Below are 288,358 nucleotides of genomic sequence, written 5' to 3' on the forward strand. Positions count from 1 at the left end.
TATAAACAATGAGACCTTTTTTTTTTTTACAAATAACCACTATATGTTGCCATAAACATGTGAAACTTGCATACCATACGTTTCTTGGCTTTTCAGCTTGAACAGAGAGTGAGACAGGAGCTGTCAAACTTTGTGTATCACATTTGATACATACGGCATTATAGGGTTAAAACATGTCCACATGTCATGTCCTGAAAATGTTGCATTGTACTTACATTTAACGTAGCTGCATTTAATTACATTTGTAGTTACATTGTTCATCTTACCCCTAAACCTAACCCTAACCCAACCCAACCCTTATCCTAAAACCTAACTCTAACCCCTAACGCTAACCCTAAAACCCTAAACCTACCCTTACATTAACCTCAGTAGCAGCAAATGTAAAACTTGTGAGAATTTTGCAGAACAACATGTAGTTAAACAGTAAATTAATTGTTAGTAAATAGTAGTTCAAGACACCTAATGTAGAATGCAACTTTTATTTTTAAAGGGATAGTTGTATTCAACTAAATAAAAAAAAAGTTTGGGATAACATGACGGTGAATAAATGATTACGGAATTTCCATTTTAGGTGAACCGTCACTTTAAGAAAACCTTTGTAATGCAGTATATTTATAGTCTACAAAGAAAGTGTCACCAGTTTATATATATATATATATATATATATATATATATATATATATATGGCATAAGAGTGCACTGCTTCCATGTAATGACAGGCATTCTGAAAGTTCCTATGAGAAAATCAAGTGTCACTTTACTGTAATATCTGGCAAGAGCAATATGACTCACAAATAAAGACAGAAAGCGATTAATATCGTTCGAATTCTTCAAAAACTCTAGCTCACTAACCCCATCCTCCATTCCATACACCCACACCCATTGATTAGCCGGCTCGCTCTCCCGCTGTCTCTAATGGGGCTGAGAGCCGATCATGTGACTGTTGCATCTCAGTGTGGTGGATTGGTTTGTCTGAAAGCGCCTGTTCCTCGCAATCATCCTAATGCACAAGTATTGGCCATTACTGTCAGGCCCGTTACTGTGGCGTCCATACATTAAGCCACCCCCACCCATCCAGTTCCCCCATCCTCAGTCCAAGGGGTGAATTAATGCAGGTCCCGGGGCTTGACTAGTGTGTTCTCCATACTGTGTTAAACAATGAGCAAATGGTTTGCCTCCTTTATTAGACACGTGGTTTAATTAAAAGGGCTGTCAGATATATCAGCCCCCTCAGTGGCAGAGTCTCGTTGAGAATCCATCAGGGCAGGTGGGGTGAAGGAAACTGAGTCTTTTGTGAGGGTTAAGGTTGAGGCCAGAGGGCCTGGAGGTTAAGGCCAAGGATAGCCATAAACATTTCTCAAGATCAGGTCAGAGGAGCCTTTACTAGACATGAATTACAGTGATATATTGTACAGGAGTGCTTCTCAACCAGGGTTGCAGGTCTTTTCTGATTGCAGAAAGGATGGTAAAAACAATGCAGAATGCAAATAATAAAATGCATCTAGCTATATAATTGTAGTTAAGATAGCAAAATAAATCGGCTTATCATCCCATATATTTTGTTATTGGCGACAAAGGCTGTGTGTCTTATCTCTAACTCGACGATATTTTGGTGCAAATTCAATTACATGCCTTCATCCTCAAATTACCAAAACTATTAAAAAATATGACATTAAATACATGTTCATATGAAACAAGAATAAACAAATTTTGTGCCGACCATAATATGTTTTGTGTGACTGCCAAGAGCATGGAACCATCGAAATTCAAGAGACATTTACTGTAGAAACCACTCAAAGAATGAAGGCAAGCCTGTTGAGTTTTTCAAAAAAATTTCATGGTAATATTAATAAATTACCATTCAGGAGCAAATTAATACAGTATATTAAGAATTTTTAAGGGCATTTTTGTTTACTTCTTTATGCTAAAGAATTTCCGTAACTACAGTAGTACAGTGACCACCAAGAAAAGAGATGGGGAAGAGCTGTTCTGTTGCAGAAATTGAAAACGGAAAAGGCGCTAAAACCAGCACTTAGGGTGAATAACGCAAGAGGTATGGTTCAAGCTCAATAGCTTTATTGTTTTAGGCTTGACAGCAAGCCAGCAAGCTGAAAAATATTAAATGTCCAAATTAAACAATGGTTTAAAGTCTCCTCCAGTCTTCATAAAGCACCACTTTACAATTATGCGTAACACCGCAGGGCCTGTATGTTGGGAGCGGGCGGGTGGCCCAATGGCACAGTGAGTGCACACTGATTCTGTACTTTATATTACAGCCACATTTCACCATCTGCAGTACAGCTCAGGGTTGTGTTCATGTGTGTTTGCGTTCCCCAGATTTGGTGTTGTATTGTTGGAGTTTGTGGGTCATAGTCAGAGGATTTTGTCTATGGTTTGGCCAACAGATCAACATTTGAAACAAAATGCCAAATATACCCCCACTGCATTTTATAGTATCCTCCTGATACATATACTGTACAGTACTGTGGGGTCCAAAATCTGTGACCACATTGAAAGTCTATTTATTTAATCTGTAAATAAAGAGAAAGTTTTAAGATTTTCAATCATCTAAAATAAAGAAAAGTTATGATGTAAAATGAAGACAAAATATGTAATACTCTGCTCTATGTCTGGGTCAATTGTTGGAAAATTTGTGAAATTGCTGTTAACTCAGTTCAAAGGGTCAGATGTTCTTGCTACCATTGAAGCACACAAGATGCTCTTTGAAATATTCTCATGCTGGGATTGAATGAAAAGAGTACTTCACTGGATTAAGAACATTGTCATAACATATTTGTTGGCGTTTACATCCCATTTTATGTTTAGTTTATTCCATTCAAAAGCCTTCTTCATGGGATGACTTTAGCTCAAAGTGTTACCATTAGGGTTTTCTGCTATTTGGTCTTAGTTGCTTTGCTGAAATCTGTTAGCTCAAATTTGAATTTGAGCATAATTTGAATAAATTAAATGTATTCAATATAAATGAAGTTTGAGCTCACACAAAATTATTTAAAAGCTCCAGAATATGAGTTTTCTGGCACATTTGTTGTGGAGGGGAATGGGCAGCCAGTGCAACAAATCTTAATTTTTAGGTAAACTGAGCACTTTCGAAGTTTACAGTGTTGCCATGAACATGAAAAACCTGGAAATTCCATGGAATTTTAAAATACAGACTTGAAAAATTCATGGAAATTGATAAAACCTTACATATTTATGGAAAAGTCAGGGGAATTTTAATCATGAATGTCAATATTTCTAGCTAAACTCAGCTTTAAAAATCATTATTGACTAGAAATAACACAAAAAATAAACACACGAATAACTGCAAAGTAATGAAAATTAATTAGTCAAAAGTTGTGGGAACACTCATTCCAGCAGATGTTTAGTCAGCTAATGCATGTTAGCATGCAGGGTAATCATGTTATTGCAAAAGTGAATGTCTTGAATGAATTAGCATCACTGAGGTGCATTCGAAAATCCTTCATCTCATTGCAACTTCAAGCGAGGCGTAATCGAACACTTTTTCATCCCTGGCAGAAGCGATTGCCAGCGTTGACTCAACTGTTTACTCTCTATCACTGCAAATTTACAAATTGAGTTTGAGAAATTGCTTTAGCTTTGAAATATTTGTGCCGTTGATTGTGTAGCTTCAGTTTGATCTTGAGCAGGTATGCCGCAGAGCGTGCCTGTAAATTTTTGTTTGGAATTGGAGAATTTTTGCCTGTTTTCAGTTAAGGAATAATTGGGAGCACATCTCTCTCTCTCTCTCTCTCTCTCTCTCTCTCTCTCTCTCTCTCTCTCTCTCTCTTTCTGTCTCTCTCTCTATCTATCTATCTATCTATCTATCTATCTGTCAAATGTCTGTCAAAGAAAAGTAATCATCACACTCATCTTACTCGCCATCATATTGGTTCAGGGGTTTACTTGTCAAGAGAGATGATGAATGGTGTAATACTATTGCACTGTTAACAAATTTTAATTTAATTGTTTTGAAATGCTAGTTGTATTATATTTAGTCAATTTTAGCTAATTGTGAAGTGTTTTATAAAACCAAGAATAGAATTTAACAGAAATATAATTTAATTTAGCTCTGGCAGGAATGCAGTGGTTTCTAGTGTAATCTAATCCTTTGATCATTGTAACAGATAAAGGACGGGCAAGGAGGAGGCGGGATCCGGCTGAACAGTAAACATAAAGTTTAATAAGAAACTCAACATAAAACAAACATAAACAAACACAGACAAACATGCAACATGGCCGTGTGTGTCTCTCTCTCCCTCAAACTGGCACCTCTGGCTCCCCTTTATCTCGCTCTCACGGCCCGGCCACTCCATCTCTGGAGGAGAGACTCTGCCCTTCCGGCCGTTCTGTCAGCCAGTGGTCCACTCCGCCTCCTGGGGGAGAGACGAGGGGAGGCGTGGGGAGAGGGAAAGGGCGAGTGGAGACACACAGAGAGAGAGAGAGGAGAGAGAGAAGAACTTGCTCGCCGGCTCCTGGCGCGCTGTCACCTGGTCCTCAACCTCCTCCCGGTCGAAACCATCATTTAATTCTGTTTTACTTCACCCCTTTCTTCTTATATATAATTCTTGATGTTGAGATTTTAATAAACATTTTGAGTTGTAATGTAATGAGGTTTTTAGATTGGCTTGTAATTTCTTAGGCTGGCCCTGCCAGTCCCTCGCTATGGGAAGTATAATGAGGAAAAAAGAGAGGAAAGGGAATACCACACATACTGAGCTACGTTTGGGGACAGTTTGTTAATGGCAACCAGCAAATGCTAGCTAGTGTTTGCTCTAAATATGAGCTTGCAGTTTTCTTGCAGGCTCCAAGCACAAGGTGTAATGTATCTGATTTTTCTATGGTTTTACAAGACAAACCGTTTCTACAGATTCTCTCTGGGTTTGTTTTGTTTTGTTTTTTCGCATTCTGTATCTCTCTCTTCCTTCCTTGTTCTCATACAGAACAACACTTTACTTCCCCCCCCCCCCCTTTGTTAAGGATTCATTTACAGATCCATTATAAATCATTGGTATGCAGATATTACAACATAAAAAAGGGCCACTTTCTTTCAATACTTGCCAAATAGTGAGCATTTTTAACTTACATGTTATAAATGCTTAATTAAACTTATTCATACTTATATTAATCAAAAACATGCCACAATGCAGAAAAAAACAATATAATAGTGAGATTAAAAGGAAGTAGTATGTAAATTGCTACAGTCTGCTTTGTGTTTATATTCATTACTCTAATGTCTTGACTCACTTCTTACTTTAAAGTCCAACCAAGGGCATAGATTTGTCTTGTACATTTGGGGGGGGGGGGTGGTACTTGCTTGTTTTGATTATCCCCCCTGGAATCTACGCCCTTGAGTCCAACATAGTTTTTAATCTTCCTACTCAAAACATCTCATCTTTCTATCCTTCTTTTTCATCAATACATCCCATTCATGGACCTCTACATTTACTTTCAAACAAATATAAAAAATAACGGGAACACATTATATTAATGTTCCTTTTGTTAAGGGTTTATAAAGGGGTTCATTAATGACTAAAAAGTAATTTACAAAAGCATAATAAATAATTGATATGCAGCTATAACAACATGAACAAAAAGGGCGACTTTCAAGGAATACTTGCCAAATAGTGAGCATTTCAATTACATGTTATAAATGCTTAATAAACAATTATTCATACTTATATTAATCCAAAACATAAAGTGCCATAATTCATGATTTATGTCACAATGCAGCAAAAACAGACTATTACAGTGAGATTAAAACTAGTTTGATACGATTTACTACAGTCCATGTTGTGTTCCTATTCATTGTACACTGTAAAGAAAACTTTTTGTTTTTTCAACTAAAACAAGTGTGTTCTTGCTGCCTTCAATTTTTAAGTTCAAAATTGTGTTAAGAGGGGGAAAAACATAAAGTTGCCTTAAATCAACATAATTTGATAAACAAGCTTATTGCATTTTTAAGGAAACTTGACTTTCTTAATTCTATCAACTTCATTCTATTAATTAATTCAAACTCTACATTTTAAGTTATGATAACTAAAAGGCAAAATATTTTTTTACAGTGTAATGTCTTGACTCAATTGTGTTGTCAATTTCCTAGTCATGCTGATGTCAAAAGAAGTATTCCGAGTGGTGTCCCAAATTACCTAATCCTGGTTACCTAAAGTCCTCTGCAATTTTTTTTTTTTAAATAAAAATAAAATAAAAAAAAAAGATCAGATCTTCATGCTCATTCACAGCATATTTTATATAATAAAGCCTGGTGACTTTATTATATTTCATAAAGGCTATATCATGTGGAACTTTATGTACATATGTTTTTAATTTTGGAAACTCTTTAATAAATGCTTCACATGTGTCTACTTTGCATTAAGGTAGATGTGCATAGATTACTAATGTTGAATAAGTGTCATTAAGCATTTATAATGTGTGAGATAAAATGGCTCACTATTTGGAAAGTATTGTATCAAAGTCTCCCTTTTTATCACTTGTTGTTATAACAGCATATCAATGATTTAGAATGCATTTGTAAATGAACTATTAGTCCTTAATGAACCCCTTTATATAATAAACCCTTAACAAAAAGAACATCAATGTAAATTGTTGCCAAGTTCTTTCATAACTGTATCATTAACACTGCTCTGTTATATGATCATTATGCCTTTTAATGTCCCTGCTGAATGAGCATGTTCCATCATATTGTTGCAGGACCACCACCTTGAATGTTTTGTTGTTTGTGAGGCATGATAATTGCAATGCTGGCAAAGACAAAACTTTTTTGGCAGCTGAGCCCTGCAGACAATGATTTCAAGAATGATATGAGGCAACTGGAGCAACAGTTCTTCACATAAACCAAATGCATGATGTCAGAGCTACTCCAGACAAAAGCAATTTTCCCCTGCAGAACCGTTTTACAACTGAAGGACCAAGAAACACTGACATGACAACAGTTTACATGCTTTCACAGCAGAGATGCACCTACACTCTTCTTTTCTGGCCTAGAAATTAATTCCATTCCAAATACATTTTTCATACAGGACTATAGTTGAGAGAGAGCTTCTCTCTTTCAAACCACTGACTTTCTCAACAACCAGCAAGAGGGAGCTGTACTAGGCCTGCGAAACATCTGCACATTTTAATGACATTTATGATTAATGGGATATATAGCTTTTGTAGCAGTCTTTCTCTTGTGTGGGGGTAAAAAGGACCATAACCGTAAAGTTCAGGAAGGGTTTTGCACCGAATACAGGCTATTTTGTAAGGGATAATGTACAGTCAGCCGGTTGTTATCGCACAATAAACCCAGACAGGGTGATCAGGACCCCGACGTGAAGCGGAGAATACTTGTATCACCCTGAAGGCTTTAATTTTGCGATAACAACCGGCTTACCGTACATTATCCCACTTATTACATGGCTACTAACCAAATAAATAAATAAATACATGGACGTATAATGTTGATTTGCGTTGAAATTATGTAATTTGAGAAGAAAGAAATCACAATAAATCGTGTAATAAATAAGTTTAGCCCAATGGCACAATTTCTTGTGTTTTTACCAAATGCTCAATTGTACTGATCCTGTGTTTAATTCTAGCTGGGTTTTTGATAAAAAAAAAGTTTTATTTACTAATGTGGGTATTCATATATGAGCTGAGTACATTTTCGAAAAATATTTTCAATTTGGGCATGCTAAATTTTGACATTCTTTGAGAGACAATGAGTGTCAAATTTGTATGTATCACTCTGCAAGGGTTCTTTTTTAACAAGCTATTTAAAATGTGTGGATAGAATACAAAAATGTTGTGCCAATGGAGCCATATCAATCAATTTAATTATTCAGAGTAATAATTCTGTGAATGACCCAAACTCTCTCTTTTCATCTTTCTCTCTTACTCTCTTTACCCACCCATTTGCTTACGTTGAATAAATAGAGGACCGTTTTGTCCAGACACTGGTTGCTCATTAAAGCCGAAGTGTGTGATTTCTATATCACAAACATCGCCAAATAAAATTATGTTTTCAAATGGTTTCCTAAACACTCCTCCTGAATGCACATGGTCGAACAAACAGATAGTCCCGCCCCAAACTCATGCCATTAGTTGAGCCAATGATGTGTATAACTACTAAAAATCAGCTTGTTCAAAAAATCCGACAACGCAAGAAAACCTGTTTACATAAAATTTGAAATCATTAGGTTATTCTCTGCTCTCAACGTCAAAATGTCAACAGACATGCGCACAGCACTTGTGCACATCATATAGGCCAGTAAGAATGCCAATAAAGATGTTACATGCCATGCAAAATCGGGTAATGGGCAAAAATCTACATGTGCCGACTGGTTTTGTTTAAAACGTTTATGAGCATACCCTAAAAAAGGAAAGCCGTTTAAGGTGTTTCCTTGACTTGACACGTTGTAAGGTTGATCTTTCTGAACCAAACTAAATAAAGTGACTGTGACTGGCTAAGGTGTTTGAAACACTCCAACAAAAGTCATTTAAGTAAAATGATACTAAAAGCTCTGATCAATTTGGTCTAAAGAAAGAAATTGGCTCTGTTGTTTCCTGATTGCTGCGCATGTTCAATTGCTCTTGATGTTTGAAGTGAACAGCGTCTGGTCTGGTCATTTGTATAATAATCATATTCTCCTATATTCTCTCTTTGAAGCTCTGGTCGTCATAATTGCCTACTGTAAGTTCCTTTAAGATCCAGTCAGGAAAATGTTGAAGAGGCAACAATGACCATCGGCCGACATCGTTTTCTGGCTCAAGTCAATGGTCGCTGATCTCTGTTGAAGTCCTTGGCCACAATTAGAGAAGCCATGTCATTTTACCCCATGTGTGGCACATTCTCATTTTTCGCCATGTGGGGGGCACGGTCGTGATTAGCCTCATTATTCAAAGTCAGTGTGGGCTCGCATTTAAGAGTCATTTAGTGTAGTGCTTTAGCCATCAGAGTCTATATGTACTCATTTCATAATGGCTTTGGTCTTATGATGAGACATGCAAATGAAAAAAGGGTCAATTAAGTGTGAGAGAGAAATTCACAGTCATAATCTTACTTGTGTGACTGTATATAAACAGATGACTCTTAATGAATTGTTGGGTCAGATTAATTTCTTTATTCCTTGTTAATTTATGTTATAGTTTCTACTCAAGCAAGATGGAACTTTTTATGGACTTTAACATTCTCTGAAGGAAATGTGAATGGCGCTTGCCTGTGCAGAACTTGCAACTGTGATGCTAGGTTGTTGTGGGTGGTTGTTAGGGTGGTACTGTGTGGTTGCTAGGGTGTTCTAGGTGGTTTCTAGGACTTTGCTAGGGGGTCGCTATGGTTTTCAAAGTCAAAAAAGCGACCTTTATGATATTTGTATGATATTCTAGTCCTTAGATATGGCTTGGGTCCTTTAATGTAAGTCTAAAGGATATTTAGCCTGTTTTATGGTCCACCAGGAAAAAATGATTAGTCTGATCACTTATACTATGGTACCATGAGGTTCCATGCATATCCATGGCTCAACCTGTATGGGACAATTTACACACCACAGTTTTATACTTAGGCGTCCATGCAGTTTTAACATCAAATTTACAATCATTGACCTGAATTTCAGCACTAAACCTCCGAATCTGTGTCTGCTAGACTTTACAACCCAACTCAGGACAGATCCAATGCACAGACTGGGCATTAAATGAAACGAGGGCAACGTAGCCCTGGTGTGGCATAGATGAAATCCTGCAGCAGCCCCCTGGACTTCATAAGGCAGAAGGACACGGTCTGTGGCGTCTCTGTGCAGTCCAAGCTGAGCTCCATCACCACGTGGGTCGTTTATATACATGCCACTCTCTCCCTCTGCACCTGCTCTGTCATAATGAGTCAATATATCTCCTCCCTAATTGCCCTAAATACATATCATAAAGCTTGGCTGTAAAATGCGGACTTCCAAAGCTGGCCAGTAAAGAAGGAACGCATAATGCAACAGTGCCATTCCTGAGCTGCCCTTAACGAGGACCCATAAATTACATACAGGGGGTTTCATTATAGAGGTGCAGTCTGAAATGTATATTTTTTTGCAAAACCACCAGGTTTTTCTTCCTTTATGTTGTTTTAACTATGCATAAATCTCTTTAAAGTGCCTACTAACTGGTGGATAGAGATCCAGAGATAGAAAGAAAACAGAGATATCAGCAACTGTAAACATGTATATAAGCAACACATATTTCTATTGCTCATAGTTAGGGTTATGGATTTGAACAAATTTGCTATGTAAATCATTCCGCATGACATGGATATAAATGATACCTCAGATTGTGCGCTTTGTTGAGGAGAGGTGTGCTATTACTTAAAGTCTAAAGTTATCACTTTAGCTTTGGACCACCCAGAACACCCTAACAACCGTATAGCAACACCCTGGCAACCACCAACAACATCTTAGCATTGTGACAGCAAGTTTTACATGGGCCATCGGTCGGTCTGTCTGTAACGTTTTTTCTTTCTGTCTTTTCTGACTGTAGGGCCTGTAAATTGTTCAAAATGAACCTATTTAGTTTATTTCTACAAAGCACACATCTCAGTATAAACCACCAAATATATAGGTCCAAAAGAGCAGGGAACATCCAAGACCTTTTATTAATCTCTGTAGGCATTGATTAAAATTTACGGCCTAAATAGTAAAGTTTCAGTGAGTGTGTTTTAGAATATTCATGTGGTCTTTGTGAATGAGTTTGGGCTCATTGACCACTGGGGTCAGATGAGTAGTCAGGGGCCCATCCTGGTCCTTTCCTCTCCTCCTCCCATCAGTGTTGTGCTTCCGTCTGAGTGTCTTTGATAATGGGCTGCTTTTCTGTGAGCAGGATCTGACTGGCTGTCTAATGGGGCCCTAGTGCTGTCAAACCTTAATACACACCAGCAGTCACACTTTCAGCAGGACAAGAAAATGATTTCTACGGCTGTCTCTCCATTCCTCTCATATTCTTCTCTGTCTTCTTGAGTTCTTCTCTACATCTGCTCTGATACAAAACCTAGTGAGCTGCCTCGCTGTCTACAGCCTATACTAGGGTTGCCAAATTTTCACCACTAGAATGCAGGACACTTGAGCACTTTGATATGCATCATTTCGCCTTCTGTCTGGGGGAGTGGTCCCTCTAGAGCATTTCGGCATATGGGACAATAGGCGTCTCGTATGGGACGTCTTCATTTTGACCAAAATACAGGACTAATATGGGAGAGTTCGTAAAGAATTTGCCCTACACAGGCAAATTCTCCCAGTAATGGATACGCTGGTCTGTTCACTGGTTTTAGAGAGATTTGGGGCACTTGTCAGCTGGTCAGACTGGTGGACCAGCTGGCCCACCAGACAAAACAGCTGAACACCAGCTTGGCCAGACTGGGAGACCAGCAAACCATCTTAGGCTAGTTTAAGCTGTTTATTATTATTATTATTACTATTATTATTATTATTATTATTTTCAGCAGGGAAGGTAATATCAAAACTGAAAGGAAACATCATAAATGACTGTTTTGGAATGCTCTAGGTACCAACTCACAAATAGCTCCTTGTGTAAACTGCATGGGAGACTCAACTCCTACTTTATTTCAATACAGTTTGATGTTAGCATGTTGCTAAGATATCAAAGCAATACTTTACTAAACATAAAATATAGCACACACCAGTATTGGGTAATATATGCCATTTTTAATTACATTGAACTATTTTTTTAATTAAATGTATATACTGTATGTATAAACCACTTTTCTTTTGCTTTGTCTGCCATCTTGGATTCATTTTTGACTGAGTTTGTGGCAATGCATTCTGGGTTTGGTGTCTTTATGAAGGATAAATACAATGCCATCTTAAAATTGTAAATAGTAGGTATCTTATAAGCAGGGTTGGGGAGTAACGAAATACATGTAATGGGATTACGTATTTAAAATACAAAATATAAGTAACTGTATTCCACTACAGTTACAATTTAAATCATTGGTATTTAGAATACAGTTACATTCAAAAAGTATTTTGATTACTGAAGAGATTACTTTGCATTTTATTGTCATTTGTTTCATTTAATATTTAGTGCTTTCAGATGGAAAACATTTATACATATAAATGATGCGATCCAAAGTGCATTTGAACAGCACTGAAACATTTTCTTATGATCTGTTACATTCATACGAGCAGACAGAGAAGTAAGTTTGAAGTAAGTTTGGAGCAGAAGAAATAGAAATAAACCTTGTGTAAATTGTCAGCTTTACGATAAGCTAAAATGCTATTTCTAGCCATTTTACATGCACATGTTACCAGGCACCATCATGTTTTTTTTTTTATCAAGAAAATTCACATTGGATCATAATTTCTTTTTTTCTAGTAAGACCTTTGATATTAGGGCAAAAGTCGTATGCTTGATAATAATTTTTGTATTGTTTTCCTGTAAAAATATCTAAAAATCCTTAAAATAAGATCAATTTGATTTGTCTTGTTTTAGAAACAACACTGCATAAGATATTTAGGTTTTTCAGAGAATGTATTTTTAACATGTGTATTTTGTCTTACTGTACTGGCAGAGTTTTTAATAGTCAAAACAAGTGAAAAAAATCTGCCAGTGCTGAAGAAGTAATCCAAAGTATTTAGAGTATGTTACTGACCTTGAGTAATCTAATGGAATACATTACAAATTACATTTTACAGCATGTATTCTGTAATCTGGAATACATTTCAAAAGTAACCCTCCCAACCCTGCTTATAAGGCAGCATAATGCATTGGTCATTTGCCTGTTGCTTTAAAATGCTATCTACATAGACAGCTCATTGGGTTTAGGATAAGAGCCTAACTGGTAATACTATGCATGAATGTTCCCTTTGTTTAGAGTTTATAAAATGGTTCATCAGTGACTAAAACTAATTTAAAATGCATTTTCAGTTATAACAACATGTATAAAAGGGTGACTTTCATGAAATACTTGCCAAATAGTATACCGTTTTACCACACATGTTATAAATGCTTAATAACACTTTTCAACATTAGTACCCTATGCAAATGTAGGTAAATATAACCTTGTGCAACCCTGCGTACATATGCGTGGACGTTGTCAATGTTGTACCATAGCGCTATTTTTGCTTAAAAATCCTATATTTACTGTGCATCATATTGAGAATCAATACGTTTATTCAAAAGCTGAAACATTTTGCTTTCAGAGGCTTTCTATGGAGTTAAGATGAAAATAAGATGCATTTCAAACTGTTCTGAAACCAGTGCAGAAAGACAGCACACTGGAGGATAAGTCATTCACTAAATAGTAGCAAGAGAGCAAGGGTGCATCCTATAGCTTTCTATGCAGCTAAGTGCATTCACTTCTAACATCTGAACAAAAGTTCAGTTTCAGGCTGCAGATGATGTTTGGACCACTCAACATGTTTGGCAGACATGGGAGCACTGGCTATCACTTGTTTGTTTGACAGTGCAGAGAGAGAACATTGAGTTGCCAAAGTAGAAAAACACTTTGTAACATAAAAGTCAAAGCAAGTCAAATAATTTATTTGTATAATTTTTATTTGTGTTTTTCCCAATACACATTGTCCCAAAGCAGCTTTACATAAAATGTAATGTCTCAAAAACATGAATAACCAACACTCCTGGAAATATAATAAACAATTTTATACAAAAAAAAAAAAAAAAAAAAAAAAAGAATGTGACTGTCTATAGCTTGATATTATTTAGAATTTCACAACTTAGTCCCGCTGTCCACATATGTGGAAACTATTAACTTTAGAATTTGTATTTATTTATTATTTGTTTGTTTGTTTGTTGTTGTTTTTTTTTTGTTGTTGTTTTTTTTTTTTTTTTTTTTTTTTTTGCATGTTTATTAGGTGCTACTACAGTAGTTACAAATCAAACAGGGAAATGGAAAGTGCACACGGCAGTCACGCTCGGTCTCAGGATGATAAAGTGGACGCATATGAAGCATTTATTAAGGAATTGCCAACATTAAAAACCTATGTACATAAAGTTCAGTTTAGTTTAATGGTCACCAGGTTTTATTGTACGAAATATGCCATGAATGAGAATGAAGACCCGAAAATAGTTTATGCTGAGGACTTTAGGATTAGGTATATTGAGACACCACTCAGAGCAGCATTATTCTTTTAACATATACATGACAAACACATTGAAAACACAAGTGAGTCAAGACATTACAGTAATGAATATGAACACAAAGCGGACTGTATAGCAAAATGACATAATGACAATAATTTTGCTGCATTGTGACATATGAATTAGGGCATTTTATGTTTTTGATAAATATAAGTATGAATAAGTGTATTTATTAAGCATTTATAACATGCAAGTTAAAATACTCACTGTTTGGCAAGTATTGCATGAAAGTTGCGTTTTTTATTCATGCTGTTATAACTGCAAATCTGCAGGATTAAGCTACTGTACAAATGAAAAGCTGCAGCCCTACGTAACGGCTTACATTTTTGGTATAAAACCTTTTTTGTTTGGCAGCTGTGTTGTGGTTGTCAGATGTAGGCAGTCGCACATGTGTCTCTCTCTCTCTCTCTCTGTGTCTGTAATCTATTACGATTCTGTCTCGGTCTTAGAGTGACAGTTTAGGGATATCAGAGTGCTCATACTCTTAACAATGGCAGTGAAGTCCCACCCCACCTAGTGCCAATCACGCCGCAGCCCAGATGTGCTTTTTACGAGAGTGTCCGGCCAGCCTGCCAGACTCGCCCGCTTTTTAATTAACCAGAGCCTGCCCTCGCAAGATGAGGAGTCACTGAAATTATGACGGCGAAACACAAACCGCAGCTCGACGTTTCCACATGTGCACACACACAGCATTGCAGCAGTAAAGTGGCTTTTCCTAATAAATGTTATGGCTCCTCACAGATTTACAAAGGATGTGTGTGTGTGTGTGTGTGTTTGTGTGTGTGTGTGTGTGTGTGTGAGGACGACAGATCCTCACTCTGTTCCAGAGGTGGTGCAGTTCGCACCCCCCCTCACCCAATCTTTCCCACATACCACCAAACACCTGATTAAACCACCAGCATTTAATGTGTGTTTTCATGTGTGTGTGTGTGTGTGTGTGTGTGTGTGTGTGTGTGTGTAGAAGGAGGCATTCCAGATGATGTTTCTAAGTGTTACCAACGTGAAACAAAGAGCAGGATTCATACCCCTTTTTTTAAATTACAGCAATTAATCCATCAAAATGATCAAATAAATTAAACTAATGAAGATGTAAGTGAAATATTATGAAATATAAATCTGTTTCATTGTTCTCTGATAAGGCAAATACTGTTCGATGAGGTAAATTTGATCATTTTAGTGCATAACTTTACAAAACAAACACAGCTTAGCACAAAATTATCAAAGCAAATTAGAAAAAGACACAACACGATGAAGTTGCATGATAGAAATAGCTCATAACACAACTGAAGTATTAGTATTACAAATATTTCCATTCAGTTAATTCCAGTAACACAATATTCCTTAGTTATTCTCAAGAGTCAAATACTAATATTGTTTAACGTTAATATTCAAATGAATGCATATTGGCACTAAAAGACTCGCAAAAAAATTCTTGGTACTTTGAAGGAATCTCGTGGATGCGTTTGACGCTGTTTTATCTTTAGATACGTTGCAGTTACAGAGAAAATCTGTTCAGCTGCAGCTGAGTTTATATTTGGATTGCATTGGCAGCAAACATTCTTTTGCAGTAGTGTAAATGTTATGGAGGGTGGAGCCAGTGAAGTGAAGTCATCACTCATTGGCCCCTGTGATGATCGCGGTACATACTGATGAGCAGAGCTGCTTGATTCAGCCTGGACTGTATGGGGTGGTTTGTGGTCACAGAAAGAGGCCAGACTGCAGCAGTGGCCTGACATTTATTGATCCAGGTCTGGGGTTGATTTTGGAGAGAGAGGGAAGACAGGGGTGAGAGCATGGTTTGAGAGATCTGGCAACACAAACACATTAAGAAACACATCCAACTCTCTCTCTCCTCCCGTTAGCCGAGCCCAGAGAAGTTAATAAAATATGATTAATGGCTCTCTCTTTGCCTCTGTCTCTCTCTGGTTTTGGGTCGGACCCTCTCTGCAGGGTCTTGTATAATAGACCAGTGGGGACAGAGGATACTATTTTCTGTGTCTTTAAAGTCAACATGAAATGGCATTCACAATCCTTTTACTTCCATAATGTGATGTACAGTGGGGTCCAAAAGTCAGTGACCACAAGTGAAAATACTTCTATTTTCATTTAATTTTAGGAAAAAAAAAATACATCACAAGTTTTATTTTATTAGCATAACAATTTGATTGAAGTTTTAAAGAAAACATTAACATGAATTTCTTAGTGTTTTGTATGTCCTCTTTTGCTTTAATGACAGCATGCACTCGGGATAGGTCCAATATAAGGATACTGTCCAGTATTAGCCGAGTTTAGCTAATACTTTTACATTTTCCCAGCGTATTGTCATTTTGTCCAGTATTAAAGCGGAAAAATGCACAATGCTTTTTTGATTATTATTATTCTTTTAATATATATATATATATATATATATATATATAACATTCAGAATCAGGATCAGAATCTGAATTATGGGCAAAAACATTAAAAACATTTTTTTAATAAAAATAATAATTAATATTATTATTATTATTACTACTATTATTATTATTAATAATAATAGTGATAATAATTATAATAATAATAATAATTATTATTATTATTATTATTATAAAATACTACTATTACTAATACTACTACTACTGCTACTACTACTAATAATAATAGTAATACTAATAATATTAATAATAATAGATGCACAAAAAAATATTAAAATAAATATGTAGGTTACACTTTACAATAAGGTTGCATTTGTTAACATTAGTCAATGACTTAGTTAACATTATTTAATGCATTAGTTAACATAAACTAACAATGTACAACACTTATTTAAGGCATTTGTTAATCTTGGTTAATCTAACACTACAATAAGCTTGCAATTGTTAATATTTGGTAATGCCTTAGTTAGCATTAATTAATTCATTAGTTAACATAAAATAACAATGGACAACACTTATTTACAGCATTTAATAATCTTGGTTAATGTACATTTCTTGGTAAATACATTTCTTAACATTAAAAAAGCTGCTTAAGTTAATGTCAACTAACACGTAAGAATAACACGTCTTTACAGTGTCTTGTTTAATTTGAATAAAATATGTATATATATACTGTTGATACAGTAGGCCTCTCTTTCTCTCTCTCTCTCTCTCTCTCTCTCTCTCTCTCTCTCTCTCTTATATATATATATATATATATATATATATATATATATATATATATATATATCAGATTTCTGTCGAACACGGATTTTCCAAAGGATTATGAATGAATACCTTTCAATGTTGAGAAATGTGTTAGTAGTATATACACTATATATTATTATAGGCCTTAGTATAAATTAACATTAATAAACTCTGCAAAGAGGCGCTGTTCCTTGTTAGTTCACATTAACTATATATCTATAAATTAATATAAACCAAGATTAATAAATGCTGTAAAAAGGTGTTGTTCACTGTTAGTTAATGTTAGCTAATGTATCAAGTAATGTTAACTCATACACCTTTTTAATGTTAAGAAATGTGTTAGTATATGTGTAACAAGTTCAAAGGAAGTGGGAGATGGCAACTCCTACTCCAACTCCAACTCCAACTCCAACTTTTATTGACAAAATAATACATTCGAGTCAATGCGCAAAGTGTGTGGTCTGGGGACCCCGTCCATAAGATGCTGAAACGTAGCCGGTGCACCAAACAAATGAATGGAAGGGTCACAAATTGGTGTAAACTAAACGGTGTGGAGAAGGCCATTTTTTCACGTGACATCGCCGTTAAGGGGATCTGCCAATAACCCTTTGTTAAATCCAGTGTCGAATAAAAGCGAGCTGTGCCCAACCAATCGAGCAGTTCATCAACAATACATTGGATACGCATCAAATTTCGACACCGCGTTGACTTTCCTGTAATCCACAGAGAACTGGACTGAGCCATCACTCTTAGGCACCAGAACCACCAGGCTGACCCAATCAATGTGGGATTCTTCTATTACCCCCATATTGAGCATGGCCTTTAATTCTTTATTATTTTTGTATTCTGGTATGTACCTCCCTTGACACTCACCGGTATCTGGTACGTCCCTGCTCGATCGGGGGCAGTCTGTGGAGTGTCGGGGACCTGGATAAAGGCCTCCACCTTCATTAACAGGCACAGATCTCAGACATGACCTGACTCCCTGCAACTCCAGCAGACCGGACCAAGCCTCCTGCCCACACCTGTGGCAGCGGGTTCCATCACCTGGGATGAAATGAGGGGAGAGATGGGGTTTGGTGGTACAGGGAACCCCCAAGACTGGGGAGCCAGTTTCGGGGGAATGTTCACCTGTTTCCGGGGGAACGGAACAGGTGGAAAGGAGGAGTGGGGAGAGAGAGCTGGGGATGAGACAATGGGGGAGAAAGGGCGTGAGACTCGCCGGCCCCTGAACACAGAGCTGCTGAGCAAAGGCAAACGGGTGGCTGACCTCACTCAGCGTCAAGGAGCAGAAGCGCTGGCGGTGTTCTTCTGGGCTGGGCCGATCCATTGCAGGATGGACTACTTCACCAACTCATTGTCCAGGAGGTCAGTTTTTGTGCTGCAGTCTGGGCTTCCCCGGTCAACAGCGGCAGAAGGTGTACAGCCCATTGCTCCTGCAGCCATCTCAGGGCTTTGGCTGTGTGCTCACAGAGCTCGAGGTAGGCCTCCGGATCATCTTGAGGGCCCATCTTTGTGAGCAACACATGAGGGCTCACTGGTGCCGGGGAAAGGGCGGCGGTCACTCTCTCCTGGGGTACAAGGCTCCGCAGCACCCGCCGGTCATCCCCCTGGGCCCAAAGGAGCACCTCGAAATGCTGCTGCTGCTGCTCTGTGCGTAGGTCCAGGAGGGCCTGGTGTTGGGCCTGGTGGATGCTGGCCAGGGACCTGAAGACACTCTCCAGTGGCAACGACTCCATGGCAGCATATCCTTTTCCTTGTTTTCCTGACTTTCGTTACCAGTGTAACAAGTTCAAAGGAATGAGGAAGCGGGAGACAAGGGACTCTCTTCAGCCACCACCAATATATCTTAATATGATTATTCAAGTGTTTTATCTACTATTAATGTTTGAATTGTACTACAATTTTCAATTTAAGAGGTTAAACTCTTGAAATGGCTGATAAGAGTTCAATAGAAGCCTCAGTTACTACAATAGAATGTCTATGCAATGCACACAATAACACGTAAACTAAAAACACAAACGAGGATTCAATAATGATGGGGATAAAATATACTTTATTAAATTTAAAAATAATATGCTTAAATATGCAATATAACAATTACAAGAAGTCAATTTCAGAAGTCATACATATTTAATATGTCTCAGTAACTTAACCGGACAACGTAGATACATCACGATTGGTTAACACACGAGTAATGTTCGATTCATAAAGCATGACAAGCAATATAAGCTTCAACATATCCAGGCATTATACTGTAGCAGGTAAACAACTTGGCCAAATGGATAACAGATAAACATCCATCTTCTAGACTGCAGTGATGCTGTCCTGAACTGTGTGATTGTGACTGAACTGAGCTGAAAAGCATAGTTAGTTTCTACAGCCGGAACATGAGACAGCCGGCACTTCTTTCTGTGTGTGCGGACATGACGTAATGACGCAAGGATGAATGTCATAAACCAGCGCCAAATCGAACCTGACAGCTCAAAATACAAATCATATTTATAGGCTTACAGAAGTGAATCAGGGTAAGGTATGGTACTCAATCAATAATGGCAATTTTAACCAAAAAATCTTACATAGTGCAGTTTTAACTAATGTTAACAAATGCAACCTTATTGTAAAGTGTTACCAAAACTGAACAGGAAACAAGAACAAAACAACAAAAAAAACTTAAAAATAGACCACGCAGGGGTTCCATTCCATTCATTTTACATTATGACTGTGTTTAACATTTTTCAAAATTCTAAAATCCCATAGTGTATGTTCAGTGTAGTCTTGGTTGACACCACTGTATTGCTGAGTTAAACAGGATTTTCAATAAGTATATAGTGCAGTTTTTGATTTTATACATCAGGATTTGATTTGATTTTGAAAAGTGGGTGGTTCATACACAAATGTAACCATAAATAAGAGGACTTGGTGACGTCAGCCAAAAAGGAAAGTAGTTTCAAAGACAGAGCAAGTTATTACATTTTGATAAAAGATTACAAAGACAAACATTGTTATCTTTGAAATAACATGCACTAATGAATCGTGCGCAATAAGACTAGGAATGTGTACTGAGAAAATAAACAGGGTCCATTTTAATTTCATGTTGACTTGAATGGATGGTCCTAAGTGGGCACAAACACACACACACACACATCTTCATCTCATAAGCGTATCACTGCACCGTTATCATACTATGACCACAAATTGAGTGAGACTTCCTCCCTAATAACATGTCTTCTGTCTCTCAGTCTTTTTCTGACAATCTGGTTGTTTACAACTCTGAAAACGTCAGTTCTTCTGTCTCACCTCATTGGTAGCACAGACTACACCGTTGACTTTGATGCTTGCTTTGCCATTGGCATGTGTGACATGAGTCTGGACTGAAGGCAGCTTGAAAGAGTTAGGAGGTGTATGGATGTGTATGTATGTGTGTGTGTTAGTGTGTGTGATGTGGAGTAATGACTTCTGGCACTGTAATGAAGGCAGCAGGATATCCTGTGTCATGGTTGCAGGTTAGTTCTCGCTAGATAAGCTATAATGAATGGACATGAGTGTGTGTATATGTGTCTGTCTGTCTGGGCGAGGGGTTGGGTGGTGGGGGGCTAATGTCAAGAAACTGCCATATGTATATATATTACCAATTTGGCCTCTGGAATAATGGTAGGAAAGACTCCAATGAGCACAAACTATCTAGCCTGAGGTTTGAATTTAAAGAGAATGTGAAATCATATTTAGCCAAATCTGGGTGGTTGTTTGTTGGTTGCTTACTGGCCCAAGTCAAAACAGTCCACTTCCAAGCCTCGATGATTCTCTTGTCTCCAGATATGGCTCAGGTAACCTACAATGTAAGTGTATGGCATTTTCATCATCCGCCAAAACTGTAAGCCTGGACGCTTTTGAAAGCAATAGCACACCTCTCCTCAACAAGTATGAGCGATAGAGCATAACAGTCTGATTCCAGAAGAAAATCCCATTCATTTTCTCCATAGACAAATAGATTTTTAATGATAACTTACAGGGCTGTTTCTGAGCACAAGGGGGCCCTAAGCGAAATCCTAATTGGAGGCTCCCCGCAATCTCCCTTTCATCTCGGGCCACAAGGGGGCCCCCTTAACCTGTCTAATTGAGCCATAACAGATGCCTTACTCTGAGTCTTACTCACAGATTTTAGTATATAAAAAAAATAATAATAATAATAATTGCTTTGCGGGGTCCCCTGGTGGCTTGGGGGCGCTAAGCGCCCGCTTATTTGGCTAGAAACGTCCCTGATAACTTAAAACCTTTAAAGATAGACCTACCGTGAGCTCCAAGGATATTAATCGATGGTATGTGCTTCAGGTAAAGCCATCAGTCCATGTTATTTCAACTTCATTTTTTAAAAATTGTTTATAGTGGAATTCCTGGTGAAGAACTACACTTCCCATGATCCTGCTTAGAAAGGTCCACCAATAAGAGAATCGCTTCCAACAAAGTCTGCCAAACAAGCACTGCAGCAACTGTTTACATAAATAGCTGGATTTCCATCCAAATGTTTCACATTTTTTAAGTGCATTTCTGAAAATTCTAAACATTGTGTGTTTCCGTCAACTGTGTTTTGTTCATTATCTTGAGGGAGCCTGCTTCATGTCATGGAGCAGTTGAACGACCTCCTTGCTTAGGGGACAGTTGTATTTGCTGTAATAGAGCAATTATACATTATGTTATGAAATGCAACCAGGAGACGTTGCAAAGTAAGTGCAATAGCTCACATAACGGTGGCTCAAATGGCTATTCCCATATGCCGCCAGCCTCTATGTATCTGGGAGATGTAGTTGAAGCACTTCCGACGCACCAGGGCTATGTTTGAAGAATTAAAACATCATTAAAATTGAAGAAATCTTGAAAAAGAGCAGAAACAATGGTCATAACATGTCTTTCCATTACCTTAATACACATTTGTAATTATGCGAAACTCCAGAAAATCCACCTCATCCTAGCACATAAACTTTAAAGTGAATTTTGAGGGTTTATTCACATATCAAGCATTTCCATTCAGGATTTCTTATGTGGAATTTTAAAATTTGCAAAAATTTGTGGTACCAATTTACAATAAGGTTCCATTTGTTAACGTTAGTTAACAACATTAGTTAACATGAACTAACAATGAACAATACTTTTACAGCATTTATTAAGCTTAAAGGAATAATTCACTGTAAATTCCCTCATCATTTACCCACCCTTATGCCATCCCAGATGTGTATGACTTTCTTTCTTCAGCAGAAAACAAATGAAGATTTTTAGAAGAATTTCTCAGCTCTTTTGGTTCATACAATGCAAGTGAATGGGTGTCAACATTTTGAAGCTCCAAAATAACACAAAGGTCAGCATAAAAGTAATCCATAAGACTCCAGTGGTTGAATTAATGTCCCAGAAGTGATATGGTAGGTGTATGATAGGTCCTTTTTTACTATAAATACTCCTCCCTGCTCAGTCAGGCTCCACTTTCACATTCTTCTTGTGTTTTTGGTGATTCACATTCTTCATGCATATCGCCCCCTACTGGGCAGGGAGAAGAATTTCTAACAAAAATGGACTTAAATATTGATCTGTTTCTCACCCACACCTATCATATCACTTCTGAAGATATGGATTTAACTAATGGAGTCTTATGGATTACTTTTATGCTGCCTTAATGTGATTTTTGGAGTGTCAAAATTTTTGCACCCATTCACTTGTATTGTATGGACCTACAGAGCTGAAACATTCTTCTAAAAATTTTAATTTGTGTTCTGCAGATGAAAGAAAGTCATACATATCTGGGATGACATAATGGTGAGTTAATGAAGGGAGAATTTTCATTTTGGGTTGAATTATTCCTTTAATGTTAATTTCAACATATGCTAATATGTTTTTTATATTAAAAGTTGTATTTGTTTACATTAGTTAATGCATTATGAACTAACCTGAAATAACAATGAACAATTGTCTTTTTATTAACCAATATTAACAAAGATTAATAAATGTTGTAAAAATATATATTGTTAATTGTTTGTTCATGATACTTAATGTATTAACTAATGCTAAAGAATGGAACCATATTATAATGCGTTACCAAAATAGTTGGATGGAAACCCAGCTAGTGACGCATTGCAAATAATGCAATCGAGTACAAATTGAGTAAATGCAAAACAATAAAATATATTGTTTCTGTGATTATAATAAACAACTTATATTTAATAGTATATTAAATATATATATATATATATATATATATTCTTTTTTTTTTTCTTTTTTTTTTCTTGCATCATTCACAATGCTTCGTGGGATTGTAGTTTATTCCCTCATTATATACGTTAAGGATAAAAGTCTTGTGCCTTTGTCTTTTTGTCTGATTTTTAAATAATTTTTTGCTTCAAATCAAAGTTTTTAATGCAGTGATTCACCTCGGAGCTGGTTGTTTTGGTGAATGGCTTAGATCTCTTTGATGAAGGATTTTTTAAAATCCCTGTGGAAGAAAATGAATGAGGAAAATATTTACGAAACTAAGACGGCTGAAAAAGTAGGCGGGCACTGTTGCGCTCTATAGTAATAGTGATGCTTGCCTGAACTACCACCACTTTATTATAACCTAACATCTAATGATCCAATGAAATCCTGATGGATAAAATCCGTCCTATTTACATCATAATATTCTGTTTCACTCTAAAATATGTCATGTTACAGAAGTTAAAAGCATTGTGTTGTTCCATGTCTTTACAACTGAAAAAAAAAAAAAAAATCTAAGAAATAGCTGCAGAGATGTTCTCTCTCAAATTTACAATACATTCGGAACACATTATGTAGCTCTGCATTACCATACACACTCAGTTTGATAAAAGTGGCCGTTGTGCAAGGTTTGCTTCTCCTCTGATCCGTGTCCAGTTTGGGATTCCAGGCGCAATGTGTGCGATAAGAATCTGATTATGGGAAACTGATCCCAGGACTGACTTTAATGAACTCAAACCAGAGCTGGTAATTACAGCAGGGAGACACTTGTTAAGGTGGGAGGTCAACTGATCGAGCAGTGTGTGTGTGTGTGTGTGTGTGTGTGTGTGTGTGTGTGTGTGTGTGTGTGTTTGTGTGTGTGTGTGTGTGTGTGTGTGTGTGTGAAGAGGATGTGTTTGACCTCACCTCTGTGTGTCCCCATGTCTCGACGGGTCCCGTACATGACTGCCCTCTAGCTGCCAGATGACATCAGCCTCCCTCTCTGTCCTCTCTGTATCATTAAAAGATCTATCCACTAGCTTTTGCTTATTGCTTATTCTTAATAAGTTTCTGTGTGATCTTCTAAAATCAAAAGCCAAAGATCATGTAAATTTGCTATTTTATGTTGAAATAGTATCTATAAGGGTTGGTGTGGCAATATGGATTAAAATCTGATCTGATAGCCAAAAGGTTGCAGGTTCAGACTCTGCATAATCTCAGTAAATCCTGATAGCCAGGTTATTATGCCTACATCATGGATTATTAGTTTATTCACAAGTACACTATTGTGATATTTTTTACTTCTAAAACCAAGCTAGCAATGCTATGTAAACCATACAGAGAACATTCATAACACCTTAACAACTGTATAACACCCTGGTAACCACTCACAAATCCCTTGCATTATAGCAGCGACTTTTTCACAGGCAAGCATTGCTTGCATTTTGTTGCAAAATTCTTGCAAAAATGTGAAAATCTACTTAATGTTTTTTCTTGTTGCATGAAATCTTCAACAATAAGTATTGTTATTATGTGAGACGTTTTTGTCTGCCTCTACTTTAACTTCAGAGATACACACACACACACACACACACACACACATTTCCCCAGGATATGAGCACAGAGAGTATGTGTGTGTTCTTGTGTCAGTGCATTAGCCATTGTGTTGGGCCGCTCTCTACAGAGGTGTCAGCTAAGCCTTCCTGTTTTACACAATGAGGGTGACAAGCACCAAAAATTCTCTCAGCGGCCCCCATTTCTAAAGTGCTCGAGCCTGAATTAGGACAATCACTGATGTATAACCTTTAAGGTAATCTTTTGAGTCACAGTTATTTTTGATTATCACTAGATAGGCATATATAACAGAATCATGCCAACATATTGTCATATTTATAAGGTAACATACTGTCTATAAGATATTGTCATAATAGAATAGAATAGAATAGAATAAACCTAGAACCCTATTTATATCTACATCTCATTTGTTATTATTGAATTGTAATATAATATTATATAATGTAATGTATTGTAATATAATTTATATAATATAATAATAAACTACATTGTTATTATTATGGAATGTATGTTAAAATTAACATATTTACAATATAATGTATTATTGTTATATTAATAATAATTATATTTAGATTAATGTTATTGGTTTATTAATATAAGTATTTATTATATACTGTACAGTATATATACACTGATCAGCCACAACATTAAAACCACTGACAGGTGAAGTGAATAACATTTATTATCTCGTTACAATGGCACCTGTCAAGAGTGGGATATATTAGGCAGCAAGTGAACAGTCAGTTCTTGAATTTCATGTGTTGGAAGCAGGAAAAAAGGGGAAAGTGTAAGAATCTGAGCAACTTTGACAAGGGCTAAATTGTGATGACTAGACGACTGGGTCAAAGCATCTCCAAAATGGCAGGTCTTGTGGGGTGTTCCCGGTATGCAGTGGTTAGTACCTACCAAAAGTGGTCCAAGGAAAGACAACTGTGAACTAGCGACAGGGTCATGGACACCCAAGGCTCACTGATGCAGGTGGGGAGCTAAGGCTAGCCCGTCTGGTCTGATCTCACAGAAGAGCTACTGTAGCAACTGAAAAACTTAATGCTGGCCATGATAGAAAGGTGTCAGAACACACAGTGCATCGCAGCTTGCTGCGTATGGGGCTGCGTAGCCACAGACTGGTCAGAGTGCCCATGCTGACCTCTGTCCACCACCGAATGTGCCAACAATGGGCTCGTGAGCATCAGAACTGAACCACTGAGCAATGTAAGAAGGTAAAAGATGTAAAGATGGTCTGACATTTTCTTTTAGATCATGTGGACGGCCGGGTGCGTGTGCGTCGTTTACCTGGGGAAGAGATGGCAGCAGGATGTACCATGGGAAGAAGGCAGGCCGGCAGAGGCAGTGTGATGCTCTAGGCAATGTTCTGCTGGGAAAACTTGTGTCCTGGCATTCATGTGGATGTTACTTTGACACGTACCACCTACCTAAAGATTGTTGCAGACCACGTACACCCCTTCATGGCAAATGTATTCCCTGATGGCAGTGGCTTCTTTCAGCAGGAATTTGTTCAGGAATGGTTTGAGGAACATGACAAAGAGTTCAAGGTGTTGACTTGGCCTCCAAATTCCCCAGATCTCAATCCAATTGAGCATCTATGGGATGTGCTAGACCATCAAGTCTGATCCATGGAGTTCCCATCTCGCAACTTACCGGTCTTAAAGGATCTGCTGCTAACATCTTGGTGCCAGATACCACAGGAAACCTTCAGAGGTCTTGTGGAGTCCATGCCTCGATGGGTCAGAGCTGTTTTGGTGGCATGAGGGGGACCTACATGATATTAGGCAGGTGGTTTTAATGTAGTGGCTGATTGGTGTGTGTATATATATATATATCAGCTTATTAACCCTATTAATATTATATAGTACATCAGCTCATGAGACATTTACATCAACCAAAACTCATATCGGTTAACTACTAATTATTATTATTAATAAATAAATGCTGTTGTCACCATTTCCTAAAAGCAATAAACCACAAAAGACTGTGTGTTACCATAATTTTATTGCGTTTTAAGGTGTTTTAGGCAATTTGCTCTGTGTTGCGCCTAACAACACTTTTTAACCATGGAAAAATCACTGTAATACATTGTATCTCATGGCATATCGCTTTAGTATATCTTAAAACTCTAGTAATTAGGTTTTAGTACTTAATAAGATAACAGCTACCCACCTGATAACACACACACATGCAGCAGTGTGGATTTATTAGGTGTAATGTTATAGATATGGTTGTGTCTTCATGTCGCCCTTTGACCTCACACCTCTCAGTAACCTTCCACCAGAAAGCAGCCGAACTTCTCAATGTGGATTAGATTCAAAAACCACCACAGACTGAAGCCCTGCTGTTCAAAACTATTCACAAATACAAACTCACACACACCCTCCTGCACTCAAAAATACACATGAAAACACACTCCCATATGGGTGAGAGATAAGAACTTTCAACACAATGTAATTTTTATTCTGGCCAGTGCACACATATGTGTACACACCCAATCAATGAAACACTTCACGAGAAATGCTCACACGTACATGAACGCCCTGACCTGCTCTCACTATCATTCACCGTCAACATTGCGCTCTTTTAGCGGCACAACAAGAAGTGTGACAACACTTTACAAGAATAGAGTATAAAATAGGGCCTCTTAAAAAACTCTTAAAAATGAAGTAATCGGTCAGTGAAAGAAGGTGCTGAACCTTTAGAAGATGTATACCATCAACTACAGGAGGTCAAACTAAATATTATTTTAGCTGTGAGGTTTGCAATTTGTGCAGCCCTGTTACTAAAAATTTGGGACAGTCTGAATAAAGCTTAAAATCCAGACTTGTGTGATCTGTACTATCACATAAAAAATCACATAGGGGGAGCTATGCTAATTTTATGTTAGATAGTTTATCAAACATATCTAACAGATCTCACAAAAATGGGATTTGTACCTCAAATGCTTTTAAAAAATAGTTATGGGACACCAAACTTTACTGTATTTGTTTTTTGAGGCTCGTATTGCTATGAATAATGTGTGAAGGCCTCGGTTATATATGGCTGCAGAAATGGCATTTGCTGATGTTGTAAAGTATTGATATGTTACAGGTACATGTAGGCCTGACTGCAGGTGATGTTTTATGAGATGTTCGCTTTGCTCACTACATCAGTCATGCAGCTGTGGGGAGCTGTATGCAGTAAAGCTGGACTGCGTGTGTGTGTGTGTGTGTGTGTGTGTGTGTGTGTGTGTGTGTGTGTGTGTGCAGCTGTCGGTATTAAAGGGTTTGCAGGGGAATTTCCCTCTTTTCATTTAGTGAGAAACAAAAGTGTTCAATTCAGGGTTCGTCTTATCATATGTCCTGCTGGGCTTCTGTACGACGAGAGGAAATCACACACACTGAGACCGAGACACAGGGACGAATTCACTTAACAGTTGCAGCACTTTTCTGTGAGGTATTTCAGCACAAAAATCTGCATCTTATTCACTATGCACCCACAAACAAGTTTCAAAATATGCTAAATGTGCTAAAATAATGCCGCACTGTGTTTAAATTATGTAATTGTCGCTCATTTCAGCGTAATTGCGCTTCCTTTCAATGTAAATTAGATTTATTATAGATTGAGTCTTATTCGTAAAACTCTGCACTATTTGCGTGCCATAATTTATATTGCTCTACTACCCACGGAAAACAGGCGGTAGACAGAATTTCATTTAAAAGAGATCTTAGTGTTCATTTCAAGTGATCGTGGCAACAGTAATTCATCAAGTGTTATAACCAGGCAAATATTCAGACGTGCCAGGCAGTAGAGTGCTCTTTTGGCTTTTTTATGAGCTGATTCAGGGGTCTAAATTACAAGTGGTGGTATGATGCTGTACATTCCCAGTAAAGCATATGCCAGATCACAATAGCCTGCTGCATCCTCCAAAACTGACCCGCAAAACCGAGAACTGTGAAATGCACATTTCATCCAGCACAGATTTGTGGGCATGTTTGCAAGCATTGTCATACTTGGATAATTCCAAAGACTATTTAGCTTGAGACGGAACACTTGTATTAAAATGAATGGGAGAAATTGAACGGCCAATATCGCAAATGTAGAAAAGGAAGCCAAATCTTAGAGGTAAAGAGCCAATCACCTTTTAGATACAGTCATCACCTGTCAGTCAACTCGAGAACGTGCATGCGCATTAGCTGAACCAGCCTGAAAAATAGCATTTTGTAGCATGATCTGAGCTGAAGAAGCACAGTTTATGACACTACTTGTTGTCAGAGTTTACTGCTAATTTGAAATATGTTCTTTGATTGTAATATTAACCGAACAGGTTTGGAGATTTTGTCTTTCCCCATTAAAGTGGATCGGAGCTGTACTTTCATGCCAACTGTATCCATAAAACATAGCTGCCCGGGAGCGTTCCCAAGATGGCCGCAGACTTGCCTTGCAAGGGACTTTGATAATTACCTGTACTTTAGTGAATGCAACACTATTGAACTCCCCCTCACTAAGGTGTTGTTACAGGTGACATCAAAGTGCAGGCATGTTTGTATGTGTTTCTCTGGGTGTGTATGTGCACCTAAAACCAGGTCAGTTAGGTTTCTCTCTGTTTTTTTCTGTCTCTGTCTATCTCTTTGTCTTTGCGTCCACTCTTTCTGGCTCTGATTAGCTCCATATCGAAGTCAAAGGTCACCTCAGTCTCTGAGGCTCACCTTCCTTTCTCTCCTTTCCTATGGACTTCAATGTATTTCTGCCTTCATTTCTGCCTTTTTTTATTAATTTTTTAAATTAGTGTACATTTATATCAAAACATTTGGCATTACAGTATAATACCTTCACTAATAATAATAATTAAACAAAACTAAAACTAGTCAACACTGTTGCAATGGGGTTTCAAATACAGCTGCTCAGGGAGCGATGGTAAATTTGTTATCTTTCTCTGTTCTGACTGTGGTAATTCATGTCTCGCTATTTTTTCTATTCTTTTGGAAAGTCTTGGAAACGTAATAGAGGATTTTATTTTTTTTTTTTTCATTTGCTGTTGGAGCAAATGAGAACACAGAAATTGTATTTTCTGCACTGAAAACCCTAATAAGTTGACTTTACTCAAAATGATTGAGTAAAGTTGTTTCTTCAATTGAATTGGGTAATGGCATCTCCAAAACTTCTGTAGTTAAGTTCACTTAAGATAGTGTTCCAACACAGTCTCACAGCGAAATCGTCAGGATTCGTACGACTTTTCTAAATTTGGCTACTTCGTATGATATCGTGCGACTGCACTCATTTGAATTCCTATGACTTTCACTATAGCCAATGACATTGCTGGACATCGTTTCCATCTAATACGCGACAATTACTTGCTTCTGTCACACACAACAGCTTCCTATCATGTTTATACACCCTACTGACTGGTTACGTTTAGATAAGGGGTTTGGGTAAGGGCATAATATCAATAAGTATGTCCTTAATGCCTTAGGGTTTATAGTGTATGGTCTCCCCTGTACTCCCCAAGTTCCTTACCCAGAAATGAGAAAAGGGTCCATTTTCTGTTCTTCTTCAGGTGCAAGACTGATCAACACATCCGACATGACGTTAAACTACCCTACAATACACTCACTCATTCACGTTTATACTGTAGAGGTGTCGACATTTCAGAAATACGGCTGGCTCAAGATGTTTAGCACACTTCTTCACCAGGTGACACAAACTCCCCCTGTGGCACAAGTGTTTGTGTGTGTGAGGGTGAGGGTGTTTTTGAATCAGCCCGTTGGGCAAGGCAGTTCCTCACACCTGATGGGAGTAATTGGGCTCTTAAAACGGCACTAAGGTGCTCCTTAACCCCAAAGCAGACTTGTGAGCCGTCCCTCTGTTATTTGACCTGTGCGACTTCTGGGAGAGCAGAGAAAGACAGATAAAATGGCTCTGAAACTTAGAAGGGAGAGCGAAATAAGAGGAGAGACCAGAGAGATCTGAGGTCACCCCAGGATTTGGGTGTATAACGGCCTGTCCATACTACAACATGTTGTATGCGTGCAGTGTAGACAGCTTCATCGATTATAATGGAGCACACCTCTCCTCAAAAAGCAGCATGATTTGAGGTATCATTCATGTCCGTAGCACAAACCGGACAAGTTATGCACTGAAGTTTAATAGTTAGGATTAGGGGTTTGTTCGAATCCCAAACCCTAAGTCTAAGCAATAGTAATAGTGATGCTTGCTTTAGCAATTGTCATCACGCTCTGTGCAAATCACTGTTACACCTGCAGAAAGAGTGTTTGCAAACTCTTTTACAGCCTTCTTTTCATTGTGGTCATAGCAGACGCCCAGTTACCAGGGTGTGTGTATGCCATATCAGAAATAAACATTTCCATTAAGAGGCAATATTTGCACCCTAGACTTGATTTTCAGGGGCATTATTTTATCTTTATGTGGGCATATGTTTTCTAATCATGTTAAAAAAAAATTCACATTCTTCAGTTGAATCTAAATTATATATCTGAGTAATCATATCATATTTCATGCACTAATATGTATACCTGGGCTTAGAACAGAATATTAAACATGTATATCATGTTACAAATAAAACACAAACACATTTAGAATTTTGGGGCATTTTTGTCACTTTCGGTGGCATTTTTGCTCCAAGCCCCTGTTAATTTCTGACTCTGGTATACATGCAGACACACACTTGCCCTCCTCAAAGTAACCTGTTTCTGATCATTTAATAAAGCATCGTGAATCTTTTCTTGCATGTGTAATGTAAAGAAATGTACCTTAAAGAGGCCCTATTATGTTTTTTTGAGATTTTACCTTTCCTTTAGTGTGTAATATAGCTGTTTGTGCATGTAAAAGTTGCAAAGTTACAGAGCACAAAGTCCACGCCAAAGGGAGTTACTCTCTTCCACAGAAAACACTGCTCCTGAACTACACAAAACACCTGGTTTGCAGTCCAGCCATTACTGTCGTGATGTAGCTATGTTACTATGTAACACATTTGCACAATGCCCGCCTAAGGGATACTTCGGTTATGTAAGGGGCGCTACATTTCCGACACATGCTCTAAGCGGTTGACCAATCACAACAGACTGGGCCAGCTGACCAATCATAGCATACTGGGCTTTTCGAAAAGGGGTGCTTTAAAGAGACAGGAGGTAAATCAGAGCATTTCAGACAGAGGGTGAAAAGAGGTGCTGCAGCAATGTACAGTATGAGTCTTAAGAAACATGAGGAAATGCTTGAAGGAAAAAAAAATCTAATTGTCAGTATTTCATTTATCCTATTTCCTTTTGATATTTTGTATTTCTAACTGACATGTTTCGTTCATCTTGATTTAAATACTGATACATACATGTTTGTTTGAAATCCTTGAGAGGTGTGTATGCGTGACTTTTTTGTTATTTATTTATTTGTTTTATCCCCTTTTCTCCCCAATTTTGGAATGCCCAATTCCCACTACTTACTAGGTCCTCGTGGTGGCATGATTACTCACCTCAATCTGGGTAGTTGCCTCCACTTCTGAGACAGTCAATCCGCGCATCTTATCATGTGGCTCGCTGTGCATGACACCGTGGAGACTCACAGCATGTGGAGGCTCATGCTATTCTCCACGATCCACGCACAACTTACCACGCGCCCCATTGAGAGCGAGAACCACTAATCGCGACCGCGAGGTGGTTAGCCCATATGACTCTACCCTCCCTAGCAACCTGGCAATTTGGTTGGAGTCACTCAGCACACCCTGGATTTGAACTCGCGACTCCAGATGTGATAGTCAGCGTCAATACTCGCTGAGCTACCCAGGCCCCTTTATGGGTGACTTATTAAAAAAATAAATAATAGAAAGTAATGTTCAGAAGGCCACAGTAGACATGAACATGTGATCCTAACCAGCAACCAGATTTCTGAAGGAATTTATCAAGTACTTATACATGAAGTGTGAGTTTTGCACATCAATTAGCATTTCACCAAGATTATTTCATTATTATTGTTATTATGTAACAGAAAGCCTAAATCGTAACACTTTACTTGAAGCCTGTGGATGTTATACATTGTAAATGTATTATTAATGTGTTATAATGCACTCATAATGCTTTATCATACACCTTAAAATCAGCTATACACAGTTATGTACATAATGATGGGTTTTTTTCTGTTATTTCTGTTTATGCATTAAAACACATGAGCAACACCCAATTTCATGTGCTATATCATGTGTTTTAATGCATTATACTTCTTAAAGGCACAATCACGAACAGCTAAGTAATATAATGCATTACAACTGTGATTACAAATACTTATGAAAATATTTTATCGAAAATATCAAAAAGCATTACAAGAAGCTTTATAATGCATTAAGAATACCTTTAGAATGCATTTTATAGAATAAAACCATCCCTGCACTATCCCGTCCAGCTCATCCATGAAAATAAATAAATAAATAAATAAGAAAAGAAAAATGTTTAGTAAAGAAATGTAATATTTTTATACAAAAATAATTTGAAGCATTCAAGGATAAGCCTTTAGAGCGATACTAAGAAAAGTAATTTGGAAAGAGATATGAGATTGAAACAACAGCATTCAGTGAAGTTCAACAGAAACTGTTTTTATCCTGTACTGATCACAGCACAAAAAAAGGGAACTCCATGTAAATTTTTTCACCCTTATGACCATATTACCTTTCCAATCTGTAATTTGTGAGCTTGTGCAAATTAAAGGAATCGCATGCACTTAATGAACTGCTATTAAAATTATGAGTCTGTTTGTTTGTTTAATGAATGGAAGTACACATATACAAATGTGTAGACATACAGTATAATCAAAGATTGTAAAGTTTGTCTGTTTAAAAAAATAAATAAATTCACTTTAAGGAGCAATAAATTTTTTCTAATACTGACCTCAAAAATAACAAATAATTTGCAATACGTGATTGTTCTGTGGTGGTTCTAGCTTTGATTGTAAATGTTCTGGCTTTTAATCACTCTGGTGTTCAGTTGTAACATGGACCAAAAGACAGATTTATTAGCACGGATTCACGCTACTTGTGTGGATATTCCGTTTCCGTCTTAATAGCTCAAAGAACACTTGATATTCGGTTTCAACTTCATAGAGCTGCAGCAAACATTTACTCAGAGTTTCTGTTTTCAAAGAGAGACGCCACCATTTGCAGTGGCATTTCTCACTTTTGCTGGGTAATATATCAACAAAAGAACGTCTTAAATCTCACGAGAGAACAGCGTCCACTCTCCTTCCGGTCATTTCCTGACACCCTGCCTCAATCACTCCATCTCCCTCTCTCTGTTTCCCTCGACAAGTAACCAGACACCACAAACTCCGCTTTACTAGTAGTGTCAGGTTTACCAAAGTTAATCAACGTGAGGCTTTGAGACTTCTCGCAACATTGAAGACGTGTTCAATGTTTAAATTCCTTCCTTCCTATCTATTCCAGAATTGAAGTGGATAAATCCAGCTACTCTCGTTAAAGGGAACAAACAAAGTGCAACTGCAAACAAAGTTGGCTTTCGATCCAATCAATCACGTATCCCAACAAGCCCAACATAACAACATTGACCCAACCAATAAAAACAAAATGGTCACTTTCCATTCAAGCCAACATTCTTTATGCATCCCACATCTCTTATCATTGACTGTTGCTGTTTTCTGGTCTGCTTGAATGACAGCACCGATAAACATGTTTTGTGACTCTGTTACAGGTAATGGACAACATGGGAAATGTGAAGTTCTGTCTGGATGAAGCACTGGAGGCCAGTGGGAGCTGGCTCAAATATGTGCGCACAGCCCCGTCCCACGAAGAGCACAACCTGACCATATGCCACATCAGTGGAGATCAGGTAAGCTGTCCACATGCTTTGTCACTGTCACTAACTTCCCTTTCCTGTCGCTCACGCTGTCTGATTGGCTATTTACTCGCCAGCTTTTATAGAGCGCACAGTGTTAAATAGCAGAAATCCTGGTGAAGATCTACACTACCTACCCATGAATATTGAAGAAAAAAGATCCATTAATCGAAGAATCACGGCAAAAAAAGTGCGCCAAAAGAGCTCTGCAGCGACCGCCCACTTCCATGATGCACTGTGAATGATGCATTCGAGTCGGTCCCTCAAACTACTTTTAAAAAACGTTAAAATGTATTACCTCACAAGTTATACGCTAAAGTAAATGTTTTTTTGATGTCATAAGATAGCATTATCTGAGGAATAAGGCAAAAAGTTAGTGTTTATGAACTGATAATCTGGCATTTTAATCATGATTTGTGTGAAAGTGAATAAAAATCATTGTTGCTGTAGCACCTCTAGTGTTCATTTCACCAGGAAAATGCTGCTATACGTACAATGGGCCACGTAAAAAATAATTTCGTGATTATGAGACCAGGGTGTAGTGCGTTATATCTGTTACTATAATGTGTATATTCTTATAAGTGGAATGCTATATTGACCAGTCAGCATCCAGAACTAGAACTGTTTCATAATTAAGGTTATGATAAAAATGAATCAATATGTCCTCATAATAACGACCTTCTACTACTCTTTATACAACAGTTATTGAATTGCAGTTTCAGCCGTCATAAATGTAAGCAGGATGTTAATATATTTTGCATGAGCACAGTTTATGATCGTCTATATATCTTGGTAGTTATCACTGAAATACAGTTATTAGAGACATATACCTCAGTGTGAGCCATTCCTAAAGGTATTCTAAGACAATCGACAAATTCATGAGCCTTTATGCTTAACATCCTCTGAGAAGCTTGAACAGACAGTGAGCACATGTTACTGTCAGGAAGACATGAACAGGACCTGCTGCTGTCAAGATGTCACCACCTTGACAATAGATAAAAACAGCCTATTGTTTGATGAAGGCTGTTCCCTGTCTTTTTCAGAGGAAGTTGAGTCAGAGAAGTCATTTACAAGAGTCACGTACAAAGTGAGTTTAGACACTCCTGGATCTTGTAATCCACCGTCTCCAATAATTGACTTCCTTTTGAAAGAACGGGCAGTTGTCAAGTTTAAGATAAGATATCTGAACTCTCATAAAGCTGAAGATCTCATAACAAGCTCGGTGTCTAGTGTTTGTCTAGCAGGAAATATTTTTGTGCCTTTTCTGTATGGAGGGCTTTGTTTAGTCCATTCGTGTGTTGATGAAACTGTGTTGGTTGTGATCTGATTGCAAAGCAATTGTTGTTGAGCGTGGAGTGTTTCCTTTGCTTACATTATATCTAACTTACTGTGAACAGCCCCCTGTTTGTATAAGTGTGCAGAAGAGAAGGATCCTTGGTGGTTGCCTTATCTTGCTTGTGCTCACTTTCTGGTTTAAAAGAATAGAGTGCAACAGTGCCCATCCACTTGTTATCCATCTGGGTTTCCATTAATTTCTTCCATATGAATTTCATAATATCCTTCATAAAAGTGTTCTAAGTGAAGAACCAAGCCAACCTGTTATGAGGTGAATCACTATATTACAAACTTTAATATGAAGCAAAAACGTTTTTGAAAATTGGACAAAAAGTCAAAGGTAAAAGACTGTGTACTTGATGTCTTTAATGAGGGCATGAATTATAATCCCATGAAGCATTGCGAATGACGTAATTAAATAAAAAATAACGAAGAAATGTTTTTTAAAGTTGTTGATTACTGTATATGTATAGAAACAATTTTTTTTAATTTTATTGCAAAATATTCAGATATGTACAAATACATAAGTAGTTTGAGAGTGTAGGGAAACCAACTTGTTGCATCATTCGCAGTGCGTCATGCAAGTGGACGGTCGCTGCAGAGCTCTTTTGACGCATGTTGCCGTGATTCTTTGATTGGTTTCTCTACAGGATCATGGGTAGTGTAGTTCTTTTCCAGGTTTCTAAAATATTAAGATGAAATAATATGGTCTTATGGCTTCAACAGAAGCATATACCATTGTTTAACAACCTCGAAGCTCATCGTAGGTCTTTCTTTAAAGGTTTGTAATGTATTGTTCAAAATAAAGTTGTCTATGGAAAAGTTCACCCAAAAGTTGTAATTCTGTCCAAACTCAAATGACTTTCTTCTGTGGAACACACACACACACAAATAGAAGTAAATGAGGACTTTGCCATCCTTTTATTTAAGAAATATAGCAAATCAAGCAATGTAACGGCACCTTTTCTTAGCCATGAAATATTGAGAGTCATTAAATATCATTAGCTCCAACAACGTTCTTTATGATGTTGTTTTAAAATGGTTTAAAATGTGTGACTTAATTAACCATTATATGAAATTCCAGTGATTGCAATTATTTGCATGACTTTTTTTTTTTTTTCCATTATTTGATAAAACATTAAATTTTAGCAATAGGCTATAATTAGAAAACGCCAGTTGGATAACTCATGAAAAATCTGCATAATAAATTCCTTAAAAGGATAGTTCACCCAAAAATGAAAATTCTCTCATCATTTACTCACCCTCATGTAATCCCAGATGTGTATGACTTTCTTTCATGTGCAGAACACAAATGAAAATTTTTAGAAGAATATCTCAGCTCTGTAGATCCTCACAATGCAAGTGAATGGGTGCCAAAATTTTGAAGCTCCAAAATCCACATAAGGGCAACATTAAAGTAATTCAGATGACTCTGGTGGTAAAATCCATTGATTCTGAAGCGATATGATAGGTGTGGGTGAGAAACAGATAAATATTTAAGTAATTTTTCCATCACTTTCACTTTTTCCTTCTTCTGTTTTTGGTGATTCACATTCTTTGTGCATATCGCCCCCTACTGGGCAGGGGGGAAATTTATGACAAAAAATTACTTAAATATTTATCTGTTTCTCACCCTCACCTATCATACCACTTCTGAATATATGGATTTAACCACTGGAGTCATATGGATTACTTTTAAGCTGCATTTATTTGGATGTTGGAGCTTGACATTTTTGGCACCCATTCACTTTTTTGTATTTTTGTGTTGTATGGACCAACAGAGCTGAAATATTCTTTTAAAAAATCTTCATTTGTGTTCAGCAGAAGAAAGAAAGTCATACACATCTGGGATGCCAGTAGGGTGAGTAAATCAAGAGAGAATTTTCCTTTTTGTAAAATAGGCAGGACAAATTATAATTTTATGTTTAAATTAAATCAGTAAGCCATCAATAATGTGGACTGATGGCTTCAAAAGAAGCATATACCATCGATTAATAACCTTGGAGCTCATCGTATGTCTGTTTTTAAAGGTTTGTAATGTATTGTTCAAAATAAATTTGTCTATGGAAAAAGTTCATGGAAATAGTTTATGGAAATAGTTCACCCAAAACACAAATTACTTAATTCTTTGGAACACACACACACAAAATCACAATATTCCACTACTTTTTTCCAGAAAATGAAAGTGAATGAGGACTGGGGCTGTCAAACTCAAAAAATGACCAAAAAAAAAAAAAAACAACAACAACAACAACAACAAAAAAACATACAAGTATCAGAAAAGCAGTCTATACAACTTGTGCTATATATTTCAAGTCTTCTGAAGTCATTCAAGACTGGAATTTAAGTCATTATTTGCTGAAAGTCTTCCCCTTCGCACTCATGTACATTCAAATATGGCACCTCAAGATGCGTTGCGCCAGGTTTTTGACATTTTAGGTATAGCAAATTCAGCCTAACATCTAATTTTGTGTCTTATGGATGAAAGAAAGTCAAATGGGTTTGGAACGAATATTTGGAAGAATTTTCATTTTTGGGTGAACTATTCCTTTAAGTGTGCAGTTCTGGGGTGTTTTAGAGGGGCATGTGCCAGAGTCCATCTCTAGAGAAATTTTTCCTTGTTATTATTCTGCTAGTTTTAGCCAGTTCATCTCCATTAAACCAAAACTGATTGACTCATGGGCCAAGCCAAAGTCGTTGCTTTTGTCTCTTGGCTAACGGGGGCAACTGGTGTGGCCGGGTTAGTTTGTGAGGCTGACACATAAAACATTAGCCTAACAAACAGGGGAGGACAGGAGGAGAGTAGGAACAAACTCTGAGACTGACAACCACCAATTGACTTCAACTACATAACCCAATCATTAAGTCTTTTCGCTTCAATGAGCAGCTACCGCTGGGCACACAGGAGAATAATATCTCCAGCTAAAATCGCCCCACTAAATACATGGTTTCTATTGACTTTCTCCAGGATGCTTAGTTGTTGTTTTTTCTTCCTTTTCTTACCCATTCCTATCTTTTGTACTACGTTTTAGCCAGTCTTATGGACAACAGCCTATTATTTATTCAGAACAGCGACACAATGCAAAAATGCATAATTCATTGAACTTTGTACTTTGCTGTTCTATTTCATCATGCACAATGCATGAGCCGTATGGAAATATGCACACGCCAAACAAATTCTGATGGGCCCGTAACCTTTTAAAACTCAATCTGGATCATTTATTTACTTGTATACGCTTTTGTTTTTTGAGTTCGGGTCCTTGAAAACATGGTTCATCAGTGTGCATTTCACTGTTTCAGGCCTTACATTTTAATGTGTTTTTATGTTATGGCTGTCAGTCGAGGTGTGAATGGCTCTAAATAGGTAGGCTATGTGCTGTAGCAAGTGTGTAAGTTACAACACTTTGCCTTTAAAAAAGGAGATAACTTGTTGCTTTTGAGTATTATAGTCAAGGGAGTGGTTCGATTTTTTTTTTTTTTTTTCGACCTCATGCTAAATTAACTTTGAAAGTGAGAACCAATGAATCAATCAGAAGTGTCAATCAAAACTTTTTTAGAGCTGAGAAAAGCAACAAAATGTAAAGATACAGCTTGTGTGACCTTATATGGGTAGATTTTTAAAGAATGAATCGCATATAATTCGTCTAGCTGATGTTATCTGCTTGCACTGAGAAAGTGTAATCCAGTTTTTAGACTTAACCAAAAGCAGGCTATATTCCCTGAGACAATAGGCATAGAGCTGGTGGACGTATTCTGGCTTTCGCACAATGGCGTGGTCCATTCAGCAAGCCTGTTGACCTCTGACCCCCCTCCCTCATCTCTCAAGATGCACTTAAACTGTTTGTCAGAACGACTGAAGTGCACAGCCAGATCTGCCATGCTATAGTCGTCTGTTTCTGAAGGGCTAAGGATGTACGCTCACTCACACACACACACACACACACACACACACAACACATAAATCCCTTTGCCAACAATTATAAGCTGAAATAAGTAATCATATTTGAATACTTCATCTTATGACTGTTTTCTTTTTATTTTCATGGTAAAATGTATCTTGTACTGTATTAAAAAAATGTCATAAACTTATTGTATGTAATACATTCATGGCAATTCCTAATAAAACATGAACTGTCTTTATTCAATTACTTAATACCTGCTGACCGAAATATGCTGTGCAAACGTAAATGTTTGCAAGACAGGAACTTGTAAAAATCAATGACGTCTAGTCATGCACTTTAGTTTTTATATGGTTTTGGCATTTGATCAAAGTGTTGCCATATGATGAACTTTGTTCTGATCTTGTCATAGTAAATCGTGTCATTTCAAATAGCTGACACACAAGCACACCCAAACAAAAGCTATTTTAACACCTTCCTTCTGTTCCATGTATACGTGTTAGTATCTATATTTCCTTTTTTACATATACACGTCTGCGCCCTCTTGTACTTGTGAGTGTGTGTTCATGTGTGTGACTGACAGGGGATTATTGTCACCTAAGTGATGGATGATGCATCGACCCCCAGCACTTGAAAGCATTGTGAGGGGGTCAAGATGCTCCTCTCAGTGCTGTCAAATCCTGAAAAGATTTACTGTAGAGACAGCCAAGCCCCATCATAATAGATTGCTTTAGGGGTGAAAGGAAGACATTACCATGCACCCAGAGCAAATGAGCATTAGCCCAAAGACTACAGCACAATTTGAAATCCAACTTTTATCTTTGCCATCAGTTTATTTAAGAAATTTAGCAAAACCAGCAATGTAAGGGGCACCTTTTCTTAGCCATGAGATATTGAGAGCCATTAAATATCATTAGCTCCAACAATGTTCTTTATGATGTTGTTTTAAAACGGTTTAAAATGTGTGACTTGATTAACTATTATATGAAATTCCAATGATTGCAATTATTTGCACGTGACTTTTTATTTATGTTTTTGTTTTTCGTCTTCTTCTTCATTATTCGTTAAAACAATAAGTTTTTGCAATAGGTTATGAATAGAAAACGCGAGTTGGATAATGTCATGGAAATGTTGCATATTAAATTCCTTGAAGTCGGTCATTAATAAAGCATTTTAACACTATGAATAGATAACATAGGCTGGACAAATGAAAATTTCCCGTTTAAATTAAGCCATCAGTAAGCCATCATTCTTGTTGTTAAATTTCCTCGATGTATTATAACACGACAAAAAAAGTTTTTTAATAATAATAATAATAATAATAATAATAATAATTTCGCATTACGAAAATAAGGAATTAATTCTCCATAATTTTTTTTATTTTTTTATAATTATATATTACTGTGATATTATGTGATAGCTATTTCAGTATGTATATACGAATAGTGCTTTAAATGATCATGTGGCGATAATTTTATTTTATTCATTATTTTTATTATATATTAACAATATAACTAGAATAATGGAAAAGAGCAACCCGCAGTAACTCATGCTCTCTGTTATATTCATTTATGTTCTCATATAATATAAATGATAATGCATGTAATAAACATTCCTTCACGATTGTGGTATTTATGAAGGAGTTTGTAGTTTCTGCCAGTTAATTATAGTTCAGTTCTCCGAAACGACGATGTATGCACAGAGACGTAAATGTAATTCGTTTAAAACAGGTAGGAAATGTTTCTGGTAGCGAGTAAAAACAGGTGCAGTGCATATACTATATAAAGCGTAATGGAAAACATCGCAACTTTTCATTGCAGAGCGCACAGAGGGCACGGCTCGCGCTCAACCCAACGGTTGATGTATTTTTTTTACATTTTCATTAGGAAAGATACATTTTCCATCAATAATAGATGCATGTGGTGGGCAGAGGAGGAGAGGACATGGGGAGGGGTTCAATCCTTTTGGTTGGAGATAAGAGAGGAGGAGTGGCCGATAGAGAGAATCACTAATGAGCGCGACTCACCTCATCAAAGACGCGCGTGTACTGACTCTCTGTCTCGCGCTGCTGTCGAGCGCAGTGTCATGATACTATGGGTTGCGTGGTGAACTCTACGGGACCAGAACTGCTATTACAACTGGAGGCTTTGAGATCAACCGCTCAACAACTTGCCCAACTTTATCACCTCTCGGGAAAGAAAAAGGTCAGATTTGCTCTTACCTCCGTTTAATTGCAAATGTGTAATAACAGTAACATCAACAATATTCTAATATTAATGCTAATGATAATAATATAGCTCTGTTATGCTTTGGCCACCCCTCTTGAGCGGCAAGCGCAATGCCTTGGCCTACTTTTGTAACACACATTAGAGTTGTCACAACATTAGAACTCTGAGATGAAGTTTGTGCTGGTTTGGATTTCTTTGCTGTATGTCTTTATTTCGGAGACTGGCCCAACTCAGCTGCTGTTGCCTTGTCCTGAGCGCCCCCATGAGGGCGCAACTGGTACCGTCATGTTCAGTGCACTCAGAGTCTGGGATGTCTTCATTTAGAAGCGCTTCAGCAACGGACTATTTCATTTCTTTTTATTTTAATTTTTTTATTTTTTTTTATTTTTTATTAAGATCGATTAATTAAGATTTAGTTCATATTTAGACAACTCATATTACAGTTTACAAGTAAATTACAATTTAAATGTGTTTTGCATATATTTATGTTTGAACGTGTGGTATGTCATCACAATTCACAAATGTGAAGGACACAGTTCGCTCTTTTTTTCTTTTGCGTTTAATTTACTTAACCTCATATCAAAGCATCCAACTGAAAAAAAAATATACAACTGTTAAAACAACTGTACTTTGGATGGATCTTAAATACATAACACATGTTAAGGACTGAAGAAAAAATACAGGTGTGGGCGAAACTGAAAAGGGTATTGCCGAAATTGTAATTAACACACGGGGGTAATTTTAGCAATTATGGTGCTGTATTTTGAAAACAACTAACAATTTATGTATGTGTGTATCATTTGATTTATTATTATTATTATTATTATTATTATTATTATTGGAAAACACTAAAACTAAAACATAATCACATCGAAAACAATCGTGATTACATTTCGTTTATTGCATTTAAAAAAAATGTTTTTATTTTAAAACTGTATTTATACTTTTTTTATGTATATATATATATATATATATATATATATATATATATATATATATATATATATATATAATATTGCACCTGTTTTTATTTGCGGAAGGCTCATGTATTTTGTGTGTGTAAGTTTTTATTTGAAAGATTTAATTCATTCTTTGTAAAGTTTTGGCAAGTCAATAATCGAATAAATGAAAATGATGCGCGATTTCACTTTTTTTTTTTATTTATTTTTTTTTTAATCTGTCTTCCCCTCTATTGTCATTGTTGGCTGTGTATATTTGTGTTTGTCATCCCCAATACAGAAAAATAACCGAAAGTGTTTTATTTGCTTTATAGTGTTTAAAAAAAAGCTTAATTTTAAAACTAAATAAATGTATTAAATATGCATTATTAGTAGTAGTAGTAGTAGTAGTAATAATAATAATAGTAAATGTCGTGTAATTTTAAGGCCTCTTTGGTTGCGGTTTTAAATAGCTCACGCGTTTCTTCTCTTCTCTTTGCAGATATATTATAAAGCTATTAAAGATATTGAAATAGGGGAGGAGTTACTGGTTTACATGAAGGACGGAGTTTTCCCCGAGGGCTCAATGGCACCGAACCTGGAAGGTGAGATTAATGCACGTCATTAAGCACTCTTTTAAACAAACTCACACAGACCACACTCATTCACCCATACCAACTATTACTAAGATGCTAGATGTGGCCCATCTTGTGTGTCTTCTTGCTATGCAAAGGTCAGGTCAATAAAAGAAATATTACTGTAGAGTTTAACACAATGCTACTGAACGACTCTTGACTAATAATAAAATGAATAAGTTCTGCAGAAGTTGCTACACATGTAATTATATTTGTGGTTCAGGCATGATGAAATTTTGAGAGTGACACAAATGTTTACAGTGCATGCAGCGGTAGTAACACCTTGCGTTATAATTCCTTGTCTTTCATTTTATTAGCCTTTTGTTTGACTGTGCTTCTGGTCACAGAACTTGAAGCTCTTCATAAAAATGCAAAATGTTGGCACTTTCCAAACAAACTCTGCCATCATCTTTTGAATACTGTATTCCACATTGGCTGTTGGTTGGTTTGTTTCTAGGTGATCTGGTGGTTTATCCTTTGCTTTTGGAAGTGCGCCTAAGAGTAGTTAATACAGACTAGGAATTTTCTAAAGCACTGAGGTGTGTCTTGGATGACAGCGCAAAAGTCATTCTCCAACACAAGCAAAATGTTTATCTGATAGAGATGTTTCCTCAGAACTCTCTGCCAAACACACAAGAAGAAAGCACTCTGAGACAAAGACTTTGGCTAAGGTAGACAGGGACGCCGAAAGATGCAAGCCAGGCGATTCAGAGAACAAAGAAAAAGAAATTGTAGAGTACAATGAACATGGTCAGCGAAGACAGGCAGACAGTTAGACAAGAAACTAAGAGAGAGAAACAGATAGACAGGCATAGAAAGACAGAATGAGAGCTCTCTACATCTACCTCTGTTTCATGGCTTATCGGTGGTGGAATTTGGAGTGGAGCTCGAAGAGTCTCGGGGGACCTCACCCATGCTCGCAGATTAGCTACTAAACTGCACATAATTGTGTTCCCCCTACATCTCTCCAAGAGCTATTAGTTTCCCATTCCCTGACTTTTTTCCACAACATTCCTCCCTTTGTCGTTAGTGCTACCGATGGGACGGAGAGATAATGTCTCAAAGGTTTTTTTAATGGCTTCTCTAAAAAAAAAATAAAAGCTCTGACTTTTTCTTCACATTAAATCATTACTGAAATTTTTCATGACCTTTTCATTGTAGTTCTCCCCGACAAGGCCTCTTCGAGGTTGCCAGGGCATTTTATTCAAAATGCTAGTTTGTTTTCCTAGAAGTACAAGTGCAGTCTGTGCGTGTGTGGTCTGGCATTAGAATTAATTGAAATTAAACAAATAAAACAGGATATATGATGTACTTCTAGTAATATAGCATCAATACAGTCCTCGTAACCTTTTCATAGGCTTTTGCATTCAAAATATTAAGTAATAAGAATAGCCAAACACTGACATATTTGAAAAGCAGTGTAGAAATTTACCCATTTTGGTGTGATCCGAGTGAATTGTGCATGTAGTATCAGGGTTATATATCCTCTGAATTAAATTTGAGTTTGGCGAACATAATGGATCATATCTTTGTACCTCCGAATTCCCTTGACTTTCTCTAGTGTTGTTAAGAGCCATTGAATTTGGCTTTTGAGTCAGAATATCAACAAGGATAAAACCTTTAAGTTTATAGTTATTTAGCCTATAATAACCTCCTTTAAAGTTTTATGTTCATGTAATTATCAAGATTTTTGCAGCAGTAGGGATCTTAAACATTTCAAAAATCATGCCACGGTCCAAATCACTGAGATCACATTTTTTCCCCATACTGATGGATGATGTGAACATTAACTGAAGCTCCTGACCCATATCTGCATGATTGTATGCACTGCACTGCTGCCACACGATTGGCTGATTAGATAATTGCATGGACGATTGTTGGTGCCAGACGGGCTGGTTTGAGTATTTCTGTAACTACTGATCTCCTGTGATTTTATATATATATATATATATATATATATCATATGTATATATATATATATATATATATATATATATATATGTACATTTATTATCAATGCATTACATTATAAATAAATGAATATATATATATATATATATATATATATATATATATATATATATATATAATACATTTATTTACATTTGTAATGTAATGCATTTGATATACCAGTACGTTGTTAAAAGTGGCAACCTGCAATTGTTTATGTAAGGTTCGATTTCTACATGATCTAACCCTTAAAGGCTGTGTCTTGTCTATTTGAAAATTACTTTATACTTGTTATTGATGAGCAATTGTGTGATGTCATCACTACAGATGAGCAGATGTATCGCTGTGAACACTGTGACGAGCTCTTCACCTCAAAGCTGGAGTTACGGCGGCATCAGAAATACTCCTGCAGTACCAGCAACTCCATCTTTGACTCTCTAAGCGACTTTAAACAGGAGCGCGAAGACAGCGATGAGATGGTGCACGAGTGCAAAGACTGTGAAAAGATCTTCCCTAGCGAGTACAGGTCAGCATGCTCTACTAAATTGCCAAAGTAATGTAATTAACCTAAGAGCTTTAGGTAACCCCACGCTGTTCAAGAGTTACAACTTTATGTCAAGGAACATGGACCACCTTTGCATTAACTGAAATATTTATTTGCCATATTTGCCTACATGATGGCCGCATAGAAAATATTTTTGATGCTCTTATGTGTTCTTAGTCTCGGGCAGCATATGATCGTACACACAGAGGAGAGAGAATATAAGTGTGACCAGTGCCCCAAAGCATTCAACTGGAAATCCAACCTCATTCGTCATCAGATGTCACATGACAGTGGCAAGCGCTTTGAGTGTGAAAACTGTGACAAGGTAGGTTATGTGTCCCTCTTGTGACACTAATATTTTTAATATGCTGTCCAGAGTTTCATGTTGTGTTTTCACTGAATGATAATAGAGTGAGGACCAAAAGTCTGAGACAACTTGTGAAAATACCTCTATTTTGCATTTTTCTAATTTAATACAGTTGTTTCCATTACAAACTATTTGAAGTTGAACTGGAAAACTGAAATGAATTTCAGAATTTCTTAGTATTTGGTATTTCTCTCGTTTTAATACAGCATGCAGTTGAGCTGGCATGGACGCCACAAGTTTGTGCAAAACCTGATGATCCATGTTATCCAGCATGATTTGAGAATATTCCAAAGCAAAGAAATGTGACCTTTTGTACAATGTCAACTTGGTCAAATTTGATTTGTGACCTAGAAATAGTGCAGATCATTAAATGTTTCTTACTAATTTTCCATGAAAATTTCCCATTTTTCCTTTTATATATATATATATATATATATATATATATATATATATATATATATATATATATATATATATTCAGTATGGTCTCAGAATTTTGGACCACAATTAAAATATTATACATTAGTTTATATACAGTTCAATAAACTGAATAATCTGTTTATATGCAGTTTTACATTAGAATGATAATATTAAACAACTGCAACTCAGGTCTTAGATAATCAACTATATATAAACTTTACACTATGTTATATATATTTACTTTTGGTGCTAAGTTGTCATAGTTATGTGTTTCTCAGGTGTTCACAGACCCCAGCAACCTCCAGCGGCACATCCGCTCCCAGCACGTCGGGGCCCGAGCCCACACCTGCCCTGAGTGTGGCAAGACCTTTGCCACCTCCTCAGGCCTCAAGCAGCACAAGCACATACACAGCAGTGTCAAGCCTTTCATCTGTAAGTCTGAGCAGTCTTGTCTAAGCCTCAGATACAATTACCAGTGTCCAAAGACCTCCTGGCTAGCTCCACCCCAAGATTGTGACAGCTGTTGTTTTATAGGTCAGAGAAACTAAATGAAATTCTAGAGCCATTCTTTGTTTTGTTCTACATTTGATTCGCTTTTCTTTCGTGCTTTCTTTATCGCTCTCTTTATTACTCCATTTTACCCTTCTTCTTTTATTTTGTAACTGTGCATATTCTTTTGAGGGCCTATAAGTCTTGTGTATGGCCAAGGCAGATGTAATGTTTATAAGTAAATGTCTCTGCCGTGTCTCAGCTGCCCACTTACCAACACTGAGAAAACACCATCTTCTTTTTGCTTGGCTTCACAATGTTCTGTGTGTTGCTGTCCGATGTCCAAATGCATGTACGCTGTACCAGTGTACATGGATTTATATGTATACAAAATTCATTGAAATAGCTCTACTATTAATGAAGAATCTCATCTTTTATCAAGATATTAATGTGCCAACTGATTGTAGGTACACCATATACAGTAGCGGTGTCCCAAATTACACACTATACACTGTGAACTTAAACTATGCAGTGGAGTATCGTCTCAAATGGAATACTAATGGGGTTTTTTTACACACAAAAGCATTTGCCATTTTTCTGCTGACAGAAGTGACGTTTCAAACTCATGTGATGTGTTGCCGCTAGGTTTAGCACGCTAGCCAACCTCAGCCCAACACTTATATCTCATATAATGTACATATTTATACAGTGTGGGTTAATGGTAAAGCATTGAACTCACATTTGTAAGCTGCTGTCTTCACAGAAGTTTCACTAGTTGCCACATTCACCATTAATGACAATTGTTTTGTCAGGCAGGCATCGCGGCCCAATAACCCCACCCCTTCACAGGGCAAGCTGTGATCGCTGAGTGCATGAAGTGTCCAACATTCCACACTCTGTTGGAATGAAGTACATTATCCACATACTCTTAGTACTTTTCATTGCATTTTTAGTGTGAACACACTACTCACACTACTTACACGACAAAATGGCTTACAGTAGTGCAGAAGTATGCGATTTGGGATGCAGCTAGTGTTTCACTTTTTCGATCATCTTTTCTCTCACTTCAAAACAGAGTAGAGTTCATTGCAAACAGTGTCATGTCTTTGAACTTAATATACAGCATGAAAAGTTGATTGGTTGATCTGATCAGCTGTCGGATTATCTTTGTTATTGAATGACAACAAGAATGTAAAAAGTATGTTAATAGAATTAACCAGGCATGTGTGTTCTCCCAGGTGAGGTGTGTCACAAATCGTATACCCAGTTCTCTAACCTGTGCCGTCACAAACGGATGCATGCAGACTGCCGCACTCAAATCAAGTGCAAAGACTGCGGGCAAATGTTCAGTACTACCTCGTCCCTCAACAAGCATCGACGCTTTTGTGAGGGCAAGAACCATTATAACCCCGGAGGCATATTCACATCGGGCATACCAATGACCTCCAGTCCCATGTTAGGCAAGTCGAAGTCTCATCCAGGCCTGAATCATGCTGGACTTGGCTTTGGGGATTACTTCCCATCTAGGCCCCATCATGCAGGGCTTCCCTTTTCCCCAGGGCCCCCAGCATTCCCAGCCATGTCCCACGGCTTCCCAGGGATCTTTCCACCATCACTATATCCTAGACCTCCGTTGTTACCCCCTAGTCCACTGCTAAAGAGCCCGCTTAGTAACAGTCAAGATGGTAAGTTGCCTCCTCTTGACGCTCCTACACTTTCTATGGTCTCATCCATGAGCAACAGCAATGGCAATGTTGGAAGTGGCCTCAGCAGTCTGTTGGAAGAGAATCGAGAGTCCAAATTGGACTTGTCATTTCCAGACAACAAGAATAAAGTGAAGATGAATGACATGTCTGATGGCAGTGACTTGGAAGATGTGAACACATCCAGTGGTACGGATCTAGACACCACCACCGGCACGGTGTCTGGATCCGACCTAGAAAGTGAGGCAGAGAGCGAACGGGACAAGAGTAGAAGGAAACCGGTGCAGGAGAGCAAGCAGGATGAAGTCAGTAGCAGTTCATTGTCGGTCTCCAGTTCAGGGAACCTCCCTTGTGAGCGCCCTTTCCTCTCCTCACAGCATTCCTTCTTCCCACCTCCAGAAGAGCAAGCACTTCCACCCTCCGGTGCCACCACTGACTCCATTAAAGCCATCGCCTCCATTGCAGAAAAATATTTTGGCCCAGGCTTCATGGGCTTGCAGGAGAAGAAGATGGGCTCGTTGAACTACCATTCCATGTTCCCTTTCCAGTTTCTGCCCAACTTCCCACACTCATTGTACCCCTTCACAGACAGAGCACTCAATCCTGGCATGTTCTTCAAACCTGAGCCCAAATCTCCTCGTGAGCAAATACAAAAATTACCTTCAGCCACTGCAGATTCACCCTTCGACCTTACCACCAAACCCAAGGAGGTCAAACCTCTTCCTCCGCATCCTAGCAAGCCAGCCTTGCCATCCAATGCTTTCCTGGCCCCAGGCGAGGAGCAACCTCTGGACCTTAGTATAGGGAGCCGAAGCCGAGCCAGCCAGAATGGTGGCACACCTGAACAGCGCAAGAATCATGTCTACATCGCAAACTGCAAATCTGCTAAAGACGAGCATCCAGCCCTAACTCATTCCCAGAACATGCACCAGCCCCAGATGCCTCAGCCACAAGCATCCCTCCCCCAGCCACCTCCTCCCCAGCAGCAGCCGTCACTCCACTATGCCAAGCCCTCACCATTCTTCATGGACCCCATCTACAGGTATTTTAACCCGAGTAGGTCTTACTTTAAGAATAAGGAAAGTCCAAGGAATATAAGGAAAGTCCAAGATAGACACTTCAACAGTTGCCTCTGTAGAAATTTAGATACTTGAGGCACCATTTGGGTTTCCTTAGATGCCACTCTGATGGAACCTTCTGGAGAAGCTCTAGGTACCCTTTAAACAGCCTTAAATGTCCTATTTTTTTAGTAAAGGAATTTCGAAATATATTTCAAGTGCCTAAAAACCTTTCACTTATGATGAGGTTACTTACAGGAACTAAGAGTTTCTCAGAGAACTGAAAGGGTGTCTAGATGATGGCCTCTGAGGAACCCCAAATTGTGCCTCAAGAATCTCTTAATTTTTACAGCGTGATATGTTCAAATGTGGCAAGTTCAAAGGTATTGGTGCAGAGTAGGTATACAATCACCCTTCGTTGGTACGTAACCCTTGGTGTTGTTGTCCAGCAGGGTGGAGAAGAGGAAGCTATTAGACCCAGTAGGAGCTCTAAAGGAGAAATACCTGAGGCCGGCACCACTACTCTTCCATCCTCAGGTATTCTATATGCATATGTTTGCTTTAAATATACATTGGTAAAGATCCCTCTATGCATTGCATTTTCAGGTTTAGTACAACAGAGTATGACAAAACACTTTCCCAGTGGTCTCCACCTCAGGCCCTTTTTTTGGTTGAAGCAAAGCCTTGTTGTTGTGAAATATCCCAACTTCTGATGGTATTTGTTATCATTATATTATTTTCATCATGAAGATAATCTCAAAAGAGGTACTGCCTGTTCTGGCATGCAGTGCATTCAAATTTTTTATCTTTTGCTTTGAAAAACAACCTCCATTGTTTCTGTTAGTATTTTAAACCTTTCCCACCTTTGAATGGTGACAACAATAATGAAAATATTATTAATAATGGCCTTTTGAATTGAAACAAATTATGCCACATACTTTCAGGGTAGACCATTGTCTCTAGGAAGTTCTCCGTTGAGTCCCACCACTAATAACTTCCTAGCATTTCTTTCTTGCTCTGGCTGCCTAGATATTGTCTGCATGTCGATCGGTGACTTCCTGTGTTTGTGTGTAATAGAATGGCCTCTCTTGTTGGGAACTGTCTTATCTGACCTGTAAATCTGGCCTCCATCAATGCTGGCCTACCTCCCCCAAATCCAAGCCTTCTCTCACTCTTTTTCCCCCTATCCACATCCCTCTTCACAAATGTCTTTATTCTGACTACTCTGTGTGATATCTATCTATCTATCTATCTATCTATCTATCTATCTATCTATCTATCTATCTATCTATCTATCTATCTATCTATCTGTCTGTCTGTCTGTCTGTCTGTCTGTCTGTCTGTCCGTTTGTCTGTCTATCTACAGTATATATGTTTGTCTGTCTGTCTGTACCTAAGAATACATAATTCCTGTGGAATGTCCAGGCTTATTGCATAAAATAGCTTTTTTCCACATTTATTTGTTTGATAGTACACTTTTTATTATATATAAATTTGTATTAGTGAAAACAATTGAAGATTTATCCAATTGTAATAACCATTGCAGCTTTTAAGAGGTTTGAATTCACCAAAAAAAAAAAAAAAAAAGAGCGTTATCAGAATTGTGATTGTCTGTGTTGATATTCAACTAAAACACTGACAGAATCAAGGTAATACTCAGACATGTTTAAATAAATTAAGACAGCGTCTGTCTCTGTGTTTATCCATATTCCAAAAGTAGGAAGGATGTAAGCTGCTTTTGGCCACAGAGCCACATAGCAAAGCCTTTGTTCTGTAAGAGGGGAAGTACTATCAGCGAGGGGTATCTTAAACTGCATTGTATGGTTACCGCTCACTGAGGTGAATGGCTCATTCAGACGCTTCTCTCTGAGATTTGTTGGGAACAAAGTAGGAGCCGGGGGCTCCCGGGGGGCTGCTCGAGTGACTGCCAATGTGCCATAGGTTAGGGAGGTCACTTTTGAACAGCACAATCAAGACTCGACCTTCTGATATATAACTTCCTCTGGCTTTCCATTCTATCTGGTTATGATGCAAAACTCCCAGGCTCTCTGTCAGAAATCCTCACCATTTCTGTTGTTCTGTTCCTCATGTATCTGCCCTAAACAAATACTAAATCTTATTTTCGTCCCAGATGAGCCCTAATCTCACACAAAATCAATTTGAGAGGAGATTCTGATTATACTGTGCATAAAACACAGTATTTGTCTATGAACTCTCCACATGTTCTCTCCTTAGGTGTCTGCCATGGAAAACATGACTGAGAAGTTGAAAAGCTTTAGTGCTCTGAAACTGAATGCTCCCAATTCCCTCCAGCACTCCTCACACCACCTCTTTAACTTCCGCTCCCCACCTCCCTCTCTCTCCGATGCTATCTTACGCAAAGGCAAGGAGCGATACACCTGCAGGTGAGCGGCACTCGTGAAACAGAAGAAAACACATTTGTTATTCTACAGCTAAAGTATATAGATAAGCATTGCTATAATTTTATTACAGTTATAGTTGCATCAACATACTGTAACCTAAATTGAAGATAATATAGAGAAGTAATGTTAGCTAATGTCATTAAATTGATTGTTATACAAATACAAATTCTGTCATCATTTACTCACTGTTTCAAACCCAAATGACTTTCTTTCTTCCATGAAACACAAGAAGAGATGGTAGGCAGAATGTTATCCTCAGTCACCATTCACATTCCTTGTATGGAAAATAAATGCCTTAAATGCCTGTCAAGTTTTTTTTTTTTTTTTTTTTTTTTTGGATGAGGGTGAGTAAACGATGACTGAATTTAAATTTTTGGATGAACTATCCCTTTAATTTAATTTTGTTGGCATAATTATAGTTTTATAGTATTTACATTAAAGTATAGTTGCTTACATTAAATATGATGTGATATTGTAATGTGTTGTATCTTTAAGTATGCTGTATCTAGAACTCTCTGTATATGAGAGATGTAGGTGCTGGGCGACTGTATCAAAGTCTGGTTTTCATCCTTTGCAGGTACTGTGGGAAAATCTTTCCCAGGTCAGCTAATCTTACAAGGCACTTACGAACACACACAGGAGAACAGCCATACAGGTAAGCCTCTCTGAGACCTACACACACACACACACACACACACACTCAGACAAACACACAAGTGCAGTATTGAAAGTAGAGTTTTTTTGGCCACATGCATACATTCAAGTAGCTTTACATGGCTTAGTACAAGGCCACATACTCAACAAACACAGACAGACTTAAATCCAAAGGTTCCACATCACTACATAATTTAAGATTTATTCCCATTATAGTGGCCCTAAAAAGTATTTCAACACTTAAGTCACACTTAATAATAATAGAAATTCTATTGCATTAGATAGAAAATATCAAACCAAGTGGCATCTGCAAACAAATGTTTCTAGACCTTTTTCTCAGAAATAACTTCCCTTTTTTAACATTTGTGCAATTACTTGGTGCCAACTGGTCCCAAGGTGATTTTTAGGGGTTGTATGAAGTCTGTTCCCCTCAAGTTCACACAGGTGTCCTAGCAGAGTAACCACAGGTGCAGTTTACCACATCAATTATGAACATGTTCCACCAACATTTGACAACCAAAAAGTGTCCAAATGCTTTGCATAATAATTGAACAGTATATCTATTGTTTTAGAATTTGGAACCTAACATCCCAGCTGCTTTTTATGACATGGTTTAATTGAAAAGTGTACTTACATTTCTTTAAAACAAATGGCACTTTGTTTTATATTTTGTTATTTAATGCAATGGCATTCATATGTTTTTAAGTGTGTAGCTTAAGTTTCCTAATACTTGTTGGCACCATTGTATGTGGTACCTGTTTTCATCAGAAAACACTTATGCTTGACATTCCCAGACAGAGATACACACAGACACATGGGGAAATGGACATGAAGAAATGGACAGATTTAGTCATGTGATCAGACATGAAGTATGTTCTGGTCATTCTGAGAAATTTGAGATAAAAGAAATTAAATACACGAGAGGCAGAGTGATCAAAAAAGAGAGAAGATTGATTCTCTCTGTGCAGATGTTTTGGAGGTATATAGAGCAAGCTCTGGACAATGTTGGCTGGTAATAGCACCCTGGAGACATTCATGCTCTGTTTATAGAAAGGCTTAATTATCATTGATTTGGCTTCTAACCAGCTGTGGAAAGTCCTCCTCTATGAGGGTGAGGGCACTTTGGGGCTTTCAATGTTTTAAGTGATATTTTGACCCAGAAAGGGCTAAGATGCGATAAGATTTTAACTGCTAAATACCTTTAAACTGTCTGTTTTCTTATCAAATTCAAGTAAAGATAATTTTTGAGAGAAAATCTAATTTCTATTAATTCTTGGTACAGTACCATTGCTCATATTTAGCTTAAATGATTTGAACGAACCCCTAAACCGAAGTATTAAGCTTTGGCATGGAACTTGTCCTGCACTATTTGGTTTATGGACAAGAATGATACCCAAGCAACCACCCAGCAACTGCATAGCAATCACCTAGCAACCACCCAGAACAACTGAGCAACCACATTTGCACCACTCACATTTTCTTCAGAAAATGTAAAAATGTTACAAATTTTACTAAAAGTGCTTTGAAGTTCTGTAACATTTACATGTTCACCCGAGTTTATTCTTTGCGTACAAATAAGGGTCAGACCAAATCAAGGCCCACTTTCAGTTCTACTAATCTACCATAGAGCCCTGCGAACGCACTCGACAAGATAAAGAGCCTCCTGTGGGACGCAAGCACTACATGCTTGGCTCATTCGCAACAATCCCCTGATTAGCTCATTTAGAAACAATTTACCCTAACAAATAGCAGACATCTTCAGAATCTCCCCGTCTTACTTTCGGCAAAAAGGGCAGAGTCAGGCCAATATCAGAGCAGGGCTGTGCTTGGCAGGCTTCATTGTAGAAGGTGATTTGCCTGCTGTAGATACTATCAGCTACTCTATGCAGCGAAATTGGCCCACTAGGTCTGACCATTGAAAAGACCCCATTCAGATTGTAACGCTTCATGTACAGTGCTAGTAAAAATGCAAAAAAGAACAGAGTTGAAGTAATTTAAAGTCCCCTTGGACTGGGTAATGAAAATAAACAAAATGGGGGGTAGAAAAGACTGGCTAAAAAAAACAAAAAAAACAAGGAACTTTGTCTTGGCATCTTACCATTCTCTATGATCCGTGATATGCAAGTCTGGTAAATGGGTTCATACAGACACACACACACATTTGCTCGCAAAATAAACTGGAACATGAAAAGGGGCCTGCATCTTGATTCTGAGCACTTGATGACGAGCGATTTTCCCAAAGCAATTAGCCCTGAAAGTCAACTTTGCAGCAGCCACAGAAGTCTAAGCGAAGCCGGCCACCCAACAAAAGAGGCACTGTCCACCAAACTCCTGACACTGCCCTGCTGCAATGTTTGTTTATCAGCACATTAAATTGATGTTCTCCTGCCTATTCTGGCCGGCCTGACATTGCAAACAAGCGAGCCACAGAGATCCAGCGATGGAAACCGAGATGTGGCTGTTATAGCACACACTCACACTGAGGCACAGACATGAAAGGACAGCTCATATCACATATAGCTTAAGTTGAAACAAACTTCTCAAAGCAGCAATTGATTAAGGCCAATCAGAACAGGGAAATGGGTGCTTCATTGCATATCACGTTTACAAGTCTGCAAGGAATATTTCATTGGCTTACTTGCAATGAAGAGGAAATCAATAATGGCAAAGCAATTAGCCACAAAAGAAATGATGGAAGTATTGTTTGCAAGGCAGCCACAGGCAAAAAATAATTCAGCTTTGAGAGGTGTTAGAATCAATATCTCACCACTGTTTACATATCTTCAAACAACATGATCACATGGGAGGTCGGCATGTTATTTTCAATACTTCCCTTACCCCAGGATCGGCCATATTATCCCAACTAACTGACTAAGTGCCATCTCCTATCAGACATTTTTGTGTCGGCTCCAACATGTTTAGCTTCCCCTGTGGCATGACCGGAAGCTTGGGAGGGTTCACAACTCGCTTTTTTCTGTCTTGTCAATGGATGCCTTGTTATGTTGTTAACCTTTTGTTTGTATTTAAGCCCTCATGTTAGCCATTGTCTCTTTTTAGGTATTGTTGGTGTAACGTCTTTGTTCATGATTATTGTATAGGCATTGCTCATAGTCAAGTCTAGTCAAATCTAGTCTAGTCTAGTCTAGCCTAATTTAGTTTATGTTGTGGTTATATTCTGTTTTGTTTTCACTTTGAACTCACATTTTGGATTTATCGCACTTTTTAAAATAAACTGCACTTGGGTTACACATTATCATCGTCTTCATCTCCTGCATGTCCTGCTCTGTAACGTTACAGAATACTCGAACTACAAAATGAACCCAGCATTTAAACTTCTGCGGTTACGCCAGGGCAATCGTCCCTTCGAGGACTACATGGCTGACTTTTGTTGAATTTGTCACTTGGTGGAATATAATGATTATTGCCCTCAAGGACATTTTCGTGCAGGCTTAAATGAGCCAGTCTGCTCCAGGATGCCTGGAGGTGGAGTCAATTGGACTCTTACCAAGTACATTGGTTTTGCCCTCCTTCTTAGTGGTTCGAAACACCAACTCTCCTACGGTAGCCACCACATCAAAGTTCACCACTACAGTCGCTATGTCAGAGTCCTCAGCCACTCTGACCTTGCCACCGTCCGAGTCCACCTCATCAGAGTCGCCTGCTACGGACCACGAGCCAGCGCCTATGCCTGCCACGGACTACGAACCAGCACCTGATGCGTCGGCCCTCCCAGAGCCAGCACCTGATGCGTCGGCCCTCCCAGATCCAGCGCCTGATGCGTCGGCCCTCCCAGAGCCAGCGCCTGATGCGTCGGCCGTCCCAGAGCCAGCGCCAGAAGCCTCGGCCATCCCAGAGCCAGCGCCTGAAGCCTCGGCCATCCCAGAGCCAGCACCTGATGCCTGGACTGTCCTGTCTGCCTCATCATGCCATGTTGTCACGCCTGCCATGCCAAGCCATTTTGTCTGATCCGCCAAGCCACCACATCTGACCCGCCATGCCAAACCACCACGCCTGACCTGCCTCCAGCGGCTCCGCCCTCTGGGTCTCTGCCTCCAGCAGCTCAGCCACCTGAAAGTACACCATGCCACGCCGTCTCATCAGCCTCGCCATTCTACGCCACCTCGTCAGCCTCGCCATACCCTGCTCCATGCTCCACAACCTGTCTTGCCAAGCCATGCTCCACGTCCGCCTGGTCCGCTCTGGTCTCCTGGCCGTCCACCTGGTCCACCCTGATCTTCTGTCGTCATCTCTGGTGCCCCGTGGTCTGCAGCCTCGTCTGATTCCCAAAGCCACCCCCCCCCCCAGCTCCCTATTGAACACCTGTTTTGTTTTGATTTATTGTTGGGCATTGGGAGCCGCCCGTAGAGGGGGGTATCTGTCAGGTTTGTGTGTTTTGTTCATGTTTTGAATAATGTTTTTGACTTCATGTCTTTTATTTTGAAATTAGTTTACTTCCTTGTCTGGTCATGTGTCTTTGTCATGTGGTTTCCTGTTTCCCTCATGTTTCATGTGTCTTATTCTTATTGGTCTTTGGTTTATTAGTCTTGTTATCTTGTTATCAGTTCTGTTCTGTTATTGGTCCTTATATTATTAGTTCTGTCTTGTCATTGGATGCCTTATGTTGTTACCCTTTTGTTTGTATTTAAGCCCTCATGTTAGCCATTGTCTCTTGTCGAGTATTGTTGGTGTAACATCTTTGTCATTGTTCATGATTATTGTTTAGTCATTGTTCATAGTCTAGTTTATTTTATTTTCTGGTTATATTCTGTTTTGTTTTCACTTTGAATTCACGTTTTGGATTTATTGCACTTTTTAAAATAAACTGCACTTGGGTTTCACATCGTCGTTGTCTTGATCTCCTGCCTGTCCTGCTCTGTAATGTTACAGTTTCAAAGAGACAAGTATATTATTATTATTTTTTTTTTTTTGGCAAAACTATTGTTGATAATCACTGCTGCTAATATTTTATCATTTCAATTATACAGTATGCCACTATATAACACATATTATATACAACAAAAGGCATTAAAGGAATATTCAGAGAATATTCCATTTGTGGCATAATATTGATTGAAATTGTAATAGTGAACATAATATTGACAAAAATTAATTTAGGCTCGTCCATCCTTTTCCTTAAAAAAAAAAAAAAAGAAAATCTGGGTTCCAGTGAGGCACTTACAATGGAAGTGAATGCAGGCCAATTTTTGAACGTTAATATTCACAAGACATAAACAATGTGTGTAAACATGATTTTAGTGAGATAAAATCACTTACTAACCTTTTCTGTATAAAGTTACAGCCAATTTTACAACTTAGTGCCATGACAATGTAATGTCAATGTAACGGGATCCAACTGGTATGTGACAGCTGTGCGGTATATGTAAACCTCACTCCCCTGGCCTCAAGAGGCACACTAGCGACTGATGCTAGGGGCTGTAACCTTTAGCCTCCTCGTTAGCACGCCCACCTCCCATGCCGGCTGATGCCGGTTCAAATCCCGCTCGGAGCAGGTCGAGCAGGACCAATTACATCAACAAACCCTAAAACCCTAAAATGACTGTAAAAATTACGATTTAAACAACATTACAGCTCAAATAATACATGAGTTTTAACAGAAGAATTGATGTGTGCTTTCATAAAATTATAAGCTTCACATTTCTGCCTTTGAACCCTCCAAAAATTGGCCCCATTCACTTCCATTGTAAGTGCCTCACTGTAACCTTGCTTTTTGCTTTTTTTAAAGAAAAGGAGGGATGAGTTGGAATTAATTTTTGTGGTAATCAACATTGTCACAATTGCTGTCGGTTGAGCTTGTATTGAACCCGGAATATTGCTATAAAGTTATAATATTTCAAAACACCACTGAGAAGACATTTTTAATTATTATTATTTAGGGTTTTAGGAGGTTAGGGGAATCCTAATTAAATATATAATAGTGATTGGTATGCATGAATATGGCTTTGTGCAAAAGTTACCACAGATAACTACAGTAGATGCCTTCATTGTGTCTTGAAACCTACTGAGCAGTCTGTATACCAACTTTGCGTTTTTGGGCATCATAGGCACTTTGATGCTTTTGAGACACAGCCGATGCATATACTAAGCCAAAAACCTTATCTAAGATCTTTGTTTTTCTCTCTGTTCCTCTCACACAGATGTAAATACTGTGACCGATCGTTCAGCATCTCCTCCAACCTCCAGCGACATGTTCGTAACATTCACAACAAGGAAAAACCTTTCAAGTGCCACCTTTGCAATCGCTGCTTCGGTCAACAGACTAATCTGGACCGCCACTTAAAGAAACATGAACATGAGAATATTCCAGGTAAAATATATCTCCATGCTCACTTGAAACCTTAGTATGGTCACATGATTCCAGAGGAAATTAAATCTATGATGTTATTTTTATCATTTAAAAGCCATTAATAATTAGAGTGAATTCAGGTAAATTGGGTAACGTTTTGACAGTCATCTTAATGAAAAAAAGTTGCAAAATTGACCAAAATCTTATTTGTCTCCTTCCAACCAAAATGAATACATTTTTTATTAATAAACAATAAATGTAAAAAAAAAAAAAAAAAAAGTATAAATATGCAAAAAGTGTCTGGCAAGAACACATGTTGTTGACATGGTTACATATCTTTACAGGAATTATTATTATTTTTTTTTTTAGACTAACATCAGCGAGACTCTTTGTAGTTTAACTAGTTAATTATTTCTGTAAAATTATTTCTTTTTTTCATTGTAGTGAGTCAGCAGTCTGGGATCCTCTCGAATTTAGGAACAACTATTTCCTCACCGAACTCTGAGTCTGACAATCATGCACTTTTGGATGAGAAGGAGGACTCATATTTCTCAGAGATCAGGAACTTCATCTCCAACAGTGAAATGAACCAGGCATGCAGCTCCTCAGAGAAAAGGTACAAGCACTCACAAACACTCACATAATTACAGTATGTGCACACACATGCATGCTCATATGGTGTTTTGAAGCTATGGCAACACACCATACAACCTGTCGACCAGTGGTTCTCAACCCATTTGACAGTGAGGAGTAAAAAAACAACTGTAAATGCAAATAATAAAATGTGCATAGTTAGGATAGTTAGGATGTTGAAGCCTGTGTTCAATCAAACTTTATGGTATTTCAGCACAAATTCAACTGCCACTTGATTGAAGCTAGCCATATTATACTGATGCCAAGATGGAAAGACCTATCCAACAAAATGAACTAAATTGCAGCCTATGGTGATATTTATGCATTTCAGTGTTTGATTTTTTTCGAACTTCTATAGCCTACGATAAACACTTTTGATACTGTCAGGTCTGAACCAAAACAAGTTGAGAGCCACCCCAAGAATTTCATAGTGAGAAATACCGTAAAGCTGTTGTATACACTGCTGTAGTGTCAGATATGCTCTGTTGTGAAGCAGAGGTCTGGCCTCTAGTGGAAGACTGCGGTACTGATTCACTCTGAGCAGCTGTGTGTGTGGCGGCATCCATTACACCCCTCGCCTTCAGGCAGCAGAGAGAGGTACAGGACATCTGAACGAGTCATTTCACCTTCTCTGAGTTCTGTTCTGCATTAAGCCCAGCAAGATACACATCAGGGAGCACATTCAAACGTCTTATGAAAACACCAAACAAAGCTCATTACTGCCAAATACGAGAACCGTCAGCACGCTTGTCTGTGTGTGGCCAGGTTCACATTGCTTTAGAGTTTGGTTTAGGTGCCGAGGAGATTGATTCGCACAGACAAGTGTGTACGAACAGATACAGAGCCAAACACACGAATTCTTTCTTGGACGTGTAATGGTCCTCCTCAATTTTGCCAGTTCCTCATAAGGCCAGTGAAGAACCGATGCCTCTGCCTTGTCGCATGAAAGCTCTGGTGTGGGCTTGATTGCCATCTGGGATCAATAGCCCTGTCCTGACTCGTACAAGCAGGTCTGGCATTTTAATATCTGTAATTCAAATAAGTGCTCTGTTTTGTCTCTCTGCAAATCGGCCTCACCGAAACACCCGGTTCAAATGGACAGACAGCTGCACTATTCCCCAATGCGCTCATGCATCTTTTTCATTACGTTTTTACCCTTTCTTTCTCACTTTCTGTCAGTCTTGTGCAACCAGACCATGGTGGAAAGTTTTAATTCTCCTTTTAATTTCTCCTTCTCTCTTTCTTACCCTGTAGGATTTATAAAAATAGCAACTGAGATTTCTTTAATATCTCATTTGTTTCTTTTAGACAGCAATGATATTAAATGGAGAGCATATGAAAACTTATGTTTCTCAACAATCTCACATACAGTATATCTAATCTAGAGTTTCAGAACAGAACTCAACAGTGTCTCAAATATTACTCAGATTCGCAAAAATTCCAAAGGTCAGAGATCTCACCATCAACTTTTGTTAAATTCTTCCAAAGCCAAACTATATTTTTAGGAGATACATCTGAGACAAGTTGGTACTTAAATGAGACATACGTAACTGAGAACTTCATTATCTGAGCTATGCTGTCCACATTCAATTTATAGTTCTATAATGTTACTTTATATCAACAATTATCTCATATATGTCTAATTAAGTTTCTCCAAAGGAATATTAGGAGAAACAAATAAGACAAGTTAACACTTAAATGAGACATAATTGAGAACTCCATTATCTGAGCTGTACTATCAACATTAATTGTATAGCTCTATACTGTTACTTTGTGTCAACAGTTGTCTCATTTGTGTCTATTTTACATTTTCCTAAGGAATTTTAGCAGAAACATCTGAGACAATGAGACATAACTGAGACCTTCATTATCTGAGCTATGCTGTACACAGCTCTGCACTGTTTTCTTAATCAACATTTTTTTATTAAAATTGTCAACAAGATGTGTGTCTATTTTTAATACTAAAAAGGAATTTAAGGAGAGACATCTTAGACAAAGATGACACTTAAAAGAGACATAAATGAGACCATTATCTGAGCTATGTTCTCCACGTTAACATATAGTCCTACTTTGTCAACAATGGTCTCATTTGTGTAAATGTTATTTCTTCTATGGAATTTTAGCAGATACATATGAGACAAAGTTGGTACTTAAATGAGACATCATTGAGAACTCCATTATCTGAGCCGTGCTATCCACAATAATTGTAAAGCTCTGCGCTGTTTTTGTAAATCAACAGTTATCTATTACAACTGTCAACAAGATGTGTGTCTATTTTTATTTCTTGTAAGGAATTTTAGGAAAAAAACATCTGAGACAATGTTGGCACCTAACTGAGAACTCCATTAGGTGTCTGGAGTTCTGATAGAGCAACCTCTGAGCAGTAAACTTTTCCTCTGGTTACTCCTGCTTTCTTTTCTTCCTTGAGTGGCAGTGGAAAAAGAAGTGATCTGTTCTTCCAGACTTCACCATCTACAGAGTGAGGCATGATGGGGGTTTCCTCACCGCTGGGTTAATGGTGTTTCAAAGAGTGTGCGTCTGGTCTGTCTGACTTTGACTGTCAGTTTGAGTCTGTAGGGGCTGAGGGCTCAAGACAGACCCGCAGGTTTACCCCTATCGGGGGACCCTCACATTGAGACATTTATCTTTGCGCTGCATTGATGGAGCCCCCTCCCTTGCAGCTAACGCAAACAACGCTCTGACATGTTTAGACTGAGAGACAAAGCACAGGTCTGTGGCAGGACTGCCGCTGTCTCCCACGTGGCATGGACTTTCTCTCAGGCCAGGGCAAATTTGATTATGGGATATTTAAGCATGATGGAAAATGGGAAACAAGCAGTTCTTCTTGTCCTTTTTTTGTAAGTAAGCCTACACCTCACATAGCTTAACCACCCACCTTACGACCTACCCCCCTCCTCCCCTCCTGGTGCACTCGACATTCGTCTGCATTGATAGAAGTTTGTTTTAGAGCAGTGAAGTGAAAATGACTTTGGTGGGGTATGTCCAATGACATCATAAGCTTGCGAGAAGCCGAAACGTTTGGAAAAAGAGAGGTAGTGGAATGACGTGGTGCTGATAGCTGCTTTGCAGAACCGTTTTCTCTGGAACTCAGTGGCACTGAGACAAACTATGATGATTGCTCCTGACCTGTCTCGTTCGCTCTGTCTCGTCTCTTCAAAATTAGCCAATTCATCATTGCTGCGTTCGCAAGAAATGTCTGTCATTAATTGCGAAACCTGTGTTTGTCATTCGTGGATCTGTGTTTTCGAGCTCATGCCAGGCAGGGGAATTACTGGCCAATCCAAAATGATGGATGGCAACCCAGAGAGTGGCAAAGCACTGATATTTGGCAGTCAGATTATGATGAGAGAATTACCACAGTGGACTCTGAGAGTGAAAATAGCTTAATTTCTATCCAATATTTTGGGGTGGCATAGTAAGTTGTCATGATTGTCTAAAAGTGCAAATTCTGTAGCGTTTATTGGGGGGCATAATAAACACCAATGCCTGAGTCTATCAAAGCTCTGAGGTGTCGCTAGGAATCTTGCATCATGAAGATCTAACTATATGTAAAAGAGTTCTGAATATATGTAACCACACATTCAATGCACATACTTGTGTTTCCAGATTGAGTAAGAAATATTTTTTGTTACTGCTAACCTGTTCAGTTCGAAAGGTTTTTCAAGACTGATTCTCGAGTTGGTAGAAATCCAGACAGCAAAAACACAGTTGATAGCTTTGAACTTAAAATAAAATCAGAAAAAGTCAGAAAATATGGGATCTTTTTGTCTGAAACGGATGCAATGTTTCCTTAAAACAAATTCTTCGCTGTTTAGAAATAAAAAAGTTTGATGTAGTATGTAGTCATATGAATGCATTATTCACAATGCAAAGCTCCCACCCTAGTCCACCCAGACCATTTACTGAAACTAAGAAAAGTCATCCAAACTACAGGCATATAACACACTAATGGCAATTTAGTACTCAGCATCTTGTCAGAGGCATTTTTACTAATTTCGTATGCAGAGATTGGCCAATCACAACAGCCTCCTGGTCTTATAGAAACACGTTACTACTTGTTCCTACTCCTACCTTTTTTGTGAAATTGCTTTTAAATGAATCGTTGTATTCATCGCAGCCTGTTTCCTGCTGAAATGAACACTAGAGGTGCTAACTTTTATTCACTTTCACACAAATCACCAGTAAAAAGGCAGATTATCTGTTCATAAACAATTGTTTTTCACCCTGTTCCTCACACAATGCTATCTTATGACATCTAAACACTTTTACCATAGTGCATAACTTGTAAGGTGATACATTTAAACGTTTGCATTAGGTAATCAAGTACATTTACAAGCATGTTCGAATGTGATTAAATTGCACGGTAGCTCAACTGATAATGCATTGCACTTGCAATTCAATGAGTGGGGTACGAGTCCTGGAGGGCACGCAAGTCAACATGTGAGCCGAAAGTGTCAAAGAAACACCACAAAATGACGTAATTCCTTCAACAATTGCATTTTTTATCTTACAACTGTTTTTTATGACACTATCAGTTAGGTTTAAGGTTTAGGGTAGGGAGTTTGGTTTTGCTGATTTAAAGCATGATAATGAATTAACCTAAAAATCTGTTTTGGGGAACTTGTGTTTAGTGCTACTTCATGGACATATCACTTTGGAACTGCCGCAATTTGTTTAAGGAACCTTGTAATTTAGCCAAAATTTTGCCACAGACACAGACAGTTCAGAGACTTGCACTACGTACATGTATGAATCTCAAAGGTAACATAGTGTCAAAGAGAAGGTGGAAAATAGTAACGAAAAACTAAATTACATTTGTTTTTGATGCAAGAAACCATGACTAACATGTAATTTATGTAAAAGTGATGCATCCTATCAATGATCTGGTGCATCCTATCATTGATCTGAATATGCCACAAAAATAGAAGGCACAGAAGCCACAAACCAGCAAGACTCACGTGACTCATGTTTATGTGATCAATACAGGACAGAGCTGACAGAAGAAGAGCATCCTCAGAGTCACACTCTCACTGCCTCCAAACTGGAGGAGGAAGAAGAGGAGATGGAGGGAGACGATGAAGATGAGGAAGGCTCTTTGACAGAAAAGTCACAGGATGAGACGGCTTCTCCCGCCACTATGGTGCAGGGCACTTACGAGGACGAAGAGGAACCGACCCCTCTCCCGATGTCTTACGAAAACACGGGCAGGTCAGCAAAACACTTATTTTTCTATTTGCGAAGCACTAAAATAAAGCTATATTGACTCAAAGGAACACTCAACCATTTTACAAGATACATGAATTAATCCAAACTTTCTCCACCAATTGCAATATCGCTTTCTTATAAAGTTCAAAGGTTATAGTGTAAAAAGGAATAAACGTTGATTGAGTGTTCATGAAAGAAGATCTGTATTGCATGGAATAACAACTACAGTATAGATATCACACATAGGGCTGGGTAAAAATATTGATTTTCCAATTAATCGCGATCTTCATTTGAATGATTACAATATCAATTCTTAAAATCGCAAGATAGATATTTAACTCTGTGCACATCCCTCTAAAACCCTCTATATGCGGCCAAATTTCGCACTATGTGACAAAAAATGTCTGTGATTACCCACTGGCGGGTACATTTTCAGATTTCACTCACCATGATTGAGTGGTATAGTGGTGAAGAAGTTTAGCACTGAGATCCTTTCATTGCATGTTAAAAGTATTTTGTTTGGTTTGACTCAATCCGTGCTATGTGTGTTCAAAGATAAGATCCACGCAATCCATTTGTCATTGAATAATGTTTCTTTAAATGCTGTTTCTGTTCTTTACAGCCAGTTGTTGTTCAAAAACAACAAAAATAGAAACTAGAAATATTTCATTCTAATCACTCATAGCACGGATGCTTTAAAGAAGTTGTGTAACTCCACTCTCATTAATATGTGCTCAACTGAAACACTTCTATGAGGCGCTCGCTGAACTTTTTCCCCCAGTCTGGAATGCCCAATTCCCACTACTTAGTAGGTCCTCGTGGTGGCGCGGTTACTCACCTCAATCTGGGTGGCAGAGGACAAGTCCGCACATCTTATCACGTGGCTCGTTGTGCATGACACCGTGAGACTCCGCATGTGGAGGCTCATGCTACCCTCCGCGATCCATGCACAACTTACCACGCGCCCCATTGAGAGCGAGAGCCACTAATCACGACCACGAGGAGGTTACCCCATGTGACTCTACCCTCTCTAGCAACCGGGCCAATGTGGTTGCTTAGGAGACCTGGCTGGAGTCACTCAGCACACTCTGGATTTGAACTCGCGACTCAAAGAAAACTTGCTCGGAAAACTTGGAATTATGGAAATGCTAAAATGTGACCAAAATGATGGCCAAAATGTTCAATATAATTAGTAAAATTAATATTTTTGTAATGTACTAAGTTAGAAGGTCCCCAGTACAATTAACAGCATTAGCTTACAGAGAATTTATTTCATATTTAAGCAAAATGGACATTCTAAGTCAAAGACATAAAGAGATTTCGAATTAATCGAAATCGGAATCGAATGAAATCTAATAGAATCGAGAGCTTGTGAATCGGAATCGAATTAAATCAATACATTTGTATCAATACCCAGCCCTAATCACACACATTATCATCATTATCAGGCAGCACAAGAACAATGGGCCAACAACAGGATTTTCAATTTGAAGTAGATTTCATTAATAAAAATGTAATTGATTCACATTCATTCAGTTGAATTAAAAATGGGCTACTTTGTCCAATATTTGTGTGTGTGCTTAGTCTTGTGTGTGTGTGTGTGTGTGTGTGTGTGTGTGTGTGTGTCATTAGGAACATGCTAATGTCCAACTTTATTCAAATCAGTTATGATTCAAGGTGAAATGTGTACCATAGTGTTTGCCACTTGTTCTGTGATGTCTTGTTGTCTGTAATTCCTCTTACAATAATTAACACAACTAATAAGCAATTAATCATCTGTCCGTTTACATGTTAAAGCATTTCAAACAAAAAACGAATACAGTATGCTGCAGTTGTGCACCCATCCAACTCTTGAAACTATTGAGTGTTCATTTGTTAATGTTGCATTTTCATTCACTGTTCCATTGTCCTCACCCAGAAAATTACAACTGCTGGATTACCACTGAATTGTTTCAACAATTGGTCATTTTATTCAAGGCAAAGAACAGCTTAAACCAGCCTAAAATGGTTTGCTGGACTAAGCTGGTCTCCCAGCCTGATCTGATGACAAGTGCCCAAAACCTATTAAAACCAGCAAACCAGACCAGCCTTACAAGTTTAAGCTGGGAAAACAAGCTTCTTGTTATGTTTTCTCTGTAGAAAGGGATCTCATTTAATTTTGCATGGACAGAGCGATGGATAGAGTTCTTGACCATAAATGTCACCCCAAGCCCATTTGTTTTGTGCTCTCATCTGTCAGTATGATAAACACCCAATTTTTTTTAATGCCCCTTCACCATCTCATTCTCCTCAAACGCATCCAGTTTCGATATTTAGACTCAAGTTGTGACTGGGCTAACCGAGGGTCCCCTCCCCTGTCCACACTCCTGGCCCTTTCCCCCTCCCCTTCCTGGTACAGGTGTATTGAGGAGGATGCAGGCCTATTAGATCTGGAACCTCTGGCTGGTTTCCCCAAAAACCTGGAATTCCATAAAGCTGGCGAGGAGCCCTATGACATTAAAGACATTTTTAGCACCTCGGTAGAGTCGGAGGTGCTGAAAGAAACTCTATTCAGACAGGCTAAAACCCAGGTATGTGACTGTACCTGCTCCATAGAACCATTGCTATGCCATGAAGTGAGCTCATGTCTTTGCTTATTACTCAGACATCAAAAAAAGGAAAGACATTTAAAGAGCATGTTTTTGAAAATGAAGAATTCCTTTAAAAACTCAGGATTTCTTCTTGGTTTAGATTTTACAATAGTCCAGGTTTCCAAAGTTCAGGTATATGTGTATATATATATATATATATATATATATATATATATATATATATACACACACACACACACACATTTTTAGGGCTGTCAGTCTTTTAAAAAAAATTATTGTTTACAATTTTGTATAAAATTTATTCATTCATTAATACAAATTAATTAATGTGCCAATTAATTTATTGAATTAATTGCAATTTATCACACATAACAATATTGACTTAAAAAGCCCTCAAATAAAGATAATTTAGTATAAAATTATTAAAATAATTATACAATTAATAAGTAGACAATATATAACTATTATAATTCAGATCATTCAAGTATATTACATCATATACAAATATTGTGGCAACAGACAAACATTCTGACAATATGTAAAGTTGAATAGAAGTCAAAATATTGTTTGGTTGGTTTTTTTTTTTCATATCGTTGAACATTACTCTATTATTGGCCTACTTCCGTCTGCGCTATTTTCAATTGTTGGTCTTTGTACTTGAGCGCCTGAAGGATGCTTTTAAAGCATCTTACTTTGGTTGCGTCTCATCTCAATGTTTTCAGCATCTCTAGTCATAAGCAGCATGTTTTTGTGATGCTGTGTCAAGTGAAACTTCAAAAAACATGTCTCAGAATCCCCGCATTCTGTTGTCCTCTGGCCAGCTGTTTTTGAGCACAAGCTGCCTGTACAGCTGGAGTTGCGCTGACTGCCCCCTACTATCACAGATTTGCAAAAAATTAAATCAAGGCGGTACATCAAGCTTGAATTTCTCTTTTGGTTGGAACATTTCTAATTACCGAATTTACGCATGATTAACAAATTGCATTAATTCTTTTAATGTGTTATTTTTTCATATAATTAATCAAACTAAATTAACGTCGACAGCCCTAAAAATTATATGCATTTTGAAATGTCAAATTGCTATGTTAAATAAAACAATAATATGATAAAAAATAACATTATAAGTATTTGCACACATGTGAAGATGTTGTGAAATTCATTATAATTATTAACTTTACATAAAATCTCACGGGTGTACTTCAAGTTAAAAACGTTCGGCAATAGTACATACACAAAAAAACAGTTGGGAACCCATGCAGTATTTGTATAACCCAATTATTGTGATTTTCATTTTGTCATCTAATATTTTTAATAAATAATATTTTCACTACAACTCTATATTAATTGAATGACATTAACATAACTAACAGTATTATCTTTCTTTATCACTGCACCATTTATTATCTTTGAAATTGTCCTCTGGTCCAACATAGTCTCATGACAACTTGTAATAATTCATACGAGATGGCGAAATTGTAAGATATTGTATGACTTGACTCATATGAAAAGGTACAACTTTTATTCCCATGGAAACCAAAATTAACAAATAGAATTAAAAATCGATACAATACAGGCATGAAATTGTAGCTAGCCTATCCAACACTTTACTTTAAGAAATGAAACATTTGTGGACAAATTTGGTTCCTTATTACATTACATTTTTAATGCAATAATGCTTTCCTCGTCTCATTCCAAGCCCTGATGTTTTCTCTCTTCCATACACAAATGTTATTTTCCAACTAAAATCATGGTTCGGTTTAGGGTTTGGGGAAGGGTTAGACTTTATGGTTAAGTTTAGGTTTGTGGTTAAAATTAGGAAAAATTGTGTTAACATTTTTTGCTGGTTTGTTTATTTTTGTCTTTGGGAGTAAAAGTTGATCTTTTTGTACAAGCTAACTCATTCGATTTCGCCATCTCGTACTGTTATTGTGACTTGTCATGAGACCGGGTTGTCTCAACATTTCATGTGGTTTTGTTACATGTTTTATGTGCGATCTCAATAATTAGTTTTGTGTTAAATATTGTCCAGCTACCGGATGCTTATGAATCCCCCATTTGAAGGACTGTATTGCAATGTTTATAGTACCCTCAATACATATTTATGAGTATACAGTACATCAATTCATATACTAAATAAAGTAGATATATGTTATGGCTCTGAGATTGACTGTTCTCCTTTTCTTCACCCAGGCTTATGCAATGATGCTCTCTCTGTCTGAGAACAACAATCTGCACGCACCCTCCCAGAACTCCTTGGATGCTTGGCTCAACATGGGAGGAGGGTCTTCAGAAACGAGCTCCTTTCACCCCCTCAACAACATCTGAGAACACGAACAATGCAAAAGAGAAGTCAGAAATGAAAGGAGAAAGATAGAGAGGAAGAAAGAGCTTGTGAAGACCAATGATGCCACAGTCGATCCACCACTATGTGCGTAAGAAAGGAAGGGCTGTAGAGATAGCAGACCGCACTGTTGAGTGAAACAGACACAGGATCCAGTCACAGATGGGAGATTTTTATTCCACAGCTGAACAACAGGAATCAAATCATCAATTCCCAGCTAAACACATTTTCGGTCTAAAACTAGACACAATAGTGATGTTCTCTCCTCAGCAGCTCAAAACCAGAGGGGATACTGCATTTGAATGACTCAAAAAATCACCTCGTTTTCAATTATATGCATTCAACAGACACTGCTATCAAGGCTTATATGGTTTATCAAACACACAAAAAATCCATGTTCACGTAGAAGCCCGCGCTGTGTTGGGTGGTGGACATTTCAACAGTTTCTATACAGCGTTCCATCCTCAAGTTGCTCTTGTTCAAAGGTTTCCTTTAAATGAACTCACAGCTGAAGTCTTAGGTCATTAGAGTACAAATAAACATTCATTTTAATGGCAATAGAAGCACTTAAGCCCATAACTAGCATGCTAACTTCGCCCTGAGGCTGACCGCCATTTGAACGCCACCATCAAAATGTCTATGCTGGAAGTCACTGGGATACGTTGTGACTTTTTTGTTTAAGCCACACACTTTTGAGTCGTCCCTTCAACCGTAAGAGCAGGCACATGTTCACGCGATATATCACGCAGCATGGTTGTTCAAAGTGTATAGCATCATTGTCATTGTAATTATCGTTATGGTTCGTATTTTAGCTGTATAAAGGCCTTTAGACCAAACTGAAAGTTTGTTTTAAAGAGTTAAATTATTCTCCAGTGGGGGTAATTGGAATATCTTTCCTCCTTCGTATTGAATTCAATAATATTATACATTATTTGTATGTGATTTGCTCCTCAGTAAACAGTATTGTTTCTTTTCAGGCACATCTGTGCTTAAATGTTAATATAAATATTTAGTGAAGGACCAAATTTGTACAATATTGTTGTATGATGTACAAAATAAGTTAACAGTTCGTAGCAGAGAGTGTTGTGTGCCAAATAACCCCCTTTCCTTTGACAATCATTGAGTGATCGCCTCCACTGTTAGTAGTTTTTCCTCTGTTGTTGATTACTTAGATTGATGAGTGTTTGCCTTTTATTTATTTTTAATTTGTATTTTTTGTTTGATTTTTGGAATAATGAAAAATGAAGAAGAAAAAAAAAAAACGTTTTACCCACTCTTTTGAAGGAATGAAATTACTGAAATATTTCATCACAGAGCAACAAGTTTGCCAATATAAGTGTTTCATTTATCAGCACGTAAGACATTAAATGTGTCTATGAAATCTGGTTTATGATACATCTGTTCAGCCATTTAGAAATGTAGAAAATGTGTGATTTAAAAAAGAAAATGGTTGGCATCCTTGAATCAAATGTTTTGATTAAAACATCAGGTTACTCAAAAAGAGGGGCATTATATGTTGACCTTTTTACACAGTCAAACATCAAACATCATCATAAAGACAGTGCAGTGATTCAACCAGTATATCTGATTCAAAGTGCACGTTTCAAATGTCCCATTTGTTTGGAAAGAGCCATTTTCATCAGGTGGTCATAAATATCACAAACAATAAGCATTTGCATCAACTACATTTGAACAGTCACCGAAAAGACACCACAACTGAGGCCACATCCACGCAAACCCGTTTTCGGTTTCCAACGTTGTTGTTTTCCAAAGTATGCGGTAATGTAGAGCGTTTTCGAAATGCTCCATTTTTGGTGGAGGAAAACGCCGTTTGAAGCATAGAATTAGCATAACCAATGCGTTTACCAACGAAAACGTATTTTAGTGTGGATGTGGCCTGAGAGGGCCACAAAGGGATCGCCATCAAATGGTGAGCAGCCACAGTTAACGTTCATAAGAACAGAGCTTTCTGAGAGACACCAGACCCATGAATACACGTTTGAGTCCTCATCTAACTCCTCTGAACTGTGAAGCCAGCGAATGAATCGTAAACAACTGAATGCATATTTATGAATGTGTAGAGTAGATTTAAAATGTAGGTTATAAGGCAAACTTCCTCTGAAAGTTACCTTCTCGTGAATGTCTTTTTGGGGACTTTTTTGGTCAGGAATTTATACCTTTACTACTACTCTCCTCACAGCCTTCTGTTGGGATTTTTAAAGACTTTAAACACTACCCAGAGAGCACCACATACTCTGGAATCATAGAGCCCACCCTTGTCATACCTAACACATACTGCCTAGATCATGATTTACATATGAGCTCTTATATTAGTACTGGTTTTAATGTCATTTTTGAAGCAAGGCTGGTTTTAACAAGCACTTTAAATCATAGGTCAAAAACTGCAAAGAATATTCAAGCTTTGTCGGAAGAACTTGTCATTCAGGAACATTAGGAATACTCTATTTCTACGGCAGACACAAACCACACCAGATGCATTTTACTGGCCGGGAATTTTCTGGATCACACAGTGAAACAACTTGGAGCACCAGGTGGCGCTCTGTATCTTCTTACCCTATTTCATACTGTATCGTCTCACTATGTCATTTACTCAGACCCTTGAGAAAGAAGTCTTGTTTGATGCATAGAAATGCTGGGGATGCAATGGAATTGTGAGTTTGGAGAGAGTCATGTCACATACTACTGTACTTAGCAAGCGCTGTAGATGGAGAAGAAAGTGACCCACATTGTTAAAATTATCATGGACAAATGGTCAAACAATGAACTGAGTTATTATTCTTGACCCACTGTTACATCAAAAACAAATGTATAATATCGAAAACCATAGATTACATGGTTTCTTAAAAAAAAAAAAAGTGTATAGAATTAAAAAAAAATGAATAAGAATGATGACATTGCATATGTCCGAAACTTCACTTAAAACATGGGTTTGGAAATACATGGTGCTTGTTTAATTTGGATCTTTGGAGTTGTATATTGCTTCTGTTATGTTTATTAAAAGATATTGTGCATGATTTGTGTTTTAGAGGTCATAATGGTGTCCATTTGTGAAATGTGTATCTTAAATTAAAAAGTAAAAAAAATAAAAAAAATGTAAAAAACAAACAAACAAACAAACAAACAAACAAAAAAACAGATCCTGATTAAAAAAAAAAAAAAAACAATTACAAATTTGTAGATGCACTTATTGTACATGTGGTTAGGTTAGCTAGTTTGACTTTAAGTCCTGTTTACTGCCTTAAATCCAATGGGCAGATGGTAATTGAACTGAACAATATGCTTGTGGGAGAGAAATAATGACAACATTTAAGGATGGTAGAATAATACTGAAAATTCTGAAGTTGTTTTTTCGATGCTTGTGATTACTTAAGATGTACTTTAGAGCAATTTCATGGAAAAGACATGATTCTGATGTTAATTCTGTAGAATAGATATGTATACCAAATGTAATCTTTCCAATGCTATGAAGAATTTATACATGAAATTGATATGCAATAAAAACCTGTGTGCTTTTTATATGAATAGTGTTTGTTATTTCAAATAAAGTATGCGTATGAATGGGCGTTTATCAGTGCAGATTAGACCTGAGTTAGGCCTTACAATAAACATTCAAAGAAAAAAATAATAATATTAAATTAATAAAAAATAAACATTCAAAGAGATTTTGGTGTGCTGTACAATCAGTCGGCCCCCACTAGATGGTGCTGTTACACAAAATGAATGTCTGCTCATCAAGACTGAACCATGTCTTGAACATTGTAGGGGGGGTGAGGGGTCACGGGTGTTGAGGTCACAAATATAATGGTCCTCTTTGGTACTTTAATATTTTAAAGGTGCCGAATTCAATAATTTTCTGAATAAAGGCTTGAAATGCGATAAAGGCCCAAAATTATATAATTTTTGGTTTTAAAAGATACATGTATTTTTAAAGTTCACACAGTAAAAGACAAACACCGTCTTCTGTCATCTTTCCTGGCTGTCTCAAGGAAAAGAAATATAGAAATAAAATGTCAAGAAAATGAATATAATTAGAATTTCTTTTCATCACTGATGTATCTGTAAAATGACATGACTGTGTCAGCTGGCTAGTAAAAAGAAAATACACAAAATGATTTACTGCCCTCAAGTTGTCCCTCATTGTTTTTTCCTCCCAGTACAATCTTAACACAAACTTTTCTTCAAGAATCCTAACGCTGCTCTTTTCCATACAAAAACAGTTCATATTGAGCACTACTGTCAAGGTCCAAAGAGAAAAAAATAATTATTAATATACCATAAAAGTAGTCCATACAACACAAAGCTGTTGTAAGGCCCCAGAAAGCCTGGAATAAAGTGCACAAGTCATATGGACTACTGTTATGATGTCTTTGTACTGAGACTTTAATAGTGCTTTATAATATTTGTCCTTTATGAAGCTTGACAGCTCCTGCTCACTATAAACTGTTCAGTGTTCGAGCACACTGCTAATGACATAATTTGTGTCACGGGACCTGTGCAAAGTATACTTCGGGCTTAATTGTTCTCATTTGCTTATCATATGGAGCCGGATATTCTAACTTAAAAGTAAGACCTTACGTACAGCTGGTGCAACACTACCCTGATCATTACATACCATTTCAAGGATGTAAACAATAACAATGGAATTAGAACACTACTAGCCCTGAAGCATTTCTGGTATCATTAACGGATCCTTTAAATAAGGCTCCAAGTTGACACATTTTCTCAAAGAACGTCAAACGTTAATCTGAAGTGACTCATCCAGACATGTTGTTGACACTGAGTGCATCACTTCCTTGAAACGGATATGCTGTCATTATATGGCAAAGAGCAGTATGAACATTCTTCCAAATTTCTCCTTTTATGTTCTGCTGAGGAAAGAAAGTCATACGGGGTTGGAACATGAGAGTTAGAAAATAATAATTAATAATTAGGGTGATCAAATAGCGAATGCTTCTGGGAACTCACAAACTGAAAGGGCCCCTTTAAATCCTGAGTGAAGCGGAAAGGGTGGGCGTTTCCTGCACGGCACAACACAGCACAACACAGCTGCTAAAGCCGAGCGGAATCGCTGCTTTTAGGTCTTTGCAGCTTTTCATCGACTCCTCGGTAAGATGCTGCAGCTGAATGACAGCGTGGATCCGGAGAGCCCGGGTGCAGCTGTCTTACACCCGGCGGACTATGATGATGAGCTGGAGGTGGCGGCCCGGGCTGGAGCTTCAGTGGCCTGCTGCACCCCGCTACAAACACTTACGCCTTTCCATGTCCACAACCCAACCATGCGAGCCAAAGTCAAAGATTATTTCGTCTTTAGGGTGAGTGACTATGCCTTTAATCGCTGCAAGACAGCGTTGATCCATTGGAAATCTGTTGTTTTGTTTTGTTTTTCTCTATGAGTGAAATAGACATCGGCTGTATCTCAAAACCTAGGAAACTGCCTTCCTAGACAGCATTTTTGGGCGTACTTCTGTATGCGCGTTGCGTTCTGCACTCTGCCATTGGGGGCGTTCACACAGGAGACGTTCTGTCGTTCAACGACGACGGAGTGCAACTGAATGCAACATAATGAAAGGGGTCTGGAGATGCGTTTTTAAAAGCTGACGTACTTGTTGTGGGCAAGAAAATCCTGGCTACATTGGGAGCTCACTAATATTTGAGACATACATTGTAGTCCTTAGCTGAGACATATACTACTTGCCAACTTAGTATAAAATTAGGCCTTGTAACAAACTGTAACTGTATTTATGCAGCCAATATTAGCAGTAGTAGTAATAGTAGTATGTAAGACATTGGGGTCAGTCCATCTCAAGTGGTCCAGTACAGCTTGCTTGACCATTTTTAATTTTCCTGTCTTTTTTTGTGTGTGTGTGTGTGTGTGTGTGTGTGTGAGTGAGTACCTCTATGTATTGGTATTGCAAAACCACCAGATTTTTATTTTTATTTTACTTGGTTTAACCATGACAGCCATCTTTGTGTCATGGCACATGACAAATTTTAGTTATACAGCGGTTTACATAAACCTCAATATCTCGGCTCAGGATGGTCCTAGCTCCATGGAACAAAAACTGATCTCTAGAGCACATTACATGGTACATGTACATACACTGGCGGCCAAAAGTTTGGAATAATGTACAGATTTAGCTGTTTCGGAAGGAAATTGGTACTTTAATTCACCAAAGTGGCATTCAGCTGATCACAAAGTATAGTCAGGACATTACTGATGTAAAAAACAGCACCATCACTATTTGAAAAATGTAATTTTTTATCAAATCTAGACAGGCCTCATTTCCACCAGCCATCACTCCCAACATCTTATCCTTGAGTAATCATGCTAAATTGCTAATTTGGTACTAGAAAATCACTTGCCGTTTTCATAGATTTCTACAAAGGTGTACACTACAGTCTTCAAAGATAAAGGACAACTGGCTCTAACAAGGACAGAAAGAGATGTGGAAGGCCAGATGTACAACTAAACAAGAGGATAAGTACATCAGAGTCTCTAGTTTGAGAAATAGACACCTCACATGTCCTCAGCTGACAGCTTCATTGAATTCTACCCGCTCAACACCAGTTTCATGTACAACAGTAAAGAGAAGATTCAGGGGTGCAGGCCTTATGGGAAGAATTACAAAGAAAAAGCCACTTTTGAAACAGAAAAACAAAAAGAAAAGGTTAGAGTGGGCAAAGAAACACAGACATTGGACAACAGATAATTGGAAAAGAGTGTTATGGATCTTAACCCCATTGAGCTTTTGTGGGATCAGTTAGACTGTAAGGTGCGTGAGAAGTGTCCGACAAGACAGTCATATCTATGGCAAGTGCTACAGGAAGTGTGGGGTGAAATGTCACCTGAGTGTCTGGACAAACTGACAGCTAGAATGCCAAGGATCTGCAAAGCTGTCATTGCTGCACATGGAGGATTTTTTTGATGAGAACACTTTGAAGTAGTTTAAGAAGTTCTGAACAATTCTTTTTATTTATTAAATTTTTTTTTTTTCTTCAAATTGTAATAGTAATTTTTCACATTATTAATGTCCTGACTGTACATTGTGATCAGCAGAATGCCACTTTGGTGAATAAAAGTACCAATTTCTTTCCATAAGAGCAAAATCTGTACATTATTCCAAACTTTTGGCTGCCAGTGTATATAAGCATTTTGCACATTCTTGTTCCTTAGACTTAGAACTTTAGTCCTAATGTAATGCTCAAGATTGCTCAAAGTTCCACTTTTATGATAAATTTATAATGGGAAGGGTTCGAGTCTGTGTTATTTTTTTAGGGGGTACCTAGGTAAGGATAGTGTGCATGCAGAACATTTCAGGTTTGAGACTTCTCTTATTATTTGTATTTGGTTTTTTTTTTTGTTTTTTTTTTTGTTTTGTTTTTTTATGGGGGCGAGAAAGTGCAATTTAGTAAAATTCCCATCATTTTTGGGTTGAATGTCTCTGGTGGGGGACCAGATAGGATCCTGAAATTTTCACAGAAATAAGTTCTCTATAGTAGCATATAGTGCAATTTTTTAAAATTCCCTTCTCGTCTGTGATAAAAAAATAAAAAAAGAAGAGAAGTCTCGCACCTGAAATGTTCTGCATGCACACTATACTTACCTAGCTACCCCCTAAAAAAATTGAGACTGAGACTCAAACTCTTCCTATTATAAACTGACCCTAAAACTGGAACTTTGAGCAATCTTGAGCATTACATTAGGACTTAAGTTCTAAGTCTATGAAATAAGAATGTGCAACATGTTTATATATGGTCATGTACCTTGTAATGTACTCTAGAGATCAGTTTTTGTTCCATGGAACTAGGACCATCCTGAGCCGAGATATTGAGGTTTCCGTAAACAGCTGTATAACCAAAATTTGTCGTGTGCAATGACACCAAGATGGCCGTCGTGGTTAAACCAATAAAAAAAAAAAAACTGGTGGTTTTGCAATACCAATACATAGAGGTAATCACCAAAAAAAAAAAAAAAATGATAGGACAATTAAAAACGGTCAAGCAACCTGTATTTGACCACTTGAGATGGACTGACCGATTGACTAATTTAGATTTTCTAAATTACAAAGTTTTCTCAGGCTGTGTACGGGATGGAATACCAAACGTCTGCATACAGGAGTGTGTATACTGTATATGTCAAACATAAAATGTAAAAATAAATATATATATTATGTGAACAGTATGCCTTATGCAAAGATAAACATTTCAGATGCTATGTTTGGAATAGTATACAGGTTTGAATACTAGCATGCATACTGGGCCGAGTATACTGTACACTGCCAAATTATATTTTTTTTATTATATTTTTTTTATATAGTAGCGTATATGAAACGGTATGCATTATGCAATGATAAACCATTCAAAGGCTATGTTTGGAATAGTATAATAGTGCATTTTTTGCAGTATGTATACTGTGGACAGTGTGGGAATTTTCTGGATGCATGTAATACTTGAATGACCTACTGCCATTTGCCAAACTATGCAGTATACAACTACTGTCTCACACATTAAAATGCCCTCAACCTTTCATTTCCAGTGTGACATGATCTAGAATTTATTAAAATACAGTTATTAAAAGTATTAAAGTACAGCCACTGTTCGGACTTCAGACACTCAAGAATTCTGACTTTTTATTTACACAAAATTGTATAAAAACTGCTATATATTTATATATATATCTATCAGTTGAAGTCAGAAGTTTACATACACTTAGGCTGAAGTCAATAAAAGTATTAAAAGTAAAATAGTTTTGGCAAGTCGTTTAGGACATTTACTTTGTGCATGACACAAGTAATTTTTCCAACAATTGTTTACAGACAGATTGTTTCACTTTTAATTGACTATATCACAATTCCAGTTGGTCAGAAGTTTACATACACTTAATTAACTGTGCCTTTAAGCAGCTTGGAAAATTCCAGAAAATGATATCAAGCCTTTAGGCAATTAGCCAATTAGCTTCTGATAGGAGGTGCAATGAATTGGAGGTGTACCTGTGGATATATTGTAAGGCCTACCTTCAAACAAAAGTGCCTCTTTGCTTGACATCATGGGAAAATTAAAAGAAATCAGCCAAGACCTCAGAAAAAAAATTGTGGACCTCCACAAGTCTGGTTCATCCTTGGGAGCAATTTCCAAACACCTGAAGGTACCATGTTCTTCTGTACAAACAATAGTACGCAAGTATATACACCATGGGACCACGCAGCCATCATACAGCTCAGGAAGGAGGCACATTCTGTCTCCTAGAGATGAACGTAGTTTGGTGCAAAAAGTGCAAATCAATCCCAGAACCACAGCAAAGGACCTTGTGAAGATGCTGGAGGAAACGGGTGAACAAGTATCTATATCCACAGTAAAACGAGTCCTATATCAACATAACCTGAAAGGCTGCACAGCAAGGAAGAAGCCACTGCACCAAAGCTGCCATAAAAATGCCAGACTACAGTTTGCAAGTGCACATGGGGTCAAAGATCTTACTTTTTTGGAATGTCCTCTGGTCTGATGAAACACAAATTTTACTGTTTGGCCATAATGACTATCATTATGTTTGAAGGAAAAAGGGTTAGGCTTGCAAGCCAAAGAACACCATCCCAACTGTGAAGCATGGGGGTGGCGGCATCGTGTTGTGGGGTGCTTTGCTGCAGGAGGGACTGGTGCACTTCACAAAATAGATGGCATCATGAGGAAGGAAAATTATGTGGATATATTGAAGCAGCATCTCAAGACATCAGCCAGGAAGTTAAAGCTAGGTCGCAAATGAGTCTTCCAAATAGACAATGACCCCAAGCATACATCCAAATTTGGGGGAAAATGGCTTAAGGATAACAAGGTAAAGCTCTGACCTCAATCCGATAGAAAATTTGTGGGCAGAACTGAGAAAGCTTGTGCAAGCAAGGAGGCCTTCAAACCTGACTCGGATACACCGGTTCTGTCTGGAGGAATGGGCCAAAATTCCAGCAACTTATTGTGAGAAGCTTGTGGAAGGCTACCCAAATGTTTGTCCCAAGTTAAATAATTTAAAGACAATGTTACCAAATACTAACAAAGTGTATGTAAACTTCTGACCCACTGGGAATGTGACGAAAGAAATAAAATCTGAAATAAATCAGATTTTGTTCTTCTGATATTTCACATTCTTAAAATAAAGTAGTGATCCTAACTGACCTAAGACAGGGAGTGTTTTCTATGATTAAATGTCAGTGAAAGGGGGTTCGAGGGAAAGGAGGCGGCGAGAACCGGTTTGACAACTTAATAATTTAATGAACAACTTAAAAACACACAATCATAAACACACACACAGTACAGCTGCCTGTAATATTCTCTCTCTCGAACTGTCGTCCCCGGCCGCCTTTATCCCTCGCGCGCCCCATCAGGCGGAGTTTAAATGTATTTGGCTAAGGTGTATGTAAACTTCTGACTTCAACTGTATATACAGGATTGGGAGGGTTACTTTTGAAATGTATTTCACTACAGATTATAGAATACATGCTGTAAAATGTAATTTGTAACGTATTCCGTTAGATTACTCAAGGTCAGTAACGTATTCTAAATACTTTGGATTACTTCTTCAGCACTGGTAGATTTTTTCACTTGTTTTGACTATAAAAACTCTGCCAGTACAGTAAGACAACATACACATGTTAAAAATACATTCTCTGAAAAACCTAAATATCTTATGCAGTGTTGTTTCTAAAACAAGATAAATCAAACTGATCTTGTTTTAAGGATTTTTTGATATTTTTACAGGAAAACAATACAAAAATTATCAAGAATATGATTTTTGCTCTAATATCAAAGGTCTTACTAGAAAAAATTAATTATGATCCAACATGAATTTTCTTGATAAAAAAGTTGAATCGCGCCTGGTAATGTGCATGTAAAATGGCTAGAAATAGCATTTTAACTTGGTGTAAAGCTGACAATTTACACAAGGTTTATTTCTATTTCTTCTGCTCCAAACTTACTTCAAACTTACTTCTCTGTCTGCTCGTATGAATGTAACAGATCATAAGAAAATGTTTCAATGCTGTTCAAATGCACTTTGGATCGCATCATTTATATGTCTAAATGTTTTCCATCTGAAAGCACTAAATATTAAATGAAACAAATGACAATAAAATGCAAAAAGTAATCTCTTCAGTAATCAAAATACTTTCTGAATGTAACTGTATTCTAAATACCAATGATTTAAATTGTAACTGTAGTGGAATACAGTTACTTATATTTTGTATTTTAAATACGTAATCCCATTACATGTATTCCGTTACTCCCCAACACGTGTGTGTGTATGTATGTGTGTATAAATATATAATATACACACCCACACACACACAATTATTTAATTTTTTTTGGGATGATAACGGAATCCACAATAAGTTTAGTAAGGTCATGCATGGCTATTAATGATGTCATGTGACAAATTTATTTAAATGTATAGTGAGGCACTTACAATGGAAGTGACTGGGGCCAATTTTTAGAGGGTTTAAAGGCAGAAATGTGTAGCTTATAGTTTTATAAAAGCACTTACATTAATTCTTCTGTTAAAGCCTGTGTATTATTTGAGCTGTAAAGTTAAATAGCAAGTCATTTTAGGGTTAATGGTGTTATCGTTACATCGTCATGGCAGCAAAGTTGCAAAATTGGATATAACTTTACACAGAAAAGGTTAGAGATTTTATCACTCAAATCATGTTTACATGCATATTGTTTATGTCTTGTTATTATACTTTTGAAACAGTGAGTATTTTAACATTTACCTATTGGCCTCATTCACTTCCATTGTAAGTGCCTCTCTGAAACCCAGGTTTTTGCTTCTTTTTTTTAAGAAAAAGAGGAACGAGTCAAAATTATTTTTTGTGTTAATTAACAATTTGCCACAAATGCCTTCGATTGAGCTTAACTTGTACTGAGCCTGGAATATTCATTAACTCGCACTAGATACTGGCTTGATATCATCCTCATTAGGATATTTTCAGCTTTTTTTTAACATTCCTGCTAGTTTAAATGTTGTGCTCTTGTTTCAGCCGGGAACCATTGAGCAGGCGGTAAATGATATCCGCACAGTTGCCTTGCCTTCAGAAGATGGTGAAGTCCTTAGTGTGTGGCTTCTAGCAGAGTGAGTCTCTCTTTCTTAGTACATCCCCAGGCTGAAGCACAGTATTATTTTTAGCATTGTTTTAAACATTGCATGCAATTTTAAATAGAAATTTTAAACAGAAATGCCTTCATTGGATCCTACCATGGTTTTATGTAACATGGTAGTACCATTATATTCTTTTAAATATCTTTGAGTACCATGTAAATACCATGTAATATATATAATCTATACCAAGTGATATAATGGTACTGCCAAAGTACTTCTTCATAAGAGTTATCCAGCCATATACAGTGTATTGTATTATATTGTTCTGCATTACAAATTTTAGCTTGACAATTGCATTTGGCTTTCCTCAAGGCAAAGATCTTCGCAGAATGAGAATTTATTTTATTAAAATGCTCATTGACAGTTAATGTCAGTTCATCCAGCTATATACTATATGTATGTTTTATGTATTGCCACAGAATTGATCATTGGAACAATGAAAAAGAAAGACTGGTACTCATAACTGAGAGGTAAGAAAGAAAGTCAACTCTGATAATGGTATTTTAATACACGGGAAACTGAGGCAGGCAATTCTGAATGAGCTGTTGGTATGTTACAGATCTTTACTGGTGTGCAAATATGACTTCATAAACCTCCAGTGTCAGCAGGTCATCAGAATTTCCTTAAACGCTGTGGACACAATCTCTGTCGGCGAGTTTGAGTTTCCTCCAAAATCACTCAACAAGTAAGACTTTAATTCTCAAGAGCAGAAAACTGAATTCATGTGATGTGATATTGTAAATCTGTGTGTAATTTTTGACCCACTACAGCTGCACTACATCTAGACTGAGTATCTGAGGGTTGTCTTAACTTTGTTAAATTCAACAGGAATCAAAATTGACCCTGTTACTTCCTTAATACACATTAATGTTTTTATTGTGCACAACGGATGTTATTCCAAAGAAAGAAAAAAACGTTTCATCAAAATGTATTGACTTCCTCCACTTTGAAACAACTTTCTTTTTCAGCTGATGTCACCAAGCCCTCTTTATTTTGCAACCCCTCCATTCCAACCACCTGACTACATTTTGATATGTAGCTAGCGCCCACTTTTTATGATCCAGTCAATTCCAAATGGATAAAATCTAATCCCACCCTATTTTTTATTTGATTTTTTTCTCGTTGAATTTCCTGTTTCAGTCTTTAATACTGAAAATTACATTAGGAAAATGGACTGTGAATGCTGCTTCATTTGAACTTTAAAAACCTTCTTATAATGTTTGAATGTCTCCAGGAGAGGGGGAATTGGGATCCGTGTCCAGTGGGATAAGCGGCCAAGACCTTCGTTCATAAACCGCTGGAACCCCTGGGCCACTGATATACCCTTCATCACCTTCACTGAACACCCCATGGCACACGCAGATGAAAAGGTGGCTTCCCTCTGCCAGGTAAATGTGCTGATTATAATCACTTGTCACAGATGACAATCTATAATATGTAAATAAAAAATGTCACACAACCTACACAAATATAATAAATAATACATTAATTCACACAGTAAATAATGCAATCAAACACTCCTGCTCCTCCATTTTTTTGACAAACTAAATATGCTGTTCCAGAATTTGGTCAGGGGACTATTTGGTTTCATTGCATGTCTTTTACCTCTTAACCATTTTAACATTCAACAATATCAAAGATGAATTTTCAAAGCTTATGATTCATACGTACTCTGGACTAATTGTGACAAAACCTTAAAAAAATTACAATTTTTCAGAAATCCCACACAAAAATAAGAGTCCAATTAAGAGTCATAATTAATATTGTATATGTTTTGTTTTTTTTTTGGTCCTAACTTTGTAAGCATGTAATTTTGGTTCTGTATGATCTACCAATTTGCAAAAAGTCTTATTTCATTCCACAATATGGCAGCAAGTACTAGGAAATTGTTTTTTTCCTCTATCGCCTTCCATCACAATATGCAGATCTGAAATGTAGGTGGCACTCTCGCAGATGTGCTCAGCCATAAACATAGTCTAATTTTCAGTTCATACACCACCCCCATAGTTTCATTGAATATCTCGGCCTCTGAGTGGACTATAAGCTCAATCTAAGTGTCATTAGAAAGATGAGATGCTTCCCTTTGCATTAATATAGTAAGAGCAGTTATAAAGTTTGTAGCTATTTGGTGCTTAAAGCAGCAGTGATTGCTGCATAAAAGATTGTATTTGATGTCTTACATAAATCATATTTCACTTTGTGATTCTTTTGAGAATCTTTCAAACTGTGGTATTAGGTCAACAAAATAAACTGTATAATTGCCTTCCTGCAAATGAGAGCTTTAGTTTGATATGACTTTACCTCTAGGTGGTGCTTATTTGCGACACGGATGTTTTAAGCGTAAAATTATTTCGTGATATATGCTAAATTGCTTATTTGGTACTAGAAAATCACTTTCCATTATATCAAACACTGCTGAAAGCTATTTGGTTCATTAAATGAAGCTTAACATTGTTTTTGAGTTGCCACAGTATGCAATAGACTGGCATGTTTTAAGGTCAATATTAGGTCAAAAATGGCAAAAAAAAGAAACAGATTTCTCTAGAAACTCAGCAGTCAATCATTGTTTTGAGGAATGAAGGCTATACAATGCTTGAAATTGCCAAAAAACTGAAGATTTCATACAAAGGTTACACTACAGTTGTAACGTCCCCTAGGGGTAGGATGCAAAGTAAAGGGAGGTGTGCTTCCAGCACAACCGTCAGACCAAAAACCCAAGACAACAAGATCATAGATCCAATATTTGTTTTTATTGGAAGTAGATAAAGTATTAAAGATGTAATGCAGGAGGTATTTGGGCTTCAGGGTGACCCCTAGCCAAAAATAATAAACAAAACAATCTAGAAAGAAAAAGGAGAAAATAACAAACTTAAAGAAGGAAATAAAAATACAATTAAACTAATCAGACTTCACTAACAGACACAGAGCGAACAATATCAAATAAGCAGGGTCACCCCTACAAACCTAACTGCTATAGCTCAGAAAACACTCCAATTCTGAAGAGCAACAATGTAACAAACTTTCAGCTCAAGAACACGAGAAACTGGTCTGGCGGCTGGTGGGGAGCGTGGAGGAGTGTGACCAGCCCAAAGTCACAACAGCTCCCATCTGAAAGGCAGCACAGGGATTGTATAGGCACACAATCATAAATGGCCAATCTGCAAATCAGCGGCACCTGCAGACACTCAGAGCAGAAGACACACCCACAGACACAGTAAGAACACGAACAGCACAGCAAAAACTGCACACATTACGGAATGCAACAACAGTCATCAAAGACAAAATCACGACTGGCTCTAACAAGGACAGAAAGAGATGTGGAAGGCCAGATGTACAACTAAACAAGAGGATAAGTACATCAGAGTCTCTAGATTGAGAAATAGACACCTCACATGTCCTCAGCTGACAGCTTCATTGAATTCTACCCGCTCAACACCAGTTTCATGTACAAGAGTAAAGAGAAGACTCAGGGGTGCAGGCCTTATGGGAAGAATTGCAAAGAAAAGGCCACTTTTGAAACAGAAAAACAAAAAGAAAAGGTTAGAGTGGGCAAAGAAACAAAGACATTGGACAACAGATAATTGGAAAAGAGTGTTATGGATCTTAACCCCATTGAGCTTTTGTGGGATCAGCTGGACTGTAAGGTGCGTGAGAAGTGCCCGACAAGACAGTCACATCTATGGCAAGTGCTACAGGAAGTATGGGGTGAAATGTCACCTGAGTATCTGGACAAACTGACAGCTAGAATGCCAAGGATCTGCAAAGCTGTCATTGCTGCACGTGGAGGATTTTTTGATGAGAACTCTTTGAAGTAGTTTAAGAAGTTCTGAAAATGTTTTTCAAATTGTAAAAGTAATTTTTCACATTATTAATGTCCTGACTATACATTGTGATCAGAACAAGATGCCACTTCGGTGAATAAAAGTACCAATTTCTTTCCATAAGAGCAAAATCTGTACATTATTCCAAACTTTTGGCCGTCAGTGTATATATTTATATACAGTAGAAGTCAGAAGTTTACATACACCTTAGCCAAATACATTTAAACTCAGTTTTTCACAATTCCTGACATTTTATCATAGAAAACATTCCCTGTCTTAGGTCAGTTAGGATCACTACTTTATTTGAAATGAATGTGAAATGTCAGAATAATAGTAGAGAGAATGATTTATTTCAGCTTTTATTACTTTCATCACATTCCCAGTGGGTCAGAAGTTCACATACACTTTGTTAGTATTTAGTAGCATTTCCTTTAAATTGTTTAACTTGGGTCAAACATTTTGGGTAGCCTTCCACAAGCTTCTCACAATAAGTTGCTGGAATTTTGGCCCATTCCTCCAGACAGAACCGGTGTATCCGAGTCAGGTTTGTAGGCCTCCTTGCTCGCACACGCTTTTTCAGTTCTGCCCACAAATTTTCTATCGGATTGAGGTCAGAGCTTTACTTTGTTTTCCTTAAGCCATTTTGCCACAACTTTGGCTGTATGTTTGGGGTCATTGTCCATTTGGAAGACCCATTTGCGATGAGCTTTAACTTCATGGCTGATGTCTTGAGATGCTGCTTCAATATATCAATATATTTTTCTGAGGTCTTGGCTGATTTCTTTTGATTTTTCCCATGATGTCAAGCAAAGAGTTTGAAGGTAAGCCTTAAATTACATCCACAGGTAAACCTCCAATTCAGTACACCTCCTGTCAGAAGCTAATTGTCTAAAGGCTTGACATCATTTTCTGGAATTTTCCAAGCTGCTTAAAGGCACAGTTAACTTGTATTAAGTGTATGTAAACTTCTGACCCACTGGAATTGTGATATATTCAATTAAAAGTGAAACAATCTGTCTGTAAACAATTGTTGGAAAAATTACTCGTGTCATGCACAAAGTAGATGTCCTAAATGACTTGCCAAAACTACAGTTTGCTAATATTAAATCTGTGGAGTGGTTAAAAAATGAGTTTTAATGACTTCAACCTAAGTGTATGTAAACTTCTGACTTCAACTGAAGTCACATATATATATATATATATATATATATATATATATATATATATATATATATATATATATATATATATATATATATATATATATATAAACTCAGGAAAAAAAATAAAAGTCCCTTTTTCAGGACACTGTAATTTAAAGATAATTTTGTAAAAATCCAAATAACTTTACAGATTTTTATTGTTAAGGGTTTAAACAATGTTTTCCATGCTTGTTCAATGAACCATAAACAATTAATGAACATGCACCTGTGGAACGGTCGTTAAAACACTAACAGCTTACAGACGGTAGGCAATTAAGGTCACAGTTATAAAAACTTAGGACACTAAAGAGACCTTACTACTGACTCTGAAAAACACCAAAATAAAGATGCCCAGGGTCCCAGCTCAACTCCGTGAACATGCCTTAGGCATGCTGCATGGAGGCATGAGGACTGCAGATATGGCCAGGGCAATAAATTACAATGTCCGTAGGACAGCTGATCATCCTCGCAGTGGCAGATCACGTGTAACAACACCTGCACAGGATCGATACATCCGAATATCACACCTGCAGGATAGGTACTTGATGGCAACAACAACTGCCCGAGTTATACCAGGAATGCACAATCCCTCCATCAGTGCTCAGACTGTCCGCAATAGGCTGAGAGAGGCTGGACTGAGGGCTTGTAGGCCTGTTGTAAGGCAGGTCCTTACCAGACATCACCCGCAACAACGCCTATGGGCACAAACCCACCTTTGCTGGACCAGACAGGACTATCAAAAAGTGCTCTTCACTGACAAGTCGTGGTTTTGTCTCACCAGGGGTGATGGTCGGACTCACATTTATAGTTGAAGGAATGAGCGTTACACCGAGGCCTGTACTCTGGATCGATTTGGAGGTGGAGGGTCTGTCATGGTCTGGGGCGGTGTGTCACAGCATCATCGGACTGAGCTTGTTGTCATTGCAGGCAATCTCAACACTGTGCGTTACAGGGAAGACATCCTCCTCCCTAATGTGGTACCCTTCCTGCAGGCTCATCCTGACATGACCCTCCAGCATGACACTGCCACCAGCCATACTGCTCATTCTGTGCATGATTTCCTGCAAGACAGGAATGTCAGTGTTCTGCCATGGCCAGCGAAGAGCCCGGATCTCAATCCCATTGAGCACGTCTGGGACCTGTTGGATCGGAGGGTGAGGGCTAGGGCCATTCCCCCCAGAAATGTCCGGAAACTTGCAAGTGCCTTGGTGGAAGAGTTGGGTAACATCTCACAGCAAGAACTGGAAAGTCTGGTGCAGTCCATGAGGAGGAGATGCACTGCTGTATACTGACTGTAACCTTTGTTCAGGGACACATTATTCCATTTCTGTTTGTCACATTTCTGTGAAACTTGTTCAGTTTATGTCTTAGTTGCTGAATCTTATTATGTTCATACAAATATTTACACATGTTAAGTTTGCTGAAAATAAAAGCAGTTGAAAGTGAGAGGACGTTTCTTTTTTTGCTGAGTTTATATATATATTTTTTCAATCACTGTCAAAAATTGCCCCTCTGCAAAATAATGCATTCAGATGTAAATATTGAACCATGATATTTATTATTTTAGCTTTCATCATCATTTTTTAATTCTTTTATTTAATTTTTATTTTATCAATAATAAATAAAAAAAAAAAAAATTGAGCCTGGGAGCTCCGTTTGAGTTGACACAAAATAATCCATAACGCTTAAATTGCAGCAAAAGACGTTTTAGCAGTAAAAAATATTTCAGTACTTCTGATAATGCCTTACACTTTACAATACATATCTTCCCGTGTTAGGATATTTAACCTATTTTGGCTGGTTGATTTGACATCACGTTCTTCAGCATATAAAGTTTTCCTCCTCTTTAAACATTTCCTAATGAATCCTCCTGTGACATCTCTGTCTCATGTTTCAGCTTGAGAACTTCAAAACGCAGCTCGTCCAGGCTGTGAAGAAAGCCCATAAAGAATGCCCCATTCCGGGCCGAGCCAATGGTGTTTTGATCCTTGAGCGCCCACTCCTGATCGAGACTTACCTGGGCATCATGTCCTTTATCAACAATGAAGCCAAATTGGGTTACTCAATGACAAGGGGGAAAATTGGCTTTTAACTGCTGAATTCTTGTACTCATCCTTCAGTTAAGTGCTGTTTTTGCGTGATATTGCAACATTTGAGTATGTGAGTTGAAAACATCCTTCTCATTTTGTTGTTGGATGTATGCGGCGTGTGAGATGTGCCAGGCAGTGAGGTGTGCTCACTGCATCAGTATGTGCCTGGACGCCCCCGATGCCGATGTACATGCCCTCTCCATAGGCAGTGTTAATCTTCCTCTGTCCATGCCCCTCTGTATTAACACAGCCTTTCTAATGTGCTTGAATGGTTTGGAAACACAGTGTGTGTATGGCCATGACCACAATGATGACTGATGTTCATTTGATGTCCAGATTAACCTGTTACTAGCATGCTTTGTTGACCATTGAACATTTGTATCTTTTTGAGGCAGTCTTGAAAAGGCTGAAGTCTTGGGCAGTGATAAGAAATCCTCACTAATATACTGGGCTCACAGATCATAAGTTAACTACAAGCTTTATAACCTACTGTATACCCACTTAACCAAGTTATATGGTTTGGGAAAGACTTGTTTTGCATTTTTCTGGTGTTGCATTTTGGACTGACTGGCTTTCCAATAAAAACTAGTGGAGTTATGAGGTTCGTCACTTTTATGGGCCTCATTCATGAAACGAGAAGAACGAATTTGTTTAAATTGTTTGTGAAACCAAAACTTACATAAATGAAACAAGCTCTCGATTTGATTCCGATTTCGATATGGTTCGATTTGGATTAATTTGGGTATATTTCAATTATAATGTCCATTTTGCTTACATATGGAAGAAATTCTCAGTTAATGCTGTAAATTATACAGGGAACCTTCTAACTTGGTTCATCATGAAAATATTAATAAATAAATAAATAAAGTGACAATAGAGCCCAACCTATGCAGTTCAATTGCTATTTTTTAACAGATATTATAATCGACACAAACAACCAAAATTGTACTTAAAAAAAATTCCCAGATCAATTTAAGGTTAAGAATCAATATCGGAATCATTCAAATGAAGATTGCGATTTAATGGGAAAATTATTATTTGTGGTAAAATACGCTAGCTACCACCCCTGGAGTTCGCTAGTTCGAATCCCAGGTCGTGCTGAGTGACTCCAGCCAGGTCTCCTAAGCAACCAAATTGGCCCGGTTGCTAGGGAGGGTAGAGTCACATGGGGTAAACTCCTCGTGGTCGCTATAATGTGGTTCGTTCTCGGTGTGGCGCGTGGTGAGTTGAGCGCAGATGCCGCGGTGGATGGCGTGAAGCGTCCACACGCGCTATGTCTCCGTGGCAACGTGCTCAACAAGCCACGTGATAAGATGCGCGGTCTCAGACGCGGAGGCAACTGGGATTCGTCCTCCACCACCCGGACTGAGGCGAATCACTACGCGACCACGAGGACTCAAAAGCACATTGGGAATTGGGCATTCCAAATTGGGAGAAAAAGGGGGAAAGAAATTTGCTCTGCTGGCATTTTATGAATGAGGCCTAATGTTCAAAAAAATGAAATCAAACTGCATGTCTTGTGAATATTACATTAAATAAAAACTACTGAGGCTTGTGTTATATAAATTGTATTTTCTTTATTTTACATTGTGATGCAGTGCTTTGGCCTTTACAAAATATTGTTCCACTTGTCACATTACTGTACTGCAGCTATGTGAGGCTTGCTAACAAAACAAAAAAAATCAAATGACAGCTATCATCTTTCAGTAAAGCTTAAGAGTTCTGAATGCAGTTGATTTGAACTGTTTCTGAAGATAATAGTTGTGGTTTTACTTTTGTGCCACATTGCTTACATCCAAGACCTGAAATTTATATTTCAAATTGACTGCTCTACTACTACTTTGTTAAAAAGGGGAATCTCATGAAGTCCTGAATAAACCTGGGTCATAATTCACTCCAAAAGAAAAAAGGTCTCTATAATAACTATCATTTATCATAATGATTTAAAAAAAATTTTTTTTAAATAAATAAAATTAACTTTACATAATGCTTAACAGATCCATAGTTCATAAAATGTAAATATATTTATAAGAAATATTTTAATACAATTTATGACATTTCTGTATTTGCATGTATATTAACTAATTATGTTTAAAGCCTTGCATAATATTCTAATGTGTGTTGTTTAAAAAAGTATTCTAAAACACCAATATTGTAGTGTTAATAAATTATATTTTGCCTGAAGAAAATGAAACCTAACTGTCATTACTATAATGTGAAATGTCACTCATCACTGTAATACAGTAATTCACTATATGAGCATAAATTATTCACTACACCCAACACTTAATAATAGTATTATTTTATCAAGAATAATGTATAATTATTGTTAATAATATAATTATTATAGTATTAATCATTAATATTATTTATAAACGAATCATTTATATTGTGTATTTTTTAATTAAGCTAAATATCATTTGTGAAAATATGACCCAGATATGTTCTTGATTTTTTTTTTTTTTTTTCTTCAACTGGAAACACCACCTACCTAACATTTATTATTTTCACATTTGAAACCTGTTCAAATCCCTGCAACTGCAGATTTCAAAGTGAATTTCAGGTCTAATTGTGGGGACTGTAAACCTAATCAAAGCAAGTCTACTGCTACATTTTTATGTTTTGTGTGTGTGTTTTATTAACTGCTAAGATTGAAGAAGTGAAAGTTGGCATTAAGTAGACAAATACATGTTTGTGCTTCAGTTACTGAAAACATGGACAATACTAAATCCATTTCATTAAAGGCTTTTAGCTTATTTTTAACCAAGGAAAATTGATAAGGAATAGAAATTAGTGAAGATTTCCTCAGGTCAAGTTGTTCAACAAGTTTGCTTTAATCTGTTTGCTTTAGGATGTATTTCAAAGTGGGAAATTCCGATCATCGAGGTTGTCCACTGTTGAGTGATTACGGGTTTTGAAACTTTGAAGTATTTTCTTCACACACATGCACTTTTTTTGGCCAAGCCCCTATTTCGCTTTATCTGCAGCCATAGAGATACAGTCGTACTCATGATGTCATGATTTTCTTTAAATACTCCATAGAATGTATTTCTGTTTTTCTTTTATTTTTTTTATGCGAAGTTGTGCATGATGATTGTGCCTGCAGCTTACTGGGTTTAAAATGTCTAATTTGTTGATCATGGTCTCTGTGTTATGTTTTTCATCATTTGCCAATTCATTATATTAAAAGACGGTTTAATCACCAAATCAAGCCTAGCTCTGGTCTCTCTTCAGGTCTGTTTGAACTGGATATTAGAATCTTTAAAAACTGAAGTCTGGATTTACCATTATCACTATTGTCTTTTGTAATAATGTAGTATAAACATTATACTTCAAGTAAAATGATGTTAATCCATTTCATTTATGCGAAATGGTCCATGTAAGCGTGAATCTCACAAAACCTGTCAAGAACATGTTCAGGTCATGTTTCACAGAAAAATCAAAAGGAAAAATAATGTATTCTATTTTGCACAAAAACAAAGCCTATTTTTTAGGACTATTAAGAAGTTTTGCATTATGACAGTATTTTTATGACAATCACAATTTCCCCAAACTTATTGCGTTAAAGGAGTTCACCCAAAAATGAAAATTCTCTCATCATTTACTGTGTATGTGTATGACTTTCTTTCTACTGCAGAACACAAAGATTTTTAGAAGAATATTTCAGCTCTGTAGGTCCATACAAGTCAACAGGGTCCAAATCTTTGAAGTTCAAAAAAATAACATAAGTCAGCATATTTAGTGTGTGTGTGTGTGTATATATACATACATAAATATGTATATATAGATATAGATATCTAGATCTATCTATATCTATCTTGATAGTTAGTATACACACACACAATATACACATTAAGTGGTATTTTTTTGTTGTATTTTTTTAGATATTTTTTATTTTTTTTTGCATAAAATTTGATTCTAACAATAAGCTTTAATAGATTAAAAAAAAAAAATAGGCTAAAAAATATAAAAATAAATAAATAAATATGACTTTAATATTGGTCCTTGGCCATTTTTGTGAAATTCATTGACCATAATCTCTATAAAATAAAAAGTATAAATAAAAGGGAAACATCAATACAGAAAACTTTAATACAAATAGCTCTAATTTTATTATTAAAAAAAAAAAAAATAGTAATAAACCTAGCTTCCAAACATATTAAATATTTGTACACAAGTAAACCTGGTAATATAAATACAGACATTCAAAACAACACAGATATTATCCTCATGAAGCAAAAGCTTCACATTCACAACTGACATTCATTTTTAAAAATACAGCTCACGTACGTTTGATGCATTTCTAATTAAATGTTTGGTCCTTCATGAAGCATGTGTAAAATCTATGTATCTTGTCTAAGGCCACCAAGACAGATCTGAGTAAATGCATCAGTCAGTTCATTTGAACTGGACTGCTGCTGAGGAATAATACATATTTCATAAACCTCTCTCTCCTGGGTAGTGCTCTGCATGAGAACAAAGCAGGAACAGAGCGAGACTGAATTTACCAGCAGGTATAGAACTACCATAGGTGGACAATCACAGAATGTACCACATTTTATTGCCTAACAGTCTAGAAAGTGACACCTTGTAGCATGAGTGGTATTGACAATTGCCATTATTATGATTTATTATTTAACTTTTCATGTCAATGTTTTTTGGGTTATTTTTATTTATTTTATAAATTCATTAAGATGAAGCAATGCCATAAAAATCCTTCCTGAACAATACAAAATCATATCAAGTGCTGAGGTATTTTTGCAGGCACACAGTGTATTTCCTAGTGTTCTTTGGAAACCTGATCTCATACAAATCTCTCCTGCAGAAACTGGCCCTATACTGTGAAATCTATCGAGTGTGTTGATCAAGTGCTTTGGTCTATTTCTCCTCTGTGTCCATGTAACACAGACAGAGCTGGTCTTTCGAGAGCAGAATGAGTGAGTTGCCACTGCAGTGCCAGAACAGAGACTGCACCTGAAAACTCCCTGTGAGGAAACACATGTAGAATAATAAGTGAGATGTTTCCACAGAAGCAGTTTCTTGTAGAGCTCTCGAATTGATTATTGTGATTATTTATTAAACATCTGTGTCTTTTATATTGCTGTTGCCAACATTTTATAAAAAATAATAAGCCACGAGAGGCTGTGCTTTATTGTGATTTTACCACATATAAGGGGTAACAATTTCTTTCAACTTTAAATCACTGTAACCAAGGTCCAAAATTCACACTCGTCAAGTGTTAAATGAGATTAAAAATTGGCTTTGGCCTTTGTTTTTACTCCGCAGTTGGCTTAAAACTTTAGGAACTGCCATTTTTAGAATGAAGGACGTTTATTATGAAATTTCTCTATACATAGCCAACGCTGTCGAAAAGACATACTTGTTTCAGAAGAATTGCCTTTTTACAATATATCTTCTAGCCTAGGTTAAATAATGAATGCCTCTTGATGATGAGCTGGGTCGAATTTCCATGCAGTTTAATGAAATATATGGGAGTGGCAGAATTCTTCCAAGCCTCCGGAGTCATAGCTAGGGGTAGAGGTGTGCATGAGTGATCAACAAATCGAGTAATCGTTCTGCACCAGCTACTCAACTATTAAAAACCTTACTCGAATATTGCACATTTATTTTTCTTTGCACATTTGCCTGCCGTGAGCAACGCTGAATTACACGGTTACTCGTTTTTTCGCAGTTACAACTGAGTCCACTGGGGGTGCTGTGGATGTATGTTGTCAAGGTGTTGAATGAGAGAAGATATGATGGTGTCTCTGCTTTCAAGCAAAGTCAAGAGTGTCAATACATGTAATATTTTGATTCTTATTGAATTACACTGTATGGGAATTCGGTTCTTGTTGGATTCATACAAACCAATGGATGAGGATCTGCTTTTATGGCGGAAAGAAAATGCTAAGCAGTACGAGAAACTCGGAAGCTTACCAGACTAGTATGTTTGTATGTGCGCGAAATCTTTGAAACACAGATGGAGCGCATTTAATAAAAAGCCAACTTTTACTACTTGTTTTTCTAAACAATAAAATGTTAAAGCACTTATTTAGACTTGAGTTTGTTTTTGTTATTTAATTTTTTCCCCATTTTTATGAATGCATATTGTTTATTACATTATTTTATTTTTATTCATTTTTTTCCAAAAAGAACAGCATAGTTTGCTCAAATTAGCTTATTTGAAACCGTCCCTGGTAATGTTTGTGAATAAAACAAAATATAAATTTTACATATGTAGGGGTGGGCTATGTAACAATAGAAATGATAAATCATTAGAAATTTGACAACCGGTATACATTTTGGATTACTGTCTCTCTCGCGGTTACGCAAAATCGCCACTCCGTGGCAAGAAACGTGCATGTATACGGTACACATTCTGTCGGAGAAATGGTAGAGGAAGGCGGAGTGTATTAAAGAAACATGGAAAGGGTTTTTCCAGGCACTGACAATTTTTAGGCGGCCATAGCAAATTCAATGGCATTCATCTTGCGTTCTAAAAATGCTTATCTTCTGACACGTGTAGCTGTGTTTCACGTGACTGTCATGCACTCTATCTCTGGAGCACGCAAGTGCGCGGGAGTCCAGCAGGCTTCCCATTTGTGCTCCAGAGACAGGAGGGTGCAGAGCAGGATCAGTCGCGCTACTCACTCCGTCTTTTCTCTATATCGCGCCGCAGACCACAAAACTTTACGTGACACATTTGAATTCCATTTGAAACAAAGCGCCATGGAGGAAGTCAAACATCTTGAATGGTTAGACAGCCTATTCTAACCACCATTGACGAGGAAAACAGCCATGCGGCCATCATCACCCTTAATACAATTCTGCTCAAATTATGTTAGATATTAAAAAATAAATAAATAAAAGTCCATGTTTGCCTTCAGATACTCAAATATTCCCTACAGAGATGACTTAAATCATTTAGAGTCTAATGAAGTATTGATTTTCATAGGAATTTTTTTACTTGTATTATTTTCTTTGTTGCATTGCTTTGTGAAGATGTCGAGTTTCTTAAGGAAAGTTTATAATAATAATAATAATAATATTGGTCAACAACATCAGACTCAAAAGTGGCATAATGTGAAATTGAGCATTATGGTAATGTTAATTTAAAACCAAATTTAGTTGTTTTGTTTTTTTGTTAATTTTTTTTTACTTTGACTATGTTTGTCAAGTTCCAAATAAAGATTTTTTTTTTATCAAGTCTTTAATTCACAAACTTGATTATTCAAAAACAGGCATTACAATATGTTTATTTTTTTAGAAAATGTAACTATACTGTGATATATACCGTTATCATGATATAAAAGTACTCATATCATGATATACAATTTTGATCATATGGCCCACACCTACACGTGTGTCATTTTTTCATCTTAAGTCCTTTTCGCACCAAACACGATGCGATAACGAGAGGCGAATCACCAGTGAATGCCCCTTTCCCATAGAAAGCGAAGCGAATGGCCGCCGTTGGCATATTCACGCCTTTACAATAGGTAGCACTAATCGACAAGCAATTTTACCCCGGTACGGTAGGTGGCTCAGCACACCTTTGAGCTGGTCTGCCCTCTGCCCATGACGGTCCATGAGAAGAGGTACTTGACAAGCAGATCAAAAAAGAAAACCAATTTCTCTACAAGCTGCAGCAGTGATGAAGTGTTTGTTGTTGATTTACTCAATGAGAAAGAAAATATTCAAGACACTTCAAACTATTTTAGTTCACCTGCTGGACGTGTTGACTGGCAGTATTTTCATGTGTATACAATCTGAGGGGTGATTACAAGTGTAAAAAAAAATAACATTAACCGTTAAAACGTTACCATTTGAAATAAGAGTGATTATATGCCACTGCCACATATGTATGTTAAGTACATCTATTTATTCACTGCGTAACGCACACATAATGACTGTTGTAACTAGGGCTGCAACAGCTAATCGATAAAATCGATAATTATCGATAATGGAAATCATCGACAACAAATTTCATTATCGATTAGTTGGATATTTGCAGTAAGCACGGAGAAGCCCCGTCAGTGACGTCACCTCACAGCCCAGTGAAAAATGTGTTGCATGACAAAACTCATTTGAGAGTAAAGAATCGTTAATTCAGTAATGTAAATCAAATCCTTACGGCCTTTATCATTTCAGTTTTTTGAAAAATCATATTTTAATAAAATACAGGAAACAAAATTTCATTTTTATCCGATTAATCGATTAATTGTAGAAATAATCGAAGATTAATCGATCATCAAAATAATAATTAGTTGCAGCCCTAGTTGTAACAGATGTTGTCAGTTTGAACTATACTGACTGTATCTTATTGCATGTGTATCTATAAATTTTCTCAAAACATGTTACTAATTAAACGTGACTGCATTCAAATGGCCAAAGTGTCTATATAATGCAAGAAATACAACACATGTAACGAAACCATCTTCAGTCTGACCCATTATTAGATACTAATACTTGCCAACGACAGCTGTTAACGACTTTAAACAATTGCACAGAAATAACGATTTTGAGGAGACAATAATAAAATTTTTGGTCAAAGGCACTTTGATACAAAGACATACAATGCACTTCAAGTCACAGCATTCATTTTATTAATATTTGGCAAGTAAAAACACTATATATCTGTAGAGTTGTTTATTTAAAATATATATGCGATATATGTTATATAAGAGATATAAGAGAACTCACGTAAGATTAAATGCAAAGGGAAAACATACAGCAATATATGAAGACAATCCATGTAAGATCAGAGAGCTTTTTAAAGGGGATGCAAGGCAGTGATGCAGCAATATCATTTACATGTTAAGAGAACCCCGTTTCCGTTTTTAAGGCATTTGATGCAAATGAAACACACTTCCTCACTGCTTCAGCGTTTAATGTCAGTGTTCAAAACAGCTTTCTGTGCTTTAGCACCACCTGATCTGCTGGTTTTGGGAACTGCAGCAACTCCTGACACGTGATTCACAGCTCAAATTTTATTGGTCGGGGCGTTTCTTCGCCGGGCGAAGAATTTTTTTTTGACCCACTCACCGTTAAAAAAAAAGTTCCTCTTTGTTGCCGCGCACATTCGTTCCAGGTGGGAAGGGCTCGTTAGGAATCCATTGTTTCCATAAAAAAAAAAAAAAAATCGCGGCGAGAAATCGCATCGAAGGTTCATGTGAAAAGGCCTTTACATTTTAATATTCGAGTAATCGGTTACCTGTTTTTTGTGTGGGTTAGACTAGAGTACTTAACAAAATTACCCGAAAATGCCCATCTCTAACTGGGTGCCACCGACGGACGCTGAGTGGCACAAGTATGCATACATTCATGGAAAACAATAGTTGGTTAAGCTGTTAACTGATTAGGAAGCAAGTCTGCTGCCTACGTTTTTGGATGCAGCAACTGTATGTTATCCGCCAGACGTGTCCTGTATGCGACTCCCTGTCTTAACCAAACGCGATACCGTAAAATTAAAACGACAAGCAACATGTCTGTCAACACCGAAAACAAAACTACTGCGCAACCCGCCACAATCAAAGCCAATTCGGAACATATCAGATGTTTAATGCACGGTTATGTGGAGCAGGATTTTGGAACAATGAGATTTCACAGTGGGCGGGGCTACCTTGTGTGACGTAGCAGAAACCAAACCATCAAAAAAATGTCCTGTCACTTGTTGTGGCTAATTAGGACAAAAACTCTGTCAAAATTTGTCACTTTATCTGGTCACAGTGTAATGCACAGCTGCTCATGGCTTATTACAACACATAGGAACATAGAAATATAACACTTTTACAGTATATAACTCTCAGAATACAGTAAATACAATTTATTTTTCAGGAAAAGTGTGAAAACTTGTGTGAATAAAAAGCTGTGACATGTACTGTGGTGAATCTGTACCTTCCACTGGAACATTGACAGACACACAGCCAGCTGGTGACCACAGATATACTTTGGAGTTTCCGGTGCAGAGGGCCAGTCGAGGTCTGCGTGGATCCCAGACAAAGCAGCGCACAGGAGCCGTGTGTTCCAGCACTGCCAGCAGACCGAGTCTCAGCATGTCCCACACCCACACACTCTGAGGCATGTTATCTGACGGTGGATTTACACAGTGTCACCATCTCAATATTAATACCACACACACAGACACACACACACCTCAACCTGAGTCTATGAAAAACACATGTACATGATCAACATATGGAAGACTTTGTGACAATGCAGCAGTGGCCCGATAGGAAAAGTGACAGTTCCTTTAACATGCCCGAAACTCACTGGTGCTGGGCCATTAAGCCTTCTTTAAAGCTGAGCCCTGCACACTTGTTAGGACATTTGTTAACACATCAATGGCAAGAATAAGTTCTGTGTATTGAACACAAGGGAATACATCAGGAAGCAAGGCAACAAATGGTTGTGTAAATCCAAACTACGCAGTTTGGAACACTTTAATGCCTTTCAAAACTGCCGGTGTCACCAGACTGAACATGAGGCATACTGTCTGAAATGTGAAAAATGAACTACTTAGCTAGGTGGAGGTGTTTTATCTCAGTCACTGAAAACCTTTACATATCAGGGAATTTAAAACATTGTGATTGCCAGGCCATCATGAAAATTAATACAAACTTCAAAGACATGGAAAGTTTTATATTCAAGACACATGATTGTTAAATATGAGAGACAAAACATTCTCACCATTCTTTGTAGCAAGGTAGCGATTATCTGCACTGAAAGCCAAAGCAGAGATGCCGATTTTTGGGTTGGCACGATCTAGATCCGGCTTGACCACAGACACTTGGGCTGGCAGTTGTGTGATTTCATCTGAAATAAGATATTGCAGATCAAATGTTAAAGTACTCATTCTCATCACTGTAATGCGAATATATTAAGGCTGTTGATGTAACACATTTATTTAGTGCAATTAATTCTATAAAATATGACGTGTTAAAAAAACTTAACACAAATACTCATGCCCCCTGACCCATATGTAAATTCTGTAATAAAAATATATTGTTGTTTTTTTACCATAGGAGTAATTCAAGCTTAAAGTACATGTGCTTTTACAAGACACAACAGCAGGGGGCAGTCAACACGCCTCAAACATCACAAGCAACGCAGCCACAGAATGAGAGCTGATCACACGGGACGCATTCTTGACAGCTTGGCGAAGCACAACAGAATGCAGGGATCTCGAGACATAAAAGTTTCAAACTTTCAACCACTTTTAACTTGATACAGGATCCTAGAAACAACGTTTATGACACAGAAAACCAGTGAGACCCTTCAAACGTGTCTATCCAGTCTGTGAGAGCAGGACAGATTGACGAACTCAAAGCAAAATGTTTTGCTGTCGACTGTAGGCATACGTTTAATTAATATTGGAATAAAACAAACATTATATTGACTTTTAAAGCCTTTTTTGTATTGTCTAATCAGTGCTTTACTCATCTGCCACAAAGCAAAATATTTATGCAATGGCTGCCAAAGTGTGCAATTTTATATCAAACATGGCGATTAATTAATCAAATGAATGAATTGCATTTATCATCATTTGCTGAGAAAGGCCACCGAATAAATATAATTCAATATAAATTATGCATAAAAATGATTATGCAAATAATTATAATATGTAGGGCCTATAATATAAATATACAGTGCATCCGGAAAGTATTCACAGCGCTTCACTTTTTCCATATTTTATGTTACTGCCTTATTCCAAAATGGTTTAATTCATTATTTTCCTCAAAATTCTACAAACAATACCCCATAATGACAATGTGAAAGGAAGTCTTTGCAAATGTATTAAAAATAAACTCATTAAAAAAAAAAACAAATTCATATTAATCCATTTTGTAATAAGGCAGTAACTTAACAAAATATGGAAAAAGTGAAGTGCTGTGAATACTTTCCGGATGCACTGTATACTGTATGTATGTATGTGTGTACACACACACACACCAGCCACAACATTAAAACCACCTGCCTAATATTGTGTAGGTCCCCCTCGTGCCGCCACAACAGTGCCAACCCGCATCTCAGAATAGCATTCTGAGATGATATTCTTCTCACCACAATTGTACAGAGCGGTTATCTGAATTACCGTAGACTTTGTCAATTCGAACCAATCTGGCCATTCTCTGTTGACCTCTCTCATCAACAAGGCATTTCCATCCACTGAACTGCCACTCACTGGATGTTTTTTGATTCATTCATAGTTAGCAGTAACAGAAATACTCAAACCAGTCCATCTGGCACCAACAATCATGCCACGTTCCAAATCACAGAGGTCACATTTTTTCCCCATTCTGATGGTTTATGTGAACATTAACTGAAGCTTCTGACCCGTATCTGCATGATTTTATGCACTGCACTGCTGCCACACGATTGGCTGATTAGATAATTGCATGGATGATTGTTGGTGCCAGATGGGCTGGTTTGAGTATTTCTGTAACTGCTGATTTCCTGGGATTTTCACACACAACAGTCTCTAGAATTTACTCCGAATGGTGCCAAAAACAAAAAAACATCCAGTAAGCGGCAGTTCAGCGGATGGAATCGCCTGATTGATGAGAGAGGTCAGCAGAGAATGGCCAGACTGGTTGGAACTGACAAAGTCTACGGTAACTCAGATAACCGCTCTATACAATTGTGGTGAGACATATATACGCATACCTATCCGTACCACCGCTCCCTATGCGCATATTATGCAGTAGGGCACCTGACGGGTGCGGTCTCAGAAGTGGAGGCAACTGAGACTTGAAACATTCTACTAAAAACATTTATCATACACTAAAGATTGTTGAAGTAATAAGAATCTAATAAAAATCAAAGAATAATAAAAAAAACAAAAACAAGCAGAAGTAAAAAAATCCAGATGTGTGTTACAGAAAATTTGAGGGAAGAATATTTAATTCATTGTCATGAAAATGATGTGCATCCTCTTCACTGACACTTTTGTTGACTTACATTTATTCATTTGGCAGACACTTTTATCCAAATTGACTTACAGTGCACTTATTACAGGGACAATCCCCCAGAGCAACCTGGAGTCAAGTGCCTTGCTCAATGACACAATGGTGGTGGCTGTGGGGATCGATGTAAATGTATAATATTATAAACTATATTATACATTATTATTTGCTATTTTCATACCTACCACAGAAGGTGTTGTCGTGGGGCATTTTAAAATGGGTTTTGGGGGCTAAGTAGTGCTGATCTCATGTTACAATGAGACAATAAGTGCCATATTTTTGCTGGTAAGATTTATGTAGTGGCATCAGCAGACCAAAAGTCCAGCAATAAAAATAGTTATTCATCATTCTTAATGACCTGCCGCCACGCTGAGCCTCCAAACTACAGCCACCACAGAGACAGTTCTGTCTGCATAGCAGGTAATATTAGCGCAAACACACACAATAGAGACCCCCCCTCACATTATGAACATAGTTTTTGCTATAGGTAAACTATGTTTTGAGCTGTGCATCACAAGATTAATGAAACTTACATTTGCTCTGTGTGCTGAAGAGAGTGTTACCCACAGTCAGCTGATGAATAGAAAGATCCTCACTACCCACAACAGCTCTTTTCTCCATTTCCTTAAATAACACCTATAAGAAAATTACAATTCACCAGAATATTTAACAAAAACATTCTCTCTCAATATTTTTTTTTTTTATTGTTTTGATATACTGTATATATGTATATAAAGTATATATTTACAGTGTGAACGTTAAATCATAGATCAACCCTCTATGGACACATGGGAGAATTAATCGTCATTGGCTAGTCAATTTTGGTTTTTACTCGCCAGATTTTTGACAACATGTAAGCGTAATGCAACTGAAAACTAAAAAAGATATTAAGAAAAAAAAAAAAAAAAAAAAATATATATATATATATATATATATATATATATATATATATATATATATATATATATATTAATTTCATTTTCAAATTTCACTTTTGATCCTTTTAATCACATTTTAGCTTTTGTACAAATTTCACATTCTATCAATTTATATGTCTGTTGTCACTGTTTGAAATTTCATACAAATTGAAAGGTTGGAACCTAATGAAAACAGAATTAATAACTATTTTGTAAAAAATAATTTAAGTGCTCCTATATCAAAACTACTATGCAAAAAAATTTGGTTTTTACCAAACCCTTGCACAGATTAGTATTTGTTAAATTCTTTCATATTTACAGTGTTTTCTGAAGTTAAAATATTTCAATGTATGATTGTGCCTTTAAATATTCATGTATTTAAACATTTATTACACTTACTACATTTTAAATATTTTTATGTGCACTTTTTTATGAGTTTACATTGATCTGTATAACAAGTACTAAATTGGTACTGTCTCTTTAAGAGAATGGCTGCCCCACAAGCAAGTGTTTAGTTGAGAGAGAGCCCAGCCAGAGACCATTTAGCAGAGACGGGCCACTTCTATTCAAATGAATGGGAGTAATTGGAACTCTCAACCAAGGAGTTCTAGCGCCAAACGTTCAACGGATGTACAGTACAAAGGAAGTCCCGCCTTACAGGTAAAAGAGCCAATCACCTTTTAGATACATGCACTGCCTGTCAATCAACTTGAGAATGCACATGCACATTAGCTATTCAAGCTGGGAAAATTTTGTTTTTTTTTAGAGTAACATGAGGTAAAGCACAATTTATGATTCCAGTATTGTCAGATTTTATTGCTGATTTGAAATGTGTTCTTTGATCGTAATCTTGACCAACCCTTTTTGAGATTTCGGTCTTTCTCCGTTCAAGTAGATAGGAGCTGCACTGTCATGACTGGAAATAGCCTCCCGAGAGCGTTCCAAACATGGCCGACAGTGGACTGACTTGTTAGAAAGACTTTGGTGCAGCGCACATTAACAATAGAGAAGTTGCACAGCTGTTTTTTCCTCATCCGTACAAATGTATGGTTATAAATAATGTTTCTTTTTATCTTTTTGATCACCAACTGACTAAATAACGGAAAGGATATTAAGAGAGACATGAAATGAAAATGGGGTGCCTGGGTCTCGTCTTTGGATACAAAATACACAAAACGAAGCATAAGGAAACTTTTACTTGTATAATGTGTATGACTTGCTTGTACAAATATTTATAAATAAGGTCAATTTCCTTCAGGGCACATGCTCACAAGACACAACACACTATAATAGACGAGACTGATTCCAGCTTCTTACTCGCCGGCTTCTTACTCAGTAAGAGGATCGGGGCACTCAATTTCTTCTTCGCCACTACACAACTCAATCTCTTGCTAATAAAATTCATATTTTGGTCACATATGCAAGTGTGCAAGTACTCGCTATGTAGAGGGCTGTTAGATGCAGCAAAAATATCTCCTGTCTAAACACTCTCATACTCGCAAGACAAAGAATGGCCAAATGATATATTAAATATATTGAGGTTAAAATGTCATGGCTCCAACAGGGGTTGGCGCTACTTAATACAAAGTTGTTTTTGTCTCTTAAATATTCCCACCCCAAAACTCATCCCCTCACACCCAGCTCCCGTAAAACACACACATTATCAGGAACAAAAAACCTACAGCTTTGGAGTTGCTGATGATGGCTGGATGTTCAAACTCTGTGATCTTCTTCCAGGTGATATGATTCAGGATCCGAACCTGTTGGAAAGCCAATCAAAGCTCTCTTAAACCTCATACCAAGAATCCCTATCCCTGATGCAGCAGGTTAAGTATTTTTTAATACAATAGTTCCATGCACAAAACTAATCTAGGGTTTAAATGGCGCTTCAACACACAAAGTTTACACCTTTTCATCATAACTGCCAATTGCCAGGAACTGGCTGCTGGGAGTCCAAGCGACGGACTTGATGCCTAGAGACCACTCATGAGCACTGTAGGAGGACAACAGGCGACCATCCAGCGAATATAATAGCATTTTATACTGAGGAAAGAAAGACACATTTCTCTCTTCAGCTAATAATTCTGAACTTCTGTGGAACGTTCCATTAACATATCGTTCCATGCATAATGAAACATCCAATTCCGGTGATACAGCTGACATACAAGGAGCTCACCTCAAGACAGCTATCCCACACCGCAAGCACACAGCCATTCGGAGACCACTCTAGCCCTGCCAGATCTTGAGTTTCACTCTCAAAATGCTACACAAAACAACACAAAAAGTGATGAGAAATATTATCCAATATTAAAATACCTGTTGGTCAACTGTGGGAGAAATGTGATTCTCTTAAAACATTAACATTGGTAATTGCAGAATTCTCTCATTTACCTTAGAATTCTATCAAATGATCTTCCAGCCCCCTATACTGCAAGAAAATCACTCGCATGTGTGACCAAATTCCGCACTAAAATACGTCTGTTATTAGCCACTGGCTAGTAAATATTCAGATTTCACTGGACAGTGATTGAGTTGTGTATTGGTGAAGAACTTAAGCACATTGATCCTTTTCCTGAATAAGCTGACAATTAATAAGAAGCTGGATTCAGCCTAAAAACCCAAACACTAACAAATTGCAGTATTATAGTAAGTGTAATAAATGTGTAAATATAAATAAAGGGACAATCATACATTATGAAATATTTTAACTTCAACAAACACTGTAAATAAGGAAGAATTTGACAAACAGGCTCTTGCAGCATCTATGCAGGGTTTAAAAAAAAAATGTTTTTATACAGTAACATGGTTTTGATAGAGTAGCACAAATTATTATTTGTATAATACAATTATTAAATTATTGTTATATGTGGAATTCTATTTTAATTATTAGGTTCCAACCTTGTGATTTTTTTGCTTAAAATGTATGCAACATTTTCAAACAGTGACAACAGCTTGTCTCATTACTGTAAATGCAATTTCATGACATCAGATAAATTGATAGAATGTGAAATTTGTACATATAAAAAAAAGCTCAAATGTGATTGAAATGATGAAAAGCTAAATAAAATGTACAATGTCGCATACTATATCGCGTGGAGTCATATAAAGTATATATGAAAACTTTATACATGTAAAGATGCCCCCTTCTTGGTTTGCTTAATATCTTTGAGTTTTCAGTTGCATTACGCTTATATGTCGTCAAAAGTCTGGTGAGTAAAAACAAAAATTTACTAGCTAATGGCGATTTTCTCTCCAACTTGAGGGTTAACTTCCCTCGCCGTTTTAATTCTGCATGTGCAGGATTATAAATTGAGAAAGAGGCTTTTTTATCTTCAATACAGGCCAGATTTGAACTGGTGTCTGCCGCATGAGCACCACAGCTCAGCCACCAGGCCATGGCCATGACACAATTATATTCTTCTAATCATCCTTTTGATAGAGAGAATGGAACAGAACTCACTCTGAGAAGATGCCAGTCATCACACACAAACACACTGATGTAGTCTTTGCATTCCCGACGCTCCGCCAGCGCCATATAACGACCATCTGCAGTGAAGTCCATCCCTGAAACCACACATTTATACATTTAATGCTATAAACAGTATATAATGCTATAAACATATATTCTATAGAATATGGGCTTGTATGACATTTGTATTAGCTGTTGAGTTTGGAGTAGCAACAGATCTTAGTAAAAGTAGACGCTGTTTTTAATATGGCATGAAGATTGTGATGGACAAAGCACAGTCTGTTCAATAGGTTGCACTGTATTGATTTCTTGAGGCCCAAACATACTCTACACAAGTACATGAACGCAGATGCACCTTGCTATGCAACCTCGATTTCACGTGTCATTGCGTTGTGAAATGTGTCAGCGCTCAATTCATAACCCAACGCAAGTACACGCTGCATTCTCAATGTTGCTGCAAGGGGCACTAGAGCAGATTTCCTTCTTTCAATCAACAACTGTCATGGCGGACTCGGGCAGCAATTTGAGTTGAAACGTTTCGAAAAATATATACGACTTTTTGTCCCCAGTCCATTCAAACGAACATGTTTTTTCTCCGTGTCTCTTCCCCACTCCTCAACTAATCGACTCATCTACCACATCTGGGCTGCATCCGAAAACGTAGGCAGCTGACTTGCTTTCTAATCAGTTAATAGCTTAACTGACAGCTGTTTTGAACGAATGGAACTCTTAAGGAAACTGGTCTCCAAACACTTTGAAAAGCACCTTATTTTCATCATGTCTCTGTATACAGCCTCTGAAGGCGGCATTTTCAAGGTTTCAGACACAGCACCGGTTTCGTGGTCACACCTAAAAAAATCTATTGTCCTCTTGTGGTCTGAGGTTTGTAACCGCCAGAGCAACGCAAGAGCGCACATAATGTATGTACAACGGGACCACGCTTTGGCCAAGCGCTCGCGTCTGCATTTGCGTACTTGCGTGAAGTATGTTTCGACATTTAGGCATAATTGTCACAAACCCAATGTTTTCTAAAGACACATTTTTAATGTTTTGTTGGCAGAACTACATAAAACGGCATGAGGATGAGTAAATGATGACAGCATTTTGATTTTGGGGTGAAAATTAACTATTAAATGCAGCAAAAAAAGGCTCTGATACACTTATGGCGAAGTTCCCCTTCGTTTTTCTCTCAAAGATAGAATGTCGCAACAGATGTGTAACGGTAAACTGTCTGCGAACATTCAGACACCGCCAAGGCCACTGGGGCTTTAAGAACAGCATTTAAATATTATTTAAAGAGCGTTTCATCAAAACTGTGACTTTTAAATGTTACCCATGACTAAATGCCTCATTCTATGAATAGAATCCACATGAGATCAGTAAAAGAAGCTGTTTTAATCACTCAGTGATAATTCAAAGTAATGTTTATGCATAATGTGTCATTTGTCAAGTTTACATTCTGTATTCATGGCACTAATGCTAACATGCTATACATGGCATTATATCAAAATCTTTCTAGAAAGTCAGTCCACTGTCGGCCATATTTGGAATGCTTGGAGGCTATTTCCAGTCATGCCAGTGCAGCTCCTATCTATTTGAATAAAGAAAGACCGAAATCTCTAAAACAGTTGGTCAAGATTACAATCAAAGAACATAATTCAAATCAGCAATAACAATCGACAATACTGGAATCATAAATTGTGATTCTTTACCTCATATTACACTAAAAAAAGCAATTTCCCGGCTTGTCTAGCTAATGCGCATGTGCGTTCTTGAGTTGATTGACAGGTGATGTCTGTATCTAAAAGGTGACTGGCTCTTAACTGTAAGGCGGGACTTCCTTTCTACATTCGTTGACCATTGGGCACTCAGAGATCCTTGGTTGGGCGTTCCGATTTCTCCAATTCATTTTAATAGAAGTAGCCCATCTCTGCTAAATAATCTCTGACTCTGATCATATGCACTGGTTACATTCTATTTTTGTATTTTATGATGATTTTTTGTAAAAAATAATCCATGTAAGCTCATGAAAAAGGTATTTTATCCTTTTTTTTTTGTTTGTTTGTTTGTTTTAAAGAAAGACATCGATACTACTGCAAAAATGTGTGTATAAAAGTGTAGCAGACAGATAATGGAGACAGGTGTCAATGGGTAGAATACAGATGAGAATAATGATTAGAGGCATATCAATGACTATGTTTACATGGACACCACAAAGTGGCTTATTGCGAGAAAGTGCACTACATGCACTGTATAAGCGCCGTATTCTTTACACCCATATATTCTTGTGAAAATAACAAACATGGGATCTGAGGAAGACTTCACTATTTTATTCTCCCGTTGCTTCAGTTTATTTCCAGATATTCCAGAGTTGTTGCGGTGTTTGTTTCCTTAGCTTTCAATCGTGACCTGCAGCGCAATTGCGCTGCAATAGTGGGGTTTTCCTCATACGTCAAACTCCGGGATCCCTAATGTACGAGTGCCTATACGCAAATATGAGGGACAGTTGATATTTCACATTGGTGTGTATAAATGTGTATATTTTATAGTGTGTGCTTTTCCCACTGTACTCCCAGAAATGTTGAATACTTTCCGCTGTGTTGACTTGCGTTATTGGGCTCCATCCTAGATCATTTGTTATCAGGTCTGTTCACGCACATGCGCACTTCTCAAAAACCCGTAAGAACGCTGCTAATGCGTTTACATGACCACATAACCCGTGTTCTCTGGAACAAACCCAGGTGTGTTAAACCACTTTCTCTGAAAACCTAGAGTAGCGTAAGGAAAACAGCGTTCTCGTTTACAAGACATTTCAGACTGCTGCTTTCTGCAAAAACCCTATTTAAACCATGTAAGACCATGTAAACATGGTCAATGAGTCTCACTTTTGGCAGAAGTGTGAATGACTAAAAGGCTGCAGACAAAGACATGAATGAAGCAGCAGATTAAGAGTATTTGATTTGGTTCCTTTTGTGGATTAATCTTAAACTAAAACAAAAAAATGAAGAACCATACATATGTAGGTAAGTTTGCACTTGACAACACTGTACTGCAGTGTGTTCATGTTATTATCTATGATCTCAAATGAGTGAAGAAATTAACCGGAAAAATACACTCACCGAGCACTTTATTAGAAATACCTGTACACCTACTTATTCATGTGATTATCTAATTAGCCAATCATGTGACAGCAGTACAATGCATAAAGTCATGCAGATATGGGTCAGGAGCTTCAGTTAATGTTCACAGCAACCATCAGAATGGGGGAAAAATGTGATTTCTTTGAATTCGACCTTGTGGCATGATTGTTGGTGCCAGACGGGCTGGTTTGAGTATTTCTGTAACTGCTGATCTCCTGGGATTTTCACGCACAATAGTTCGAGTTTACTCAGAATGGTGCCAAAAACATCCAGTGAGTGGGAGTTCTGCGGACGGAAAGGCCTTGTTGATGAGAGGTCAATGAAGAATGGCCAGACTGGTTCAAGCTGACAGAAAAGCTATGGTAACTCAGATAACCCCTCTGTACAATTGTAGTAAGCAGAATAGCATCTCAGAATACACAACATGACGAAACTTGAGGCAGACGGGCTACAACAGCAGAAGACCACGTTGGGCACTTTATTAGGACCATAGCGTTCCTAATAAAGTGCTCGGTGAGTGTATGTTGCATAGGTGGTGCCCCAGGTCACACCCACCGGTCACGTTATAATTTTGGACATGGCAGTAAGAACGGTGTTAAAAGCTGGTGCGAAGTGTTCTGGCAAGTTTGTGCTGGCAAGCTGTTTCCAACCGCCGCAATGTGTCTCTGGCCAGATTTTGTTCGAAATGACGTCACACCCATTCTTCGATTTTGTCAGAAGTACACTGGCACCTTAAAGTCAGTTATATAATGAATTGAACTGCGACCCAAAAAGTTGAACCAAACTGCAGACAATAAATAACTAAGAAAGGCTTATAATTCACTGTGTTACACAGACAACACATGTTCAGATCGAAGCACCTTTTAACACAAGTTTTCCATTAGATGATCTGATGGTTACAGCTCAATCTATGAATGGCAGGAGTGACAGACAGCTGAATCCACACAGGGCTGACCAAAGAATGAGTGCTGTGCTCCAGTGCAGTGATCTATGGCAGTAATGTCTTTTCTGAATTTAATGTCATGTGAAGCGTAACTTCTCTTTATGTTGATAAGGGGGTTATGAGGACTACGTGCCATTTACCACAGCTTTCTGTGACAGCGAATGCCTGGCTAGACTTCCAGGGAAAGTATCTATGACCATGTCATTAGGTCTCCTCTCCCAAACACAAAAACACTTGTGACTGCATATCAATTGAATTCTATATTAAAAATCTAATTTAGAGTTTCGTGACTTTTAGTCCACGTGTACTAGTTTTGAGGTCATCTATATTTCTCTTCTGGAAAAATTGTCAAAAATTATTGATGACTTATTGTTTGCTTACTCTAATGTTAATTTAAAATGCTGTGGTGCCAACCAGGGTTTCTGCATGCCACGCCTCCACAACAGTCTACTGCAACGGATAGGATATATTCCTTTCTTTTCCTGCTGTGATTGGGATCGCGATGAAGGAATACCGCCGACGAAATTAACTTTTCGCCATGGGTAAAACAAATAAACCGCAATTGGAGTCTTCAGGAGGAGCTCTGTTCCCCAACGTCGCACACTGCTGCCATCTTTACTCTGTCTCACATCATCCAGATAAAGGTAAATTGGGGGTTGGTCTACAGACGTCGCCATCTTTGTTTTGGTCAATCGAAATTACTGAATGAATGGGGATCTGAAGTATGAATAATAAGGTGGTTTGAATTGGCTGTATATCTGAATGATGTTGTTGTTGTTGTTGTTGAATAATCGTCACAGAGACTGTTTACAGAGTAATTATGGAGTAATAAGATAAAGGAATAAACATGATTTAAATGGTAGATGATTATTATAGGTGAGGAGTGATGAATCCAAGATAGATGAGAGATGAAGTTTATTAATTTATAACGATATCGTCACACTCCCCCCTTCTTAAGCAAAGCTGGCTAGTATGGGGAAGGCATAAAACTAAATCTCTTGAATGTCTTTCTCAGTGAATCCAAGAAACTCTTCCTCGTCACTGCCCTCATTAAACATTTTTAGCATACAATGTCATTGTTGGGCCTCAAGTTCCTATGCAGAGGGAAAGCAAGGTTTCAGTCTGGAGACGTGTACCACACTTAAGTCTTCTCCACTTTCCTCCAAAACAATTTCATAGTTGAGGGGTCCTAACTTCTGGACTATCCGGTAGGGCCCTTGCCATTTTGGAGCAATTTCTGTGGAAAAATACTTCTCTGCCTTGGAGTAAGGGTGAGTGCACATCCAGATTCCGTCATTCTCCTCAAACACAACTTCTCTCCAGTTTTTGTCATAGTTCCGTTTTTGACATTGACAAGCTGTATTTAGTCTTTTCTCAACATACTTCATCTGATTTAATTCTGTCATTTTATCATAGCAAGGATCCTCAGGAGAAACATCTCATTGTTGCAACAACACATCCATGGGCCCTCTGAGTGAGTGATTGATATTTAACTTGGTAGAATTAAGTGCAAACATCTGGTAGGAGCTTGTCCCAGTGTTTATGGTTGTCACTGACATAAGAGGCCACCAGTATTTTGAGTGTACAGTTAATCCTCTCAGTGAGATTCGTCTGCAGATCATATGCAGTTGTCATTTTTTGTCCTATGCTCCACTTTGTACAGAGTTTCTGGAACACGGAGGAGACAAACTGTGATCCTCGATCAGTCAAGATGTAATCTGGGACACCCCATCGAGTGAGTATTTCTCTGATGAGTACCTGTGAGACCATATCAGCTGTGGCTTTTCATAGACCGAAGAGCTCCACTCATCGAGAATAGTAATCCACAAATACACATTCCAAGATGAGCTCCCGGGGAATGGACCCATCAAGTCTACTCCCAGCATCTCCCATGGTTGTTGTACAATGGTTTGTTCCAGTGTGCCAGGCAGCCGACAGCATTCAGGCTTGTAACACTGACAAATGTGACAGGTTTTTACAAACTCCTTGACATCTTGGTATAGATTAGGCCACTACACCAAAGCTTGTAATCTTTTGAAGGTTTTAAATCTGCCAAGATGTCCAGCTAGAGGGTCTTCGTAAAGGGACTGGAGGAGTTGAGGTCGGACAGTTTTTGGTATGTACACTTGGTACACAATTTTGTGTTGAAACTGGACAACTCTGTAGACTCTGTCCTCTCATATAGAGAATTTGGTGGAAGAAAGGACAGTGATTTCTCTTGATTTCATTATGTCATCATACAGGTGCCAGATGTCTGGGTCAGCCTGCTGTACCTTCCAGATGTCATAATCAGTGATTGGCAGAACTTCTGTTTTTTCTGGTTTCACCTTCGACTTCAGGGATAACATGTTGGAACATGTCAGTAGGTCAGGATTATTGATGTCCACATGTGCTCTGGACAAGGCAACTGGAACAGTGTTGTATTTCCCTTTTCTGTACTCCACTGTAAAGTTGAATTCCTGGGGTCGAAGTGCCCACCAAATTAAGCGGGTGTTAGGTTTCTGAGTTTTGAAGACCCACATCAAGGAAGAATGATCAGTGACCACAGCAAAGAATTTTTCTTCCAGGTAGTATCTCCATTTTTCCAGGGCCCACACAACTACCAAACATTCTTGCTCGGTAGTGGTGTAATTTCTCTCTGCTGGATTCAAGGTACGACAAGGACTTCCTCGGTGCCCAGTCCCGTTTGCTGCACCAGGACAGCTCCTAAGGTCAACCTCACTTGCATCAGTGTAGACAACGAAGGGCAGATTGAGGTTAGGATTTCCCAGCACATGTGAAGACACAAGGAGCTATTTTAGGGTTTGAAAGGAGGCTTGATACTGGGGGAGTCCAAAGGAATTTAGCACCTTTCCTTTTTAAGGCACTAAAGGGTTCCGCCATTTGAGAAAAGTGGGGGACTAACCGATGATACCATCCAGCCATGCCTAAAAACCTCTGGACTTCCTTAATGTTCTTTGGCACAGGGAATTCCTGGACCACTCTAGTTTTCTCTGGGTCTGCCTCAATTCCTTTAGCAGTCACAATGTGGCCAAGAAACTTCAAGGAAGTATGGAAGAAATGCGTTTTCTTCATATTAAGTCAGGTTGGCCTCTTTCAATTTGTCCAAAACAGCCTGGATGTCCTGGAAGTGCTGTTCCCATGATGGAGAGTAGATAATTATGTCGTCAAAATAGACTAAACATTTCTTTCCTTGCAGCTCTCCCAAGACTCTTTCTTTGAGCCGCTGGTTGATAGCTGGGGCATTTTTGAGAAGAAAGGCCATGATTTTATAATGTAATAGTTCTTGACTGCATATGGCCATTTGTCTTGACTGTCTTCTTCCAGTCGAACCTGCCAATAGCCACTATTAAGGTCCAAGGTGGAAAACACAACAGCACCACTCAAGGATTCTAACATTTCTTGGATGGTAGGAAGGGGATGGGCGACTGACTGGGAGACTGAATTTACCTTTCGGTAGTCTACACAGAAATGGTAACCACCAGTTTTCTTTGAAATTAGTACCACTAGGAAGGCCCATGCTGACGAGGAAGTCTCGATGACATCAGCAGCTAACATCTCATAAATGATAACCTTCTGTTTTGTAGGAGAGATGCTGTAAGGTTTTTGTTTTATAGGAGCATCTTGAGTGACATAAATTTGGTGTGTCAAAACACTTGTTTGGCCCAAAACATCTGTACAGACATCAGAGTTCTGTTTGAGTTGTATTAAAAGAAGTTCCTTTCCTCTCTCATCTAGGTAGGTGTTTTGGCATGCTAACTGCAGATGGTCTGGTTCTCTCTTCATAGTACCGGGGGAAGAGCAGAAAAGAGAGCAAGATGTGAGGAATAATTCCAGTCATGGATTTGAGCTCCACTTTTTAGAAAATAATATCTTTGATCAGTCTGAAACCAGTAACCATTTTTCCTGATATCCATTTGCAGACCACTGAAGAAAAGATCATCTAAACCAAATACAAAAGGAAAAGCAAGCATCTGTTTGGCAAGGACAGCTACAAAAGGAAAAGCAAGCATCTGTGGGGCAAGGACAGCTACAGGTATGATGATTGTTAGAGTTTGCAATGTAATTTGTACTTCACTCCATCCTAATGGTTTCAGCTACATAAATGGGACCCTCAGTCCAGGGTTTGAGCTCTTCAGTATGATGGCCAATTATTAGCCACAATTTCTCATTCAGCAGTGTATACGAGGATCCTGTGTCTGCCAAGAGTCAATGTTTACAGGATCAATCAACTGCTGAGGTAGAGTTTGAGGGAAAGGATGAGCAGGTAAACACACAGACTGCCTGTGAGTGACAGTGATAGTGGTAGGATGGTTGCCTTTAGCAGAATCTGAACTTTGTTGGCCTTGTGAGGATTTATAGTTTTTGTTCTTAACAGCACCACTCTGAGGACAAGAAGCTGGAGAGTGAGGGCCCTTTCACCTCCAACAGAAGGGAGTTTTAGTGGAGTCTTGTGGTAACTGAGCTAGTACTGGGTTATTCGACTGAATAGGAGCAGCGCTGGTTACTCTGGGTTTCCAATAGGGTTTTTTCCGTTGTTCATATTGTAACTGGATTTCCCTGTCCTTTTCCAGCTGTTGCCCAAGACGGACTAAACCATCCACAGTAGTAACTCCATTGCTTCGAAGCTAACTTGCCAGCTGAGGATTGATGTTCTTCAATATCAGCTTATAACTCTTTTTTCACTATACATCTTGCCATTGCAGTCTCTAGGCATGATCATTATTTCAAACTCGATTACACTTCCTAGTGCTTGATGAATGTGCAGAGTGCTAGATGGCACTAGAAAGTGTAATTGAGCTTGAAATCATGATCGTCAAGGAGACTGCTGTCAAGATGTACAGTGAAAAAGGAGTTACATTTTGGTCTGTTCTCACCCAAAACAACTGGATCGCTTCAGAAGACATTGATTTAACCCACTGAATATGTTTATGCTGACTTGATCTGCTTTTCTGAGCTTTAAACGTCTGTTCACAATTCACTTGCATTGTATGGACCTACAGATCTGAGATATTCTACTAAAAATCTTCATTTGTGTTCTGCAGAAGAAAGTCATACACATCTGGGATGAGCATGAGGGTGAGTAAATGAGAGAATTTTCATTTTTGGGTGAACTATCCCTTTAAGTTTCAGATTGGATCAGTTCATACCTTTGAATGCTTTTAGATACTGACAGTCTACATTCACTCACATGCACTCACCTTTCTGGCAGGCTTTAGGATACTTGATGTAGGATACAGATTTTGTGCAGAGGGACCAGATGGTTACTCTTAACTGTTAAGATAATACACAAAAATGGTTAAGGAAATGTTGACTTAAAAGTTTACTATTCACATTCCCAAATTTTTTTACTCCAAGCAGCCTCAGTGTCCAAGACAATATTTGACAGCCCGTCCCCCAAGAAACTAGGAATGTCAATAATTAATCGTAATTTTTGATTCAAGAAGTTTCAGGAAGTTAATGTAGGCCTACATCTTGATTTTTACCAGTTTTGGCATTTCCATTTACGTAGTTAGATTATTTGATATAACTCATTTAAGTAATTTTGAGTCACCTTGTGGCACCCTAAGATGTTTTTTGAGGTCCCCTGCTTGAGAACGACTGCCTTAATGGAGTCAATTCCAACAGCATTCACAAGTCTTGTAACGTTGGGGTGTGTGAGCAGGTTTAAATGCCAGGAAATCCATCAGACAACTTGCAGACAAATAAAACTTACCATTTGCACAAACAGTTGACAGTATATCATGACAATATGGATACTGATGTACCTTTATCCTCAGGAAGAGGGAAACAAGAAACTATTTTTACCCAGTTGGTAAAAATCTTGTTGCTATGGGAACAAAATCTATTTAAGCCCTCATCACACGACAAAAATAATAGCCAAAATATTTCATTGTTTCACTCAATAAAATTAAAACAGCAATTCTGTAAAATGTTAATGAACTTTTCAAACATTTTAATAATATAAACATATTACTTTGCATGTTCAGTCTAAACTTTCACCAATTAGTTTAAACATGAGCTCGCAAATCCCAGTGATAAACGTAACAAATTAGGAAGCCCCAAAAACCCCTCAACAACAAAATAACAGTAAAACAAAGCTAAATATGTATGCGTTGAGTATGATTAACTTTCATCCCTTGGATAAAGTATTGATAATGTTGACAAGATTTTGACAAGGACGCAGCAAGTGAGGACAACTGAGTGATCATGTCACACTGCTTTAGAACACTTCACACCAAGTGGAAAACAGGGAACCATGCCAAAAGATGGCACATGAGTACAGAAGGACCAAAATAACAAGCAGCATCTTGCCCCCACTTTGCTTGCTTATGATGAGGTGAAAAGACGTGCTGAAATCTTGCAGACTGAAACTTTTACTTGTCATTTAATAACATTCTCTCAATACAGACCTTTCTAATAAAACTCTGGAAATCTGATGATTCTGTGAGGCAATAAATTAAGTTTATTTCTCATGTGCAACACAAAAAGAGATGTTATGCAGGCTTTTAGCCTCAGTCAGCATTTACTTTCATTGCATGGAGAGAGAAAAAAAAAGATGCATTGAAAGTGAATGGTGACTGAGGCTAACATACTGCCTAATATCTCCTTTTGTGTTCCACTGTAGAAAGAAACTCATATGAGTTTGGGACAACACGAGGGTGAGTAAATGCTGACAGAATTTTCATTGTTTGGATGAAATATCTACAACATATGAACTACTTACAAAGTACTTTAAGTAAACACATTAATATGCGTGTTGTTATAGGGCAGGCCTAAAATGCAACTCTTTACCCCTCTCAAATGGTCATTGGCCTGAAAATTGTTGAAGACCCCTGGTATAGTCCTGGTATCACTTTGTATCCTCTAGGTGGCATACTAGATCAAGGGACTGACATGGGTTGTGTGTGTGATTTCAGCCCTGTCCAATTTTCAAATGTGCAGCCATAAATATGTATTTTAGGTAATATAGAGGTTCATAATAATAGTCCTTAAAAACCCTGATAAGATGCTTCTCCTCCAACTATAAATGAACATACTTCAAAGCCATTGTAAAATAGCCAATATATACACACAAGTGACTGCACATCAGTAGATTTCTACTGTATATTAATACATCAGGTTGCTAAGTTACCATAAAGAGTATAGACCATTTCAAGGACTATTCACTGGTTTAAGGAAGTGACGTCTTTGGCCCTTGAGCATTTCCTGCTAGTTGTCGAACCCATTCAAAACAACAGCGGGAGGTACTTCATTCATAGTGACTTTTAACACGATAGATGTTAATAGTGTTTGACGATTGTCATAAAATCACATTATTAAAATGTGGACCGGTGTTGTTCGGAGGCTGGATGCCCCCTGGATGCCTGGAACTAACGGAAATTAAAGTATTAAGATTAACGAAAGAGCAACCACAGATGGACTGCAGCAATGAATCGAGACGGCTGGATAACAGTATGTGCAGTACTAACAACTGTAGCACATGTCTTATCTCTGGTAGGTGAATGACATTTATGCAAACTAATTGTAAGTTTGAGAGGAAAAGCTCTAAAAGTGACTATAGATCGCTCCCATTATAACGAATTAAGCTGCGCAAATCATTTACATTTAGTCATTTAGCAGACGCTTTTATCCGAAACGATTATCGAACTTAGCAGTATCGAACTGCTAAGTTCTCAGAGTAGCTGGAGTTGTATAGAAGCTAGCGCAGAAGAACGAGACAAGAAAAGCATTTTTATAGTTAAAAAAAGAAATCCTTACCTTGACCACAGTTCGCACAGACAGTTTTATTGAACATCTTCATTGATTAGAATAAGAGCGATCCAAAATCCCCGATCTTTCCGCTGAGGAAATAATTTTGAGCATCTAAACTACAACAAAATCGCCTCTCTCACATAGACGCTCATTATCAACAAAACGCGAGTCACTTCAGGGAAACGACTGATGTTCTTTGAGAAAATATGTTAACTCAGAGCCTTTATTAAAGGATCCAGTAATGACGCTGGAAACACTTCAGGGTCAGACGCATTTTAATTCCTTTGTTATTGTTTACATTAACATCCTTAAAGGTGCTGTAAGCGATTTTTTTCATGGAAAGGTATGCAAAAACTGTTCCTACTCCCTTAAAGATATTAATGAAATAGGTGTCCTGAGATATCTCACCGGTCTCTGTGACAGAAGACTTGTAGACTTTGTAAACAGCAAACAAAAATGTGTCCGTGAACCACGGATATTGACACTTTTCACCTGTCAATCATTTTGCTTGTTCTCATAGTGTTGTATTTGAAGCAGATCATTGAGGCTATGATTCATAATGTTTGTCAGCTGAGGGCGCTATTGTACCACTGTTGAATTTGACAGCCACAGGAACAAACAACGCTGCTCTTTTGCTCGGATTTGGTCTCAAAATTATCTTTGGAGGGTGGGGTTTTGGAATGAGGGGGCGTGGCTAATGCACAGAACTTAGCCTGTTCTGACTAGCAATGTCTTTTCTAATTGATTGAATTAACTGTTTTCCTGATGCAGACGATCAAAAATCCCTAAAATCCCATATTTTTACACTGATGGATTGTTGAAATGAGCCAACAGAATTCAAACTCCAACTGTCAAAAAAATTCTAATGTAAACAAACCTACATAAGACCTATCTGTCTGTCTGTCCATCCATCCATCTTCAAACTTCAATTTTTTAAAACCAGTTTAATCTTTCAGACAAGGCTTTGTCAAGCCAACATCAAAACTGACTTGACAAACTTCACCTATCTAGTTAGAGATACCTATTTTAGGACACTGCCGTTGCTGATGTTTTTGTAAAGTAATAAGTTCCTCAAGGCTGTACACTACACATATTTTGCCATGTACACATGGTAAAGGTACAGTAACGAACAGCTTTATGTGGCTTATTTTTTTCGTAAACACTGGATGCCTTTAAAACTGATAATGCTCTGTAATTTATCTAAACCTTTAACTGAGTTTTTCAAGTGGAAGAACAGTGAAATGTCGAGCATTCATTCAACCTCAGACATTCTAGTCTAACACCGTCTACTACGGGCACGACGTGCCATAACGGCTTGAGGCTGTCTACAATGGACGCGATGAAGTGAACGTTCTAAGCCATTTATTTGTCTTGTTGGCAGGAGTAGCGCCTGTGTGTGGAACGGGACATCCGTTTACTGTTGCCGTGTCACAATGGACACTTCCAGTGTAGAAAGCTTCATTGATTATAATGGGATCTATATGCTTTTGACGTGAGGCGAAGCTCTCTTCCGGTGTAGACAGGGTGAAAGAGCAAGAATTCCACTGACAGACAGACAGTTCATTCCACGTGTATAGAGAACACACACACAGCTGTCCTGCATCTCAGCACCTGTCAGTAATTCTTGGAATCAAGTTCAGGTGACAGACAACTACTGTGGCACTCAGCTCAAGTGTAGACAGACAGAGGAGCAGACAGAAAACAGAGAGATTTACATAATACATGAAACAAGTTCCATGATTTCGTTTGGACTATGGTAGTACCATCATTGAAATACTGATTGGAGTACCATATATATATACTGTGGTACAAGAACATGGGAATCATTCAGTGTATATCAGAGGTACATTCATCAAATTACCATGGCATTAACATCTGATCACTGTATCATGGTACCACCAGAGTACTTTTCTGAACTCTACAATGTCACAAAATGTATCATTTGAGAGTTATGAGACAGAACTCAGCCCCGTCTGGTTTTTTCAGGTTTTATTTATGGGTAGCAACAGTTGATACAATACAGGATAGACTCCCCCTACATACTTACATGGAACTCAGTGGTGTTGAGTATGTGACGTCCATCAGGACTCCAGCGTGATGAAACTAGTCCAATCGAACCCTCGTCTATCTTACAATGCCAGTCTGGCTGTTCTAGAGACCACACCTGAAAGTGAATAAACAGCAACACACAAACAGTTTCTTTAATTACAAACATATTTGACCCCAGTGGCTTTCCAATGAATGGCTCAACACGAAAGACTGGTGCTGGCTTCCACTACAAAGGTAAGGTCCATTTAGTTCAACTAAACATGAGTTTTCATCTGTTTCTTATCAAACTGTCCATTAGAAATAAAACTACTGGTCTTACAGATAGTACTTTATACTTTAAAGTTATAAATAGTGGTGTTTGCTAAGGCAAGCATTGCGATTTCTATTGCTGATACTTAGGTTTAGGGATTTGAACAAACCCCTAAACCCTAAATATTAAACTTCAGCATGGAACTCTGCCCACAACGTAAATGCTCCAGACATGAATGATACCTCAAATAATGCAGTTGTTGAGAAGAGGTGTGCTATTACTTTTCTAAGCAATCGGACTTACTATTTTTGCCAGGCAGACAATAAATCAGGTGAAAATAATCACCTAGACTTGAAGAAGGGACCAGAATATTATTAAGACTTAGGCAAGTAAAAAAACCACCCAAAACACCCAAGCAAAAGGCATCAGGTTTTACATGGGCAAGCACATTTTCTGAGGAAAAATTTTAAAATCTAGATTTTATTAACCTAATGTAGGCAAAGTTACTTTTAAAGGGTTGGTGACTCAAAAAAAAAAAAAAAAAAACAATTCTGCAAATGTTTTTCAAACTATTTCAAAGCTTTTCAGGACCATCTGGGAAGGGGTTGAATTCCTTTGAACTGAAATCAGGTAAATGTGCATCATAAACACAATGAGCAACCTACAGTACCTGCACAAGTCCTCTCTTATACATGGCACAAAGGATGAAGAGAGAGTCAGAAGACCACTCCATGTGCATCACTTGATCCAGGCATGTATACAGGTGCACGATCTGAAGAGTGTTGATATCACGGACAACAAGGCGGTACTGAACACAGGTGGCCTATGGTTTAAGATCATATGGTATAATTAGGTAAAACAAAAGAACTGCGGTGGTCACTGGAAAGATCTATTTGCAATGTGCAATGCTGATCACAACAGACCATTTTCACAGACTGTGATGATGCATTTCCACCTTATTTAGCAGCAGAACGCTTGCAAACTTTTTATATTTTCAATTTTTAAATGATGCAGTGTAAATTTATAACAATATGCTTTGTGTTTTTTTATAGTTACCACAGCTGCGATGGGGTTTCTAATACAGCTACTGAGGGAGTGACAGTAAATTTGGCATCTTTCTCTCTTCTCACTGTCATAAACCAGCGCTCTTTTTATTTATTTGTCCTCTTGTGGAAAGTCGTGGAAATGTAAAAGTATGTTTTTTCTTTTGCTGTTAGAGCAAATGGCTAAGAAAAAATAAAATTGCTGTGGTCTCCCATTTACCACCAAAGCAGTTAACCCTGCTATAGTTTATTTCCATGTTCCAAAACCTGAAAATGAGAAAAAGGTTCATATGACGACATTGACGGCTGTGATAGAAACATGATCTTACCAAATATTTTCCATCTGGAGAAACTTTGCACAGTTGATTGGACTGCTTGAAGACCTCAGAGAAATTCATGCTACTGGAACCAACAGTAAGTCCTACTGGAAAAAACAGTAAATTTGGCGACTCTGTGATTGAAAGGACATTTTCAGGTTTATTTATTACATTGCAGATAATGTTTGAAAATATATTGACTATTTCATACTAGTGGTCAACCGATGTATCGCAACGGCTGATAAATCGGCCGATATTCGGAATTTTTTTAATTATCGCATCGGCAGATACATTTTCCCGTTTGGCCGATTTGTTTCTTGAGGGCGCTGAGAATTGGCTGCTTGCATGTGAAGTGACTGAGACATGTAAACGACCAGTCACGGTTCATTTTCTTGTTACGTGCCATCATGTTACTACAATAATAGACCGGTGTGCAACAGTCCCATTTAAACGGTCCGCATATCAGAGATACGCGCAACAGATGCGTTTCAGCTCATTAAGTGCTTGCCTGTTTCATTCTCCCTCTCTCTCCTCAACAGTTCCCTGTAACTTTGAACTGTCTTGTCTAATGAAAAAGGTAAATATCAATAAAACTAATATCATATACCATCTGCAAATATGCGCATATCTCATTTGTAATATGATGTAATAAACCAACCTCACACAACTTGAGCAGATCCAGTATCCTGAAGCATGTATTCTAACAGTCTCTCCTCAACAGTTCCCTGTAACTTAAAACAGATGTAATTCACGAAAATCCAGCATTTTCTTCCAGCCTAGCGCTCATCTAATATTTTCATCTGAAGCGCATATACTATCAAATATATAGCCAGAACAAATCTTCAGGATCAGGATCAAAATTCCTCTGATTCACAAATAATGACGGTCAGTCCGTGACAATCAAAGCAGGTGATCCAGGCCATTTAAACTGTCAGGAGATTGCTGCTCGTGCTGAATCCACATGAGTGCGTTAGTGCAACTTCAAAGTTAAAGCGCTTCACGTGCGCTATGAGTAAATGTCTTATTCACTATGCACTGTATGTGCAATTGGTTTGATTCATCATTTTTGAGAAAATGCAATTGTTAATGCGCACATGCCATCCATGGTTGCTGAACTACTGTGTGTACTGTTATTTCCCTCTTCCTATTATATTAACAATTTCTTCATGGGCAAATTATTAAAATTTTATGACTAAGCAGAAATCAGAAGAAACTGCTGATTTCTAAACTACAATTTAAAATACAATATAATTTTTTAAGATTCTTTTTTACAAAGTTAAAGTTTTGTGTGAAATTGAGTAAATATAGTGCTAAATAAGAGTTTATTCATTTTTTTAGCTATTTTATGTTTTTGTTATTTACTATAATAAATTATGTGATATATCGGCATTGTATCGGCCTATCAGCCACCATGCCCTCTGGATATCGGCATCGGCCATTAAAAAACCCTTATCGGTCAATCACTATTTCATACCTACTGTGGGTTTCTGTATATTTGATACATTGCATACTAAGTGCTGACAGGTCAAATACTAAAATTAAAGGTGCACTCAGTAGGCCTAATTGTTTGTCATCTTAAACTTACACTGACACCTGGAGGCGTGGATGCAGCATCATTCAAACTCAATAGTTTTGAGTTACAAATGCCATTGTAGAAATTCACTATTCACAGTCAGCTATGATTAATTTTTTCCATGCATGAAAGTGTCCAATAACAGGGCGATTACTGAAAGGGATAGTTCACCCCAAAAAAATGCAGATCCTCTCATCATTTACTCACCCTCATGCCATCCCAGATGTGTATGACTTCCTTTATTTTGATGAACACATGAAGATTTTTAGAAGAATATCTTAGCTCCTACGTACAAAGGCTGTGTCTGCTGTCTGCCTGCTTCAGCTTATGATGTACGAGGACAAAAACTGCCATACGCGCCAATCATGCGTCGGTCGTGCTCGAGCCACTCCGACCGAGATTCGAACCGTTGTCACTGGCATGTGAGGCGGGCGCGCTAACGAGGAGGCTAAAAGCAATTGTTTTTAACGTCATTCGCCAGTGCGCCTCTTGAGTCAAGGGGAGTGAGGTTTACATACAGCACAGCTACCTACCAGCTGGCTCCCGTTACACATCTCGGTTGGCAGATCATTGGGATTTGTGACACGGCCAAAATAAGTGTGATTCCAACATAATGATACACATATCATAACATTTTACATTACAATAATAAATAAATTCACCTTTATAGGACTTCGGAAACGTTAACGACTCCGAATCAGTTTGATTACTAAAGTGAGCACGCTGGTTGCATGTCTGATATCTGCGCTAACAAAATGCTGGGTGTATGCGTTTTAATAATTTACCTTTTGTTTAAGTACGCGTTGTTCAGAGGAGTTTATTGGTCGGTTACTAAGACCCTTGGAGCATCTAACAGAAAGTCATTCAAGAGTACCAACGGTCTCAACCAAATCTGTTGTTTCGGAACTGACGCGAACGCATACGTCATTTGTGTAGGGCTGAAAACCAATCAGCAACGTGCTTTCCTGTCGTCACATGGGAATTCTGGGAAATGGTGTTTTAATGTTCATTTTCCAGTATGCGCCAGAAATAACGTTCGCAAACGTTCTCTTGCTTTTGCCAAGTAATTTTATGACTTTTGCTTTCTACGAATGACTTATAGACGCATATGTATTTTTAAAGGATGTGTAAAACGTTTATTATGCTGTCAGGACGAGAAACAGGTCATATAAATCGTCGTCTGGGGCATGTGGTTTGGGAAAGTTTAAGTCTTTATACAGTCTGAGAAGATACATACATCATTTGTAATGTGTGAATTGAATTAATGGAAATTTCAAGCTCTAATCACATTTCAGCGAGCTCTTCATGTGGGATTAGTGTTTCCCGCTCGTGTGAGCCCTAACGGCGGCTAACGCCTCCTCCTGTCCCCCCCAATTCCCACAACCCAACCCTCCACAGCCAAGTGCACTCACACTCAGCCAGCCTATTTACCCTATACCTGCATAATCAGCCTCATCTGCCTCTCTCGTGGATCTTGCCTTTTATCTATAAGAAGTGATTCAAGCTGCAGTTTTGGTGTTAAATGGATTAATTAGCAGCCTATTTCCGCTCTAGTTTGCAAGGGTCAGTTTCAGGTTAAATAAACTGAGTTTGGGATCCAGGGACATCGTTATTCCAATTGAAGAGCATAACTTGTTTGGTAAGTAAATATGACATATCATAAATACTGTTTATGGTTAGTGTGGACACGTGACAGTCAGTGTAATATCATGTCACAATAAAAAAGACAGCATTAATAAAGCGTACTCTTGAAAATATTAAATGTTCACATTACTGAAGGTATGTTTCGAGCAGGGCAGCCTTTAACACAAACCCACCCACTAAATAGGCTATTATAGTAGTAAGCGCTCCTCATGTTTTCATCATCTATTCAAATAGCTTAAGATTCATTTTAACTTGGCGAACTCGGTGCATTGACATTTATTGAAGTTAATAATGGTAAAGATGTTTTCGTAAATGCAATCTACCTTCTTCGATTCATTTTTGCAAACGATTTATTTATTTTTAAATGTATTTTATCAGTTTATTTTTTTCTTTCAAATATGTACATAAAAACACAAGAAAGTGTGCGATTTTTTTTGTTTTGTTTTTTTGTTGCTGAAATAAATTGTTATACGGGTTTTTTATTTTTATTTTTCTGTTTTACAGAATCGATTATGTGTCCCGCAAAAGTGATGAGTGATCAGAGTTCACTATGATAATTGTCTGTCAGCAAGTACAGTAGGCTAACCCTCGTGTTAGATAAAAACAAGAACTGATGTACTTGAGCGCTTGTGCTTTTTCATTGAACTCCAATTGTATTAACCACCATCTATTTCCTGGTTTTCCATTTAAATTGATTTTCGTTCATTTTTGTTTAAAATTGGTTTAGGCCAACTTTTTTTGTGATAAGCTTTAGCCTGTTTAAATGATCTTATATATAGCCTATTTTTAACAACAGTTTTATCTATGTACGTCATTTATAGTAAATTCGGCTATAGCAAATACTACTCAGTAGTATAGATTAGCATATTTTCTACTAGTTTAAATGTAAAATGTTGTTTTTTTAATGTATAAATTGAAATTATATTTTTATATAGACTTATATTGACTAAAAATAAATAATGACATATTTCTAATGTATATAAAATGTAGGCTCTTATTTTTTTATTATTTTATTTTTATTTTATTTATTTCAATTTTGTAAAATATATTAGCTAATGTTTGGAAACGCCGTTTTTAACTTTATTATTATTATTATTATTATTATTCTTTTTAATGTGATTTATTTTATTTGCAGGTAAGTGTTGGGAGGTGAAATAAAGCCAGGGGGTGTGTGACGGCTTTTGTGTAATTCGTTGTCAAGGGTGCTGCTATCAGTGTAGTAGTGCGCTGTGTGGAGTTATGGTCGCTTAAAGGGCAATGTAGTCTTTAAATGCATTTTTTGTCAGACCTTTCATATGCCTTCGACCTAATTTGGTTTGGCAGATGTTATATATTAAAACCCGACCTTGAGTTAAAGAGTAGAGGAAGAATTTTGCACTTGTTTCTCCATGACGCACTACCTGTGAGTGACTTCTGTGGCGATGGATGAAACATTTTGGGGCTGTTACAAAAGATCAGTTTGAGCATCGGTAAGCTACAGCTTCATTAGTTGTAAAATAGAATGATGAAAACGAAGGCCTTTGTCAAGTGATAATTCAATTCTCCACCTGAATCCCCCAATGTCTCTGTATAATTGCTGCCAGAGCTTTAACTTCTCTCATGGTAGCAGCTACCACGGGAATATAGGTCAAATTTAGTAAATACGCTGTTGCTGCGTATATAAAGTAGCCTATATAGTATACTAAAAACTTGATATTTATGTGATAAACGCACACATCGGCCCTCCATTTTCAGTTCGTTGGATTTTTGTATAGGCTAGTTGTTTTTCACGCACTAATGTTGCATTTCAATTTTAATTAAATTAAGATTGGATTAAATCTCAAGGCATTTTAGTGGAGAAGGTTGTTTGAAGGTGCCACAATAAATTTTGTTTTAATAATTTCTTTTTTCATTTTTGGTGAACATGCAGTGGTTCCTGAACTACTTTGTTCAATTTTAGTACTATACTATAAGTTGTCTTATTTACAAATGAAGGCCGTCTTTGGCACGCGGCGTTACCTAGGGAACAGACGCGACGCGCACATTGCGCACTGGTAAATATGCGTTATATATCTGAACGCACTTTTTTAATAAGGAAAATTTTTCTTATCTAAGTTTTATTTGGAAAATTTTGTATTTTATTTAATTGATAAAATAGGCAAATATTTAAAATGTGGGTTTTTGTGTCGTTGATCTTTATAAATAAATAGGCCTTTATATATAGACTATATACCCAGAGTGTATATTGCCATTTTTTTGTGTCAGGGACAATGCTTTAAAATAAGTTGATTTTTGTTCCTGAGTTAAAATGAGTATTGTCTCCCGGGCTTTTTTCAACCTACGAGAAAACAACCCTAATATGATATTAGGCCTATCAATAGCTCTGTGAAATTCATGTTCTTTAAATTTATGGAGTTTTCAATAAGAACTTAATATAAGTTAAAATAAACAGTGCAATTTAAATGGTATCCACAATATGAAGGGTGTAAACACTATTTTACAGTAATAATGAAAATAAAAAATAAATAAATAAAGACTTTTAACATAGGCAGTTAAAATGAGGATCTTCGTGTCTTGGACCTTTTGCTTCTTTTTTTTTTTTTTTTTCTTTAACACAAAAATAGCTTCAAATGCGCGTAAGGTTGTGCAAAACATGACCAATGTTAATAAAGTGTTAACATAACCTGACTTCCACAGCTTATCATAGATCCATGATTGTCCATGGAGTTTGAGTATTTTGGTTTGGTTGCGCCTCCTATGTTATATTTTGGTCCACAACTACAAAACACACACTTTCTCAGTTGATTTGATCTGGTCTGGGTAGGATACACTTTTATAGCCCTCGTTCTCTGTGAGTAATATGATGTAGGAAGTGGCCTTTGTGGTCTGTAGCGAGATGTCACAGTGGAACAGTGCCAAGCAGGTTTGGGCATGTCAAGTCTGGCATATTTATTATGAATCTCTGCATCCGGCCTCAAAATCTGCTGTGATTTAGTCTTCAGAAGATGCATTGGGCAGCAAGGTGGAAATTACTTTTAAAACAAATTCTTTGTGTTCTAGTTTTACACAATCATGCAGTTTAAGATGTGTAATATTTATTGTTGTATAGAGCAGCTATAGATGTTCAAAATGTTCATCAATAATGTACTTCCTCCATCCATTATACATTTATTCAGGGTTAATAGTGCAATTCATTCACTTGGAACCACATTTTAGGCTATTTATCCTTATTTAATGACAAATTTACTCACAATCTATTTTAAAAGGATATTTCATCCAAAAGTTCCGTAACCATTTACTTACCCATGTGTCTTTCTATACTGCATGACTTTGCTTTTCCGTGGCACACAGATGTTTTGCAGAATATCCAAGCATCACTTTTCTGTGCAACAAGTGTGGAGTGGATGCTTTCAAGCTCTATAAAGGACAAAAGTACCATAATATTAGTCCAAAACTCATGCATTATATTGTATATTTAGCAAGTTATGGTTATTGGTCAGCAGTTGTATATATATACTGTTTGCCACTGATTGCAATGGATCATTTTACTGCCATGGGGGTGTTTTTGTTTTATGCATGTACCTCATGTAACTCTTGTTTGGTTTATGATTTGCAGTGTCATCTATCCAGTGGTGGATTATCTAACATCCAAGATGTCACAGTCATCCACCGCTGATGAGGGTACAACCTTTGAACACTTGTGGAGTACCCTGTGAGTTTATTTACCTGCATTTGCATCCATTTATTGATCTGAATATCATGCATTTTGAATTTTAAGCATGAGAATCTAGTGCAAATGAATGAAACCACCTTGCAGTTGGATGCTTGAAATGTCATGTCAATTGTCAATAATGTCTCTGATATCAGCAGTCAAGAATGTAAACCAAATATTCAAGATTGGGTTAATTTGAATATTCAAATATTCAAATAAAAGATATATAGCAAATCTTTTCCATGAGCTTTTAATGTGGAGCTGTAATGCACGGTATCTCTTTCTACAGTGAGCCCGACAGCACATATTTTGAGCTTCCTCAGACAGGACACTCAGGGGACAGGGTGGCTTCTAGTAGCCAGCCCAGCAACCGCGCTGAAGTCTGCATGGACGTCTACCACATGAGAGACATGGACGACAATGTCATGGTAAGAGGCAGATATGAAACTCCCTAAAAGACAGATTTGTGTCAACCAAATCATTGAAAAACGCTTGCAAACAGAATGCATTTGTAATTGCAAAACAAAATGCAATCTCAATCTAATTTTAGTCCAAGAGAAGTGAATGCAGCTTTACAGAAGAATTGGGTCACATTATTGTGTTCTGCTTCTAATTCAGCGTTAATAGCCACAAGTCCGAACAAAAATCAACCAGTAATACTTAAATTAGTTTAGTTGGTTGGTTTTCCCTCCTTGTCCGTCAGGATACCCTCCTCAGCTCCTGGTTTCCCTCTGCTGTGCTGTTTTTCCCTCCCTTTGGGCTCTGTAGTGGGCCAGAGGACATGAGTGGAGGGTGTAGTGGGAGGTTGTGATGCCTTAATTAGAGAGAAAAGCCAAGCCAGGAACATGACACCTGCTGCTGCCTCCCATCTGGGGCACACGCTCCAGGAAACAGAGAGAGGGACAGAGATACAGAGAGGTGGATGGAAGGATGAGAATGGGATAGTGGGGTAAAACAAACAAACACATGCCTCAGTCACTTTACACCCCAAAATATAGAAATATATGCATAAAGAAATTAATTTATTGACTGTTTTTAGGAGCATTAAGATTGAAACTGCACGTAATTTTATGACAATTAAAGGAATATTCTGGGTTCAGTACAAGTTAGTCTCAATCGACAGCATTTGTGGCATAATGTTGATTACCACAAAAATTTAGACTTGCCCCTCCTTTTCTTTAAAAAAAGCAAACATCGAGGTTATAGTGAAGCACTTACAATGGAAGTGAATGGGGACAATTTGTTAAGGATTTAAAGGCAAACATTTGTAGATTATAAGTTTTGCACTTGCATTCATTCTTCTGAGTCACTCAGGATTCGAACTCGCGACTCCAGGGGTGGAGATTTTTGCTTTTTAAAGAAAAGGAGTGAAGAAACAAAATGAATTTTGTGGTAATCAGAATTATGCAACAAGTGCTGTCGATTGAGTTTGGCTTGTATTTAACCCAGAATATTCCTTTAGGCAGCCCCCCACCCCATCCTCCCAAATTCTCATTACCATAATGAGCCAGGATGTTTTACTTTTTAGCCACTTTTTATAACATTTTAGTATTTAAAAATGGTGGGGGTGTGGGGGGGGTGGGTCTTTTAAGAAAAAAAAATTTAGTTTTCATTATTCTTCATGATAATGATGATTCTCATCAAATTCACATTACTGTATTACATAATTTTTTTTTTTTTACCATATAAAGGAAACTATTCAGTGTTTCTTTTTTTTTTTTTAATAAATAAGCATATTTTAAAGGCAGTACAATGAAGTCTTTATGATATTCTAATCCATCTAAGCTCATTTTAAAGGAAGTCTATGGGTTTTGGTTGCTAGGGTGCACAAAATTGTTGCTAGATTGTGCCTAAGTGTTGTCCAGCATGATATTTAAAGACTCCTTGTTGGTCTGAGTCAAATAAACCAAACTTTAAATCTCTACGATGTTGTGGTGCAGAGATATGTGCTTTGCTATATGGTTGCTAAGGTAAATCCATCTGGTTGCTAGGCAGTTTCCAGGATGATATTAAAAATGCTGCTTGCTGGACTGGTTACAACAAATACTACCATCTTGTACAAATACGATTTGAATAATATATAAAACAATTTTTTTTTCAAATACAGGTATGAAAATTACATTTATTTTTTATTTATTTATTTATTTATTTATTTTGTATTATTATTATTATTATTATATATTTTTTTACTTTGAATTGTCATGAAAATAATGGTACAATGCCGTTATTGACGTTTCTTTCTGCAAAACTTGATCTCTTTTGTATTTCTTTGTATTTTTGGGTGAAATTTGACCCAGACATCTTCTTAACAGGTTTTGTGAGATTCACCCAATTTGCTAAATCAAAACTGCTGTGAAATTTTGTCTAAAAGAAGTCATTATATCATTTTGTGCATTTCTTGGCAATCTGTCTGTATTTTGACCTTCTGCCTCTGCTGTGAATACACTATCTGTTTTAGGACACATGGATTTTCTCTGTATTGAAATGTTTTGGCTGTTTAGAATTGGACATGCGTTTTCAAGAACGTATTGATTTTCAAGTGTTTGCTTGTCTTTCTCTAAGGATCTCCTACCAGTTACGTGCACTGATCTGAAATGACCTGACTTTCAGGGAAAATTGCTCAAACCATTTGGTCATCCCCTATTTTTTTAGATCTAGCAATGAAAGGTGTAGTTAATCTCCAAATCCTTGCTGATAATTGATCATTTAATTGGAAATGCGGAGCAAACTAATGGTCCCCTTGAAACAAAAGATGCTATAGTCTAAAACACAAGTGGGCAAGTCTAGGCCTGCTCTTTTAGTTAATGAATAGTCATGAGGCCAAAAAATGGGAGGGCCAAAGATTTGTTTGTTGGCTGCATCTAGAAGCTGACAGGGCGAGGAGAACTGGCAGAAAATCAGAAAAAGCAACCTATAATCCGTTAGCTTTTCGGGAGTTGTTGCATGAAGGTAGTTTTACTCAGTGCATCAAAGAAGTGAGACTTGGGGAACTCACCTGTTTTCATTGCGAGGTCACATGACCAGACCAGCGGGAGAATCTCCCCTGTCTTCTGCCTGCCTTGCGGGATCGCTACAATGCTGTGTATCAATGACCTGCCTCATTCCTACAGCACGGTAGGTGAGCAGTTTCACAATGATTCATTCGATTGTTCAGGAGCAATATTCATTTTTAGCTTGTGAAGTTAAAAAGCCATTTTAGAGAGCGCAAAGTACTTTTTATTTTAATATTTTAATCGATTTTTTCATGAATTATTATTATGTATTATTATTTATTAAATTAACTTTAATTTAATAACTGATATGCTAAGGCTCCATATTTTGAAAAGGCACTATGTGATAAGGCTCTTCAGTGCTGTGTTATTTATGGTATATTTATAGTATTATAGTAAGACATTTATTTTATTTTGTATTATTATATTTTTTTATATGTCTTGTTATTTATTTTATCAATTATTATTCATTTTAAAAGCTGTAATAATACAAATACTGTATAAAACTAATAGTAGTTGACTTATAAACTGCATAGATTTCTGTTATGAACTATGCATCGAGAAGTTGCCTTACTGAAATTCATCTGATGTTAACTTTTAATTTGTGCAATTTAAATAAAATTTGATCTATGGAGCTGCACAGAAAACACTTAGCTGTTTTGATGCTGCACAGACAGGACACATCTAGGACAAACACCTGTTGACTTTCCTTCATGCACATGATATTGGTTGTGGTTTTTATAAATTGAGTTGAATTTGGGAAATAGTATTTGGTGAAAGTAGCAAAATTAGCATTTAATTTGGTTTTTGTTAGTTCACTGAGATATGGTTCTTTTAGATTTCTCAAAACTAGATTTTAATTAAGCTAGTGTAGTCCATTTTAAGGTTTGCAATCTTGTTTTACAGGATAAAAAGTGAACTGGACACATACACCTACAGTATTTAGGATGTCCTGGCAAAAATGCATAAACTCATTGGGTTATTAACAAGATGTAGTTACATGAAATAGATGCTTGGTGATTGCAGCAAAGCTATAGAAACATCAGCAGATGGAGCTGTTCTTCTCTTTGTTAAGCCCACAGACATGTCTTCATCCTCTGTTGAGTGCGTTTGACAGAGATCTATCAAAGTCAAAGATGCTTTGAAATGTTCAGTTAAATAAGTTGCCTGTTGTCATACTATATTCTGGCATTTCTCTTTCAGGAAGTTTCATTTTATGCTTTTGGTCGTGTTTTTCCAGCACTTTTGGGACTTTTTATTATTGTGTTGTTCTTGCACATTAGAAAGTCTTTTTGCACAGTCACACAGTGAATGAGTGAATAAATGTTGAATTGCTAAATGTGTTAAATATATTTCCTTATGGTTACACATTACACACCTGTGTACAGGCATATACACACAATGCTTCTGTTCTGTTTCAGCTTGTCATAGAGTATGTTTAGGCTTAGATATGAGGCACACCTGACTCTGTGTGTGTGTGTGTGTGTGTGTGTGTGTGTGTGTGTGTGTGTGTGTGTGTGTGTGCATGTTTATACTACATTGTGGGGACCAAATGTCCCCACAAGGATAGTAAAACCTGAGATCATCTACCTTGTGGGGCCCAGCCAGCGGTCCCCATGAGGGAAATGGCTTATTAAACATACTAAACAATGTTTTTTTGAAAATGTAAAAATGCAAAATGTTTTCTGTGAGGGTTAGGTTTAGGGGTAGAGTTAGGGGATAGAAATTATCATTAGATCTGTATAAAATTCATAAAATGCATGGAAGTCTATGGAGAGTCCACACAATGATATGAAAACGTGTTTGTGTGTGTGTGTGTGTGGTTGACTCTGAAACAGTGTTTCTCACAGGTACTTGTCCATTTTTGATAGATCACAGTGCTGGGTTTTTTTTTCCCCATACCTAGGAAAAGCCCCCTAATTTAGAAATCTATTGTGCAGTCTACATGACAACATGCTCATATTTACTCTTATTGATTTGAACAAACCCCTAAACCTATTAACTTTGTTCTGTTGTTTGCTTGTGTCACAGACATGAATGATACCTCAAAACATGTGGCGTGTTGAAGAGAGGCGTGCTAGAACTTTTTTACAAAGTGAAGTGAATTCAGTTTTCATCTGCCGTGTGATAGTATAACGGGTGAACAAATATCTCATGGAAGAAAGTAACATCAGCAATATCAACGAACCAGAATATCGCAGAGATATGGGGGTGGGATCTTTTGACTTCGGCCAGTAAGTAACCGCATAACAACCACCCAGAACACCCAATTATGTGCTAAAATACTTAGAAACCCCTATTAACCATAATACAACACGCCAAAAACCACTTAGAACACCTTAGAAACCAAATAGCAACATCCTGGCAACCACCCACAACACTGTAGCATCATGGCTTCGAGTTTTGCATGGGCAGGTACCACTCACTTCAGAAGAAAATACAAAAAAATCTAGTTTTGTATTACAGTTATGTTGGCTTGAAAAACCTTGTTAGGCTTGATAAAGTGTCTTCCAACAAGAGCACACTTGTGCATGTGCTGTCTGACTGCGAGCATGCCATAATTAGGACAATATGTGGTTTGTGTCCACTGTCCGTCTGGACTCCACCCACTCTCATTCACTGTCCATAAGGATCATGACTCCATAGAGGAGAGTTCTTACGGAGATACAGCTTCCCCTCTGAGGTGGAGAGTTTAATATTAACCATGTTTTACTCGCTAAGGTTCCCTTGGGTTTATCAGAGTATCGCTTGACTTTAGAGGACATATTATTCTGTCACTTTGGACCATGTACTTGGTTACCCCATGTGACTCTACCCTCCCTAGCAACCGGGCCAATTTGGTTTCTTAGGAGACCTGGCTGGAGTCACTCAGCACGCCCTGGATTTGAACTCGCGACTCCAGGGGTGGTAGTCAGTGTCAATTCTCGCTGAGCTACCCAGGCCCCTCCATCAGACATTTTTGTTTCAAACATTTTTCCTTTCCCTGTGGCAATATTGATGCATATTGCATGTACAATCTCTGCAACATGGGTTCTGGTCCCGTGGAAACCAGAAAATAACCGTGTTCTCGTAAACAATTGCAAGCATGATTTGGAGGTTGCATTTTCGCTATAAAATTTACGTTTTACTCCTCTGCTGGTTAGGTTAAGGGTTGGGATTAGGGTCAGGGGGTAAAGTTAATAAAATATGCATTCCTTTTGATTGTTTTACATCAACAACTAAAAATACAACTCGATTTTGGAGCCACCCTGTGGACATTTCATCTCAATAATACTTCCAGCTTCAGCCACTGGGGGCAGTGGTTCGAATTGCGGTAAGCACAGACCGATTTTAGTAGCAGAAACCTACTGTCACCGAACACAATGTTATCAGTCTGTATCTACGCCACAAGTGTCCTCAAATAATGCAAAAATTGACTGTTGTCAAACTGTTTTCCCAAATGCTCCCCCTGTATACTGCTGGTTAAAACACTTTCCTCAAAGAAATCACCTGTCCATTGCAAGCACAAAACATGGAGGCACTTCATAATTTATGAGTGGTGGGTATGATCTGTGAGTTAGTGTATTTTGCAATTAGACATCGGACAGATTACGGTTGTGTTTTACAACCTACCCTTCCCCTGGAGGCATAGCTTCTTCCCACATACTTCCCAACACAGTGTAACTGGAGCTCCAGGAGTGGAGTGGATGGTTGCAAACTCCTCAACTTGTTTCTTATCTCCTCCTCCTTTCCTTCAGTGTCAACTCTTTGCCTCCCTCCTTTACCTGTCACCCTCCCACTGCTTTACCTGTCTCACCCTGCTTCTCTTCTCTCTCCCCACTCAGTCTCAGTACAGCCTACTGAGCAGCAGTATGGAACAGGGTTTGGGGAACCGAGCGGCTTCAACCAGTCCTTACAGCTCCGAGACCACCTCCAACGTGCCAACACCGTCACCCTACTCCCAGCCAAACTCGACCTTTGAGGCCATGTCTCCAGCCCCAGCCATCCCCTCCAACACAGACTACCCTGGGCCGCACAACTTCGAGGTGACCTTCCAGCAGTCTAGCACCGCCAAGTCAGCCACCTGGACGGTGAGTAGACCATCTCGCAGAAGCTGTGGTGCAATTGTATCACGTGAGCAATGCTGTCAATATTATTCACAAACCCATATTGACTGACACTCTTCCTGTCAAACTCCGAACGTAACTTTTGCTTTTCTATTGTTGTTTGTATACACACCCTTTCTTTCTTTCTTTCTTTCTTTCGCACTTTTGCACTTTCTTTTTCATACTTTTTTCACACTTTCTTCCTTTCTTTCTTTCTTTCTTTTGCACTTTCTTTCTTTCGCACTTTCTTTCTTTCGTGCTTTCACACTTTCTTTCGCACTTTCTTTCTTTCGTGCTTTCGCACTTTCTTCCTTTCACACTTTCTTTCTTCCTTTCACACTTTCTTCCTTTCTTTCTTTTGCACTTTCTTTCTTTCGCACTTTCTTTCGGACTTTCACATTTTCTTCCTTTTACACTTTCTTTCACACTTTTTTCTTTCCTTCTCGCTTTCTTTTTCCAATTTTTTCACTTTCTTTTGCACTTTGTTTTACTTTATTTTCCTACTTCTTTCTTTCGCACTTCCGCACATTCGCACTTTATTTAACATTTTCACACTTTTGCACTTTCTATTTTTTCACATTTAATGGACTTTATTTAGCACTTTTTGACTTTCTATCACACTTTTTGGGACTTTTTCACTGTTTTGCACTGTTTTGCACTTTTTCTCACTCTTTTGCACTTTCTTTTTTGTGTGCTTTTTTTGCATTTTCTTTCACACATTCTGACTTTCTATCACACTTTTTTGCACTTTCACACTTTTTCACACTTGCCTTCTTTCTTTCGCACTTTTTTCTTTCTTTTGTACTTTCACACTTTTTCACACAATTTCTTTCTTTCTTTTTTCACACTTTCACACTTTCTTTCTGCTCTCATTTAGGCTTAGTTCCCTCTGTTGTCCTTCTTTTAACATGTTTCATTAAATTAAATAGCTGTTTAAATGCTTTCCTAATTATTCACTTTCTCGGTTAGTCCACACCACGTGTATGTTAATGATTGTAGTTTTGAAAGTAAACCGCCATCTTTTAAAAAAATATTTTTTATTTAATCAATCATTAAAAGTGTGAAACCTTATTTCATAGTGTCAGTTTAATTTGCCTCAACAAAGATGTGTTGACTATTACCTTTTGGGACTTTAAAAAAAGTCTATGAACATGTTTGTTTGAATTTTAAGATGTGTCTTGGTCTATGGAAGTTATATGCAAACTTTAAAGAACTAGGCTACTCTAATTAACAAGCTGAATTTGTGATGTGTTTTTATGTTTTTGTTTTTTTGTCAGATATAGAGGAATTTGCCAAGTTAGTGAACCAAGGCACATCTGGATTATACCATTTTAAACTTTATTGTACACTGAACAAATTGGTAGCAATTTTCACCTCAAGGATCTGTTTCTACTTGATCTAACCCATAACAATTTATTTTGTTGGCGTAAACAAATTTTTCAGGTTAATTTAGTCAGATTAAAAAATATTTTTAACTTGAATAAAAACAGTTAATTTAGATGTTACCATATGAAGCAACCTGACAAAAAAAAAATGTCAGTGCTGTGTAAAAAACATCCTAGATTTTTGCATTTTACAGTTATGCGGTTGCTAAGGTGTTCAAAGTCATTTTTATGATGTTTCTGTCTGGTTGCTAGAGTGTTCTGGGTGGTTGCTTGGGCGTTGATTGTTAGGACATTGCTAGATGGTTGCTTACTCAGTCAAATGGTTCTTTGATATTCTGGTCTCTAGATTTGGCTTGGGTCGCTCCTTCAATTAGGGGATTTTTTTATCTTTTATCATCCACCAGGCAAAAATCCTCAGTCTAATCTCTTAGAAAAGTCAAAGCACACCTCTCCTCAACAAGCCACACAATTTGAGGTATCATTCAGGTCTGTAGTGCAAACATTGTGGGACAAGTCATGTGCTGAAGTTTGTTCAAATCCCTGAGAAATAGTAATTGTCTGAGCAATTCTTACAGTGATGCTTGCATTTGACTTTTATTGTACCTTTGTGGTGTCCACAGAGGGAGGGAAAAAAATCACAGTAATGCCAAGCAGATAGTCTTGAAACCAGAGCAGTCAGTGTTTTCCCCCATGTTGAGTGTCGCCATGCAGAAAGGTGCTACATCAGTCTGTCATAGTGTTGACCCTCTGAAACAGGAGATGAGGCTTTTTCCTGTGTCGGGTGGCTCTTAGGCTGTTTGTTGGATGAAGTCAGGCGTGAGGCTTGCTCTCTGACTTTGTGGAAGTGTAAGGTGATAGCGGTACCAGGAAGGTGAGTGCTATGGCCATCACTCAGTGTCTGCCTGTGAAGACTGTCACCTTTGACGCGTCACGTTCCGCTCTATTCTCAAAGACGGGCTCTGTCAGCAGCAATAACAAGAGGAGAAGCTACCAAAATGGGCAGGACTGAGTTACAAGCGCAGATTGCTGTTTACGGTTAAGGAGAAGAGAAGCAGGTCCTAAATTTGAGCATTAGGCACCTCTGTTAGGATCATAGTAGCAAAGCTAAACAATGATACTGGCACATACAGTACAATGAATCTTGTCGTCTCTATATTGACTTTCCATTACAATTCTGTGGGAATGTTCTTTTCCCATTCCAAATGGACCTGCATATCTTTTTTCACATATGCCTGATGTGAAGGTCATAGTCCAAAAATGTGAGACCACTAATGAAAATGATTTTATTTTGCTTTACTGTACTTTACTATATTGTTTTCATTATAGATTATACTGTATTATCAGCCTAACAATTTGAGTTAAAAGCTGAATTGTAAAATGAATATTAATTTCAGAATGTCTTAGTATTTGGTTTGCCTTTTGCTTTAATGTCAGCAAGCACTTGAGCTCATATAGACTCCACAAGTTTGTGCAAAACCTGATGGATCTTAAATATTTCTCTCTTTTTTCCCCCTTTTTTTTTCAGTTTCAAGGTTTGAATTAGATTTTGCATCACAGATTTTCAATGTGGTCTCGGACTTTTGAACCCAACTGTATGACATTTCTTAAAATTCATACATAACTAACCCAGTCTCATGACAAGTTATAACAGTATAAGATGGCAAAAAAATTTACAAGTGGGCTTGTACAAAAACAAAAAAAAACTTTCACTTCCATAGAGAAAAATAAATGAACCAATGTATGGTTTTAAAACGTTTTTTGTCTAAGGTTATCCCCTAACCATAACCCTAAACCTAACCATGATTTACAGGAAAATTCTGTACCACAAAAGAAAACATCAGAGTTTGGATCGAGACATGGTAAATGTATTCCAGGTTATTGACATATGTCAGTCATTTGTATTGCATAAATAAATATGAAATGAGGAACTAGATTTGTTCACAATAATTTCATTTCATAAAGGGATAGCTCATCCAAAAACTGAAAATTCTCTCATCATTTACTCACCCTCTTGCCATCCCAGATGTGTATGACTTTCTGTCTTCTGCAGAACACAAACAAAGATTTTTAGAAGAATATTTCAGCTCTGTAGGTAAATACAAATAAAGTGAATGGTGATCAGACCTTTGTAGGTCCAAAAATCACTTAAAGGAAACATAAAAGTAATCCATAAGACTCAAGTGGTTAAATCCATGACTTCAGAAGTGATATAATGGGTGTGGGTGAGAAACAGATCAGTATTTAAGTCATTTTCTTTACTCTAAATCTCCATTTTAACTTTCTGATGTGAAAGTGAAAGTGGAGATTTAGAGTAAAAAAAATTAGTAAAAAAAGACTATTAATTTTCCTGTCATGTCAGATCCTTTTTTTGAAATACATTTGCTAGTATTGTTTCTAGCTGATGTAACATGACAAAAGTGCCTCTGATCAGTTAACACAATAATGCAAATGCAATTCAATTTGATTAGAAATTTCATAATGGCCTTGTGTGAGACAAATGCCTGTTTTGCTGAGGTGGCCAAATTTTACTGAATTCTAAAAACCTCATGTGGTGCAAACATTGCTGAAAATGTCAGTGATGGGTACTGTAAATGTTTGTTTCACCCAGTGTACAAAGGTGCCTGAAATTGTTCCTGGCAGGGAATCCTAGCAGAGGCCCAAACCCCACCTCCATCTCAAATCCCAACCATATAGAGCCTGTGAGGCTGAGAAGCCTGCAAGGAACAACTCAGGGCACCTTTGTACAATCACGGTTTGTTTGGAATTCATTGCTCTGGTGTTTTTAATAACCTCACATTATATTATATTTTTAAAATAGCCCTTTAAAACCTAATCCATGATTACCCTAGTTTCCATCCACTTTTCGCGCTATTTTGTTATCGACAAAGTGAAAATGCATAAAAAAAAATTGCGAAATTTGCCATCTTCTGCCTGTTTCCATTCAAATAGCCTTTTATTAATAAAATCAGTGTGCGTGATGACATCAGGCCTAAAAAAACACTTTTGTCGCAAGTTTTGGTTTATCGCAAAAGAAATCTGCTCTTAAGCCGTTATGTGTGTTTATCGCTAATTGTGTACCTTTCACCTCCCAGATGTCCCTAATATTTTTTCCTCCGAAGTTTTGGTAAAATGGGGACAGTATTGAGACAATTCATTGGAATTAGCCAGCTTAATGTCATTTTAATTTCACAAATAAATGCAATCAGAAGACGGAATTGCAATCAAAAGGGAACAGTTGCCCTTCTGATAGGACTGTAATATTGGTCCTGATGTTGCGCCTATCGCAGGTTGCCACCGGTTCCGACACGAAAGCAAATCGTCATGGCCCTTTTCAAGCTGGCAACCTGCAACAAGTAGTGGGGGAAACTTTCGGTCTTAGTATAAGGACCATCAATCGATGTGTATATGCTGTGTGCACAGCTATTAAAGTAACATTGATGCGGTGTAATATCAGGGTTTACATATGATACATTCCTGATATTCAATAGACTATTTTGAACAATCATCTAAAGCATTGCCATCACAACTGCATTATGTCCCGCATATTTGTCCAGCAGCTTTTAATGATTGTCATATAAAATTTATTTTAGCATCATAATGCAATTTACATTTTCTGAAGAATCTCAGCAAATGCGATCTGAGGTAAAGAGGGTTAGATTTAAAATATTTAAAAGATCGTTTTCTGAAAGTGAACTCAGCATTGGACAAATAGTTCTGATAGTTTCATATACTTATGAAAAAAAGTGCAGAATATTCTGAGAATGTCAATCAGCTGACTATATTCATCAACAGAACAGGGTAAGGCTCATTTAAGTTTGTGTAAAGAAAAGGCATATATAGGTCTAAAAATATTTTTTTTTTAGTTTGGTAATTAATTATTTTATTTAATGCTTTATTCATTTGGTAGGCTAATTTATTTAATTTAATACAGGGAATTGTGCCTGCATTTTTTTCAAAAGTAAGCTAAACAATAATTTATAGAATTGGGCTATATGTTAGTGTTCAGAAAAAGCACACTGAAGCTTTTCTCCTAGTATTGTGTATTTATTTTTAATTTAAAACATCTTTGTGCACAGAAATGATATGTTTTTTGTATTGTAGGCTAATTCCATAACTGCCGTCTATTATTTTGAATGGTGTGGAAAAGCAACTTTAATAAATAAACGGATGGATTAAATTAATCGCAAACAGTGACCATTAATTTGTTCTCCGTGCACTTGTCAATGTGCATGATATGAGATATTTGCGTTGGCACTCCTGGAGTGTCATGTTTGCAGTGATCGGATCTATATGCTGTTAAGATCAATCCATAATCACGTACAATAAATTGGCTTTCAAGGATGTATTCCCTGTCGTCATGATTAACACAGGCTTACGATTGGGGTAAATTCTGCCATGTGACACTACATTTTTGCGTTAATGCCAATTTTCTCGACAAAAAGTGTTTCCAAACCAGTTTTTCATGACATTTGAAGTATCAACATAGAGTTTATGCGCTAGAGTTAAACAGAAAAATATTATGTTGACAACTTGTGAAATTTTAGCGATAATTTGCATTTCCATTAGCTTTATTTTAATGCGCTAAAACTTTTTCCGCAAAAAATCCTTGGATGGAAACGTAGTTATAGACGCAAAATACTTTCTCCTATGCCTGCTTAATATGCAGAGACAGCTATAAGAAAATCATATGTAGGTTTTTTTATGAACCCTGTGGCTCATCGGGGCTTTCAAAACTTTTTTTGTTTGAGCACCCTGACTAGCCCAACACTGCAACATTGAATCAAACAATGGCGTGAGTTTGGGGTGGAACTATTTGTTTTTTGACCAATGACAGATAAGGGAAGCGTTTAGGATTATTTGTGCAGTTCAGACTGGTGACATGAGAGCAATAAAATTACACACTGCACCTTTAAATGCAAAACAGGATAATCTTTTACGGGGTTTTGGAGAGTATAACTCTAAAAGAGGGTAACAAAATCGGTCTAAATAAATTAGTGCTGTTTTCATCAGTAAGATTGCAATTTTAAATGTGGATAAGTCTATTATTAAATTAAAGTAGTAATAAAAGTACTTTTTCTTCATATGGTGTTATTGCTCGTAACTCAAAATTTTGTAACCTCAGAACCTGTACGGAGTCCAAATGCCCCTCACAAAAAGACAAGAAGCTGCTTGTCTTGCTACTTTCTTGCTACAGTTTTTAGTTTCACCAACTCTTAAGACCATTTAAATGTTTACTTTATCCTCCAAAAGAAAAAAGGGGGCAAAAATTACCAAGGATTATTGCCAAAATATGCAGAATGTCAATCTATTCTCAAACTGAGGGAATTTCCAGGCAAAATACAAAGGCTTTTAGGCTGAGGATATGTGGGATTACTGTGTAAGTGGAAAGTGACTCACTGTGTGGCGAACTGAAGGGTTAAAACACAGCGCCTCTTGGTTTGTGTAGCCTCGGGATGCTTTTGGAGAGTCATGGGGGCATATTGACTGTAATCTTCTTGATCCGCAGTGTGCTTCTCACAGCTACCTGAAACAGCATTCCTCTTAACCAAGCTCATGGATAAACCATTTGTGAGTTCTGAGTATTACACCATCCTCTGTGAATTGGGGAAATGTTTCCAATACTGTTCTCCAGCCTTCCTCATGTGTTTGTGATGTTATTATACTAATAATTATTTTAATATGTAAAAAACAATACAAAGTCACAACTACCTGTAATCTACTCATTTAAAGGAATAGTTCACCCAAAAATGAAAATTGTGTCATCGTTCGCACACCCTCATGTAGTTCCAAACCCATATGCCTTTCATTCTTCCATGCAAAAACAAAAAGAGGTGTTATGAAAAAATGTTACACTCTTATTTGACATACAGTGGAAAGTGAAAAGGGACAGATGCTGTCGAGCTTCAAAAATGACAAGTATCATAAAATGTTACAAAAGTAGTCCATATACTAGACTAAAGAGCATTTTACACAGAATGGTCAGAAAGCAAGACAAAGAGCAGAGGAACAGTTCAAAGGATTTATTAACAATAAATTGTAACTTAAACTGGGCTGGCGAAGAGTGGAGAACCCGGCACCGGCTGCAGTAAGTATGACATAGGTGTTCGTTGATGCATGCGCGCCGAAGCCGCGCAGTGAGCAGATCCATGAGGAATCCTTCGTGAAGAGTGTGTAGGTGCAGAGAACAAGCGCACAGTAGACTGGAAGGTAACCACACTCCCGACACGCGGGCAGAGACGAGGAATCCTCCATTGAAGAGTCGTGAGCACAGAGAATAAGCGTACAGCAAATGGAAAGTAATCACACTCCCGACACGCGGGCAGAGACGGGCAACGAAACAGATAATATGGCTTTGGAACATCATAATGGTGAATAAATAATCACAGAATTGTCATTTCCTTTAAATGTTCAATGTCCCTGTCCTTGGTTCTGAACTTCTCTGTTCACTCCACATGTGTATTTCCTAAATGACCATGTAGTGCTCCTAAAGGCGAGGCTTTCTTTATCACACAAAACCTCACAATAAACTGATTTTGTCAGAGTCAGTTTCTGCTTGTTTCCTTAATCATGTCTATTTCTGCCTAGGCTTTTGCCTCCATGCTTTTTTAGGGCCCCGATTATGGTATGATATAACTGAGTGAATCATAAAAACAAATTGTGTGTTAGAGATAACTGTTTAAAAGCTCACTCTCAAACATATATTGCAGAAGATTAAAGCAAGAGCTGTCATAAGGGATGAAAATGAGTTCTGACACCTCAGCTTTTCCAATAAAGACCCCAACACTTTTTTTTTCATTGTTGGCATATAAGTAGGGCAAGCCTGAACACGCTCTCATTCTGGAGCATTTGAGGCTGCTCTTCTAAGCTTTTACCCTCATAGTCAGTAAGCGGGTCTAAACACGCCCCAAAGCCTGCGCATCCTTCCTCTCGAAAAGACAAAACCTATACAACTCATGAGAGGGATTTCATGCAAATACTGCATGCAAACTTTGCTTACTCCGTTGGTCTGTTATTTTTACAGTTTGGTTCTGCTTTATTCATATGACCTAATTATGCAAACACAATCATCTAAAGCACATTAAATACACTCAAAAAATATTTTAGCCCATTTTTAAGATTTACGCATTTCAGTTTCATAACAAAATTTTATCAAATCGAATTGCGTAAACTTGAACAAAATACAATGAATAAAACTTACATTTATTGAAGTTTTATTAATTTAATTTTTATAAAGTTTACGCAATTTAATTTGATGGAATTTAGAAATTGAAATGCGTAAATCTTAAAAATAGGCTTAAATATTTTTTGAATAAACATACATGGGTGTTTCTTCAACATCGGCACTTTAACCACTGTGGACTTCTACAGAGTATAGTCTCAATTAATTAGGGACCGACCACCGATGGTGTGAGGACCCTATTGTTCTTCTATGCGTTTATTTTTTTCCCAAATGAATCGCATTTTTGAGGGCCTAAACATACTCAAAAACTCATGAAACTTTGCTCTGATGCGTATCAGAAGTGGCGAAAATTTACATCTGATATGGGTTTCAGAATTAGGTGTGGCAAAATGGTTCGATAGCGCCACCTACAAACTTTCAACGATGTGCGCTTTACGCTACATTTCACCTACACGTACGAAAATTGGTACACATGTGTAACTTGCCAATACCTACAGAAATGTTTCTTGGACCCATGCCCTAAACTCAACAGGCCATTTTGCCATTTCCAGGCCTCGTACTTTAACGTACTCCTCCTAGAGATTTCATCAGATCTATTTCATATTTAGTTATTCTAATCTAAAGGCCTTGGCTATGCTAAATTGCGAAGCTTTTGAGTTTTCACTGCATGGCGTGGCCGTGTTGGTCTGACAAATTTTGATGTTTCGCCATGAAACAGGAAGTTGTTATAACTCATACATACAATGTCCACTCTGCCCCAAACTTCACATGTTTGATAATAGTCCCGGCCTGAATCCATCTACGTGCCAATATTCAGTTATAGTCATAACGTCACCTACTGGCAACAGCCAATTCCAGGTCTTTTACTTTAACAAACTGCTTTCAGTGATTTAATCAGATCAACATTATATTTAGTCAGTCTTAACCTAAAGGCCTTGGTGATGTTAAATTGCAAAGCTTTTGAGTTTTCGTTGAAGGGAGTCACATTTTTGAGGCATAAACATGCTCGAAAACTCATTAAACTTTGGACACATCTCAAAAGTGGGGAATATGTATATCTGATACTGATTTAGAATTAATTGTGGCAAAATATCTCGATAGCGCCACCTACAAAATTTCAACGAAGCAGCCCTCACGCCACGTTTCACCTACATGTAAGAAAATCAGTAGGCATATGTAACATGTCAACACTTACAAAAAAGTATCTTAGAACCATATCCTTAACCCAACAGGAAGTCAGCCATTGTGATTTTTCTCTTCAATTTTTGCTCAGTTTTTAATGAACTCATACTTTAACGAACTCCTCCTAGAGATTAAATCAGATCAACATCATATTCGGTCAGTCTAATCTAAAGGCCTTGACGATGCTAAATTGTGAAGCTGTTGAGTTTTCTTTGAACGGCGTGTCCGTGGTGGCCTGACAAAGTTTGATGTTTCGCCATGAAACAGGAAGTTGTTGTAACTCAAACATAAAATGTCCAATCTTTTCCGAACTTTACATGTTTTATAAGAGTCCCGGCCTGAACACTTCTGTATGCCAATATTCAGTTATAGTCATAGCGCCACCTACTGGCAACAGGAAATGACATGTTTTACACTGTGATACACTCTTAACAACATTTAAGTGCTAAAAAATGCTAAAAAAAATTGGAGTGACATTCCCCTGGCACAGCAGCCCCAACGTGCACCATGGTGCGAGGGCCTGTTCATCGCTGGTTGCAGCTTTAATTATTTTTATTTTTTTTAATCTGACACTAACAATGTCCAACAGTGTATGTACATGCATCACAGGAGATATATGGCCATAAAAAATTCCCACCATTTTCAGCACATCTCAAATTCTGTATTTGCATTTAATAGGGGCGGCTGTGGCTCAGGTGGTAGAGCAGGTTGGCCACTAATCACAGGGTTAGCAGTTCAATTCCTAGCCCACATGACTCCACATGCCGAAGTGTCCTTGGGCAAGACACTGAACCCCAAGTTGCTCCCAATGGCAGGCTAGCACCCTGCATGGCAGCTCCGCCATCATTGGTGTGTGAGTGAGTCACAGTGTAAATCACTTTGGAACCACTAAGGTTAAAAAAGGCACTATATAAGTGCAGACCAACAGAAGTTTGTGCTAAAAATGAAGCTGTTGGAAATGACATTTTTAACATTTTTGAAATAAACTATTTTTTCTTGCTAAGGCTAATTTCAAAGCTGACATTTTATGTATCCAAAAATACACACATATTTTCACATTTTTTGTGTCATTTGGCAGAATTACAGCTTGAACGGAAGTAAGGCAGATAAAAGTATTCTGCTTAGAAATTACATTTACTTTTTCATCTCAAGCATGCTCTTCACTGATACGTTTGTCGACTTGGTAATGAGAAAATATAAAAAATAAACTGATAGAAATCATTTTCACAAATTAAATATTGAAATGTTTTATGTTTATTTCACTCTGGGTTTAGATTATCATATTTTTAAACATATAATAATTTGTACTTTAATAATGGATTTTCATAGGTTAATATTGAAAGTGTGGGTGTGGCACAATGCAAAAACAATACAATCTATAACCTGTATGTATAAATGGCATATAAAAGTACCAAAAATAAATGATGAAGGCCTGGTAAAAAGTTTCCATGTCCATTTTAATGTGACCCTCATATAACAAAAATAAATCTGTTCTTTTTAATAATAATCAACCACTGGGACCTGAAATTGCCCACATTTGAAGAAACACCCATATACAGGTATGAACCTAAGATCTTGATGTTGAATTAAAAAGAAATGCCAACAAAGTATTCATTTAGTAAATTCAGATATCGACATCAGAATTAAACTGGAACACTCAAAAACAGTTTTGCTTCACTTTAATTATAATTTGGAGCTAAATGTTCTTACGTTGAGTATTTGAACAAAACAAGAAAAATGGGTTGCCTCTCCCTTTAAACTAGAATACTTGTTTCCACATGTCAGCAAACTACAAAGTCAGGCTCTCTAAATATATCAAAATCAGTTATGTACCTTGAACTGATGAGGCTAACAGTTTCTTTCTGCGTGAATCTGAAAAACTTGAGAATAAATGTGATCAGTGTGTGAACAGCTTGAAAGGTTTGAAACTTAACCTACAGTCTGCAATGTGGTTCGATTATTAAGATATGTCTGAAAATATCAAATTCTTGCTAATGGAATAGAGTTTTCGTAATATGACAAAATACAGCAAATTCTTAATCACCAGCAAGTAAGTAAGTGATAATGCACAGTCAGTTGATCATTTTTGCAAAATAAATTGGGTGGTCAACCTGAAGGGGTTTATTTTATGATTTATTTATTTTTTTTGTTGACATTTTAAAGTATAAAACAGAGATTGTGTCGGTTGTGTATAGTAGTTTGTATATTAACATTAATTAATGTAATTCTATATATATATATATGGTTGTGAATTGTGAAATATGCAGAACTAAAATGCCTGAAAAAAATACCGTAATTTTTTCGATAAAATACTGGCAACCACAGCTGCCAGTTTTGTGGAATATATATATATATATATATATATATATATATATATATATATATATATATATATATATAGGCAGCTGTGGTTGCCAGTATTTTATCGGAATTTATTTATAAATTTACAGTGTGGCTGTCAGTACATGATCTCACTTATAAAACATCTACTTAACAAATAAATACATAAATGCAATGAAATATTGATTTGAGTTTAAATTACTGAAGTTCAAGCATGAAACTCTACATGACATTTGTTGAATTTGTGATCTATTAGCCAATCGTCTCACATGTGCAAGATAATTGGTCCTTTAACATACTGTATATTCAGTTATCAAGTCAACTTGTGTACTCTCTTTTTTTAACATTTAAATTGCGCAATTTTGCAGATAAGCCTCTTTCACTGCAGCGCATTGTAAGAGTTTTTCTCTGAAACCCACCTCCACCCCAGCTGCACCTGTCTAAATCTGCTTCATGGGGATTGTATGTATTTCCCATAAGCCATGAACAATTGGAAATGCTTCTGGAATCGTTACTCACTGTGCTCGGAATCATTCGTCCTGATGGTGGAAAGTGCTTAAATATTCCTTAGCTGAGTAATAATAGAGGAGAAGATCTGATAATTATGATGTACAATAGCAGTTTAAAACCTTTAATGCATTAAAACATTAGCCGTTCAACTTTAGCAAGGACAGTGCATGCAGAAATGCAGGTGAAAGCAAACCTCATCACTGCTTACCTTGCCAGAGTATAAGGATTAAGACCTGACTGGCTCATTTGAACAGGTCATGGACTATTTATTCTAACCTGCTGGGTTTTTTCCCATCATTTTCAGAGAACTTAGTAACAAAATATGTTATTTTTTCTTTGTGTAGAGTAAAACTGTTTCTCGCTCCATGTCTTAGGAGGGAAACTGGAGCAGTAGCGTATGTGATGCTGGCTACAATTTCACAGCTGTTAGCATAGGCAGCACATTTGTGAATTTATTGACGGAGATGGGGAGTTGGCTGAATTTGCGGGGGGCGTGCTGAAACATGTCCATCAGGCTGTCAGACTCGTCATTATCACTTAGGCCACCGAGCCTGCCCGAACGTGCGCCTCTCCGATGCTCACCGTCTTTTTCCAGCCCATCATCTTATTCCACCTTATAACACTTATACCATGTCTGCACTGCAGGCAAGTGATGCGACGCAGCAAATCAAAAATGCATGCTTGCACGGAGTGATGATGTGCTATACATGTAATAAAAAAAATAAAAAAACATTTTTGGTCATTCACACTTCTACCCCGACTTCTACAGACTTTTAAAGAAACAGTTCACCCAAAAATATAAATTCTGTGATCATTTACTCACCGTCATGTCATTCCAAACTGGTATGACTGTGCTTTATAAAAGAGTGTTTCATGTGATAACATCTAAATTGACTGGCTTTATTCAAGTCAAAAAATATGATTTAACATGTCTAACCTGACTACATTAGGTTACACCGACAAAACTAATTTAAAGGGTTAGATCAGGCAGGAATAGCTTTTAACAGAATTTTCATTTTTAGGTGAATTATTCCTTTAAAAATAAATGGTTCTTTGCAGTGCCTTATGTTTAGTAAAGAACCCTCTATTTATCCAACATGATCACACGGGAAGTCAGCATGTCGCTTCTGAATGTTCCAGTACCCTGACATCAGGCCATTCTGCCCAGCTGCTGACGAGCACCATCTCCCGTCAGACATTTTTGCATCAGTTCAAGTGTGTTTACCTTCTCCTGTGGCACGACCAATAGTGCGTTGCATCAGCAGCATGGGAGATCCAAGTTCTTGTACTGTGTTGAAACCAGGAGGTAATCACGTTTACAAAATCAGTGACGAGGGTGATTTGGAGGTTCCATTTTCCCTCTAAGATTACATTTTTACTTCACTAATGGCAAACTAGCTTTTGGTGCCCTTCTGTCGGCATTTCACCCAAAAGCTAGAGCTCACATGCGCCCTTACGTTCAAAAACACTTACCACCTCAGCCACTGGAGGCAGCGGTTTGAATTTCGGTCAGCACAGAGCGAGTTTAGCTCAAGAAAAGTCAGTCTACTGTTTTCTAAATCACTGTGAGATAAGTCTGTCTTATCAGAAACCATTTTTCAATGTACTGTAAAGGGTTCATGGGTTGGCTATATGTTGCTTTGGAGGTTTAAAAATTCTAGAACTATAGAATAGCAAGTTCCTTGTGGAATTTGAAAAGCTTCTCCTGTGAACCCTTTTGGCTTCTAAGTGAAACTTAAACTTTTTAAAGAGTGAGTTCACCAAATTCTTCATCATCTTTATTGTGTGACCGCTGTGTGTTTTGCTCTTTATTTTTACATGATCTTGGAATGGACTAGGTGGTATTTACACTCACTTCGTGTGTTTTTACTGTTTGGATTGCTATCAGATTGAATAAGCACATTCTATTTCCACTTGGCCACATAAATGTGTCTCCACCAAACTTCAAACTTCAATTCCCACGCTATATGCAAATAAAACAAGAGTTCACTTCCATGATTATGCTAATATCGGGCAGCAAATTTAAATGATGTGAATTATTATTTAATTCCAAGTGACTTTGCACTGTATTTTTGCCGTCGGGGCTTCTCGTGGGTAAAATATTTCCATGCACTTCAGCTGCGCTCATTGTCAGTGTTCAGTTTCTTTAGCAATCAGCTACAAATTACATTTTACAGCATGTATTCTGTAATTTGTAGTGGAATACATTTCAAAAGTAACCTTCCCAACCCTGTCGGTAACAGCTCTTATGTTTCATGTTTTCCCTATGCTGACTGTAGCGCTGTTTGGGCAGAGTAAACTTTACATATGTGGCTTGAACAGCCATATGCATTTACACTTGACCGTGTTTCAAATAGTATGTGTCTTAAACAACCTGCGTCTTGGAGGGCATTTAGACTTGGTCTTTTCATGATCAGATAGTTATCCGATCAATAAAAACGCATGAAGTGACCAAGTGTAGATACCCCGTAGACTTCATGCACACTTCAGCTGCAGCAAAATCCTTCCAGTGAAAAGTTACAGCCAACCTGGTCTCATAGAATCATGTTACTATACCTACATTTGTGCTAAATTATTTTTACGTGGCTCGTTGTAGGTTCAACAGGAATTTTCCTGTTGAAATGAACATGAGGCACTACAACAATAATGACTTTTATTCACTTTCACACAAATCACGCATAAAATGGCAGATTATCAGTTCATAAACACTTACTTTTCACTCTGTTTTTCACACAATGCTATCTTATGTCATCTAAACCCCTTTTACTAATGCACATGACTTTATTGACACTGTTAGTTGGGTTTAGGTTTAAGGTTTAGGGTAGGGAGTTTGGTTTTGTTGATTTAAAACTAGATGTTAACCTGAAAAACCTCATCTGTTTGGGAGGAAATTTAACTTGCTTTTAGCACCACACAGTGGACATTTCACCTTGGAACTGCTGTGTTACATGTAATGAACCATGTAATGTCATTTTGCAAAAATGATGCCACAGTCATGTACAGTAATTGCCATGAGATCAGGCTGACTACAAATGATCTGGTGTCATAGGTGAACCTTTTTATATTTCACTAAGAGCTTTTTACTGTGTATATTGTGTAGTTATACATCTACTGGTAATTCCAAAAAATAAATTCTGATCTGAAGAACCCATAATGAAACATCAGTAACTTTTTTAATCTACAAAGAACCATATAGCTCAACACAGTTCTATGAACTGAAAAACCTTAATTTATCCAAAGTGAGTCAAGGCACATTCAAGGTATACTTTTATCAGTTCTTGTGTTTCCTGTGAAACAAATCTATGCTCTTGGAGTTGCTACTGCCATTCTCTACCAGCTATAAGAATAATCATATTTTTCAATAATATTTAACCCTCTTTTAACGGTTTTAACAGTTTATATATATATATATATATATATATATATATATATATATATATATATATAAAGGGTAGATGGACTCAGTGTGAGACGATGGTGAGATGATGTGAATAAGTGTTTCACATGGGCGTGTTGAGACTTCTCCCTGTGCTCACAGATCTGCACCCAGTGATTTATGCAGTCCTTCTGTGTGTGTTAGAGCATGTATATGTTACTCCTTTACATCACTTCTCAGTGAAAATGTGAAAGTAAAGTAATAATAAACGTAGATAAACTCCATACCACACAAAAAGGAGATTTTCAAACCACTTTTAGTTTAGATCTACAGAACACACATTCATGAACTCATGAAAGCGGAAACAGTAGGTTGACTTCTTTAGCTAAAAATCAGTCTGTGCTTGTACAAAACACTGCCCCCAGTGGTAAGTGTTGTTGTGCTTACGAGCATGTGTGAGCTCCATTGATCGGGTGTAATGTCCATGGAGGGGTGCCAAAAGCGAGTTGTGAAGCGAGTTGTTTTTAGCTGTACAACCTGTAATACAGTGAGGAGGAATGCATACTTTAAATGGCTGTGAACTGATTAAAAAATTTAACTGATTAATCGCACATTTTTCTGTGATTAGTTGCGATTAATCACGATTAAATTATGGTACATGATACATTACAACAACAAAAAATCATATATTTACTTTATACTTTGTCTCAAAGAACTTGCAAGAAATTGGTTAGTCATCATTTATTGTAATTATTAAAATATTTACATGATAAAATGTAGGTTTTTTGTTTTTTTGTGGATAGAATACATTTTGACAGGTATTAATCTTTGATACAAGCATATGTGTTCATACCATAAAATCAGTGGACATATTGTAATTACAACTTGGGCAAAATCTTCTGGGGTTTTCCAGTGGACTTTGTTTTAAAAATGTGATCAAATAGGCAGATTCAATCCATATCAAACTTTATTGGCAAGAAAAACTTAAGTGTACATTGCCAATGCATTATTAGGCACTATACATAGAGATTTAAAACATATTAAATGCTGAAGTTTAATTTGCTGAAGTTTGAAATCTCAAAACTATCATATTCTCTGGCTGCCATTCAGTCTCTTCAAGTATATCTGGCTGCAGCTTTCTGAACGGCCACATCCTTATCGCACACACGCTGGGTCTCTCTCGGGCTGTTTCACTTTTGAAACAGGTTCAGAATCAGATGAAAGACAGTGAGCAGTTTTGCGCGATGTGAAGAGGTACAGCAGCTTGTCCATATCATTTGTCTGCTTGCGGGTGAATTCTACATTCTACACACAGTAAATCCGCTCCCATGTTTATTATTCCTGGGGTATGAAGTGTGCACTGCTTCACACAATCAGTTTCTGTGTTAGGATCTGTAGTTGAGTCAAGTGTGTACCTCCTGAAAATTTATATATGCCAATTTAAGCCACAAAAGTCAGGAAAAACATTTGTGAAGTTTCACCCATTGTACAAAAGTGACTGGATTTGTTCCTGGTAGGCAGCAGATGTTCTAGCCACGCCCCCACCCTAATCGGAACCTATAAGGCTGAGTAGTCTGCCATGAACAACTTGGGACACCTATCTCCTATCGCATAAAGTTTCAGGAAGTAAAACAAATATGTTTACTGCATTAATTTCGTTAATTTTTTTTACATCAAAAAAACAAAAACAAAAAACATTCCCAGCCCTAATATTTTATAAACTGTACCCCCAACCCAAACTATAAACCTAACCATCAGTGGATTAAAAATATAATGTTAGAGGGAAAATTTTTACCTTAGAATCTCCCAATCGTTATGCGAATGCGATTACTTCCAGGTTTCTATTCAGGATCCGACCCCGCTTCTCCCACGCTACTGACGCAACGTGCTGCCAGTCACACCACAGGGGAAGGACAAAACACTAGAGCAGATGCAAAAATGTCTGATTGGAGAAGGAGACGACGCTTGTCGGTAAGTCGGCATAATGTGGCCGATCCTAGGGTAACAGAACTCTCGGAAACAGCATGCCAACTTCCCGTGTGACCATGCTACTATTTGAGGTTATTTAGGAGAAATCAATATCACTGTTGGGTGTTTTGTTGTTCTTTTTTTTTTTGGAATTTGCAGATAAAGAAACAGAAATTACTTTAGTAAGATTTTATATATATATATATATATATATATATATATATATATATATATATATATATATATATATATATAAATAAACCTAAAACCTTGAAGCCAAGATTCAGAGAAGTGATCATTCTCCAAATGAGAATAAAAAACTAGAGTTTTACATTTTATTAAGAAAATGTGAGCTGTCCTGATGCAAGAGTGTTGTGGATGGTTGCCAGGGCACTGCTAGGTGGTTGCTAAGGTGTTCTTGATGGTTGCTAGGTGGTTTCTCACTGTCCCAAGTCAAAAAAAGCCCATCCCTAAGTCTCTATTAGATCAGGTACCATCATTGCTTTTGAGATGCACTGGAGTTCATGGAAAAAAAATAATGATTTTTAAAAAGTACATTTGCAACAGTGGCATGGTGTTTATTCTGTTGTTGCACCTGGCCTTCAATCTCCCTTTCATAAAATGTGAATCACATTAATACAAGTCCACACAAAGCACTCTTGTACATTTGGTTTTTAGAGGAAATATTTGGGATGTCTTTATTGTTTTAGGCAAGCTCTGACATGTGCTTTGTGTGTGTGCGTGCGTGTGCAAGAGAAACCTCATCTGATGATGATGAATTTGTCTTCGTCTGTAAAGAAACCCCTCATTTATAAACATATACAGTAGATTCATAAGTATCTGGATGTTTGGTGCCACGAAAGACTATTATCATACTGATCTATTGTCATCCTGGGCCCAGGATGACATAAGCTGTATAGTATCAAATGTTTATGTACTGTATAACAGTCATGAAGAAACTAACTCTTAACTGTCATTCATGTCTGTTTTTCTGCAGTACTCTCCGTTGCTCAAGAAGCTGTACTGTCAGATCGCCAAGACCTGTCCGATTCAGATCAAACTGGCTTCCTCGCCTCCAAACGGCAGTGTCATACGAGCCATGCCCATCTATAAGAAGGCCGAACACATTACAGAAGTGGTCAAGCGGTGCCCTAACCATGAACTCGGACGGGACTTCAATGAGAGTATGTGCATGAGTGATTGTACTTTATTTTTCATTCTAAAAACAACTGTACTCAAATATAAAACACATAAAATCAGCTGCTGGTGAATTTCAAGTTTAACAATTTCAGATGACAGGTTTCAGGACAGAGGTTTCAGATTAACATCCAGGGTGTTGTACAGCCTTACATAATCAGAAAATTGAGTGTATTGTGATTAAACCATTACTTAATGAGGAAAATCTCCTAGTCTATTTCTAAAGCTAAGAAAAACACATTTTTATCTTTGGTTAAAAAATACTACTAAATGCTTTTCAGTACTTTTTAAAATGTAAAATTTGGAAGCATAAATGAGTGAAAATATATCACTTATAAATTGGTAAATAAAGCGTCTTTACACAGTTTCATGCACAACAGTCTCTAGAGTTTACTCTGAATGGTGCCAAAACCAAAAAAACATCCAGTGAGCGGCAGTTTTGTGGATGGAAACACCTTGTTGATGAGAGAGGTCAACGGAGAATGGCCAGACTGGTTCAAGCTGACAGAAAGTCTACGGTAACTCAGATAACCCCTCTGTACAATTGTAGTGAGCAGAATAGCATCTCAGAATGCACAACACATCGAACCTTGATTATAAATATTTGTTGAAAAAGCCCCTCAAATAACAATAATTAAATATATAATGATTAAATAATTATAAATAGTTACATTTAAATATATATACACAGTATATATATATATATATATATATATATATATATATATATATATATATATATATATATATATTATTAAAAATAATTATTCAGATAATTAAAATGCATTACATTATTGTGGCATTGTAGTAAAGCATTGATAAGATAATTCAAAAATTGGCTTTAGAATCCAATATATTGTTTATTCCCATATTATTGAAAATAAGCCAATCATTGGCCTACAGTTCACAGCAATCCATTTTGGAATTGTATTCGTCAAACAGTCCAAGATTTTTTTAAAGGGCTTGTCTAAGGGCGCATACACATGTGTTAGACGGACGCTTTTGGAGCGTCTCACTTTGGTTGCATCTCATCATAAACATACCTTTTTTAAGTTGCTGTGTCAAGTTTAACATAGATTGGAACTTATAAAAACATGTTTTGAGACCACTGCATTCGGATTTGCGCTCCATCAAGCTGTATTTGAATGCTAGAACTCATCTTGTGCCGGTGTCAGGATCAATTGTGTCCGCCCGTGAAATAGTGTCTTCAGGAGGTTACCACTCAGGACACAACGGTTTTTCCATCAAAATTGTTGGTGGTCATATAAGATTGTGAGGTGTGTAAATATGTAAAATATCTTGTAATATTGTGGTTCAGTAATTCTGTAGCAGATAGCTTGCCAAATGTAAGCTAACTGAAAAACACACAGAACAAGAAATGTTTAATTTCATGATCTATAGCAGTGGTAATATACTATTATATGTAACAAATTATTATATGTAACAAGTCATTAAATGTCGTATTTACAAAGTTATATTAACATACAGCATAAAAGAGCATGTGCTGAATGACTCCAGCCAGGTCTCCTAAGCAACCAAATTGGCCCGGTTGCTAGGGAGTGTAGAGTCACATGGAGTAACCTCCTCATGGTCGCGATTAGTGTTTCTTGCTCTCAATGGGGCGCGTGGTAAGTTGTGCGTGGATTGCGGAGAATAGCATGAGCCTCCACATGCTGTGAGTCTCCACGGTGTCATACACAGCAAGCCACGTGATAAGATGTGCGGATAGACTGTCTCACAATTGGAGGCAACTGAGACTTGTCCTCTGCCACCCGGATTGAGGTGAGTAACCGCGCCACCACGAGGACCTAGTAAGTAGTGGGAATTGGGCATGCCAAATTGGCAAGAAAAGGGGGTGCAAAAAAAAAAACATGGCTTAAAAGGATTTAGTAGAATATTTACTCAGGCAGTGAATATACTGTAGTACTCATTAAAAGTCCTATGAGCCAATGGAATCGCTAGGAATCGCTATGACATCAGACTATTTTACGGGTGACACCGTCTGCTGTGTGGTTTGTTCTCTGTATAAGATGCTTGTTGCCTATACAGCTGGAGTTTCACTTACTGCCCCCTGGAGAAAACAGGTGGTACTTCAAACTTGAATTGCTCCAATGGTAAGAATAATCCTTACTACGGTCCGGGGACATGATTAATTGCATTAATTTGCTTCATTTTTTATTTAATTAATCGCACTGAAGGTCCGGCTTCTATGGCGTGTGTTATGTTACTTCCTTACTCCACCGCAAATTACTTGCAATTTTATTTATGACAAAATGCAGCAAAAAATAGACGATTATAGTGAAATTAAAAGAAGGGACTATGTCATTTTGCTACATTCTGCTTTTTGTTTATATTTATTTCTTTAATATCTTGACTCACTTTCCTATGACGTTATGTTTGTGCCATAATTCTCCACGCTCGATGTTTTGAGCACGTAAGATGATATTTTGTGTGCAAAATCAAAATCAATGCTGATCCATGGCAGACTGTCATCTGGTCACATTTATTTGAATACACTGCTCTATCCTGTGGGACAGTTAGAAGTCAAATTAAGTTTTCCCAACACTGCACTATTACATTACTATTAAAGAGTTTTACGCATGGAAGAGATTAAGTTAATGTCATTTCAGATGAAAGTGGTAGCTAACGTGGCCAAGTTAAAAGCTACTTATATTGAACCCGGAATGTTCCTTTAATAAATGCTTTGTATGTTTCCACTTTACATTGAGGTACATTTTCATATGGTTACTATTTGGGATAAGTGTTATTAATCATTTGTAACATGTGAGCAAAAATGGCTCACTGTTTTGCAGGTATTGCATAAAAGTCAACCTTTTATGTATGTTATAAATGAAATGGTTTGTAATGCATTTGTAAATTAATTATTAGTCATTAATGAACCCCTTTAAAAAACTCTTAACAAAGAGAACATTAATGTAAAGTGTTACCAAATGTTCTAATGTATTTAAACCACTCTGATCATTTTCTTTCCTCCTTTCTTGTCCTGTTGTCTCTGTCCAGGTCAGGCAGCTCCTGCCAGTCACTTGATACGAGTGGAGGGCAATAATTTGAGTCAGTATGTCGACGACCCTGCGACAGGCCGACAGAGTGTTCTAGTTCCGTATGAGTCTCCACAGGTTGGTTTAGTCGTTACAGAAGCATTTATGAATTACAGTGTGTCTTATAGCATTGTGTTACACAATTTCAAACATCACTGACCTAATTGGTGCATGCTTAGGCAAGAATTATTATTACCATTGCATATACTTGGGATTATGAATTCGAACAAACCCTTAACCCAGGGTATTAAACTTGGACATGCAACCTCTCCTGCACCATTTGTGCTACAGACATGAATGATACCTCAAATCATGCGGCTGGAAAGCATAAAACTGGCAGGAAATCCTTTAGATTTACATTGAGGAAGAGACTCAAGCCATATCCAGAGATCAGAATATTATAAAGACATAGGGGGTGGACTCTTTAACTTGGCCTATGAAGTAACCACCTAGCAAACACCCAGAACACCCTAGCAACCACACTGCATTGCCTTGGCAACAATCCAAGCACAACTCACGGGCAAGCACAACTCATATTTTCTTAAGAAAAGTAAAATTCTAGTGTTTCTCACACATATGCTTTAAACATGCTAGTGCTATTTTAAGCCACAGACAGCACACATGCACATGAAACTTATATTATGCATTCATGCAAGTTCTTTCTGAACTCAGTCAAACTTATATGTATATGTGCACCACACACATATACACATGCATGTTTTTTTAAAGTAATGAATCAAACCATGCAATGATCATTCAGGACACTAAACTTGTTTTGACTGGCTTTAAATAGCCTAGGGATGATTCTTAGTAACATTTTCTGTAGTTATTCCTCTTTTTTACAGTTAACTTCATTTTGTGTTTGAGGATGAAACTGATGGCGCCACCTAAAGACATCAGTTTCATTGCATTCTCTTGATTTGTTCAGGAGATTAGTGATATCTGTCATTTCTAATTTGCTTTAATTATTATTATTATTATTTATTTATTTATTTATTTTATTTTATTTTTTTACTGATTCGCAAAGTATTTGGAAATCACTTGACTCTAAGAACTTTGTTTGAGAGTAAAACTGTGAGGTGGGTGACATTTTGGAACCATAAAACATTTGACACAGTCTATAAAACACATTCTTAAATATTCTTTAAATACAGTATATATTGCAGAATAATACACCACAGACATCCACATAACAGTAGGGGTTAAGACCAAAAAAAAAAAAGAGGCAAAATTCAAATTCTTATTCTTCTCTTAACTCTTTTGCAAATGAAATAGTATATTTAGGTTTTTTATTATTAATACATTTTAGAAATCCAGTAAATACATTTGATGAAATCTGACAGACAATGTCTCTATCAAAAAGGTGATTTTGGATCTTTTAAAGGGGTCATGACATACTCTTTTTTTTATAATTTTTTATCAGTCTTCCCTTAGGTCCACTTATAATGGTAGTAAAGTTTTTTGCACCAAAACAGTCAAAATTGTATGATGTATAATAATTTTCAACCTGTCTCTGGCCCTCTGTCTGAAACGCTCTGTTTTAAGCTCTCTGGCCCTTTAAGACTTCAATATAAATGCCCACTGTTATGATTTGCTAACAACGTGCAGGCCTTCCAATACAGCCATTTTTGAAGCTCAGTTGAAAGAAAATGAACAACAAGCTGCACAACATTATAAAACTAAATTTCAGGGTTTACACATAATTTACACCCAATACATTGCATCCGAGTACATTAAACTGTTCACTCAAGCACAGCGGTACCTTAACTATAAAAGTCATGACATTTGAAATATTCATGAATGAAACTGTTTACTTACAGTTTTGTGTCGGGTCCAATAGAGTTTTTAACTGCCCCATCTTTAATAATGCTTATTCAATAACAGTTCCTTTACAAAGCTTGAGTCATGTATTGACTGGTTCACAAGCAGTCCGTGCTGATATAAGCCAAAAACATACAATCCACGCTGAAATGTTCTGAATACGCAAATGTAATGCAGTCCATTGTGATGTTGGGGTGCTTAAACCGGCTTCAACAGGTCAAAGCAAAGATGCTGATCTTCACAGGAGCAACATCTCACATCTACCATGTTTGTTTACACAAAGAATGCATGTGTTTCTCCCAGTCAGTGGCTGCAGCAGAATGAGATGCGTTTTTAAATGTTTACCGCTCTTAAAACGCGGTGCACATCGCCAGAAATGCATCAAAACGATCAAAGATGTCCATGTAGTGCATGTTTATAAAAGGCCAACAATTAAAAATAGCACAGATGGGTGCAAAAATGGTCCAGAATGCCTTCAAAACAGCAAGAAACAGCACAGCTGTTCTAACTTGACAACGGTCAAAACCATTGGTCTAGTGCAGGTTTATGTAAAAAAACATTTAATCTGTGTAAATCCTCTTAAAAGTGTAGATGAATTTCCCATGACAGGCCCACCTCTCTCCTCTTCACCTGTGTTTCTGAGCACCAGTGGGTGGGGCCAAGGGTGCAATGACGAAAGATAGGTGTTTATGTCTTGCTGAAGAGGCAGTCATATGCAGGTGTATTTATTTAGTCCTTGTGATGTCACGAGTTCCACAAATTCCAAATGTGCCATTTCTAAAGTTTGGTTTAAATGAATACTCTTTTTCTATTAAGGAGGAAGTTTTCAGTTCTGAAACTTACAGTATGTTTTTATAGTACAATGACCTCTTATATGTCAAAAGATCAAGGAAAAGTTGATTCCCAGATGTGTATGACTTTCTTTCTTCTGCAGAACACAAATGAAGCTTTTTAAAGAACATTTCAGCTCTGTTGGTCTATACAATGCAAGTGAATGGGTGCCAAAATATTTAAGCTCCAAAAAGGACATAAAGGCAGCATAAAAGTAATCCATACTACTCCAGTGGATTAATTAATTTCTTCTGAAGTGAAACGCTTATAAGACACATCAATATTTAAAACTTTTTTATCTATAAATCTTTACTTCCGGCAAGCTGTAGTATGCACATTCACAATGGTCGAGGTTACGGCGACTCAAGCGTGATGTAAGCGCGTTGGCAAGTTAACACGAGAACTGACACGTGAAATGTGAAAAATACAGAAGCGCTGGAGGAGAAATGTTATACAGAAGCTGAATTGGTTTGGCTATAGATTTGTATTTGTATCTGTTTCTTTTTCAAGATGGTGCTTGCGTGTGCTTATCCTGAATGCCTCAACCTACTGAAAAGATTATGTCCATGGGTATCATTGCAAGACGAAAGACTAACTTTTCACAGATTGCCTATCAATGATCCTGAACGACTGAAGTAATGGCTGCTCGCTGTTCACTTGGATATCAATACACTCATTGAGTCACTCAAAATATTGAGGGTCTGTCGTTAACATTTTCCCCCTGCTGATATCAGAACAGCCGAGGGATCTGATGATATCGACATGCCAACGCACTTACGTCACACGAGAGAAAGCTTGGAACTCCACCCTCTCGTGAAGGCGCATACCACAGCTGGCCGGAAGCAAACATCTATAGTAAAAAAAAGTTTTAAATATTGATCTATTTCTTACACACATCTAGCGTTTCGCTTCAGAAGAAATCAATTAATCCACTGGAGTCATATTGATTAATTTTATGCTGCCTTTATGTGCTTTTTGGAGTTTCAAGATTTTGGCACCCTATCACTTGCATTGTGAGGACCTACAGAGCTGAGATATTCTTCTAAAACTCTTTGTGCTCTGCTGAAGAAAGGAAGTCCTACACATCTGGGATGGCATGAGGGTGAGTAAATTAATGATGAGAGAATTTTCAGTTTGAGGTGAGCTATCCCTTTAAGTTAAAAGACTTCCATTCCAACAGCTGTTACGTCTTCTCCAATGCATATGTATATCAGTGACCAATCACATTCTATACAGTCTCTGTTTTTTCAGTGATAAATGCCAGTAAAAATGTATTTCACAACAAAAAAAGACACAAAATACTGCACAGGGAGTTCTTCACAGGAACGCTACTGAGTGATGAGGACTACTTGGTTTTAATCCGTGAAACCATTTTTTGAACCACCAGTTGATGAATGAATTTGATCTCCAAACACTATTCTAGATGTCTTTAGGCTGTTCAAATTGTGTTCAATAACTTGTATAACATAAATAACATTAGAAAAGTGTTAAATGTTATGTGCAATATATTGTAATGTTATTGCAAACTGCATATTCATTGTTCTCTCTGTGTATTTCTGTCTTTCCCAAGGTGGGGACTGAGTTCACAACCATTCTCTATAATTTCATGTGCAACAGCAGTTGTGTTGGTGGAATGAACCGCAGACCTATCCTCATCATAATCACACTGGAAACACGAGAGTGAGTGCTGCGTCATTTCTTTCTTTCTAGACAGTAGAGGCGGGGGAAAAAAAATCTTCTTTTTAACTAAACAGGCAGTTCCTTTCAAATCTGATTGGATGAACCCCATATCAAACTGTTGCAAACAAAAAATAAAAGCAAAAAAACAGCTTATATATGCACACCTGTGACCTACAGCATGTCCAACAGTTGAGCAATGAACTATAGTAATTAGTGGAAGAATTGTTTATTGTGTCTGTTATTATTAATACAATGGGATATTTATATTTTTATCATATTGTTGTTACCGCAGTTATAGAAGCAATAAACCACAACAGGCCATGCGTTACATACATTTTTACTTGATTAAGGCCGTTAAAAGCACTTTGTTTCGCATTGTGCTGAAGAGAACCCCTTTAACTGTAGTAAAATAATCATAACGCATCGCCTCTCATGGCGTATTGCTTTACTATGTTCTTAACTCATTATTAGCAAATGAAAGCCAGAGCTGAACTTTTCTGTGTCTCTCCACAGCGGACAGGTCCTGGGTAGGCGTTCGTTTGAGGGACGGATTTGTGCGTGTCCGGGCCGGGACCGCAAAGCAGACGAGGATCATTTCAGAGAACAACAGGCTTTAAATGACAGTGTGGCCAAAAATGGAAATGCCATTAAACGAAGTAAGGACTTAAGATTTGAATCTTGGAGATTCAGTGAAATCTAGTTTTTGATGAGAAATGATGAAATTTGCCATTTTTTAAGCCATAACTTCTAACCATTCCTTTGGTAATTGATAAACTCTCCCTTTAAACCATTTCCTGTGTTTGATTAGCCCATGTGTTTACTTTCAGCCTTAACTGGAACCTCTGTCTCTGAATGTATAGATTTCAAACACACTCCAGCCAATATTACAGGCCCTTCCATCAACATCAAGAAGAGGCGACATGGAGAAGAGGAGATGTATTACCTACCAGTGAGTATGGAAACATGCAGATCTTAACATAGACCATTCTAAAGGCATTTCATGTGTAATGTTTACATAGAGTTTGGTTTCTCATGGTTTTGAAATGGCTATTTTTGGATTGTTGTGAAGGTGCGGGGTCGGGAAAACTTTGACATTCTGATGAAGATAAAGGACAGTTTGGAACTTGTAGAGTTTGTACCACAACAGTTAGTGGACTCATACAGACAACAGCAACAACAGCTCTTACAGAGACAGTGAGTGTTCACACATAAATACACCATAAATGTACTTAAACAAACACAACAATGACCGATATGGGTTTAATGGGGTTTAAAATATCCACTTACACTGATAGTCAATGTTTTTTGCAGATGACAGACAGACAGACAGACAGAAAGAAAGAAAGAAAAGACAGATAGATAGATGGATGGATGGATAGAAACGGACGGACGGACGGATAGACAGACAGACATACGCAGACAGACAGACATAGATAGATGGATAGATAGAAAGGAAGAAAAGACTGACAGATAGAGAGATGGATGGCTGGATAGAGACAGACAGAGATAGATGGATGATAGATGGATGGATGGATAGAAACAGACAGACACAGACAGACAGACATAGATAGACAGATAGATAGAGATGGATGGATGAATGGATGGATGAATGGATGGATGGACCTATTTTATTCCACTTATTTATTTCACTAATGTGTGATTCGCAGGAGTCATGTTGCCTCTCCATCACACTACGGCTCACTCAATAACATGAATAAGATTCACGGACCCATGAGCAAACTTCCATCCGTGAACCAACTGGTAACACAGCAGACTCAGCAGAGTGCAGGGCCCTCTGCTGCCATGACGCATATGGGTGAGCTTGTGGACAACATTTCATAAATTATTTCTGTACACTGAAAAAAATGATGTGTTGGATTTATTTAAAATATATAGGTAGCATTTTTGCATCACGATTTTTAAGTAAATTCAACTTATCATCATTTTATGTCAGCACAACTAGAAAACTTTTGTTAGATATACACAAATGTATCAGAAATGTACACATTAAACAAATGTACACATTAAAGATGTGTCACACGAGTAAGATTTAGCAACTAATAGCAAGTTGTTTCAAATGAACTTTTATATCAATGTTTCTACTTAATTTACTTGGCTCTAAAGTATAATAATAATAACTAAGGTCAGGCATTAAACTTTATTCCACAAAGAAGTGCAAATACACTTCAGCTACGCACATTCACATGCACAAGGAAAAATGACATGGATTGAACAGGATCCAAGTTGACCACTTATGGATCACTAATGGTGAATTTACATGAAACAGCTATTGACAGTAAAACGTCATGGTTACTTGTGTAACCTCCGTTCCCTGATGGAGGGAACGAGACGTTGTGTCGATGTAGTGACACTAGGGGTCACTCTTGGGAGCCCGAGACACCTCTGGTCTTTGATAAAAGGCCAATGAAAATTGGTGAGTGGTATTTGTATGCCACTCCCCCGGACATACGGGTATAAAAGGAGCTGGTATGCAACCACTCATTCAGGTTTTATGCTGAGGAGCCGATATAAGGTCCGGCCATTTCAGCGGGTAGTTCAGCGTTGTGGCAGGAGGGACACAACGTCTCGTTCCCTCCATCAGGGAACGGAGGTTACACAAGTAACCATGACGTTCCCTATCTGTCACTAACTCGACGTTGTGTCGATGTAGTGACACTAGGGGTCCCTATACGAAACGCCACAACTGGCTGAACTGTGTTACGTGAACTGCCGGTGTGTGGTGGGCAGACTACTGTGTGCCTCATAGCTAGCACACCAGGTCGACACGTAACCTCCCCCAACATAGTTATGAGTGTCGAATGGCCCTTTGGGGACAAGTCGACTACCCAAAAGATAGAGACAGGCTAACCCAGTTGTGGCCTCTTTTCCCCTTCTTTTTTTCCACTCCCTAAAAAAGAAGGGGAATTATCCGACTGGGCCGCCAGGTCTAGTCAGGGGGTGTCCCTCCCAAGAGGAAGACACTGCGGAGACCACACCTCGCCCAAAGAGAGGGGGTGATATTTAAGTGGAAGAATAAGTCACATGGTCTTTCCGACCATGTGGAGAGTCTTCAAGGTAGATCCTACCCAACGGGGGAGGAGTTACTACAAACATGGAGACTGGGGCAGAGGGGCTTTGCCCAAGGAAGACGCAGTTTGAGAACGCTTGCAGGTCTCCTACCCTCTTGATGGAAGTGAGCGCAGTCAGGAGGGCAGTCTTCAAGGAGAGTGCCTTAAACTCAGCTGACTGCAAAGGCTCAAAGGGGGCTCTCTGTAGACCCTGAAGAACTACAGAGAGGTCCGATGAGGGAACGAGGCGCGGTCTGGAGGAATTCAGCCTCCTGGCCCCTCTTAGGAACCTGATGATCAGGTCGTGCTTCCCAAAGGACTTACCGTCGACTGCGTCGTGGTGTGCTGCTATGGCGGCAACGTACACTTTCAAGGTGGAAGGGGACAGCCTCCCTTCCAACCTCTCCTGCAAGCACTGATCTGACTGCGCATCTCTGGGGGTCTTCCCGTCGGGAAGAACACCACTTAGCGAACAGACACCACTTAAAGGCATACAGGCACCTCGTAGAGGGGGCCCTAGCCTGAGTGATCATGTCAACCACAGCTTAGGTCTTCCGCGTCCCATCCAGGGGCCAGACATGGAGATTTCAGAGGTCTGATCGCGGGTGCCAGATGGTGCCCCGTCCCTGAGAAAGAAGGTCCTTCCTCAGGGGAATTCACCCCCGAAAGGAGGAGCCCAGCTGAGGCTTCCGCGTCCGACTGGACGAGCCCGCTCTCCGATGCTGCGCTCGAGAGCTCATCACTTTCGCGGGCTCCGAATTAGAGGTCGAACTCGCCATGAGACGAGCCGGTGGACTCATCCGGAAGCCCGATCGGGGCAGACGAGTGTGCTGGGAAATGGGAGGTCCGCGGGGGGATACCCGGTGGAGGCGGTCCCATTGGGGTCCCCAAATCGCCCCCAGTGCTAGCCGCGCTGTCCTCATACCTGTGGGTAAAAGGACCGAGGCGGGGAGCCTCTGGGGTGGCTTGCTTTCTTACGAAGGTGAGCCGCGACCGTATCGTTGCCATGGACATATCCTCGCAATGAGTACATGACCATCCACGAACGCTGTCTCCGCGTGAGCAGTGCCCAGACACGAAAGACAGTGATCGTGACCGTCAGAAGGTGAGAGATAACGAGCGCAACCAGGAATAACACACAATCGGAAAGGCATCTTTAAAAAGACGCGTCTTTAAAAAGACGTTCCGTGTGTGCCGCTCTTTTAGAGAAATATGCTCTTTTAGAGAAATATACTCTTATTTCTGCCGAAGCGCCCAGGGGCATTCTCTGCAGTGCACCAGTGCAGAGGAGGGAGAAGCCACTGAAATGCGTGGTCAGATCCAGCAGAGGTGAATGAACAGTCGTGGGAATTCAGCTCAGTGAGCATGACTGTTCAGCTCCGAAGAGAAAATCTGAATGAGTGGTTGCATACCAGCTCCTTTTACACCCGTATGTCCGGGGGAGTGGCATGCAAATACCACTCGCCAATTTTCATTGGCCTTTTATCAAAGACCAGAGGTAACTCGGGTTCCCAAGAGTGACCCCTAGTGTCACTACATCGACACAACATCGAGTGAGTGACAGATAGGGAACAACATCAGTGATACTACAAATAGCTAAAATCTCTTAATAACAACTCATTAAATGCCCACAAAAGTTCCTTTTGAACAAACATGCTTAAATTATTAAACGCAAGGGCTTATGGGTATTCCTCAGTTCTGTACTTGATTGTTTTAGTTAGTTGTAGGGTAAAACAGGGCTAAAGGCTCACCCTAAGGAAAATTAGCTTTTTTCTGGTCACAAAGTGTCTCAAGATTCAAGAAATACATTTATTTTTCTTGAATATTGATGGAGCAACAGAATTTGAGTGAAAAGTAATAACAGAAGATTGTTTTGAGTACAATTCATTTTTTTTTTTTTTAAGGTGGCGAGGGAGCCTTTTACGCCACACCTGGGGTAAAAGGCTCCCTCACTTGGGGTAAAAGATCCCTAGGGGGTTTATAGTGATACCGTGTAGATACCAGGGCAATAGATAGAGGGCACAATTTGTCAACTTATTCTATAATCAAATGAATCTCCATTGTGATTGGATCAGTCAGTGTGAGCCCACTTTGAACATTCTTCATAACAAATCTGTTCCCTCAACTTAAGAAAAACGATGTGTTTAATAGGGGCCTTTAGCCCCTGCAACAGGGGGTCTTTTTACCCCAAATACTATCCTTTAACTTATTGGACAGATATCGAAAAAAAAAAAAAAAATGGACAGAATCACCTTGAACATTGAAAATGACAAATATGTTTTTTGTTTCAAAATAATTTCCAGGATAATCATTAGCTACATAAATTTACAACATTTAAAAAAATATTAAATATTAGATCAAATTGCCTCAAAATCAAACTTTAGACATTACACGCAATTATCTCATGGAAGAGGACAATTTTGCAGTTCATAGTGTCAAACAGGTGTTTATGAAAGTCCTCTGGTAGTTTTTTATGCTATTTAGTGTTTTGGGTGAAAATAAAATTAAAGGAGCCTTTAGCCACATTGTACCCTACTTAAAATCATAATTTTATGGATTTGCACGCCAAAGAAGTTCAAGGAACTCACGATTATTCATTTACTCTATGTAACTCTCTAAGTCCATCTAAGTAAAGCTAAAAATGTAAATTTCTGTGTAGAAGCAATTTATTTTTATACGTTATGGTTGTTGTGCCAACAAATAATTTTTTTTCAGTGTTCATTTGATATTAGGGATGTCAATCAGTTAAAATGTGCAATCGAATTAATTATTATTATTATTATATATTATCTTAATTAATTGCATATTTAAAAAATTGCTGAGAAAGGTCCTCAATTAAAGATAATTTAGAATATAATGATTAAAATCATTATAAATATAATATATAATGGAAACACTTTACAATAATGTTCCATTCATTAACATTAGTTAATGCATTAGGTATCATGAACTAACAATTAACAATATGTATTTTACATAATTTATTCATCTTTGTTAATGTTAGTTAATAAAAATATTATTGTTTATTGTTTGTTCATGTTAGTTCATTGTGCATTAACTAAAGTTAACAAATGCAACTTTTGATTTTAAACATGTAAAATGTTTAATTAACATTTATTTTATATAATATATAATTATATATATATATAAAATTAATATAATTATTAATGAATTATAATATATTATGTTATTTTAACATATACAACTATATGTTGTAATTAACATTAACTAAGATTCATTAAGCTTAATGAATAGTGTTCATTGTTAGTTCATGTTAACTAATGTTGTTAACTAATGTTAACAAATGGAACCTTATTTTAAAAGTTTACCTATATAATAAATACTATAATTCAGATTACATCATATACATAATGTATATTGTACAATGAGGCAATACAATGAGAGGCTTAAAAGTCAAAAAATATATATATATATATTTTCATATCATTGAACATTACCCTATCATTGACCTACTTCCTCTGCGCTATTTTTTTATTGCTGGTCTATGTACTCATGTGTCAGATGGATGCTTTTGGAGCGTCTCACTTTGGTTGTGTTGCGTTTTACTAGTTTTCAGCACTTCTAGTCATAAGCACTGTGTCAAGTTAAATGTAGTTTGAAACGTTGAAAAACATGTCTCGAGATCCTTGCATTCTGTTGTGCTCGGCCCAGCTATCATTGAGCGCAAGAGCACGTCATCAGTGGAAGGCTGTCCTGCCTGTTGCTCTCATTGGTTTAACGAGGCGTGTTGCCTGTACAGCTGGAAATGCACTGACTGCTCCCCACCCATAGGAACATCCCTTATTATAGAATTTATGTACGGGTCAGGAGTATGATTACCTGCATTATTTTTTCACACATTATTTTTCATATTATTATTCTCACTGAATTAATGCGTTAAATCGACAGCCCTTTTATAATAAATAATTTATGATATGCAATATGATATATATTGGCCAAGAAAATTTTATGTTTTAAATTGCCCATGTTTTCCAACCAAAGACAGACTACAGACTTTTTAGTTTTTCATGATCTGTTGACATGAAATGCTTTATTACATTAAAAACATTTTTTATATAGCTTCTTATACTAACTGAAAATGAAGTAATCAAATACATTTCTGTCAATGTTTTGATAATAATTTTAGATTTTAGTTTTATTTATGAAAGAATTGTGGAATTTCTCATACATGGCTTGCAAAACATACTGTAAAATGACACACATGTCATGTGTCTTTGTCTTTGCAGGGACAAACATGCTGGGCGGGCACCACATGCAATCGAACGGTGATATGAATGGAGCTCACCCATCACAGTCTATAGTGTCTACCTCTCACTGTACCCCTCCCCCACCTTACAACCCTGACCCCAGCCTCGTCAGGTACTTCACCCTGCAGTAGCACCTACCTGTCTCTCTCTCTCTCTTTCACACTGACAGACACACTTATCCACTCATAACTGTACATTCAGACTGTAAATTATGTATTGCTTGCCTTTTTTACAATTAAAAAAAGATTTAATATGGATTCTCACAAGAGTTTTCCAATTTGGTGTGACTGAAATTAGCCCGATGTCTCTTATCAGCTGTGCATTTGGGTTGTCTTATTCTGTCCTGAGATAAAGAGACACAGCCACTTATTCAAACATGACCCTTTAGATATGAATCCACTCCTGCTTGTCTTCATAATTCATTTGTGTATAAGAGTAAACACTTTCTAAATATTTCTCTGCTGGTCAGAAAAGATCTTTTGACTTAAATTATGTACATAAGCTTGATAACAATTTTCACTAAGGATAGCTATGGACAATACAAGGTGCATTCTTAAAAATGTAAATCTTCAAACATTTTTAATAAATATATATATATATATATATATATATATATATATATATATATATATATATATATATATATTCAAAATGTCAGTGACTTCTCTAAGTATAAGTGTTTAAGCTTTATATAAGTATACGTTACGGCAATCACATTCAGGGCCCTATTTTAATACTGCTAATGTGCAAAGTCAGTGGGTATGGCCAAGAAGTTTTGGTATTTTCGTGCAAGCATGCACTAAGTCTAGGTGCAAGTGGGTTTGGAGAAACTAATGGGCTGGGTCCAGTGCAATTAAATTCAGAGGTTCTTCTCTATTTATTGCACAATTCTATTATATAGTCAATTTCCTCAAGCACCAGCGATACATACAAAAACAACACATTCAGAAGAAGTTGGTAGTGTAAGTGGACTGTATGCAATGAATTAGAAGAATAGAAATATGGACATGGTCCTTTTATATGCTTAGAAAATGTAATTCTCATCAGGATTTGGATGTACACTCCATCGAAATATAGGGAATGAAAGTATTATTATTATTATTATCTTTTCTCCCAATTTGGAATGCCCAATTCCCACAACTTAGTAGGTCCTCGTGGTGGCGCAGTTACTCACCTCAATCTGGACAGGTCTCAGTTGCCTCCGTTTCTGAGACAATCAATCCACACGTCTTATCACGTGGCTCACTGTGCATGACACCATGGAGACTCACAGCATGTGGAGGCTCATGCTACTCTAATCCACGCACAACTTACCATGCGCCCCATGAAGAGGTTACCCCATGTGACTCTACCTTCCCTAGCAACCGGGCCAATTTGGTTGCTTAGGAGACCTGGCTGGAGTCACTCAGCACATCCAGGATTCGAACTCGTGACTCCAGGGGTGGTAGCCAGCGTCAATACTCGCTGAGCTACCCAGGCCCAGTGAATTAATAATTTTCATCTACTGGCACATCAATCATGACTAGTATTAACAGTGTTTGTATTGGCACACACTTCACTTCTTCCAGTCGATTTTTAAAAATGTAATTCATTTATTGAAACATGAAATAGTTAAACCAAAAATATTTCTAAATTCAAATTACACTTCAAACTAAATGAAAATATAATCAAAATAATGAAATGGTAAAGAAAATCATACCAAATCCAAACATATTACCCTCTCCAGCTTCTTCCATCGGCCCTTTTTGCAGTGACTTAAAAATCATATAATACCACAACAACTTAGATCATAAATACACTTTTAAATATAAACATAATAATAATAATTGAAAAATAAACCATGACCTGTAGATAGTTTAACACAAATCTCATCATTTTTTGTCTACAACTCTGAAAATGTAGTGGAACATCAAATAATGTCCTTGACAATCAGAGTTTGGACATTAATTTTCTGACCGTTTGCCAGTGGAGTCTCTAAACTGCAAATGCAGGAACTGAGTTTAAACTTTGTGCTGAAACAGACGTGCTTATCAGACTTCCTAGTGCAATGACCTGTGTCTCAGAAAACTAGCAAATTGTGCTTTGTGCCACTTCATTAACATACAATACACCCACAGTTTATGTGCATACACCCATAGATAGCGCAAACACTCCCACTCACGCCCATGGCACGAAACTTGCACTTAGAATTAGCACTCTAATGAAAATTGGATAAGATGTAGTGCCTGGTCGTTGCGCGTAGTGCTGTGCTGTGCACACTCATGAAAATAGAGCCCTTTTATCACATTGAAACTGAGTGTTGAGGTGCCTTTCTAAACGGCATATACAATAATCAATCTCTGTTTTGATCCTTTGCAACGTGCAACCTGTGGCCACTATTTATCCAAGTGACTGAAGGAATAGTTCACCAAAAATCAAAAATCAATGTCATTGTGTAACACCCTTGTGTCATTCCAAATCTGTTTACAGTTCAACACAAGTTCCATAAAATAGAAGAAAAAAAAAACATAAGTACAATAAAAGTAGTCCATGTGATCCATACAACAGCTCATTATTTACTGAAAAGGCCCCCCACTGTATCTCTGAAATCTTATAGAAGGATGTGTATATTAAAACTTGAAAAATAAAGATACATTGCATCAGGTTTGACATTCATGACAACAAACGCCATTGGTTCTCTGATTTCCCATAACCGATTGGATTGCAAATATATGAACATGTAAATATTTTTGGGATCAATTATTCCTTTCATACCATCATCATTCATGCTACTTTTCTGATAAAAAATTATATAAATGTTCTATTGTCCATGCATATTGCATTGTTTTATCAACTACTCCATTGTCACTAATTCAATTTGATGTTATTTCCATTAATGCTCCTTTTAATGTATCTGGGTGAAATTTAAAGGCAGACAGAGTCTGTTGTCTTCACCACAAGCAACCGTATATTTTTAAATTTGCAGTGTAAGTTCTGTTTCACCTGGTACATGTTATTAGATATTGTGCTAATAAGGACATTTTAAAACACTTTACAATCAGATGTTGCCATTTATCGTGCATAGTTTATTCACTTGTAGTTTTGTATGTCTCAGCCGGCGACTCTACCTTTAAAATGGTTCTGTCTGCTCTATATATTTACTACATTTTTTACATTTCCTTTTTGGACTGTATTAAGCGAATTATTTTTTACTGGTGAATTATTTATAATAAAAGGATCAATACAATGAAAAAAGGTGTTATGCATCATTAATGTAATTGCATGATTTTGATTTGAAAAATTCAATTAAGTATTTGCATGCTCAATTTATTTAATTTTAAGGTATTCATTTTTGGCTCAAGATCTGTGATGTTCCTCTATTTTAGAGGAATATTTGGGGCTAAATTCAAGTTAAGCTCTATTAACACCATCTGTGTCATGTTGTCAGTTACCACAGAAAACAATTTTGACTCAATTGACTGTACCTCAGTTTGTAAAGAAGAAGAAGAAATTTTTTTTTGAATTTCTGAAGGAAATCTACAACACACCACAGATGCTGTTAATAGAGCTTAACTTGTATTTAACCCAGAACATTCCTTTTAAATTGGTATTGCTTATAGTCATTTTATTCCTTTTGAAATATTTTGTTATGTACATACATTTGTATATTCATGAAAGGGTTTTTTTATGTTAAAGATTCATTTTTACATCAGTTAAATAGTTCTGTCAGTATAGGATAATGATCTGCATTATTCCCTGAAAAGCTGCAAATGCCGTGGTGCTTTGCTTGTTATGTTCTGGGTGAATATGTAATTCACAGGACGCAGCCCCTTGGTCTTAGTGGGATTCCTTTTCTCTCTGAACAGTTTCTTAACCAGCCTGGGCTGCCAAAACTGTATCGACTACTTCACGTCCCAGGGACTCCAGAGTGTCTATCACCTTCAGACCCTCTCTATGGAGGTAAATGAACAGTTTAGTCAATAGAGTTCAGTCTCATTCATCTGTCTGCTAGAAATATTTGTGTTAATATCTACAGGTGCATCTCAATAAATTAGAATGTCGTGGAAAAGTTCATTTATTTCAGTAATTCAACTCAAATTGTGAAACTCGTGTATTAAATAAATTCAATGCACACAGACTGAAGCAGTTTAAGTCTTTGGTTCTTTTAATTGTGATGATTTTAGCTCACATTTAACAAAAACCCACCAATTCACTATCTCAAAAAATTAGAATACATCATAAGACCAATAAAAAAAACATTTTTAGTGAATTGTTGGCCTTCTGGAAAGTATGTTCATTTACTGTATATGTACTCAATACTTGGTAGGGGCTCCTTTTGCTTTAATTACTGCCTCAATTCGGCGTGGCATGGAGGTGATCAGTTTGTGGCACTGCTGAGGTGGTATGGAAGCCCAGGTTTCTTTGACAGTGGCCTTCAGCTCATCTGCATTTTTTGGTCTCTTGTTTCTCATTGTCCTCTTGACAATACCCCATAGATTCTCTATGGGGTTCAGGTCTGGTGAGTTTGCTGGCCAGTCAAGCACACCAACACCATGGTCATTTAATCAACTTTTGGTGCTTTTGGCAGTGTGGGCAGGTGCCAAATCCTGCTGGAAAATGAAATCAGCATCTTTAAAAAGCTGGTCAGCAGAAGGAAGCATGACGTGCTCCAAAATTTCTTGGTAAACGGGTGCAGTGACTTTGGTTTTCAAAGAACACAATGGACCAACACCAGCAGATGACATTGCACCCCAAATCATCACAGACTGTGGAAACTTAACACTGGACTTCAAGCAACTTGAGCTATGAGCTTCTCCACCCTTCCTCCAGACTCTAGGACCTTGGTTTCCAAATGAAATACAAAACTTGCTCTCATCTGAAAAGAGGACTTTGGACCACTGGGCAACAGTCCAGTTCTTCTTCTCCTTAGCCCAGGTAAGACGCCTCTGACGTTGTCTGTGGTTCAGGAGTGGCTTAACAAGAGGAATACGACAACTGTAGCCAAATTCCTTGACACGTCTGTGTGTGGTGGCTCTTGATGCCTTGACCCCAGCCTCAGTCCATTCCTTGTGAAGTTCACCCAAATTCTTGAATCGATTTTGCTTGACAATCCTCATAAGGCTGCGGTTCTCTCGGTTGGTTGTGCATCTTTTTCTTCCACACTTTTTCCTTCCACTCAACTTTCTGTTAACATGCTTGGATACAGCACTCTGTGAACAGCCAGCTTCTTTGGCAATGAATGTTTGTGGCTTACCCTCCTTGTGAAGGGTGTCAATGATTGTCTTCTGGACAACTGTCAGATCAGCAGTCTTCCCCATGATTGTGTAGCCTAGTGAACCAAACTAAGAGACCATTTTGAAGACTCAGGAAACCTTTGCAGGTGTTTTGAGTTGATTAGCTGATTGGCATGTCACCATATTCTAATTTTTTGAGATAGTGAATTGGTGGGTTTTTGTTAAATGTGAGCCAAAATCATCACAATTAAAAGAACCAAAGACTTAAACTACTTCAGTCTGTGTGCATTGAATTTATTTAATACACAAGTTTCACAATTTGAGTTGAATTACTGAAATAAATGAACTTTTCCACGACATTCTAATTTATTGAGATGCACCTGTATATAGATCGATCTGCCTATCCATCCACCCATTCAACGGTTCTACCATCAAAGAATCTGATCAAATACAGTAACATTTTTTAAAAGCTTTCATGTTGAATTTCTTTTTTTTTTTTGTGGGTAATTATATTTCATTGGAAGAAGTTTAGCTAAATACAAAATTTCCATATCCTGAAGTTATGACATATAGAGTAGGGTCCAAACCTCTGAAACCACATTAAAAACGTAGTTTATTAAATCTGGTAATGAACAAAGTTTTACCAAATTTGAACATAAAAAAATATGAAAAAGAAATATATATGATTCTGCACTATTTATTTTCCTGCAATTGTATAACAAATAATTGTTCTGAAACTGAAGAAATAAATAAATAAAAATTTAAAAACTCCAAATAATATTTCAGTCTAATAAAACTAAAGTTATGAAATTTGTTATGAAATTGAAATGTGTAAATATTTAAAATATTTTGAGTGCCACTCAAAAACACATTTCAATTGTACGACAAACTTCCACCAAATTGATTGAGAAATATTTAACTAAATTAAATTAATAAAAATAAAATACATCTAGGTTTCGTTCATTTAATTTTTTTTTCTCAGTTTAATTTGATGGAAGTTTGTAATATAATTGAAATGTGTAAATCTTAAAAATAGACTAAAGTGTTTTTTAGTGCACTCAAAAAATATTTTAAGATTTACGCATTTCAGTTTCATAAATTGAATACCTACGTTTTATTAGACAAATATTTTTTGGATTGCACTCAAAAATATTTTTACAATTTACTGATTTAAATTTCATAACTTTTATTAAATACATTTATTTAAAGATTACACAATTCAATTTGATGGAAATTTGTTATGAAATTGAAATGCATGAATCTTAAAATAGTTTTTTACTAATTAATTATTTTTTGTTTTAACATTTTAATTTCGAAATTGTTGGTTTAAATAATAAATAAAAAAATCCTTGATGTGGCTTTAGATGTTTTTACCCTACTGTACACATTTCTTGGACATTTCAGGTTGAATATAAAAGAATCGTATTCAATTTGAATCTGTTCCATAAAGCGAAAAATACATTTTGCACTAAACCACGTTAAGGGGGACATATCAAATATTAAGAAATGATGCATTAAATGTAAAAAACATTTTTTTGGATTGGGTAGCAAAGCGGTAAAATTCCCTCTGTATCCATCAGGATCTTGGGGCCCTGAAGATCCCTGAGCAGTTCCGGTTGGCGATCTGGAGGGGCCTGCAGGACATGAAGCAAGGCCACGATTATGGCCAGCAGCTCATTCGCTCCAGCAGTAACATGGCCTCTATGGCCATCGGCCCCGGAGGAGAGCTGCAGCGTCAGCGTGTCATGGAGGCCGTGCACTTCCGTGTGCGTCACACCATCACCATCCCAAACCGCGGAGGGTCTACTGGAGGGGAGGAGTGGGCTGACTTTGGTTTTGACATGCCAGACTGCAGGATACACAAACACTCCATTAAGGAAGAGTTTGCAGAAAGCGACCTTCGCTGAATAGGAAAGCTAATTTCTAGTGATGTCCTCAGTTTTCCATGCATTTTTATATCGTCCGTATGGATTTTTATTGCTTTCTCAAAACACTTTGAGTGTGTGTTTGTATTTTATCCTCATAGTAGCACTTCCATATTTGAGGACAAACTAATTTGAACAATAAAAATAGGCTAAATTAATCTTAAAAATACAGGTTCTTTATCAGCATGTATGGTTCCATGAAGAACCTTTAACATCTATGGAACCTTCCCATTGCTCAAAAAGTATTTAGTAATGGGAAAAGGTCCTTTAGACTTGAAAAGGGTTCTTTTAAAATGGTTCTTTTAAGAACCTTTCACTGAAAGGTTCTTTGAGGAACCAAACAATGGTTCTTCTATAGCATCGCTATGAAACACACTTTTTGGAACCTTTATTTTTAAGAGTGAACTCCCACATGATTCTGTTGGAATTAGTGGTGCTTCATTGTGCTGCTAATCACTTAGGGTTCGAAATATATCATTTTGATTATCGTTTGTGGCCTTATGCTAATATTGTGAAAAATCAGTGATTAATCAGCTAAAATTCATTAGATTATTAGGACTGTGGGACATCTTGTAGTTATAAATGGTTTGGACCAGTGTTTTATTAAAGAAAATTTCCTTATTTATTTTTGGCTTGGTGTAAATAATAGTTCTGCAGTAACATATGATATTGAATTATGTACATTCAAAACAGCGTGAAGTAATGCCCAGTGGAAAAATCATACTTGATATTTACTAATTTGATAAAGGAATGTTTATCAAAACCAGTTGCTGGGATTTTTTTAGGTGTATGACATAAATCAATAGGCATTTTTTTCTTAGTATTGTGTAATCATAGTTTGGATTATTCGCTCAATACAATTTGTCATCAGTGTCATTTCATCAAGGATGTGATTTACATTGAAAATGATGAAGTCACAGTACCATAAATGAACAATATTAATAATATTTGAATGATAAATGTCAATCATTTTTTTAGTGTCTTGTTTTCTTTTCCTCTTTTTTTTTTTTTTAAATGTGGCAGAATTTATTTGTAATTATTTACTTTTTTGTTTGTTGTTTATTGGTGCTTTACATTGGAACATTTTTTTATCTTTTCTAAAAAAAAATATTAAGCATTATGTTATTGAGACACTAGGAAACATCAAATGTTTTTGTTTTTTTTATACCTTTACAATTAGACTTTTTTGTGGTATTAACCTTGCAGGACGAGGTTTAATTTATCATGCTAGACTGTAATGAACTCTTTATTTTGCCTTTTTCTTCTTTAGCACATGGTAATTTCTGTCTTGTTTTTGTTTTAATAGATTTTGATGATAGCAAAATTATGACTCATTTGACAAAAGCAAAGGTATTAATATGTTTTTACAAAGACATAAGAAGCCAATTTTACTTGTGTTCTTTCAGGGCCCATGCTTCACTATACTATCACTTACTTACCATTACTAGAGCTCAGAAGAAACAAAGGTTGCAGTACATTTAAGAGAAGAGCTGACCCACACAATTATTATGAGATGAATCCATAAAAGCTTATTTTCCTGGGTGTTTGTTTAGGTGAGAAATAGTGAAGAAAAACAAAAAGTTGTTTCAGGCATAAATATTTGTCCAGTCATTTACAAATTTAGACAAAAAGAAGGGTAAATAATTAATCCAAACATCCTTTTTCTTCATAATTTATTAACATTTTATGAAAAATGTATTCATATGGTGATAGCTTACATTCTCTGTATAAAGCTGAACTAAAGGCTTGCTCAAAACATGCTCAGTTTTGAACATTAATAATATGGTGGGTTGTATGTGATCAAAAGTACATTTGTTACCTTTAATCAACAAGCAAATGCATTTGTAAATAACTAGTGTTAACCTTCCTTGTTGTTTGAGTAAAAACAACACTACACATTTCAAACTTGATGCGATTAAAGGTTCTTGGGTGAAAAATGAATGTTTTTACAATTGGCAGTGATGGTTAAATATCAGTGAATATATCAAAGCACTTTATGGCTTTAGGATATTGTACACAAAGTTATATTCACAGTCAGTCAGTATTATGTCATGCATTGTCATTTTGACAATTACAGATTTGAAAAATGTTTAAGAATTAATATCTTGTGTTTTTGTTAAAGAGCTGTAATAGTGTTTCTTTTTTTTATATCAACATGTTTGAATTATGTAAAGTGATTTCTTTTTCAAATAAATACTAAATGGCAAGAAAAAAAAAATGTATTGCATTTTTGCATTTTTTATGCAAAGTAATCCAGCCTATCTACACAACCAATTCATATGATTACAACTCTTATAAAGCTATGAATATTAAACGTTTTTAAACACATATGGTTCAAATGAGGAGAAAGACTATTTTAAGGCACATTTTCTTTCTTTTAATTTATGTCTGAAATAAATTATTAATACTTATTCTTTATAATAATAATAATATTATTATTATTCAAACCCTTTTAAAGCTATGAACATTAACAATTATTGAACTCAAAAATGAAAATATTTATTATTTAGAATAACAATGTAATAATTATTATAAATATTATAATTTAAATGTAAAATATTTTTATTATTATTCAAACACAAACTATGAACATTAACAGTTATTGAACTCAAATGGTTAAAATGTTAATTATTATCATCAATATTTGTTATTCATGATAATAAGAATATATTACAATAGTAATTTTTAATTAGTATTATCAAAAATATTGTAAAGATACGAACATTAACAGTATTAAACTCAAATGGTTAAAATGAGGGGAAAGACTATTTTAAGGGCACATTTTCTTTCTTTTAATTAATCAGTGTGAATTAATTTTATTATTAATATATAACAAAAACAACAACAACAATAATAATAATAATGAGTAGTAGTAGTACTATTTATTAATATTATATAATAAGACCCGTTTAAATATAGGCTATACTAATATATATATATATATACTACCGGTCAAAAGTTTTGAAACACTTGACTGAAATGTTTCTCATGATCTTAAAAATCTTTTGATCTGATGGCGTATGCTTAAAAGTTTGAAGATAGTTTTCTAGACAAAAATATAATTGTGCCACCATATTAATTTATTTCATTATAAAACAAAATGTAATTAAAAAAATAAGTTTTTGAAATTGATGACTTGGACCAAATAATAAAGAAAAGCAGCCAATAAGTGCCCATCATAGATGGGAACTCCTTCAATACTGTTTAAAAATCATCCCAGGGTGATACCTCAAGAAGAGAAAATGTCAAGAGTACATGTCTGCAAATTCTAGGCAAAGGGTGACTACTTTGAAGATGCTAAAATATAACACAGTTTTGATTTATTTGGGATTTTGTTTAGTCACAACATAATTCCCATAGTTCCATTTATGTTATTCCATAGTTTTGATGAATTTACTATTATTCTAAATGTGAAAAAAAATAAATAAATAAAATAAAATAAATAAATATATATATATATATATATATATATATATATATATATATATATATATATATATATGTATAAAATAAAGTATGAGTGTTTCAAAACTTTTGAAGTGTGTGTGTGTGTGTGTATATGTATATATATATATATATATATATATATATATATATATATATATATACAGGTGCATCTCAATAAATTAGAATATCGTGGAAAAGTTCATTTATTTCAGTAATTCAACTCAAATTGTGAAACTCGTGTATTAAATAAATTCAATGCACACAGACTGAAGTAGTTTAAGTCTTTGGTTCTTTTAATTGTGATGATTTTGGCTCACATTTAACAAAAACCCACCAATTCACTATCTCAAAAAATTAGAATATGGTGACATGCCAATCAGCTAATCGACTCAAAACACCTGCAAAGGTTTCCTGAGCCTTCAAAATGGTCTCTCAGTTTGGTTCACTAGGTTACACAATCATGGGGAAGACTGCTGATCTGACAGTTGTCCAGAAGACAATCACTGACACCCTTCACAAGGAGGGTAAGCCACAAACATTCATTGCCAAAGAAGCTGGCTGTTCACAGAGTGCTGTATCCAAGCATGTTAACAGAAAGTTGAGTGGAAGGAAAAAGTGTGGAAGAAAAAGATGCACAACCAACCGAGAGAACCGCAGCCTTATGAGGACTGTCAAGCAAAATCGATTCAAGAATTTGGGTGAACTTCACAAGGAATGGACTGAGGCTGGGGTCAAGGTATTAAGAGCCACCACACACAGACGTGTCAAGGAATTTGGCTACAGTTGTTGTATTCCTCTTGTTAAGCCACTCCTGAACCACAGACAACGTCAGAGGCGTCTTACCTGGGCTAAGGAGAAGAACTGGACTGTTGCCCAGTGGTCCAAAGTCCTCTTTTCAGATGAGAGCAAGTTTTGTATTTCATTTGGAAACCAAGGTCCTAGAGTCTGGAGGAAGGGTGGAGAAGCTCATAGCCCAAGTTGCTTGAAGTCCAGTGTTAAGTTTCCACAGTCTGTGATGATTTGGGGTGCAATGTCATCTGCTGGTGTTGGTCCATTGTGTTTTTTGAAAACCAAAGTCACTGCACCCATTTACCAAGAAATTTTGGAGCACTTCATGCTTCCTTCTGCTGACCAGCTTTTTAAAGATGCTGATTTTATTTTCCAGCAGGATTTGGCACCTGCCCACACTGCCAAAAGCACCAAAAGTTGGTTAAATGACCATGGTGTTGGTGTGCTTGACTGGCCAGCAAACTCACCAGACCTGAACCCCATAGAGAATCTATGGGGTATTGTCAATAGGAAAATGAGAAACAAGAGACTAAAAAATGCAGATGAGCTGAAGGCCACTGTCAAAGAAACCTGGGCTTCCATACCACCTCAGCAGTGCCACAAACTGATCACCTCCATGCCACGCCGAATTGAGGCAGTAATTAAAGCAAAAGGAGCCCCAACCAAGTATTGAGTACATATACAGTAAATGAACATACTTTCCAGAAGTCCAACATTTCACTAAAAATGTTTTTTTTATTGGTCTTATGATGTATTCTAATTTTTTGAGATAGTGAATTGGTGGGTTTTTGTTAAATGTGAGCCAAAATCATCACAATTAAAAGAATCAAAGACTTAAACTACTTCAGTCTGTGTGCATTGAATTTATTTAATACACGAGTTTCACAATTTGAGTTGAATTACTGAAATAAATGAACTTTTCCATGACATTCTAATTTATTGAGATGCACCTGTATATATATATATTTATTTATTTATTTATTCAAAATTTTTGATAGCGCCAGCATTGTGATCTCCTTTGAGACTGATTTTCAGCACTACCAATACCCAGCTGTTGACTGTGAAGATCAATAAGACTGATCATAAGAAATATACTGGAACGCAAATTTCGCTTACGACTCAGTACACTTGACATTGCGTAGCTACGCATATGGGGGGAGTGCCTTCTTACACGACCTAGTTGAAACCTCTCTACAATAACAGCAATATTCAAATATTGGCTATATTGTTTGAGCCCCGCCTGTTTTGGCACAAAACTGTCTGCTATAAAAACAGGTGCACAGACACCATTTCCTCAGAATTTCTTCCTTCAAGACAGCTATCATCTCTTGTCTAGAAGCCCTCCACCTTCGCCATCAATATACACGAGTCAGCGGGCGGAATCTTCACGGCAGCGAGAAGACTCTCCGCTCCCCTGCAGTGCTCCAGCGAACATCTCTCCGCCTCGCCGCTTGATGTTTCGCTGGTGAACGGGCCTCAGCATCCTGATTCTCCGCAGCGCGTCGGCAGGTGTAGAGTATCCTTTAAAAGCAATTGTAATTTGTGTGATATAAATATAAATTATATAAATATTATATATCTAAAAGAGCCACTTACGTGTTCGTGTCTTTTTTAAGATGTCGTTCCTTAAGTGTTCATTGTGCGAGAAACACATCCCGCCGTCAGACCAGCATGAGTCTCATGGAGACAGACTGTCCTCACTGTGAGGACATGAGTCTCAAGTCGCTTCGCTCATGAATCGCCCTTGTTCTGAGGAACGATTCAACCTCTCGTGCCCTCCCACCCGCCTCTTCTGTGATACACGAGGAGGCACGGCGGGGCCGCGAGATCGAGCAGGATGAATTTGTGGTGGATCTCATGCCGGCACATGCCCCGCGAGCTCCTCAATCTCCACGAAGCGCATGTTTCCCCAATACGCTATGTGCGAGACGAACTCCGGCCATCTGAAAGAGCATGCGGCCTCATCTCGTTTGGTGGATCTGACACTGGGGATGATAAGGAGGATAATGATGATGTCATGTCTCTCGCTGCATCAGGCGAGTGGTCAGTGGATGATGCTACCGCCCCTCCCCCCAGCAAGGGCGAGGACCGTGTACATGCCACTGACAGGGAGATGCTTCGCATCCTAACAAGGGCGGTTGAAGAGCTCAACCTCAAGTGGTCTCCCCCAGAGGAACCTGGGCAGTCTCGACTTGATGAGTGGTTCTTGCAGTCCGGATGCTCTCAAGCGGCCACGTCCCGCAGATCTGCCCCATTTTCCCCCGAAGTTCATAGCAAATTATCTAAGTCCTGGCACGTGCCCCTCTCAGTGCGCACGCGCAGTGATGCCGTTCTCATGAACGTGGACCACGGGGAAAAGAACGGCTATGCCCAACTATCCTCTGTGGAGGAGGCGGTAGTGGCACATCTCTGTCCTACAAGTAACAGGGTGTGGAAATCACGCCCCATACATCCTTCTAAGCCGTGTAGATGGACATCCACACTGGCGGGAAAAGCCTACTCGGCAGCAGGAAAAGCTGGATCAGCACTCCACGCAATGGCAGTGCTCCAGGTAGTCCAAGCAAAGCTCCTCAGACAAATAGACGAGCAAGGCTTTGATCCAGAGACTTTCAAAGAGCTACGAGCCGGTACAGACTTAGCGCTGTGCGCCACGAAAGTCACGGCGCAGGCCATCGGCAAGTCCATGGGCAACCTGGTCATTCTAGAGCGGCATATATGGCTGACCCTCACGGAGATGAGTGACAGAGAGAAAACATCTCTGTTGAATGCTCCAGTGTCTCCAGCTGGCCTCTTTGGTGGCACGGTGAGTAAGTTTGCTGAGCGACTCAGCAGCAGTCACAAGCTATATGACACTTTATGCCCAGACGGAGCATAGCACAGACGGCTCGCCCCCGCTCTGTCTCAAGCCAGTGCCTGGCTAAAAGACCCATGCCTGCTAACTCAGCGCCAGCACCTGCTGCGCTGCCATGCAAGCCATGGCCCAGACGGAGGCAGCCGTACCAGCACTCACCTCGCACCGACGGGAGGAACTCCCTCGTGCAGCAGATGCGTTCCTGACGGACGCAACGCTTTGAAGTGGAAAACGGAGCCTGTGGTTCCCTCCGGTGCTCTGAAGAAGGCTTGATTAGAGACACTGAACACTGTTCCCCATCTCCCTACTGCTGCTTGTCGGGAGAGGAGTATTGTTGTTCACAGTGTTTTGCAAAATGTTGTTTCTGTATCCTATGCAATAAAAATGCTATACAAAATGCAATAAAGAATACAGCACTCGTTGCAAATGCACGAGATGCTCATACATTCTCAAAAAAGAGCCCTTTTCCTCTTCAAAGCACACACATTATGCGCAACCACTTCCCTATGGTGAGCGACGCATTATATCATACGGTGAGCAAACCAAATTGCCCTCTGACCCATTACGTGGACGCGTGGCGAGCCCTAATGGGTATTTCAGAATGGGTGCAAAAAACGATCAATCATGGTTACACGATCAAATTTGCATGCCGGCCGCCGTGTTTCAACAGCTTTCTGTCTTCCACGGTTCCACCCGAACACGCAGCAGTATTATGAGCCGAAATACACAATCTCATCGGGAAAAATGCGACAGAGATTGTGCCAAATTTTCAAGCACAAAAAGGGTTTTACAGCGTAATTTTCTTGTTCCAAAGAAAGATGGCAGACTTCGGCCAATCCTGGATCTGAGACATTTAAATCGTGCACTTATAAAACGCCCATTCAAAATGATTACTCAGAAATGGATCTTATCGCATGTTATCACATGATTGGTTTGCGTCGATAGATCTGAAGGATGCGTACTTTCAAATCCAAATTGTATGACATCACAGGATGTTTTTTGAGATTCACGTTCGAGGGAACAGCGTATCAATTCAAAGTCCTCCCCTTCGGACTGTCTCTGGCTCCTCGCACATTCACGAAGTGCATTGATGCGTTTCTCGCCCCTCTGAGACTGAGCGTCATACGTATCTTGAACTACCTCGATGATTGGCTGTTACAGAGGCTCTGTTATGACAGCACAGAGACTTACTGCTTCAGTATCTAAACAGCTTGGGCCTCAATGTAAACTGGGCGAAGAGCACACTCTCCCCCAGCCAACAAATCTTTGTGGGAGTCCGCCTTGACTCCACAAGCAGGCGCGTGCACCTCAAGAGCATGCACGTTCAGGCCATTCTATATTATCTGTCTCAGTTAAAACTGGGGAGAACACTTACTCTGAAGCTGTTTCAGAAAGCATTGGTATTTATGGCGGCGGCATCAGCCATCATCCCATTAGGTCTCTTACACATGAGACCTCTTCAGTGCTGGCTGAAGCACTGCATGCCACAACATGCTTGGCACCAAGGGTGCATGCACATCACTATATCCCGCCGCTGTATATCTGCTTTAGCACCATGGACAGCTCCTGCATTTTACCAGCGAGGTGTCGCACTGGGGCAAGTTGTCAGGCGGAAAGTGGACTACGGATGCTTCCAACACAGGTCGGGGGGTGGTGTGTGATGGACGCCCGACTTTCGGCACCTGGAGAGGTACAGCTATCGGCTGTAATTCTAGCCTTAAAGTCTTTTCAGTCAGAAATAGCTAGCTGTCGTGTCCTGGTTCACTCAGACAACATGACAGTTGTGGCATATATAAACCGCCAAGGTGGAATTCATTCACCGCCACTGTTGAGACTGACGCGTCGCCTCCTCCTTTGGGGCGAGCATCATCTCCTCTCCCTGAGAGCAACATATGTCCCAGGCTGTCTGAATTATGGCACAGACCTATTGTCATGCCAAGGGGTGATACTGGGCAAATGGTGACTTCATCCTCAAACTGTGTTGAGGATTTGGGAAATATTCGGCAAAGCAGAAATTGATCTATTTGCCTCAGTGGAGAATGCCCACTGTCCCCTCTGGTATTCGAAGTCCCAAGCACCGCTGGGAACGGAAGCTATGGCATACAAATGGCCGGCAAAACGCAAATATGCGTTTACCCCAGTATGCCTGATTCACTCTGTCATATGCAAAGTCTAAGAGGACAAGGAAATGGTTCTATTAGTTGCGCCGAAATGGCCCAACCAGCCATGGTTTCTGGAAATGACGGAGATGCTGTACAGCTCACCATGGGAAATACCACTGAGGAGGGATCTCCTCTCTCATGTGCAAGGCACAATCTGGCATCCCCAGCTGTGGAACCTGCATGTGTGGCCCCTGAACGGGGCACACTACATGCGCCAGAACTGACGCGTTCAGTCATGAACACCATTTTACAGGCCAGAGCACCGTCCACGAGATGCCTCTCCGCACTAAAATGGAAGGTGTTCACTGATTGGTGTCTCTCACATGTCAAGGACCCAGTAAACTGCCCCATACTTGAAATTCTAATATTTCTTCAAGAGCGATTAAATGCAGGACTCACCCCGTCAACGCTCAAAGTGTATGTGGCAACTATATCTGCGTATCACGCACATGAAGCCAGCGCCTCTATAGGCAAGCATGACTTAAACATAAAGTTCCTTAAAGGAGCAAGACGATTAAACCCACCTTGGCCGGCTACAGTCCTGACTTGGGACTTAACTTTATTCCAAAAAGCTCTCGCAGGGCCCCCCTTCGAGCCTTTGGACTCTGTTGATTTATGCAGGCTTTCCGTTAAAACCGCACTACTGCTGGCTCTGGCCTCAGTAAAACAGGTAGGTGACCTGCATGCACTATCAGTCAACAATTCATGTCTGGAGTTTGGCCCCAGTCTTTTAAGAGCCACTGTCAAATCCAGGAAAGGCTATGTACCCAAGGTCCTAACCACGCCCTTCAAAGCACAGGTGGTTCACCTTCAGGCCTTCTTCCCTCCTCCATTTAATTCAGATTAGGAACAATCATTGCATTTGTTATTCCCTGTGCGGGCACTACATGCATACACTGAGCATACTTGCCAGTTCAGACTGTCTGATCAGCTCTTTATATGCTATGGACAACGCACAAAAGGAATGTACATCTCCAAGCAAAGGCTCTCTCACTGGACTGTCGATGCAATTACCCTGGCTTATGAGTCGCAGGGTCAGACTTGCCCAATTGCTGTTAAAGTACACTCAACTAGAGGCATGGCCTCCTCATAGGCATGGACGAATGGTGTGTCCTTACAACACATATGTTTTGCAGCAGGATGGTCCTCTCAAAACACATTCGCAAGGTTTTACAACCTAGACGTAATGTCTCTTTCTTCACAAGTCCTCTCCGTTTAGAGCACTTGCTATTCTTTGGCCAAATATATATATATATATACTTATGCCCTTCCCTTTAAATACGGGCTCACCATCATTTGCACAACCGCCTGCATTCAGGTCGTTATAATTTACTATAAAGTCATTTATATTATTTACATAAAGTTAATTCATACTATATAACTATAGTTCATATATTCTTTATGAGTGCTCTCCTCCTGGCCAACACGAGGATTACTCACTGAGGCATACTCATGTCAGTCACCGTCCCACAAGATTGCGCCGCCATGTTTCCTCTGTGGGAAGTTATGTCGTGTAGTGCGACGTGATGGGATTCTGTTCCCCATATGCGTAGCTACGCAATGTCGTAAGGGAATGTCTCAGTTACGTACGTAACCTCGGTTCCCTGAGACGAAAGGAACGAGACATTGCGAACACTAGCCGCACTACAAGACTCAGAGTTCTTGAGGCACGAGAGATGCGCTCCTTGTCCTCAGTCAGAAATTCTGAGGAAATGGTGTCTGTGCACCTGTTTTTATAGCGGAGTTTCACGCCAAACAGGTGGGGCTCAAACACCATAGCCAATATTAGAATATTGCCGTTATTGTAGAAAGGTTTCAACTAGGCCATGTAAGAAGGCACTCCCCCCATATGCGTAGCTACGCAATGTCTTCTTCCCATCGTCTCAGAGAACCGAGGTTTCGTATGTAACCGAGACATTTTCCTTTTCCTTTGCAGATGCAAGCACATCACTGATAAAATCATTTAAGTTATATTTATGAATCTGAGTTATTTGGCATAGGTTTATCACATATAAAACGTAATATAGACACACTGTTGAACGTTTCAATAATTTTTCGACTTAGACATTGAATCGGTTGGATGTTGTCTGCGCTCTGCTGACCAGGTCTGACTATGGTTACAGCTAGTACTGACGTGTTCACAGAGCGGCAGCGCGACGCGCGGAGAGGCAGTGACACAGCGGCACAACCAGGTAAGAGAAATACATTTCCTGTCACCTCATATCTCATGTTACGACCTCTGAACTACTCGCCTCGAGTATGAATGCTTGTCCTTCTTGCTATATTTTCCTTTAATGCCACGACGTTTATAAAGTTACACTTTGTGCATTAGGCAGTGCTAAAGTTTACTCCTTGCTCAAACGCCAGCGTTCGGATTTCCCCGGAAGTGAGTTGTCCACTTTTTATGCGTGTCTTTTGGTCTTTGTAGTTCTGTTTCACGGTCTCGCAGGTATGCTTAGATACATACAATCACTAATAAAAACTACAACCCGTTAATTTCCGCCTGGGACGAATTTAGTTTTGTAATATGGGAATTGTAGTTCAATGACTAGTCGTTTGTCTTAATTGGTCATTCAAAAGTTCAGTGCTGTGAAACTACATTAACCAGAATGCATTGCACCTTGAAGGAATCTCTTGGACACTGCTAACAAACCGAAGTGAAATAGCAAATTAGCTGGTAAACTCTGACCATTTGCCTACTAGTTACGCTTTTGGTTACGTGGTCAGTACATTTATGAAAATAAATTGAGGATTTAATCGGCAGGTGTTTGTTAAGGTGGTTCCTCTACGAGAATATCTAGAGTTAGATAAATCTACCGGAACTGAAGAATGTCCTCAGCCAGTGTTCATTTGCATGCACTGTCCTATTTGATTTAGACGTCAGGGAATCCAAAAATCTGATCTCGGTGAGCAGTCGCAGGATCTACTCTGAGAACGCTGCAGGTAATTGGCAAATAAATAAATGTTTGTGCATCCACAGCGGGTGAAGCATTAGATTATAGTGTCACGCGACGGCTGTGATTGAAATATTAGGGAATTATGTGACTGAGGAGCTACTTCGAGTCAAACCGGCTCTTCTGTTATTTTGAACGCAGGTTTGATACAGATGATTTTCAGTTAGGCTGGTCATCTCGCTCTGGTAACCCCTTGTCCATTGACGCTGTTCTTTTTCGGACTTTGCCTCAGATTGTTTCTGTAGATTATCACACCGAGGCAAGAAATCAATTGCTTGGAAACCTACTCGTGAAGGAAATCGTAAATATTCATCCACTGACACTCATCATTTTGTCAAGAAACGTTTTAAACGTTCAGCTACCTTTTAAACGAAAGGCATTACCATTAATCCTATGTACTAAAACTTAATTGCACATAATATGATAAACACATAACTAGGACAATTCTTGATTGCCACTCTGTCGCTGATTTCCCTGCTTGTGAAATGTCATTCACTGTAAGTAAACAGCCAATTTGCTGACTCAAAAAAATAAATAAAAAAATAAAAAAGTCCAAAGTTCCTGTTAGAATTTCTATCATAATTTGGAAGAGGGGATTATGATCATGATTATTACGCTATTTCCTTTTTTCTCTCTCTCTCTCCCCACTTTTCTCCCCAATTTGAAATGCCCAACTCCCAATGCACTCTTAAGTCCTCCTGTTGGCATAGTGACTCGCCTCAATCCGGGTGGCGGAGGACGAATCTCAGTTGCCTCCGTCTGAGACCGTCAATCCGCGCATTTTATCACGTGGCTTGTTGAGCGCGTTACCGCGGAGACCTAGGGCGTGTGGAGCCTTCATGCTATTCTCCGCGGCATCCACGCACAACTCACCACGCGCCCCACCGAGAGTGAACCACATTATAGCGGCCACGAGGAGGTTACGCCATGTAACTCTACCCTCCCTAGCAACTGGGCCAAACTCAGGACTCCAGGGGTGGTAGTCAGCATCTTTACTGGCTGAGCTACCCAGGCCCCCCTATTACACTATTTCCAGTCAGAATGCAAGAATAAACAAAATCCTATATGGATTAAAGTTTATCCAACAGGATCTTTTTTTGTTCTCATTTGTATGTCATCCCATTAGGATCCTTTAAGGTTAGTTTCAAATTATGATCCAATTGTGATCCAATAGGAACACATGATTTTCACTCTTCAAAATATTGCCTCTATCCCACTCTAAATGAATGCTTTTTGAAAAAAATAAAAAACATTTGTGGACTTTAATGCTTTTTATTATTATTATTGAAAAGGACATGCATGCATCATTTAGCTGTACAACAAATGTACAAGATACAGACACAATAATATATAGATTTTTAGAAGAAACCACTTAAAATTGTATACATATTTTAGCTTCTTTTTAGGTTTTATGCATTTCAATTTCATAACAAAATTCCATAAAAATGAATTATGTAATGTTTAACAAAATGTTATTAAATTAAATCTTTTTTATTATTATTACTCAGTTATATTTGATGTAAATTTTTTTTAAATTGAAATGCGTAAATCTTAAAATAATTTTTTTGAATGTGTGCTGTTTTGAATTTAGACAGACAGCAAGCTCAGCCAGTAAACTTTTATGTACTACTGTTAGAGTAGTGTTTTTTTTTATTTTTTTTTATTTATATAGTGTTTTTACAACTTTTCGTGTCTTGTTTCTTCATATGGTGGGTGAAAAAGCTTTCCTATCACCATGTCGCTAAACTCCTCATGTTGCTCCAAATTCACAGACAGAATGTCAGAAGGAGACAGTGCTGGTGAATCCATCCATGGGAAACCATCAGCGATCGGAAGCTTCTTTAAACGTCTTGGGCAGGTGAGGCTTTGAAAATGTATCCCGTCTGACTATCAAATGCAAGTGTTATTCATGTGTAGATTTTAGCTAAATTCCACTAAACTACTGTGTTTCTAATGCAGGTGTATCAGTCATGGTTGGACAAGTCAACTCCATTCTCAGCAGTGCGATGGGCGATCACTCTTCTTCTAACGGCCATATATATGATCAGAGTATATATACTACAGGTAACAACACCTATTGTTTGCTGCCATACTTTTAAAATAACATTGCAATTTCTTGTTCTAGCATCTGTTTTTAATGTTTGCAAAATGTATCCCACGACTGTGTCAGACAGTTTTCTGGTCGTGTAATTGCGTTTTCCAGCCTTGGAGAAGTCATGGAAATGAATAGAATCTGAAAAGTCATGGAAGTTCCTATAGTCAATATTCATTTTTGTAGATATGCTCTGCTTGAAAATATTTCTATTCATTGCGTGTATGTGGAGCAAAACTTGCTTGCAAGCCATAGTGATGTCCAATTTGAGAGTGAATCGGTCTTTTAATTTGTATATAAATATACACACACCGGCCACTTTATTAGGTACATCTGTACACCTACTTATTCATGTGATTACTTAATCAGCCAATTGTGTGGCAGCAGTGTAATGTATCATGCAGATATGGGTCAGGAGCTTCAGGTAATGTTCACATCAACCATCAGAATGGGAAAAAAAGTGACGTCAGTGATTTGGACCGTGGCATGATTGTTGGTGCCAGATGGGCTGGTTTGAGTATTTCTGTAACTGCTGATCTCCTGGGATTTTTACACACAACAGTCTCTAGAGTTTACTCAGAATGGTGCCAAAAACAAAAAAAACATCCAGTGAGCGGCAGTTCTGTGGACGATATATATATATATATATATATACACATACAAACTGGTGGCCAAAAGTTTGGAATAATATACAGATTTTTCTGTTTCTGAAGGAAATTGGTACTTTAATTCACCAAAGTGGCATTCAACTGCCACAAAGTATAGTCAGGATATTACTGATGTAAAAACCAGCACCATCACTATTTGAATAAAGTCATTTTTGATCAAATCTAGACAGGTCCCATTTCCAGCAGCCATCACTCCAACACGTTATCCTTGAGTAATCATGCTAAATTGCTAATTTGGTACTAGAAAATCACTTGCCGTTATATCAAACACTGCTGAAAGCTATTTGGTTCGTTAAATGAAGCTTAACATTGTCTTGGTGTTTGTTTTTGAGTTGCCACAGTATGCAATAGACTGGCATGTCTTAAGATCAATATTAGGTCAAAAATGGCAAAAAAGAAACAGCTTTCTCTAGAAACTCATCAGTCAATCATTGTTTTGAGGAATGAAGGATATACAATGCTTGAAACTGCCAAAAAACTGAAGATTTCATACAAAGCTGTACACTACAGTCTTCAAAGACAAAGGACAACTGGCTCTAACAAGGACAGAAAGATATATGGAAGGCCAGATGTACAACTAAACAAGAGGATAAGTACATCAGAGTCTCTAGATTGAGAAATAGACACCTCACATGTCCTCAGCTGACAGCTTCATTGAATTCTACCCGCTCAACACCAGTTTCATGTACAACAGTAAAGAGAAGACTCAGGGGTGCAGGCCTTATGGGAAGAATTGCAAAGAAAAAGCTACTTTTGAAACAGAAAAAGAAAAAGGTTAGAGTGGGCAAAGAAACACAGACATTGGATAACAGATAATTAGAAAGGAGTGTTATGGATCTTAACCCCATTGAGCTTTTGTGGGATCAGTTAGACTGTAAGGTGCGTGAGAAGTGTCCGACAAGACAGTCACATCTATGGCAAGTGCTACAGGAAGTGTGGGGTGAAATGTCACCTGAGTATCTGGACAAACTGACAGCTAGAATGCCAAGGATCTGCAAAGCTGTCATTGCTGCACGTGGAGGATTTTTTGATGAGAACTCTTTGAAGTAGTTTAAGAAGTTCTGATCATTTTTCTCAAATTGTAATAGTAAGTTTTCACATTATTAATGTCCTGACTATACATTGTGATCAGTTGAATGCCACTTTGATGAATAAAAGTAACAATTTCTTTCCATAAGAGCAAAATCTGTACATTATTCCAAACTTTTGGCCACCTGTGTGTGTGTGTGTGTGTGTGTTATGCGCATATATATATATTATTTAATTTCTTTGTATTTTTTTTTCAATGAATCAGTCGAAACTGATTCATTAATGAATCAGTTTAAATGTAAATTATTTTCACAAATTATTGAGGAATCAAAAACAACTGTAATGGTCGTGGAAAAGTCATGGATGTTCTTTCAGTCAATAGTCTGTGAACCCTGAAACGTACAGATGTAGTATATAAAGTTTATTCTAAGTTACTAAGTAACCATAAACTGATGCATTTTTCATTATGAAACACCAATGAAGTGTAAAGAATTATTTGTTGTGTATTTGTGTTTTTTTTTTTTTTTAGGGGTGGTACATAATCACATATGCTCTTGGGATCTACCACCTTAATCTCTTCATTGCTTTCCTCTCACCAAAAGTAGATCCCTCATTGCTTGATGATCCAGGTAGGAGCAACATGGCTTCATTTAGGGAAAATTTAGAAAATTAAAGCAATGTTCCAGGTTCCAGGCATTCATCAATAAACATTAAAATGCAAATTATTTGAAAGTATAGCCACAAGACTTAACATGACTTGCCAACCTTGTCTGTACAAAGTTATATTCTATTTTTCAACTTCTGTCATGACCATGTAAAGACAGTTAACATGGTAACTTTCACATGATTCATTCACAAACACGCAGAAAGGTTGTAATGCAACAATTATCAAAACACTCTTTACGTTACGCAAACTCCACCCATCCACCGATACCGATAACTGTTTTCCCAGTTCTAAAGGTGTCCGTAGAACCCAGAACATTCTTTTAAAGGGGTCATGACATGAGGAATCAAATGTTCCTTGATCTCTTGACATATAAGAGGTCATTTAACTATAGAAACATTCTGTAAGTTTCAGAAATGTCCTCACTGCAAAAAGAGTATTTTTTGAAACCAAGCTGCCAAAACAACTCATTCTCTACTTCCTCCACGTTGTGATGTCACACTGTGGTAGATATTTGCCTCTGACCGCCTCCACAATAATACATCAATGCCTACTTTATCACATCCGTAGCCCTGCCCAATAGTGGTGAGCATTTAGATGACAAAGAAAGAGAGCAGGTTGGTCAAGAGCAGAGAGCCAGTCAGAACAGTGGGCATTTACTGTCAAGTCTTATAGGAGAAGCAGTACCAGAACCGAGCATTTCTGATAGATGGTCAGAATGAGGGTGGAAAATATTTTACAAATATATGACTAATACTTATATTATAAGTGAACCTCAAGGAACATATTAAAATAATAAAAAATTAAAAAAAGGCTTGTCATGACCCCTTTAATATACCTGTTCCTAATCAACTGAATTGCTAACATTTCCATTACCTCTGCTTAATATTGTCACTGATAATGGCATCAGTATTTTATATGTAATTGCTATGTTCCTGCACTAGATGAGGGTCCAGCACTACCCACAAAACAGAATGAGGAGTTCCGGCCTTTCATCAGGAGGTTGCCAGAATTTAAATTCTGGTGAGTGGTTGTTTAATCATTTAAACAGATCAGCTGAGGTTCTTGGATGTACTAAAACCAGAAAAAAACAAGAACAAATGGTTTAACATTCTGATTATGGCTGTTTGTGAGGTTGTACAGTAGGTCTGCACGATGAACTTAAAATCAAAATTGTGAGATGGCCTAGTGCAATTATTAAACTGTACCAGATTTCTAATGAGAAGTATGTTTTAACACACAGAAATTTAAAGATCTTCCTCCTTTCGCCAAAAATAAAGACTCCAGGGTTTAGCGTCCTGCAATGTCACGTGAAAGTGAAGAAATGAAAACGAAAAAATATTATTGTAATATTACTATTGTAATGTTGAAAAAATATTCAATGTAATTGTAATAATAATAGTTATTGTTATTACTATATTAAAATATTATGGAATAATTGTATTAATATTATTATTTTACTGAACCCAGCTAACTGGAATATTATATGAATATAATATTAATAATAATAGTAATTATAAATTGTGAGTGAACTCTTAAAATAATCATTATTTATGGTGAATTATGAGGAAACTCTGTTGACATGTTCCAGAGTTTGTTTACTTGATGTCTAGATTAGACATATGTATCTGAATCCCTTTCACTTGTTTTTTTTATTATAATTTCCATGTATTGTTTTTGTTTCAGGCATTCAGCGACGAAAGGTATCATCATCGCTATGATTTGCACATTCTTTGAAGCCTTTAATGTGCCAGTGTTCTGGCCCATCCTCGTAATGTATTTCATCATGCTTTTCTGCATCACCATGAAACGGCAGATCAAGGTTTGACATTTAAAACTTTCTTTTTTTAGATATTTAGGATTTATTTCAAGACTCAATAATAGCTGCCGAAATGAACACATTAACGCATGTGATTCATTTCAAACGTTCAATGTGTTCATTTTTCTTAATCACGAATAACGCATTTACCGATTTAATATTTCATTCAGTTCTGTGTGAATTCTAAACACTGGTTGGAATAGGGCAGAACCTTTGCGACGTGTTGGGTCATTACACTGACACACACACCGCAAACACTCACACAGAGCAATTCCGTGTCAACGATCAAGTGATGGAGAAAGGAGCTCTTGACTGTATTTTTTGTACAAAACAAGCCCAAATGGGACCTGTGAAAAGCTGCATTCACATCATGACTCGCTGGATGAAGCATCAGCATTTCTTTGCTTCCATTTTACTGGACAATAAAGGATAATTTACGTGCGCAGTGCCAGCACTAAAAGCAAAACAAGACGTTTTCCTCAAGCGCTTTTCATGTGGAGTTCAAAACAGCACGAATCGTATGAATGCGACTTCACGATTGTTTTAGCAAAGTGGATACCTACAATTAATATTGTGGAGAATGAGAGTTTAGTAAGCGATAATGTACAGGTTATCGCAAAATAAACCCTGACAGAGTAATCAGGTGACCATTCTTGTATCACCCTGATGGGGTTTATTTTGCGATAACAACCATCTGACTGTACATTATCCCACTTATTGCACAGCTGCTAACCAAATAAATAAATAAATGGACATATAATATTGATTTGAGTTTAAATTAGTTTATTAGCTTACTTGTAGATATCACACAGTGATCCGAGAAGCAGGAAAGTTTACTCACAATACCCAGATTAGCAGTCTGATATGTGGATGTGCAGTTGTTACTCAGAGATATCAGAATGCTAGATGGCGCCATTGACCAGTCAGAATGGAGTAATCCAAAGCCATGTAATATAGAGATTTAATGCCAATTGCAATGAATACTTAACCTAGTTTGGTCAATTAGTCAACCTCCCGCTTAAGGCTGATATATACTTCTGTGTCGAACCTACAGCAGTCGTTCTTTTGATCGTCGTTCAGTCGTTCGAACCTACAGCAACCTCTGTGTCGTTCTGCGAGTACACAGCCAAAATGCTAAATGTATGTTTCATAAATAAACAAAAGCAATGTAATTTCTGGATTCAAAAGTATTTATTAAATTATTGAGCATCAAAAATGAGTTCAAAGTATGTGAACATGTTGAAATGCAGGTACATATTATTTATTGTACATGTTGCCTGCATTGCAGGGAGAAAATAAATTAGGTACTGTATGCTTTCTCTTGAGTCGCTTAAATAATCATACATAAATATTTTGGCATACATTTGATGTTCTATGCTGAAAAAGATATTGTCAAATGAATTACTCGCCTAAATAACAATAACAATCATTTTAAATACTTTACAGTGCATATAGGCAATATAACCAACTCTTACCAGGTGCTTTTTAATTTGCTGACAAATTAGAAGTATTCCGTTTCCATAACTTATGAAATATGATAATTTACTGGACACATACTGTCAAACACATGGTCAGTTCATCGTGCCAAACGGAAAGTTTGCGAGTAGAATACAAAACATATTATTTTACTCGTATAACAAATGAATATAAAGTAAAAGCCCAGAAAAAAAAAAAAAAAAGCTTTATAAGCTGTAAACGGTTATCATTTGTCGCATTTTGCTTGTAAATAAAAATTAACAGAATTTTAAAAAAAAAACAGCAGATGATCTCATTTGAGACAGTTGCTTTAATGGTCCCAAATACAATGTAATATGATGCATAGATATTAAAATAATCCTGGATAAAATGCAATGCTACCTCAGACATCCTTGTTATCATCCTCGGAGGTGGTCTCTGGTTACAAAATGGACCAATCACAGCTGTTGTGGTCTGCGCTGACGTGACGTGCAGTCACATTTTGAACATTTGCATGTCAGGCTATGCCGTAGGTTCGACGATGAAGTATAAATCGGCATTTAGACTTTGGAAAACAATTAAAGTTATTTGAATTGGTGCTATTTTATTGTATTTCTGCCTTTTTATATTATGGAATACTTTGTAAAATGTTAATAAAATGTTGACATATTTTCTTTTCTTTTCTTAGAATGAACTAAATGAATTTTGACAGGAAAAGAAATATATATAGAGGGGCTAATTTAAGCACTTTTGAAATCTGCGATTAATCACGACAATGAAAAATCATGCGATTAATCACGGTTAAATATTTTAATCATCTGACAGCATTAATATACACCGATCAGCCAAAACATTAAAACCACTTGCCTAATATTTTGTAGTTCCCCCTCGTGCCGCCACAACAGCGCCAACTATTCTATTCTTCTCACCACAATTGTACAGAGCGGTTATCTGAGTTACCGTAGACTTTGTCAGTTCGAACCAGTCTGGCCATTCTCTGTTGACCTCTCTCATCAACAAGGCGTTTCCGTCCACAGAACTGCCGCTCACTGGATGTTTTTTGTTTTTGGCACCATTTGGAGTAAATTCTAGAGACTGTTGTGTGTGAAAATCCCAGGAGATCAGCAGTTACAGAAATACTCAAACCAGCTCATCTGGCACCAGCAATCATCCATGCGATTATCTAATCAGCCAATCGTGTGGCAGCAGTGCAGTGTATAAAATCATGCATATACAGGTCAGGAGCTTCATTTAATGTTCACATCAACCATCAGAATGGGGAAAACTGTGATCTCAGTGATCTGGGCCGTGGCATGATTGCTGGTGCCAGATGAGCTGGTTTGAGTATTTCTGTAACTGCTGATCTCCTGGGATTTTCACGCACAACAGTCTCTAGAATTTACTCTCAATGGTCTTCTTTACAAAAAAAAAAATATATATATATTTTTTTAATTATTATTATTATTTGCAATAATAGCTGGAAATTAAATGGCTGTATTTTAACTCCATGTCTGCTATTAATTCGTCAACACAATTTAGCTGGAAAATTATGCCATATGGTCATTTCTTTATCAATTTCCATCATTCTGTCCTTGGGCCTGTGGGCCATTCTTGTTGTTGAGTTCTGCATTCTATAACTGATTTAATCTGCTTTATTTCCAAATAAATTACAGTGATGTATTGTAACAAAGTAATTGTTGTTCCACTTCTGACATTTCTTTGAAGATTATGTTCATTTGCTCAGGCTGGAGGGCATTGTTTTGACATTGTTTGTGTTTCCTCTGCAGCACATGATCAAGTATAGATACCTGCCCTTCACACATGGGAAGAGGACTTACAGAGGCAAGGAAGAGACAGAGAAAACCTTTGCTAGTTAAAATTCCCCTTCCTGAAATTAAAGTTATTGATGAAGAATGGTGCGTAAAGGGGGGTGGAGGTTTTTTTTTTTCTTTCTTTTTTTCCTTCTTGGGTGAGAAAAAAATACTTTTGATCTGCATCAGAAGTTTTACCAGCTCATGTAAGAGGATTATTGTTGCCTTTGGTAAGCGTTTGAGTTTGGGCCTTGAAATGCAGTTCAGAGTTCAGTGCACACGAGGGGCAATTCAGAAAACATTAACATATGTGGCCAATTAATTATTTTGAGACTTAACTGTTTTTTGCACAGTAGTCCTCATTCTTCCACAAACCCAAGGGATTTTATGAACTTATCCAAAGCAAATTGTAAAGGGTAAATTAAAGTTCTTTCTTCCTTTACTCACCTTCATGTTGTTCCAAACCCATATGAATTTTTTTCTTCCATGGTACATAAATAGAGATGTTTTGAAGCATGTTCGTACTGCTCTTTTCCATACATTGAAAGCTCCAAAAAAGACAATTAGCACCATAAAAGTTGTCCATATGACTCTTGCGCTGTATTCCGAGTCTTCTGAGGCCATTTAATGGCATTGTATGAGGAACAGACAGAACTTTCGTGATTTCAAAAGTTGCTCCCTGAAAATCTTCCCTTTTGCCGTAGCTCTCAAATCTCTTTCCCATGTCTTCATATTCAAAACGCAAATGAGCTTTTAGAGCTGTGGCGGAGGGTGAGATTTTCTGTCAATCAAATTCCGGTGTATTCCTCATGCAGACCTGTCGTGTGGATTCAGAAGACTTGGAAATATATAGCGCACGAGTCACATGGACTAATTTTATGGTACTTTTGGACATTTTTGGAGCTCAACAGTATCTGTCCCTATTCACTTTTGTTGTGTAGAAGATCACCCAAAGCATTCTGCAAAATAACTTTATAAACAAAAGAAAGTAATATAGGTTTGGATCAACATAAGGGTGAGTAAATGATGACATAATTTTCATTTTTGTGTGGACTATCCCTTTAATGAAAATTTGTCATATGTTTAACTATAATTAATGGGAATTAAGTAGTTTATGCCACAAATATTGAATCATTATTTGACCGCCATGCAAATTAGTCTATAATATATTTGGTGTCCTTTATACTAGATAACATAAAACTACCAGAAGTTTGATTCAGTATTTAGACACTAGAGATCCATCTGGCCACATCTTCATATGAATTTGCCTTTTTAACTGTAATTCTCTCAATGTGCTGTAGCATTGTTAGCATTTAATTTTTCTGTATATTTTTCCATCTTATTCACATCCATTCGTGCTGTTTGTAAGTTATTTTTAATAGGGAAATCTTTCTAAACCCCCTCACTTTGTACATCATGTTTTTTAAAAGCCAGCATGCATTCCATTAAAATAGTATGATACAACAATATTGGCTGTATGTTCTTACTGTTTAAGCATTTCCAATAAAAACTTTCTCTCTTTTTTCTTTTTCAGAGGAAACATAAAGTTGAGTGCTTTAACTATTACAAATGGATGGTGAGAGTTGAGGAGTTTTTCGTTTTTTTATTTTTCTGTGCTGGGCCCTAACAACTAGTGTAGATTTTTAAATGGAGAGAACTTCAATCACTTCAAAAAGCACTGGACATGAGGATTAAAAACTATTTCATATAAAAGTGCAATTTTTTTTTTTTTTTTTTTTGGAAGGGGATGTGTGTATAATTTTTATCCATGGTTATGATGTTTGAGTTTGTTTTTGTTTTTTCAATGCCATTTTTCCTGTGTTAAATTAATCATCTTATTAAATAAAATCAGTGTAATTGAATCAATGGATTAATTCCTAAATAAAAACATTGCATGTTTCTTGTGCTGCTGGTTAAGAGAAAACTAAATGATTTTAATATCTAAGTGTACATTTTTCACTTCAAATGCTATTAAAAGTCTGTGTCCCTTCACTGCTCATGACTATTTTGTTTTATAGGTTTTCATCAGCCTTACTACATTAATTACATTAGTGACTTTAACAGAAAATTGCTGTACTCTTAGGCTGCATAGTTCTCTGAACCAATTAACTGCTGACTTAATAGTGAGACAATGACCTCACTATTAATGTCAGGGGCCAGTTGCATAAATGTACAGGTGCATCTCAATAAATTAGAATGTCATGGAAAAGTTCATTTATTTCAGTAATTCAACTCAAATTGTGAAACTCGTGTATTAAATAAATTCAATGCACACAGACTGAAGTAGTTTAAGTCTTTGGTTGTTTTAATTGTGATGATTTTGGCTCACATTTAACAAAAACCCACCAATTCACTATCTCAAAAAATTAGAATATGGTGACATGCCAATCAGATAATCAACTCAAAACACCTGCAAAGGTTTCCTGAGCCTTCAAAATGGTCTCTCAGTTTGGTTCACTAGGCTACACAATCATGGGGAAGACTGCTGATCTGACAGTTGTCCAGAAGACAATCATTGACACCCTTCACAAGGAGGGTAAGCCACAAACATTCAAGCTGGCTGTTCACAGAGTGCTGTATCCAAGCATGTTAACATAAAGTTGAGTGGAAGGAAAAAGTGTGGAAGAAAAAGATGCACAACCGAGAGAACCGCAGCCTTATGAGGATTGTCAAGCAAAATCGATTCAAGAATTTGGGTGAACTTCACAAGGAATGGACTGAGGCTGGGGTCAAGGCATCAAGAGCCACCACACACAGACGTGTCAAGGAATTTGGCTACAATTGTCATATTCCTCTTGTTAAGCCACTCCTGAACCACAGACAACGTCAGAGGCGTCTTACCTGGGCTAAGGAGAAGAAGAACTGGACTGTTGCCCAGTGGTCCAAAGTCCTCTTTTCAGATGAGAGCAAGTTTTGTATTTCATTTGGAAACCAAGGTCCTAGAGTCTGGAGGAAGGGTGGAGAAGCTCATAGCCCAAGTTGCTTGAAGTCCAGGGTTAAGTTTCCACAGTCTGTGATGATTTGGGGTGCAATGTCATCTGCTGGTGTTGGTCCATTGTGTTTTTTGAAAACCAAAGTCACTGCACCCGTTTACCAAGAAATTTTGGAGCACTTCATGCTTCCTTCTGCTGACCAGCTTTTTAAAGATGCTGATTAAATTTTCCAGCAGGATTTGGCACCTGCCCACACTGCCAAAAGCACCAAAAGTTGGTTAAATGACCATGGTGTTGGTGTGCTTGACTGGCCAGCAAACTCACCAGACCTGAACCCCATAGAGAATCTATGGGGTATTGTCAAGAGGAAAATGAGAAACAAGAGACCAAAAAATGCAGATGAGCTGAAGGCCACTGTCAAAGAAACCTGGGCTTCCATACCACCTCAGCAGTGCCACAAACTGATCACCTCCATGCCACGCCGAATTGAGGCAGTAATTAAAGCAAAAGGAGCCCCTACCAAGTATTGAGTACATATACAGTAAATGAACATACTTTCCAGAAGGCCAACAATTCACTAAAAATGTTTTTTTTATTGGTCTTATGATGTATTCTAATTTTTTGAGATAGTGAATTGGTGGGTTTTTGTTAAATGTGAGCCAAAATCATCACAATTAAAAGAACCAAAGACTTAAACTACTTCAGTCTGTGTGCATTGAATTTATTTAATACACGAGTTTCACAATTTGAGTTGAATTACTGAAATAAATGAACTTTTCCACGACATTCTAATTTATTGAGATGCACCTGTATATTAACTTGGCTAAAGATGCCACAGAAAGTCTGTTGCAAAAAATAAGCTCACAGTTGTAAGACAGTCTAATTTGCATTGCATTTTGGGAAAAGTAAGACATTGAACAGTTAAAAATAAATGGCTGACAGTGGGTAACAGTTTTTATTTTGCCGAAAATATTTGCCTACAGTGCTCCAAAATCAACTGTAATGAACACATTTTGTGATTTTAACCCAAATATTTTTTTATTTTTTTTAAGGAATTGAGTTACCAAATTCTCAAGCCCCTTTTTGCCCTAATCGGTACGTTCTCAATAAAATAACAATAATTGAATAAAAAGTCAATTCAAATTGGTTAAGTTTTTTAACTGCATACGTGTCAAAACTTTTTTGAGGCAAAATTTCAAAACTTTACACTAAACATCCCATCCTCTTGTAAAGTAGTGGATTATAACCAGAGTCCAAACACACTGAGATATCAACTTCCATGGCTTTACCAAAGGAGAGAACGTAACCAGAGCCAGAGTATGGCAAGCCGATTTAGCTTTTAATACACCCAGCGTTAAGCCCTGTGCACACATGCAGCGACTTTATCGCTTGATGTCGCTAGTCTCTGTACTGTGAAGTCGCTCCTGCATGTTCCTACTGCTGTCGCTTTAACGTTATTGGTGGACTGCACATCTGGCCATATCTTTAAAAATTGTGATTAAATGTATTTAATCATTAACCAGATTAGCAATCTATCAATGTACAAAATCTATGACTTAAACCCACTCAGACTGTCAATCATTTCTAAAAGGCAGGGATGGATTAACATACGGGCCTACCGGGCATTTGCCCAGGGCCTCCAACCAACAGGGGGCCCTGGCGAGCTGCAGAAACTTTACATTAAACAGAATTATATTATTTTATTTTTTTATTTTTTTTACAAATATTTATTATTTTACAGTAACAGAGCAATGTCGAACACTTGATTCGTTTTGCAATTGTTATTAATAATTGCCAAATAATAATAAATATGCCTTATGCTGCTTAGTCAGAGCCCTCTGGCTTACTGTTGAGGGGAAATAATTGAGCTTTCAGCAACAAGTTTTTTCAAAGTAAACAAAATACATGTAAAAACCACAACCAAGTGGATCTATTTCAAGAAAAAAAAAAACAAAGCAACTTGCTTTTTGTAGTTGCTATAAAAAGCAAACTGGTGAGAGAACCGAACTTTAATGATGCTGTGGAAGACTTTTCTTGAAGGAAAGCAATAAAGAGACCAATCAGCTAAGGTAAGAACACTGTTATTTTACTAAGCTTGTTGATATGTTGCTAGTGTTTATGTACTGTATTGTCTTATGATAGCACAATCTGGAGAGGCTTTAAATTTATAGTGGTTACTGATAATAAATTTGATAGTACAAATGCCGGTTTGTTGTCTTATCATTACACGTGTGATACACATAAAGAATGCTGTGGAAATATGCTGCTACCAGTGGATCTTTGACATCCATTCATCTACATTGCACTTTGAAGAAAATGCCATGACGTGATAAAGATCGCTCTGATTATATAAATGTGTGTGACTTTCTTTCTTAAGCAGAACACAAATTAAGATTTTTAGAAGAATTTCTCAGCTCTTTTGGTCCATACAATACAACTGAATGGGTGCCAAACTTCTGAAACTCCAAAAATCACACAAGTCAGCATAAAAGTAATCCTTATGACTCACAGTGGTTAAATCAATGTCCCCAGAAGTGATTTGATAGGTGTGGGTGAGAAACAGATCAATATTTCTACTGTAAATTCTCCTCCCTGCTTAGACAGTCTCCACTTTAACTTTCACTTTCACATTCTTCTTCGTGTGTTTTTGGAGATTCACATTCTTCATGCATATGTCCCCTACTGGGCAGGGAGAAGAATTTCTAGCAAAAATGGAGTTAAATTTTGATCTGTTTCTCACCCACACTTATCATATCACTTCTGAAGATATGGATTAAACCACTGGAGTCACACGGATTACTTTTATGATGCCTTTATGTGATTTTTGGAGCATCAAAATGTTGACGCCCATTTACTTTTATTGTATGGACCTACAAAGCTGAGATATTCTTCTAAAGATCTTTATTTGTGTTCTGTAGAAGAAAGAAAGTCATACACATCTGGGATGGCTTGAGGATGAGTAAATAATGAGAGAATTTTCATTTTTGTTGTGAACTATTCCTATAAGACATCATTGCCCAGGGCATCCTGAAGTCTTAAAGGGATAGTTCACCCAAAAATGAAATTTCTCATTATTTACGCACCCTCATAATATCACAGGTATGTATGACTTTCTTTTTTTACCAGATACATTTGAAGAAAAACAGAAAAATATCTTAGCTTAGTAGGTCCTTGAAATGCAAGTGAATGGAGATTTCTCTTTTGAATCTCCAAAAATCACAGACAGTCTGCATAAATGTCATCGATACGACTGTAGCAGTTAAATTAATGTCTTCTAAAGCAATACGATCAATTTTGGTGTGAAAAAAGATAAATATTTAAGTACTTTTTAACTATGATCTCCAAGATGGCGCAGAGTATGGCTGCTGCACTGCGAGCTCTGACCCAACTTTGCAGTTTTTTGTTTGTTTTATCTATGATTCTTATGTTTTTCGTCTCAGATGTCATCTGCATTATTGTCTACGATAGACAAACACTTTTGGATATTGGTTCTTTAATTGCATACCAAAAAACGGACTTTGAATTCCTCAATGCCAACCCATTGTTTTCAAACACGACAGCAGAGCCCTTTGTCTGGGCCGCCTGGCTGCGGAAGCGTAGCCGGAAAAGGGGAAGGAGAGCTGACGTCCCCGTTACCCAGCATTCTACTGGCAAATGTTCAGTCTCTGGACGACAAGCTCTGCGAGTTAAGAGCACAGATCTTTTTCCAATGAGAGATGAGGTACTGCTGCATTATCTGGCTTACAGAAACTTGGATGTCTGTGGAGGTTACAGACTCAGTCATCGAACTGAGCAGACAGAGTGAAAGACCTCTCAGGGAAAGCAGAGGAGGTGGTGTATGTTTCATGATCAACAAATCCTGGTGCAATCAGAGAACGTACATTCTATCAAGTCTTTCTGCTCTCCTGATCTGGAATTCCTTATGCTTCTGTGTTGGCCATTCTGGCTACTGAGGGAATTCACAGTGGTCATTATCACAGCTGTGTACATCCCCCCACAAGCCGACACACTGTGTACTCAAGGGACTGTATGGGAGTATAAGTAAGCAGGAAACCGTGCACCCTGAGGCCATGTTTATTGTGATCGTGGACTTTAACAAAGCCAACTTCAGGTTAATTACACCGAAATACTTCCAACACATCAGATGCAACACACGAGGGGACCGGGTTTAGGAACATTGCTACTCTCCCTTCCGAGATGGCTACAAATCCCTCCCCCACCCACCATTCGGCAAATCGGACAACTCTTAAGTTCTGAAACAGGAAGCACCCACTCTCAGAGCGATCCAGTGCTGGTTGGACCAGTCAGATTCTACACTACAAGAATGTTTTGATCACGTGGACTGGGAGATGTTCCAGTCGATGATGACATCGAGGTGTATGCAGATACTATAACATGTTTCATCAGGAAGTGCATAGATGATGAGGTGCTGACCAAAACAATACGGATCTACCCCAACCAGAAACCAAGGATTAATAGAGATGTTCATGCGGCCCTTAACCGTGGACTCTGCTTTTAATTCCGGGAATTCGGCTGCTCTAATGGTTTTGCAGAGAGCATAACTGGCTTGTTTGTGCTCCTCCACAAAACCATTAAAGCAGCCAAATGCCAGGACAGGGAAAAGACTGAAGGACAGTTCAACACCACCAACTCAAGAAGCATGTGGCAGGGAATTAATATCATCACGGACTTCAATGAGAATAAAAACTCCACTATGAACACTGCTGCCTCTTTCCCGGATGAGCTTAATACTTTTTATGCTCATTTAGAGGGAAACAACAAAACCCTCTCTGAGAAAGCTTTTGCAGCCAAAGCTACAAAGGTTAGTTCACTCTCCTTCTCTGTGGTGGACATAACACGATCCTTCCAATGGGTGAATATCCGCAAAGCCGCGGGTCCAGATGGCATTCTAGGAAGCATCATCAGAGTGTGCGTAAACCAACTGGCTGGTGTTTAACCATTCCTTCTCGCTGTCTGTGGTCCCCACATGCTTTATAATTAATAATTATATTTATTTATCACACATTTGCACATATACAGTGAAATTCTTTTTTTCACATATAACAGCTAAGCTGGGGTCAGAGTGCAGGGTCAGACATGATACAGCACCCCTGGAGCAGATAGGGTCAAGGGCCTTGCTCAAGGGCCCAACAGTGGCATCTTGATGGTGCTAGGGCTTGAACCCCTGACCTTTTGATCAGTAACCCAGAGCCTTAACCGCTGAGCCACCACTGCCCCTAATCCACCATTGTGCCTGTATCGAAGCAATCCAAAATCACTTGCTTAAATGACTCTGTTGCTCTGACCCCCATCATCAGCAAATTCTTTGAGAGGCTAATCAGAGATTACATCTGCTCTGCCTGCCTCACTGGACCCACTGCAGTTTGCTTACTGCAGTAACCGCTCCACTGATGATGCCATAGCATACATATTACACACTGCTCTCTCCCACCTGGACAAAAGGAACACCTATGTGAGAACACTGTTTGTGGACTACAGCTCAGCATTCAATACCATTGTGCCCTCCAAGCTTGAACTGAGACTCCAGGCTCTGGGCCTGAACAGCTCCCTGTGCAGCTGGATTCTGGACTTCCTGTCAGGCAGACACCAGGTGGTCAGAATGGGCAGTAACATCTCTTTTCCGCTGACCCTCAACACTGGTGCTCCACAGGGCTCAGCCCCCTCCTGTATTCCTTGTACACACATGACTGCATGGCCACACACAGCTCCAACATCATTGTGAAATTATCAGATGACACGACGGTGATGGGCCTGATCACCGACAATGATGAGACAGCCTACAGAGAGGAGGTTCGCACCCTGACACACTGGTGCCAGGAGAACCACCTCTCTCTCAAAGTCAGAAAGTCCAAGGAGCTTGTGGTGGACTTCAGAAGACAGGACAGAGAGCACACCCCTATCAACATCGACAGAACACCAGTTGAGTGGGTCAGCAGCTTTAAATTCCTCGGTGTTCATATCACTGAGGAACTCACATGGTCTGTTCACATTGAGGCAGTGGTGAAGAAGGCTCATCAGCACCTCTTCTTCCTCAGGCGACTGAGGAAGTTTGGTATGAGCAACAACATCCTCAGATCGTTCTACACATCCACTGTGGAGAGAATTCTAACTGGCTGTGTCAAAGCCTGGTACGGAAATTGATCTGCCCTCAAACGCAAAGCTCCGCAGAGGGTTGTGCAAAGTGCCCAACATGTCATTGGAGGTGAGCTTCCCTCCCTCCAGGACATCCACACCAGGCAGTCTATGAGGAAAGCTCGGAGAATCATCAGAGACTCCAGCCACCCGAGCCATGAACTGCTCTCGCTGCTACCTTCAGGCAGACGGTATCGCAGCATCAGGTCCCGCACCAGCAGGCTTGCAGGACAGCTTCTGTCTGCAGGCCATCAAATTGCTGAACTCAAACTAATAACATCACCACTGCATAACCCCACGTCATCTTCCCATGCATTGCACTTTATAAGTTATCAGTTACACTGGTCTCAGACTGGTCTCAGACTGATCATGTTACACAGTACTGTATGTCTCATGTACCACTCCGTACAGGCATACACTCCATTGTAGACTGCACTATCAGACTGTTTCGCTTTTAATTGTCTATATCATAATTCCAGTGGGTCAGAAGTTTACATACACTAAGTTAACTGTGCCTTTAAGCAGCTTGGAAAATTCCAGAAAATTATGTCAAGCCTTTAGGCATTTAGCCTATTAGCTTCTGATAGGCTAACTGGAGTCAATTGGAGATGTACCTGTGGATGTATTTTAAGGCCTACCTTCAAACTCAGAGCCTCTTTGCTTGACATCATGGGAAAATCAAAATAAATCAGCCAAGACCTCAGAAAAAAAATGTGGACCTCCACATGTCTGGTTCATCCTTCGGAACAATTTCCAAATGCCTGAAGGTACCACGTTCATCTGTACAAACAATAGTACGCAAGTATAAACACCATGCCATCATACTGCTCTGGAAGGAGACGCATTCTGTCTCCTAGAGATGAACGTAGTTTGGGGTGAAAAGTGCAAATCAATCCCAGAACAACAGCAAAGGACCTTGTGAGGATGCTGGAGGAAACAGGTAGACAAGTATCTATATCCACAGTAAAACGAGTCCTATATTGACATAACCTGAAAGGCTGCTCAGCAAGGAAGAAGCCACTGCTTTTTGCAAGTGCACATGGGGACAAAGATCTTACTTTTTGGAGAAATGTCCTCTGGTCTGATGGAAAAAAATTTAACTGTTTGGCCATAATGATCATCGTTAAAAAGGGTGAGGCTTGCAAGCTGAAGAACACCATACCAACCGTAAAGCATGGGGGTGGCAGCATCATGTTGTGGGGGAGCTTTGCTGCAAGAGGGACTGGTGCACTTCACAAAATAGATCACATCATGAGGAAGGAAAATTATGTGGATATATTGAAGCAACATCTCAACACATCAGTCAGGAAGTTAAAGCTTGGTCACAAATGGGTCTTCCAATTAGACAATGGCCCCAAAAATACCTCCAAAGTTGTGGCTAAATGGCTTAAGGACAACAAAGTCAAGGTATTGGAGTAGCCATCACAAAGCCCTGACCTCAATCCGATAGAAAATTAGTGGGCAGAACTGAAAAAGCGTGTGCGAGCAAGGGGGCCTACAAACCAGTTCTGTCTGGAGGAATGGGCCAAAAATCCAGCAACTTACTGAGAGAAGCTTGGGGAAGGCTACCCAAAACATTTGACCCAAGTTAAACAATTTAAAGGCAATGATACCAAATACTAACAAAGTGCATGTAAACTTCTGACCCACTGGGAATGTGATGAAGGAAATAAAAGCTGAAATAAGTAATTCTCTCTACAATTATTCTGACATTTCACATTCTTAAAATAAAGTAGTGATCCTAACTGACCTAAGACAGGGAATGTTTTCTACGATTAAGTGTCAGGAATTGTGAAAAACTGAGTTTAAATGTATTGGCTAAGTTGGATGTAAACTTCTGACTTCAACTGTATCTCATTATTCTACATATTCAGTATATTTTTTACATTCATATTTATAAATTAGTTCTCATGCACTGTATGTTGCATATTATCCATACATTAGTACTATGTCTAAGTGTATATCTGTGTATATTGTATATGTAAATATTGTTCATACTGTACATGCATGTATTGTGTATTTTGTGGTCTGATATTTGTCCACACTGCATAGTTGGTGAGTATCCACTCAAGATCACACCTGTACACTCGTGGATATGGTGTTGTGACAATAAAGGGATTTGATTTGATTTGATTTATAATCAAACGCTTCCAGTAAGTTTCATGAGAGGGTGGAGTTCAAGCAGTCTCTTGTGTGACTATTCGCGTTTCCATGGATACAGATGTAACCTCACATACTCCACTCGATTGAGGCATCCAGGATAAGCACACAAAGGCACCATTGTGAGTAAAGGAATAGAGAAATACAGATCTAAACCAAAACCAACCAAGATACTGTACATGGTTCTTCCTTCTCACTTGTAAACAGCGCTGCTCTTCCGGCTGTAACTCATGTGCGTCAATTCTCGCTAGTTTCAAATACCAATGCGTTTACGTCATACATGCGTACTGCTCCTGACCGGAAGCATGATCTAGAGTTAAAAGAAGTATTTTTTTTGCACCAAAAGTGATCATGTCACTTTAGAAGACATTAGTTTAACAGCTGGTGTCATATGGATGACATTTATTCTTGCTGTCTGTGATTTTTGGAGCTTCAAATGAGAAATCTCCATTCACTTGCATTTTAGGGACCTACTGAGCTCAGATATTTTTCAAATTTTCTTCAAATGTGTTCTGGTGATGAAAGAAAGTCATACACACCTGGGATATCATGAGGGTGAGTAAATAATGCGAGCATTTTTATTTTTGGGTGAACTATCCCTTTAATCCATCCCTGCTAAAACGTCATTCTAATTTGACAAATAATCAATAATCTTGTCCCTTAAAATGAACATTCTTCAGGGGAGAGTGTTTTAATATGCTGCAGCAGTGCTCATTGCATCAGATCATTAACAAGATGAACAAACTATCAATGTACAACTCAAACTCAGTCAGACTGCCGTCATTTTCCATTCAACGCATATTTTTTCTATTATATCCATGCACAGACAAAACATATAGAACAGTGAAATCTCTCCCAGAAACTTTCCTTTCTCCTCTCTCTTGCCTGGAGCTGGGTGACGTGAACTCCAGTGAACACCGTCTTCACTCCTATTGGTTGTCGCTCCCGAAAGTCACTCCTCATTTGCATATAATTAAACTTTTCTCAACTTTGTTGTGTAGCTCGCCACGGTCACATCTAGTCGCCAGAGATCGCTGTCGCTCGTGTCGCCAACGCTCATTGAAAATGAATACGATCGTGTCGCTTTGTCGCTGGAAGTGTGTATGGGACTTTGCTCGTTGTAATATTTACTAGTAATATTTCAATTAGAGTGCTCTACAATACATTTTCTACTAGTTACAAATCCAATTATAGAGCTCTGTTATTGAATTTCTTACTAGTAAGAATTCCATTTACAGAGTTCTCTTTTTGCATTTTTACTAGTAAGAATGCAATTGCAGAGCTCTGTAATTGAATTACAGTAAAACTAATTTTTACAAGTAAAAATTCCACTCAAAAATCTCTGCAATTCGATTCTTATCAGTAAAACATTAATTACAAAGCTCTCCCAATAAATTTGTACTAGTAAATATTCCAGTTACAGAGCTCTACAATTGTAATCTTACTAATAAAAACTTTAGTTTTCATTAGATGCAAAACAGAAGTTTTCTCTTTCCAAATCCCACCAGGGGTAGGCAACATTTCAAAATAAAGCCCATGTGTTTTACACTAAACAATCCTTTTAGAGTGAACTGTGTATAGATTAATAAAATTGTTGTTTTATAAGAGAAGTCGCTGACAATTTTGCAGCAGGTAGGTGTCGGTTTAAAGCTCTCCCCATATTTTTATACTGAGAGAACAACCTCCGAATTTTTACCAGAGATCTTCTATGCTTATATTACAACCTCTTAACCTAATTAAGGAGCGTAACAGCAGAACCCTTCTAGTATGGAGCCTACAAGCTTAGCCTAAAATAGCATAACACGGCGCTCCCATAGACTTTCTATGGGTGATACACTATCGAGGAGACAAGAAGCCGGTCTATGGTGGAGATGCCTCAGTGTGCTGAATAAACTGCTTTTGTGAGGAAACAGCTCATCACTTAATTAATTGACTACCTGTCCACTAATCTCCAACATGTTTTACACTAAACAATCATTTTAGAATGAACTATGTATGGAGTTTACTAAAATAAATAGCTGTTTTATAAGAGAAGTGACGGACGACTTTCCGACAGGTAGATGTCACTTTATGGCTCTCCCCACTCATTTGTATGGTATCCGCAAACGGTGACTTATTGACGTGACACGCTCGTTGTTCGTTACGCTCGCTCCTATGATAGAACCGCGGAGGTTGTTACCTCAATATATAAAAGAGTATCTCTGGTAACATTCAACTAGAGTGTTATGACAGTAAGTCACCGTTTGCGGATAGCATACAAATGAATGTGGAGAGCCGTAAACTGACATCTACCTGTTGCAAAATTGCCCGTGTCTTCTCTCATATAACAGCAATTTTATCATAGTAAACTCCACACAATTAAATTCACAAACAATTCATTAAGTGATGAGCTGTTTCCTCATAAAAGCAGTTTATTCAGCCAGCGTACTAAAGCATTTCCTCCACTGACATCAATTTAAAAAGAACGGCCTCTGGTTTCCACCGCCATGTTATGCTTTGTTTTGCTAACCTTGTAGGCTCACCCTTGGTAAAGGGGTTCTGGCTCAACTACCTGGTTTCCAGTAGCCGTTTTCCCCAGCCAGCCAGCAAGTGCTGTTTTGAGAAAGACACCTTTGAAAGACTGTGCCAGGTAGGGGTGGATTAGAGGTGCAAGATGTTAAGGTGCATAACTGAGCAGAGAACTGCTTGCCATCCCAAATTAAGAATATTAGTGGTGGTCAGTAGGGGTGTAGGATATATAGGCCTATACAAATTTGCGATATATCGCAAACTTGAACTTGTAGTATGATTTTAATGCATCCATTCATACAGTTTATAAAGATGCAGATAATACTGGGCACACTTCTGGTTTGTGTGTGTTCCTATTAGATCGCCCTCCAGCTTGTTAGCGATTTCTCATATTGCTTGACTGTCAAATATGTAATCCAACAACAACTGCAACAGTTTACATTGCTTAAATGGTCTAAACTGGGTTTTCCCTATAGCGAAAAATTTGCCTCGGCACAGTATACTCTTCAATTGGTTGTAAACTCAGTAAAAAAAGAAACGTCCCTTTTTCAGGACACTGTATTTTAAAGATAATTTTGTAAAAATCCAAATAACTTTACAGATCTTTATTGTAAAGGGTTTAAACAATGTTTTCCTTGCTTATCCATAAACAATTAATGAACATGCACCTGTGGAACGGTCGTTAAGTCACTAACAGCTTACAGACGGTAGGCAATTAAGGTCACAGTTATAAAAACTTAGGACACTAAAAAGACCTTACTACTGACTCTGAAAAACACCAAAAGAAAGATGCCCAGGGTCCCTGCTCATCTCCGTGAACGTGCCTTAGGCATGCTGCATGGAGGCATGAGGACTGCAGATGTGGCAAGGGCAATAAATTGCAATATCTGTACTGTGAGATGCCTAAGACAGCTCTACAGGGAGACAGGAAGGACAGCTGAATGTCCTCGCAGTGGCAGACCACATGTAACAACACCTGCACAGGATCGGTGCATCCGAATATCACACCTGCGGGACTGGTACAGGATGGCAACAAAACTGCCCGAGTTACACCAGGAACGCACAATCCCTTCATTAAGTAACACTTAAGGGTTATTTTTTTGCAACACCCTTAAGTTTAAAGGAAAATTTTGGGTGATCTTAAGGGTAAATTACACATAAGGTGCTTTATGCAACAGGGAGCAGGCCCACATTCACACTAATAGACTTTAATCACAGTAGCGCCATCTTTGATTTTTAATGTGAATGACAACAAGGCTGTGAGGGATATGCTTACAGTCTCTTCAATGGGCTGTGCAGCAGTTTAAAGTGTTTTTGGATCATTCCGCGGACAAAACATTGAAGAAATATCTTTCCAAGAACATTCAGTTGACAAAAAAAACTCTAGACAACATGAGTTGTGGAAAATCAGATGGGTTATAGGAGCTTTATACAGCTATACCGTGCATGCAGTAGAGATGGTAAGTCATATCCCTCACAGCCTCATTTGCATTCCTGTTAAAAGTTAGAGATGGTGCTACTGTGAATAAGGACTAAATCCGTTTGAAAACTCTGTTTTCAGTTTCCTAACATCAACGTTTTCCAAAGTATGTGGTAATGGAGAGAGTTTTCGAAACGCTTCGATTTCAGTGGAGGAAGACACTGGGTCTCAATCAGCTCCCTAGCGCCCTGTGAATCAGTATATCATGAACACAAATTCTTGCACTGGCAAGGGTGTTCATCCACTGAACACTGGGACACTTATGACTCAATCACCTGCGACACAATAACGAGATTGCGCATTCAAGTGCCGCTGTTTTAAATCAGCACTATAGCTGTATAAATGGACACTATCGTTCATTTTCATTGAAGATATTCAAACGTACAGTGTTATTATAACCGATAAATGGCATAAAGAAATAAACATAAATAGGAGTGTATTTTAAACCTTGTTTTAACAACTCTAATATTTAAAAGTTTGTTTCCCTTTAATTAACATATTAGGGTTATTCCTACAATTTGGTGACTTTAAGTCCCCAGTAAGAGTTTTGGTATTTATAAAGTTTAATTTCAACTGATTACAACTGTAATAGGCTTGTTAAAGGGAATAAAAGTAATGTAACACTCCGATGTGGGCCTACAAGTCCATTGAAACAATTAACATTTATTGCACTAGTGTCATTTCCTCATGTCCCCAAAGCTGCATCTTAAACATCATTGACAAAATAAGTGCTAAATAATTAATTGTATAGTGGAAAAACTTAGAAGTTTGTGTTGTTTTACATTCTCTCAATAGCATGTATTATTTTGTATGTTCCATTATTCTTTTTTTATGTTAGTCATATGTGGTCAAGCATAACATTTTTACCCTGTTATGGAAAGATATAGGAAAAATAATGTAATTTGTCATTTCTAAATATTCATGTTAACAGAACTAAAATCATCACTATATGTTTCAAAATATGTTAACTGGATATCTTTCACAGACCATATAGTGGTTAATTTTACCCACTGAATGTCAACCCTGTTATTGTCCACCCTGATGCAGCCCACCTAACCCAATGGATGCCCCAGAAATGGTTATCATTTAGCTTGACCTGTATGATTTAATAATGTACAATTTTATAAAATCTTCACGCCTCTTTAATGATGAAACACAAAGATACCTATGAACGTTTCTTTTTTTTTTTTTAAAGTTTCAAAGCCGAAAGGTCACCAATTATAAGGAATAACCTGTTTGCGTGGACATGCATGCCTAGTAAAGTACAGGCCAACATATAGCTACATTAATATCATGTGCATTTTTGTTTGCTACAATTACAAATCAACACAATGACACTTTATAAACAATAATTATCATTTATTATATATGAGAATTATTTATATAATGATGTCAACCTTTTTCACCTGTGAGTGCTTTGCACAACTCAAATATTTCAAAAGACAAGTGCTTTCAAATTCATTCCACAACCAACCACAAACAAGGTTATTTCAACATTAAACATAAAAAACATGAAAAATCCCCAATCTCACACACGTATAAAACTCCTTTCCATCAAGAGCAACGTGGATACACCTCAGCTGCAGCCCATTTAATATAAACTATACCCCATTATTCTTCGTGTCATATTGAAGAAGTGTAAATATACTGTACTGTAATGCACCTTAATGCCCCAATTCCTACAGACACATTTGTAGAGATCTGGGGCTGGAGGAGAGAGACAGAGCTAGACAGATATTGTAGATGTACAAATAAAATGGGAAAATCTATGTGGCAAAACAAGGCAAGTTTTTACAGATTTAAGCCTAGAATGCATATGTGAGTCAAAAATAACCCAGAGACTAGTTTTTAAGATGGTAGTCTTATGATCTGCCACTCCAGGTATTCCTCAATGAAGGTGTCTTTGATCATGTGAACTGACTTTTTTTACATTATAAGACAATTTGAATCTGTACCCCTAGAATGCATTTGTGTTTACTATGGTGTTCAATGCATTTAACACTGGTATTATTTTGTTAACACACTGTTTTTATTTCCAACCAGTTAAGTAACTGAAAAAAAATCTGTTGAATACCATGCTCATGTTAATATTTAATACATGTGTAGGATGCAAGTATAGAAAGTTGTCAGTCAGCCAATACTTTTATACAACATTCATGACATTATACTGTACCTATTATAAGGAGAGTCGACATGAATCAACCTGAGGTTAGATGCCTAGTTCACGTCAAGGGCACAATGGTAATAGCTCCTGAACTGCTTCTTAGCGTTATTGTACCTGCAAATTTTCTTTATTCTGTATGCCTTACCACTCCCAACAACAAATACACTGAAGCTGCAGTATAAGCAGCATAGAAATGTAGTGTCATACAGCAATATTGAGTACATATGGTTGTAATTTTACAAGTTTATAAAACATTTTATCTTAGTCCATTGTACTTATATGTACTGTATGTGTTTGTGTTGGTAGAGTTGTTGAGACATTTTATATTTTACCACCAAACATGGAAATTGCCTATATTTCTGTAATACAGCCTTTTTTACACTGTCACACAAAACTCCTACGCCATTTTCAATCTATCTAAAACAATCAGAATTGAGTAAAAGATATATCAACTATTTAAAAAGAAGTTTTATAAAGAAGAAGCATCTAGATTTCGCCTGGGTCTTTTTTGACCCACATATGCATTTTAGGGGGGTGAAGTTACATATGCGTTCTAGGATTAAACTGAAGTTGTGCATAGATTTTTGTGCATATACTGCAGCTTTTATCAGGGTCTTGCTACTTGGGCTGCTCATGTTTTAACATCTATAAAGGGAATGTGCACTCTGTACTAAATGCTAGACAAATATAGCATTGGACTCGAACATACTACTACTGTCTCTGCGCAAAATAATCCAGCATCCATTGGATTTAAGTCCAGCTGTATAATATGTCCTTAATAGTAATGAGCTAAACATGATTAGTTGATTTTAAACACTAAATACTATTTAGTGCACTCAACTTCAAAAAATGCACTGTGCACTAGGGTGTTGCTTATACAATATGTCCATATGCACAGCTTATTTTGCTTGCTTTTGTTGGCTTTTATGCAAAAACATGGTAATTAGGGGAATATTTAGTCAGCGCAATTGCTGCGAACCAAGCTGTGGTACAATAGCAGATATGCAGGACAGAAGTGAATCTTGACAGCATAAGAATGAGCTGAGGTAGCATAAGATGTCACACAATTCAAACTATACCCAGAGATATACAGCCAGAGGCCATAAATGTGCTTTATTCCTTAAAATATTGAAGGCCTACTCATTATACAGCATTTTATCAGAGCAAATAAAGGTATCATGTGTTAAGCTGAAATTTTTCAGTGTGTAGTTGATTGTGTGGTTTTACAGAAGCTATATTCTCAGTGTTTATCAATTCGGCCTTTAAGGTGAAAAGGTGCCGAGACAAACGGGTCACTGGAAGTGACATCAGACGTCAGATCGGACACATCAGGGTCTGTGGTCACGGGTCCTTCATAGTGTCTGGAATACTTCGAGAGTGCCTGGGGTCGAAAGGGCAGAGGGGTCACCTGGCCAAGGATGCTCTGGTCGAGGCTGACCGGATGGGAAGAACCCGGATGGGTGTGTACAAATCGAGGCTGGGCCACTGGAAGGGTGTAAACCTTTCCAGAAGTTTCCTTCTTCCTACCAAATGGGGCTTGGAGGAAAACGTCAGGCTGCTGAGAGTGAGTCGGGAGGTGAGGAAAAGGAGCATTGGCGAACACATCTCCATCACTATCTGTTTCTTGTCCGATTCGAAATGGAGCTTTGGAGAAGACGTCGAGATTTGGATCCGTGATGGGATGTTGGACTTGTAAAGGGAGTTGAGGCGAGTAGTTTTGAGCATGAGCAGGTACTGAGTTCTGTTGCATAACCAGAGAGGATTGTGGAACAGATTCTAAAGACATCTGGAGGTTACTTTGGGCTTCATCCTCATCTGAGTCTTGAAGTAAAGGTCTGGAACCACTGCAGTCCAGACTGGGAGTTTCTTCGCCACTCGCCGGTGACCTTAGTCCATCTTTATTGACATCTTCATCTTCATCACTGGAATGAAGACAGGCCTCAGCAGGGTTCTCAACATCACCAGCCTCTAAAAGTGTTCTACACCCATCACTTTTACTGTTGGCTTCTACAAAAGAGGAAAATGAAGAAGATAATTGAGAATTAGTGACATTGTTGCAAATATGTGACAGAATGAAGGCTAGTTTACAGTGAGCTGTCCCAACCCGCTCTAAAGACAAATTGCAATAACAGTACGAGATAATGAAATTGTAAGAAATCGTACGAGTTGGCTCTGGACTTTTACTCCCATAGAGAGCAAAAGGAACCAATGAACAATGTTGTTACGATTTTTCCTAAGTTTAACCCCTAAACACAAACCTAAAGGCGCGGTCACACATACCTTTTAACGGCGAAATTCCGTGGGCGAAGATGGCGTGGACGGATGCTGAGTGTGAAACCAGCAAAAATATAATTGTCAAACAGCCTTTTTTAATGCTGCACTTGAGATGCACTTATACTCAGTGCATCTATACTTGATAAGTTAAAAAGTGCTGAGTTAAACACTCAGTGACGCTAAAATTATAACCTTGTCCATTGTGGATATTCAGTGTAGTACGAAGCACTGCCCACACAGAGGTCACTGCCAAACCAAGCAACTTCCTATTGGTCAATGCAGCGATTTCGCCTGTCAAAGTTCACCGAACTTGAACTCGAGGTGAAATCAGTGTGAGGAAATTCTTCACCACCAGAAGTCCATTGCGCCATTGCAGCTTGGTCACTATGCTATGGTAAGCAGAGCAGTTGCTCAATGAATAAAACAATATGTAGAATACTCAAAACGCATTGGTCCTCAACATGGGCTCAAACTCCACTCTTCACCATGATGAAAACTACAAAACTACAACATTACAGAAAATCTTCTAAATCTCAACAAAAGAAAACATTAAACACTAACAAGTCTCCCTGTAGCGGAACGACACACCCCTCCCTCTCGTCACCTCTTTAGGCTGTCCTTCAGACAGGCTCACAATGGGAGTGGGCTGGAGAGAGGAGAGACGTAACTTTAATGAACCTCATTTGGGCAGCAGATGATGAGGCACACTTCATGTGAGTTGAGCACACACTGGCATCCTTGCATGTCCTGGAGCAGAGCGAGGAGGGTACAGGCTGGATTAGATGCACGCCCACGCACTCTGAACCCTGGCGCTGGTTAGATGAAAAGCCTGGAGTGGGATGGAGAATCCACAGGGACAGCCTCCCAACCAAAAGGGTAAGTGGCACTTAATAAGCATTTACCCTGTGGTTGGTTGAGGTGGTCATGTTTAACCCGTGTTTTCTCTGTTCCCCACCCAGGTGCGAGTGAGGGGGTGAGCTGGCCCAGAGAGGTATCCCCTATATGCCCACTCTGACTGTAGGGCCTGGTTGAGGAAGTAGCATTCCCCTGTGTGCAGCTTAAGATTGTGCACCTCTGGCTTCAGACTCAGTGTTCGGATAGGGGCATGGGAGAAGGTGCCACCGTGGCCATGCTCGGGGGAGACGGTGGGGGGGGGGGGATGTGGTGGAACGACCCGCCCCTCCTTCTTGTCATCGTCGCCCTGCCTCTTAGGGCCATCCTTCAGCCAGGCTCACATCGGGAGTGAACTAGAGAGAGGAAAGGCATAACTTTTATGAGCCTTGTTTGGGCAGCAGATGATGAGGCACACCTGATGTGTGTGCAGCCTCATCAACTGGGAGGGCAGCGGCATCTCTGACAAGGAACAGAGCAGGGAGGGTACTGGAGGAATTAGATGCAACATGTTTCTTGTCCGCTGGGTGCCACGATGTGAGCGGTACTCCCCGGCGAAACATCTAACCTGTTCCAGGGTTCCGATGGAGCGGGCCCAGATTGCAACTAATTCCTCCGGTACCCTCCCTGCTCTGTTCCTTGTCAGAGATGCCGCTGCCCTCCTCTCTGCGGTAACGCACTCAACCACGTGATCATATTCGCAGATTGACGGTCTCAGACGCAGAGGCAACTGAGATTCGTCATACGCCACCCGGATTGAGGCGAGTCACTATGCCACCACGAGGACCTAGAGCGCACTGGGAATTGGGCATTCCAAATTGGAGAGAAAAAAAATAATGTTAAGTAGGTTGTCTTAATAAACAAAAACTCGTTTCTGAGTGCGGTCAGAATCTGTTTTATGATGAGCGAGAGAGATTGAAACTGAACCCCCAGATGCTCTCTTTCTCTCACGGACATGCTAGGTCTCTCTCAATCGCAATAACATTATGTTTTTGTGATGAATTGTGACATATGTATTACGATACGTATCATAAGGTGCAGTATGTCACCAAATAGCTGTCTGACATTTCTAGCTATTATTGCATAAAAATACATACACTACCGGTCAAAAGTTTTGAAACACTTACCCATTCTTTATTATAATTTTTTTTTCCACATTTTAGAATAATAGTAAATTCATTAAAACTATGGAATAACATAAATGGAACTATGAGAATTATGTTGTGACTAAACAAAATCCCAAATAAATCAAAACTGTGTTATATTTTAGCATCTTCAAAGTAGTCACCCTTTGCCTAGAATTTGCAGATATGTACTCTTGACATTTTCTCAACCAACTTCTTGAGGTATCACCCTGGGATGATTTTTAAACAGTATTGAAGGAGTTCCCATCTATGTTGGGCACTTATTGGCTGCTTTTCTTTATTATTTGGTCCAAGTCATCAATTTCAAAATCGTGTTTTTTTTTTTAATTAAATTTTAGATTTATAATGAAATAAATTAATATGGTGGCGCAATTATATTTTTGTCAACAAAAATAATTTCAAACATTTAAGCATACGCCATCAGATCAAAAGATTTTTAAGATCATGAGAAACATTTTGGTCAAGTGTTTCAAAACTTTTGACCGGTAGTGTATATAATTTGATAAATAAATTAAATGTAAATAATTTTGGTGGGTTTGGTGAAAATGTGTGCAGGACAGGTAAAAATCTAAACTAATGGTTCAACTGTACATATATTGTGCTATAACTGTATTATATTTATAGGCCAATATATTGGCCGGGCCAATTAACTGGCCAATATTTAGACATTTTGAGGTTATCAGCTTCTGCCAATAATGTGTTCACTTTCCTTGTGTCTGTTTCAAAATCTAGCAACAGTCTTGACAATGGATAAACAACATTTGTTTAAAAAATTTTTTTTTGACTTTTGAGTAAATATTATGTAACATAAGTGTTTGTTTCAATAAAGATATCAGTCTTAGTTCTCTAGATATCAGTTTCAGCATCAGCCACTGAAAAACCCATATAGGTTTACCATTATGTAACTGTGTCTATTATCTGTGTAGCGTGCTTTTGTTTGCATATATACCATTCACTGGGGGAGCAAGAAGTATGGATTGCAATACATGAGTAAAGGGATGTACCCTAAAGCTTTCCTCCATTCAATATACAATATGCCTTGTGGCCTTAATGTTCCTGTTTTGTACTGGATTTTTAATGTTTCATATTTTAATATTTTTTTAAAATATTTTTAATAACATATTTTAGCACCTATGATTGACTGAGTAAATGAAACAGACCATGAAATTGCATGTGTGTACTGGTGTTACAGTTTGACTTTCTGTCAAACAGAATGCTTGTATTTGCTCAAGAAAAGGAAAAGAGTGAAAAAATAAACAAATGTTAAAAATTATAAATGTCTTGCAATGCAGATTCTGCAAGGGTATTCAAAAATATGAGCAGAACTATTTGTGTGAAAGGGTTTAGAAGCAAAAATTAGTATGCAAGATGCTTAGTCACTAACTGCGAATATATATATATATTTAAAAAAAATGCGTTGACATTTTTGACACCACAGTTTTTCAATTTCACAGTTTGCAAATCTGACCGTTTCATGCCTGATATCCATTAACACACTAAAACACAGCTAAATATCAGTTTATATCTACACTTTTATTTAATATTCTCCTTTTCATAATTGTTAAAATATAAAAAGGAACACACTGCATGATAAAATGTTTACAAAAATGTATATGAACTGACAGCATTCCAGTATGGAGACCATTTTTTTTTTTTTTTTTTTTTTGTCTAGATTGGTCATCATCATTACAGTACCTCCTGACATAGACTGTAAATCATACACACTGCAATACAAGAAAGATTATGCACAACACAAGATTACTTTAGTCACACCACTAGGTGCATTTCTAAGAGTAATATAAAGCACTACAGTCAGATTGCATAGGTTAGCCACATTAAACCAGCACAGAGGGGAGGAAGAGGAAAAGACAAAAGAAAAGATGAGGGAAAGGAAAAAGAAAAAATACCAGGTGGACAACATAGAAAACCTTTACATAAATGTAACATTATACAATACTCTACCGATGCATCTGTTGCACAAACTATGGACAAGACAAAATAATGTAAAACAAAGTACTTGGCAGTAAACAAACTGTAAATTTAAGTATACTCTATGCAGATATATCTCAAAAGAAATAAATGAAGATGTTCCACATATCCAAATATGAAAATGCCATGTACATATAGACATTATATATTCTTTTATCTTTGATATGTCTGTACAACATGACATTGTCGTCATTTGCAAGCTTGCATGCCTGACACCTGCAGTGCAACAGCTTTGGGAATGTTCTCTTAAGAAAGACCTCAGGAGTATTTGTCCGTCATGGGCTCTGGCTCAATGTAATGAAACACATAACATGAAATAAACATGTCATAAACATGTCTTTCTTCTTATAATTTTAAGTGAATAGGATTAATAATAGCAAGTTTATAAGAGAAAGTAATGGCTAAAATGAAACTCTCAAAAAGAAATGTTTTTCTTTTTTCATATTTCACCTGAAAAATCGAAAAATAAGATATTTTAATTTCCATACAAAACGAAATGAAGCCTAATTTTAGGACAACTAAGTATTTTCACAAACAATCTCATTCTCATTACATAATTTAATGTTAAAATAAATATATACACGGATCAGCCACAACATTAAAAACCACCTGCCTAATATTTTGTAAGTCCCCCTCGTGCCGCCAAAACAGCACCAACCCGCATCTCAGAATAGCATTCTGAGACAATATTCTTCTCACCACAATTGTACAGAGCGGTTATCTGAGTTACCGTATACTTTGTCAGTTCAAACCAGTCTGGCCATTCTCTGTTGACCTCTCTCATCAACAAGGCATTTCCATCCACAGAACTGCCACTCAGTGGATGTTTTTTTGTTTTTGGCACCATTCGGAGTAAATTCTAGAGACAGTTGTGCGTGAAAATCCCAGGAGATCAGCAGTTACAGAAATACTCAAACCAGCCCATCTGGCACCAACAATCATGCCACGGTCCAAATCACTAAGATCACATTTTTTCCCCATTCTGATGGTTGATGTGAACATTAACTGAAGCTCCTGACCTGTATCTGCATGATTTTATGCACTGCACTGCTGCCACACGATTGGCTGATTAGATTGATTGTTAGTGCCAGATGGGCTGGTTTGAGTATTTCTGTAAATGCTGATCTCCTGGGATTTTCACGCACAACAGTCTCTAGAATTTACTTGTTGATGAGAGAATGGACAGATTGGTTCGAACTGACAAAGTCTACAGTAACTCAAATAACCACTCTGTACAATTGTGGTGAGAAGAATATCATCTCAGAATGCTATTCTGGGATACAGGCTGGCGCTGTTTTGGCGGCACGAGGGGGACATACACGATATTAGGTAGGTGGTTTAAATGTTGTGGCTGATCGGTGTATATATGGTATATTTACAATTATAAGTATAATTATTTTTACAAATATATAATATAGTTATTTTTTCCTGCATTACAGTAAAGAGAATTAGATTTTTCCACATTACAGTAAAGATGAGATTTTACCGCATAACAGTAAACAGAATTAGATGTTTACACATTTAAAGAGAATGAGATGTTTCTTTATTACAGTGAAGAGAATTAGATTTTTCTGCATTACAGTACATAGAATGAGATTTTTCTGCATTACAGTAAAGAGAATTCGATTTTTCCAAATTACAGTAAAAAGAATGAGATTTTTCCGCATTACCGTAAATAGAATTAGATTTTTCCACATTACAGTAAAAAGAATGAGATTTTTCCGCATTACCATAAAGAGAATGCCATTTTTCCACATTACAATAAAGAGTGAGCTTTTTCAGCATTATAGTAAAGAGTAAAATATTTTTCTGCATTACTGTAAGGATAATTGTATTTTTCCACATTACAATAAAGAGCGAGATTTTTCCACATTATAGTAAAATATTTGTTTCCGTATTACAGTAAGGATAATTAGATTTTTCCACATTACTGTAAAGAGAATGAGATTTTTCCACATTACAGTAAAGAGAATTAGATTTTTCCACATTACAATAAAGAGTGAGATTTTTCCAAATTATAGTTAAAGATTTTTTCCACATTACAGTAAGGATAATTAGATTTTTCCACATTACAGTAAAGAAAATGAGATTTTTCCGCATTACAATAGTGAGATTTTTCCAAATTATAGTAAAGAGTGAGATTTTCTCCGCATTATATAGTAAAGAGTACAAGATTTTTCCAGATTAAAGTAAGGAGAATTACGTTTTTTCACATTACAGTAAAGAGTGAGATTATTCAGAATTACAGTAAAGAGAAAGATTTTTTTACATTACAGTAAAGACAATGAGATTTTTCTACATTACAGTAAAGAGAATGAGATTTTTCCACATTACAATAAAGAGTGAGATTTTTCTGCATTATAGTAAAAGATTTTTTCCACATTACAGTAAGGATAATTAGATTTTTCCACATTACAATAAAGAAAATGAGATTTTTCCACATTACAGTAAAGAAAACAAGATTTTTCCACATTACAATAAAGAGTGAGATTTTTTTCCGCTTTATATAGTAAAGAGTACAAGATTTTTCCAGATTAAAGGAGAATTAGCTTTTTTCGCATTACAATAAAGAGCGAGATTTTTCCGCATTTCAGTAAAGAGAATTCGATTTTTCCGCATTACAATGAAGAGTGAGATTTTTATGCATTACAGTAAAGAGAATGAGATTTCTTCTGCACTATAATAAAGAGAACATGATTTTTTGGTATTGCAGTAAAGAAAATTAGGTTATTTCACATTACAGTAAAGAGTGAGATTATTCAGAATTACAGTAAAGAAAATGAGATTTTTCTACATTACATAAAGAGAATGAGATTTTTCCGCATTGCAATAAAGCGCGAGATTTTTCCGCATTACAGTACAGAGAGATTTTTCCGCATTACAATAGAGTGTGAGATTTTTCCCGCAATAAAGATATTTTCACATTACAGTAAAGACAACAATGTTTTCACATTACAGTAAAGACCACAAGATTTTTCGACATTACATAGACAATTAGATTTTTCTGCATTACAATAAAAAGATAGATTTTTATGCATTATAGTAAAGAGTACAAGATCTTTTCCCATTACAGTAAGGAGAATGAGATTTTTTCCCATTACAGTAAGGAGAATGAGATTTTTTTCACATTACAATAAAGAGCGAGATTTTCCTCATTACAGTACAGAATGAGATTTTTCCACACTACAATAGAGTGAGATTTCTTCTGCACTATAATAAAGAGAGATTTTTTCCGCACTGAAGAAAACAAGATTTTTTTCACATTACAGTAAAGACAATGAGATTTTTCCACATAAGAGTAAAAAGAGGGAGGTTTTTCGAGATAGTAAAGATTGAGATTTTTCCACATTACAGTAGTGCTACTTCTGCACTGGCTACTGAAAAATGGGTTGGGGGTGCTTCATTGTCATGAAAATAATGTAATAAAAAAATGTTGTTGTGTTGGTTGTATTGGTTTTCTTTTGATTTTTGGGTGAAATATGAGCACGACATTTCTTGACTGTTTCGTAAAATGCACCCAAAAAATAACTGGTGCTACTGGAGGTAGATGGTCTACCAACACCCTATCCTCGCGAAAGGTAGTCTTTTTTTTTTCTTTTTCCAGCAAGCAACACTCTGTATCTACATTTCTTAGAGCTTGATGGATCAAACTTTATTCAACACTAAATCTCAACAAAACTGCTGAATTCTGATGTCACTATCTACATTATATATTCCAGTCTATCCAAAACATCCTTCACATGAAAGACCCAGAGAAGAACCACAAAGGAGAACCACTGACACAAAAGAAAATTCAAAATGACAAAAACAAACATTAGATCTTGTGCCCTTACACAAAGATAAATAATCTTTATCTTATAATAAATAACATAATAATAACACACATTTTATACAGATTCTCAGTTCTTACATTGATACTATAGACAGCCACATTTACCCCCAATATCATTTTTCATTTATAGGGGTAGTACTAAGTGTAGCAATTGTCAGATGGACACAAATAAATCAGATAGAGCAAAAGAAAAAGAAGCGGAGTGAACAAGTAAATTAACAAATGAATGGAGGGGGAAGAGACAGAATGATTGAATAAACTAATCATGAAGTAAAAGAAAATCACAGAGGAATTAAATAGAAGTGTCAAAATAATATATAGAGCTATAAGAAAGTACATGAATTACTGTGCTGCTACGTTTATTGCTAATACTGCATGTCTAGACCTTTGCAGGACACACTCAATTTTACAGGATAGGCCAAAGGACAATCTAATAATGTAGGTGGGGAAACTTTTAAGACCACTTTTACATGACTGCAATAATTTTCAGATTTCCTGACATTTGTTTTTGGCTTTCTATGCATGCTTACACGCTTGAGTTTAGGTTGCATCAACAAATGCTGCAAATCCATTGATTTAAAAAGGTTTTATGCATTGCAAGGCTGTAGAGGAAATACACAGGGGTTTGTAAAACTGATCAAAATTGAGAACATTTTGACTTTTTTATTTTATTTAATATTTTGTCACTTCATATCAATCCTAGTTGAGCTGTACATTTTGGGAGTATACATTATCTTTGGTTAAGTGAAGGATAGATCAATGATGGAGTCATGAGAATGTTTCTGGGTCAGCAGAAAAGAGACAGAGCAAATGGGAACAGAAAGCCAGAATAAAATATGGGAAAGGATGATCTAGGGTCAGCTGGATGAAGACGACTGGGGTTTTATGGACTACTCAAGGTTGAGGTTTCTAAACTCTGCTAGAGTATTTAACAATTGCACGCTACCCCTTCTAGTTGCCCTATCCATCCCTCCCTCTCTCTCTCTCTGTTTCCTCTATAAGTCGATGAGTTGGTCCACCAGCAGAAGAGAGCGTGTCAGAGAGGGCAGACTGGTCTCAGAACTGCCACTGTTGCTGCGAGTATGACCACCTAGAACATGCCGGAAATAGGAAAAGAGAAAGAGTGAGGAAGGGAAAGATAGAAGAGAGGTGAGAAGTATGTGAAAAAATGGGGATGAAGGGAAGATGAGTAGAGGAGGGGTGGCAGAGGGTTGAGAAAAGAGAAAAAGTAAAAACCAGATGAATAGCAGGAAATAGAAATCATAAAACGCTGAAATAACAGGGCAGCGTTAAAAGAAGGAATACGTGTGGCCATAGCTGAATCAAGAAAGCAAGCAAGAAAAACAAACCAAAAGGCAGACAGGCTTAAAATATTTCAATAAAAGTCCAGAGGTGGATTACACTCACAAAAAATGCATGTCAGACAGTTCTGGGAGGCAACAGTAGACAATCACTGTGATGGCAGGCTTTGGCATTTCCAGACCAGACCAACATTTGAGATGCAATGTGATGATATTAATGATATTTTCTGAGTGAATTCTGTATTCACATGGCTTGAGGCAAAATCACATAACTTTTTTAATGCGCATCTACAGTGCATTCATAAAGTATTCAGACCCTAACCCTAACCCAGACCAAATTATTTTTTTTCCCCTCATCAGTCTGCATTCCGTACCCCATAATGACAAAGCAAAAACCAGATTTTGTATAACTTTGCAAATTTATTAAAAAGAAAAACTGAAATATCACATTGACATAAGTATTCAGACCCTTTGCTATGACACTTGAAATTTAGCTCAGGTGCATCCCATTTCTCTGGATCATCTTTGAGATGTTTCTACACTTTGATTGGCAAATTCAGTTGATTGGACATGATTTGGAAAGGCACACACCTGTCTATATAAGGTCTCACAGATGAAAATGCATATCAGAGCAAAAACCAAGCCATGAGGTCAAAGGAACTGCCTGCAGAGATCAGAGACAGGATTGTGTTAAGGTACAGACCTGGGGAAGGCTACAAAAACATTTCAGCTGCATTGAAGGTTCCTAAGAGCACAGTGGCCTCCATAATTCGTAAATGGAAGAAGTTTGGAACAACCAGGACTCTTCCTAGAGCAGGTTGCCCGGCCAAACCAAGCAATCAAGGGAGAAGGGCCTTGCTAAGAGAGGTGACCAAGAACCTGATGGTCACTCTGGTTGAGCTCCAGAGATCATTTGTGGAGATGGGAGAAACTTGCAGAAGGACAACCATCACTGCAACACTCCACCAAGAGACTGAAGCTCTCCTCAGTGCAAGACACATGAAAGCCTGCTGGGAACTTGCAAAAAAGCACTTAAAGGACTCTCAGACTGTGAAAAACAAGATTCTCTGGTCTGATGAAATGAAGATTGAACTGTTTGGCCTAAATTCTAAGCATCATGTATGGAGGAAACCAGGCACCGCTCATCACCTGCGCAATATCATCCCAATGGTGAAGCGTGGTAGCATCATGCTGTGGGGGTGTTTTTCAGTGGCAGGGACTGGGGGACTGGTCAGGGTTGAAGGAAAGCTGAATGCAGCAAATATACAGAGATATCCTTAATGAAATCCTGGTCCAGAGCGCTCAGGACCTTAGACTGGGTCGAAGGTTCACCTTCCAACAGGACAATGACCTTAAGCACACAGCCCAGACAACGCAAGTGTGGCTTATGGACAACTCCGTGAATGTCCTTGAGTGGCCCAGCCAGAGCCCGGACTTGAACCCAATCAAACATCTCTGGAGAGACCTGAAAATGGCTGTCCACTGACAGTCCCCATCCAACCTGACAGAGCTTGAGAGGATCTGCAGAGAAGAATGGCAGAAAATCCCCAAATCCAGGTGTGCAAAGCTTGCAGCATCATACCCAAAAAGACTTGAGGCTATAATAGCTGCCAAAGGTGCTTCAACTAAGTACTGAGTTAAGGGTCTGAATACTTATGTCAATGTGATATTTCAGTTTTTTCTTTTTAATAAATTTACAAAGTTATCAAAAATCTGTTTATTGCTTTGTTTATTAGCTTTATTGCTATGGAGTGTAGATTGATGTGAAAAAAATAAAATAATTTAAAGCATTTTAGCATAAGGCTGCAACATAACAATGTGAAAAAAATGAAGGGGTCTGAATACTTTATGAATGCACTGTATATTCCACTCTAAATTCTATAGTAATACATTTGCTACTCTGTTTCCATTGTAGTTTTATGTGCATGTCTTCTTATCAAATAAAAATGTATCAACCTCAGATGAGGACGTTTTTTTTATGTGCATTTTGGAGATTTTATTTGTATCTTGGTGTTTCCATCCATAATTATTTATGCAATATCCCAAAGTTTGCATAAATATACATTAACAGTCAAAAGTTTTGAAACACTTATTCTTTATTAGAATTTTCTTTTTTTTTTTTTTTTTTTTTTTCACATTTTAGAATAATAGTGAAGTCATCAAAACTATGGAATAACATAAATGGAACTATGAGAATTATGTTGTGACTAAACAAAATCCCAAATAAATCAAAACTGTGTTATATTTTAGCATCTTCAAAGTAGTCACCCTTTGCCTAGAATTTGCAGACATGTACTCTTGACATTTTCTCAACCAACTTCTTGAGGTATCACCCTGGGATGATTTTTAAACAGTATTGAAGGAGTTCCCATCTATGTTGGGCACTTATTGGCTGCTTTTCTTTATTATTTGGTCCAAGTCATCAATTTCATCAATTTTTTTAATTAAATATTAGTTTTATAATGAAATAAATTAATATGGTGGCACAATTATATTTTTGTATACAGAACTAATTTCAAACATTTAAGCATACACCTTCAGATCAAAAGGTTTTTAAGATCATGAGAAACATTTCAGTCAAGTGTTTCAAAACAATTGACCGGTAGTGTATGTGGATGTAAACCCAGCTACAGACTACAGGTCTGTGGTGTATAGTTTACATTTAAAAGTACACTCAGTATTTTTTTCTCTCCTTATAAAAGTTTTACTCCTAAAGAAATGAATAGTACTTCTGAAACCTGAATAATTAATCATGAGCACTCACAAGAGATGAAGACTTCAGTCATATCAGTAACATTATAAAAGTTGTTTTATTCTACATGGAGAGGGTCCACTCATGGGGGCAGCCATGTTAGGATCACATGACCAGCCGAACACTACTTGCTTAATCTTATTAACTGGCCTGTTATCGAACACTTTCACTCATAGATTAAATTAATCATGGCTGACTGTGAATACTGAATTTCGACAATGGCATCAATAACTGAAAACTAGTTTGAATGATGCTGCATCCACGCCACTAGGTGTCAGTGTAAGTCCTAGATGAGTAGATGACATTTTAAAAGAATTCCTGAGTGAGCCTTTAAAGCTTTATTTCATTGCAAAAAATCTTTCTTTTTTTTCTGAATGAGAATTGTTGTCTTCTTTTCCACTAAAAATATCTAAACATCGTTAAAACAAGATCAATTTACCTGAGAAGCAAAACTGCATAAAAATATTAAGACCTTCAGAGAATATATCTAGAGAATATAAGTGTATTTTTCTTACCCCAGTGGCATATATTTATTTTCCTGTTTAAAGCATAAACTTAACTAAGTTTTAGATTAAATTTAGGTTAGATTTAAGCATATGACAAAAAACAATATTTAGTCAATGGGGTAAGAAAAATAAACTTAATTCAAGATGAATTTATGTTTTGCTTTTAAGGTAAATTTATCTTGTTTTAAGGATGTTTAGATTAAGAAATTAAGAAAAAATTATGATAAATTAGGGGGGAAATATTGCTTGATAATTTACACGGTACATGACACCTGTTGAATGTGAATATAAACGTAGCCCTGATGTAAAGACAGGATCTGGACAAAGTTTGTGATGCAGAAATAGCAGCTAAAAAAAAGTGTGTTTCCCAGTTTAAGCAAGTAACTCCAATAACACCTGTGTCTGGGAAAAATTTGACAGTAGAATACCATTTTGGTTTAGTGAACTGTGAAGTTATGAAATAATGCATATGCTTGCTTTCGAAAGCTTTCTTACCTTGGCTGGAGGTTTTGGAAATAAGTACTGGAATTGGGTCAAACTGGTTTTCAGAACTTTGGATCCCAGTCTCAGAGGACTGGAAGCCGGAGAGGGAGTGAGTCGGATCAGAGGCTGCAGAAGAAGGTTAGTGCCCCAGCAGGCCAGCCGAAAGAAAAAAGAAAGAATGAATTTAGGGAGAGTGGTAGAGAGAGAAAGAGAGAACGAGTAAAGACTATAGACGAGCAAGACGTACTGTAGGTAACATTAGAAACAGAATTGTCCTAAACATCAAGTGCTTAATTTCTAAAGGACTATTCACACAGTGCCATGACAACATGTTCAATTGAAACAGTGCATCAATGTCATCCCTTAACAAAGAGCATGACATTTTAATTGACAAATGAATTGACCTATTATTTTCATAATGAGAAGATTGATTTTGTTTGTTGGCTCTTCAAAAGGCATAATTTAGTTACCCATTAGTCGCTTTGCTCTTTGTGTGAATAGTTTTACTTGATTTGCGTTGATTTGTTGTGTCGCCCTGAATGGTTTTATTTGATTCGCATTGATTTTTTTGTGTCGCTCCTTGGCTGAATAATTGTATTTGTTGATTTACTGCATCACGTGTGGTCTGAACAGTTGTATTAGATGGATGTTGATTTGATGCACAACATTTGGTCTGAATAGTTATATTTGATTCACATTAATTTGTTGCGTCGCTCTTGGTGTGACTAGTTGCATTTGATTCCTGTTAATTTATTGCACCAAACTTAGTCTGAATAGTTGCATATTATTCACTTTGATTTGTTACATCGCTCTGAATAGTTGCACTCGATTCGTGTTGATTTATCGCGCCACATTTGGTGTGAATAGTTGTATCTGATTTGTGTTGCTTTGTTGCATCGCTCTTGGTGTAATTAGTTGTATTTGATCCATGTTGATCTGTTGTGTTGCTCTTGATGCGAATAGTTGCATTTTATTCACTTTAATTTGCTATATCGCTCTGAATAGTTGCACTTGATTCATGTTGATTTATCACGCCACATTTGGTGTGAATAGTTGTATCTGATTTGTGTTGCTTTATTGCGTCGCTCTTGGTGTAAATAGTTGTATTTGATCCCTGTTGATTTGTTGTGTTGCTCTTGATGTGAACAGTTGCATATTATTCACTTTGATTTGTTACATCGCTCTGAATAGTTGCACTTGATTCATGTTGATTTATCACGCCACATTTGGTGTGAAGAGTTGTATCTGATTTATGTTGCTTTGCTGCATCGCTCTTGGTGTAATTAGTTGTATTTGATCCATGTTGATTTGTTGTGTTGCTCTTGATGTGAACAGTTGCATATTATTCACTTTAATTTGCTATGTCACTCTGAATAGTTGCACTCGATTCATGTTGATTTATCACGCCACATTTGGTGTGAATAGTTGTATCTGATTTGTGTTGCTTTGTTGCGTCGCTCTTGGTGTAAATAGTTGTATTTGATCCCTGTTGATTTGTTGTGTTGCTCTTGATGTGAACAGTTGCATATTATTCACTTTGATTTGTTACATCGCTCTGAATAGTTGCACTCGATTCGTGTTGATTTATCGTGCAACATTTGGTGTGAATAGTTGTATCTGATTTGTGTTTCTTTGTTGCGTTGCTTTTGGTGTGAATAGTTGCAATTTATAACGTTTTATAAAGCTGTATTTGATTCATGTTGATTTGTTGCATCACTCTGAATAGTTGTATTTGATTCCTGTTGATTTATCACACCACATTTGGTGTGAATGTTTGTATCTGATTTTGCGTTGATTTGTTGTGTCGCTCTGACAAGTTGTATTTGATTCATGTTGATTTGTTGTGTCGCTCTTAGAGTAGTTTCAGCTGATTCACGTCAGTTTGGTACGTTGCTCTTTTTATGAATAGTTTGTGTTGATTCACGTTGATTTCTTGTGATTTGCTTTAATTTGTCACGTTTTACCTTGATGCCAAGTTTTAGTTGGTTCTTGCTGATTTGTCACACAAAAATTATGACCTATCCCCACTGACTGTGGTGTTTTGAGTAAACTACAACTGTGTTCATTCGAGTGTGCATATGTTTTACCCTGGAGGGACTGTCCACTGCTCAGAGCAACAGGGGTAAACTGGTCCATAGACGAGGGGGGTGAAGCCAGTATTTGAGCCCCAGAGGAGGGGTGAGAGAGAAGAGGACCGTCCAAAAGAGAATCTCCTGATACAAAGGATTCTGAAGGACATTGGGCAAATGAGGAGAATAAAGGATGACAGAGAACAGAAGGATAAGTAAAATTAGAAATAAATTAATATGAGAGAAAGTGGCAAAGAAGATGTATACAAAGTTCAGATGGGACAGAAAAATAATGGTAACTAGATTTTTACTGTATCTCAGTGATATTTTGGTCTCTAGATGGCTTGATCCGATGTCCATATGACTTTTTTTGCCTGTTTTATCGCTCACCAGGTGAAAAGCATTATTCTGATTGTTTAGAAAAGTAATAGCACCCCTCTCCTCAACATGCCACACGAGTTGGGGTATCATTCATGAGTTACACACACCAAATTTTAATATTTAGGGGAACAGACCCCTCAACATAGTATAAGGATTAGTAATAGAGGTATCTGATAAGTGTAAAAAGTTTAACTAGATAGGTAAAGACTGTCAAGACAGACTTTGATAGGTAGATAGAAAACCCTACACCATTTCTGTAAAATAACAGTATGTTGGCTTTGTCAAGCCAAAATAATTATTGTTACAGCAAAAGTAGCACTTTTTCACAAAGCCAGGAATAAAAGAACCACAAAAAAACATAAATTTGTAGGTTTTGTGATACACATTGTAATTAATAATTTAGCCACCAGGTGGCGCTATAAGCAATATCCACAGACACACAAACACAGATCACATGCATCACTTTCAGGAGAGGATAAAGCAAGATCAGGTGACACAGCATTTCTAGGCTCTTAAAGAAATACACTAAAGGTCATTATTTATACTGCCAATAAGGTTTGATGAAGTATTATATCACCCTTGTATGAACAAAAATGTGCCACTGGTTCATTCTTATTGCTGTCAACATATTATTGTGTTGCTTATCAGTCAACCAAATCCATCCACATGCTCACATCAAAAAGCAATGACAAGTTATAATTTTACTAATGAGGACAGATACAGATGAGGTTTTCTGGTTATTGTGCATGTTTTCATCACTGTTTCATTGATCACTCCTGTTATTGATAAATGTTCATTAAGCAGACCTGCCACAGCGAAGGATTCTAATGAACCAAAGATACTGCTTTATATCATGACCATGGCTCTGTTCGAACCTAGAGAGCTGCCTACCTAAGAAACACTTTCAGGCACAGATGTGCTCCTAACACAAAGGCTCTTCTAAACAGATAGCAACAAAATGATGCTAAAATATAGCATTTTGGCAAAATCTAAGGCAGCATGGCATGTATTCACTTGTAACCCCAGAATGCATGCAGTGAGTTTTGTAAAATGGCCAATAGCTTTTAGTTTCCATCACAACCATGAACCATAACTTGTAACTTACTATTGCTAGTCAGAGGCTGGTGGTATTAGGGGGAGGGACATTCTCATTCAAGAGAGTATCTTATTAGACAAAAATTGGATACTGCCCTTAGTACAAAATGAGACATGAATGTTTTTGGTCAGTTTTCCCAGAAGAACAAGTATGCCGCATCTTAGAGGACAGAGAGGGAATTTATTTTCTGAAACAGTTGTTCCTTTACAAAACGTATTGCGATGCAATGCAAAATGTGTTGCGAAGGAATGCAAAACTTACACCGATCAGCCACAACATTAAAACCACCTGCCTAATATTGTGTAGGTCCCCCTCGTGCCGCCAAAACAGTGCCAACACGCATCTCAGAATAGCATTCTGAGATGCTATTCTTCTCTCCGCAATTGTACAGAGTGGTTACCGTAGACTTCGTCAGTTCAAACCAGACTGGCCATTATCTGTTGTCCTCTCTCATCAACAAAGGACCATTCTGAGTAAATTCTAGAGACTGCTGTGTGTGAAAATCCCAGGAGATCAGCAGTTACAGAAATACTCAAACCAGCCACCTGGCACCAACAATCATCCATGCGATTATCTAATCAGCCAATCGTGTGGCAGCAGTGCAGTGCATAAAATAATGCATATAAGGGTCAGGAGCTTCAATTTATGTTCACAGAACAGAATGCTATTCTGAGATGTGGGTTGATGCTGTTTTGGCGGCACGAGGGGGACCTTCACAATATTTGGCAGGTGGTTTTAATGCTGTGGCTGATTGGTGTATTGCGATGGAATGCAAAACTGTTGCAAGGGAACGCAAAACTATTGTGATTGACTGCAAAACTTATTGTGATGGAACGCAAATTTATTGCAATGGAACGCAAAACTTACTTGCGATGGAACGCAAAACTTACTGTACCTACAATGGAATGCAAAACTTATTGCGATGGAACGCAAAACTTATTGCAAAGGAACACAAACTATTGCAAAGGAATGCAAAACTTATTGCGAGGAAACACAAAACTGATTGCGAGGGAGTGCAAACTTTTGTGAGGGAATGTAAACCTATTGTGAAGGAAAGCAAACTATTGCAAGGGAATGCAAACAAATCCGAGGGAGGGAACGCAAACTATTGTGAGGGAATGCAACATTTATTGAGAGGGAACACAAACTATTGCAAGGGAACGCAAACTTTTGAGATGAAACACTGAACTATTGCGAGGCAATGCAAAACTTATTGTGAGGGAAAGCAAAACTATTGCAAGAGAACACAAAAGTTATTGTGATGGAACACAAAACGTATCGCAATGGAACGCAAACCGTATCGCAATGGAATGCAAAACTTATTGCGATTGAGAGCAAAACTTATTGCAACGGAACGCAAAACTTACTTGCGATGGAACGCAAAACTTATTGTGATGGAGCGTAAAACTTATTGCGATGGAGTGCAAAAATTACTGCGAAGGAACACAAACTATTGCAAAGGAATGCAAAGCTTATTGTGTGGAAACACAAAACTGATTGCGATTGAACGCAAACTTTTGCAAGGGAACGTAAACTATTGTGAGGGAATGTAAAACTTATTGTGAGGGAATGCATACTAATGCAAGGGAACGCAAACAAATCCGAGGGAGGGAATGCAAACTATTGCGAGGGGACACAAAACTTATTGTGAGGGAACACAAACTATTGCAAGGGAAACTATTCAGAGAAAACATAATTATTACGAGGAAATGTAAACTATTGCAAGAGAACGCAAACTATTGCGAGGGAACATAAAATATTGCAAGGGAATGTAAAACTTATTGTGAGGGAACACAAACTATTGCAAGGGAACACAAACTATTCCTAGAGAATGTTAACTATAGCGAGGGAATGCAAAATTTATTGTAAGGGTACACAAACTATTGCAAGGGAACGCAAACTATTGTGAGGAAACATGAACTATTGCGAGGGAGCGCAAAACTTATTTTAAGGGAACACAAACTACTGTGAGGGAATGCAAACCTTTCCGAAGGAATGAAAACTATTTCAAGAGAATGCAAAATGTATTGTGAGGGAAACAAACTATTGTGAGGGAACATAAACAATTCTGAAGAAATGTAAACTATTGTGAGGGAATGCAAACTATTGCGAGAGAATGCAAAATATATCGTGAGGGATTATACGTGTTAGAGTATTGAGTTTTCAGCTTAGCAACATGCTAACGCCAGACTCTATTGGAATCGACTGTTTGCACTAGTCTAGTGTCTTGTTGCTTCACATAAGGAGCATTATTTGTGTAAATAGGGTAGAGCATACGAATTCAGTCACTTATGGGGTTCCGTAGAAGTCAGCTGCCTATGTAGACAGTAGACAGCGAGGCAGCTCATGAGGGTTTGGAACAGAGCCTGTGTTATCCAGAACAACAACTTGCTCATTTGGACAGACTATAGATAATGAGAGGTACTTAACAACGTCAGCAGATTCAATGCTTCAGTGAGCAGCTGCATTATGGAGAGTAGGAGGATATTTATAGATTTGCTGACCTGGTAGTGTGGCTGACCCAGGTTCAGTCTGTATAGGGTCCAGACCAGGAATCAGAGAATCCATCCCAACTGCAATAAGAATAATACAAATACAAATATGTTGGTTTGATAATATATATGTATATATATATATATATATATATATATATGACTGAGTGAAGGAGGAGTATAAACATGTCCATCAGCATCTCCTGCCATTTCTTCTACGTATGTATGTGTGTGTATATATATATATATATATATACACACACAACGATCAGCCACAATATTAAAAGCACCTGCCTAATATTGTGTAGGTCCCCCTCGTGCTGCCAGAACAGCGCCAACCCACATCTCAGAATAGCATTATCTAATCTAATCATCCATGCGATTATCTAATCAGCCAATTGTGTGGCAGCAGTGCAGTGCATAAAATCATGCAGATATGGGTCAGGAGCTTCAGTTAATGTTCACATCAATCATCAGAACAGAGAACAAATGTGATCTCAGTGATTTTGACCATGGTATGATTGTTGGTGCCAGATGGGCTGGTTTGAATATTTTTGTAAATGCTGATCTCCTGGGATTTTCACACACAACAGTCTCTAGAATTTACTCCGAATGGTGCCAAAAAAAACAACAACATCCAGTGAGCAGCAGTTCTGTGGACGGAAATGCCTTGTTGATGACAGAGGTCAACAGAGAATGGCCAGACTGGTTTGAACTGACAAAATCTACGGTAATTCAGATAACAACTCTGTACAATTGTGGTGAGAAGAATAGCTTGGGTTGGCGCTGTTTTGGCGGCACGAGGGGGGCCTACACAATATTAGGCAGGTGGTTTTTATGTTTTGGCTGACTGGTGTGTATATACAGTATTTGCATATATACAGTTGAAGTCAGAGGTTTACATAAACCTTAGCCAAATACATTTAACTCAGTTTTTCACAATTCCTGACATTTAATCATAGAAAAGTCAGTTAGGATCACTACTTTATTTTAAATCGGTGTAAAGGCACTGACTACCACCCCTGGAGTCACGAGTTCAAATCCAGGGCATGCTGAGTGACTCCAGCCAGGTCTCCTAAGCAACCAAATTTGCTTGGTTGCTAGGGAGGGTAGAGTCACTTGGGGTAACCTCCTCGTGGTCGCTATAATGTGGTTCTCACTCTCAGTGGAGCACGTGGTAAGTTGTGCGTGGATGCCGCAGGGAATAGTGTGAAGCCTTCACACGCGCTATGTTTCTGCAGTAACGCACTCAACAAGCCACATGATAAGATGCAAGGACTGACAGTCTTAGACGCGGAGGCAACTGAGATTCGTCCTCCGCCACCCGGATTGAGGCGAGTTATTATGCCACCACAAGGACTTTGAGTGTGCATTGGGAATTGGGCATTCCAAACTGGGGAGAACCCCCCCACAAAAAAAAAAAAAAAAATGAAATGTCAGAATAATAGTAGAGAGAATTATTTATTTCAGCTTTTATTTCTTTCATCACACTCCCAGTGGGTCAGAAGTTTACATACACTTTGTTAGTATTTGGTAACATTGCCTTGCACCTCATTGCACTCACACGCTTTTTCAGTTCTGCCCATACATTTTTCTATTGTATTGAGGTCAGGGCTTTGTGATGGACACTCCAATGCCTTGACTTTGTTTTCCTTAAGCCAATTTGCCATATCTTTGGAGGTATGCTTGGGAACATAATGCCATCTATTTTGTGAAGTGCACCAGTCCCTCCTGCAGCAAAACACCCCCAAAACATGATGCTGCCATCCCCATGCTTCATGGTTGGGATGGTGTTCTTCGGCTTTCAAACGTCACCCTTTTTCCTCCAAATCCAAATCCCTTTATTGTCACTCAAACATATACACAAGTGGATGCAGTTCCAAGCAACATAGCAGTATGACAATTACAATAAACATCTGATTTACAAATAACACAATTTACACATCTTGTTACAATTTGTTCCCCCAAACATAACGATGGTCATTATGGCCAAACACTTCAATTTTTGTTTCATCAGATCAGAGGAAATTTCTCCAAAATGTAAGATATTTGTCCCCATGTGCACTTGCAAACTGTAGTCTGGCTTTTTTATGGTGGTTTTGGAGCAGTGGCTTCTTCCTTGCTGAGCAGCCTTTCAGGTTATGTCGATATAGGACTTGTTTTACCGTGGATATAGATACTCGTCTACCTTTTTCCTCCAGCATCTTCACAAGGTCCTTTGCTGTTGTTCTGGGATTGATTTGCACTTTTTGTACCAAACTACGTTTATCTCTAGGAGACAGAATGCATCTCCTTCCTGAGTGGTATGATGGCTGCTTGGTCCCATGGTGTTTATACTTGCGTACTATTGTTTGTACAGATGAACATGGTACCGTCAGGCATTTGGAAATTACTCCCAAGGATTAACCAGACTTGTGGAGGTCCACATTTGTTTTTCTGAGGTCTTGGCTGATTTCTTTTGATTTTCCCATGATGTCAAGCAAAGAGGCACTGAGTTTGAAGGGAGGCCTTAAAATATTTCCAAAGGTACACCTCCAATTGACTCCAATTAGTCTATCAGATGCTAATTGGCTAATTGCCTTTCTGGAATTTTCCAAGCTGCTTAAAGGCACAGTTAACTTAGTGTATGTAAACATCTGACCCACTGGAATTGTGATATAGTCAATTAAAAGTGAAACAATCTGTCTGTTAACAATTGTTGGAAAAATTACTCATGTCATGCACAAAGTAGATAAATATGAAATCTGTGGAGTGGTTAAAAAAATTAGTTTTAATGACTTCAACCTAAGTGTATGTAAACTTCTGACTTTATATATATATGTATGTCTAATCACTCCATCCCAGATGTTGTGCTGTAAATCATCAAAACATATTATTCTTTTTCATGAACTTTATACATAGTTTAGGTCTATAACAAGCTAGACTTGACAAAACATAATCTACAGTGGAAGTTGGAAGTATGGTACAGTGCAGCTATATGGCATCAATTTATTTTGTTTCACTGCCTCGCCTTTCAGAAAAAGTTAAAACAGAATGCATTGTTGGAAATAAAAGGGCAGTCTTGAAAGTAAACAATTATATGATGTTTTTAAGCTACTTAACTGTTTTTCCTGGGGCCACCCTTACGGGGAGACTCCTGCTGAAGTGGTCCACAAATTGCTATATTACACACATTTCTGTTTCTTCTACATCATGATTTTTTTTTCACTGCATCTTTGAAAAGTTAATTAGATGTTATTGTTCCCTGTCAAAAGCTACACTTAATGCTGCGCTTGATTCAGCGCTTATGGGAACGTCTTTAGGAGTGACCAGCTGTGTAGCCTGTGTTGGTGACATCATCAGAATGCGCCAATACCAGGGGCTATAAATAGATGTGCCACAGGTGCATCGTCAGGTCTTTTGTCTTCAGACCACTCTGTTATGTGTTTGTGCTTCTCAGCTTCTCAAGCTCTCTATTTTTCTTCTGATAGGAGTTAGATTTGTCAGGCAGTGTGCAGAAAACTTTCTCTTTCTCTGTCATTCAAGTGTGGAAAAGGCAAAAGAAAGAAAAAAATTAGCAATCAACAAATCAAATGGTGTGTGTTTCCATGCTTACGTCCTATGGCTGAATCGGACACACACCAGTTTTGTTTTGCTTGTTTGGGGGAAGAGCACGCTGCTCTTGCGTTGGAGCAAGGCGAGTGTGAGCATTGTGAGCTGTTCACAGTGAAGATGCTGCGCTCTCATCTCGCTTACTTCCAAGAGCCAGCACCCAGCATTTCATTGTGGGGCTCGCGTATGGATCTGGCTGAGGAGCGAGAGATGGGTCCGTCCCTATCGCTCGCTCTCTCTCCAGATCCAGTTTGTCCCTCGTGCAAAATGCGCCCCGGCGCCTCTTCGGTTCATGAGGGGGACGATGAATCTCTTGGGTCTGCGGACTTTGAGTTGCCTACCTCTGAACGTTCCTCACGTGATGACAAAGCGGTTGAGGAATTACTTGAGGTGGTTACTCGTGCGGTGGCCAGATTACAGCTAGACTGGCCACACGAACAAGAGACCCCCAAACAATCAAAACTAGAAGACAGATTTCTGTCTGGTGGCCAGGGGAAGGGAAAACAAAATCAGTGCCCCCCCCACACCCCCCCCCTTTGAAGACCTCCATGACAAGTTGACTCGTTCATGGGGGAAACCTTATACTTCCTGTATCTTTGTGCCTTCTACGTCGACATATTCGACTATCGTGGATGCTAAAGCACGGGGGTATACGATGATGCCACAGGTAGAAGAGACGCTCACGGGCTATCTCTCGCCTGGTTCGACATCATCATTAAAAAGACCAACTCTCCCCACAAAGTGTAGAACCACATCAACGCTTGTGGGGAAAGCTTATCAAGCAGCAGGTCAGGCTGGTGCTACGCTACACACCATGGCGGTGTTACAGACATACCAGGCTGATCTGTTGAAGGACCTGAGTGTGGGTAGTACAATCGACGAGGAAGCATTCTCAGAGCTTCATCGAGCCACAGATTTATCTCTCCGTGCAACCAAGCAGATGGCTCGCGCTATCGGCCGTTCAATGGCTGCTTTGGTCAGCACGGAGAGGCATCTGTGGCTAAACCTCACGGGCATCAAGGATAAGGACAGAGCATTCCTACTTGATGCCCCAGTCTCACCTTCTGGCCTGTTTGGCAATCCGGTGAATACAGTCGTCACCAGGTTTCGGGAGGTGAAAAAACGAGGAAGCCTTTGTGCAATTCCTTCCTCGCCGGACTCAGGGGGAGGGGCTGCCGGCCACCCAGCCTTGCCCCGGTCCTTCTAGAAGGGAGGCTCAAAAACGAAGTGTGGCGAGTCACGCTCCCACTCGTAAAGATTGGGGACCGGATCGTCGCCCTCAGCAGCCTCCAAAGCAAGACCTCAGGACCATTATTTCCAAAAAAAGAAGTCCTGACGGTCTTGCGCCCAGCCTTGTGGGGGTAGCCCCCCTCGGGACGGGGCGCGCAAAACATCTACCCGCTCCTTCCCGACACCCCCACGAAACCTCTCCATCCCCACCGCCTCTGGTGTTTCGGGGGGGTGGCGGTTTCCAACGAAATGTTGGGTGTTTCGAAACCGGAACAAGCACATTTACTGTCACGAGAGCTGCAATCTCTTCTGGTCAAAGGGGCCATAGAACATGTTCCCCTTCCAGAGAGAGAGTCAGGTTACTACAGCAGATACTTCCTGGTTCCCAAGAAGGATGGGGGATTGCGCCGGTTTTAGATCTTCGAGGCTTGAACCGCTCAGTCAAGGCGCTCAAGTTCAAGATGCTAACTGTCAAGACCGTGTCACAAATTCAACATCATGATTGGTTAGTCACGATCGATCTCATGGACACATACTTTCATATAGAAATATTGCCACAACACAGGAAGTTCCTGAAGTTTGCTTTCGGGGGCGAAGCTCACCAATATCGGGTTCTTCCATTTGGCCTAGCCTTATCACCTCGCACATACACAAAGTGCATGGATGCAGCACTGGCTCCATTGCGACTCCAGGGCATCCGCATTTTGAATTACATAGACGACTGGCTGATACTAGCACATTCGCAAGAACTGGCATTACAGCACTAGCTCATCTAGTTTCTCTAAGGTTGAGACTCAACGACAAGAAAAGCGTTCTTTCTCCTGCCCAGAGAATGACATATTTAGGGATTGTATGGAATTTGATCACGATGCGGGCACAGCTGTCTCCCACTCGAATCAAGACCATTCAGAATACCCTGAGCAAAGTCAGGCTAGGCCAAGATCGTACTGTTCTTCAGTATCAACGAATGTTAGGTCTCATGGCATCTGCGTCCCCTGTGAACCCTATTGGCTTTTGCATATGAGACCATTTCAGTTGTGGCTCAAAGCCAGGGGATTTCATCCAAGGGCCAATCTCCGAAGGCAGATAAGGGTTACGCACCGCGGGCTATATACACTCTCTGTGTGGCTCAGACCCCGGTTCCTCGCCTTGGGTCCCACTCTAGGTGCGTCTTGCCGTCACAGATTGCTAACGACAGACGCCTCCCTGTCGGGCTGGGGAGCGGTCTTAAGTGGTCGTCCAGCTCAAGTGGTCATCCAGCTCAAGGGGAATGGGAGGGTCATCAGCTCGATTGGCACATCAACTGTCTCGAGTTGATGGCTGTATTTCTGGCCCTGAAGTACTTCTTCCAGCATCTGAGAGGCTGCCATGTCCTGGTGCGGGTGGACAACGCAGCGGCAGTCTCTTACATAAATCACCAGGGAGGTCTGCGGTCGCGCCAGCTAAACAGATTAGCGCGGCAGATTTTTCTTTGGGCCCAGGGCAAGCTCCTGTCACTCAAAGCAGTATATATCCCTGGATGCCTGGATTTACTGTCCAGAAAGAAAGTACCGACGGGAGAATGGAAACTCCACCCCGAGTTAGTGAAACAAATCTGGTTAAGATTTTACGAAGCAGAGGTTGACCTCTTCACCTCCCAACAGACAGCGCAATGTCCCCTTTACTTCTCTCTGAGTCACCCAGCCCCCCTGGGTCTGGATGCAATGGCGCATACATGGCCCAAAATGCACCTGTATGCGTTTCCTCCGGTTTCTCTGCTCCCGGGAGTTCTAGCCAGAGTTTGTCAACAAGGATCTTGCCTCTTACTGATAGCGCCGCGAACAGAGTATGGTTCTCGGAGATAATATCTCTCCTTGACGGCTCGCCTTGGGCGATACCGGAGAGGAGGGACCTTCTGTCTTAAGCACAGGGGACAATATTTCATCCCCAGCCCGAGCTGTGGAACCTTCATGTTTGGCCCCTGAAGGGTACCAACTGAGGGATACTGGGTTTTCACCTGAAGTTATTGAGACCATTCTGAGTGCTAGGGTTCCTTCCACTAGAAAAAGTTATGCCAATAAATGGGGTGTCTTTGAAAGGTGGTGCACTGCACGTAATGCAGATCCAGTTAACTGCCAGATTGCTTCAGTTCTGGACTTCCTGCAGGAGAAATTATCAGTAGGCCCCGTCACTCTCAGGGTTTATGTGGCCGCACTGTCGGCTTGCCACGCCTTGATTGACAGGGTGCCACTGGGGAAACATCCTTTGCTCGCTCGCTTCGTTCATGGGGCCATACGACTGAGGCCTCACGTTAGAACAAGGATCCCTTCATGGGACTTAACTATAATCCTTGAGGGTCTGGTTGAGACCCCCTCTGAACCTCTAGAGTCGGTGTCTGACAAGCTCCTGACTCTAAAGATGTTTTTTCTTATGGCTATCACTTCTTTAAAAAGAATTGGGGATTTGCAGGTTCTGTCTGTTTTTCCATCCTGCATAGACTTTGCCCCAGGAATGGTGAAAGCGATATTGCATCCTCAGCCTGACTACCTGCATAAGGTTCCTTTCTCGACCGTACATCCGGTCACTCTGACGTTGCACCTGTGGCACATCTATTTACAGCCCCTGGTACTGGCGCATTCTGATGATGTCACCAACAGAGTCTATAAAGGTTCTAGTCAATTTCATTGACGTGTTGCACACATATTCACAGCTGGTCACTCCTAAAGACGTTCCCATAAGCGCTGAATCAAGCGCAGCATCTCGTTCCGCTTTTTCAGGGAACAAGGGTTACAGTCAAGTAACCCGAGATGTTACCTGAACAACATTATCTAACATAAATTTACAGATAATCTGATATGAATATTGCCATATGGGCAATGCTGTACCACAATGGGAAAATTGCTATGTTGCCATATGACAACTCTGTACCACCATGGAATTGCATTAATGCATTTTCCCATTGGGAATTTTTATAGATAGTGGCATCAGTTATATTATATCATTTAGTCATTTATATGGTCATGTTTAACATACTATAATTGCATTTATGCATAAATAACAATATTGATTAAAAGTTCTTATTTTCAGACAAAGCTAGGCTTTAGCGACAGCCAAAATGACATAATTTGACCAAAACAGTCAAATCTTGAAGAATGCATGATAATGATCATTCAATTTTACTTTGTAAGAGTTGCAAGAATATACATTATTACATTAATTAAATAAATATTACATGAATTCAAAAATAAATGTATAATTTAGTTTACTAAAAACTAGTTTTTGGACCATTTCCATTTTTGTAATTATTATTAATATTATTATTATTATTATTATTTTCTTTGTTATTAGAGCCATTTTTTTTTAGAAAATCAATTGGGAATTTTTTTTCATCACTAAAAAATGTGTACCATACTGGGATAAATACTTAAAGAACTAAAATCGTGGTTGACTTATAAGTCTAATTTCAGTGAAACTAAAGATTTCTATTAATTAATTCAAACACAAAAACATTTTATTTGAATTGTCAAAATTTTATATTTTTGCATCAGTAACAAATTTCGAGTTACCATTTCATGCTTCCCACTTTTAATGTGATATTTATGTAAGTGATATTTATCAGAACTGCTGTCACAAGAGCTTTTTAGCCTTTCCAAACACTGTGATTCTTTTATTCTGCAATCTGGTCACCTAATCTAATGAACAATATTACATGAATTATTCCACTAGACTTCACAGATTTCTCATTTCTCTCCCTAAATTCTCACTAATACTTTGCAGGGCTCTTTCATTTTCTTTAAACTTATTTTCTCCATTTTACCTAAATTCTAATCCCTATTAGTATCCTTTACTCAAATATTTCATAAGTAGGGAAAAGACCAGATACACTTTTCTGTCTAAATGAAAGAAAGCATTTTGAATTGTTTACAGTAAAGTTTTTCAAATTTGGCAACACAAACTCTGCTCCATGCATGAAGCAGCACTCTCTAAACCAGATCAATCAATGAAGAACAGATGTCTGATGAAAGACAAAGTTTAAGACAACCATAAAGCCAGATGAAGACATGAGACTGCAATGGTGTTATGAGGACACACAAGATTAAATAATACAGAAATTGGAACAAGTAAGGACGTCCAGAATTTCCAATTGTCATCATGAGCTGAACAGAGAAAAACACTCAACATTAACAGACAGAGACTAGCGGACAAGATGTACTGTATCTGCTGTGGGGTTGTTGGAGGAAAATGGCAACAATGAACAGAGAAGCGGCTGGTTACCATGACTACAGTCTGCAGGGCTGAAGGGGTCATTCAAAGGAAGGTCAGGGAGAATGAGGGAGGAAGAGGGCTCGGGAGACTTCAAACCCTCGATCAACTTCTCTACTCCACCAGAAGAGAGAAGAGGAGTTGAGGAGAGACATGTGGAATGCAGAATATCAAGCATAAAAGTGTTAGTCATAAGGATAAAAAGACATTTGAGCGGTGTTGTGTGTAATCTGATTAAAAAGTAATTACAGTAATCTAAATACATTGTGAGTCAAAAGTAGTATAACGAATTACATTTCAAAGGAATGTTCTGTGTTCAATACAAGTTAACCTCAATTGACAGCATTTGTGGCATAATATTGATAACCACAAAAATGTATTTTGACTCGTTCCTCCTTTTCTTTAAAAATTGGGGGCCTGGGTAGCTCAGCGAGTATTGACCCTGACTACCACCCCTGAAGTCGCGAGTTCGAATCCAGGGTGTGCTGAGTGACTACAGCCAGGTCTCCTAAGAAACCAAAATGGCTCAGTTGCTAGGGAAGGTAGAATCACACGGGGTAACCTCCTCTTGGTCGCAATTAGTGGTTCTCGTTCTCAGTGGGGTGCATGGTAAGTTGTGCATGGATTGCGGAGAGTAGCATGAGCCTCCACATGCTGTGAGTCTCCGCGGTGTCATGCACAACATGCCACGTGATAATTGGCGGTCTCAGAAATGGAGGCAACTGAGACTTGTTCTCCGCCACCCAGATTGAGGTGAGTAACCGTGCCACCACGAGGACCTACTAAGTAGTGGGAATTGGGCATTCCAGATTGGGAGAAAAGGGGATAAAAAATAAATAAAAATGGTTCCAGCGAGGCACTTACAATGGAAGTGAATGGGGGTCAATTTTTTAACGTTAAAATAATGCTGTTTCTAAAGTATAGCCACAAGACATAAAGGATATGCGTGTAAACATGATTTTAGTGTGATAAAATCACTTACTAACCTTTTCTGTATAAAGTTACAGTGCATCCAATTTTACAACTTCGTTACCATAATGATGTAATGTCAACAAACCCTAAAACACTAAAATGTCTGTAAAAATTAAAATTTAAACTACTTTACAGCTCAAATAATACATGAGTTTTAACAGAAGATTTAATGTAAGTGTTTTTATAAAATAATAAGCTTCACATTTCTGCCTTTAAACCCTCCAAAAATTGGCCCCATTCACTTCCATTGTAAGTGCCTCACTGTAACCTCGATTTTTGCTTTTTTTTTAAAGAAAAGGAGGGACGAGTCTAAATAATTTTTGTGTATTCAACACTATGCCACAAATGCTGTTGATTGAGCTGAACTTGTATTGAACCCAGAACATTCCTTTTAAATTCTTGTAATCAGATTTCAGTTACTGATTTTCAATTAAGATTGGACTGAAAAGCCCAACAAAATGCTATTAAAAAAACCATGAGATAGATTAAAGAAAAAAGAGTGTGCAGTACAAAAAAAAAAAAAAAAGGTTGCAGCCTTTATTAGTATTAGCTTGAACTCAGTTTCCATAATCCAGGTGTTAAAATCAGCAAAATCCCATTCATGTTTAACAGGCAGCCTTGCTGTGATCTAACTGTGGCGTCAAGTATTTTAAAGTCAACGTGAAATGGCATTTGCAACTCATTTTACTTCTGTTTTTAGAGTGCAACAGAACATTCAATTAGGAAAAATGAAACGTGGAGTGGGACCATCTGGAATTGATCATAAGGCCTCTGCGTTAGGCATATGCTCCGAAAAAAAAAAAAAAGGTGCCTAGCGACGTGTATTTAACCCGGACGTCGGATGCATGACAAAGAAGGAGGAAGCAACAACAACAACAACAAATGTGTGCGTTTCATATAGAAGTTATCATCCGTATGCCCTATTCCCTTTGCAGACTTTATCATCCACTTTGAGAGCTTTGGAGGGCTGAAAGGTGTGGGGCTCAAAAATTATGTTTACTCTGAACTCACCTTTTAAGTAATTATTATTGGAAATTCTGTTTGAAGCGATTTTATGCCGTGGCTATTATGATTGTTCTCCCTTCCCCTTTGCAAATGTCTTTCTTTAAAAAAACAAAAAAAACAACGATAACATTTTTTTCATGATTTACGTGGACTATTTTCACAAATTCCTTCATAAAACACAATAAAAGAGGGTAACAAATGCATACTATGGCCAAGGTTAGCAGCTAGCGTTAGCATAAGTGCCATGAATGCAGTAGGTACACATTACAAATCACACATAATCTACTGCATACAGTATATCTTACTTTCAGTTATCATTGAGTGGTTGTAACGGCTTCTTTTACTAATCTCATGTGGATTCCATTCATAGAATGAGGCAGAAAGCATGATTTTTTTTTGAGTATGCAACCTGAAGCAAATGCTAGCTACAGATCCAGAGCAGTTTCAAGTATTCAGACAACAAATCTATTAAATCCCAGTGATCGCTAGGAAAATATAGTCAAACCATATATTTTCTTAATAGTCTATTTATTCACGACATCTCTGATCAATCTAAATCAGGGGTGGGCATCGGGCTTACATTGTACATGGGGGGCCACATTGTCCTCCTTTTGAGATACAATGTTCCGCATTGATTGGTTGTTGTATCTTTTAAGCCCAGAAATAACTGTGTTCTCATTCTAATTTATGATGCACAATTGTCTGAAGTGTATATGTGACTGATGAGACTATTCTGCAATTACCTGAAGTATTACTCTACAAATGTAGATACCTTTCTTTCAGGCATTAGAAAATATTTATAAAGGCTGAATATAATTATAATTTTTACCGTCTCTTGTTCCTTGGTAATTTATTATACAAAGCACACTCTCTACATCAGGGTTGGTATTATTACAAATAAAATAATGATAGAAAATGATATAAAGATTCTGAAGGCTTATTTTAATGCAAAGCATTACTTATTTTATTCTCAAAACATGACCTGTTTACGAGCTAAATGGGTCATGATGCAGGTCTCGCCAGTGCTTTGACTGCCAATGGTTTGACTTCCCATCACACAACTGAATAAAACAGGCTGCGTGACTACGATGAATGTTCACTGCATGAGTTAGATTTGCATACGAGGGGCTTCAACATTACTAAATTACACAGATAAAATACACGTTCCTCTCTCGCTTGCTTTTACTCGCGTCAATGATTACCCCTCAGTGTGCCAGTAATGCCGAGATCTGTGTTTCGATATTATTGAAGTTGATCACTGAGAAGACTTACACTCACTGAGAACTTTATTAGGAAAACTATACTAATACTGGGTATGGCCTCCCATTGCTCTCAAAACAGCCTCAATTCTTCGTGGCATGGATTCCACAAGATGTTGAAAACATTCCTTTGAGATTCTGGTCCATGTTGACATGACTGCATCACACAATTTCTGCAGATTTGTCAGCTGCACATTCATGCTGCGAATCTCCCATTCTACCACATTCCAAAGGTGTTCTAATGGATTCAGATCCGGTGACAGGGAAGGCCACTGAAGAACAGTGAACATTATCATGTTCATGAAACCAGTTTGAGACAACTTTTGCTTTGTGACATGATGCATTATCATGCTGGAAGTAGCCATTAGAAGATGGGTAAATTGTGGCCATGAAGGGATGCACATGGTCAACATCAATACTCAAATAGGCTGTGGCATTCAAGCGATGATTGATTGGTATTAACGGGCCCAAAGTGTGCCACACAATTACACAACCACCACCAGCCTGGACTGTTGACACAAGGCAGGTTGGGCCCATGGATTCAAGCTGTTGGCGCCAAATTTTGACCCTACCATCTGTGTGCCTCAGCAGAAATCGAGATTCATCAGACCGGGCCACGTTTTTCCAGTCTTCAACTGTCCAGTTTTGATGAGCCTGTGCCCACTGCAGCCTCAGCTTTCTGTTCTTGTCTGACAGAAGTGGAACCCCACATCTTCTGCTGTTGTAGCCCATGCGCCTCAGGGTTCGACATGTTGTGAATTCTGAGATGCTATTCTGAACCAGTCTGGCCATTTTCCGTTGACCTCTCTCATCAACAAGGCATTTCCGTCTGCAGAACTGCTGCTCACTGGATGTTTTTTTGTTTTTGGCACCATTCTGAATCAACGCTAGAGACTGTTGTGCATGAAAATCCACGTTGTGTGTGAAAATCCCAGGAGATCAGCAGTTACAGAAATACTCAAACCAGCCATCTGGCACCAACAATCATGCCACGGTCGAAATCACTGAGATCAAATTTTTCCTCATTCTGATGGTTGATGTGAACATTAACTGAAGCTCCTGACCCATATCTGCATGATTTTATGTATTGCACTGCTGCCATACAATTGGCTGATTAGATAATCACATGAATATGTAGGTGTACAGGTGTTCCTAATAAAGTGCTCAGTGAGTGTATTTGCACCAAACAGCAAAAGCGGAATATCGCACTACAGATTACTACGCTTTTTCGAAGTGGAGAGAGAGAGAGCGCACTTGCATGCATTGTTGCCAGATTGGACAAATGAAGTATAACATTAGGTGGAATATTTCCGATTGGGGGTTTGCATCTCTTATTATCTGGCAACACTTAGCATGTTTAAAGCTCGTGGAGGCGTGTTAGGTCCCAATGCAATATTATTGAAATATCCAATTAAATGAGCTGCGTAAAGAATGTAAGAAATGTACGTGGCTGCAAAGTTTTCCATGTTGCTGTGACTGTTGTGGTTCTCGCAGTAACTGACTTCTTCGACCTTCTACTATGCTTTTGCGTAAAAGTTCAACTGGAAAATGTCTTCGTCACCTCCTCAGCTGATGTCCTTTCTTCACCTATTTGATTGCGCATAGTGCCATGTATACTTTGACAGAGAAATGAAAACTGTTATTCGACAGCGCAAAAACTTTGTGAGAGAACGCAAAAAAAAACTACTGCAAGGGATCGCAAAACTTTTTTGAAAGAAAGCAAAACTATTCCAGAAAATAAATTCCCTCCCTGTCCTCTAAGGGGCTCCGTAGACATCCAATCGAGACCGTGACAAATGCAAACCCATTATACATTTTATTTAATTTTGTTAGACAGACTATCTTCACATCTCAGGCTTAGGGTTGTAACTCGAACGGAAGAAGGGGAAGGAACCCGTCTATGAGACAAGCTATTAGTTTCTGTGGTAGTCACTTACTGCAGTAACAAACCAGCAAACAGTTGCAATAGTGCAGTTGTCAAGGTTTCATTAAATATGAAAGATCCAGATACATGCAGATCAATCGAGAATTAAACTCTCTGTCAGCGTGCAACAAATTTTTACTCACAGTCTTTGCGACTGAAAGGAGGTCTTTAGGGTCAGGGTTTGGTGCGAGGAGGTGGGGGGTGCTCAGGTCACAGAACAGCAGAACGCATGCTTTCCCCCTTTTGCTAAGGTAGAAATCAAACCATCAACCTTTAAACATGAATTAACACAAGTTCTTCTAGTCTTACTGACTATGCAACTTGAGCAATCAGTGATGCTTGCCTTAACAAACACCACTAACTATTGTGTGACAAAGTGTGTCAGGGTGTGTGTATAGATCTCCACAGAGCTAGAGTACACACAAGGGCCAATATTACGACCTTGCATCCGGCTGCTCTCAAAAGGTTTACCTGTGCCTTAAAAATACCTGGCATCATCTGGCATGTGTCATCAGATTCAGAGGATTAGCAGACTGCATTTACGTAAGAACCGTGAGTGTTTAACTACTCTCTGAGCTTTCTGCTGAGAGTGGTCACAAAACAAAAGCATGCATCTCTTTTAAACACAAAACACATAAAAAATCATTTAAAATAGAGAAAGACATTTCCAGGAAACTGACTGTATTATATGTTCAATGTTATACAGTGTAGCAGAATACACTGTCTTTATATTGAAAGATGATGTGTGTAAATTGTATATGCAAAGACAACTATATGTAAGCCATTCAAAGGTTGATTCCCACAAAAAGTATAACCACTGTGGCTCTATGTGTGAGTTTGGGGTGGGATTTATCTGTTTGTCTTAGCACCTAAAACTTCAGTTAACTTTTAAAAGGTCGTTGGCAATTCAACCTTGGGATACCAAATGGTCGATAACGATGTCAGCGTTTACTGCATGAAGACCCAAATCTGCAAATAGTGAAATGTGATTACCGACGCAGGTGTTTGTCCATGCTGTTTCCAAGAAACCAGGTGGACATGAACGTAAGGCTGTCTGTATTTCTTTTTATATAGTGAAAGGTAAGAATCAGCACGAGGCTGCCAGCGGGTCAGATGCACATGTCACTTTATTTCCAGAAGTCTTGTGGAGACCGAACACATTTGCTGCTTAACGTCATTCAAAAGACTACCTTGTTCAAAGTTTAAAAGTGGAAAAATAAAGTTTTCCAAAAGTATGGAAATGTCATATAGAGTGTACTGAATAATTACAAACTTAACATTTTAAATAGGGCAGATGGACACAAAAACATCATAACTATTTCCAAACAAATGTTGGAACCCACTTTATTGCAGGTGTCTTTAACTACTATGTACTTAATCATTTGATGCCATGTACATACATGTTGTTGCATTATACTTACATTTAAAGTACCTGCATTTAATTACATCTGTAGTTACACTGTTAACTTTAACCCTAACCCCTAACCCTAATCCTAACCCTACCTGTACCTTAACCCTTAGTAGCAGCCAATGAGAATATTGTGAGAATTTTGCAGAAAAACCTGTAGTTACACAATAAATACACTGGGCCTGTTCCAAAACCTAGTGAGCTTGCTCCAGAGGTGGCTTTTTAAGACATCATAGGCACAATCCCGATGCAAAGGCTGTTCCAAAAGATAGGTATCTTAATTATGCTGCCTCCTAAGACATTTCGTTTTGGCCAAATTCTAAGGTAGCAGCGTATGTATTCTTCCCTGGGTAGATGATCGCAGCCTATGTAGAGCGTTCCAAATCGCTCTCTTATGAGGTTAGTTAGGATGCTGCCATAGAAGACAGCTGCCTATGTAGGCATGAGACAGTGAGGCAGCTCGCTAAGTTTTGGAACAGACCCATTGTATTGTATGTTGGTTTAAGACACCTAATATACAGCAAAGTGGGACCAAATGTTGTAATGCAGTATTGAAAGTAAAGGGGAAAAGTAAACCCCAAAAATGAAAATTCTTTCATCATTTACTCAACCACAATGGAGATGTTTTGTAATGCTGATGTTGCTCTTTTCAATACAATTAATTGTCCCCCCCATATATCCCCTCGTGTTCTCTGTCCTGTGCTGGATTCTTCCTCTTGTTTTTCTCTTAGTCGGTCATGTTTGTCCCTGTTGGTTTTGTTTCTCCGTTTATTTGCAAGTTGATCTTTTTGTTCTTCTTCGGTTTTGCCCTCCCATGGGTGTTTTTGTTTCCAGCCCTGTTTGGCTGAAGTCTAGGCCATTTGCACTCTTGTTTTTGCCCAGTTTTATGTTTTTTGTACTTTTTCCCTTTTAATAGATAGTTTTTTTGTTTTGTTTGTTTAAGACTGTCTGACTTGCGTGCTGAGTGACTCCAGCCAGGTCTCCTAAGCAACCAAATTGGCCCGGTTGCTAGGGAGGGTAGAGTCACATGGGGTAACCTCCTTGTGGTCGCTATAATGTGGTTTGTTCTCAGTGGGGCGCATGGTGAATTGAGCGTGGTTGCCGCGTGATGGCGTGAAGCCTCCAAACGCGCTGTCTCCGTGGCAACGCGCTCAACAAGCCACGTGATAAGATGCGTGGGTTGACTGTCTCAGACGCGGAGGCAACTGGGATTCGTCCTCCGCCACCCAGACTGAGGCGAATCACTATGCGACCACGAGGACTTAGAGCGCATTGGGAACTGGGCATTCCAAATTGGGAGAAAAAGGGGAAAAATCCCCCCCCCCCCCCCCCAAAAAAAAAAAAGACTGTCTGACTTGGGTTTTCTGAACGTATCCTGACAACAGATGCTGTTGAGCTGCTGAAAATGACAAAAAGCTCCATATGAAGGCCATACAACTTGTGTGCAATATTCCAATTCTTCTGAAGCCATATGCTAGCTTTGTGAGAGGAACAGAACAAACTGCCGTAAAACTCTGCATTAAAAAAGGTGTTATTTTCCAAAAAATGTCATTTGTCAATCATTTGTCTTCACATATATTGAAATTCAGACCAGGATATTTGCTTCAATTTACAGTAGGTCAAATGTCTTTTTTTTTTTTTTGTATCTCATAACTGGACACAATGAGGGAAGACTTTCAGTAAATAATGACTTAAATTTGGGTCTGTTTGTCACGATCAATCAATCAATCAATCAATCAATCAATGTTTATTTATATAGCACATTTAAAAACAACCGAGGTTGACCAAAGTGCTGCACAATATATAAAAAGACAACAATCAAGACATGTAATAACAATAAATAATAAACTTACAAAGATAAAAAAGAAAAGTGGTCAACGAATGTTAAAAGCCAAGGAAAATAGATACGTTTTAAGTTTAGTTTTAAAAGCCGAGATAGTTGAGGCAGTTCTAATATGTGCCGGAAGAGTGTTCCATAGCTTAGGTCCAACAACAGCAAAGGCACGATCACCACTATTTTTAAGTTTAGACCTGGGAACACAAAGCAATTCAGATTCACCAGATCTAAGAGATCTCGATGAAGCGTACGGGTGCAGCAAGTCGGATAAGTACTGTGGCGCCTGATTATGGAGAGATTTACATATAAACAATACAATTTTAAAATCAATTCTAAATTTAACAGGAAGCCAGTGCAATGAAATCAAGAGCGGTGTGATGTGCTCAAATTTGCGTTTCCCCTTAAGGAGCCTAGCCGCAGCATTTTGAACAAGCTGAAGGCATGAAATAAGACGAATGAGTGGCACCAATGTAAAGCAAGTTACAGTAATCCAGGCAAGAATTAACAAAAGCATGGATCACTGTTTCAAACTTGCTTAATGACAAGAATGGCTTAACCTTAGTTAACAAACGAAGATGATAAAAACATGATTTTACCACAGCGCTTATCTGCTTATCAAATTTAAGTCTGCTGTCAAACAGAACACCCAAGTTCCTAGCGCACACGGTCCTATAAGGTGAGAGAGAGTCTAGGTCAAAATCACCTGCACTGTTGTTATTCGAGCCAAACAGGATGATTTCAGTTTTACTCTCGTTCAGCTTCAAAGTTATTCTTAACCATAATTTGAGTTCATCTAAACAGTCTAATATGGGCTGTAAGGCATGTTTGTTGTCACGCTTTAAAGGGAGAAAAATGTGGGTGTTGTCAGCATAGAGATGAAAGGACACTCCGTATCTGTTAAAAACGGAGCCCAGAGGAAGCATATACAGAGAAAACAATACATGGCCAAGAATTGAGCCCTGTGGAACACCACAACTTAGATGAAAATCAGAGGGAGAATGATATCCAAGATGGACATCAAACCTCCTATTAGTTAGGTATGAACGAAACCACTGTAACACTGTGCCCCGAAGGCCCACGCATGACTCCAGTCGAGATAGAAGAATATTGTGATCAACCAAATCAAAGGTGGAGCTAAGATCTAACAGGACCAGAGCCATAGATTACCCACAATCAGTGGTTAGTAAGATGTCATTCGAAACTCGTAAGAGAGCAGATTCGGTACTGTGATGAGCTTTAAAACCAGTGTGGAATATTTCATGAAAAGAGTTATCAGACAAAAAGACTGTAGTTGAATTAATACCACTTTCTCCAAGATTTTAGAAACAAAAGGTAAGTTGGAGATAGGTCACACAATGCTATCTTATGGCTTCAGAAGACTTGGAATATAGTGCATGAGAACTAAGAACTACTTCTATGGTGCTTTTACGGGATTTTCAAATTTTCGGAGCTTGACAGCCCGTGATCACTATATGCATTGTACTGAAAAGAGCAGTGTGAAAATGACTGTATCTCCGTTTTGACTACATGGAAGAAAGAAAGTCATAAGGGTTTGGAATGGGATTTTAGGGTGAACTATCCCTTAAAACATCAACAGACTCTCAGCAAGCAATGGGAGACTGGGAGAGACATAGAGCAAGACAGAATGAGAAACAGCAAGATAAATAGATTATACCTGGTCCCTGGAGAAAGCCTTTATTGGAAGATACAGGCTGAAACCCAGAAATCAGATTTTCAGGACAGGAAATTTCTGCTGTTTTAGCTGTCAACACACACACACACACACACACACACACACACACACACACAAACACACACAAGTTACTGCAGTTTCTAAGATGAGGCTTCTTTTTGTATAAAATGTGCTGAGTAACTAAAACAAACATTGTAATATAGTATATCTAATACAGTAAAATACAGAAATACTGTAAACATCTACTTGTAAGATTTGGCTCCATATAAAAACATTTGGTTTTACCATCAAGTTTAGCAAAGTCTTTGTTGAGTAGCTCTTCAGCTGTGAGTTTAGAGAAATTATCGTCGCCAAAGGGGTTCCAGGATGCTGCGGATCCAGCCGAGGAGCCTGGAGCATCCCCTGACTGATAAACACTCTGCTGTGATGAGCGTGGAGAACCAGAGGGAGTTGTGCTAGCTGACCTACAGCAGACACAAAAACAATACAAACTTCAACGCTGTTCTAATCATGCCAAGAGTTCATAGGCTGGGTCCTAAAGGTGCCATATTCTACATCTTTTGCATTTAATTATTCCTCCCTGAAGTCCACTTACAATGCTAGTGTGCTAAGATGTAATGCACCAAACAATTTAGTTTAACATGACCATTTTCCACCCTCTCTTTGACCCTTAGAATAAAACAGGCCATTATTGTTACTGTCCCTTTAAGAAGTTCTATGTGTAAATGACCTCTGTTATGATTGGCTAAGCTCTGCATATAAATGATAGATTAGTTGTCTTGTAGATTTACTTTGACTTGTTCAGGCTGGCCTCGGCTGCGGCGGCTTGAAGCAGTTGAGTGGACTTGCTTACAGGAACTCCAAATATGGTGCTGTGTGTGACATCACTCAGAATTCGTCTGTGCCCTCCCTTTGGGGCATTCTTAGGAGAAGAGGGAGGAGTCAAAGAGCCTACTTTATGCACCCCACGACTCAGAGAGACAGACTTTACGGAAAGAAAAGAATAAAGATAGAACAATATTAAAGACTACAAAAGCTGAAGGATCCTAATTTTAACAATGAACTTCTACAATTACAGGAGAGAATGAAGATGAGATGTTAGGGGGTGTTCACACAGGAGGCGTTCTTGCATCTGTCTGTGCTATTTTTATTGTTTGTCTAAGTAAATGTGCTAGATGAACATCTTTGATAGTTGCAACATAACTGTTTTTTAGCATTTCACGCCACGAGCAACAGTTTTTTAAGATGCAGTGTCAAGTTAAAAGATGTTCAGTAATGAAAACTCTTTCATGACTGATTTTTCAAGAATTATAATTGGTATGACAATATCTGCTCACGCTGCTGCAGAGCAAACACTTGACAGCTAAGAACATACACAGACATGCTGCTGCTGCACAATTAAACATACATACAATCCCCCTGAAGCAAATATAGACAGGTGATGCTGGGGAGGAGGAGGGTAACAGAGACAAAGCTCTCATAGCGTGCTGCAGTGAGACCGGCTTACCAGCAAACAACTGAGGCAATTTAAATGCTAGAAAAAAAGTATGCAAGTTGATTGGCAAGAGATTACACCTCAAAGTACCTATCAGTATGCGTCATATAAAGTTTCATGACTGAACATAAAATCATTTAGATTAAAAAAAATTGAACTTCTAAATTCTGTTTTATTTCGCTGTGCTACATGTAAGCTAATTTTGAATGCAAGAATGTTTTCTATGTGAACAGCCTCTTAGTCTTTAAAAGCTGAAGACAGAACTTTAGATGTAGACAAATCTGTTCTTATTTTTTTTTAAAAGATGAGCATTATGTCTGTGAAATGAGAAAATACCTAAAACCTCCTCTTTGAACTGTTCAGTGTCTGTTCTTAGATGAATAGGACATTTACATTCATTTTAATGTAAAAAAAAAAAAAAAAAAAGAAAGAAAAATATCGCTTCACTTCCACTTGCATTGTACATGGGTAGTTGACAAAATGCAACATGCTATACTGCATCTAAAAGTATTTTAAATAGCATTCAGCTAATTATTTTATAAGTGTGCCTTATTATGCCTATTATTATGTATGACCACCCATTAATTGGAATTTTTACATGGAATATTTTGGTAACACTTTAGTTTAGGGAACATAAATTAGACAGTAATTCATGACTAATAACTACACTTGTAAGTGGCTAGTTATGGACTTGTTTGGCATTATAAAGTATTTATTAAGCCTTTATTGGCTGATTTCTTTCTCTTGCTTTATAGCTCCTTTATATTTGCTTTTGTCATAACAATTAATTTCTTAGTTAAAAACAAACAAATCAATAGCTAGTATGATGCAAAATACATCCAGGTTTTCAGTACTCTGTGTGAATGTGTGGCGTATAAGAATGAAATACATGTAGAATGCATACAGTATATCAACAAAGCAGGGAAGGTTAGGTTTAGGGGTAGGGGCTGGTGTAGGGTGTCTGTGGGACTCTAAATAAACACAATAAACATGCTGCAGTGATGCCCCTTATACTGATACCCTTATATTTGCCCTTATTGCAAAGAAAATGTTTTTTGTTGCTAATTACAAAAAGTATTAAAAGTCTCAGCCTTCTATATTTATTTTATACTTATAAGTTGCACATTCACATAGTGTAATGAGAACCTATAAAGGATGTATATTGCACCTCACTAGCTATTAGTTTATTTTGTTTTTACCTAATAAGTTCATTGTTAGGAAAAAACACATGTAAAGGGTAAGAAATCAACGAACAAAGGCCTAAAAAATACCTTATAATTCCAAACAAGTCCATAACTAGTCCCTTACAAGTCCAATTATTAATCACTAATTACAGTCTAATTTCTGATCCTTAACAAAAGTTACCAATATTTTTAACTACATGGAATATTTGTACTTTAAAAAATTCATCTGTCACCCAAGGCAAAAATGTGATTAAAAACGGTGAAAAACTTAAAAGAAATGGTGACCAGCACCTAAATATACACTTTCCTTTATACTTTCAAATACGTTTAACCTAAAATACTGACGTTAAAAATCTTGATATAAAAAAAGTCCAAGGACATGTTATGCATTAACTACTACCTGCATCACCTTGCAGTAGGTGTACTAAATAATTTCTTCACAAGGTAAATCTTTAAAAATGAACAGAAAAATAGAATGGAAAAAAATGTTTACAACCATTAAAATAATCCCTTATAAGCAAGTTTCATGCCTAAATCATAATTTATGCAAGTATATAAACACAAACACTTGTAGCTACACAAGCAAGTTGTTGCAATCTGAAATGTGTCAGACCGCAATTTAACACAGCGCCAATTCACATTGCATCCTCTATGTTGCTGCAAAGGGCGCCATACCATACATTAGTGTAAATGATCTTCTTTTTGTCATATGTTCAATGGCCAAGCCTTCACGTACTTGCGTAAAGTATGTTTCTGGCTTTAAGGTGCATGGCAAACCAACAAGAAGAGGATAGTAGTTATAGAAAGCCAACAGAATCACTACAAAGATAGTTCTATCAGAGCAGACGCAGATGGTGGAGGGTTACCGTCTGCTCTAGGTCCACTTCAGGGTCAGCGGACGGAAGGGGTGCTGCTGAGGTGGTTTTAGGTGGAGGAGGGGTGGAAGCATGTGGTGTAGGGGGTGGAGGTGCCATAGCTTTGGCTTTAGGTTGGACAGGCACAGGCCCAGACCGGGACACAGAGATATCGCCATCTACACTGTTTGTCTGTGAGTATGGTGCAGGCAGGGCAGGGGCTGTAACTTTTGTAGGTTTTGTCTGTGCAGTTGCTGATAAAGTTGCGTGACCTGCCTGGCGGTTGGTGTGAGGGTGGAGTGTGGGTGGAGGGGGTGCCCTATTCTTAGGTTTGGAGGGCGTGGTAACAGGGGTGGAGGAAGATGCAACCATTTGTGCAGGTAAATTGCAGGTCTGCGTTGATTGAGGCTGCTAAAATAGGGAAGTAGGCGCACCAATTGACATAAAATTATGTAAAGAAACATTTTTGCAATTATAACAAATGATAAAGTCAACATGAAACAGCATTCAGAAGCCATTTTACTTCCATAATGTGACATGTTTTAGTGAAACAAGTGTAAAACTTGTCAACAAAATTACAGATGAAAATGATTGTTGACAAGGGGTTTTTTGGTTTCATCAATGGTAACGAAAGATGCATCATGACGATATTTAAACGATTTTAATTAAAAATACTAAAATAAATTACTGCAAGATATTAACAGTAAATTTTTCTAAATATTTAAATATTTGATTGACAATATTTAACAGTAAAAAAGAAAACAAAAATGAAATAAACTATTAACAAGATTTTAGAAAGCATACAGCTGTAGCCTAAAACATTGTCCAAATGGCTATTTGGCTATTAGTTAACATTAACAAAGGCTGCTTGGCCTTTGTGACATCAGCCGAAAAGGAAAGTCATTTTAGAGGTGGAGCAAATTATTACATGTTGATGACAGATTCAAGAGACAAGATTATGAAGTGCACAGTAAGAAAAGGAATATATATATATATATATATATATATATATGTATACATACAGTATATTAAGAAAGTGAAAAAGTCAATTTTGATTTCATGTTGCCTTCAAAGGATGAAAAAATATGTAATTGACAGAGTATTGTGTGTAGGAGTTACCTGTTGTTGAGCAGTAAAGAAAGCTGCAGGTTGCTGTTGCACATAAAGTTGTCCATGCTGGGGTGTGGTCTGAGATGGAGAGGGAGTGGCCTGTATTGGATTGGGAATGGCTTGTTGCTGAGCGACAGGAATCTGTTGAAGCTGAGGGTTCTGTGATTGGCCAGGAGCTATATTAACATCTGTGAGCCAATACAAAAAAAATATAAAAACACGAAATAACAAAACAAAATCCTACCATCACACACAGTGACAAAATTGCATGAGAAAGACAAGTCATTATATATTTTTTGTTTTTATCTCCCAAATGTTTTTCAAGACAGACAGACAGACAGATAAGGCAGAAAGAAAGAAAGAAGAAAAGAAAGAAATTAAGAAATACTAAAAACAAAGAAAGAAAGAAAGAGAGAGAGAGAAAAAGAAGAAACAAAGAAAAGAAAAAGAAAGAAACAGAAAAGAAAAAAGAAAAAGAAAAGAAACAAAAAGAATGATAAAAGAAATAAAGAAGAAAAGAAAAAGGAAAGAAAGAAAAGAAACAAGGAAACAAAAAAGAAAGAAAAAGACAAAAGAAAGATAGAGAAAGAAAGAGAATCAAACTAAATAAATTACACAACACATACATTTAGCAATAAGCAATAACTCCTCTCTCTTCCATATTGACAGCAATTGGCAGCGACAAAGCACCTGAAAGTAATTAATTTTCAAAGAGAGCAATTAAATTACTGGAAGTGTCAACGCCCCATAACCAGACGCAATAGTGACAAGTAACATGCAAAAAGACATTTTGTTCATTTCTTGGTTTCTGTTTCTCTTGTGATGTGCAGACTAGCCCTGCCCACAGTGAAATCCCACTCAACATAACTGCATATTAAACATCAAATATTTACTGTGTCCCATTTTCACTTTCAGTTAGGACAGAAAAATTTGTTAAGTCGTGCCTGGTTAGGCCACTGTCATTGTTAACAGCCAGACTATCTGTCCAGTATTTCTGGTGCTAAAATATTGCAGAAGAATAACAAGACGTCAGGTTATTCATTACCAATGAAATGTGCAGGCCTTTAACTGGCTTTGACATCAGACACAGGGAGTGAAATAACAGCTCAGTAAGATTTACAGTGTCAGGGGCTCAATAGCTGAGGTTCATTAGTGAGGTTTAAATGCTCTCTCACTAACGACATACTGAGTGAACCAGTGGGAATACTAGAGCTGTGTGTGTCAGCCAAAGACGCATGCAGGTCAAAACAGCGTGCGTAAAGTGTCATCAGGGGAAAGAGAGCAACAGAGATAAAAGAAAAAGGGCAATTCTGAGTGAGTTTGATTCATATTTTGATAGATCCTTCATCTTGTTAATGACATAATACAGTGAGGGAGTCACGTAACAACGCCAAGCGAGGATCAGACGTGTGAACGTCGAGCTCTGTGCACTTTGCTAGTTTTAATACCTTTTATGAAATAAACCAGTGAGATTCTATACACCCTGTTACATAACTGTTCTAGGAGGACAATATGTCAAAGAATTAAAAATCTTCGGGCTCTGGAGACATTAAAAGACACTTACATGCTCAAGCTGACACCTCTGAACAGGCTGCGGGCCTGAGAGTCGATTTGGTCGGAGAGATGCGGGAAATGCGGCGAGAGATGCTGAACATGTCGGCAATGCTGACGAATGTCGTTGCTGACTTGGAGGATCTTGCTGTGATACGTCGATCGATCACTGCCATGGAGGCGAAGTTTACCGATGTGGTCACAAGAGTGGGGGATGTCGAGAAACGGATCGATTATCTGGAGGGAATTATCTGAAAATCCACTAGCAACCAATCCGTCGGAATTGTTGGCGGAATAATGTCAGTATCGTGGGAATCCCAGAGGGAGTGGAGAGACCGGATATGGTGGAATTCCTGGATGTGCTCTTTCCGAGTCTGCTCAACATAGCAGGCTATAAGCTGGAAATCGAGGGAGCTCACAGGGTTCCGGCTCGGCGATCTGCGGAAGGAGCCAGGCCCCAATCAATTCTGGCCAAATTTCTCAGATCATCCAATAAATATCTTGTGTTACGTGAGGCGAGGAGTAAAGGAAGGCTTTCTTGGAAGAACCACAGCATTTTCTTGTTCCCAGACTTTGCGAACTCGACAAGAGAGAAAGTGATCGATTCAAGGAATGCAAGAAACGTTTACATCAACGGAAGGTCGCTTTTGCACTGATATTCCCGGGCAAATTGAGAATAGATGCTAAGGACGGATGTAAAACATTCACATGCCCACAGCAAGCGATGTCCTTCATAAAGTCAATGGAGTAGTAAGTCATCTTGTGGTACTCACGTTGCAGCCGAGTGAACCGGCTCACTGATCATATGCTTGACTGTTTGAAGATTCTGCGCGCTCTTTTTGTGCTGGTTCCGCCTAGCGACTGGAGTTTATTTTGTAGAGCAACACACCTTCGGGACAGTTTTGTGGATGAATCTACGGGCTCTATGTGCTTATACCGCCTATCGGCTGGAGTTTATTTTGTGGAGTATTTCTTGCAAAGTCATTGCAGTGAGTAAGTCATTTGCTTGCATTCATTTTGCAGCTGAGTGGACCGGCTCACTGAACATTCGCTTGACTGTTTGAAGAATCTGCGCGTACTTTTTATGCTGGTTGCGAGTTTATTTTGTAGAATAACACACCTTCAGGACAGTTTTATGGATGAAGCTATACGCTCTTTGTGTTTATTCTGCCTATTGGCTGGAGTTTGTTTTATAGATTATCATTTGCTGTCTCACAAAATGTGTATAGAAACACCAGACTTGAGCAATCCAATGGCAAGGTTGTCATGGGAGCTCTTGTGGGCGTGCATGGACTGTTTGAGTTTGGAGGGATGGACGCCAGTTGGCGCTGTCGTGCACAGGGTTAATGCGCATGTTATTCTTTTTTTCTGTTTTTTATTTTTATTTTATTTTTTTCTAGCAGATGTTCAGGGTTTGATTGTTGCACTAATGTTGGAATGTGGTCTTTATAATCTTGTCTTTGACACACAATCTATTTTTTCTTATATGTCAAAATGTCAAATGTTGATATGAGTGGATTGGCTCTCTCCACGTGGAATGTGAATGGGTTGGGGCACCCCATAAAAAGAAGGAAGGTTATTTCTCTTCTTAAGCATAAGAAATATGATATTGTGTTTCTTCAAGAAACGCACCTTTCTCCGCAGGAGGCTGAAAATTTTGGAAAGATATGGGGTGGGCATTTTTTTATAGTGCTGGCTCGAGTAAAAGCAGGGGAGTTATTACACTGATAAGTAAACATCTACAATTCAAATGTCTCAAACAGAGTAAAGATAAATTAGAGAGAGTCATTATTGTTTTAGCTACAATTCAGGGCCAAATTCTTATTTTGGCTAATATATATGCACCTAACGTTGATAATCAGGGCTTTTTTATAGATCTTGAAGGGATGTTGCAAACCACTGGCATCCCTCATGATATAATATTGGGAGGTGACTTTAATCTTTTGACGGACTCAGTCCTTGATCATAGTGAAGCAAAAGTGTGCAAGCCCCCTTGAGCAACAGTGACGCTTCACAGTATGTGTAAATATCTTGGTCTTACAGATATTTGGAGACTTTTGAACCCATCTGGTAGGGACTATACATTTTTTTCATCAGTTTATAAGATTTACTCTAGAATAGATTTTTTTTTTATATATATATATATATATCTAAGTCCCTCATTTCATCTGTTGTTGATTGCTCAATTGGAAACATTTTAGTCTCAGATCACGCCCTGGTGTGTTTAGAGGTGTTGCCACATATGAAAAAAAGGAAATCATATAGTTGGCGCTTTAATGTATCCCTCTTGCAAAGTCCTGAATTCCAACAAATGCTAAAGGCTAAAATCAATGTCTATATGGAGACCAACTGGTCCTCAGTATCCTCTGTGGGTGTGGCTTGCGAGGCACTTAAGGCGGTTCTAAATAGAGATATAATACTATTTTGTCGTGGAAGGTGGAGTTTTGGCTATTCAGGGAAAGACAGTCGTACTTTGAGTCAGGGGATAATGCAGGGAGGCTTTTGGCTAGATATATAAAGCAGAGAGAGTCTTTTTCTACCATTCCCTCAGTGAAATCTGCTAGTGGTGAAATATTTACCTCAGCCACTGATATTAACAATGCTTTTAAAGAATTCTATCTTGATCTTTATAGTTCCACGTCTTCGTCTACTAAAGAGGATATTAGAAACTTTGTGGAACCATTAGAACTTCCTAAACTGTCGGCTGAGCAAAAAATTCTCTTGATTTTAAGATAACCTTGGAGGAACTTGGAGAGGTAATTACAGTTAAATAATTTTTTCACATATCCCAGTTAAGCTGGGGTCAGAGCGCAGGGTCAGCCATGATACAGCGCCCCTGGAGCAGATAGGGACAAGGGCCTTGCTCAAGGGCCCAACAGTAGCATCTTGGCAGTGCTGGGGCTTGAACTCCCACCCTTCTGGTCAGTAACCCAGAGCCTTAATCGCTGAGCCACCACTGCCCCCTTGAGGCAGGTAAGGCAAAGCTCTGGGGCCAGACGGCTTTGCCGCTGAATTTTTCGGATATTATGCTACAGAACTGGCTCTGAAATTTATACGGAATCATTAAAGAATGGAAAGCTTCTGCCAACAATGACACAAGCCCGGATCAGTCTGATTCTTAAAAAAGGACAAAGATCCAAGCGAGTGTAAGAGCTAACATCCAATTTCCCTGATTAGCCAAAATTTTGAAAAATTTTGGCTAACTGATTAAGTCAAGTTATGACATCTCTTATACATATAGATCAGATGGGGTTTATTCAGGGCCGCAGCTCTTCTGATAACATTAGGAGTTTCATCAATATCATGTGGTCAGTGGTGAATGATCAGACTCAGTCACTGCCATCTCACTTGACGCCAGAAAGGTGTTTGATATGGTAGAATGGGATTATCTTTTTAAGATTTTGGAAATATATGGGTTCGGGAATACTTTTATTGGATGGATTAAGTTACTTTATAGACACCTGGTAGCAGTGGTACAAACAAATGGATTAATTTCAGTTTATTTTACTCTGGATAGGGGCACCCAGCAGGGATGCCCTCTTTCCCCATTATTGTTCTGTCTTGCCCTGGAACCATTAGCAGCTGCGATAAGAAAGGAGGAGGATTTTCCATGGGTGGTGGTAGGAGGTGTGGCGCATAAGCTTTTGCTTTAAACAGATGATATTTTATTATTCATCTCCGACCCCAATATATCTATGCCTTGCCTCCACAGAATTATTCATTCCTTTTCTAAGCTCTCAGGATTGGTCTAAATCCGAAGCTTTGGCTCTGACAGTGTACTGCCCAGTAACGGCTTTTCAGCCGGGCGCCTTCCAGTGGCCCAAAAATGGCATTAAGTATTTGGGCATTTTATTCCCAGCAAATTTGTCTGATTTAGTTAAGAGTTCATTTTGACCCTTTAATAAAAGGTTTTCGAGCGATGTGGGCAGGTGGGCTTCATTACATTTATCTATGATTGGGAAGGTTAATGTTATTAAAATGAATTGTATTCCAAAATTCAACTACCTGCTACAATCTCTCCCCTCTCTTATTTAAAGCAATTTGATAGTATAGTGAAGTCCTTCATTTGGAATGGTAAACGTCCCAGATTACACTTCAGTAAATTACATAGGCTGATTGACAAAGGTGGGCTAAGCCAACACAAGATTTTGTTTTATTATTATGCATTCGGTCTCAGACATTTGGCTCACTGGTCGCTTCCACCTGAGAGTGCCCCTCCCTGGTTTTGTATTGAACAGGAAGTTCTTGCCCCTATTTCGCCATTGCAAAGCCTTTCTATCAAACTAACCGGAGAAGTTCAGTTACATCCCGTTATCTCTCATTTGCACTCGGTATGGACAAAAGTGTCCAGAGTGTTTAATTCGGACATTTATTTAAATGTAGCCTCGAGCATATGGCTGAACCCAAAATTATGTATTAATAAGTCCCCTTTCTGCTGGACAGAGTGGGTTGAGAGGGAGGTTAATACGCTTGGTGACCTATATGAGAGTGGAGTGTTGGGGATCCTTTGAAAATATGGTTCAACATTTTGGGATTCCCAGATCTCAGTTCTTTAGGTATTTACAGCTGCACCACCTGCTCTGTACTATTTTTGGGAGTAGCATAATCCCCCCTAAAGCGGCAGATACTCTGGGAGAGGTGATTACTGCTTTTGGAAAAGGTCATGAGGCATCAGTGTATTACTCCCTGCTAATTCAGAGTCTGGGGACAGAGCTTCATCTTCTCTCAAGAGATTATGGGAGAAAGATCTAAACTTGGTATTGGAGGAGGAAGTGTGGGCTAGGATTCTAAAAAAACATCAAGTCTACATCTAGAGATGCAAGGGTGCGACTTATGCAATTTAAGATTTTACATAGATTCTATTGGACCCCCTCCAGCTTGTATAGGCTTGGTCTGAAAGACACACCCACCTGCTGACGATGCCAATCAGAAGATGGGGACACAACCCATGTTTTCTGGTGGTGTGTTAAGATCCAAGAATTTTGGTTGAGGGTTCAGAGTTTTATGTGTGATGTATTGGGCACTTAAATTTCATTTTGCCCCAGACTCTGTATTTTAGGCGATGGGGCGGTCATTAATATAGGGGATAAATGCATAAAAATCCTAGCCAGTGTTATGATCGGCAGACAGATTGTTCTTAGGAGATGGAAGGTGGCTGGAGCACCCTCATTTCAAGAGTGGTGCACAGAGATGGGGAGGGTGGCGGCATTCGAGGAAATGTTATGTAGAAGGCTAGGCAACTTAGAATCATTTTATAAAAAAATGGGGCAGCTGTCAGGGCTTTCGGGGAGGGGCAGTGGAGAGAGAAGTGTAGTTTTAAATGTGTGTGATTTTTATATATATATATAAAATATACAAGTCACTGGCGTTGTGAATGGTGCTTAACTTGATTAACACTCACTGATTGGCTGGGCAGGTCCTGTGGGCACACTGGCTCTTTTGCGAGGCGTAAGGGCTGGTTGTATGGGCAGGATGCCTGTAATTGGTTGAGCCTGGCCAGGTTTGGGTCGTTGCCGTGGCACTATTGAAGTCTCAGTCGTGGGGATTGGATCAGTGAGCCTGAATGAGAGGAAAGGGTGGAGTCAGAACAAAAGCACATGAATTGAGCGCAACACCCACTTTATAATACATTATATACGTATACACTTCTTTAGTTTTTATTTGCATCACATAATTTACAATCACTTCAAACATCTTTCACTGAGGTTCTTAGACTACACAGATAAATGAAAGACTGACCTGGCCTTGTTTTGACTCTTCTTGGCCACAGCTTCACTGGCTCTGATTGGCTCTGGGAGTTTGGCTGGAATGGCTAAATTCTAGTTGAATGTGATAATATTAGTAACATTATGTCTTTAATCTAAAAGTTGTATCAATGATAAACATAGAAATGCACTCATGCAGTGTTAACGGAATAGATCTGCAGAACACAAATTAAGATTTTTAGAAGAGTATCTCAGCTCTGTTGGTCCATTCAATGCAAGTGAATGGTCACCAGAACGTTGAAGCTCCAAAAAGCAAATAAATGCAGCATAAAAGTAATCCATATGATTCCAGTGGTTTAATCTATGTCTTCAGAAGTGACATGATAGGTGTGGGTGAGAACAAGATAAATATTTAAGTCATTTTTTACTATAAGTTCTCCTCCTTGCCCAGTAGGTGGTGATATGCACAAAGAATTCATACAATGATAAACCACAACATTAAAACCACTGACAGGTGAAGTGAATAACATTTATTATCTCGTTACAATGGCACCTGTCAAGGGGTGGGATATATTAGGCAGCAAGTGAACAGTCAGTTCTTGAATTTAATGTGTTGGAAGCAGGAAAGATGGTAGTAAGGATCTGAGCGACTTTGACAAGGGCCAAATTGTGATGGTTAGACGACTGGGGCATAGTGTCTCCAAAACGGCAGGTATTCTGGGGTGTTCCCAGTATGCAGTAGTTAGTACTTACCAAAAGTGGTCCAAGGAAGAAAAACCGGTAAACCGGCGACAGGGTCATGGACACCCAAGGCTCACTGATGCACGTGGGGAGCTAAGGCTAGCCCGTCTGGTCTGATCCCACAGAAGAGCTACTGTAGCACAAATTGCTGATAAACGGAATGCTGACCATAATAGAAAGGTGTCAGAACACACAGTGCATCGCAGCTTGCTGCGTATGGGGCTGCGCAGCCGCAAACCGGTCAGAGTGCCCATGCTGACCCCTGTCCACCGCCGAAAGCGCCTACAACGTGCACGTGAGCATCAGAACTGAACCATGGAGCAGTGGAAGAAGGTGGCCTGGTCTGATGAATCACGTTTTCTTTTAGATCATGTGGACGGCCGGGTGCATGTGCGTCGTTTACCTGGGGGAAAAGATGGCAGCAGGATGCACTATGGGAAGAAGGCAGGCTGAAAGAGGTGTGATGCTCTGGGCAATGTTCTGCTAGGAAACCTTGGGTCCTGGCATTCATGTGGATGTTACTTTGATACGTAACACCTACCTAAAGATTGTTGCAGACCACGTACACCCCTTCATGGCAATGGTATTCCCTGATGGCAGTGGCCTCTTTCAGCAGGAATTTGTTCAGGAATGGTTTGAGGAACATGACAAAGAGTTCAAGGTGTTGACTTGTCCTCCAAATTCCCCAGATCTCAATCCAATTGTGCTGGACCAACAAGTCTGATCCATGGAGTTCCCACCTTGCAACTTACTGGTCTTAAAGGATCTGCTGCTAACATCTTGGTGCCAGATACCACAAGACACCTTCAGAGGTCTTGTGGAGTCCATGCCTCGATGGGTCAGAGCTGTTTTGGTGGCAAAAGGGGGACCTACACGATATTAGGCAGGTGGTTTTAATGTTGTGGCTCATGTTGTGTATAGAAGAGTGCTTATTATGGCACTGAAAGTGGAGATTTATAGTAAAAAAGGACTTAAATTTTGATCTGTTTCTCAACCACATCTATCATATCACTTCTGAAGACACTGATTAAACCACTGGAATCTTATGGATTAACTTTATGCTGCCTTTATGTGCTTTTATGAGCTTCAAAGTTTTGGACCCTGTTCACTTGCATTGTATGGAGCTGAAATATTCTTCTAAAAATCTTTGTTTGTGTTCTGCAGAAGAAAGTCATACACATCTGGGATGGCATGAGGGTGAGTAAATGATGAGAGAATTTTTTTTTTATTATTCCTTATTTAATTATTATAGGAATTATTACTATTCCTTTAACATTGTTAACGAATATTATAATAAAAACTACATGAAAACATTTTATTTAACTTAACAAAAGACATCCTACTTAATTGAAGAAAAAAACTGAAACTAAAATACATTCTTTTGGCCTGAAAAAAAAAAATCAATTACCTCAAATTAATTTCAGTTTTGCTTTTTGTCACACAGTATATTATATATATATTTTAAAAAAAAATGTATAATGCCAATTTTGAAGGCACAACAATGTTTTCTTTTTTTTTAATTATTGCAAAAACCCATGGACCTTTTTGAGTAAGACCATTCCTGAAATGTGCTCTAAATGGCGCTTTGCGGTTGTTGATGTTAATATGTCTTTGAGCACGAGTCAATGCTTCCATTATGCTATCAATACTGCTCAGAGTGGGAGGGGCCACTGGATCTGAGCCAATTGGCAGCCGCGAGCGACATTCTACTTCCTCTGCCGTTACGTGCCAGCACTTACGATAATGGATGGGCATGAATTACATACAGATGTGTCAGAATAAAGAACAAAATGTGTGCAGTGTGTGGCAGAAAAATAGGTGAGAAGATCAGACCAAGTGTACATGATAGTTGGTTAAAGCACAGGAGGAATGGAGAGAGATATTTAATCATCAAAGTTTGAATGAGCAGGAAGTGTCTTACGTGGAAATTCTGTACTGGGCATTCCTTCCCTGCAAGTTTAAAAGCGAAATATGACACCTGGTAGATATCAGGCCTTACGTCAGGGTCCGGTTCCAGCATGTAACCTGAGAGGGGACAAATGAAGACCAATAAATAAATAAATAAAGACCATAGGTGAAAACCTGCATATTTAAATATTTAAAAGCTTTCACAGTTATGACTGTATAGGCCACAACAAGAAAGATATTATATAAGATATAAGACATTTTGCCACTATATACATTTCTTGAAGTCAAAGGAAACCTTTATGTGTTTATCTAGATATTGAAACCACTGTCGTAAAATTGTCATAAATGGTCATAAGCTTAAATGCATTAAAGGAACAGTTCACCCAAAATGAAAATTGTCTCATCATTCACTCACCCTCATGCCATCCCAGATGTGTATAACTTTCTTTCTTCTGCAGAACACAAACAAAGAGTTTTAGTAAAATATCTCAGCTCAGTTGGTCCATACAATGCAAGTGAATGGTGACCAAAACTTTGAAGCTCCAAAAAGCACATAAAGGCAGCATAAAAGTAATTAATACGACTCCAGTGGTTTAATCCATATCTTCTTGAGCGATTCATTCGGTTTTGGGTGAGAAAAGACCAAAATGTAACTCATTTTTCATTGTACATCTTGCCATTGCAGTCTTTAGGCACGATCACGATTTCAAGCTTGATTACACTGAAATCATGATTGCTAAGGAGACTGCTGATGTCAAGATTTTGGTCTGTTCTCACACAAAACCAACTGGATCACTTCTGAAGACATTAAACCACTGGAATCATATGAATTACTTGTATGCTGCTTTATGTGCTTTTTTGAGCTTCACATTTTTTGGATCACCATTTACTTGCATTGTATTTACCCACAGAGCTGAGATATTCTTCTAAAAATCTTTGTTTGCTATCTGCAGAAAAAAATTAACTCACACATCTGGGATAGCATGAGGGTGAGTACATTTTCATTTTTGGGTGAACTATTCCTTTAAATGTGCCATGTGTAATTTCTTAGCCTTTAGGGACACCAAATAGAACTCCATAAACTTCCATTATTTGGACAAAAAGATAGTCCCACCCCAAACTTATGCCATTGGTTGAACAAATGTTGCTGTGTCGGGCTGGTCAGGATGAGCAAACAAACAGAGCACTGTTTTGATAGTGTCACAAAGTCACAGTGTTACACTTTTCAGAGTAATCAACCTACAAATGGCATACTAATTGTTGTCTCTGCATATTAAGCTGGGAAATGAGAAAGTATTTTCACACACAGCAGATTTACACACAGCAGAACTTATTAGAAGTTCTTCATAATTAAAGAAATATTCCAGATTCAACCCAAGTTAAGTTCAATTGACAGAATTTGTTGCATAATATTGATTACCACAAAAATGTATTTGACTAGTCCCTCCTAATCTTTAAAAAAAAAAAAAAAGCAAAAATATGTGTTACAGTGAGGCACTTACAATGGAAGTGAATGTGGGCCAATCGGATAACATTGAAATACTCAATTTCAAAATATAGCCACAAGACATAAAGGATATGTGTGTAAACATGATTTTAGTGTGATAAAATCACTAACCTTTTCTGTGTAAAGTCATAGCCAATTTTACAACTTTGTTGCAATGACGATGTAATGTCAACAAGCCCTAAAACCCTAAAACAACTGTAGAAATTACGATTTAAACAAACAGCTCAAATAATAAATGAGTTTTAACAGAAGAATTAATGTAAGTGCATTTATGAAATAATAAGCTTCACATTTCTGCCTTTTAAACCTCCAAAAACTGGTCACATTCACTTGTAAGTGCCTCACTGTAACCTCCATTGGTTTCTTTTTTGTATATTTTTAAAGAAAAGGAATCTAAATACATTTTTGTGGTAATCAACATTATGCCACAAATGCTGTCAATTGAGCTTAACTTTTACTGAACCTGGAATATTCCTTTAAAAAAAAAAAATTTATACACATTTTTTTAATTCTTCATCTTAAAAAAAAAAAAAAAGTCAGTTAAGCAATAGAATGTTGATTAATCACTTAATAGCTGTACTTACGAATAAGACAGTGCATGTCGTGTGAGTAGCGAGAGTTATCTGGAATGGTGAAGCTGCCGTCACAAATGGCCACCTGACTCTCTCCAAACGGCAATGTGAAATAACACAATTTATACAGCAAACAGCCTAAAGCCTGAGGACACAAAAAAACACATATCATCAGCTTTTTGAGCATTAAACCCATCCTGTGCAATACTGCTAAATGCTATAAAAACTGCCAGGTCGGTGGTAAGTCTAAAGGCCAATTTGTAGTTCTGAATCGAACCTACGATATAGGCTACAAGTTGTCTTTCAAAGACAAAGGACAACTGGCTCTAACAAGGACAGAAAGAGATGTAGAAGGCCAGATGTACAACTAAACAAGAGGATAAGTACATCAGAGTCTCTAGATTGAAAAATAGATGCCTGACATGCCCTCAGCTGAGAGCTTCATTGAATTCTACCCGCTCAACACCAGTTTCATGTACAACAGTAAAGAGAAGACTCAGGGGTGCAGGCCTTATGGGAAGAATTGCAAAGAAAAAGCCACTTTTGAAACAGAAAATCAAAAAGAAAAGGTTAGAGTGGACTAAGAAACAGACATTGGACAACAGATAATTGGAAAAGAGTGTTATGGATCTTAACCCCATTGAGCTTTTGTGGAATCAGCTAGACTGTAAGGTGCGTGAGAAGTGCCCAACAAAACAGCCACATTTATGGCAAGTGCTACAGGAAGTGTGGGGTGAAATGTCACCTGAGTATCTGGACAAACTGACAGCTAGAATGCCAAGGATCTGCAAAGCTGTCATTGCTGCACGTGGAGGATTTTTTGATGAGAACTCTTTGAAGTAGTTTAAGAAGTTCTGAACATTATTTTCAAACTGTAATAGTAATTTTTCACATTATTAATGTCCTGACTATACATTGTGATCAGTTGAATGCCACTTTGATGAATAAAAGTACCAATTTCTTTCCATAAGTGCAAAATCTGTACATTATTCCAAACTTTTGGCTGCCAGTGAACATTATATAAAATTATTCAGCACGGAGCATCAGAGTATTCCAGTATATGCCTGATTTATTGTCTGCATGGCAGTCAACCTGTATAATAAATAAAATGTACCTAAACCTATGGCGTAGGTTCGACGCAGAAATATAAACCGGCCTTTAATGTTCACTTGTGATCGGATCACCTGAAACAGGTGTTAATACCATGAGTAAACAGAACTTGTAGAAACTGACAGGTTGAACACACCAAATAATAAACTACAGGTATCAATGCCATCATTGCTTGACACCAGAAGGTCCCACAAAGCAAGGTTTTTTTTTTTTTTTAAATATACTAAAAGCTTTGAGTAAGACTCAGACAGCTGTTATGGCTCTATTAGGGGGCCCCCTTGTGGCCTGAGAGGGAAGGGAGAATATAACTGCAAAGAGAGAGTTGTAGCTAGATGTGACACCTACATGGGGGGTCGCGATGTGGGGCCTCCAAGTAGGATTTCGCTTATGGCTCCCATATGCTCAGAAACGGCCCTGCTTGTAGCTTATAGTCTCACTCACTACCAGTCTTTGACTTACCCATATATCTGCTTTGGTAGTGATAACCTTCCCCCCATATAGATTCACCATTTCTGGGGCCCGATATGAAAGAGTAGTGTACCTAAACACATACACAGTAAATTGGTGTGATTAAGTAAATGCGTGTTGTTTAATATGAAGAAAAAAAAAGTGACACTCACTTCTTGATCTCCTCTTCTACAGTCGCCACACCTTCTGCTTGAGGATTCTGGGATCTGTTAGTGGCACTGCCAAAATCACACAACACATAATGACCTCTGTCATGCAGCAAGATGTTTTCTACCTAAAGGAGACACATTGAATAAAGTGTTAGATAGTTAATTCGCAGAAGCATGCAACTGAAATTTCTTTGTAGGCACAATGTTATAAAGCAGCGAAAAAAGTTATTTCTACCATCTAAATCTAAATGTGTCCTAACCAGCTGCGACAAGCGACAGGACATTCTGATTTCGTGCACTGGGAAATGCATTGATAACTAACGTTCTCTGTTAATCCATGGACACCTGATTGGCAAAACAAATGCTTCTATTGTCAATTTGTAAGAACTCGACTCAAAAAGGGTTAATGGGTAAACAGACCAAAGTACAAAAGTGACATTTCAGATTATTAAGAAAGAGAAGGAGACAAAGCAATAGGTGTAGAGTTCATACTTTGAGGTCCCGATGGATGATGGGTGTTTTGCACTGATGCAGTCGTGCAACAGCTTCACAAGTGTCACAGAAGATCTGCAGCACCTCTAATTCACTGAATCCCGTCTGTAAACGCTGATTCATCAGATTCACTACCTGCCCACCTGCATTCGTTTATATCACACACACACATACAAATACACAGAGAAACTAACGTATGACTGCCACTGCTGTGTTGTACACAAATACATTAAAATCGCATTGTAGGTCACAACCACCAAACACAGTGAAAAAATAATGAGGTTGAATTCCAATCTGCTTTCTATCTGTACTAGTATATATTGTGTGAGATTAGGATTAGTGCACCCCACACCATAGTATCTTCAATAGTATCCAGAAAGTTCCGAGATGGTATACAATTTCCAGTGGATTATTGAAGTCCACTGGAAATAGTATACCATCTAGTATACCATCATCTGTGCATGCTTTCTGTCCTAATATTACCCACAACCCAATAAAATATGGAAAAGGAGTCTGTGATTGCTTGACATTTTTTTGAGAAACATGGTGAGGAATAAAAGGTCAAAGCTGCCACAGCAGTTTATAGATGTATGAATAAAAAAGTTAGGTAAAAATAACTTTTTAATCAAATAATTTAGCTAGATGCTAATGCTAACAAGTATGGAGCTTATTTTACAGCTGAAGTATGCAACTTTTTGCGACACTAGCGCCATTTGCAAAATGTATTGTTGAATTTGCACACTATTGCAAAAATAAACAATGTTTTCAAAACTGCTTTCTGAATATGCCACTGATCTGCTTTTGATTGAACAGTCAGATAGTCCTGCCCCCAACTCATGCCACTGGTCGAGTAATGTTGGTGGGCGGGGTTTAAGCAGGTCACTTAAAACAAACAGAGGAATTTTTATTGCACCAGAGAGACAACGTTTTTACAGTTTTTGAGAAAATTAACCTATGAATTGCTTGCTTATACAGTTGTGCTCAAAAGTTTGCATACCCTGCAGAAATTGTGTAATTTTGGCATAGATTTTGAAATTATGACTGATCATGCAAATCTTTTTATTTAAGGATAGTGATCATATGAAGCCATTTATTATCACATAGTTGTTTGGCTCCTTTTTAAATCATAATGATAACAGACATCACCCAAATGGCCCTGATCAAAAGTTTACATACCCTTGAATGTTTGGTCTTGTTACAGACACACAAGGTGACACACACAGGTTTAAATGGCAATTAAACATTAATTTACCACACTTGTGGCTTTTTAAATTGCAATTAGTGTCTGTGTATAAATAGTCAATGAGTTAGTTAGCTCTCATGTGGATGCACTGAGCAGGCTAGATACTGAGCCGTGGGGAGCAGAAAATAACTATCAAAAGACCTGCGTAACAAGGTAATGGAACTTTATAAAGATGGAAAAGGATATAAAAAGATATCCAAAGCCTTGAAAATGCCAGTCAGTACTGTTCAATCACTTATTAAGAAGTGGAAAATTCGGGGATCTCTTGATACCAAGCCAAGGTCAGGTAGACCAAGAAAGATTTCAGCCACAACTGCCAGAAGAATTGTTCGGGATACAAAGAAAAACCCACAGGTAACCTCAGGAGAAATATAGGCTGCTCTGGAAAAAGATGGTGTGGTTGTTTCAAGGAGCACAATACAACGATACTTGAACCAAACTGAGCTGCATGTTCGAGTTGCCAGAAAGAAGCCTTTACTGTGGCAATGCCACAAAAAAGCCCAGTTACAATATGCCCAACAACACCTTGACACGCCTCACAGCTTCTGGCACACTGTAATTTGGAGTGACGAGACAAAATCAAATCACTTTTATTGTCACACAACCATATACACAAGTGCAATAGTGTGTGAAATTCTTGGGTGCAGTTCCGAGCAACATAGTAGTCGTGACAGTGATGGGACATATACCAATTTACAATAAACATCAGATTTACAACACAATTTAAAATCTAATATACACATAATTACACATAACACAATATACAAATAATAACATACAATGTACAGTATACAATACACACAATATAGAATACACATTATACAATAAAAAAGTATATATAGTATATATAAAATGTACTGTATTGACATTCAGGCTGTCGGTTGATAGTAAGTTGCCAGTGTGTTGTTAAGAGAGAATATAATATAATAATAATATAATTTATGACAGTCCAGTGTGAGATATAAGAGAGAGTAATAAAGTGCAGTGCTGATGTATTTTGATCGTGGGAGATCAAGAGTTCAAAAGTCTGATTGCTTGGGGGAAGAAGCTATCATGAAGTCGGCTGGTGCGGGTCCTGATGTTGCGATACCGCCTGCCTGATGGTAGCAGTGAGAACAGCCTATGGCTCGGGTGGCTGGAGTCTCTGATGATCCTCCAAGCTTTTTTCACACACTGCCTGGTATATATGTCCTGGAGGGAGGGAAGCTCACTTCCGATGATGTGTCTGGCAGTTCGCACCACACTTTGCAGTGCTTTGCGGTTGTGGGCGGTGCTATTGCCGTACCAGGCGGAGATGCAGCCAGTCAGGATGCTCTCTACAGTGCAGGTGTAGAACCGTGTGAGGATGTGGTGGTTCATTCCAAACTTCCTCAGCCGTCTCAGGAAGAAGAGGCGCTGATGAGCCTTCTTCACAACGACTTCAGTGTGGATGGACCATGTGAGTTCCTCAGTGATGTGGACACCCAGGAACTTGAAGCTGCTGACTCTCTCCACTGGTGCTCCATTGATGGTGATGGGACTGTATTCTCTATCTCTTCTCCTGAAGTCCACCACAAGCTCCTTTGTCTTACTGACATTGAGGGAGAGGTTGTGCTCCTGACACCAGTGTGTCAAAGTGTGCACCTCCTCTCTGTAGGCTGTTTCATCATTGTCAGTGATCAGACCTATCATGGTCGTATCATCAGCAAACTTAATGATGGCATTGGAGCTGTGTGCTGCCACACAGTCATGTGTGTACAGGGAATACAGGAGTGGGCTGAGAACACAGCCCTGTGGGGCTCCAGTGTTGAGGGTCAGTGATGAGGAGATGTTGCTGCCCATTCTAACCACCTGGCATCTGCTTGACAGGAAGTCCAGGATCCAGCTGCACAGCGAGCTGTTTAAGCCCAGAGCCCGGAGTTTCTCATCAAGCTTGGAAGGCACTATGGTGTTGAATGCTGAGCTGTGGTCTACAAACAACATTCTCACATAAGTGTTCTTTTTTTCCAGGTGGGAGAGAGCAGTGTGTATTTTAGATGCAATGGCATCATCAGTGGAGCAGTTGTTGCGGTAAGCAAACTGCAATGGGTCTAGTGATGGAGGCAGCACAGAGCAGATGTAATCTCTGATTAGTCTCTCAAAGCATTTGCTGATGATGGGGGTCAGAGCAACAGGACGCCAGTCATTTAAGCAAGTGATTTTGGATTGCTTTGGAACAGGCACAATGGTGGATGTTTTAAAGCATGTGGGGACTACAGACAAAGAGAGGGAAAGGTTGAAAATGTCCGTAAAAACACCAGCCAGTTGGTTCGCGCACGCTCTGATGACGCGGCCCGGAATGCCGTCTGGACCCGCGGCTTTGCGGATATTCACCCGTCGGAAGGATCGAGTTACATCCGCTACAGAAACGGAAAGTGAACTAACCTCTGTAGCTTCAGCCGCGTGAGCTCTCTCCGTGACGGCAGTGTTATTTCCCTCGAAACGAGCATAAAAAGTATTTAGCTCATCCGGGAGAGAGGCAGCGGTGTTTTTATTCCCTTTAAAGTCCGTGATGATATTAATTCCCTGCCACATGCTTCTAGAGTTGGTGGTGTTGAATTGTCCTTCAATCTTGTTCCTGTACTGGCGTTTTGCAGCTCTGATAGTTTTTCGGAGGGCATAACTGGCTTGTTTATGCTCCTCCACGTTCCCGGTATTAAAAGCGGAGGTCCGTGCATCAAATGCCACGCGAATATCGCTATTAATCCAAGGTTTCTGGTTCGGGTAGATCCGTATTGTTCTGGTCGGAACGACGTCCTCTACGCACTTTCTGATGAAAAGTTATCAGCGTAAAACTCGATGTCGTCATCAGAGGTGGACCGGAACATCTCCCAGTCCGCGTGATCAAAACAGTCTTGTAGCATAGAGTCTGATTGGTCCGACCACCACTGGATCGTTCTGAGGGTGGGTGCTTCCTGTTTCAGTTTCTGCCTGTAAGCGGGCAGAAGCAGAATGGAAGAGTGGTCCGATTTGCCAAATGGTGGGCGGGGGAGGGATTTGTAGCCGTCCCGGAAGGGAGAGTAGCAATGGTCCAAAACCTGGTCCCCTCATGTGTTAAAACGAACGTGTTGGTGGTATTTTGTGTTGGACTGATTTGAAACTGGCTTTGTTAATGTCCCCGGTCACAATGAACGCGGCCTCAGGGTGCGCGGTTTCCTGCTTGCTTATAATCCCATACAGTTCCTTGAGTGCCCGGTCTGTGTCGGCTTGTGGCGGGATGTACACAGCTGTGATAATGACCGTTGTGAATTCCCTCTGTAGCCAGAATGGTCGACACAGAAGCATGAGAAATTCCAGATCAGGAGAGCAGAAAGACTTGATACAATGTACGTTCCTCTGATCACACAATGATTTGTTGATCATAAAACATCCACCACCACCTCTGCTTTTACCTGAGAGGTCTTTCGCTCTGTCCGCTCGGTGTACGGAGAACCCCACGGGTTCAATGGCTGAATCTGGAATCTCAGCGGACATCCAAGTTTCCGTAAGGCAGATAATGCAGCAGTCCCTCATCTCTCGTTGGAAAGAGATCCGTGCTCTCAGCTCGCAGAGCGTGTTGTCCAGAGACTGAACATTTGCCAGTAGAATACTGGGTAGCGGGGGTCGATTTGCACGACGTCTTACTCTGATGAGAACACCGGCTCTGTTTCCCCTTTTCCTTTTGCGTTTTCGCGGCCGGGCTGCCCAGACAAAGGGCTCCGGCATGTTTGTAAACAGAGGGTCGGCATTGAGGAATTTGAAGTCCGGTTTGCGGTGTGTAATTGCAGAACCAATGTCCAAAAGTGTTTGTCTGTCATAGACAACAAGGCAGACAACATCCAAGACAAAAAACATAAGAATTGTAAACAAAACAAACAAAACACTACAATGTTGTGTCGGAGCTCGCAATGCAGCAGCCATACTCGGCGCCATCTTGAGTCCATACTATGGTCACAACCATAAGTGCTATGCCTATTGTGAAAAGAATACCATCCCCACTGTGAAGCATGGTGGTGGCTCACTGATGTTTTGGGGGTGTGTGAGCTCTAAAGGCACGGGGAATCTTGTGAAAATTGATGGCAAGATGAATGCAGCATGTTATCAGAAAATACTGGCAGACAATTTGCATTCTTCTGCACGAAAGCTGCGCATGGGACGCTCTTGGACTTTCCAGCACGACAATGACCCTTAGCACAAGGCCAAGTTGACCCTCCAGTGGTTACAGCAGAAAAAGGTGAAGGTTCTGGAGTGGCCATCACAGTCTCCTGACCTTAATATCATCGAGCCACTCTGGGGAGATCTCAAACATGCGGTTCATGCAAGACGACCAAAGACTTTGCATGACCTGGAGGCATTTTGCCAAGACAAATGGACAGCTATACCACCTGCAAGAATTTGGGGACTCATAGACAACTATTACAAAAGACTGCACGCTGTCATTGATGCTAAAGGGGGCAATACACAATATTAAGAACTAAGGGTATGCAGACTTTTGAACAGGGGTCATTTCATTTTTTTTCTTTGTTGCCATGTTTTGGTTTATGATTGTGCCATTCTGTTATATCCTACAGTAGAATATGAATCCCATAAGAAATAAAATAAATGTGTTTTGCCTGCTCACTCATGTTTTCTTTAAAAATGGTACATATATTACCAATTCTCCAAGGGTATGCAAACTTTTGAGACCAACTGTAGCTGTCTCTGTAGATTAAGCTGGGATTGAAGAAACTATTTTAACACTGAAAAAATAACATACTTCAGCTTTAAATAAATAAATAGCATAGATATAAAAAAGCATAAAGTATAAATAAGTATAAATAAATAAATAAATGCCCAGATAGTGTAAAATGTTCAAAATATTTTCAAGACAATTAGAAAATAATAGAATTAAATATATTTGCATATGTTTTGATTTATTATTTTTCATAAATCAAAGAGATAATGCAACAAATAAGGACAAATCTAAAACAAGAGTCATGGCTTGTACTGAAATTTCATGAGACACAACTAGCTGTCAAAAACATATTGAGCTATACATAACACAAGATACACATAAGCCACACATTAGTTACACATATGTATTTTCTCAGGCACATATTGAATCTAAATATATGAACAACATAAATAATGCACACCCAAATGACAATAGTCATATCATACTGTTCATGTGTTGCACTTGCTATAGTTTACTTCCATGTTGTTTCTTCGTAAACTAGCAATGTCAAATGTAAATCATGTCAATCACTGAAACATCAGCACCACTCTGAGTAAGAAATAGCATGTATAATGTGTACACGCATATGGAATACTGATAATTCAGAACTGTCACACAGAATATCAACGTCATATAGTATTTAGTTGTATGAATATAGTACTAATTATTTCTCTTGTAATAAACGAAGAAATAGATATCCTGTGATAGTAAATGTATATAGATATGAAATAATCATAAAAATATAATATATGAAAGTGCAAAAAAAAAAAAAAAAAAAAAGACACTCTTACATACTCGGGTCTCTACTGACCCTATACACTTTTGGTACTCAAACTATTATAAAAACAAATGTTTTGCAATTTTGCCTTTTTTTTTTTTTTTTTTTACACTATTTATAAGCGATAGATTGAGGAATACTAAAGACGTGTGGGCACAACTCCAAAAAAATGGATGAGGTTCCAGGTCACTAAAGACCCTAGGTATGTGTTTAAGGGTTAATACAGTGGTTCTCACACTAGGGAGTGCAGAGAGGTTGCAAAGGAGACATATGTGTATATTAGGGTTGTTACTGGTTAATCAATAGTCAGTTATTCATTTGTGAAAATTAAACGGTTAATGAGGTTTTCATTTTTATCATTGTATTTGTTTATTTAAAACTGGCAGATAATAAGCTCCATAAACATGCAAAACAAACTATATGCAATGATGATGCAGTTCAAATGCAAATTTAGGAAATGGTAGTATGTCCTAATGTCATGCGTCTTACACCATACTCAAAAAGATGTACTTTCACCAGAAAGGTATGTATTCTTAAATACTTTTAGTGTTTAGTAGAAGTATCCAAATTGGGATTCTGCCATAAACACACAGACTGACCTCTACAGAAGTCCATGAGTATGAGAACTTCCCAAACATCTCCTGAACCCACTGCTGTGATGCTGGAGTCCAGGAAGCCAACTATATTTTTGTTACCCACAAGATCCCTCTGTTAAATAAAAAAATTGTTGAGCAAAACAATATATAACTGCTGCGATGACTGTGAAGATGTTCCCACTTTCAAAGAATATTTCATCTAAATATGAAAATTCTGTCATCACTTTCTCACCCTCATGCCGTTCCAAACCCGTATAATGTTTAGAACAACATTAGAGTCGTTATTCACTGAAAATCTAAATCGCCTTAGCTCTCCTTGGCTCATTCATGACAGAAGTAGCAATGTCCAATTTTGGGAGTATCGATAGATCCAGTTCACAAAACCGGTTTAAATGATGTGTTCATGAATCAAACTCTTCCGAGTCTGAAGTTCAACTGACTGACTCAATGATACAGTCGCAGCGGCTAAGAGCTCACTGAAGGGGAAGATATATACAAAATATAATATATGCAATATATAATATTTCTTGATGGAGTACATGGATGTTCATTTTCTAAAAGCTCAAATGTGACCAAAAAAATGAAAACCAATTACATTCATTAGTAAAATTTACTTTTTCATAAATGTACCAAGTTAAAAGGTCCCCTGTATAATTAACAGCATTAGCTGGGAGAGAATTTCTTTCATATGTAAGCAAAATGGACATTATAACCGAAATATACCCATATGAATCGATATTTAATCGGAATTTAACAGAATCAAAACCCAGCCCTAGTGAGTAAGACTTACATTTCGGTCTATTCCTCACACAAAGCTATCATATGGCTTCAGAAGACATGGAATACAACCCACGTCTTATGTCTTATGGACCACATTTATGGTGCTTTTTTTTGTAATTTTGGAGCTTGACAGCCTAATTCACTTTCTTTATATGGAACGACATGAGGGTGAGTAAATAAGGAATTTAAAATTTTTGGTGAACTTTTCCTTTAAAGGTGTTGTAAGCGATTTTTTTCATGGAAAAGTATGCAAGACAAATTCCTACTCCCTGAAAGATATTCATGAAATAAGTGTTGTGAGATATCTCACCGATCTCTGTGACAGCTGACAAAAATGTGTCCGCAGTCATTGAAGCTTTCTGCCTGTCAATCATGTTGCACGTTGCTGCGAAATATTGAGGCTTAATGCCATTTTTATGCCATGTTTTTCATAACAGTTGTCAGTTGAGGGTGCTATTTTGCTGCTGTTGTTTTTAACAAATGTTTCTGCTCTCAATAAAGCTCATTTAGTATCTTTTGGAGTGCGGGGTTTTGGATAGAGGGGACGTGGCGTATTCAACGGCTCAGTCTCGTGGAAGTAGAATGGTTCAAATAGTTTACAGCACCTTTATCACTGTAAATACCTTCAGCTAACATCAGCAGTTTGAATGTACTCCAATTTGGCGATAATTATCTGGAATTGTCAAGTTACTATTGCATTCAATCAATAAACAGAAGCCTGATTATTCTCCAATCTCTGCCTGAATCCCCTCTCAATCAGTAAACTTTCTTTCACCAATAAAACTTTTTCTTCTCTGTGTACTATATGAGCTATTTACTTACTGGCCAAAAATACTGGGAACTTATTTGGATTGTCTGCACAGTAATCAATGTCCCAAAATGTGTTAAGCAGCAATGAATTAAGTGTAACATACTGTGTGATTTACCAGCGCCTGAGAAGAGAACGCTCGCATTGTTTTTTGGCCATTGGCTACAAGCTCAAACAATGAAGACTTTGAGTCAATGCTAGTTTGTTAATGAAATAGCTTAGCTGAATGCCCTTTCAAATCGACTCATTCACTCACTAATTTTAAATGCCCCCAGTTATTCGTCTATTTAGGAGGGCACTGTGAGCAGCTGCTCGTTTTGAAACAGCGAGACACTTTGTGAAGCTAAAACAGAGCTGACATTTTCTCCCTGTCTATTTAGTAGGGCCCACATTGAAGTAAACTGGATTTCCAATTGTAACACGGTCCCAGAGGATGACCTTTGCTAGCATTGTACTGTTCAAAACACTATATCTACAGCACTACGAGTAAACTCAGGAACAGAAGAACTTGAATCCTTTTGAAGTTGTGCATGGCTCAGAGTCCGTTTTGAAGGTTAAATTGGGGTTTAAAATATAAGGACAAATAAAGGACAAGTGCTTCTATATATTAAGCCTTAAAAGGAACTTTATTCATGATGAGGTATTGTAAGTGTACGAGCGGATTCACACATTCATTTTTGAAGCGTGCAGCACATGCAGACTGTATTTTTATTTAATTAAATCACAGTATTCTGTATTTTATTCATCACACTTGATCATATCATCATTTTAATTTGATTATTTGTGCATTCACACATTCATTTTATCCCAAACATGTCAAATTCTGGGACATTCGGCATTTTATAGTTAATTGTTTTTGTTATGACTGGATTCCGCGATTCCGTCCGTGTTTTCTGCATCGCGGAAATCATACAGCCCTAGACAAAATCCACTGCAGCTTGACTAAAAAAAGTGATTGATGCACCATTTTTTAATTTGAATGTGAGCTTTGGCTTATCGGTGAATAATGACTTAAACTTCGGTCTGTATCTCGCGCAAAGGTATTATATGGCTTCAGAAGACATGAAATATAGCACACGAGTTGCATGGACCACTTTTATGATCCTTTTTGGACAAACAAAGTTTTTTAATGACATGAGGGTGAGTAAATAAAGACAGAATTTCCATTTTTGGCTGAAGTATTCCTTTAAGCGGGTGAATGTTGCAGGTAAACTGGAATAGTACTGAAGGGTAACAAGCCTAAATTAGCATCAAAGTGACAAAGTCATTCGTTACAATGGTCAATAAGGTTAGGTTTTTACTGGGAATTTCAGCTGGTCACCAGCTTAACTGCTCCATACTGTGTTTTTTTAGCAAGGGAACACAACTTCACGTTTTTTGGATGGTTTAAAGACCCATGTAAGGGAATGTCTCACCATAATTTGAATCTCCCTCTTGCACACTTGAAGGTCGTGTTCATTGTTGACATACATCCTCTTCAGCGCACAGCGGAGACCCTGATGAGTTCTCACCAGAAATACAATGGCAAAACCACCTGCAGAGAGAAAACCAACAGCCTTAAGATCTGTAAACACAACACAGTTGAGCTACTGAGAGGAAAATCCATCTCATTTGTGATTCAAGAAATGTAACACAGTATCACAGGAACACAGGCAACCTTTGTCCAGGGTTAATAAAGGCTGGTTTGACGACTGCCTCCCTTCTGCTATCAGAGCAACAGGCAGTGAACACACAGTGTAATCATATTCCAGATAGATTAAGCTAATTTGCATTAAGTTAGACCAAACTGTTCACACAGAACACGTTTTTCCATCCATCTGTGCTTTTTCATATGCAAAAACGCGCTAGACCAGTGGTTCTCAAACTGGGGGCCACCAGATGGCGCTGCATAGAAATTCTAGAACATGATTTAAAAAATAATAATTTTACCTGTATGTCAACGGGACTGTCAACCTTTGAACTACGATGTACATAAAAATGAGAAATATTAATAAATTAAATCAATTATACACAGCACACTCAGCTGCAACGTCACCAAACAGAGACATCCATTGATATACTGTACAGTGTACAGTACTGTTAGCCACACGCTAGTAAAACCTAAGACTATTTCAAATGGATCCGTTTTTATATAGAGGATGTAGTCTCTTAGCTGATTAAGTTAATACAGAAGAGCCTAACGTAAAAAAAACGAAATTGCAAAAATTTTACGACTCGTACATAAAATATGGCTTCGTGGAATGTAGACGGCAGACCACAGTGCACACTGTGCTTGAAGATTTTATCCGTTGAAGCGCTGAAACCATATAAACTCAATCGACATCTCACAACAATTCATCCGGAGCATGCAAATAAAAGTGAGGATTTTTTCCAGAGAAAGAAAAGAAGAATATGTAAAGCAAAAGGTACGATTGACTAACATCACGACAATTCCCGAGAAAGCGCAGCAAGCATCTTATATTGCAGCCCTGCGAATAGCCAAATGTAAAAAGCTGCACACGACTGGGGAGGAATTAATACTTCCAGCAGCAGTGGATATGTGCAGAGTGATGGTCGGGGAGGAGGCCGTAAACAAGATTAAATCTATACCACTGTCCAACAATACAGTAGGCAGACGGATCAAGGACCTCTCTTTTGATGTGAAATCTCAACTGACTGAAAGACTGCAATTGTGTGAGCAGTTCGCACTTCAGCTTGATGAATGCACTGACGTTAGCAGCGCAGTTGTTAGTGTACGTTCAATATTCATGGGATGGTAAAATTTTGGAAGATATTTTATTTTCCAAAGAACTCGAGGGGAGAGCTACGGGTGAGGAAATTTTCAAAATGTTGGAAACTTTCATGGTAGAAGAACATCTGAGCTGGGAAAAATGTGTGTCTGTTTGCACTGATGGTGCGGCAGCAATGACTGGGCACAAGAGTGGAGTTGTCACCCGTATTCAAGCCGTAAATCCAAAGATCGTAGCCACTCACTGTATGCTTCATCATCAAGCACTTGCATCAAAATCAATGGCATCTGACCTGCATGATGTGTTGGAAGCAGTATTAGCAGCTGTGCACTTTAAGTCAAGACCACTGAAGTCACGTCTCTTCGCAAAACCATGCACGGAGATGGGGGCAGCTCATGCTCGGCTACTGTTCCATTCGGAGGTGCGGTGGCTCTCATGTGGGAAAGTTTTGGAATGAGTGTTAGAATTGAGGCATGAGCTCCATTACTTATTGAAAGCACATAAACCTGACCTGGCACTGTTCTTTTCCGACCAACAGTGGATGGCAAAAC

At 38.1% G+C, this 288,358-nt stretch overlaps 6 protein-coding genes across 19 annotated transcripts in view; 4 read left to right on the forward strand and 2 right to left on the reverse strand.

Moving 5' to 3' along the window:
* Nucleotides 1-42,269: 42,269 nt before the first annotated feature.
* On the forward strand, nt 42,270-73,808 carry LOC127424664 (histone-lysine N-methyltransferase PRDM16-like). Its single transcript, XM_051670023.1, has 14 exons — nt 42,270-42,395; nt 43,860-43,962; nt 46,270-46,468; nt 46,664-46,811; nt 47,552-47,705; nt 49,001-50,507; nt 50,976-51,060; nt 52,759-52,928; nt 53,524-53,601; nt 59,756-59,925; nt 60,349-60,520; nt 65,545-65,766; nt 68,162-68,333; nt 70,545-73,808. The coding sequence occupies exons 1-14, from the start codon at nt 42,285-42,287 to the stop codon at nt 70,677-70,679; spliced, it is 3,426 nt and encodes a 1,141-aa protein (XP_051525983.1). The 5' UTR covers nt 42,270-42,284; the 3' UTR covers nt 70,680-73,808.
* A 1,824-nt stretch (nt 73,809-75,632) lies between these two features.
* LOC127424674 (tumor protein p63-regulated gene 1-like protein) lies at nt 75,633-93,062 on the forward strand. Its single transcript, XM_051670047.1, has 6 exons — nt 75,633-76,028; nt 82,740-82,831; nt 83,278-83,328; nt 83,418-83,543; nt 84,093-84,246; nt 89,779-93,062. The coding sequence occupies exons 1-6, from the start codon at nt 75,828-75,830 to the stop codon at nt 89,971-89,973; spliced, it is 819 nt and encodes a 272-aa protein (XP_051526007.1). The 5' UTR covers nt 75,633-75,827; the 3' UTR covers nt 89,974-93,062.
* A 900-nt stretch (nt 93,063-93,962) lies between these two features.
* Nucleotides 93,963-125,311, reverse strand: LOC127424672 (WD repeat-containing protein WRAP73-like). 3 transcript variants are annotated; one of them, XM_051670045.1, is made up of 14 exons: nt 125,178-125,240; nt 124,600-124,840; nt 122,832-122,923; nt 122,130-122,282; nt 121,208-121,324; nt 116,607-116,679; nt 107,314-107,417; nt 106,030-106,116; nt 105,762-105,896; nt 105,536-105,613; nt 103,470-103,572; nt 100,661-100,786; nt 99,869-100,060; nt 93,963-94,956 (listed from the first exon to the last, which is right to left on the reverse strand). In XM_051670045.1, the coding sequence occupies exons 3-14, from the start codon at nt 122,898-122,900 to the stop codon at nt 94,850-94,852; spliced, it is 1,344 nt and encodes a 447-aa protein (XP_051526005.1). In that variant the 5' UTR covers nt 122,901-122,923; nt 124,600-124,840; nt 125,178-125,240; the 3' UTR covers nt 93,963-94,849. The 3 variants fall into 3 exon arrangements, with proteins under 3 accessions (XP_051526005.1, XP_051526004.1, XP_051526003.1); XM_051670044.1 differs by lacking the exon at nt 124,600-124,840 and having other exon boundaries at nt 122,832-122,926; nt 125,178-125,311; XM_051670043.1 differs by lacking the exon at nt 124,600-124,840 and having other exon boundaries at nt 125,178-125,303.
* Nucleotides 125,312-136,532: 11,221 nt separating this feature from the next.
* On the forward strand, nt 136,533-180,271 carry LOC127424671 (tumor protein p73-like). 4 transcript variants are annotated; one of them, XM_051670040.1, is made up of 11 exons: nt 136,533-136,787; nt 155,741-155,927; nt 158,962-159,077; nt 163,222-163,331; nt 163,845-163,987; nt 164,192-164,280; nt 164,401-164,525; nt 164,999-165,147; nt 170,647-170,779; nt 174,513-174,606; nt 177,461-180,271. In XM_051670040.1, the coding sequence occupies exons 1-11, from the start codon at nt 136,569-136,571 to the stop codon at nt 177,785-177,787; spliced, it is 1,692 nt and encodes a 563-aa protein (XP_051526000.1). In that variant the 5' UTR covers nt 136,533-136,568; the 3' UTR covers nt 177,788-180,271. The 4 variants fall into 4 exon arrangements, with proteins under 4 accessions (XP_051526000.1, XP_051525999.1, XP_051526001.1 ...); XM_051670039.1 differs by having other exon boundaries at nt 136,548-136,787; nt 164,159-164,280; XM_051670041.1 differs by having other exon boundaries at nt 136,548-136,787; nt 174,467-174,606; nt 177,461-177,637.
* Nucleotides 180,272-189,152: 8,881 nt separating this feature from the next.
* On the forward strand, nt 189,153-201,824 carry LOC127424675 (protein RER1-like). 4 transcript variants are annotated; one of them, XM_051670048.1, is made up of 8 exons: nt 189,153-189,246; nt 191,781-191,866; nt 191,968-192,072; nt 194,327-194,426; nt 195,406-195,484; nt 196,148-196,283; nt 199,523-199,651; nt 201,081-201,824. In XM_051670048.1, the coding sequence occupies exons 1-7, from the start codon at nt 189,168-189,170 to the stop codon at nt 199,610-199,612; spliced, it is 675 nt and encodes a 224-aa protein (XP_051526008.1). In that variant the 5' UTR covers nt 189,153-189,167; the 3' UTR covers nt 199,613-199,651; nt 201,081-201,824. The 4 variants fall into 4 exon arrangements, with proteins under 4 accessions (XP_051526008.1, XP_051526009.1, XP_051526011.1 ...); XM_051670049.1 differs by having other exon boundaries at nt 199,523-199,577; XM_051670051.1 differs by lacking the exon at nt 189,153-189,246 and adding an exon at nt 189,655-189,731.
* A 16,206-nt stretch (nt 201,825-218,030) lies between these two features.
* The window catches only part of LOC127424666 (AP2-associated protein kinase 1-like), a 93,545-nt gene continuing 23,217 nt past the window's right edge, over nt 218,031-288,358 (reverse strand). Inside the window, exons 2-20 of one of the 6 annotated variants that reach the window (XM_051670032.1) lie at nt 286,494-286,612; nt 283,494-283,602; nt 276,163-276,305; nt 275,674-275,795; nt 275,513-275,594; nt 273,956-274,088; nt 271,878-271,981; nt 269,250-269,329; nt 268,912-269,069; nt 261,969-262,147; nt 258,108-258,301; nt 257,602-257,780; nt 257,299-257,385; nt 247,231-247,332; nt 238,168-238,236; nt 234,205-234,345; nt 232,130-232,243; nt 228,022-228,165; nt 218,837-218,951 (exon numbers count right to left, since the gene is read on the reverse strand). In XM_051670032.1, the coding sequence (XP_051525992.1) occupies nt 228,071-228,165; nt 232,130-232,243; nt 234,205-234,345; nt 238,168-238,236; nt 247,231-247,332; nt 257,299-257,385; nt 257,602-257,780; nt 258,108-258,301; nt 261,969-262,147; nt 268,912-269,069; nt 269,250-269,329; nt 271,878-271,981; nt 273,956-274,088; nt 275,513-275,594; nt 275,674-275,795; nt 276,163-276,305; nt 283,494-283,602; nt 286,494-286,612 (2,210 nt within the window). In that variant the 3' untranslated portion in view covers nt 218,837-218,951; nt 228,022-228,070. Of the gene's footprint in view, nt 218,952-228,021; nt 228,166-232,129; nt 232,244-234,204; nt 234,346-238,167; nt 238,237-247,230; nt 247,333-257,298; nt 257,386-257,601; nt 257,781-258,107; nt 258,302-261,968; nt 262,148-268,911; nt 269,070-269,249; nt 269,330-271,877; nt 271,982-273,955; nt 274,089-275,512; nt 275,595-275,673; nt 275,796-276,162; nt 276,306-283,493; nt 283,603-286,493; nt 286,613-288,358 lie in introns of all 6 variants that reach the window. The other 5 variants (XM_051670027.1, XM_051670028.1, XM_051670029.1 and 2 more) reach the window with 5 other exon arrangements.

Source organism: Myxocyprinus asiaticus, chromosome 33, assembly GCF_019703515.2.
Source record: "Myxocyprinus asiaticus isolate MX2 ecotype Aquarium Trade chromosome 33, UBuf_Myxa_2, whole genome shotgun sequence".
NCBI lineage: Eukaryota > Metazoa > Chordata > Actinopteri > Cypriniformes > Catostomidae > Myxocyprinus > Myxocyprinus asiaticus.

Bases quoted from the DNA above. Each gene is read 5' to 3' on its own strand.
- LOC127424672 (XM_051670044.1), bottom strand. From the start codon at position 122,900: ATGAATTTCTCTGAGGTCTTCAAGCAGTCCAATCAACTGTGCAAAGTT. The intron at 121,325-122,129 runs GTACTGTAGGTT...ATTCACTTTCAG, and splicing joins ATAAGAGAGGACTTGTGCAG to GTGTGGTCTCTAGAACAGCC. The intron at 105,897-106,029 runs GTGAGCTCCTTG...TTCTTTCCTCAG, and splicing joins TGTGGGATAGCTGTCTTGAG to TATAAAATGCTATTATATTC.
- LOC127424671 (XM_051670039.1), top strand. From the start codon at position 136,569: ATGGAACAGGGTTTGGGGAACCGAGCGGCTTCAACCAGTCCTTACAGC. The intron at 136,788-155,740 runs GTGAGTAGACCA...GTTTTTCTGCAG, and splicing joins CCAAGTCAGCCACCTGGACG to TACTCTCCGTTGCTCAAGAA. The intron at 165,148-170,646 runs GTGAGCTTGTGG...TTGTCTTTGCAG, and splicing joins TGCTGCCATGACGCATATGG to GGACAAACATGCTGGGCGGG.
- LOC127424664 (XM_051670023.1), top strand. From the start codon at position 42,285: ATGGGTTGCGTGGTGAACTCTACGGGACCAGAACTGCTATTACAACTG. The intron at 42,396-43,859 runs GTCAGATTTGCT...TTCTCTTTGCAG, and splicing joins ACCTCTCGGGAAAGAAAAAG to ATATATTATAAAGCTATTAA. The intron at 60,521-65,544 runs GTACAAGCACTC...TGATCAATACAG, and splicing joins TGCAGCTCCTCAGAGAAAAG to GACAGAGCTGACAGAAGAAG.
- LOC127424675 (XM_051670048.1), top strand. From the start codon at position 189,168: ATGGTTACAGCTAGTACTGACGTGTTCACAGAGCGGCAGCGCGACGCG. The intron at 191,867-191,967 runs GTGAGGCTTTGA...TTTCTAATGCAG, and splicing joins TCTTTAAACGTCTTGGGCAG to GTGTATCAGTCATGGTTGGA. The intron at 194,427-195,405 runs GTAGGAGCAACA...TTCCTGCACTAG, and splicing joins CTCATTGCTTGATGATCCAG to ATGAGGGTCCAGCACTACCC.
- LOC127424674 (XM_051670047.1), top strand. From the start codon at position 75,828: ATGCTGCAGCTGAATGACAGCGTGGATCCGGAGAGCCCGGGTGCAGCT. The intron at 76,029-82,739 runs GTGAGTGACTAT...CTCTTGTTTCAG, and splicing joins AAGATTATTTCGTCTTTAGG to CCGGGAACCATTGAGCAGGC. The intron at 82,832-83,277 runs GTGAGTCTCTCT...GTATTGCCACAG, and splicing joins AGTGTGTGGCTTCTAGCAGA to AATTGATCATTGGAACAATG.